The sequence below is a fragment of the Callospermophilus lateralis genome, chromosome 7, assembly GCF_048772815.1.
Source record: "Callospermophilus lateralis isolate mCalLat2 chromosome 7, mCalLat2.hap1, whole genome shotgun sequence".
Lineage (NCBI taxonomy): Eukaryota > Metazoa > Chordata > Mammalia > Rodentia > Sciuridae > Callospermophilus > Callospermophilus lateralis.
Window position 1 is genome coordinate 102580880 of NC_135311.1, and position 285613 is coordinate 102866492.

The 285613-nt window shown below is 50.1% G+C and overlaps 2 protein-coding genes and 1 pseudogene across 4 annotated transcripts; 2 read left to right on the forward strand and 1 right to left on the reverse strand.

Moving 5' to 3' along the window:
* Positions 1-9656: 9656 nt before the first annotated feature.
* Glis1 (GLIS family zinc finger 1) lies at positions 9657-200046 on the forward strand. Of its 3 annotated transcripts, XM_076862716.2 has the most exons (11): positions 9657-9900; positions 121921-122098; positions 124437-125319; positions 128355-128378; positions 180486-180647; positions 185172-185282; positions 188751-188883; positions 193743-193899; positions 196850-197028; positions 197540-197707; positions 199889-200046. In XM_076862716.2, exons 1-11 carry the CDS (start codon positions 9657-9659, stop codon positions 200044-200046), a joined length of 2397 nt encoding a protein of 798 aa, XP_076718831.1. The 3 variants fall into 3 exon arrangements, with proteins under 3 accessions (XP_076718831.1, XP_076718830.1, XP_076718833.1); XM_076862715.2 differs by lacking the exon at positions 128355-128378; XM_076862718.2 differs by lacking the exons at positions 128355-128378; positions 197540-197707.
* Positions 200047-234657: 34611 nt separating this feature from the next.
* On the reverse strand, positions 234658-242096 carry Dmrtb1 (DMRT like family B with proline rich C-terminal 1). The gene is made up of 4 exons (XM_076863734.1): positions 241562-242096; positions 239392-239597; positions 235943-236141; positions 234658-234722 (listed from the first exon to the last, which is right to left on the reverse strand). The coding sequence occupies exons 1-4, from the start codon at positions 242088-242090 to the stop codon at positions 234658-234660; spliced, it is 999 nt and encodes a 332-aa protein (XP_076719849.1). The 5' UTR covers positions 242091-242096.
* Positions 242097-256693: 14597 nt separating this feature from the next.
* LOC143404467 (solute carrier family 25 member 3 pseudogene) lies at positions 256694-257698 on the forward strand (annotated as a pseudogene).
* The last annotated feature ends 27915 nt before the right edge of the window (positions 257699-285613 follow it).

Here is a 285613-nt window from a genome sequence, read left to right on the forward strand (position 1 = left end):
CAATGGAAAGATGGTGGCATTTGGGGTCAGGTAGACCTAAGGCTGAACCCTGAATCTTCCACTTACCCACTTTGAGACCTCAGGCAAGTCAGTTAACATCCTGGGATCTCATTTCCCGCATCTATGGTAGGACAATGCTACCCTCTTCATAGGATTGCTGTCTGTTGAATGTGTATATGTAGTCACGTGTGCCAGAACACCTCCCAGGGCATGGTACTGAGTGCTTCCTCAGCAGGCCCCTTCTCCTATACGGATAACCCACATTGTCCCTCATAATTTTTTAAGCTGTCAAAATCTTATTGTCTTCATTAACAGCATTTGATGTGCATTTTCTATTAAGTCTGATTCTGTTTTCTCTATGAATACGGTGTTGAAAACCAATTAAAGGGCTGGGGATGTGGCTCAAGCGGTAGCGCGCTCGCCTGGCATGTGTGTGGCCCGGGTTCGATCCTCAGCACCACATACAAACAAAGATGTTGTGCCCGCCGAAAACTAAAAAATAAATATTAAAAAAAAAAAAATTCTCTCTCTCTGTCTCTCTCTCATTCTCTCTTAAAAAAAAAAAAACAATTAAAATTTGTATAGAAAAGCAATTGCATGTGATGAGCATGAGGAAGGGGTCTAACTTAGGAGTCTGGTAATTGTGACATCTTCTTTGCTTCTGGAAACCACTACTAAAGACAAAGAATGCCTTGGGCCACCCAGGGGAAATTCCAAACTCTAAAGCCACTGTTCTTCCAGACACCCAGCCTCTCATATCCCTTTATCCCCATCACCCAGGCGTGCCCAGTTTGTTTCCTAAGTAAAGCAGCCTTCCAGCCCCTTCTGCCCATCCCCACAGCTCTGACGCCAAGTCCAGACCCCTCAGCAGCTCTCTTTTGGACTTCTGCCTCTTCTTCCAGCATCTACTCTCGCCTCTTTCTCAGTTGGTTCTCCACGCTACACTTGACATACTGTTTTCAGAGCAGATCTGATCATGTCCCTCTCCCTGAAATCCTTCAGTGCTTTCAGGACCCAGCACGTTCCCTTCCCCAGTCTCCTTTGGTGCCCTCCTGTCCCTCACTCTGCAACTCCAGTCACACTGCCTGGAAGGGAACTCAGTTCCCGAGTTTCTGAGTTTTTCTGCGTATTGTTATCTGGTGGAAGCTTTTCCTCAGCTCAGCAACCAATAGCTTCTCATCCTCTTTGGTTCTTGTTTAGCCATCACCTCCACAGGAAAGCTTCCTTGGCCCTCCAAATCTCCCTTCCCACTTCACATCCTCTCAGCACGGAGTCTTTCTCCCTAATGGTCTGGGCCTTGTGTCATGCATCCATTTGTATAATTCCAGCAGTCAGAAGCTCTGTGAGTCTCAGGCAGCAATATCATTGGATGAGAATGGAGAGTGCTCTGGAAGGCCAAACTTGGTGCTTCCTTCTTACATTCTTAGCCATTGTCTTCTGACCACTCTAAGTGAGGTTTTGGAGGTCTACACATCTCCTTCAAGACTTCAAGAACTCCTTTGTGGGGCTGGGGATGTGGCTCAAGTGGTAGCGCGCTCGTCTGGCATGCGTGCGGCCCGGGTTCGATCCTCAGCACCACATACAAACAAAGATGTTGTTTCTGCCGATAACTAAAAAATAAATAAATAAATATTTTAAAAAAAGAAAAAAAAGAACTCCTTTGTGCTGGGTATGGTGATGGATGCCTGTGATCCCAGTGACTCCAGAGGCTGAGGCAGGAAGATCACAAGTTCAAGACAACTTAGTGAGACTCTGTTTCAAAATACAAAATAAAAGGGCTGGGGATGTAGCTCAGTAGTAGAGCACCTCTAAGTTCAATTCCCAGCATATATTGTGCATATGCCATATGCATGTGCGCGCGCGCGCGCGCGCGCGCACACGCACACACACACACACAGAATATCCTTCCACTGAATTGCCTTTGTAATGTTGACAAAAATCTTGTGGACAATATGTGGATCTATCTATGGACTCACTATTTCATTGGTTTATGTATATATCTTTTTGCCAACACCACACTGTCATGATGATATAGCTTTACAGTGGGTTTTAAAAGCAGGTTGGGAGTCCTCTAGCTTGTTGCTTTAAATGGCTATTCTAGTTCCTTTGCTTTTCCAAAAAGACATTTTAGAATTGGGTTATTATTTCTTTAAAAAAATCCTACTGGGATTTTGATTGAAGTTGTATTAAATCTACAGGCAAATTTAAGGTGAATTGACATCTTAAGAAATTATATTAATTATTATTAATTAAATGTTATAATAATAATAACATTTAGTCTTTCAAACTATGAACCTTGTATACCATTGCATTTATTTAGGCCTTTTTAGTTTTATTCATTAGTGTTTTGTAGTTCTCAGCATACAGGTTCTGTACATATTTTGTTAGATTTGCATCTAAGAATTTTTCAGTGCAATGGTAATAAATGCTATGGATTTTTAAATATTAAATTTGTGTCCTGAAACTTTGGTAAACTCATCTATTACTTCTAGGAGGTTTTTGTTTTGTTTTTGAGTATAGAGATTCTATGGAATTTTCTTTTTTTTTTAAACATTGTTTTAGTTATCAATGGACGTTTATTTTTTTAACTTATTTGTACATGGTGCTGAGGATCGAACCCAGACCCTCACACATGCAGGGCAAGCACTCTGCCTCTGATCCACAGCCCCTCCGTGGGATTTTCTATGTAGACAATCATGTCACCAGCCAATAGAGAGTTTTATTTCTTCCTTTTCGGCCTGTATACTTTTTATTCTTTTTCTTACCTTACTGAAATTGCTAGAACTTCCAGGATGCTATTGAATCAGAATATGAAACAGACATCCTTAACTTGTTTTTGATCCTGGGGAAAGCATTCAGAGGTCTTTACACTAAATGTAGAGGTGAATATGTGATGTTAGCTGTAGGTTTTGGTGTTTTTGTTGTTTGGTTGGTTTTGTACAAAAGGATATGCTTTATTTGGTTGAGAAAGTTTCCTTCTATTCCTCATTTAAATTGGTTCTTATTCTCATATAAATTTTTATTTAAAACATCCTTGGTGGTCCTTTGTGACCATTCCATATTGGAATTCTCTAGCGTTTTGTCTTTAAAAGTTATTGTTGTAAGATGAATACTAGAAATAGTGCAAGAAATAGGTTGGGTACTTCATTAATAATCAATCATCATCTTTGTTTTTCTGGTTGATTTATATTTTCTACCTTTTCACTGAGTCTCTCTGGAAGCCCTGATAGGTCAGATATCATCATCTTTATTTGACAGGTGTGGTATTCAGGATCCAGGGATGGTGACTTGTTCATGTCCCTCAGCCTGACAGCACCAGGGCCATAACCATGAAAAAAGCCATTCTATGGACTTTCCAAATGAATGTGTTACAGCACCCATCCAAGATTTTCTACATATTCTAGATACTAGACCCTTATCAGATGTGTGATTTGTAAATATTTTCTCTCATTTTGTGTGTGTGTGTGTGTGTGTGTGTGTGTGTGTGTATGTTTAAGGTGAGTCCTTGCTATGTTGCCCAGGCTGGTCTTGAATCCCTGGGCTTAAGCAATTCTTCTGCCTCAGCCTCCTGAGTAGCTGGGACTACAGGTGTGCACAACAACACCCAGCTAGGTTGTCTTTTCACTGCTTTGATAATGTCTTTGATGCAGAAAAGTTTTCGTATTTGTTGAAATCCAATTTATCTATTTTTTTCTTCTGTTGCTCATGTTTTTGGTGCCATCAAAGAATTCATTTCCAGATCTGAACTCAAGAAGATTTACCCCTAAGTTTTCTTCTAAGTGTTTTATTGTTTTTACTCTTATATTTAGATCATCAGTCCATTCTGAATTATTCTTTGTATATGGTATGAGATAGGGGAGTCTAACTTCATTGTGTTGCCTGTGGATATCTAGTTTTCCCACTGTCATTTGTTGAAAAGCCTGCTCTTTCCTCAGTGAGGGGTTTTGGCATTCTTTTTCTTTTTCTTTTTCTTTTTTTTTTTTTTTAAAGAGGGAGTGAGAAAGGGAGAGAGGGAGAGAGAATTTTAATATTTATTTTTTAGTTATCGGCGGACACAACATCTTTACATCTTTGTTTGTATGTGGTGCTGAGGCTCGAACCCGGGCCGCACGCATGCCAGGCAAGCGTGCTACCACTTGAGCCACATCCCCAGCCCCTGTTTTGGCATTCTTATTGAAAATCAGTTGGCCACAGATGTATGGGAGCCAGGCACTTTTAACTGTGAGAACTTTGGCAAATCACTTAATTTTGTACTTTTACTTTCTTAACTATAAAATTGGGACAGTCACCTCTTTATCTCAGTGGTCTTGTCTGGATTAAATGAGATCATATACAGGAGGATCATAGTATCTGGCACAATGAATGTAAAGTTGAGCCTTGCTACAAGAAAGAGTATCAGAGTAAACAGTATGACATCCATCGCCTCCATTCCTTTTTCTTTGTCTCCAGGGTGCAGGAGACCTGAGACAGAAATATCTATTTTTTACCTCAGCTATTTGCCCAATGTATACTTATATTGAACTGGAAGTCAATACTACCCCCCCCCCCCCCCCCGGCAGCTTTGGGCTAAGAAGGGAGTTATGGTATTGGTGGAGGTGATTGATCTAGATTACCAATGGGAGATTGGACTATTCTCCACAATGGAGGGAAGGAAGAGTAAGCCTAGACTGCAGGAGATCCCGTAGGCATCTCTTGGTATGACCATGTCCTGTTATTAAGGTTAGTTGGGAACTATAATAACCCAATCCAGGTAGGACCAAGGTGTAGGTTACCCTCCAGGTAAGTAACCAAGACCTGCTGAGGTGCTTACTGAAGGCAGGGTGTGTGTGTGTGTGTGTGTGTGTGTGTGTGTGTTTCTGGAGGAGATGGGCCAGTAGGGGCATGCCCTAGAAGGGTGCATCCGCCCCGCAGCCCCCTCTCTTTCTTTCTCTCTCCTCACCCCCCCCCCCCCGCCCCTTCTCTTTCCTTCCTTACTGCCATGAGGGGAGCTGCTTTCCTCTGCTGGGCCCTTCCCCCATGATGTGCTGCTGCACCTTGGGCCTAGAGCAACGGAGTTGGCTGTTTATGAACTGAGATCTCTGAAACAGTGAGCCAAAATAAACTTTTCCTCCTCTAAGTTGTTTTTGTTGAGTATTTTGGTTGCAAAAGCTGACTAAAACACCCCTGGACAAAGATGGCAAGAGGAAGCACTTACATAGAAATGCAGGCAAGCAAAGAAAGTAGTGATCACTCTTTGGTAACTGATCCAATAATTCAGCAAACATTTGCCTCATCCTGACTTTGTGCAAAAATATCTGCTAGGTTTTGGAGATACACATGCAAAAGGCCACTCCCTGCCTTCCCATAGCTCAGTCTAGAGGTAGATTGTTAAAAAGGCACTTAGAAAACAGTGTGATATGTTCGAGATAGACTCAAGCAAAGAGAATTCTGAGAGTGTGCGAGAAGATGATTTTAGCCAGAGGATTCAGAGAAGGCTTCCGGGGCGGGGGGAAAAGGGACACTTGATCTGGGTATTAAATGACTTATGGGCAGGAATATGCAAGGTGGATAAGAGGGGAAAGTGTTAGCACAGGAGGCCTCAGATACACAGTTTTGAAGACAAGAATATAAGTTCTGGGTTCTAGGAGATGAAAACTATTCCCAGGTGCTTGGAACGTAGATTGAGTTGAGGGTAGGGTTAGAAAATGTAGATGGCTATTGGAAGTACAGGGAAGTACTAAGGTGAGATATATGTTTTGGAGATCAATAAGAAGACCAGAGTGTAAAATGGATAATTAATAGTAGAAAGAGGTGGAGAGAGGCAGTGAGAAGAATCAGGATAAACGTGAGGATGGAGTGGAGGGGGAGTGTTAGGTGGATTATGACAAATCAGATTTGGGAGTGTGGGAGAGAAGGAGCCTAGGATATAACTTTCAGATTACTGACTTAAGGGACTTGGTCAGGAGGCCATTCACCCAGAAAGGAACACAGGTGTGAGGACAAAGTAAGAGAAGAAAAAATGGTATTTAATTTGGCAGGTGAATCCAGATGGCGTTATCCAACAGACAGACTGTCTTTGAAACTGGAATATAAAACAGTTTGAGCTGGAACATGAGTGAGTATGAAAAGCACACATTTTTGTCTAAAGTGAGAAGTGGGTTTCATTTTGCTTTGTTTTGTTCTTGACAATTAAAATGTTAATGAACTTAATTTTAATACTAAAAATACAAAGAAAAAATGTAGCCCATAATTCCACTGTTCAAACAACCCCTGCTGGAAGGGAAGGAGGATAGTATGTATTGTTAGAAAACACAAGCAATTTAGAAAAAGTTTAAAAAAGGAAAAGTTCAGGTCTTGCTCCATCCTTAATCATTGTAAACAATTTCCTGTGTTTAAGAAAACCAAATTTCTGCTCAATCCCATATATCCCCACAGGGACCCTGCCTTATACTGTATTTAAGAGGTTTATTCTATTGAACATATTAACCTTCTCATTGCTTTGCTGGGCTTCACATGCCATCTGTACTGGTAGGATGGACCTGTGAGTTTGCTTAGGGAAAGGCAGGTAGTGGGCTGGCCCAGGGTAGGTGTGCAGTACAGTATAACTGAATGAACTGTTGCTGCATTTGGAAATTTGGAGAGTCTCTTGCCTGCAAGTCCAGTTGGTTAAGTGACTCATTCAGTAAATGTTTCCAGAGTCCAGACTAAATGTTCAGTGGTGTGTGTGTGTGTGTGTGTGTGTGTGTGTGTGTGTTGGGGGTAGGAGGACAGAGGACTCAGCTCCTGGCCTCACTGAAGGGCAGAACTGAAAAGATCAAAGATCTTCCAACCTTCTTACTTTTTGAGGGGAAACTGAGAACTAGTATGAGGTTATGATTTGGCTAAAGCCACATGAACTGTTGGCAGTAGAGCCAGTACTGGTACCTCAGAAGAGAGAAAGAAAGAGCTAGAGAGTGCTACTGGTTAGTGGTTAGTGAGCTACTCTTGCTTCTTTCTACCTCTTTTCTCCTCCTGCCATAAAAAGTAGCAGCAATTCTCAGCTCCAAATCCTTAGACAGGCAAGATCCTGGAGATGCCTCGTGCAGCCCTTGTTCCTATAAGAGGCAGCATGAGTGGTATAGCCCTGGACTGGGAGTCAGGAAGCCCGGATTTTGATGCTCATTCTGCCATACCCTACCACGATGCTGCCAGCCAGGCACACATCATCCCTCCTTTAAATGTAGGGGTGAGTGTAACTAAAACTCCAAGGTTGTTCATACCATTATTCCTCTTTGTAGGCCACTACGTTTAATAAATTACAGGAAATTAAATCTTATGATTTTTGGTTCTAACATCCTGGTTTTCAAGATTCTGGGAATGCTGCTTGGTGTGTCTCATTCTATGCAGAAGCCTATGCTGTAAATCTCACTTTTGCAGTAGTAAGAAGCTTCATATCCATTTTCCAATTTGAGACCAAGGACAAAGAGACCAGACCCAAAAAGAGTGCCAAGTCAGACAGGTCTCCTCACCAGCAAAGTGGACAAAGCAGGAGGGTAGATGATATTAGAGACTATTTCAGGGGCCACACTGAATCCTTCAGTAGCTCTTGCAGATAGGCCAGGCCTGGTGAACAATCCCATTTTACACAGGAGAAAACTGAGGCTCAAGAAGGGGATCTGAGCCATTGCTTCCAGTCACGGTGAAGGGTTTTGTTTGTTTGTTCTTTTCTTTTGGTCTGGGGATGAAACCCAGGCCTCACGCATATAAGGCAAGTGCTTTACCTTCAGCTGGGACGTCTTATTCTTTGTCCAGTGCTCTTCCTGTACGTTGGGCAGGGCCCCCTGAGACACTGCTATATGTGCAGGAGCCCAGAAGGCAGGAGGAACTGGGTACAGGCCCCAGAGGCACTTTGAGACCCTCTTGCCTGAAGGGACTCTGACCAGTGGAAAACGCGTGCCACAAAAGCAAAACGTGATAAAGTGGGCTGTGAGGTCTGGGTTGGGTCCCAGCTTTGCTGGTGACTCGCTATAAATCTCCGAGAGCGGGTTGGATTCTGCAAGAAAACTGTCAAGCACTTTCATATCTGTTACCTCTGCGTTCGCATCTATGGCGTTCTCTTTAGACCCGGGAAAAACCCGACCTGCAGAGGTGATGGATCCTGTCCGAGGCCACTGGGAGAGGCGGGGAGGAAGCCGGGTCGATCCGGGCTCCGTGGACGCTCAGCTTGCTGGCTGTCGGTATAGTGCCCAGACTCTCCCTCCCGCTGCGCCACTCCTCAGTCCAACCGGGGTCTGTGGCCAGAGAGCCGCAGGCCGAGCAGGGCTCCAACCGGCCGCCGCCTGTCAAACCCTCCGCCCAGCCCCTCACCGGGCCCCGCCCAGGCCCCCAGGCGAGGAGTCCCGCCCGCGCACTGCGATTGGCTTCGGCTGGGAGGCTGCGGTGAGCCAGTGGCCCTAGCGACTGTCGGGAAGCTGTCGGCCCGGCCCGGCCCGCCTCCGGGGTGCTGCCCCGCCCCCGGGGTGCCGCCCCGCAGGACGCGGCGGCGGCGGCGGCGGCGGCGGCTGCGGGGGCTGCGGCGCCAGAGGAGGCGCGCCGAGTCGTGCGCCCCGCGAGCTGCAGCGGCCGCTGCGAGGTGAGAAGGGGCGCGGCCCGCGGCCTGCGGAAAGGGCGGGCGCCAGGGCCCGAGATCTGAGGCTGGGAGTACCAGCTTTGCCCCAAGTCCAGTAGCTTTAGGATGGCGCGAGGAGCGCCGAGGGGAAAGGAGAGTTTGGGGGTCCGGGCCCGTACTCCAGGACGGATCATGGGAGGACAGAAGCTCCGGCGAGGAGGGCTCCAGCGCGCGCGCGTGTCGAGAGCGTGAGACTGTGTGGCTGTTAGTGTTGCTGTATCTGAGCGTGTGAAAGAGTTTGTGTGGCACATCGCGTCCCCGAGTGCGCACTGACTGGGGTGTGCGGTGTGCGTGGGAGCGGCGTTCACCGGCATTACTGACTCCGTGAGGGTTTGCGCGCGCGACGGGCTTGTTTTCCTAATGCGCGCAGGAATGTGCGTGTCCCGGGGTGCGCGTGATAGGTTTGCGCAGCGCGGATGAGCTCCCATTTTCCGACTACCGTTTTCTGGATTTGGGGGAATCACCAGTGAGTCTCAGAGGATCAGCGCCCAGGATTCCCGAGTGCGCGGTCAGCCGCTTCTGCGCTGAATTCGGCGCCGCAGCGCCCTGGAGGTGCGCAGCCATTGACCCACCCGGAGCGATCTCCGCTGCTTCGCCGGATCCCTGCTCTGTGACTTCTGTCTCCGCTGGCTCCCTGTCCCGCTAGAGGACTATGGACAGGAGCCCTCCGCTTCAGGCCTCAGTTTCACCATTCGTTCTAAGAGGGCTGGTCGCGGTGGAGGCGGATTTGGGTGGGAGGGCCCAGGGGGCGTCACAGGAATGCGCGGGTGACTATGGTCGTCCCCAAGTTTGGGATCTTGAGAGCCATTGCTGCGCGGACTAAGAGGCTTGGCATCAGGTGAGTTAGGGTTGAGGTAGGTGTGGTGGCGCAGAGCTATTTGAGACCTGAGACCTAAACCGTGGGGGCAGTGAACTGCCAAACTTGGGCCCAGCAAGAAAAGAATCTGCTTCCCTCATTCTAATGCGCCTGTACCGTCTCCCCACTTCAGGAGCCTGGGTGACCCCCAGTCGTGCGCCTCGCCCAGGAGCCATGCATTGCGAGGTGGCCGAGGTACTTTCAGACAAGAGGCCCAAGGAGGCCCCCGGTGTCCCAGGCCCTGGTCTTGGAGCGCACATGGCCTTCAGGGTCATGGTGAGTGGCGGTGGCTGCGTTGATGGAGGCCCGCGGGACTTGCTACCTCGGCTACCTGTGCCACCCCAGCGCACCCACGACCTCCTCAGGCCCCGAAGTCCCCGAGACTACAGCTCGTCCAAGGCTGCCTTCGCTGGAAAGGGTAAGTCGGGATCTGCCAAAGTGGCCGCGAGTGTGAGAGATTCCTTTGTAGGGATACTCTGGAGAACTTGGTGAAACTTTCTCCGGAGTTCCTCAGTTTCTCTGTTGTTGTTTGGAACTAACTTGACAGTCTTGAAAGGATCCCTGCTTTAAGAAGCATCTAATTTAAACTCAATAAGCACATTTTGGGGAAATGTGCACAGAAAGTTCAGATTACATAATTTTGCTTCTGTATGTTTCTGATAAAGGTTGTGTGAAATGTCAAAATTTTATTATATGTTAGAGGGAGTAGGAACTCCTGTAACTGGTATTTGTTTTTGAGTGGCAGAAAGCATACTTTGAAGTGTTCCAATTGCCTTAAATAACAAAAACCAGAGGCCTTCAGCAGGACCCTCTCCCCTCTTGGGATCTCAGTTTCCCCATCTGTCAAGTGAGGAATTTGTTATGCCAGACGGTTTCTAGATTCTTGATGGAAAAGTTTCTGAATCTATAATCCAGCCTGGGTCAGGTCTTGACTTAAAAATATCTTTTCTGTACTTGGTGCTCTGGAAGGGTCCTCTTGGCCAGAAGTCATTTTTCAGTGTCCTCTGCAACCACTGAAGCTGGTGAATAGAAGGCAGGCCCAGTACAGGTCATGGCTCAACTCAGGGATGCCTTTGCTATTCTCACAAACATGCTCATCTCATCATAGTTAATTATTGAGCCATTATTTATAGGCTCCATGCTGACAGATAATTAACCAGAAATTGGAGAAATTGTTAAGGTCCTGTGCCCATTCCTCCCCCTTTTTTTTTCTCCTTTGGGAGATACTGAAACTTTGGGGCTTGATCATTTCAGCACTTGGGACTTCTTCAGTCTTTTTCCAGGTGATTTTTAAGGAAGATGATAATTGTGTGTTTTATGGCTGTGGACATCCCTTCCTCAGCATCAGCCCAGCTCCTTAAAAGAGGTAGACTGGCTGGCTTCCCAGTTTGGGGCCTGGTCAAATGAAATAAAAGTATAGTAGTTTTACTTTTTTAAAGAAAACACCTGACTTCATACACAAGAGCTATTTCTTCATATATATATATTTATACATATATACATATATATGTATATATGTATAAATATTTTTAGTTGTACATGGACATAATATTTTTATTTTTATTTATTTATTTTTATGTGGTGCTAAGGATCGAACTCGGTGCCTCACGCATGCGAGGCAAGCGCGCAACCACTGAGCTACAACCCCAGCCTCAAGAGCTATTTCTTGTCTTCTTGCCTTAAGCATCAGTCTCTTCTCCAAGAGATAAAGATCATAGTTTAGAATAGATATGGGAAAGAATACATACAGAGTATTACTGCTGGAATACACATACAAAGTCTCTTTTATCAGGGAGAGAGAAGTGCTGCATATCAAGACGAGTTATGTTTGCCGCCATGAGTCCCTGGCTTGCCCTGCTCCACACACGGTCCTCCCTTCCACACATACCCTCCTGTAACGACTTGTGTTTAAAAAAATCATGGCTGTCATCTGCAGATTCAGTTCTCCGAAGCCTTAGTGAATGCCTGTCCCAGACATAACCTTTATTCCACGCTGTGGTTAGAGACCTTTCATCTGATGCTTTGCCTACGATCTTTCTACTTGTAGTCCTCCAAACCCCAATTATTTTTGCTTATGTCTAAAATAAGGCACATTGCATTTGGAAAGGATAGAGGAGGATAAAGGGATAGGAGAAAGAGCCCCTTGCTTTGTACCTTAAATTGGACTCTGTGGTTACTTTTTCTCCGAAAGGATTTTAAACTGCTTTTCTTCACAGCCTCTTGGTGAGGCTGATGGGATGGGATTTAACACACCTTTGAAAGATGAGGAAACTGAGGTCTGCAGGTGGGGAAAGTGTCTGCTATGTAGAAGGCCATCCAGCAGGTCAGGGGCTCTGCCATCATCCCGCCTGGGGAGAAGGGAAATCTCAGGACAGGGACTAGGAGAGGTTTCCGACCTGGCCTCTGTGTTGCTATAGGCATATTCCTCTCAGTCAAGCCAAGTGGCCTGAAAGGAAACCAGCACCCCCCAGGGGATCTTCAGCAGCCCTCTTAGACATGCCATTAAGGAAGAGGCACCTTTTTGCAGTGCTCACCCCCACCAAAATAGTCAGCAGGCCATGTAACCCTTTGAAAGTGAGGTGCCTAGCTCCAAGCTCTCAGGCTTATTGGAAACAGACAGAAATACCAATTTAAACATATTTATTAGCTGTGCTGGAAATGATAAGACCCTGCCACCTATGCTCTGTGGGATGCTGGAGGATGTTATTTCACTCCTCTGAGCCTCAGGTGTCCTCATTTATGGTGAATTTTCCCCGAGACTTGAATGTGAAAGAACCATCTTTGATGCCTGGTTATTTTAAAAATTACTAGTGTAAGGAGTTTAATGTTCTCAACCTCTGGTTTCTCGTAATAATGCCTACCTCATGGAATAAATAAAGCCAGGGTTATAAGAATGCTTTCTATACTAAAACCGTAGGAGAGGTCACTTTTATTAATTTGTGCAGGGTACCATGCTAGAGACGGTTGATAGTTTAGGTAAAGGGGGTATAGCCAGGAGGGAGAAAGATTTTATTTTTAAAATGTTGAGTGTGAAAGGTGCCAACTCTGGTAGGTGCCAATTGTGGTATACGAGTCAGGGGAAGCTGAAAGGTGCCACGCTTCAGGTCTTCCGTGACCATTGCTGCCCAGTGACTGGAGAGAAGACCATACTGTGTGGTTGGGGGTCAGGTTTCAGATGATCTGTCTTCTGCTCCGGACGGACCCTAAGCAGAGGAAGGGAGTGAGTTCTGGAATTCAGCAGTATATCCATACTTGTTGGGTCCTATGTGTTTCCAGATCTGAACCGGGAGGCACTGGGCATGGCACGACGTCATGGACTAACATTGTCATCATTTACAATAAGAATCACGATCTGTTTATGGCAGAGTCCCGCTTATCCAGATTCCAAACAGCTGGGAAGGACAAATTACCAGATGCTGCGTTTTTCTTTCTTATTATTAAACACCAGACACTGCTTTTATAAGTTCTGACGAGGAAAGAAGGTAAACATCTGGGCTTTCCGCGGGTGGACAGCTTTGTGGCGATGGCCGATGATGCTTATTCTCTGTGCACAGCACTTTACAGTTGTCGGAGTGTTTCCACACCTTCCCTCATCAGTCTCTGCCTACCCTGAAGGCTCTTCCAAAGGAACAGATGTAGAAGTGCTTTGCATCTATAAAGTGCAGGGCAGGTACTGGCTCTTGTTGACACGACTCCCATTTTATAGATGAACATATGCAGGTTCAGGGATTTGATCATATCTATCTACAGACAGTTAAGTGGCAGTTTGGGAGGCTTCCAGCTCCAGATATTTGATTCTAGTTCCACAGCTTGTACCTTCTATACACGTGTGCTGGTGGCCCAGAGCTGATGTATGTAACCAAGGCCTCGTGAATATTTCCAGAGAATTTAAAACGTCTTGCTTTTAATATTTCTTCTGTCTTGAAGTTTTGGAAATTGGTAACCGCTCTCTATGCCATATCTAGAAAACTTTGTAGTTTACCAGATGATTCCATGTGTCCAAAACCCAGATAATGAGGTCACCATTTAATTCATAGCGTCTCCCTGGACCCTTTCCACCACATCCCGAGACTGCATACATCCTAGCAAAGAAGGAGATTGATGGTCACTATGAACATGAACTCTGTCTACCATTAGTAAAAATAGCTACCGGGACATAGCTGTAAATGTCAGGAAGTACTGAACCTTGGAGGAAATAAATAAATAAATAAGTCTCTGAAAAGAAAGAAAAAGAGGAGGAGGAAAGCAGTTGTAGGTTGTGGGTATGGACATCAGGGCTGGCGATGGTGGGACATCATGTTTTCGGTGTTATTACCTGGTTGAGTTTCTCCATCTGAGCAAGTAGCCAGTGAGATGTACTGGGGAGGTTTGGAGAGGCCAGCGCATCCGTAATAGAAAGGTATGAGTTATTTTTAAAGCATTTCCCCCCTCCGGCTCTGGTGGGCAATTTGCTTGCATTTCATCCATTTTAAAGTGCTGGTCCTGTGATCCGGAAATAATCAGATCCAAATTTTTTTCGGTGCTTGAGGTTTCAAATAAGGGGGAGAAAAAAACCTGCTGGCCAAATGTCAGGCTCAGTGAGACAAAAGAGAAACAAGTATGTGTGTGGGTATACAAATGAGATAGGAGCATGTTGCGTCTACAGTCATGAGAGTTATGTATCCGACAAATCTTTTATAGACATGTAGCGGAAATATAATTCCCTAAGATTCCCTAAGAATCTTGTGCGGCTAGAATTTCTCTTCCCTTCCTGCCTCCCCAGCTCTCTAGAAGCTGCTAAGACTTGGCGGGCAAAATGGAAAGGGAATCATCACACAAGATCGTGACTTAATTTAAGGCCCTGTTTCTCGGTCATTTACCTGTGGCGCTCAGCTGGTCGAGGTCCTGGGATCCTCCTGGGTATGGAAGCGGGGTTGCTGTGTTTGTGCAAATTTCTTTGTATGCTGTGGTTTTTTTTCACACTTCTTCTAGGGGGAAAAAAAAAGACAAAAATCCATCTCATCTCCAGTTATTCATCTCCTTGCGTTTCATTTGCGTGAGAAGCCAAGTTCGCCGGCACACTTATTTTTACAGTGCGTTAAAATCCCATTATAGGCATAAGTGCACAATGAATCATTTAAAAAATATACTCTTATGTTCTTTGTTCTGAATGTTGCATAATTATCATCATTTTCTTCGGTTTTATTTTGTGGAGTTTGGCCAGCATCCTAGAAGAGAAGAGAGACTAAAGTTTGGAAAAGTTTTTCAATCCTTTTTTGGGTAGGATTAGAAACAACAACAACAAACAAATAAACTTTTTTTTTTTTTTTTTTTGGAAGCTACCCAGTGGCTATCACTAACCGTGGCTTTTTCATCAAGAAGATAATTTCACTTCCTTTTCTCAGTTTTCTTGGGAAGGAATTCCCTGTTTGGAAACCAACATGGTGGGACTTCAGTAACTTCACCTTACATGTATGGCTACAGTCAAAGGGAAATTATCGTGTGTGGTTTCTATTTTTTCCCCCCTAGTACTGATTTTAGTTGCAGTTAGTTTGGACTTCAAGAGTTGGATTGTTTCTTTTGGTAGGGGGTCGTTTATTTTTGTGTTTAAAGGAACAGACAGTCCAAGGGGGAAGAAGAAATGAAACAAACTTCTCCGAGCTTTGAAAAATTCGACTGCATTATATAAAAAGCGAGCTGTAATAGTAGGCCAGGAGAAAAGATCAGACTCCTGAAATATTTCTGCTGTTCGCTTTCACAGCGCTAATGATTCTAGCAGTTTAAAAACGGACTTCTTGTTTATCAACAACGGCTGCCCAAATTAATAGTTTACAATTAAAAAAAAAAAAAATGCTTTCGGCATTGGAGGCAAAGTCCAGGGACTGACAGCTGAGTTACTGAGGACAGCAGAAAAGAAGAGGGAAGAGTTTTGTGGCTGTTTTGGTCTCCCAAAGCCTTATTTATAAGAAACTGAAAGAAAACAGGGGCTGGGCTGTGGTGGGGGTGGAGAGAATACAGCCTTAACCCAGTGGTCTTACAGTTGAAAGTCACTGAAAGCATCTGTTTTCTTCTTTCCCCGTCTTCCCCTTAAACTCCAAAGGGTTATTCCTTTAGAAGGGTTCCGGCGGATTGAGTGGATTGCGTTAGCATTACGAGCTGTGTTTTTAAAAGTCAGCGTTTGAGTCAGATGCACAAGAGGAGCCCTTTAGCCCGTTAACTGAATAATGCATTTCCTGTATGGCCTGAATTTATTTGGTGGTTATGGTTGGGCCAGCCTGGAGCACACACATGTGCCATTGTGTAGCTTCGATGCACGTGGGAATGGTCTTCCCTTTGAACCTCGGTTTCCCCATCTGTAAAATGGAGAGCATTTTTGATTGAATGATCCCTAGTCCCTTCCTGCTCTGATACCACAGGATTCCACACTAATTGAGCCGGGAGGTCTCAGGCCAGGTTCTAGACCTGTCCTGGGAAGTTTTGCCTGCTGAAGGTGAGCACAGAAAGAACAGAGGAGAGAGGGTGGCTAATCTTTATTGAGCCTACTATGTGCCAGGCCAGACACATTGTAACTGTGATCACATTTCATTATGTCCAGCAGCCCTAGCCGCATGGAGTCATTGCAGCTATTTAAAGGTCAGAAAAGTGAGGTGATTTATCCCAAGGTAGTTTAGGTATAAGTGGTGGAGCTGGGAGTTTTAAACCCAGGTCTGTCTGAAAGCAAGGACAGTACTTTCCCCTAAAGCACATTACTCTCTCTCTCTCTCTCTTTTTTAATATTTATTTTTTTAGTTGGACACTGTATCTTTATTTATTTATTTTTATGTGGTGCTGAGGATTGAACCCAGGGCCTCACATGTGCTAGGTGAGCGCTCTACCACTGAGCCACAACCCCAGTCGCACATTACTCTTAAAATCCCTGTTGCACGGCTGTAGCTGTGGCTGTGGCGTGTCGAGTGTGCCCCTAGCCTAGGGGAAGGGAACGGGAGGCCCCCTGGAGCACCCCTTTCTGAAACTTCACGAATGGGCAGAGGTGTGACTACAAGGGGAAGCTGTTCCATTAGGGCACTATCCCCAGTCTTGCTACAGCTGTGGGGGAGAACGGTTCCCGGTTATGATTCGGGTCCTCAGGAAGCTGGGGTATGGTGAGGGTTTTCAGGGGCTGTGGAGTCCACCTTTCAAAAGCAGCGGCACCCCCTGACCACTGGTGATTGTGGGTGACAGCCCCTGTCTGCACTGTCTTGCAGTGTGTGCCGAGGCCCCAGCTGTGGTCTCCCTTCTGCTGTTTCCCAGGACATCGTTGGGATGAGAATTCCTGCTCGTCCGCAGCATTCTTGGTTATGAAATACGTGCATCTCCGAGCACAGTGGCTCAGGGAGTGTTAAACAATTATATTCTTTTTAGTCATTTGGTGGCATGAAGAAGGGGCTCAGGAGGGAGAACAGGACAGGGATCCGGTTGAACTTGAGAGTTTGTGGGAAATGGGACTTTCATGTTAAATAGTGAATAGCCGAATGCCCTGTGAAAGGCAGAGGTCCAGGTTGCGTCTGTGGCCTTGCACGTGCGTTCCTGAGATGTGTGCGAGTGAGTTCTCTCACACTCATCCCGAAAACCACACTACCAGAGGCTTCTGGTCCAGGCTTTTCGGCCTCTTCATGGAGACGCTGGGTTTGAGAGGGGGCAGATGGAGAAGGATCAGAGATGGCCCTGGTTGCAATGGGATCCCGTCTTCCTGTTTGCGCCTTCAGCAGCCCGAGGACTCTTTTAGATGTTGTTGGTTTTGTTTTTAAATAACAGGTTTGCTGGAAAATAAGGCTTTCGCGAGAAGCCAAGGGAGGACCGTAAACCTGACTTGAAAAAGACAGATCCCATTTGCTGCTTTAAGCTCTCCGGAGGCCTGGAGATTAGGTTTATTTTGGAACGCTGCTGGACTATATGAATTACTTCTCTGAGCGCTGGGTATTTAATACCTAGTAGAAGTTTGTATAAGAGTTGATGATGTATTTTGCCGACTTTCCAACCCTGTAAATAAATTACACGTGCCGGCAGAGGCTGCCAGGATCCACTGTGTCAATTGAAGCTTAATTTTTATCCTAAACCACTTAATACTTTTGTCCCAGTGAGCAGAGAAAGTTACCAGGTTTCACCCAGCAGCGGGCCTATTGCAAGATAAAGGTGGCTTCCAGAGCCCGGCCCAGGCCTCTGTGGATTCACCGATTTTTGGTGGCTAGGTAGCTTCAGTGTTCTCAAGTCCAACCCTCAAGGCAGAGGATGATAATATAATTTTAAGTGTATCGTAAAAATGAAACTCAATCGCTTCCACTCCCCAGCCCTGTGTCTCACCCTCGTCTCTGGAGAAGACGGCTGTAATTGTGTGTTGTGTCCAAAGGCCGCCTGCGCATTTTATCTCATTTGAGTGCAAAGCCCAGGTAATAACGTTGGCATTTCCAGCACGAAACAAAATAGGGTTTCTAATTTGGAGACACTATTAAATATTTCATGCTTCAACCAAACTCAATTCTTTTTTTCCTATAATAAGTTTAAATATTAATTCTCTGGAATGTCAGATGCCTAAAGCTAGGCATTTAGTGATCTGCAGTTTCAAGTATCTCGAAGAAGGTTTATGAAACAGGATATTTCACTGGGAGGGATGAGTAGTGTGTTTCAGAGATATCTGAATTCAAGGCAGTGTCTTCTGATTTACTTTTTAAAGGGAAAAGGTCATAAAATAAGTTGCTTTATGTGCTGAAGGATTAAGTGGCTTAGACTGAAATAACATCAGGGACTTTACTGGTCCGCCCCCCCCCCCTTTATATTTTAACAATGCTATTTGGGGGAGGGGGGTGGGTCATTTTCCCGCCTGCTTGTCTCCTCCCCTCAACTCCCCCCCCCCAGCCAGATGGCTTTAATTCTAACCAAATCCCACGCTGAGGCCAAATGATTGATCAAACAGTCATTTGTACTTACGTAGTGCTCTTTGTGAGAATATCTCTGCACTGGAGCTTCTTGCTGGGCAGGCTTTCTTTGGGGCCTTTAAATGTTGATTTTCAGACACATCTCGGGGACTTGGAGAGGTGGGGGTCCAGGGGCAGATGGAGAGCCAAAATCCCAGACCTTGACTCCTCAGAATTTCTTGCTTAAAACCTTTCTGTTACTTTCCATCTCAGATAGCAGGGGTATCTGAGTTTTCTAAATACAAGGACAGTAATCTTCCCTCTGGCCTGATGACAGTCGTGATACTTTTAATGCCCATTGATGGAGAAGATAACCTGATGAGGTTTAGGTAGCTACTCACTTTAAGAGCTTTTTAAAACAGATTTGTATTTATTTAACTATAGTAGCACCTACACACATCTGCAGAGACATGGTTTTGTGCTACAGAAATATTTTTGGTACATGCTTTGAAGATCTTCCCCGAACTTACAGCTTGGTTTCTACCAGAGAGCCCTGGAGCCAGCCCACGCAGCTCTCGAACCCTGCCGTGGTGGATACTGCCCAGATCGCCACCTGAGATAGGATTAGATGGGTTTCCGGGGAGGATTGAATTGTTCTCCTTACTCCTTTCTGGGCACCATTGAGGGGTTTTAAATTGGAAAGATCTTCCAAATCATATGGTTATTCCAAGCGCCATAAGGTTTGGAGAGGCCATGTTACTTGTGCAAGGGTGGTCATGGGGCTTTTGGTGTCAGAACTGGGTTCAGATCCTAGACCTTGGACAAGTTCACTGAACTCTGAGCCTCAGTCTTCCTTGCCTGTGAAATGGAGATACTTCTTGTCTCAGATCATTGACATGGGGTTTGGGGATTGAGATAAAAAGTCTGCAGAGCATGTGGCTCGGGAGTTGGCGCAACAGGTAGATCACGGAAGGGAGTTGGTTGTTGCGCTCTCTAAGGATGGAGCAGGGACTAGGTCCCAGGTTGGCTCTACCTGCTGCTGTCTTTCCTCTACACCGTATCACCCTATCCCTTTACTATATTCTTTTTTCTTTTTTGGTATAATTGAAAGAATAAGAACTTGGAGTCAGACTGAGGTATGGAGGACATAGATATCATTGACTGCTGTCTTGACTTCACTCTGAACTAGGGGAAGGTCAACAGCTGTGGTCCTTTGTGGAGTGGGGAAGGGCTGCCTTAGCACAACTTGCTGACAGGTCCTGGCCCTGGGCCAGCCCAAGACGCTCAGGTAATTGGTGGTGACTCTGGTGTCGAGTAGGATGGGGATGGAACTATCTGTGAGGTGGGTCTAAAGGCACAGATTCCTTCCCTTGCCTGGGTTTGTTGGGTTGGAAGTTGCCATTGGACTTGACCATCCCTTTGAATTACCTCAAAGCTTCCTCCCAAATTTAAGGTGCTGTTGCCCTCTGCTCCCCACAACTCCATGTGTGCCTGTGTCTGCAGTACTGCTGTGACTTCTGTCTGTTGATCCCTCCTGGGTGTAGATATCCCATGAGGCCATCTAATTCTTGCCCCATTCACTTCTTGTGAGATGGGTATCATCATCTTCATTTTAGAGATGAGGAAAACTGAGACCCAGAGACGGTAAGTGACCTGCCCCACTCAGATCTGACAGGTGGTAGCTTCATGCCCACCTGGCCTTTCCCCACTCCTTGCCACCTCCCTGGGTTCTGCTGCCTTGGGTCTGATCTGGCCTATTCCTCACACTAGAGAAACTGCCTCCTCCAGCCAGAATCAACCTCATTCTCCTCTTTCTCACTGCCTGTGTCACTGTTCTCTCACTGAAGGTGACAGTCAGGTCTTATAGATGCCTGACTCATGTTCCTCCCCCTGGGGCGGCAGGCTCTGAGAGCCAGGGTCTGTGATGGGTGCCTCTCTGACTTGCTGTTGCAGTATGGTCCAGAATAGGCTGAGCGCTGGGCCCCAGTGGGGTTGATCTGTCCCTCTCCCGTGAAGGTGGAGCTTCCTGGAAAGTCCCCAAGCAGATTTTCAGTACAGCAGCCCAGAGGTTCTGGATTTCTAAGACTCGCTTCCCCATTTGTAAAGTGGGGAGAAGGGTCACCAGTTGGCCAGCTATCAGGGCATATGTGATGGAGTGTGTTAGGGTATCCTGGAAACTGGGAGTGATGTCCCTGTGTTTAGTGGGTGATTGGTTGGTTCATTGCTATTGAATGCCTGTTCAGGTTTGGGGTTCAGCCCAGGACACTGTGGTAGATTAACCAAGCCCTAGCCTTCCCAGAGCTGATAGCCTGGAACGCAGGTGGTCAGTGAGTGAGCATTCTTAGGGTCCCTCCCAGACTGACCTGGTCCCCAGCCCTCCTCTGTGCAGCATATCCATTGTTTCACGTGGTGTTCTGTCCTAGGCAGACTCCTGTCTTCCAGCCAGTCTCAGCCTGGTGACCTCAGACAATCTCACTGGGCCTTAGTTTTTGCCAAGTTATAAAATGGAAATTTTTGCCATCTCCCCTCTTGAGGTAGGAGAGAGCTAACTGCTGGGGTCTCTGGAGACAGGCAGCCCTCTGCAGGACGCTGGTGGTGGTGCTCAGGCAGGTTAGTCTGGCTAGGGATGGGGGCTGCCTTGACCAGCCCTTTTCTTGCACCCGTTGCCAATTCCTGCTGGTTCAGCTCCTCTCGGTGTTTCTGATTGCTATGCACTCAGAATACAGAAGAGCTGTTTGCTAGGGAGATGCAGATTGTTTGTATTGGCCACTCAAGTAGGGGACCCTGGAACCACTGGAGACCCTCAACCTCGTCCTTCTCTTCTCTATCATTTTCATTATACTGTATGTAGTCACTGTTTACTGAGCACTGCCAGACATTGGGCCAATCTTTTTTTTTTTTTTTCAATAAATCATATTGTTTAATTTCACAACCACCCTGTGTTGTGTAAGTGTTCTTCCACATGAACACTTACATGAAAATGAATGAAAACATTAAATGTTAAATGAAAAATTCATTCTTTTAGTTTTACTAACTGCATTTCCAGTACTCAGTAGACACATGTGGCTAGTGGCTACCATATTGTGCAAATGTAGAACATTCTCATCATCACAGGAAGTTCTGTTGGACAGTGCTACTCTGGAATATTATTCTTTAACCTGATCATTTGTTCATTACATGTTTCGTGACTCCCTGTCCTATGTTAGGCTCTGTGTCCTTGGCTTCTGCCTTGGAGATCCTTCAGGGGAAAGGGCAGGCGGGTGGGTGAAACAGATCTGAGTCCCAGGGTCTCAGGGTTCACAGGACAGTACTGACAAGAATCAGAACAGGTTTGCTTGATAGGTGGCTTTGAGTGGCCAGGTCCTGGTGGGCGGGCTTTGCTGGGCCCTAGAGAAGCAACCCAAGGCATCTGGCTAGTTCTTAGAAACTCTTCTCTGGAGCTGGAAACAGGCTGGCGGTGCCTCACGCAGCAGCTTAGACAGAAACCTAGGGATATTAGTTTATTCCTATAGTTCCTGACTTCCAACAAATTAGTCTTTCTCCTCATCCTTCTTTGGGAGGTGGCTGACTCTTTGAACGTACTTTCATTTATTAATCCTTATTTTTTTCTGCTTATGTAAATACTACATACTTATTGTAGGAAATCTGCAAACTATAGAAACACAGAAAGATGGAAATAATACTTTTCTTATAATCTCACTCCTGGCAACTATTATTTACAGTTTGGTACATTTCTTTTTAGTTTTTTTCCTATTGTTTAGCTGTATATTAATATATTTTTATATCATTGAGATCATTCTGAGTGTAGTCATGTATTTATTTTTATGTTTAACATTCTAATATAATGAAACTTTCCCATGTTATTAAAATTCTTCATAAACATCCAAAAATAGATGCGATTTTGTTGAATTTGTTAAATTATTTTGAGTTGGTGATACATTAAAACGGTTCCAAATTTGGAAGCTCCAAAAAGAGTACTTTGAGAACAACAACCTCTTCCCTTCCCACCCCCCAAACTAGTAATGCCTGAGGTTTCATCTGGCCTCTCAGAAATAGTTTATGTGCATACAAACAAGTATGTATATATATATTTTGAATATGTGAATTTTTGAATATATAAATTTTTCAGCCTTTCTAATGCTGCAGTGAATATCTTCCTACAGCAAGCTTCATTTGCATCTCTGATTATTTCCCAAGGTGAAAGTTCCCAGGCTAATGGGTAGGAACGCTTAACACGTCTCATCTGTAATCCTTTAGAAAGTTGTTCTCATTTGCCCAACTACACACAGGCAGAGTCTTCTCGGAGAATGTACTAATCTGTGTCTTCACCACTGTTTCAAAATTCCTGTCCTGATTTGAAGGTAGCAGTGACATCTGGTCATCATTTCATTTTGCATTCATAGGATTATTAGTGTGGTGGAACCTATATGGTGTGTTGATGGACAGTTCGTAGCTCTCTGTCTGCAAATTGGTGCTTATAATTGAGGTCTGACTATTTTACTGATAAGATTTAAAACCCGACATCCTTTGAAGTGTCCTCATTAAGAATGTTAATGCTTTGTTCGTCGTATTCGTTGCTAATATTTTTATGAGTCTGCTGCTTAAACAAGTTTTTATGATGATTTTGAAACAAAAACTTAAAATTTTTCATGTAGTCAGATTTGCCAAGATTTTCCTTTGTCATTTACTTCATTGCTTTTCTTTCTGCCTCTCACTAAGCCCCATTGTTTATTGTTATTACTATTTGCACTAACTTATTTTATTAAGGTTCTAAAAATAAATGTTTATTTTTGGCAAAATAATGCCAAACTTGGCTTTTTAAATAGCCTGATGCAGAAGGGCTTTCAAGAGGGCTCTGTGGCCCCCCCAGGGACCCCGCCCTCAGCACCTGCAGAGCTGCCCACCTCCAGGCGGCGCCCTGCTGTGCGCACTTCTGTAACATGGCAGCCTGTCTGGGGCTCGTGAAGTTGTTGTTTTGTAGCATTTTCTTCCACCCATCTAGGTTACAAAAATAAAACCAGTCATAGAGAACCCTCTCATGGTGCCTCTGCTGGCACAGTTGGCGCTCTCAGTGCACCACACACACAATCCCTTTTGTTCTCCCAGCAGCCCCGTGCAGGAGCCGCTGTTCTATTCTCTGATTTGTAGATGAAGAAACAGATCTGCCGGGCGCAGTGGCACACACCGGTAATCCCAATGACTCGGGAGGCTGAGGCAGGAGGATCACAAGTTCGAGACCAGTAGCAAGGCCTTAAGCAACTTAGTGTATCTCAAAATAAAATAAAATAAAATAAAAATTGCTGGGGATGTGGTTTAGTGGTTAAGCACCCCTGGATTCAATCCCAGTACCTAAATAAATAAATATAAATAAAAAACAAAAACAAAAAACCAGACCAGAGTGGGAATGTAGCTTGTCCAAGGCTGCACAGCTGGTGAGTAGGGAGATGCCTCTGTAAAGATCTCTGCCACTGTGTCAGGTGAATTATCCCTGTTGTCTGGTGACTTCCTATTGTGATAGGTGAGGATTTTGTTCTCTTCAGTGCCCCCTCCTGCCCAGTCTCCCACCTGTACACCCACCTTGGTGCATCACAGTTCTGAGGTCAAACCAGGGCCCAGCTGGGACCTGTGTGATGCGAGGGCAGCTGCGGTGGGACCCGTGCTTTCTGGGTTCTGGCTGAGCACTGATTTCTTTAGTGAATGTGACCAAGGTGTTGGCTGGTTCTGAGGCAGGACCTCAGGTGCCTAACCTAGACTCTGGTTTTGAGATCCTGCCCTGCATGCTTTGAGAGGATGATCGAGTGGGGGTGGAAGAGCCCAGAGAGAGGGTTTCTTTGGAGAGTTGTTGAGGCCCTGTGACATGTACGTCCCCGTACTAGATGGCGAGGAGGGCGCTGTTCTTCCTCACATAGCTCATGAGCCTGGGCTCAAAGGGACCACGCAGAGAGCAGTGCATGGGAGGTAATCAAGGCCTCGGGAGGCCCTGCCTAGTGTCACAGTGAACCGGCATGCACTGTCTCTACCCGCCACTCAGGGAGGTGTGTCAAGGACCTGCCTGGTGGTCATTCTCAGGCCAGCCCTGCCCAAGAGGGCCCCTTGCCAGGCAGAGGTGAGAGACTGCAGAGGTCCCATGGGACGCAGTGGGCGTGGGAGGGTTCTGCCTGTTGGCCTGCCCCAGAGTGTCCCACGGTGCCTGGCCTCGCCTCCACTCTACTGCCACCGCAGCCTAGCAGCCCCGGCCAGGCGAGGGGAAGAGGTCGCCAGTGAATGAAACTTGGAGTTGGGATGATTAATCAGGATGGGACATCCTAGTTACTAAATGGAGACTATTTGTCTTTGACTCAAAGTTCTTGGGACTAAAAGATGTTTTATGATCTAAGGGTGATCCAGAGAGTGAAGGGAACCTCCAGACTTCCAGTGACTCTACAGGGGTGGGGACAGGGAACAAGTATGTAGAAGGAGTTTTGAGAGGGACATGGCAGAGGGATTTTGGGTAATGACACATTGTTTCTCTAGCACCCTTTGGAGTCCACTTTCTCAATGTTGCGGGTACATTTGGGAGAGCATGTCTGCCAAATCATGCGCCTTGGGGACTTTTCCTTTCTGGCACAATCTTTTGTTTTCCTGAGGTTAAATTTGACCTCCTGTTGCGTTGCTGTATGCTTATGGGTCTAGTACCATGTTCCTCTAATTATTCCATCCATCCGTCAAGTACCTGTCAGTCATACTTTCCTAAATGTTCAGAGGCATCAGGGTTTCTTAGTTCCAGGTCCTAAACTGGTTTGGTCTGCATAGCCGACCTCCTGGGATGGTTCTTTGAGACTGTCCTGGGCAGGATCGTCTGATCTTGGTTCACCCTCCATGGTCACAAAGCCTGGCTGATGGAAGAAGAATAGAGATTGAGAGGCTGTTTGCAGTTCTCCGAATTTCCTGTTAATGCTGGAGTGCTGGGCTTGGAGACGACATGGACAAGAACCTTACCCCAAAGCCACTGCAGAGCCCTCCAATGGAGACTCCGCCAGCCCAGGGCACAGCATGCGCTGCTGGGACTGGGCTGCAGCTGAAGTCCCTGCCATGATCTGTGCCAGGACAGGTTTGAGCCCTTCCCTCTGGGGTCATGTTCTTCTTCTAATCAGTCCTCTATGGGCAAAGCCTGCATCATGTTCTCATGCTGTGGCTGCAAGGGAGCCTGGGAAAGCAGGGTTGGTTTTTTTTTTTTTTTTTTTTTTTAACTTGACAAATTTTCATTGAACACCTTGCTGTGAGCTAGGCACTTTTCTATATTTAGGGAGAACAAACAGACAAAAATGAAGTGAAGCCTACATTCTACGGAGGAAGACACAGTAACCAAATAAATAAGTTAAATATAAAGTTTTATACTGTGGGGTGAAGACAGGGAGGAGCTGGGGGCGTGATCAGGACAGGGTGATGCATGAGCCAAGTCAAAGAATCTGAGGGATGTGACCCTGTCAGCTTCTCTGTGTTTGGGGGGCGTGTGTGTGTGTATGTGTGTGTGTGTGTGTGTGTGTGTGTGTGTGTGTGCACGCACCCATGCTTCTTCTCAGTTGGGTGGGAGGAGTTTTACCTTTACGATGAGTCGATGAGTCGTTTTCCCAGTAGAAAAACAGTGTTCAGATGCTCAGCACCAAAGAATGTCTTTTGCGCGTTTTTCTTTTTCTTTGGTTTAGCCCCGTAACCTGCCAGGGCATATCTTCCAATGGTTTCCTACGAAAGGTCAACGGGGAGGTGTGTCTCAAAGGGTCTCCTCCTGATACTGTTTTTCCTCTCCTCTAATTTGAATCAGAGCTAAGCGCTAAACATTTGCTATTACAGTGCCAGGAACTGTTCTGACTGCTTTGCACGAAATAGTTCATCCTTACCGTAACCCTTGGAAGTGTATAGCAGACTGTGATTATGCCTATTTTACGGATGAGGAAACTGAGGTCTCTTGAGCTGAAGTAACTTGGTCACGGTCACACAGCTGGTTAAGTGGCAGGGCTGGGATTTGAACTCTGTCTAGCTTCAGAGCTGATCCTGTTGAGAATCAGCCAACTTCCTGCATTGCTGTGGGGAAGTCCAGAGCTGGGCTGACTCCTGATATTTTGATACTTTGTGCAGACGCTGCATGCCCCTCCCTCACCCCACCCTATCCCACCCCACCTGTTTTCTAGACGGGTTCAGGATGTCCTGCTCATCTCTGTTGCTCTGAAAATTTTCAGTTATGTGCCTTGATGTGGCTTTCCCCCATTAATCGGACTGATGCTTGGTGAGCTTGCTATTTCTGGAGGCTCCTAACCTTTACTTCTAGACATTTATTGCATTTGTTCTTTGAAATTCTTTCCTATACTGTTTCTCTGTTGTCTTTTTCTGCAAATCCCACTAGTTGCATGTCTGGCTTTCTGATTTAATCCTCTAATTTTCTTTTTTTTCCCCCCAATATCTCTCTCTTTAAAAAAAAAATCCCTTTTCTGAAAATTGCTTTGAACTTCTCTCTCATCTCATTTTCTACTTTAGTTACTGGGAGTTTGCAAAAGCCCTGTCTTGGTCTCTGACGGCTCCTTTTCATGTGTTCCTCTGCTTATGGAGGCAGTATCTCATCGTGCCTCTCGGAGGAGATTATTTCAGGACATTACACGGTGCTTTCCCTATTCTCTGTGTTCGTGTTTTCCATTTGTTAACAGGTTGTCTGGTCTCATTCTTCCAGGTTGAGGGCTTCCTTGCATGCTGATGCCAGCCTTTGGCCTTAGGAAGACAGTGGCTTTCCCAATTGCACACTGTCTACTGTCCATCGCCCTGGGGTCCTCACTTCCCTTGCTGCAGCCTGGAGCCGGTCATTGTGGCCCCTCTCCCTCTGACTCTCACAGTCAGGCCCCTTGCCCACCCTGGTTAAAACCAAATGGCTTGCGCCTACTCTGTAGTGCCAGGGAACCACGCAGCCCCTGGAGTGATACAGTCTAAATGTGGGAGCTCAGAGCTTGGGGGTGCTCCCAGGCCTGGTTCCTGACTCCTCTTTACTGGGTGTGCCTTCTTTTTTTAATATATTTATTTTTTAGTTGGACACAATGTATTTATTTATTTATTTTTATGTGGTGCTGAAGATCGAACCCAGGGCCTTGCATGTGCTAGGTGAGCACTCTACCACTGAGCCACAACCCTAGTCCTGCTGGGTGTGCCGTCTTCATCCAAGGTCGGACTGTCCGGATGTCTTTATGGCTGTCCCTGCTTTCCCTGAGACTTTGCTTCTGCAGTGATGGCAGCTGCGCCTGGCTGTGTCCTGGGCACGTGCACCAACTCCAGAAGCTGCCAGTGTAAGTGGCCACACCAGAGCCTCATCCCACGGCCCTTCTGTGCCCTCGCCTGTCCATAGACCATGCTTGTCAGGATTCCTGTGGCCCCCATGTGGCCAGACCTGGCCATTGTCCCCCTTCATTTCACTTGGCCTTGGGGCCACAGTGACCACTCCTGGGTTGCCCTGGCTGCTGACATGCACCAGCTGCACCCTCTCACTGACCTTTGCTGGCGACTTGACATCCTGGTGTCGAGCAGCCTCAGCTGGTGTTGAGCAGCCTCAGGGCCTAGTCTGGACCCTGGGCATGGTTAGGCCTCTCCACCACCACCTGGCCTGTGCCACTCCGGGCTCCTGTCTCTTGGTCATTGTGGACTCTCTTTGATGGTGTCCAAGCTGCCAACCTTGTCTGTGACCTCCTTTCTGTACCCAGCAGCCTGTGTAATTATGACTTGAAATGTGAATGCCATCATAGTACTGCTCTGATGCCCTCCACCCGTCTCTCTCTGCCCTGGCCGAGGGAGCAGATGTGACGTTCATCTTCGTGTTCTGCGTCACTCTCTGCCTCCCTTGCTGGCCTTTCTGTTCTGTGAGCCTGGCAAGCTTGTCCCTGAGGAGGGCCTCTGCAGGCCTGTCCCTCTGCAGGCCTGTCCCCCTGCCTGATGTGCTTTTCTAGTTCCCCTTCCCATGGTGCACTCAGGGCTCAAGTGTCACCTCTAGGGCCCTTCCTTTCCATCCAGTCCCTTTGTGTGATTACTTTGCTGGATTTTTACCTCATCACTTGTCCTTATGCAATAATTTGCTGTCCTGGGTCATCTTGCTCTCAACAGTGAGAGCTCCATGAGCCGCAGGTCCGGGGCGTCCAGGGCAGTGTTTGCAGAAGAGTTGACCTTAACCTGCAGGTGGGTGGCTCTTTCTTAGCACCCCAGGAGTGGTCACCTTGGGTGCCCATCTCCTAGGAGCAGTGCCACGCTTCACTCATCTCTGTACTCATCTGAGGTTCGGGCTTGGCACTGTGGGAAAAAATGCATTTCTTGTGAATCTTTTGAGAGCCCTTGGTTTTGGCACTGCATGCAGCTGGGATAGTAGAGAAGATGAGGGGCTGGCAGCAGGGCCATCGTGGACCTGTGCCGCAGTCCGGCTGCAGCAAAATAACCGGGGGATGACGAATAACTTGTGTACATTTATACAGCAGGAATGGAAGCCGTTTATTGTAGAATAAGAGCGGTATTTATACATTTTACACAGCTTATCTAATTAGCATTAAATAGATACAGCAGTCAACCAATAAGGAATCTCCACACTTAATGGCTCGCTTTTGTTACTTCACAAACCACTCCCTCTGGCATTTTGCCAGGCGCCATCCAGACTTGTTTACAGACTCTTAACATTTCTCTGGCAAAATAACAGGTGCCAATCTGACTTGTTTACAGACCGTAACAGACCTGGATTTATAGTCTTGAGGACCGGGGTGCTGTGTCAGAGCTCTCAGTCTTCTCTTCTGTAAAATGGAGATGATAATCCATGTCTGGGCTCCTGTGAAGCTCAGGTGGGACCCTGGGGAAGGGAAGGACTTAAAAAATATCCCTCATTTTTTTTAAAAAAGGTGTAACCCACCTGCACTTCAGGTGCAGTGGCCATTGTGCTGCGCCTGTGTGCTGTCCTCCGGGGTCACCCATCACCCATTCAGAGCTGGGTTAATCTCAGCATTTCCAGGTGCCTGACGAGGCTGGGGCTTGGAGAGGGTGAATGACTTGCTGGTAATTCCTGGAGCTTGTGCTGCCTGTTTTCTTAGGCCCAGCTGGGTCTCCTACAGGCCTTGGACCTTGTTTGTTTTTAGAACAACAATGACGAAAAACAAAATTGCCGTTTCTAGTTTATCTTCCTTTGCTGAGTCATTTCAGCAAGGAGGGGAGGTGGGGGAGGGTGGAAGGAAATGAGGAAAAGGCCTCAGGAATTCCCTGGCCAGCCACGTGCCCCAAGCCTGGGGTGCAGGTGGCAGGTGGCAGGCACCTCAGGAAGAGGCCGCAGGACCAGCGTGTCCTCTGGGTGAACTGACGACTTCAGGACCAGGTAGCTGTAGCTTTGGCCCTGCCCTGGCCGCTCTTTGAGAAGTCTTTTCTGTCTTTTTTCTTTCCTTCTCTCTTGGGTGCTGGGCTTTGTCACCTCTTCTTTCTGTTGCCTTGTTTCCCTCCTTTTTGGGTCTTCCTTTTTACTGTCTCTGTTCCTGACTCTTGTTTTTCCCTCCTGCATCTTTCCATCTTGGCTTCTCTTGGCCTCTTTTTTTTGGAGGGTGGGGTGGGATGTGAACCAGGTTGCTTAACTGCTGAGCCACATCCCCAGCCTTTTATTGTTGTTGTTATTATTATTATTTATTTTGAGACAGGGTCTCACTATGTTGCTTAGGGCCTCACTAAGTTGCTGGCCTCCTTAAGAGCCTGGCTTTGAACTTGTGATCCTCTTGCCCTAGCCTCCAGAGCTACTGGGATTGCAGGCATGCATCGTTGCACCTGGTTTCTGCTTCTGTTTTATAAATTTTTATTTAATTTTTAGTCTTTGCCTTCTCTCTGTTTCTGCCTTCCTGGATCCATATCCCCATTTGGGCTCCTGCCATCTGCCATTTCTGGCAAGTGCCACCTTTGTAACCTGGGGCCCCTGGTGGCTCTTCTCTATACCTGACCTGCCTGAATTAGAGTCCTGGCAGGCCTGGTCAGGGCCTCCCATGGTCCAGGGCTGGGCAGAGAGCAGGAGGGCAGGCTGTGCAGGCCTCTCTGGCTGCTAGGCCTTCTGAGCAGGTCTGGGATTGACCCCGCCACCCGTGACCTCACTCGGGTAGGGCACACTCACTGACCCTATCTGTGTGCTGAGTCCTGTGTTGGGCCCTCCCTGCCTTCCAGGGGATCTTGTTAGGGATGTGGACTTGGAAGCTGCTCATTGTGACCACAGTGTGGCAGGTGATCACCAGATATGCACTGCGGAGCTGCGGGGCCTTTTTGAAACCTGCTGTGGCTGTAGGACCCTCCCTGTAGGGTGGCTTGAGCCAGGCTTGGAAGGGCGAGGAGGCCTTGATTGGATGGTAAAGAGGGAAGAGGAAAGGCATCTAGGGCCCCAGGACCCAAAGTGCCGTTCGGAGCAGCGGCGTCAGCATTGTCTGGAGCTTGTTGGGAACGCATAGTCGCAGCTGCACCCAGACCCTGAGGATCTGCCTGTGAATAGGTCCCGGCTGACTGATGTGCCCAGCGGAGCCTGAGGACCCTGCTATAGGCAAAGCCTGTGCACAGGCCTGGTGGGGACTGTGAGCTGCTGTGCTGGTCAGTGGGGTGGGATTTGGTGTTGTCGGAGCAGAGATGGCCAGAAGGTGGCTGGAGTCAGGCTGCAAAGGAAGATTGGGCTCACACTGTGATGGGTCTTGAATGACCTTGAAAGACAGAGCTACTTCTGGACTTAGACCCTCATTGAAGGCTTCTAGTAATCATTAGGTCCTGCCTGTCCATTAGATGAACAGAAGCCCAGAGACCCCAGGTGATTTGCTTAGGGCCACACAGCAAATCAGAGAAGAAACTGGACTGAAAAAAAAACCGCCTGAGGGGTGGGATATAGCTCAGTGGTAGAGCAACTTACCTAGCATGTGCCAGGCCCTGGGTTCCATTGCAGCACCCCACAGCAGAAACAGCAGCAAACACCAAACCATACTGCAAAAACCAAACCAGACACCAAACCAAATGATCCCCCGGGACTAATGAAGTGGCTCATTCCCCACTGGTGACCTCCATGTAACAGGCAGAAAACTGAAGCCCCCAGAGGCAAAGGCACTCATCTAAGGACTTGGGAGAGCCAGAGCTGGCCTTGAACTTCGTCTTGCCCACTCCAGAGACTGACTTTCCTGCTGTGCTCTACCCACCTGGAGGAGAGGTGGCCTAGGGAGCTCTCACCTGGAGGCGGCAGACACCTCCAGAGGTTTGTAAGCAGGCAAGGACATGGCCAGGCCAGGCCTGGGAGGATCACACTGGGACAGGGACTGCTAAGCTCTCTGTGTGGACTTGGATGGCCGAGTTCTTTCCTGCTCCTGCCTCACCTGTTGGGTTTGCACAGCAGCTCAGCACAGGGTCCCCTCCAAGTCTGACTTGGTGTGTGTCATCTAGGGGGTGTCATCTCGGCCCTGGAACCACAAGGGTTTTCCTTTTGGCTTGTGTGGGTAGTTTGAGCCCTAGGGTGGGAGCAGGGGGTGGGTGTGCTCAGAGAATCTTAGCGTAAGGGATGCAGAGGGGTGGCAGTTGTGTTGGGGAGGGGACTGACCAGCCCCTCCAGCGTGGCCACCCTGGCAGGCTCCACCCCACATGTGATTCTGATTTGGAGGCCTGTGTAAAAGTTACCTAAACACCACTCTAATTACTCTGTTTAGGAACATTCGCATGCGTGGGAGGGTGCCTGGCACTGGCTCCCCACATGTGCCGGGGGTCTGTGGGAGGCACCATGTTTGCACGAGCATGACAGGCACTGTGTCGGAGCTCGGGGGAGCCTGCAGCATGGGTCAGGGAGCTCTGGGGGGCTCTGGAGCCCGGGCAGACATCGGGCAGGACGCACTGTTCCAGGCACTTGCTTATAGGGAAGAGCACTTTGGAACCTGTCATCGTTCCTGTGCATGGGTGCTCTTGTTCCCGCAGGGAGAGAGCCTTGAGGAATTTATGACACAGGGCATTATTTGCCTTCACTGTGTGCCTGTGGGCAAGTCCCTTCACTCCCATGAACCTGGTTCTTCTTGTGCCTAAGACCACCTGCCTTGCAGGCTGTGAAGGCAAAAGGAGATGAAGCACTTCAGGGGACGAGAGTCGTCTGCCCAGAGCTGTGGTGCTGCAGCCTCTCCTGAATATGAATAAAAGGCTGTGGGGCTACTTCCTTTATAGCCAGTGGGGAAGACCCCTCCCCACCTGGAGATAGAGGGGCTGGCTCAGAGGGGTCCCAGGGGACATAGGCCAGCACCCAGGACTCTTTGGAGGTTCAGGAAGAGGGAGCCCCTCGTTGGAGCTGAGTGGGGCATCCCAGCAGGGCTTGCAGTGTGTGGGTGGCAGGCCATCCCCCTGGGAGCCCTGCTGTAGGTCTCTTGTGTTCCTCCCCCCATTCTGCCCAGGGACAGGACATCTGTGGCTCCTCCCATATACCCCTGTGTCTGCCCAATTCACCAGCTCCCCCAGCAGTGAGGCTGCCACTCATCCAGCCGTCCATTGCCTTTCCACCCGTCGAGCCCTACTCCCATCTTAGCACCCATTTGTGGTGACACCCACCCGTATTTTCACCCACTCTCCCAGTCGCTCATCAGCACACATTTGTAAGTCCCGTTGAATATGTTGCTCTTGCTCTGCCCTAGGCCCAGGTTCCTCTTGGGGGTTTCATGGAGGTAGTGAGTTTTCTGTCTTGGAGGATTATCAGCACCTTGATCTGCCTTTCAGGATGAATCAGATCGTAGACTACATCTAAGAGCCTTCCCATCTATCCATGCATTTATTCATTTACCCATTCGCCTGTCCACTGAGGCGCCCAGTGTCCAACCCACCCTGCCGTCTGTGTCACCAGCCCTGATGCTATCTACCTGCCAGGAACCACCCACGTACCTGCTCCCCATCTAGCCACCAGCCACCCAGATCCCCACCAGCTGATTCACCTTTACCTTATGTTTGTGGCAAGGTATTGGGTTCTAGAATATTCACCTGTGGACCACCTGGGCCGGCTATTACTTGGACTTGATTTTAAAGTTCCTTCCCTCTCTGACATTCTGTAATACAGAGGCACAGGGTGGGACTCCCGCTCTCATTTACTCAGTGAATTCATCTACTCAGCAGTTACTAAGTGCTTACTATGTACCTGACACTTTTCAAGATGAGGGATATGATGGTGAGCAAGAGAGATAGCCCTCAGCCTCATGGAGTTGACCTTCTAGTGGGGAGACACGGTGCACAAGTGGACAGTGACGTGGGGAGTGTCTGTGCACTGGTGTGGGCCGGCCTCCCCCCAGGAAGCTTCCAGTCCACTTGGGGGAGAGTCAGGTATGTGCAGAGGCAACACTCCCATGCTCTGTGGGTATGCTGCATCCAAACTGGAGTGCACTTTAACAGCAGGGACTACAGGTGGTCAGAGGGACAGCCAAGAGGACTTCCCGGGGAAGGGCAGCCAGAGTTCACTTCGGAGGGATGGGCCAGGAAGAAAGTTGGACTATAGTATTGGGGGACCTGCTGAAACATGCAAAGTGCCTCTGTCCCTTAGCAGCATTCCATTACCTAGACATTGAGAGTTGGCCTTGCTGTCAACTTGCTGGGTGACCCCAGTTCCTTTCCTACTCAGAATCCCAGTCCCAGAACCACAAAACAAAGGAGCTGGATTAGAAGAGTTGTAAGATCTTCTGGACCAGGACTCTGAGGTCTATGAGTTTAATGAAAGGAGGAGACATATTTATATGCTATTTCATGGTGGCATTCTTGAATACACCATTTTAAGCAATAATCTTTGTAACACAATCCTGAAGGGTGAGGGGTGCTACCCACTTCTGACAGATGAGGAAACCTCGGTCAAGCCTCCTCGGTCAAGTTGCCTCTGGCCTTTGCTTTTCCTTCAAAGTTCTGGGCAGAGCTCCACTGGTGGACAGATTTGTGTGTCTAAAAGCACCAAACTGGAGTGGGGCACAGGCTAGAGTATGTGGTTCCAGTACCTAGATGAAGTACTTGGTCCAGTACCTACCTTTCATTTCTGTTTGGGGAGTAAATGGTCCCAGTGTCTTTAATAGCAAGAACATTGAAACAGGAAGTTGTTACTAATGGCTTCCTAGGAGACAAGGATCAGCCAGGACGCTCACACAGCTGCATGCCCCTAAGTGGCAGAGCTGGTACTCGAATCCCAGGCTCTGACTCCTCAGACCTCGTCCGCATCTGTATTTGATTCAGGACTCTCACAGCAGCCTGGGAGGGTGCCAGGGAGAAGGGAATTGGAAGGGAAGCAGGAAGGTCTTTATCATACCATTCTTTCCTTCACCCGCCCCCCCCCCATTTGAGAGAAGTGGGGGAAATGTCCCTTTTTCTGGGGCTTCTGGGGGCTCTCATCTTTCCACAGTGGCAATAGCCAGGTTGTGGTCCAGCCAGGAGCGCTTTGTGATTTAACAGGTGCTGCCGGGGGAGTCTTTGTGGCGGGGTTCTGTGTGCACTTGGACTAGGCAAACAGACGAGTCCCAGCCTCCCTATTAATTATGTACATTTAGAAATGTTCCCTGCTATACCCCGAGTTCCCTCTTGTGAAACTCCGCAGGTCAGAGGCCACACGTGTTTTGATTTTCTTGCTTGAGGTCTTATGTGTTCAAGGTAGATTTATGCTACAACCTTTGTTTATTGACTTGTACTTTTCCCTGTGAACCTGATGGAACATGACAGACGATATTTACAAGGCACGTGTTTCCGATTAAATCATGTGAGACATTAAAGCCCGATAAATGAAAGCCCCTTTGAAAGGCCAAGTTCAGAGAAGGAGGCAGCCCTTGGCGGGTCCTTGAAGATGCAGTCTCCTCTCAGCCGGCAGCAGAAAGTGCCGAAGGTGGCAGGAGGTCCCTTTGCCTGGATGTGACTGTTTGTCACTACCCAGCCAGGGACATGGGCTGCAGAGGGGTCTGTGAAAACGGACCTGAAGAGTCCCTCTTACTTTTACCATCTAGAGAAGAGGAGAGGAAAGGACGCTCTTTCTTGAACACCTACTATGTGCCCGGTTCTGGCACCAAACTGCTTTCCCACAGAGTCCAGCTGGATGGCCCAGCATCTCTGAGTCTGTTAGTAGCCTGGAGGGGAGTCGGAGTGGCAGGGGTTAAGAATGTGCCAGTAGTCACAGGCTGCTCTGCCTTACATTGTTTGTGACTCTGGACAAATTATTTTACCTTCAGAGCCTTGGTCTCTTCACCTATAAAATGGAGACAGTAATACCGTCTGTCTCTTAGGTGTGCTCCACCGTACATTAGCCAATGTGGCAATCACGGAGGCACTTTCCAAGGTCATTGCCAGGAGGCAGCTGAAGCCAAAATCCAGGTCCTCCAGTCCCAAGGCCTTTCCTGGTGCTGCCCAGGCTGCTCCAGTGGGGTGGTGCAGGGACAGCCTATGGCCGGGGAGGTGGCCTAGCTGGGCGCACCAGGACACGGGGCATTCCCTTGGCCTGCCTCGGACTCCCGAGAGCAGCGATGGGGAGCTCGGTAGGCAGGATTAGCCTAATCGGGAGTCTCTCCATGGAAGTCAATTAAAGGATTTGGGTAAATCTAAAAAGTGGAAACAGCTTGGGACGCAGGTCTCCTGCCCCACCCTCCCCCGAGCTGGTTGCTCCTGCCTTCCTACTTCTGCCTCCTGTTGCCTTGGGAGGAGTCCGGGGGTGCCGCCGACCCATGGGACTGGGCACAGCCTAGAGACTCACCTTGTTTTCCCTTCCTGGACCCCCGGCAGCAGGTGACCTGACAACCCATGAGAGCAGGATTAGATGTTTCTCATACTTCAGGTTTTTCTGTAGGAGTCGCCCTAGCCGATCAGCCGCTCTGTGGGACAGAGGCTGACCAGGAAGAGAGGCTGCGAGTTCTCCCCGCTCCCCTCCCAGTGGAAAAGTTTGCTTTTGGAAACACTGACACTTGGTGTAAGGGCCTTCTTCTCCGTCGTCACCTGCCGTTTCCCTGGAGATCACACATCTGATTTCTGTCGAGATGCAGGGCCAGGGAGGACGTGGTGGGGTGGTGGGCAGCTGGCTTTGGAGTCCGTCCGCTTGGGTTCACCTTCCAGCTTTGCCACGTGCCAACTGGGTACCTCAGGCAGGCAGCTCTCTCACCCTGGGCCTTTGTGTCCTCGTGTGATAAATCGCGGTCAGAGGCAGCCGTAGAAATGAAGGTTCTGGACTGGGCCCAACACTGAGTTAGAACCTGCTAGATGTCCCAGGAGGCAGCACGAGGCCTAGGAAGAGCCCTGTGAGGTCAAAGCTCCCTCGTGGGTCCTGTGCCTGGTTAGGAGCATGTCCTTCCCACTCCCCTGGCCTCCCCTGGCCTCTCTGTCTGCAAAATGGGAAGGAGAAGCCCTTTTCTGCCTCCCACGAGCCAGCGAGTGCCAAAGCACTTGGGAAGACAGACGTGGAAGTAGCAGTCAACCATGACTGTAATCTTGCTTCCCACAGAAGGTCCCGGAGCCTGCTGGCCTCCTCCACGGCAGGGCACTTCTCTATGGTGGATGTTTTTCTCAGAGCAGGGGTGACTTACTCAAGGTTCAGGGCTGCCAGGTCCCACAGAGCTGCCAGGTCCCAGAGCCAGTGCTAAGCTGAGGTCTCACCACTGCAGAGACCCCCGGCTCCTGCACATGGAATGGCTTAGAAAGCAGGAGCCTCCTCAGTCTCCCTCAGTCCTAAAAGGAGCTCCCCTCCCGCCTCTTCACCCAGCCCATTGCTACAGGGGTGTGGCTCTGTGGTGTGCCATGGCAAGTCCACTGAACCAGGAGCCCTGCCAGGACAGGGACTGGCTCATTTTGGAGTGAGGGAGTGAATGGTCTTGCTGCGAATAACTCTGTGTGTCCTTGGTCCAGTTATTTTCCCTGTCTGTTCCTTCCTTTCTCCATTTGTACGAGGGGATCCATAAAATCTGCTTTCTTCCCGCCACCAATTTGTTGTGAGGGGTTTAAAGTAGGGCTGACGGTGAGCAGGCAGGAACCAGTTAAAAGTGCTATTTGACAAGGTGCCGTTGTGAGCGCGGGGGTCCTGGGGGAGCACCGGGTTCTGCAGTGAGTCAACTGTTCTTCCACGGAGGGAGAGAAGAATTTTTAAAGGCCATGTACCGTGTTGAACGCACAAGTGGCGCGCTGAGGGAGCAGGGTTTGTTTCTTTAGTAGGTAATGCTGATTCTCAGAAAAAGCTAAACAAATCCCCCCTTATTGAAGAATGCTGCTCGGGGCGAGACTTGATTAAAATCGGAAAATCTAAGAGGCTTAACTGTGTGCGGTTTGGGTTGGGGAGGGATCAGGAGTGCTCCGTCCTGCCCTGCGTCTCACCGGCCCTGGTCACAGAGTCTTGAGGCCATGGAGGGACAGAGGCAGTGATGGGCCCACCCTGCTTTACCGTCAGGGGCCGGAAAGCTGTCCCAGACCGGGCAGGCAGAATGCTGAGCACCTTCCCCCGGGCTCTGGGAGGTTTGTGTCCAGGGCTGTGTGGAGACCAGTTTGCTTCTTGGACTCTTCGGAACAGAGCTGTCTGTTACTCCCAGGGTCTCAGCCTTGCCCCAGTCAACTCGAGAGGGAGGACTTGTGCTTTGCAGTAGCTGTCATGCCAGGGCTGTGCCAGGTGCTGGGCTCGGGTCCCCCTTTATACCTCTCAGCCTCTGCATCCATCTGTAAAATGGGCATATGAATAGCCCCTGCTTCAAAGGTGGAAGAGGAGATTGAGTGGCTAGGACATGGAGAGTGCTAGGACAGTGTGGACCACCGGTCACATGGGCAGTACATGGCAGCAGCCACGGGGACCCTGTAGGAAGGGATGTTAACTTTTTACATCGAACGTGGCAGAGGTTCAAAGAGGTAAAGTCACTGACCCATGTTGGAGAGGTCCTGAGTTGGAGTCTGGGTCTGGACAAATTTGAAACCAGAGAAAGTCTGTTGAACAGCAGGAGCACCCTCTGCCCCGTCTCTGCCCCGCCAAAGGGACAAGCTGCAGTGACCTCCGGTGCCACTTACTCTTATGGCATCTCAGGACGGGATCCCAAGGCCTGTGGGTGGGCATTAGCCGCCTGTGGAGGGCTGGCTCTCTGCTTGGACTTTTATGGTTACCCAGAGGATGTAGCTGGACTCTTCAGTGGCTGGGACCCCAAGGTGGATGGTCCTCGCCGGCACAGTTGTTCCTCATTAATTGGGCTGGTGACTCTCAGGGCACAGTGCCAAAGAGCAGCAGGCCTTGCTCTGGAGAGCAGGCCCCTCACCTCATGCCTTGCTCTGTGGGCTTCTCTACAGGGGTGTCCCGTACCTGGGCCAGGATGGGGTGAAGAAAGCTCTGGCTTATGGCCAGGTAGCTCAGGGGTAGCCCTTGGTCTCCCCATTCCTACCCCAGCCAGCAAGCTCTGCCGCAGCTTTTTGCCCCCTACCTTGTCCTTGACTTATGTAGAAGCATGTCGAAGTCACCCACTTGGGCAAATGCAGGAGGCAGGAACATGAGAAACCTGCATGTCTTCCTTTAGTACTTATTAAATGCCGACTGTGTGCCTGGCATCCAGGCTGGGGCTGGGCTGACTGTGGAGGAAGCTGGGCTCTCTAATGGCGGTGACAGTTAGTAGGAGCCATTCTGTGATTTTCAAACCCACAGTGTCTTCCTAGCCTTGTCTTTTTGGCTCAGGAAGCACAAGGTCCTGGCGTGAAGAGCCAGGGATCTGGAGCCAGACTCTAGCTTGAGGTTGAACCCTGATTCTGCTCCCACTGGTTTGAGCAGTCACTTCTTCCTTTGCCGTAATAGCTGCACCTGTAAAATGGAGACAATAACAGGGCAGATTCACAAGTGCTCTCCGTGGGCAAGACAGGAGAGGAGGGTGTCAGACAGGAGGGAGCCGAGGCACAACAGACTCTGGGAGTTTCTGAATCCCAGAGCTTCTCCTTGAGGGGAGGGATGGCTGTCTCAAATCCCACCAATCCTACGGGGGAAACCATTTCCCATCCAAGTGGTTATTCATAGCCAACAAGACAGTGACGAGCATGGGGGAGGGCACACACAAGCTGGACTCTTTGCTCACAGCTGGAGAGTGTAAAATAGTGCAGGTTCTCAAAAGGTGGAATGTTGGACCCAGCAGCTCTACTCCTAGGTCCCTCCCCAAGAGAATGGAATAGAACTGTTCACAGTGTCAGTAGCAGCATTGTTCACCACAGTCAGAAATGGAAACCATCCGAAATGTCTATCAACTGATGGGTGGATAAATAACGTCTGTGATGTCCACACCATGGAATATTATTCAGCCATGAGAAGAACCGATCCTGATACATACCATAAGATGAATGCACTTTGAAAACAGTGTGCTTGGTGAAACAAGCCAGGAGCCAACAGTCACCTAGCCTATGATTCCATTTGTAGGAAATGTCCTGGAGAGGCTAAAGTATAGACATGGGCAGTGGATAAGTGGTTGCCAGGGGTTGGGAGGAGGGGATATAGGTGTGGAGACTGCTTATGTTGTGGGGATCTTTTGCATGGTGAGAATGTTCTAGAATTACATGATGGTGATGGGTATACTACTCGGTGAATATATAAAACCATTAAATAGTATTCTTCAAATAGCTTGTGCTATGTGAATTTTATCTCAATTAAACAAACAAACAAACAAAAAAAAAAAACAAGAAAAGCAAGCTCCACTCCGGTCTGATCAGTTCCTCCTAGCCCTTTGGGACATGCTCTTCACTCTGCTCCAGGCAATACGAGGTGTGGGCCAAGCTCTTCTCTGCCGCTCTGCATCCTGCCCCTTCTTGACAGCCTGGGTGGGCCAAGAAGTGAGCACTTCACAGGTGCTATCTCAGGAGGAAGCATGCAGTTTTCCTTTCTGAAAATGGATGAACAACGGGGTAGACCCTGTGGCTGGGACCCCCATGAGGGGAGCCAGGCAGGCTGGGGAGAATCAGGACTTAGAACATCTGAGTGCTCTGTGGGGCAGGGGGCTCTCAGGCTGAGTGCCTTGTGCTCTGCAGTGTTCTGGAATGTTTGGGGGTACTGTGGGACAGTAGTGGGGCTGAGGTCTGGCTGAGCACGTCTCTGAGCTCTGCCCTTCCCTGATAGAGGCAGCCCAACTCAGAGTCCCAACTTTGTGTCCCAGAGGCCTGGATTTGAATTGCATTTTCTTCCTTCTGGCTGAGGGATCCTTTGCCAATCACTGAACTTCTCCGTGCGTCAATGTCTTCCTTTTAGTAAATGTGGCCTGACATAGGCAGGCTACAGACCGAATTGTGTCCCTCTCCCAGCTGAAGCTCTAACCCCCAATATGGTGGCATTTGGAGATGGGGCCTTCGGGAGGTATATAGGTGTAGATGAGGTCATGAGGGTTGGGCCCCCACAATGGCATTAGTGCCTTTGTAGGAAGAGGCACCAGAGAGCTTACCTTCCCTCTCCCCACCATGTGCGTTCACAGCAAGAAGGTGGCCTCCTACACGTCAGGAAAGGGCCGCCACCAGAAAACCACGTGCTGACATCTTAGAGTTCTCAGCTGCCAGAACCGTGAGAAAACAATGTCTGTGTTCAGGCCACCCCTCCCCGGTCTGTGGCCACAGCCTGGCCTACTCAGCCAGGAGTGGGCACACCTGTGATGAGCAGGTGGCTCCATCTGTGGTGTGGTGACCTGGCCTACTCATGGAGCTCAGGAGTGGGCACACCTGTGATGAGCAGGTGGCTCCATCTGTGGTGTGGTGACCGGCAGCAGGACCTTGGGTGAGTCATTCACTCTCTGAGCCCATTTCCTCCTCTGGAAAACGGAGTCGAGGTGCTGCCCACGCAGGGCCGTGGCCGGGGCCAGATGAGATAATCTAGGTCGAGGGGCTCGTAAACTGCGCAGTGGCGTGTCTGTGGAGGGGGCTGGGTTTTTACTGGATGGAAACTCTGGGAGGCTTGGCAGAAAGGGGTGTCGGGTGAGTGGCTAGCAGCTCCAGGGGGCAGCAGGTTGGAAGCCCCCTCCCCTGGAATGCCCTCCCCGTGGAAGAAGCAGAAGTGACTGTTTCAGCAGCATCTGTGTCTCCTTGCGCCGGGCAGCGTGGCTGGACAGAGGTCCTGGCCTGACCCCAAGGGCAGGGGCCCTGGGCTTACCCATGTTGTCTGTCTGAGCCGGGCAGTGGGCAGTGCCCAGGAGCGGTGCTTTGTGCTTGGGGGGAGTAGGGCACCGCCTGCCAGCCGCTCATTACCTGTGGCTGGGGGTGGCGGCCAGCCTCGCCCCAGAGAACCTAGGGTTATAGACAGACTTTACAGGCTGCAGCCCAAGCAGCCCTTTGGGGAGAGGGATAACCGGGCACAGAGCCCCAGTGGCTCCTGCTCCTGCCCCCTGACATTAGGGATCCGGAAGTTTTCCGGATGGAAAATCCCCGCCTGGAACTCCTGCTGCGTCATCCTCTGGAGTGCGTTCTGGGGATCCTTGCCCTATGTTTGCCTTCAAGCCTCGGGCTGAGGTCGTCCTCAGACATCCCGCAAGCAAGCCTCCAGCGATGGGAGGGCGTGTCCCGGGAGGGCTCACGGGGTTTTCTGGTTGGCTGTCTCCTGGTGTCCTGTTTGTTTGCTGTCTGGTCTGGGGTGAAGGGGTGGGTGTGGCAGGGAGTCCTCCGAATGCTGGCCTGGGCGGCACAGAAGGCTTCTCTGGGGCAGAGGAGGGCAGACGTTACAGAACGGATGTAGAAGGACCTAAGCAATTTGGCCTGCCCCTCCCCAGGGGTCCCTTGATTTTACCAAAGGGTGTTGTGAAGTCCTGAGCATCGTAGGCGATGTCCTCATTGTTAGGATGGAGTGAAGTGGTATATGCCACCGTGTCTAGAGCGGTGTCTGGCACAGAGTGAGTGGAAAATGCACCTCAGCCGGGCCGCCAAGAAGAGTGGAGGCGGCAGCTCCTGCCAGCAAAGCCGCTTCTCTTCTGCGCTGCTGTTTAGTGCAGCTCCATGGACACTTCCGGAGCCCTGAGTGGGGCCACGCCCTTGCTAGGGGTGGATCTGATCCAGACCCTTCCCAGGAATGCCCACAGCCTGGGCTGGAGGCTCGGGAATGGACAACAGCCCCTTAGAGGAGGGTGGGGTTAGGCGGTGAGGTTAAGGGGCCTCCGGCAGGTGGGGGGACACCTGTGTGTGCAAGGTCACTGGAGTGAGAGCTGAAACTGGGGAATGTGGGAGAGGCTTGTTTGTGAAGAGCCTCCACTGCCCAGCCAGGGACTCCAAGCTGTGCCCAGCAGACAGGGACGCCCCTGCGGGAGACTGGGCCGGGTGATCTACTCAGCCTGGCATCGCTGTCTTTCTTGTGCTTTGCTTAGAGAGCGCATCATTATGCCTTTGTTGGAGTTTATGCCATGTGCCTGTCCTCCCCACTACCTGGGTAATGTCCAAAGGTCCATGTCCTGCCTCTTCCCAGTCACCTTCCCTGGCTTGAGAGAGGCAGGACTCGGTGGTCACTGATTCACTTATTAACTCACCCAGGAGTACGGACACACCTCCTGTAGAACTCTGGACACTGTGCTAGGTGAGGGGAGGGGGTGTCCAGAGCAGAAATGGGGCTTGACCACCACGGCCAGGGTGCCCTGTTCCTGATCTTTTGTGGCTGCCTGGAGACTGACTCTCAAGGCCAAAGGGGGAAGTCTTTAAGAGACAAGTGCTGCAGAAAGTTCCAGTTCCCAAACAGGGACAAGGATTAATGGGGGTGGGTGGGGCTTGGTGTCAGTGGGAAGGGAAGCCAGGTGGTATGACCAGCATGGGTCAAGGCAGAGGTAGGAGGCTCACATGCATGCTAGGGACAGTGGAGTGCTGCCTGGTGGCCTGGGGGCACACGGAGGGGAGAGAGGGATAAGGCTGGAGACCCTGAGTGCCAGCCAGGTGGGGGTGGGGGGGCGGGGAAGTTTTACTCATTTCCCTGCAGACCTGGGGCCATGGAGAGTGACTGCTTTGGTAAGATCAGTATTCACACACCAGTTCTTTGGAGAAAGAGCGAGAAGTGAATTTATCAGTCTCGAAATGGGGGTGTGTAACAGGGCCTGTGTTTGCAGAAAGGTAACTTGTTACATGAAGCCATTGTAAAAATCCTCAGAGGCTTCTGCCGCAATGCAGGAGGCAATATTTCTCCCGTGGATTCTTTAAAACTTGGGTTTCAAGTGGGGAAGAGAGATGCATAATTTATTTCTCCTGGTGCTTGATCTGAGATCCCAAGGGAAAGAACAGGAAGGAATTAGTGAGCTCTATATTACAATTTAATTGCTTGAAGGAAAAATATTATTTTTGATTGTTAACCATTAGCTGCTTTTAGTTTTATTAAACTCCAGCCGGTGCTGAGCACAGCAATAGCCACTCGGAGCTTGCCAGCTCCTGAGGGCGGAAAGCCCTCAGAATTGTCCCACCTTGTAAACCAGGGCTTACTGCTGGGATCTGAGGCCCCAGGAATTCTTGCATTTCAGGCATCTGTGCTTGGTGTGCAGCCTCCTGATTGTGAGTCCTGCTCCCACTGGTCCCAGGAAAGGCCCCCGATTAGGCAGCCCCTATCCTGCCCTGAGTGAACTGGCCGCATTGCTAAATCTGCTTTATAGTGGGAGAGTATTCTTTTCTAGGAATAGTTGCTATGGCTATGACTGTGTGTAAGCTGAATACTCTGGTATTCAGTAGGTGCTCAATAAAAGCCACTTCTCTAGGCCTTTGTTTCTGTTCTAAGTTACAAGCTCATAACAGAACCCTGCTCCGAGGGCCAGCCCCATCATTGTGTCTCTGTGACAGGGACCCAGGCCTCACAGTGAGGGAAAAGGTACTGGCCAGTCAGATGGCCTTGCTGGACTGAGCCTTCGCTGCTGGATGCTTGCTCTGTCCCTTCCTTCCTCCAGAGTGACACTACATACACATGCCTCCAGGAAGCTCCCCACTGGACAGATGAAGGAAGGGCCAGTAAAGGCCACATTGTAGAGTGACCAGGGTGGTATCTCAACCTGCCCAGGGTGTTGGGCTAGGCATGCTTTGGGGGATGCCCAGGTGGCATTCTGAGTGGAGGAGGCATTGCTGGTCCACTGTTGTAGTCACTGGTTGGCCACCTGCGGTGGCTGTCCTTGACCTCCTTCTCTCTGGTGTCCTGCCCCTTCACTCTTTACTAATGGTTTGTTTTTTGCGTATCTGGTCCCTGGACTTCTCCACAGCCTGGGAGGCCTCTCATGCCCTTTTACAGATGAGAACCAGAAGCTCAGAGGTTATGCCCACCCTGAGGTCACATAGCCTGAGAGCAGGATGTCCCAGGGCTTTCTTGGCCCTGCCTAGTGGCTGGGTCCGTCACACAGAGAGGGCTTGTAGGCAGGTGCGGGCCTGCTGTGGGCTGTGGTCTACTCATGGACTCGCCTTCCCTCGCTTACTAGGAATCCTGGCCTCTTGGTGGGGGAGTGGCCTTCCTCCAGAGTGTCAGCCTTCTCCCACGCCCTGCCATGCCGGGGCCGCTCTTCTCCATCAGTACTAGTGACCCTGTGGCCTGGATTTTCAAGATAGCCTCAACTTACTGTGCTGGTGGGGATTTAGCTGTTGAAGGCTCTGTGGTGGGTACAGGACTCTGCAGGGCCCTGAGTGACCTTGTCTACAACAGTCCTGTGACTCTCAAGTCCAGGGCCAGAGCCTTTGGACGACTTGCTAAAGATCACACAGCCTGTAAGAGGCCGAGCCTGGGTCCCTGCAGCGTCTGCTTGACCTGGACTTTCTTCCTGGGTCCTGCTGTTGCCTTACCAGTGTCCCCTTAGTTTAGCTAAGGGGCTTGTCCCACCTGGTGCCCAGATGAATAGGCAAGTGGTGCCCCTGAGCTGACTGGCAGGAACAGGAGCATGGGGCCCCAGTGCACAGGGAAGAGAAGGCAAATGGGGTCCAGGCCAGGGTCAGCCATTTTGCTAAGAGGGAGCATGGAGTTCTACACTTGGAATGTCTCAGTGCTGAGCACCTACTGTGTACAGCGTGCCTTACTTTGGTCACCTCTCCCTGCCTGCCCAGCTCCTGAGCCACACTGACCACTCCTATCTCTGGTGTTTATCCACACCCTTCTCTGCCTCACTCGCTCCCTTTGGCTAGCTCTTACTGCTCATTTCAAGGCCACCAGAAGACCTGCCCTGACCCCCAGACAGGTCAGAGCCTGGAACGTCCCTGCACACAGCACTGACTACCTATGTGGTGATTGCCTATTTTTCTGTTTCCCCTCCTGGCAGTAGCTCGTGGGGGCCTGGGTCATGTTTATTCCCTTGTGAGATCCAGGTGCCCAGCACAGGCCTGACTGGGACAGGTGCTTAGGTAAAGCTGGCTCAGTTGCCTGGTAAGAGCCTCCTTGAGTTGGAATCAGATATTCTGTTTCCCAAAGCATCTTCACATCCACGTGGCTTTTTGTGCACAGCCGCCCAGAGAGTTGGGTAAAGCAGCAGACACAGGTATGTTTTCCAGGTGAGGAAACTGAGGTTCAGGAAGCTGCCCAGAGGGATGCACCCTTCTCCTCCGGCCTGCTTTATGGCACCCACTCTCTTGGCGACCCCGTGGCCAGGACTGCAGTAATCAGATGGCCTTCCTCCCCACTGAGCTCATGTTGCTGAGGGAATGGAAATTTAGATCTGTGGGTGGGGGTGAGAGGCTGGCTTGGAGGTGGCTCTGGCTGGGGTGCTGTGGGACCAGGGTGGGGTGGGGGTGGCTGGGGGAACACGCCAGACCAGACTTAGTTGTTCTGGCCTCTGGCTCCACCGGCGGCTGAAAACCATCCCAAGTGGCTAGCAGACACCAGCCCCAACGTCTGGGTGTCCACAGGCGCTGCGGGCTCGTCAGTGACAGAGAAGATGGGCTCGGCCTTTGGAGGCGCTGGCCATGCTGGAGGCCTCTGGAGACTGAGTGCCTTAGAGACTGGGCTCCAGTTCTGCCTGGTTCCACAAGGGGCTGTGGCAAGTCATTGTGCTTCTCCGCCTCAATGTCCTCTCCTGAGAAAGGGACAGTGGTAGTCTCAGAGGGCACCGTTGGGAGGATGAAGTCATTCAGCAGTGCCCGGGACACACTGGGCACCATAAAGAGAGCCACACTGGATTTCCTCTGCAAAGTGCAATTGTGCTCTACCCCATTTGTCTCCCTGGGTTGCTGGGAAGTCCAGATGGTGCACACTGTGAAGAGCTGTGCCCATAAGGGACGTGTCTTTTCTCAAAACGGGGGAGGTGGATGTTGAGGGACAGAGCCTGGCTGTACGCTGCTTCCTGAGGAAGGGGAGACCCTGGGAGTCACCCAGGGCCCTATTGACGTTCAGGCCATCCTAGCCATGAAGACTGCACATCTCCAGGCATGGCAGGTGAATAGTGAGCATGTTTCAGGAAGAGCTATGGAGTGTTCTGGGGGGGGTGTCCAGAGAACCAGTCCTGCAGGGGCCTTGGGCAAGTGCATGGTTCCCGCACATCTGGAAGACCCGGGCTGGGGTGTGCTGGATTCCCCCAACTTCCCTTCTTGGCTCTGCTCCTAAACACAACCCTGAATGCTCAATCAGAGATGGCAGCACCCACCTGGCAGGTTGCTGTGAGGGCTAATGTACCCAGTGAGGGTAACATGTTGATGCATGTGAATCACACAGTGAGTGATCAATAACTGCTGGGTATTTCATTGTTTTTGTTATATTCTTCATATTATTACTATGTTATTTCCACACACTTCCAGAGGATGTTGGATCCCACTTGCTATTTTTATGGCTGTGCTGATACTTTAATCCTTCAGGCAGTGTGGAGTCATGAAGGTTTTTGGGCAAGGGTATGACCCAGAGCTGGGCTCCAGGATGATTAATAATCCAACAGTGAGTGGGCTTACGTCTCATTATGTGATGTGGTCAGCTCAAAGAGGGATTTATTGTTTATGATATTTAAAAAACATCTTTCCAAATCATTTCATCTTTAATTAGGGGAAAGAGAGGTTGGAGAAGAAGGGAGAGAAAGATGATGTAAAGGAAAATAGCAGGCTGGGCGTGGTGGCACACACCTATGATCCCAGCAACTCTGGAGGCTGAGGCAGGAGGACCGAAAGTTCAAGGCCAGCCTCAGCAATTTAGTGAGGCCCTAAGCAATTTAGCAAGACCCTATTTCAAAATAAAAAATAAAAAGGGCTGGAGATGTGCCTCAGTAGTAAAGGGCCCCGGGTTCAATTCCCCAGTACCCTTCCCCCAAAAGAGCAAGCAGTGTTGGGGTGTCAGGTATTCTAACAGACCACCCTGTCCCAGGTTAAACTGTGGGTGTGGCATTCCCCTACCTGACCACCCCCATAGATTGGGCCTTGAGGGCTGCTGAGGTGGTGGGACTGGACTCATCCTAACAAGCCATCTCAGTGCCTTCAGAGATGCAGACTTGGTTCGGTGGGGCTGGTGGTGGGTGTGACTCTGGATTGAGGTTGCGGAGCGAAGGGAGGTTGGGAGTGACCAGGAAAGGGATAGAAAAGACCATTTAGAGAAATTGGAAGTTCGATAAGGTGGAGCTGTGCAGAAATAAAGGACCCTTTTTAGCAAATTCAGAGCTGAGCCAGTGTGTGATTTGATGCTGACTGAGTGAGTAGCTACAGGGAGTGGCCCATGGAAAAGGCCCGGAATTGGGGGGAGGGAGGGGGCAAAGGGGGAGGGGGGTGGGACGCTGGGGGGACTGAGGAAGTCCACGGAGACAGGAGAGTGGTGGGTGAGCAGGCTGCCCCGCTGTCCCGATGTGTGTGCATTTGGGATCCTGGGCCCAGGGGCTTCTCAGACTTTGTCCCCAGTGATTCTGACTCATAGAGTCCAGGGTGAACCTCAGATTCTGTAGCAGTGGGCAAAGGACCAGACTTGAGGAACTGATTTAGGTCCCGTATGGCTCTTGTGATGGTGATAGAGGAGATGAGACCAGCTGGGCCGGGTCAGAACAGTAGCCGTGGGTTGTAGGTAGTGAGGATGGGCTCTGGGCACCCCCTGTACGTGCGGCTGGTAGAAACACAGGGGGAGGGGCAGCCCTGGCCTGGGTAGAGGTGGGGGACTTTGGCTTGCGGGGGAGATTTTGGAGGACTTTGGTCAGAAGCAGGTTGTAAGTAGTGGTAAAATCGAGGGTGTGTGGGGGTCCACCCGCCGGGTGGAGACTACAGGTGGGAGTCCGGGTGGGCAGAAGCAGGGGTCCATGGTGTGAGAGACAAAGACAGGGCCAGCCAAGCCTGACGGTGGTGAGGACAGTGAGGACAGAGAACAGGGCGGGACTCTGAAAGGGGCCACGTCTGAGCAGGACCAGTGGCTGCCCGAGGATCTGATGCTGACCTTCCCAACAGCCTCACAGGTTTCCCTGCTGGGAACAGAGCCTGGCGTGGGCCGGCCTGTAGTGAGGGCTGCAGGCCAGGAGCTGGCATTCAGGTGGGGAGAGAGGCCCGAGAGCCCGCGCCCACGGTTTGCTCATCCCGTGTTCCTTAAGGGCCAGGCCTCACAGGCTCCCTTCCTTGCTCAGAGGTGGGTGACCTGGTGGTTGAAAAAAGGGGGCCCTGGAGCCCCGGATTGCCTCATCCTGTGCCTTCACCTGCCAGCTGGGCAGCCACAGGAAAGTGACTTAATCTTCATGTTTCAGTGGCCCCACTGTAAAAAGGGGAGGAATGGTGCCCACATCAAGGGGTTGTCATGAGGATTAAATGTCTAAATATACACAAAGCGGTTCACGTGGCACCTGGTTTTCATTATTCTGGCTCCAGCCCCGCCCTCAGACAGTCAGCAGCATCTGTTCTACCGATGCCCGTCCCTCGACCCAGATGCCCTCTGCACCCATCTCTGGGAAGGCAGCTTGAACGAGCCTTCGGATTCCCTTTTCCTTAACTATACAGAGGGATTAGTCCTCCCTGCCTCCCTGCCTCCCTGGATGACTAAGGAGAAGGAGCTGGCCGTGGCACCCTGAACAGCCCTGGACAATGGGAGCCGCATGGTCTCTTACTTGTTCTGTCATGTCCAGTTCAGGATGGAGAAAGTCCAGGCTGGGAGGTGCTTACTGTGAGAATGTGTCCTCTCTCCATCAGGGGGCTGGGTGGTCAGCTCAGGTAGAGGCCATCTGAGGATCTAGGAGGTGACCCTATTGTACCTTAGATAAGAAGGGCTTAAGCCCCAGAGGTGTCCTTCAGCACTGGTCCTCAGATAGGGATGGACTTTGGAGATCCCCTTTCCCCAACACGCTGCCAGCAGGAGATGAAGCGGAGTCATGAGCCTCCCTCTGTGTCCCCGAAGGTGCTCCCCCATGGTATGGGTGGACACTGGGGTGAGGCTCCCTGCCCCATGCCTTCTTTACAGCCTCTGGCTGCATCTTCGGTGTTTGAGTTCTGTTCTTCACCCTCTCTGGCAAGTGTTAGATGCTGGGGGCATAGGGGTAAATCAGTTCAGGACTGTCTCAAGGAGCAGAGCTCCCAGCTGAGGGTGAGGGTGCTGGTATCAGATCAGGACCACAGGGTGACTCAGGGTTGGGATCCCAGCGCAGGCTATGGGGAGTGGCATTCTGGGAGAGATGGGCCATTGTTGGCCCCGCAGGAAGGAGATAGATGTTAAATCCAGCATTTGCAGCCCCGGGGTGCAAAGCAGCCCTTCAGACGGGAGCTGCTGGGCAGGGCTGAAGGCATGTGTGTGGGGGTGACAGGCAGGCAAGCGAGGGCTAGTGAGGCGCAGTCCTGAATGCCAGGCTCAGCTCCTCGGACCTCGCTGGTGCTCCAGGACACCTCCCAGAGGGGCCTGGTGATAACATACTGTGGAGAACAGAGGCCTGACCCATGCCCTGCTGCAGGCCCAGAGAAGGACAGGAGTTTGCTGTTGTCACACAAGGCACTGGCACCACTGTGGCTGGATGCATTCATTAGTCTGTGTTTGGGCAAGATGCTGAGGCCAAAGGTCACAGGGTGGCTGAGTCACAGAGCAGACCTCGCAGGCCTCCTGTTTCTGTGATCACCATTTGGTGCCCTGGGGATTTTGGCTCAGGAGGGTTCAAGTTGGGGAGAGCTTTGGGCAGAGGGGCAAGGACAACCCAGAAGTGGCAGTGCTCCCAGCAGCGGCCCTCCCTCCCCAGGTGAATGGCGTTCCCCGTTTCTCTCCTAGTTCCAGCCCTACCCAGCAGCTCCCTTCTGAAGGGCTGCTTTGCACCCCTGGGCTGCAAGTGCTGGATTTAACATCTGTCTCCTTCCAGCTGAACGCCTTGCCGACCTGGTGAGGTCCCCTTGACTCCTCGTCCCTGTCTTCTCCTGGAATCCCTTCTTCACATTCCTCCATGTCCACACTCCCCCCCACTTCCCAGGTCCAGCTAAAGAGCACATCCTCCCAGAACCATCCGTGTCTGCCGCCTCCAAGCACAGTTCACGTGTGCCTCTCTGGAGTTACCCATCACTTACAGAAGTGTCTCTCTGCCTCTATCAGGATGAGGTCAGGGTCTCACAGGGACTGCCTGAGAACAGTCTTGGGTACCTATTTGGCAGTCCCCAAGACCTGATTGATCTTCAGAAATGAGCATTGCTTCAGGGAAGAGGCCCTTTTGGAAGGTGCTGGAGCCCGAGTTCCTTTGGTCTAGGGGCCCTGCCAGCCCATATCCTAAGGGCATGCCCCAGGGATTTTTCTTACTGGGGGGCAGGGAGGCAAAGGGCATGCTGTGAGTGTGGCAGCCCACCCTATGGCATCAATGACTAGGTGCCCTTCTAGGGGCTCTGGAAGTGGTAGGGAACCACGCCCTGTGCCATGGAATTGCCTTTCCTGGAGAAAGGAGCTGTCACCTGAAAGCATCTAACAGGATCCCCGGGCTGCTGTGTAAGCAGGCAGTAATCCTGAGAGGCGCCCCTGTTCCCTCTCCTCCCACCCCTAGAGACCCTTCTGCTCACTTCTCCACTCTTGGGGTTGCCTGCTCCCCTCCTGCCCCTGTCTGTGCTTCCTGGCCTTCCAGGGAGGGTTCTGTCTTCCTTGATGGCCCCTGCGTGCCCTCTGCCACCTCTGCCTTGCCACCTTGGCTGTGGCCACAAGCTCTTTGCTCTTATCACTATGTCTGCCTGTGCAGGGCCGAGGCCCCTTGCCTGCCTTTTGGTTTGTGCTGGAGCACTTCCTGCGAGCCTTTTAAAGTTCAGGTGTTACTTCTGCAGATATCCCCTGAGCATCTTTCCCTCCCTTGGGGTCCTCTGCTGCTGTCCCCCTCCTCTCCCTTCCTTGGCCTGTGCCTGGGCCCTCCCCTGTATCGCAGCACTCCCCCACTCAGGGCTCACTGCTGGCTCTGATGCCCTGGTTCTGCTGTCTGTGGAAGGACTGGGGAGCAGTCCCAGCTCATGGGGGTGGATCTAAGGAAACAGCCTGAGAGAAAGCGCTCAGTCACCCACGAAGTGCTCTTGAAACAAAGGTGGCACCTTTTCTAAAATCACCATCATGGTTTATGGGTCCATGGATACCTGGTGTGGAGTCTACCCAAGTCCCAGGTGTTGAGGATTCTATCAGCAGGTCCCCCTAGAGTCCTCAAGGTGCTCCATAAATGAATTCTCTTCCCTTGAGCAAGACTGAGCCCTCAGTTTAAATTAAAAAAAAAAAAAAACTGGAAACAGTCCTTCCTTACCTGGCAGATTTTCCTTGAGTCCCTGCTATGGTACAGGACACTTGCTGGCACCATGGGCCGACCCTCAGGAGCTTATGGTCCAATGGGAAAAACATGATGTGGTCACAAGCCTGTAAGTGTGAGACCCAGGAGGAGCAACATGCTGGGGAGGCACCAGGGATGACTTGAGGAGGGGGCACCCAACAGGGCATCAAGAACGGGAGGCTCAACTGAAAAAAAAAAAAAAAAGAATGGGGGGCTCAGCAGCTAGAGATGGCATGGGTGGGGGGCATGGGAAAGGTAGCGCAGAGGCACAAGGGTCCCTCCTGTGATTGGCCACTGCGATTATGGGAACCTACACAGTTGCCTGAGGAAGGAAGGAGAGCCCCCAACCCCCACCTTCTCCTGCCCCCCTTCTCCAGCCTTCCTTTGTCAAGTGCTCAGAGCATATTTTGTAGGGACTAGTTGAAGTCTAGACTCAGACGGATTGATCCCCTGAGCCCCTGTTGGCATTCCTGGGCACAGGAGGGAGCGGCGGCCTGCAGGGTGTTTGCAGAGAAAACAGAACCTAATGAGAATCTGATGAGGTGCTTGCCTGAATCTGGGATGGAGCCTGGGGGCTGCCACCCACAGGGCTGCAGCCGGCAGTCTTGCTGGGGTCTGGCCAGTCTGGCTTCCGGCTGGGCAGCCTCAGTGCCTCATCCTGACGGCTCAGTGGGGCTGGAGGCTGGGGCTGGAGACTTCCAACACTGGGATGGAGCTTGTGGTCATGGAGGCGTCCCTTGCCTCTGTGACTGTTGCCTCCACTCTGAAGTGGTGGGTCCCACTGACCCAGTGAGAGTGAGGCACAGGGAGGCCAGCCCCTGTCCGTGAAGCCCATACCTGGAGCCTCCACCAATGGCAGCAGTTCTCGCTGTCACCTAGAAACAGGGCTGAGCCTGACAGCCCCAGGTCCCTGGAGCTCCTTGGCCAGAGTCCCTGCCACGATCCTTCCCGGGGCAGCAAGGTCCTGGGCTGGGTGCAGGGGTGGGGTCCTCTGCCCTGCCCTTTGCCTCTTAGCAGGCGGCCCATTGTGTATTGGGCATGTCTGGGCTAGAGGAAGAGCACACAGACATTGGTCATCCAGGTGCCCTTTAGGGGTTCCTTGGCCTCTCATGGCCCAGGGATGCAGGGGTGTGGTAGCACTCCCTGGAGGAGCTGTGTGGATAGATTATACAAGGCCCGATGGGACGTTAGGGCTTCAGATTCTGGAGAGAGTGGAGTTGGATGGTTGGACAGCTGTTACCTCAGTCTCCCTAGAATGACTGGGAGTAAATAATAAGGTCCCCACCAGGAGACCTGGTTCAGTCCTCCTTCCTGCCGCTCCCCTCTATCCCCCCAGAGAGGGAGGGCCCTTGCAGGTATGAATGGCTCGGGGCTAGGAGCTTTTCCCCTCCTCTGCAGGAGAGGCCAGTGGCCCCTCTCCAAGTCTGGCGCTCCTGCCTGGCTCTGGTCCTGATGCTGGCTCCCACCTTACCTTTCTCTCATCTGCCTCCATTCTAGGAAAACCTTCCCTTAACTCCAGGAAATGCTGGGTTCCAGCCCAGCCTTAACCCATAAGGGCCATGTGACTTCAGCTGAGGCCCCTGGCCTCTCTGAACCTCAGTGTCCTCACTGGCATTGGAATAGCTCCTGAGAGCCTTTCACACACAGCTCTAGGATTCCTTGTGTGAGGAAAGGGTTCTAGACCATTAGGAAGTTCAGTTCAGTGAGAGGCTCAGTGGCCCCGCAGGACATGGTCCCACCTCCCTAGCATGGTGGACAAGGCCCTTCATGATCTGGCCAGAGTAAACTTTGGCCTCCCCCCTGCCTCCATGCAGGTCACCCTGAACTCTTTCCATTCTCTGAACATTTCACAAGTTCTCATACTCCCATGCCGTCGCACAGTCATAGTCTTCTCCGCTGGAGGGAGAGCTCCTGTTGATTGCTCAAAACCCAGCTCAGATGTTCCCACTTTGAATCTTTCTCTCTGAAGCAGTCAGTTACCTGACAAGCTCCAACATCATTCACGCCCCCCTGTTTTAGTTCATATGTTCCCCTCGTGGGCCCCCTGACAGGTGTGCCTCCCGCACCCAGCTCAGGGTCTGTCACAGACCAAGCAAGGACCCCTTTTCTGTGCTGAGGAGGAGCTTTGTTGTGTTTCCCACCTGTTCCTCTTGATAGTACTACAAATGAGGACAAAGCAGTGTCCCCATCAGAAGGGCACCGGAGATGATGGAAGGTGGCCAAGCTGGGGTGTGTGTCAGGGAGGGCATTGTGCTCTGTGGAACAAAGGATAAGAAGGGCCTCGATTTGACCTGGTAGCGCACTGCCTCCAGAACAGGTACAGGGGATCCTAACTCCCTCCCTCCCTCCCTCCCTCCCTCCCTCCTGGCTTCATGGCAAGCATTTCTTGTCCCTGGGGAAAGGATAGGAGCCCCCACCTAAAGAGGCCTGCGGATTGGTGGGAGAGGAAAGAAGCAGTGGCCAGGGCGGGCGTCTGCCATGATGGTGGAGATGGTGGTGTGAGCCAGCAGTGGGGGAAGGTGTGGCCCAGATGAGGAGTGCAGGGTGGGTGGAGGAGAAGGCGGTGTCCGACAGAACCTGTGCATGACAACGTTGCGGACAACGTCACAGGTCCGCAGGAGGATCACCAGGGAGTAGTTCCCCTGGCCAGATGGCTGGGACAGCAAGGTTCCCAGGAGATCTGGCAGCAATATGGAGGAGGGCTTCTAGGGCCAGGTGGGGGCCGGAGGTCTAGCCAAGGTCAAGGCCCCTGGGGACCGGGTCAGAAGCGGCTCCTGGAGACTTGGCTGAATATAGAGGATAAGGGTGAGGGAGGCCGTCACGGGCAAGGAGGGCAGTGACAGTTGTCTCAGGAAATAACTTGTTAGAAGAGGGGAAAACACACAAAGAGCTCAGCGGGGATCTCTGCAGCTCGGGGTAATTTTGGCTGCGGATAGGCAGCCTGCTAATCAGATTGTAAAAATCAGGTACCGGGGTTTTTGCAGAAAATGCAGCAGATCAAAGCCAGGGTCGATTAGGCTCTGATTAAACATTGCCGAGGAGGGTCAGACTCATTACCGAGGAATGTACACAGGCCGGCAGCGCTGACGGGGGATAATAACAGATCGCGCCCGGCACTGCAGACACCACGGCGCTCTGGGGACACAGTCCTCCGTGGCGGGGTGGCCACAAGGAATGGTATGTCCGCAGGCTATGATGGGAATGGGGGTGCAGGGGTGTGTGTGGCAGCATCAGGGTCAGCGGGCTCTATCTGGTCCCTCTCTGCTTGCCTCTTTGCAGCCTGTGGATAGAGACTGCCATGTGTTGTGCCCCTGGCAGGGCTGGGCAGGGCTGGGCCTCGCCCTTCTCCACCTTCACCCGCCTGCTTGCTGATGCTCTTTCTGCGGTGTGCTATGCCTTCCCCTGTCTTCTGTTTCCCTCCCAGAACTCTGTTCACACCTCTTCCAAGAGGCCTTCTCTGACCTCCAGCCCAGCTCAGGTGGGTCCCCACACTCCCATTCCTCTGGGTTGTCCCCTCTCCTGACTGTGAGTCCCTCAGTGGCAGCATGCCTCTGCATGTCCTCTGTGTCCAGCTCAGGTCAGGCACACAGCACAGGTCCAGCTGTGTTCATAGATCTGGGCAGAGCAGGTCCCTGAGCCACCGCACTGGGAGAAGCCCCAGGACTTGTGCTGAGAGGCTGTCCAGAGGAAGACAGGTAGGTATGGTAGCTGCATGAAGGAGATTCATGGAAAGGAAGAAGGGAGTGGATGCCAGGCCATAGAGCCTGGACTTGACCCTATGGGTACCAGGGAGCCACTGGAAGTTCTTGGGTTGGGGGCAGCCACAGAAACCAGGCTGAAGGGCACTGAAGGGCCCTTGATTTTCTCTTCTATGAGAGGAGGAATCCCTCTGAACAGCCAGCTGTCCTGGAGGATCTGACTTCTACAAACTGGCTCGCTTTGCAGGGTACAGAGGGCTTACCTGCAGTGGTCCCCATGTGGGTCCCAGGGGCCCCAGACTGGTTCTTTTTATGGAGAGGCTTCATTGGCCCAGGCGTCCAAGAGAACAGGGAGATCTTCAGAGGCCTCTGAACTTTTCTAGGGTTGGACTAGCCTGGAATCAGGCTGAGCTTTTGGTTTACACATTCACAAACAAAGATACCTTAGCGTGACAGCCTTGGGATGCTCTGAGGTTTGGACAGCCTGCTTCCTCTGGACAGGACAGTAAGAGCTGGACAGCAGGGGTTCAGCAGGAGGGCCACTGATCCCAGGAATGCTCTGTTGACAGGTGCTTGCCGCCTCCCCAGAGCTCTGGCTTCAGATGTACCAGTCCTCCCCTGGACCCACAGGTCTGGGCCCCTTGGTTGGTCCTTGACCCAGCACTCCTGCCCTGTGCATGGTTTTGTCCTCACAGAACACCATGGGTGATGAAGTTTCAAGAAGCTCGTGTCATTTGCAGACATCCCCTGCTTAGTGCTCACCAGGGGCCCGTGTGTGCAATAGTAAGAAAACCCAAGGGCGCTCGGAAAGGAGGTAACAGAGCGCTCCCAAGGTGGCTGAGGGAGGCGTGGACGCACCCTGCCTGGCTGGGACCGTTTGGAGTTCAGCAGGAAGGAACACAAAAGCCTTTAACCTCCCAGCTGGAATGTGGACAGTTCATCCACCCTGCTCTTCCGTCTCTCCTCGAGGCCCATAAATGTCCAATTTGGGAAAAGGATTCAGCTCTAAGCCCCAGCAGAATAAGGTTGATTAAGAAACTGAGCTTCATAAAATTGTCCATGCTCCAGCAGGCGGACGGGTCAGACCTGAATCTCAGGCTGGGGAGGGACCGTACAAAGCCCCTACCCTTCCAGTCCAGGGCCTCTCTGTGCCCAGATCCATTCTGCAACACCTCGGCAAGTGACCAGCCTGGCGTCCATCACAGGTGCTCACTGCCCCCAGGGCTCTCACTGTAGGACCATGCTGCTCCTTCCCGGGACCATGCTTGCTAGGCCCCTGGGTCCCTCCTTCATTCCACACTCCAGCCCTGTGCCAGGCCTTCTGCTGGGGCTAGAAATGCAGAGGAGGTAAGGCGGGCACTTGCTGCCATCTTTGGTGCTTACTGTGTGCCAGACACAGTGCTGACAGACTTAGGTGGATGATCTCATTTGACTTGCAGGACCCCTGTAGTAGGTGGCACCATGTTATCTCAGTTCCAAAATTAGGCCACGCAGAGGTAGGGTAACTTGCTCAGGGTCATGTAGGAAATCAGCAGCAGGGCTGAGGCTTGAACCCAAGTTCCTTTGTTGCCCATCTCTGTCCTTGAGTCACTGTGTGCAGTGATTAGCTGAGGAGTCTTTGGTGAGGAGCTTGGGCCCTGGGTCTGTACTCATGTCCACCTGGGGAGGGTGTTCCTGAAGGAGATAAGGATTGTGAGTGCTCCCATGAGTGCCTGGCCATGGGCAGATGCCCAGGAGGGTCAGTGGTATATATGACAATGCAGACAGGAATGAGGAGAGTGTCCCCCAACAGTGGGACCCTGAACTGCATATATCAGTACCAGCTTCCCATCTTCTCTTCTAAAGTACCATGTCTCCTTCTGCCTTGGTACCTTTGTGCTGGACCTGGAATGTTCTCCCCTACCCCTGAGGTCAGACTGCCCACAGCATAGACACTTTCTGCATGTCTCAGTTCACGCCACTTCTGCAGGGAAACCTCCCTGGTCACTCTCACAGCTCCCTGCACATAACCCTGAATGCACTGACCACTTATTTTTATTGGTGGGATCCTCTGTTACTCTCTGACCAGAGGATCCCACTGGGTGCTAAACTCAGGGTGGGGACATGTGTTAGACTCATCATCTTGTTAGGGCAGCCCTTTCTCTTTTCTGGGCTTCAGTCTTCTCCTCTGTAAAATGGAAGGATTATCCGAGGGATCCTTGTTTCCTCCTGTGTTAGTCGGCTTTTCGTTCCTGTGACTGAAATACCTGACAGGAACAACTTAGTAGAGGATGGTTCCCGAGCTGGCTCATTGTTCTGGACCCTAGGTGCGGCAGAACACCATGGCTGAAGGGTGCAGCGGAGGAAGGCTGTCAGCTCAGGACAGCTGCGAAGCTGGGGACAAGGAGAGCAGCAGGAAGATGAACCCTTCCAGGGCACCAGTGACTCACCTCCTCCAGCCACACCCCACCTGCCTGCAGTTGCCACCCTTCAGTCCTCTCCCAATCTGGTCATTCTACACCCTCACATTCCTGCATTAACACAGGAGCTGTTGGGAGACACTTTGTACAACCCTAGCATCTCCCTGCTCTGGTTTGACAAGCTCCTGGGCATTGTTTCTGGAACAGACAGGCCCTTCTAGGCCAACAGAAGGGGAAAAAAGCTCTCCCAGTCCTTTCCTTCCTTGCCTGTCCCCCTGTCTCTGCAGTTAGTGCTCAGGAAGAATCAATTCAGACAGGGTCATGAGGTATTCTGTAATTGATGTCAACCGCCCTGGGCGGGATCATCAGCCTGTAGCACTGGCACTTAGGATCACCTCTAGGGCTTTGGCCATCTCCTGTGCTTCCTTGTGGGATTCATGTGGCAAGGCATCCCCCAGAGAAAGGCCCTGATCTGGCAACAGTCATATTCAGGAGGAAGTGAGCAGCGGAGGGTCATTGCCCACCAGACTGTGAGCTCCTTGCAAGGGGCAGGGACGCCTCATTCACCTTCCCTCCTGTGCCTGGCCCAGGACCTGCTGCCAGGGACTTGCTCTGCGGGTGAGTGGTGAATGGCTGGAAGGGTGAATACATGGTTGCGGGATGGCCCCGGACTCGGGTGTTGAAGGGACTGAAGAGGGAGGGGGCTCCTCACCTTTACAGCAGGAAGCATCTGCGAGTACTGAACTGGGCCCCGCCACCCGTGCCAAGAACTTACTGTGTGCAGCACAGCGATTGCAGATTTCTTCTATTCTCCAAGAGCTGATGAATTAGTTGAAAGATTAAGAACACTTGCAAAGTAGCCTACAAAGTGGTTTAAATTAGTGAAGCATAAACTGAGCACACGAGTGTGGGGCTGGGAGGGGAAGTGGGCACAGAAAGCTCGGGAGTGAAGAAACGTGGCTAATGGGGGAGTATCAGGCTCTGTGGAGGAGCTGATGGGAGGTCAGAAAAGGGGGCTTGGGTCCCAGCTCCTCCACCTGCCCAGCACGTGACCTTGAGCACATCTTAGTCTCTGAGCCTGTTTGGGAGAGGATGAGGTGTAAGCACCTGGGGGACATGTCCTCTGTGTGCTCCGGGTATCTGGAGCAGCCGGTATTTGTGGAGTGTGCAACCCTGAGTGGGGGCTCAGCCCCTTTTTATCTGCCCCTCCATGGAACTCGAAAAGGAATTACCATCTTGGAGCCATGGAGGCTTCAGGAAGTCCATCCCCTGATCTTGTCAGTCCAGGGAACATGGATGTACTCTGCTGGCTGCCTGTGGCTGGGCACAACTTGCTGCTGGCAGCTCCTACTTTCTCTCCTTCTGCTTGTAGTTTTACATGAATACTCTCAAGTCTCTGTCATGGGCCCAGGCCCCTCTCCTGGCTCTGGCCAGTATATTCCATCCTCTGGGCATGGTCCCTGGAGCAGCAGGCTAGTGAGGGAGTGACAAGGCCGAGACTGCCTCGAGGAGCCAGCCCTGGTGGCCTGATCTTTGCCTGCTGCAGGCTGCGTTCCTGGTTCTGCTGAGCAGCTCTGGGGAAGGACATGCCACGTAACAGTAACCCACTCCAGCCATTTGCAGACGGGCCCACATCTTTATGCAGCCCTGCTCTCCTGGTGCAAGTGGAGGTGTCAGTGAAGTAGAAGGATGCCGTAGTAGTCGTCTTTGAATGGACCCAAGGTTGGGATGAGGGCCGGCACACCTCCCCTGATCCTGGCACTTACTGTCAGCATTTGGGCCCAAGGCCTGGAAAACAGTGTCGAATCTGCATCCAGAGTGGAGGTTACCTGGCCGGTGTCTGCTGCCCGGTGGATGTGTCGGAGGTGGTGGATTTTGTGCCACCTTTTGGAGAGGTTCACCTTGTGTGCTGTCCCGTCCGTAAAAAACTCTTGCCCAAGTCTTCAGACACGTCTCACCCTGCCCGCTTAGGCAGCAGTGGAATTGGATCTGATGCTTTATTCCTGCTGCTTAGTTATTAGGATTAGTCTTTAAAGGCCTGTAGATGGCCTGTATGGCTTTGGCTTTGGAGTGTCATTTGTTCATCTACTTGTTCATTCCACACGTATCAGGAGTATTACACACACACGTGCCTGTACCAACCCACCAAATAAGGACTTCTGACCAGGTGAATTCTAAAACCTTCTCTGGTGGGAACAGGATGATCATCCTACCGTTCCATGCTGTTTGCAGCTCACAGAACACTTACCTTTTCTGGTTATGTTTATTATCCTCAAGGTAAGGCGGTTTTATTATCTTTATTTTGCAAGAGCAGGAATAGGCTCAGAGAAGCTAAGTATCTTGACCAGGATGACAGAACTGTGAGTAACGGAGATCTGTGGCTGTCTCTGTTCCAGCATCCTAATCAGATACAGGTGCCAATAAGTGGCAGGCCCCATGCTTATGAAGTGGGTAGTGTCCACTTTCTGCTGAAGGGCATGGATTTGTGGACAGGGAACTACATTTTCTTAGTCTTTTGGGGCTTCTGTGTTATCTATGAAAACTGGTGTGATGGAAATCTCTCTCCTCACCTTTCCTTAGGAGGACGTGAAGGGCAGATGCTCTATTTTTATGGAAAGGTTTTGGGCAGATGTTCTATTTTTATGGAAAGTTTTTGACACTAGTGGTAGCTGAGACATGGTGGACAGCCTGCCTGGCCTTTCCTATGAGTGGGGAGAGTGGAGGTCTCCCTCCCTTCCTGCCTCCTCCCTCTGTTTGGTAAGCTGCCTCTCTCTCCAGCTGTGGCCTGGCATTGGGGACCTGAAGAAACCGACCTGGTGCCTGACCTTGAGCTCACAGACCTGACCTGGGCAGGTGTAGGTCAGTGAGGAAACAAGTAACTGCTATGATATGAAGCCACCCTGGGTGCAGTGAGAATGTGAGGGACCCTTCCCCAGGTGGGGCTCCCTCAGGCAGGGTGGGAGCAGGTGGTCAGCAATGCTGAGTGTCCTCTTCATAAGAAAAGATGGTGAACTGGAGAGGGAGGGCAAGAAGTAGGGCAGGCATTGCCCCCATGGAGCCCTTGGCCAGCACTGAACAGGGGCATTCTGGACCTCCTCCTCACACAGAGCAGAGGGCAGCATGACTGCTGTCCTGAGGCCACAGGGGCTGGTCCAGGATGCACATCTGGATTTGAACTCTCATCTCTGGCCCAGACTTCTTTCTGGAACTGCTCACCTCCCCCTGGGCTCTCTGTAGGTGGGGGAAGTGGCTTTGTGGGGCCCCAACAGGAGAGCTGTGGTTTGGGGCTGGGATCTGGGCCTCGGGGTCTTCCCTGCCCTGTTCTGGGCTCCCCCACCCGCAGCGTGCTGGGGTCCAACAGAGCAGCAGATGCTGCAGGTCAGATGTTCAGCCTCACATCTGGGTTCCCTCCTCCTTTCATCTGAAACCCAACACAGATAGTCTCAGTAAACAAACAGTAACTTCAACAATACAATCTTCTTGAAAAGCCTTGTAGTTATTTTAAGGCTGTTTGGGGGTTTATTTTAATTGCAGGCCCAGCTCTCACAGTGATCCAGCTGCTGGGGACACTTGTGGCTGCCGGCTCCCTCCCCCTTCTCCTGAACACCTTCCGCTTCCAACCTGAGGCCCCATCCAGGCCTGGAGCTAGCAAGGGAGATAAAGGCAGATAGATGTGAGGCCACTCCCCCAGTGCTCCCAAGAGCCTGGGGGCTGCAGCCACAGGAGGACCTGGCCTGGTGGGAAGGGAACGTGGAGTCGGGGTGACTTCCTAGGCTGTGAAGGGGTCGAATGGCTGGGGCTCTTTTAGATTTGCCCACTGGGAGCCAGGGCCATAGGCACATCCCACTTGACAGCAGACATAGGTCAGAAGGTTGGGTCTAAGGAAGCCAGGTTTTCTGGCTAGGGAGGGCCCCTGGGGACCAATTTGTCCATTGTTTTCCTTTTACAGTTAAGGAGACTAAGGTCCACTCTCCTTCCCAGGCTGGCCTTTCACTCTTGCTCTGCTCCCGGCTGACCCAGTTTGTCCTGAGTGACAGGACCAGGTGCAAGCCCCACCCCGACCCAGTGATGTTCCATTTAACTCAGTGGCCCTGAAATCAGAGCCTCCAAGTTCCAAGAGAACTAGGCCGTCCTGGGGTGGGCCCTTGGACAGGCTGTGAGCCCATGGTTCTGGGCAGCCTGTGCATCTCTACAGCCCTACCCATGGCAGGGACCACCAGTCCTTCCTCATTAGTGGGGATTAGAAAATACTGGGGCTAAGGGCTTGAAGAGCTGGCCTTCTGCCTGATGCCAGGCGAGTGAGCTGACCTTTCTGGGCCTTGGTTTCTTCATGGCGGGATGAACAGCTGTTGCCCATTTTGAGGATGCGCCTCACAGCGTCGTTAGAACTGAGTGCCTCACTCTTTATTTGAAGACGTGTTTCTCCAGCAGGGGTGGCAGGACCCCTCTAGGGATGGGCTGGGGGTGCTCCCTGCCTCAGGAGCCTGGGCAAGGCTGGCTCCCCAGCCCGTCTGCTCCAGCTTGTTTCCCAGGGAGCCCAGTGCCAGGGGACATGGGAGGAATCCCACATTTTTTGGCCTATTTTCCAAGCGTTAGGCACTGAAGCGGGAACTTCAGGTATTTCTGATCTCCATGGATGGGGCAGGAGGCCACCATTATTCCCATTTCACACACAAGGAGTTGGAGACCTGCGGAGGTAGGCACAGGCCAGAGATCCAACTTTTCCCCTGAAAGGGCCAGGCCTGGAGGACCCCCTACCCGCTGCCCGTGGGCTGTCCTTGAAGTGTCCACAGAGAAGCCAGAGAGGAGAGGAGGAGAGGCGGCGTGGAGCATGGCGTGAGAGCGAGACGTGAGGGTGCTGCTTGCGGGTGCCCGGGGCTGGATCCAATCGGAGTGGGGCCCAGGCCCTGGGAGACGTCTGGTCTGGGCCCCTCTATTTATTTGCACATCCCCAGATGTAAACTAATTTGTTTAGCAAGAAAAAACACATTTTTATTGCCTTCTAAACTGGGCTGTTTTTCCTCTGGCCATTCGTCGTACACTGATGGCCAGGCCAGGGAGCAGAACTTTTGGGAACAGGCTGAGGTGTGGGTGAGGCAAGGCTGTCATTTGTAGGGTGTTTCTCCACAGTGGGCCCAAGAGCCAGGGGGATGTGCATTCCAACCCCAGCGCTGTCACCGCTGCCCGTGAGACTCTGGTGGGCCACTGGCTCCTCTCAGCCTTCATTTTCTCTCCTCTAACACAGGGCTCACCTCTCAGCCTTCACAGAGGCCTGTCTAGTTCCCCCAGTGTTGCTTGTTGGCCGTGTCAGTCCTTATCTGTCCTGTTGTCACCTGGGCAAACCCACAATCTGGATGGGAACATCTCTGCAACTGCATGGAGCCTATCCACCCCTCATTGCCCTTGTTTTAGAGCCATACAAGACGGGAGACTGGGGGCAGTGGCACACGCCTGTAATCCCAGCAACTTGGGAGGGCTGAGACAGGAGGATCTTGAGTTCAAGGCCAGCCTTAGCAACTTAGTGAGACCCTGTCTCAAAATACAAAATAAAAAAGGCCTGGGGATGTGGCTCAGTGCTTAAGCGCCTCTGGGTTCAATCCCCAGTATAAAAGAAGGCTGTAGGTGCTCTTCTCAAAGGGAGACATCCCAGGAGTGGGGAGAAGGGGGACTTGGGTATTGTACCGCTTGCCCATTGCTTCAATAGGTGTTGTCTTTATGTTACATCATTTACTCCTTGAAGTCCTGCAAAATAGGTATTATTAACATTCCCATTTTGCAGATAAAGCTCAGAAAAGCCAGAGAGTGGAATTTGCAGGCACATTTGCCCAAACTCCATGTCCTTCTGGCACAAGGCACTGCGAGAGAGCAACTGTAATGATTTAAAAGGGTTTTTTAAAAGCTCCCAAATGAGGCAGGAGAGGGATACAGGCCTGGCTGGGCCCTAGAGGGTGCTAGAGGCCAGGAGGGATGGTGCTTTTGGCTTCAGGACAAACCTGGAAGATCAGCCCGTTGGCCTGAGAAGGGCTACACGCTTGGCTTGATTCAGCCTGATTTCCCTTAAAGAGCGTATCCATGTCAGCCCCGGGTGATTTCTAACTGAGTGTCTTTGGTGCCCAGGCCTGTGCTGGACACTAAGAACCTCCCTCAGGAGGCACCCAGTAAATGGATAACTGGAATGGAAGACCAGGGCTGATGGGGTTGTGGTTAGACCTCTTAGGTATGGAGGTTCCAAGTTGGGTTGCTGTGCCAGGGCGTGGGGGAGGGGCAGAGCCGCTGGTGGGGATGGCCCAGCACTCGCCCACCCGGAGGAAGGGAGCAGGAAACTGAGCTGGGGAAGGAAGGGTGCTTCTCTGTGAAGGCCTGGGCCCATTGTTCTCAGAGCCAGAAGGAGAACACGGACTTCTGCCTGGGCCTCCTTCACGGTCTGCCTCCTTACCCCTTGTCCCTCATATGGAGTCACTGGGGCTGACACCTCTGGGGCCTTGTGGAGTGGGGTGTCCCCAGTTTGTCGCTTCCCCTATATTTGACCAAAACCTCAAACCCCAAACCAGAGCAAATGGTGCTAATTTGCTGAATCCCAACCTGAACCCAAGGATTAATTTTTTTTTTTTGTTCCTGAACCAAGTCTGTGATTTCCTCCTCAAAATAAAAGGAAGTTCTGTTCAAGAAATTTTAAATCTGAACTGGGAATTTCCCCCTCCTTCTGCTTTTGCCTGGGAACTCTTGGATAAGGTCCTGGTGGCTGCTGGCTTAGGGCTCAACTCTCAGGGCCAGGTAGAGAGGGGAGGTGGGGCCGGGTGTGGTATGCTTATGGGGTGCTTGGGAGGGAGGTTTTGGTGAAAGAGGAGGCTGGACAGCACAGCCCTGATTGAAGCAGCCCAGCCCAGGAGCCATAAGCCCCAGGTTCAAGTCTAGACTTTGCTGCTCTGTGCTTCTTTAAATCCCTCTAAAATGAGGGAATCAGTCCCCTTGCCTGCAGACTGCAGACTTATTAGGAGAAAGTGTCTGTGCTTGAGGCCACTTGTCAGAGATGATCCAACAGTGACACCGCCTGTTCATTAGCTTCTTGTGTTCATCTGCCACTTAAATTTCCCCAGATAGATGATATGGTTCCCGTTGGCTTTGGGGAGTCTGGGTCTACTTCACTCACAGTAGGGCTATGGCTTGCCCAAACTTGGGCCCTTGGATATGAACCTGAGCTTCTGACTGGCGGGGAGCAGCAGGGCATGGACAGGGCAACAGGATTTCAGATCAGCACATCCTGCTTGGGGTCTGTGGCCACGACAGGTCACCAAACCTCTCTGAACCTCATCTCTAAGAGTGGAATAAAATCTCAAGGAACTGACTTCCTTGTTATTGTCCTTGAGTCAGGGTTAGTGAAGAAGGCTGCTTTGGGGAGTTCCAGGTTGTGCAGAATCCATGTTTAGTCCTAGGCTTACAAAGCTGGGGACCCCTGTTGCCAGGCGAGATGCTGTGCTCAGCCTGACCTTCCGCGGAGGTTAAGCTCCTACCCAGCAGTAGTAATAGCTCCATTGCGTGTGGGCACCCTGTCCCCATGGTCCCTGTGCCACAGCAAGGGGAAAGGGTCCTGTGGGACTCTTCTGCTCCAAATCTTCTTGAAGTCTCCCTAGAAGCCTGCGTCCCAGGCCTGGCTCACCCCTCATTGCCAGGATGACCTCAGGCTCATCCTTTCCTCTTCTGTAGAGGGAGCTCACAGACTCCCCAATGCACTGGGGCAGTGAGTCTCTTTCCTTCTGGGGTCAACGTGGCTCAACGTCTGTGTAGGTCTAGGGGTTTCTCTGACTCTGCCGTGAAGCTGGCCACACCTTCTTGCATAGCTCTCAGGGGTCCTGTGTCTTTGTTTTGGACCTGAGCTGTGTCTGCTGCTGCTGCGTTCCTCCCAGTGTGGGCCACCGGGCTCATGCCTCAGCATCCGGTGAATGGCAGCAAGGACTCGGGCACAGAGGACTGAAGTAGCTGAGAGCCACAGCGAAAATCAGTGCTCTCAAGATTCCTGTGCATAAAAAATGCCAAGATCCTTGACAAAATCCAGGTTCCTGGGCCCTGACCCCAGAGAGTCTCTCTGTAAGGTTGGAGCGAAGCCTGCACATCAGGTGAGTTCCCTGGGAAAGCCAATTCCACTGGGGCTGCAGACCCCACTTTGGGTGGCACTGATCCAAACCACCCTCCCACAGGTGTTGGCCGAGGTGGAGGAGCTGTCTCAGCTGAGCCTCCGCCACAGCCTCCGTTCATTCTTGCTGTCATTTAGACTTTGGCATTTCTGTACCAAGGCATTGAGCTTGGCTCTAGGGGCGTGTGTAGTAGAGTGGCTTAATTCCTGCTCTAGAGAAAAATAGGTTCACTTAGTTGGAACTTGGCCTTTTTAAAAAATCTGTCCATCCAACAAATGCTCCTTGGTGCCAGTCTATCCCAGGACCTGAGCTGGATGACTTAAGAACAAGTCCATCCCCCACTAGGAGGACACGTCAGTGTGGTAAGAAAGGCTTGGATAGCTCAAGGAGTAGTGGGTGCCCACAGATGGGGACTGTTGGGGTGGGCTCAAGGAAGGCTTCCTGGAAGAGGTGACTTGCCCAAGACCACATGATTGATGAGTCAGGCCTGAAGCCAGGTCTATCCTGCACCATGCCACCTCTTTATAGAGCCCTTTTTGGTGCACTTCAAATGTGATTTATTTTGTTTTTCCTCTGCTGGGGCAGTTTTCTCTGGGCAAGTGGCCCCAATGCTAATCCAGCCTTTTAGAGTCATCTCATCACAGAAACCACTCCAGTGTCCCACCGACAACAAAATGCTATGGATAGGAAGTTAAAGACATATAGCAGTAGAATCCCAAAGTGAGTGTGGCCCGGAAGATGGGAGGTTGGTAGGGACCCAGACTGGAATGAGGCTTCCGTGCACACTGGCGCCACCCTGGCCTTTATAGGCTGGAGATGGTGCAGAACACGGAGTGCCTGCCAGCTCAGGGAATAGTGCACGTGACACCAGTGTGGCCTGGCCAGCCTGGGCCTGGCGTCATCTGGTCAGGCTGGGCCAGAGAGAGAGCCCCCTGCATAGCCTGGGGGTGGGATAGGGAGTGGCCAGGAGCCCCATGGCCTGTACCAGCAGAGAGGAGGGTGGCGCTCTCTGCCTGGGGCAGCCAGATTTGGGCAGTCATGGTCCTCTTCTGTACCCAGCCCTGAGATGGGCACTCTGGGGGCACTTACAGAAAGGAGAGAAAAGATTGAGAAGTTTGTGTGGGGAGATGGAGGAGAGGAGCAGGTGGAAAACCCCTAAGGGCACATCAGACCCCATCAGAGGCTGCAGGCTAACGTCCCAGGGATCTTCCAGTGCAAGCCCTCTGGCTGGGCAGAGAGGCCTTGCTGTCAGTCCCGCTTACCAGCCTGCAGCTGGACACGCAAGGCATCTGCCCCAGGGCCCATAGTTAAACAAATAATCCATGGAAAGGAGATGCTCTGCAGAAGTCCAGAGTAACGACTCTGGCCTGGGGGGTTGAAGGTGATCAGGGAGGGTGTCACAGAGTAGGTGACTTCAGAGCTCATAGACAGGAAGGTGAAAGGGCGTTGGAGACAGAATCCATAAAGCTCTGAGTTGGGCCAGAAGGACGGAGTAGTTCCATTTTTGTATAAAGAGAGGCAGGTAGGGAGGTGGAGTGACCCACTTACAGCGATGGCGGCCATATCTCCTCTTGACTTCTTGTTTGCTCTTCTCTCCACCACCCTGTGCTGCTTCCTAAGTCTAGTCTCAGCCACAACAGGGGCCCTGCGCTTCTGTCCCATTTTAGCACCTGGTACAGAGGGAGTGACTGGCAGGGTGGGCTTGAGTTGCCTGGGGGCATGGCTTGACGTCACTGGTCCTGGTCCTCCTACACTGTGGAAAGCCACCAGCAGCTTGGCCAGGGCCCCAGGCCATAGCTCACAGATACAAAGTTGATAATTTCCTCATCCTACAGTCAGAGGAAGTCTGAATGAGATTGAAACTCTTCTTACTAATGGTTGAGAGATTGAAAAAGTTGGAAGTTGGGAATGAGGGGAAGGAGCTTTGGAGTTGAGCAGATCTGGGTTCAAGACTCTGCTTTGCCTCAGCTGGCTTGGCAGATATAGGCCAGCATTTCACCCTGAAGATTCAGGGACTGAGGTTGTGGCTCAGTGGTAACGCGCTTGCCTAGCATGCGTGAGGCGCTGGGTTCGATTCTCAGCACCACATACAAATAAATAAAGGTCCATCAACAATTAAAATATATTAAAAAAAAACTATGAAGATTCAATGAAGGCTGGGGATGTGGCTCAAGCGGTAGTGCGCTCGCCTGGTATGCGTGCGGCCCACATTCGATCCTCAGCACCACATACAAACAAAGATGTTGTGTCCGCTGAAAACTAAAAAATAAATATTAAAATTCTCTCTCTCTTTCCCTCTCTCATTCTCTCTTAAAAAAAAAAGATTCAATGAAATAGTGCATTCTAATTTATATAGTTACTTAATAAATATACTTTCATATATACAGCATATATATGAAATTCATCTGCCTTTTCCCCTAAAATATTCTCCATGGAAGGTCTCTGTCCTGTCCCCGAAATCTTCCAGTGATAGTAAACACACTGCTTTCAAAGATACTTCTTATCTTGAGTGAGATCTGTCCCCTTGAAGCTTCCTCCTTGGTCCTAGTTCCAGTCTGTGAAGCCTGAGGCACTGGAGCCAGTGAGCCTCTCCTGTCCAAGAGCATCAGCCAGGCCACCAGCCTTGGGCACCCTTGTTAGAACGTGGAGTACCCAGACTCAGTTTTGAGAATGTTCTACCAGGAGCCGAGCCTGGCTCAGCTGGCTTAGCAGGACCCTGTAGGAGAGTTCTTGCACCTGAACATTTTTTCTTCTAGTAAATGCAGTTTGACGTCTCGTCATCTTGTGGACGCCTAGTAGCCACTCCGTCTTTCAAAACCTTCTGTCCAAATGATATTGGCCAAGTTATGTCCCATCATTATGTACTATAATGCACCAGTAAAAATATGGAAAAAATTAAAAATTAAATAAAACCCCCAAATCCTTTGTTTTTTGAAAATATCTGCTACATGCACATGTACAAATATATCACACTGAATCCCATTGCTATGCATAATTATAATGCACAATAAAGATTGAAAAGAAATAGGACTGGGTATGTACTTAGTGATAGATCACCTGCGTGATATGTGTAAGGCCCTGGGTTTGAGTCCCCAGAACCACAAAAAAGTAAGTGAATAAATAAAAATATATGCTGTTCCACCTTCCTTCCTGAATTATTTTTAAGAACTTCTCCACTGACAGCATTATAGCAAAAACTAATTCAAAATGAGATGCAAATCCACCACTGCAAAAAAAATATAATTATCTTCTCTTGCTCATGGTTCCTTTCTGATCTTGGTCCACCTATATGATTTTTAAATATTTGAATTATTCATGGATGATATTTTTATAGTTTACTTAATAAAAGTTTTTCTTCATGAACTACATGAGCCTTCACAGTAATGGCCACTGTATTTTATTACATAGTTCCTCCCTGATACACATACTCCTTTCTCCACTGCTGGACATTCATGCACCTTTATGAATAAAAAACATGAATGTCTTCATTTAACAAAGAGCTAGACAGCGCCCCCTACAGGCCAGGTGAGGCACTGGTGCAGCAGAGTCAAGAACAAGGGCCCGTGTGTGGACAAATAACTAAGCTGAAACTGGTTAGTTCTCCCCTGGGAGTCTACATGGAGGCTGGAGCTCAGCTAGGGCGCTCAGAGACCAGCATGGAGCAGTTGGACCTTCACCATGGGACTTGGAACTTACCCCTTTGGGATTTCATCTGGCTGGTGTCTTAGGGTTGAATGGAAGATGTCTTTCTTTTAAAAAAACTGCTAAAAATGTGCAACCCATGCATTTTTATGAAGCATCTGCTGTGTACCTGGATCTGGAGCAGAAAGCAAAGAGTGAGGCCCACCCCTGGCTTTGAGTCAGAAATAGTCTTTTAAGACAGTGTGGCCATCCAAGATGATGTATGAAGAAGCTACAGGCTGGGCTGGGGTTGTAGCTCAGTGGTGGAGTGCTTGCCTACCATGAGTGAGGCACTGGGTTCAACACTCACATAATAAATATAATAACACATAATAAATAAAGATATTGTGTCCATCAAAAAAAGAAAAGAAAGAAAGAGCTACTGCTATAGGCTTAGAAAACGGAGGCATCAATCAGACTGGGGTTATGGGATGCGACTCATTTTGGAGGAGTTGATAGTCCAAAAGCTGTTGTCTCGTCTAAAAACCTCCTGCAGCCTGAGTCACTCTGTTTGGCCAGGTGCTGTGTGACGGGGGAAGCTATCTCCCCTTGCTGGGACAGCACTCAGGTTCCTGCCAGCTGAGCCATTCTTGGCCAGAGCTGGTTTAATATTGAATCCAGAGAGTGGTCCAGTTCAGAAAGAGGATTCCTGCCTGGACCGAGGCTGCTGAACTGTTTTTGTTTGGGTCATTTAGATAAAAGCAGATAAAAAGCCAGACCCATAATCTCCGTGTGTTGTCACAGTCTGCACAACTTCAAGTGTCTGACAAAACAAGACCGGCTGGCCTGGCTGGGCTGTGCACTGCTCTGGTCAGCAAAGCATCTCCGGAGCAAGCGGCCTCCTCCTCCAGTCCTCAAATGCATGGTTTGGTCCAGGCTTGTTTTGGGTTCTGGGTGAGGGGGACACATCCAGGAGCCAGATGAGACCCGGCCCTGCTTTCAGGTTGGTCTCAGTTTGTGACCATGGGAAGGGCTGGAACCCAACATCCTGCCAGCCTGTAAGGCCCACAGGGACTGGGATGTGTCCAACTTTCTCTCCACAGTCCCCCCAGCAGCTGGCACATTGCCTGGCACAGAGCAGATGCTCAGTGGCTATTTGTGAATGAATGACTAGGAAGTGCCTCCCCCTGCCCAGGTAAGTATGGGGGCAGGGACAGGTCATCACTCAGCCTGCCTCCCTCCCTCAGGCCCTCCCTCCCCTGCCCCTTGCTGTGGGTCCTCAGCACCCCGGGACACTAGAGTGCACATTTCTGCGTCCCTGCCTCTCACCTAGGAGCTCCTCTGGGACAGGGTCAGGCACAGAGGTCATGTTTAGCTAAGGACTATTGGTAAGCTCGTGAGGGGAGGCCCAGACAAGGGCTCCAGAAACACTGAGCAAGGAAGGGCTAGTTTTAGCTGAAGGCCATCTGGGAGAATGACCAAGTGAAGTGCTTCCCCTGACCAGGTACATGACCCTGGGCAGTTCATTTCCTCATCTGTGCCTTACTGTCCTCATCTCAAATTCAGGGCACCTCACAGTGTATTAGGAGTGCCAAGAAGATCATGGGTATGAAAGCACCTTGTGAAAGAAACTGCCTTTCAGAGAAGTGAGGGGTACAGGTGGAACCCACACCTCACCTTCTTTATCTGCGCTGCTGACCATCCTGAAGTGTACAGGACAAACGCAGCAGCAAGAAGCGGTCTAGCCCAGATATCAGTAGCTCTGGGTGAACCCGGGTGTAACTCAGGGGTTTAACTGGGGGAACGGATTCTGGGGAAAAGGCGAGGTGAGCCAGCGTTCTTGCCTAGGAAAGAGGTGGCAGCAGAACAGAGGAGGCCGTAGAGCTCAGGGGGTGCAGGTGAGAATTTGGAGTTTTACCCAAAGACAGCAGAAAAACACTGAAGGCACATGCACTGGTTGGAATACGTCCCCTCTGAAATCCAGGGACGCCGGTGTGATGGTGCTAAGAGTGGGTCCCCTGACCGGGAGGGAACCACAGCTCAGCCCTAGAACCTCCATGGAGCTTGGGCAGCAGTGCTTCCGGGGCTCCAGCTCTGTGCCAGGCAGGCCCACGATTCACTGGTGCCTCCCCCCGCCCCCCAGCACCTTGCTTGGAAAGATGGCTCCGCCCCACAGGACAGATGAGGAAACTGAGCTTAGAGCTGTGGAAGTGTCTCTCCTCTTTGCATCATGCTCCTGGCTCACCCCTGGGGTCTGGAGAAGAAAGCCCCAGCTGGTGGAGCCGAAGGAGCCTCCATCTCTCGAGAGGCACAGTTGCCCCTGAAGTTTGTGGATGAAATGGGAGAGTGCAGTGTGCAGGGAGAACGTGGGTCCTGCGCCTGGTACTGGAGCCCTCCATTTGCTGCCTGTGGACCTTCCTCCCCCAGCAGTGCCCCAGCCCCGCGAGGGGGTTGGGTTGGTTCAGTGTGGTCAGTGCTCACTGATACCTGCTGTCAGGATTTGGAAACCTCAGAAAGAACAAGCCAGGCCCAAGGCCCAAGAACAGGCCACAGGAACAAATGGGGTTGGTGGTCATGGACCAGGTGCTGTGGCCTGGGCTGGGCTGGTGACACTGGTGACGGAGTAGAGTGGAGAGAGGTGAGAAGCATTTGGGAGGTGGCAGAAGCCATCGGTCGGCTTTGGATGGCATGGCTCCAGCGTTTACCAGGTATGACAGGAGGCAGGTTCTTTAATCTTCCTGAGCCTCAGTTTCCTCATCTATAAAATGAGGCTGATACAGTGTTTTATAGGGCTAGGGGAGAGAGCCTCTGTAAAGAGCTGAGACTAGCCTTAGCCCATGCACTGTTAGGGTGATTGACCAGGTGGGGGAGTAGGCCGAGGGAGGTGTTCGTGACGTTGCTCTGAGTATTAGAAGCTGGGAAAGGGGGAAGATTTGGGGTTGGGGTGGGAGAATCAGCTCAGCCGGGCTGACTGGGGTACCTGTGGGGCATCTGATAGAGACACGGAGGGCTTCCTGGGGTTGGCCAGGCCTGTTAGAAACTGCTTCCCAGCCACCTCCAAGGAGGCGATGGCTGTCCACAGGACAGGTCTGCCCTCGGGATCCACCCATGATAATTTTGAGTGGCTTTGGGTCCCTGCAGCAGGAGACGGGAGAACAGCAGTGATCATCATCTTCGCCGTCATCATTGTGATAATGGCGATGATAACAACTGCCATTCGTGCTGCGTTTACCAAGTGTGTTCCCGTCCATGACCTCGTTGGGAACACATGGTTCCAATAGCAGGCGAAGGGTGCGTTTCTCTTGGGTCCTTGGGGGCCCACTCTTCTGAAAGTCTGTTTCAAATAACAATACTGCTGCGCATTTTTATAGTGCTTTGTACTCTGCAAAGTGCCCTCACGTCCTTGCTCTTATCTGGCCTGCACCGTGGCTCCTCACACGGCCCATCAACCAGGGAAGAAGATCCCGTCTGACAAATAAAATCGAGGCCCTGGGAATTCCGTGGCTCGCTTGAGGGCTCCCAGCTTGCGAGGCCGGGATGCGGCGTCCTCCTTGTTGGTGAAGCCCTCCTTACGGGGTGGCCTCACTTCCAAACCTCCAGGGACAAGAAGCTCTTTGCCTGTGAGGAGCAGAGGTCTGTCCCCACATCCATGGCCCCTGTTGCTCCCCACACTGGCCCTAGCACTTTGCCTGGAGACACTCAGGCCAGCTGAGATGTCAGATATGAAGCTGCCACTGGTGTGGATTCTGGCTGCCTGACCCCCTCACAGGGCTCTTAGGTGGCCCCGTGGTACCCAGCTGCCCAGGCCTGCCTTAGCTTGACCTTAGTGCCAAGTCTGGCTCCCTGCTCTTACTCCACATTAGAGCACACCCTGGGGCTGCCCTGGAGCGTGGGTGGCATGGTGACTGTGTGGAAGCCGTGGAGAGAGGGGCCCTGGGTGTGTCTGGAGCCTGGTTCTGCCTGACCCTAGCAGCCGCACCTTCCCCAGGCCTCCTTGAACCAGAGGGGCTTTCCGGGCCCTCAGGAACTCCTGTCCTTCCCAGAATGCCCCCGTGAAGGTCATCCCAGCCGTGTGTGTCTGTGTGCAGTGGTCTGGAAGCCCAGGAGACCAGGGACTTGGAGCATGTTCAGTGTTGGGATTTGTTGTTAATGAAAGCCAATAAAGACAATTAGTTTTTTCTGAGCATTTTGTACCCGATGAAGCCCAAACACAGAGCAGGGCAAACGAGCCATCCGTGAGGACCCCAGCCTGCCTCTGCCCCTCTGTCTGCGTGTGCTGCCTCCTCATCTCCCCACTCCAGCCTCCCCTCCAGCTCACATATCCCCTCCTCCAAGAAGCCGCCCAGGCTGCCCCAGGGTCAAGGGCTTTTTCTGGAGTCTTTGGTGTCTCTGTTGCCAGCCACTTGCTTACCTTTCTTCCCAGCAGACGGGGCTTCCCACCCACGTCCCTCATTCCTAAGAAGTGTTGGCATTTCTCACTTTGCCAGGTGCTGCTGAAATGTATACCTCTTGTCCAATCCTATGGCTCTGTTGGGGGACCCTGCCCCCCGGCCACTCAGTGAACTGGTGGTGAATGACGAAGCAGTTCTGCCCGCACGGGTCCCACCTGCATGGTGCATCTGCCGTAGCCAAGCCGCTGTGGCTCTGCCTATCCTGGCTAGCTGGCGGAGTGGGCTGGGGCTGGGGCTGGGGCGGTGGCCGGGGAGGGACTGTGCTTTGATTTTCAGTGATCCCCTGCTCACCTTGGAGTCTCTCCTTCCCACAGAGCCCTGGGGGCCATTAGTCCCATAAACCCGAGCACCATGGAGAGTCCCAGTTTCCCCTGTCCAGCCAGAGGACAGGATGAGAGGCAGGTGTTCTAGGCAGGACCCCAGCTCGGGAAGGGGGGGCTGAGTCTGTGTGCTGGTCCTGGGGCCGCCCTTCTACCTGTCCCACCTCAGGCCAGCGCCGTCTCCCCTTTTTGCCCCTTCCTTTGGGGTCAGGGCACTGTGATCCCAGTTCCTCATCTCAGGGTCTCTGAAGGCATTTGAGGGTGGAGTGTGGACTCCAGTCCATTGTCTGGCACATGTGTGACCAGGGGCGAGTCCACCACATCCCCTCTCTGAGCCGGCTTCTGTGTGTACATGGGGTAGGCTGTCCTCGTCTCGAGCAGCTGGGACAGAGGAGAGTGGGTATCTGAAGGGCTTGGTGCCCCGCCTGGTATGCAGTAGGTGCTAAATGAAAGAGTGTGCCTTACACTACTTAGGAGATCCAACCTCTTCCTGGCTGAGCAGGGGGTGGCTGGCTGGGAGAGTGTGGAGAGCGGGTGACGTGAGCCAGGAAGACCTTGCCAGGGCCTGGAGGATGGAAAAGAGGCAGTGGATCCCCGGCCTCCGCAAGGGAGGCCCTAATGCCTTTTGGATGTTCCCCCACTTGAGGGGTCTGGGAAAGGGGTGCGGCTCCTCATATGCTAACAAGATGGCTCCCCAGCTCTGAGAAGGTCTGGGAAAGCCTAATGAAGATGTGAAGAGCTTCCGAGCTTGCCAGGACTTTTGTGATCACTTGGCCAAAACACTCCTTGAGATGAGGCAAAAGGGCTCAGAGAGGGAAAGAGGCTTTCCCAAGGCCACGCAGCCAGAAGGGAGGAGAGCGGGGTCCTTTCTCTTCCAGTCACCTCAGACAGCTAAAAAAAAATCCCCAAAGTGTGCAGCTGACTTCTCTTGAGCCCTTATGACATAAAGGGCTGATTCTTAATGATTGTTATCTTCATCTCATTAATCCTCACGTAAGCCTTTTGGAGTGGGAGCTATTATTTCCATTTTGCAGATGAAGAAACTGAGACTTAAAAACAGCTGTCTGCTTTTGTCAGGGGGGCACAGTTGGCGAATCTGGGTCCTGGCTCTTAGGCCCTGTGCATGCTGCAGGGAACTGAGGCCTAGGTGCCAGTCGCAGGTGGAATGTGCCTGTAGCCCCTCATGAGTGCCCTTGGCTCTGCCCAGCCCAGGAGGGCTGTGTGGAGTGGGGTTCTGACCCCACTGTGGAGGAGAGACACTGGGTGGAAGTGCAGCTCTTGTCACCCGCTGTGTGACCTTGAGCAATTCCTTTGGCGTTTCTGGGCTCAATTCCCCTTGCTCATGGTGAAGAGATTGAAGGACCCTACAGCCTTGACATTCTCTCTTCTAAGAGGTTGCTGACCTCTTGTGATGGACAGTCACACCTCTGGCCAGTTCTTCCCAGTGCTGGCAGCTCTCTGCAAGCTGAGTGCTAAGAATTGATCTGTCCCTGTGTCCCCATACCCTGTTTACCCTCCCCCTGAGCTTCCTCCAGAGAGCCTGGGCTTGGGCTATGCTTTGGAAATGTTTTCTTGCCTTTTCTGAGCCTTCCCCTTCCCAAGGCCTTCTCCAGGGTTGTCCCCAGCATCCACAGACTAGTGTCACTGGGTATCGGTAAACACTACTCTCTGTCCATTACGAATCATGTTCGCCTGTCATGATCCCCATCCACAGGAGGGGAAGCTGTGGGGGTCCCGGGGCCATGGTGGAGGTACAGAGTCTGAGCCAGCCAATGCCCTGGATTTGAGCTGATCACTGAAGGATGAACAGGAGCAGGGCATTCACAGAGGGGACAGTGTGAATGACAGCCTGTGTGCTCCAGCACAGGGGTGGGCAGGGGAGTGGGAGGTGGTCAAGGTCACACAGGGTGTTGAGCACTGCTGGGGAGATCTGTCAGTGACCAGAGCCTCAGCTTAGCCAGGTCACTGGAGGCCAGGGAGAGTGGGCTATAGGGGACAAGTCAGCAAGCTGGGAGCCCAGGCCAGGGTGCTCCTCCAGGCTGGGGGCATGAGGCTGGAAAGGAGGGAAAAAGAAGAGGGGGCAGAGGCAAGGATGGATGAGCTGCATAACAGCCTACCCCCAAAAGGAGGGACTTAAATCACCCTAAATTTGGTCATGTCACCCACCTGTAGGTCAGGAATTTAGGGCCAGGCTCTTGCAGGCAATCCTTGTTCTCCACACAACATCACCTGGGGTCACTGCAGTGGTATTCAGCTGGCAGCTGGTCTGGTTGTGAGGTCCAACACAGGTTGATGGATCATAGGTTGGAACATGGGTGGGGATGGCTGGAAGGGTGCCCCAGGGGCCCTTCTCTCTCTCTGGGCCATCCCCATGGGGTGTCTCTATTTGGGTAGTCAGACTTTTGTGATGTTGGGGCTCCAGGGTACCAAAAGAGAGGCCACCAGTCCTCATCAGGTCAGGCCCATGATCAGGCACAGTGTCACCTCCACATCACATGCCATTTGCCAAAGCAGTCATAAGCCAGTCCAAACTTGAGGGAAGGGCTCACAGACTGAACCTAGGGATGCTCAACCACTGAGCTGTATCCCCAACCCTTTTTCTGATTTATTGTGAGTCAGGAACTTGCTAAGTTGCTAAGACTGGCCTTGAACTCCTGCTTCAGCCTCCCGAATTTCTGGGATTACTGGAATGTGCCATCACTACTACACAGACACACCTCTTTTAAAAAAAAAATTATTTATTTGTATGGTGTTGAGAATCGAAACCAGTGCCTCACACTTGCTAGGCAAGTGCTCTACCTCTGAGCCACAATCCAGCCCCTCCAGACCCACCTCTTAATGAGAGCAGTGTCAAATAGGTGGCTATCCTCGATGCTGCCCCCACACCCCACCTCAGTCTCCCTTGGTTAGGACTGAACCATTTAAGGACTGGGAGGTAGAACTGTACGGGGCCTGGTTGTCAGTCACGTGGTAAAGAAGATTGGTTCTGGGGTGCAGATTTTGAATCTCTGCCCTGGCAGCACACACCTCAGCTATGGACCTGTTACACACACGTGGGCTTCTGTCTTATTTGCATATGTCAAGGTCATTAAGAGTTTAAGCACCAGGCTGGGGCTGTAGCTCGGTGGCAGAGTGCTTGCCTAGTGTGTGTGAAGCCCTGGGTTCCATCCTCAGCACAGCAGGACAAAAAAAAAAAAAGTTGCAGCACACCTGTTGGGTACCTGAGTACCAGCTGGCATTGCAGCCCCTGGCACATACACCTCAGCCCAGGATGCACACCGGTTTGTGCATTAAACCCAGTTTGGGCCACTTGCTACAGAATTATCTTGAGGATTCTGAGCTTAGCAAGAGAGAGATGGTGTGATCTATTAGTGATGTCTGCTCTGTCAAAGGTGAGGGGAGTGGCTGCATTGCTGTCCATCAGCCCACTGATCCTATCATCCTCTCTCCCCTCAGGACCTCTCAGATCACTGCCATTATCAGGATCCATCAGCAACTCTGGTCTAATCACCTAGGCCCAGAGGACCAGTAGATTTGCATGTACTTGTATCTTGGAAAGCCTGTCTGTGTTCCCTCTCCCCTAACCTTGCTGCTAAGTCCAATGGCACTTGGTTGATACAGAAGTGGCACACCCAACCCCCTGCAGCCAGCCCATACCTGATGCAAGCACTAACACCCGTCCTTATCGGCCTCACACCACATGTCTTAGCTTCGCCATCTCCTGCGAGCCCCCTCCGACCCTGTTCTCCACCACGGAAGGTTTAATTGTTGCAAATGGAATCCGTGTTCTACAGAAGTCCAATAAATCTGCAGTCTGTCTTCCTGGTAATCCATCACAGATTGCAAATCGCACGAGGAGAAGTCTATAAGATATGTTCTTCATGTCTAGTATGTTGGGTTATTTTCATGTCTTGTGGTTTGAATTTGGCCACTGTCATTTTAGAGGAATTTCCTGCCATCTGCGTTCAATTGAATTTTCTCACAGATTTGTGCTTGCTTGTAAATACTAGAGGCTGGCAGAAAAGGGAGCTTTGTTCTTGGTGACATTTCAGAAACCCGTTCATACAGCATCACTAGCCGATCTGCAGCGTGGCTGGGAGGGAGGAGTGGGGTGAGGAGAAGGTGCTTTGGGCGCTTAAGATGCATGGCTCCCCTGCAGGGACAGGGCGAGGCTCCAGGGCCACATCTTTTCCCTAAGGTCCTCCCAGCCTGTCCAGGGCCTGTGGTGAGGGGCATATGCGTTTGCCCAGCTCTACCTCCCTTCCTCTTCTGCTGGGGGCGGGAGGACTATCAGGCTGAGTGGTCAGGTCTCAGCAATCTGTTCTGATGTGACTCCTTGGTGATAGGGAGAGGCTGCCAGCCCCAGGTAAGACATTGAGTGACCTGGGTCAGGGTCCCAGCCCTGCTCTACCTTGCTGTGTGACCTTAGGCAAATCGCTAACCTCAGAGTCTCCGTGTCTCCCATTGTAAAATGGATTATTTATCCCTGCCTTAGTTGTTAGGGTCGAAAGGTGCATGGCACATGGCTGGACCTTTTATCTGGTGGCAGGTCTTTATTCCTGCAGCACCTTATTGCTGACCTGCCCTGAGTCAGGCCCTCTGCTAGGCATGGGAAAGGAATGGGTGAATAAGAAAGATGTGGCCCTTGTCCTTGAGGGCCTCGCTGTGTGGACCAGCAGCGATTGCTAGGGTGGGATGTCCACCATCTCTTGGGTGGGAAGGACTGCGATTTATATTTATGAAGCATCTCATGGTTGGTATGGTAAGGACGATGATCCCATGTGTCGGGTGTAGTTCTGAGCGCTGCACATCTTTAACTTATTTGGTTTTCCCAGCAGCCTTGGAGACAGATGCTCTTCTTATTCCCATTTTATACTAGGAAACTGAGGCACAGAGAGTTTCCTTGGGCACGCCTGAGGCTGCAAGCCTTAGCACGCAGGAGTGCATTTGATAGTACAAATGAGAATAGTTAAATTCATAAATGCATACATTTTCTCCTGATAGGTATATGCAAAGGGAAACTTTGGGGATGGCTGTCTAGAGCAGTGACTGTCACACTTTAGGGCACACAAGGAACTACACAGGACCTGGTTAAACTTCAGACTCCGGCCCACCTGCTTGGGGCACACAGGGAGTTGAAGCAGGGTGACTGGTGAGGAAGGAAACTCCCGGGCACCTGATCTGGGCCTGCAGGTGAGCTGTCCCAGCCTCAGGTTTCTCATCTGAAAAACGCGGACAGATCCTCCTGCCCTCCATCCTGTGGGGCTGAGCATCTTGCTGGCTCAGTGCACTGGAACACCTCACCTGCTCAGAACAGGGCAGTTCCCTTCTGAGGAGCCATTTCTGTGCCCACGTAAGCAAGGCGTTACTTCTACAAAGTTAAAAACAGACCGTCAGAGACTGCCTCTGTCCTTTCCTTCCTTTTGGGCAGAACTCTTCAAAGAGTCGGCGGTCTTATTGTCACGATTCGCATCCCGCCCTCCTCTGAGCCCGGTCTCTGCTCCTGGGAGGGCCATCAGCGACTGCCGTGTGGCCGGGGACGAGATCATCTCTGCCTTTCTGACCCTCGGTGGCTTTGCCTCTGCTCCCTCCTGTCCTGGTGGACACAGCTCCACGGCTGTGCGCTTTGGTCACCTCTCTGCTCCTTCCCAGACCCCCTTCTTGGCTCCACCTCATCGCAGTGACCTTTATGGCACTCATGGTGGTCTCCTCTTGGCTGGAGCTTTGGGCGACACCCACTTGTTGATGGCCGCCAGGTCTGTGCCCGGCCCAACCTTGCCTGCAGCTCTGACTTGTCTGACTGCCTTCCCAGGGTCTGCAGGCAGATGTGCAGGTGGCAGCCTGGATTCAGTGAGTTCAGGATCAAGTCGGGGCGGCCTGGCCCAGACCTGCTCCCTCCTCCTTACTCTCCCCGGGGCTCTAACCACAGAGGTTGCTCCCTGCTTGCCTCCTCCCCATGGGCGGGGACTTGGCCCGCTTTGCTCATTGCTTTGTCCCCATTCCTAGAACTGCGCCTAGTGCAGAGGAGAGCTCAGTGAGTATCTGCTGAATGAGTAGACGGATGGGGGGGTGTGGAGACCTCGGAAGCTGTGTCCTGCCATGCTCACCTGTGCCCTGCTCTTGTGCCCAGCGGTCGTGGTGTCAGTCCCAAACCAGACAGAATTTGGTGCCCCCCGTGTCTGTCCCATGGCACTCTGTTCCTGAGGGCCTGGTCCAGGTGGACCTCCCCCTTGGGAACCCTCTTTCTACTTGCGGGCTGCTGGGGAGGGGTGAAATGTGCAGGGAGGGAGGAGCTCGGCAGAAAGCCAGTCTTCTCCCACCAGCGGGACCTGGGTCACAGCTGGCTTCAGGCCACGCCCCCTTTCATCAGGGATGTCTGTCTCACCCTGATCCTCTCACTGGGCACACGCGATGTCTCCCTGGATAAAACACCTGCAGGCACACCTGTGCCATCGGGAAGTGGGTGTTCACGTGGGAACTGGGAAGACAGGCAGTGGGGTGAGAGGAAGGAGAGAGGGAGAGGAAAGGAGAAGAGGTGGAGGCCAAGAGGAAGGATGGCGAAAGGTACCCACTTGTGGAGAAAAATGGAACCAGACAGAGGAGGTCAGAGTGTTGCAGGAAGACACCAAAAGTCCGAAGAGAGACATTCAAGGGGAAAGAAATGAGATGGTGTGGAGGATAGAGACCAGGGGAGGGGTCCCCAGGCCACAGTGCATGCTTCTTCACAGGCACTTCTGCTGGGGCTCACCAGGAAAGTCTGGGGACAGGACACTAGACACTGCCTCCCTCGGAGAGCAGGAGGAACGGGAACCCTGAAGTTAATCAGACTCTTCATTCATTCATTTGTCCCCATCCACACGTCGACCTGCCTGTCCCTCTTTCAGTCCAGCCTTTGCTAAGTTCCCATTTGTGCAGGTGCCGTGTCCCCAGCACCTTTCCTTGGTGACACTCAGTTCCCACGCTTACCTCCAGTCCGGCCCCGAGCCTGCATTCATCTCAGTGGGCCGCGGAGGCCTGCCCGCAGTTGGCACACCATGAATAGGTGCTGGAGGGAGAGACGTCGGAGAGAGAAGGGGTGGTTTTCTAACAGGAGCAGTGCCCGGCTCTCACCTGGCATCTCAGCTGGGAGCTGGCACAGAAGAGAAGGGCCCAGCGTTTGCCCACCTGCTGTGTGCCAAGCGTGTGCCAGGCTCATCATGTACAGGGACACGGGGGTCCACAGGAGAACTCTATTTCACAGATGAAGATGCCGAGACTTCCAGGGGAGGAAGTGGCTCAGCCGGGAAACCCAGCCTGCTGCCTCCAAGCCCGCAGTTCTTCCCCTCCACTGGCCGCCCTCCTGCTGATGACGTGTCTCTGGAGAGGCCTGGGGGACTTGCCACTTCTCATTCACCCCGAGTCCCTCCCACCCCTTATTCTGGGGGAGCTCAGGGCCTGCTGCTTCCTGCTTGTCACTGAGGTTGAGCAGAGGGGGGGGAAGAGTGCCCCATTCACCAGCCCCCAAGGGTCTGCCACCCCAGCCAGACCTACCTGAAGACAGTATCACAAGGACATGGGGCTCAAGTCTCCTTGGATCTGCTTGGTCCACCTGGCTGTGAGTTTCAGAACGACACTGGGAATGTTGCTGGGAATTATGCGGTTAATTTTGTGTTTTTGTTTAGGCAGGGCTGAGAGTGGGAGCCCTTATTAATATCAGTTTGGGGGGAAAAAATACCAAGGCCTTCACGGCCAACTGCTTCATAGTTTTCATTGAATTAATTTTAAAATGGGAACCTTGTTTCCCTTATTTAATAGTAAAAAACGACTTCCACATTCTGCCCAGTAACAACCTCAGTTATGGGCTCTCCACAAACACTCTGCACATTAAAGGCATCCCTCTGCCCAGATGTGGAATGAATAATTTTGTGCAAACTATTTATTATAAGCACACAATGCACTTAGATTTAAAAAAAAAAATTTTTTTTTTTTTTTTTTGTTTTTACTGTTGTGGTGACAGATCCTGCCCAGAACTGGACTATTAAGTGGCTCAGACTCTGCATCTTTCAAGCTATGAAAAGAAAAAAAAAATAGAGTAACATTTTAGAAACGCCATAGGGCTAGTAGGAAATTGTTAACTCAATTGGCCCAACATCCAGGGCTCCTGGGCCGGTGCTCAGTGCCTGGGCGAGGGTGGTGAGGGGGTTCAGCGGGAGCCGTGCTCATCAGGTCAGTGCCAGCCCAGAGTAAACGTGAGCCTAGGGGAGGATGTGGCGTATGGAGGGGTGGGACTCTAACACCAGGGACATGTCCTGCTTCATCTGTTCATCTCTTCATCCAGTTCTTATCTGTCAGAGATCCATTTTGTTCCAGATGCTGAAGGAAAATTAAAAAAAAAAAAAGGAAAGTAATATTTATTTTATTCTAGCTTTGACAGACACCATTTAGTCATCTGTGATCCTATCAGGTGTGGGGGGTGTTCTGAGTCTGTCGATCTCTTCCTGGAATGTGGTCCTTTTTAGGTATTTAGGTTTTTAATCTTAAATGCATAGAGTTGGATTGGACACATATATTGGTTCCTGTCACTTGCTTTTTTCACTGTCCTTGGCCCATTAATGTGCTTACCTGTCTCTGTCTCTGCCCCTTTCCTTCCACTGTCCCCACCCCCCCATCTCAGTGTAATGAACTACCCAAGCCATGGGTGAGGTAGTCTCGCCGCTATCTCGTCCTCCTGCCTCCAGTCTGGAGGGGGTAATGTTACTGAATTTTGTTCCTGCTGTTCTACTTTAATTACACTTCTAATTGAAGTAAATCACCAGGGATTGAACCCAGGGGCACTAAACCACTAAGCCACATCCCCAGCCCATTTTTGTATTTTATTTAGAGACAACACCTTGCTGTGCTGAGGCTGGCTTTGAACTTCAGATCCTCCTGCCTCAGCCTCCTGAGCCGATGGGATTATAGGCGTGTGCCACCAAGCCTGGCATGAAGTAGATCTTGTATTTATAAAAGCACACAAATCAGAGTATATGATTTGATGACTATCACAATGTGACTGTAGTTGTGAAACCAATACTTAGGTCAAGAACATCGCTGTCATCCAGCAAGCCCCACTCACACTGCCTCCCAATCTCTATTCCCGACCTCCTTCTCCAGACTAACCTCAGGCCTGGCTTCTAGCACCGTGGATTTGTTCTGCTTGTTTTTGAACTGTGTATAACTAGGATCCTACAGTACATGCTCTGTCTGGCTTCCCTCACTCAACACTGTATTTCTGAAATCTGCTCATGTTGCTGTGTACCTCTGGTTTATTCATTTTTATTGATATATAAGATTATGATTTATTTTTTCCACAGCTAATAAACATTTGGCTTGTTCCTTTGCTATGAATACAGCTGTATGTGTCTTATGATGTGCATATACTTTTTTTTTTTTTTTACTTCTCATTAAATTTGGCCCCTTAAGTGGATATAGATGCCCCCTCACTATGGTCTCGAGTTGCATTTCCCTGTGGCCCCAGCTTCCCAAAGGGACTCACGCAGAAGGCCTTGCATGGTCTGACTCCCGCTCCGGTTGGCCTCCTCCAGGGCTTTGCACCCGGTGTTCCTGTTGTCCCATGGCCTCATCCCCCAGGATTCTGCAGGACAGAGCACAGGGTCAGGCGTGCCGGGGCAGGTCAGTCAACCTTTGACCGAATAAGGACTGGAAGGACTCACATAGACTCAGGTTCGAATCCAGGTCAGCCGCCTCGCTGGGAAGGTTGCTCAGGTCTCCGGACCTGGAGTTTTCCTCCCGAGTACGATGAAGGTGACAGCAGTTACTTTGGGTGGTGGTTGTGAGTAACATGAAACTACCCAGCACAGATGGCGTGGTCCTCCTTCCCGCTCTGGCCTGTGCCTCCGGGACTGTCTGTCCCCTTGCTGTACCCCTGGCACCTTGCCTGCCATTCTGCTCACGGAGCTGGACAATGGACAAGCAGAAGTCACTCACCTGTTCAGCAAGTGTTTGCTGGGCTCCTGCTGTGTGTCACCAGCTGTCCCAGACACTGGGGATTTATTAGCAAGTAAAACAAATCTCTGTCTTCTAGGAGCCCATTTTCTAGTGGACAGAGACAGCAAGATAGGGAATATAGAGCATGTCCCTTGGTAACAAGCGCAGTACAGAAAAACGAGTGGGGACCAGGGAGGGGGCACTTGGCGTTTTATTTTTTTATGTTTTTTTAATATTTATTTTTTAGTTGTTGTTAGATACAATACCTTTATTTCAATTGTTTATTTTTATGTGGTGCTGAGGATCGAACCCAGGGTCTTGTATGTGCGAGGCGAGTGTGCTACCGCTGAGCCACAACCCCAACCCCTATTTTTTATTTTTATTTTTTTAATATTTATTTTTTTAGTTGTAGTTGGACACAGTATCTTTATTTTATGTTTATGTGGTGCTGAGGATGGAACCCAGGGCCTTGCATGTGCTGAGCCACAACAGCTGATCCACAACCCCAGCCCAGCACTTGGCATTTTAAATAGCATGTCAGAAAAGGCCTCAAGGGTCATGTGATGTTAAAGAGCTGAAGTATGGGAGGAACTCACGAAGATATGGGGCAGATGGGGAGAGCACTGCAGGCAGAGTGCACACAGTAAGTGCAAAGGCCCTGAGATCTTTGTGAGGGGCTGCCAAGAGACTGATGTGGCCTTGTTTGATTAGTCAATCATTTCATTGACGTTTTCTGAGTGTCTGTATGTGCCCAGCCCTGTTCTAGGCACTGGTGATGAACTCAGGGAGTTCCCTCCTGGATCTTACTTTTGTGGAAGTAACAAGCCATAAACCAACAAATAAGCAAGAAAGCCTGCTGTCACCACAGGGCTCCAAACGATTTTTTTATATTGTGAGTCAGATCTGTCACTCCCCTGTCACTCCACTGCTTTGTGACGGCACCCACTTTGCTCAGATGGGAAGACTGCTCCTCCCAGCAGCCTTGGGTGGGCTCTCTGGGCCCCCATGCTGCTGTTCCTTCCCCCTGCCTGGGGTTCCCTTCTGCAGGACATCTACAGCAGCCCCTCCCTCCCTGCTCTCAGGTGCCTGCAGTCAACACCTTATTTCAAAGTGCCACCCCTGCCCACCACAGCAACCCTGGTTCCCTGACCCTGCTTTGATTTTTCAAAGAACTTTTCACATTTTAATGAATTATATATTTTATTTATCGATCATGCTTATTATTTGTGATTTGTCTTCCTCCTGTGACGTACGTGCCAAGAGGGCAGGGATCTGTCTCTGTTTTGTCCAGTGTCGTCTCCAAACATCCACAACAGCTTCTGGTGCATAGTAGGTGCTCAGTAATTTTCTGAATGAGGAAATTCCATCAGTATTGTGCCTGGTTGTGTAAGTGGTGATGAAAAGCATAAAGCAGATGGGTCAGCTGGTGGTCAAGGGGCTCCCTGGGCCTGTGGCAACTGAGCAGGGGCCTGGGTGGCGCGAGGGAGCGTTGTCCAGGCAGTGTGGCCGCCGTGGGTGCTGGTGATGAGGTGGTGGTGGGACAGAGAGAGACGGGCCATGCAGATGAGCCGGGATGGCGCCTGGTGGAGCCAGCTGTCCTCCAGTCTGTGCGAGTCGGCCCTCAGATGGATCCTGGCCACCTCCCCGGCTTTGCCCCTTCTTTAAAACAAGTTGCCTAAGGGACATTTTCTGCCAGGCAAAGGACGCTCGGCTTGGCACTGGGTTCCTGGGTGGGCTCCTGGCTCGCTGGGCTGCAGGAATGGGAAGCCCCTCTCCAAGCCTCGTCTTCCTCATCTGTGATGTGGGGACGTCACACCTGCTGGCTTGTCTGAGGGAAGTGGGATGATGGGGCAGTGTGGAGGGGGCTTGCCATGCTGCCCCTTCTTTGCCAGTTCCCTGCAGGCTCCTAGTTGTCCTGGAGGTAGGTCATTTTACACCATGTCCTCAAGTTAGAAGTGTGGAGAGTGAGAGAGGGAGCGTCAGTAATGTACTAGTCATTAGGCCAGTGGGATTTGAACCCACAGCCACTGTGTTATGCTGTGTCCTTGAACCTTAGCTCTGGATCTCTCTCATCCCTCCTTCCCTGTGGTCATGGGAGATGGAGTCCCAGATGGGGAATGGCTCATCGAGGCCACACAGCCTGTGCATTGCAGAATCTGGGCCCTTCTTCCTCGGTCCCAGCCGGAGCCCTCTGCAGGCCCCCGTGACTCCAGGCCCAGCTCAGGTGACTCCACGCAGGGTTACCTGGAGGACAAGAGCAGCTGGTACCTCCTCCCCCCCAGTAATAATGGGCCATTTCCTGCTGCTCTGAAGGTCTGTTCCCAAGGCTTGCTGGGGCAAAGTTAAAACTTTACAGAGCTTCTGGAAAGAAGAAACCTGAGTGTAAATCTGGTTTATGGCCAGGATAATAAAGTGTCTGTTCTAACTGATACTTGATGCCTTGGCCTCTTGATTCCTTCCATATGAAGCCCTCTGCTCTTGGGTCACAATGGAGCCTGGTGGTTTTGAGCGTCAGGTACCAGGAGCCAGGAAGACAGGATACAGAGGACTCAGGCCAGTCTGTAGTGTCAAGTTGTCCTGGCCCGTTGGCTATTTGATAATGACGGGACACGTTGCTTCACACCTGGGAGCAGTTACTGGGTGCTGGGCACTGGGAACAGAGAGTTGCCAGGTTAGGATGGGTCACAGACATGTAAACCAATAGTGATGGTGCAGAGGGCAAGAGCAGGGACCAGGGTGCCGGGCAGCCTGTGGGCAATCAGGGAGGGCTTCCTAGGGGAGTGGGCATCGAATCTGAGACAAGGAAAGGTGAGTGGAGTCCCAGCTCTAGGGAGAAGGTGTTCCTGGCTGAGAGAATGGTGTGTACAGAGTCATGAGAGAGGACAGCCTTTAGTTTACATGCGTGAGGCTGGACAGACAAGCCCCAAAGAACAGACAAGGGAGTGCTTTGCCCAGAAGGCTTCCTGGAAGAGGTGGCACTTGGGTTGGGTGATGCAGGATGATCAGAGTTCATGAGCTCCTTTGCAGAGGCCGGACGTGTGGACTGGAGTGGGTGGATACTGATGAGCAGTGCCAGTGGGTGTGACAAGGTGAGGGCCAGGTGGGAGACCCATGTTCTGTGCTCCACCTGAACCTCCCCAACAGTGGTGCTGGTGAAGCTGGCCAGCAGTGCTCAACGCGGTCTCTCTGCCCCTGGCCTTCATCACAGCAAGGAGGCTCCTGGTCCTGGAGCGCCAAGCTGCTGCTGATTATGATGACAGCGTCTGGCTCATCACACTTCGTTACCCTGATTGATTGAGATGCACTGGTCCTTGTAATGGGAACCAGAAGCAAGGATGGCTTTGGGGTCCTCCCAGGGCACAGATCCAGTGCTGACCTGGGCCGGGCCCTCCTTGGGCACCAGTCTCTCCGTTGGGCAGTGGAAGTGATGCCCACTGCCCTCCTCAGGGCTGGGGGACTACATGAGATGCTGGCTGCAGGTCATTTACTCCCTTGCTTTTTCCAGCACAGGTGGACACCCTGACTGTCCCGGGGGAGCTCGAGGAGGGCAGGGCTGTGTTAGTGGTTCACCCTCACTCCACCCCAAGGTGGAATGGAGAAACTCCACCATTATCGCCGCCACCTACCCTTCCTCCTCCATAGGTCACAAAGTGCCCTCCAGCCTCAGTCTGTGGTGACAGATCTGAGTTTTTCATGTGTGTTTTCTCCAGTGAGGAGCCCAAGTCCAGAGAGTGGGACTGAGGCTTGAGGTCACACATTTGGCCCGTGGGGGAGTCAGAACTTGACCCAGAGCTTTTCCTGGAGGGCTCAGGTTCCTTGCCCCCTACCTCCCTGCTTCCTCTCCTGACAGAGCAGGCACTCGGATGTCACTGGGGGTGTGGGGAGCTGCGCCTTGGCTGGAGGAGCTTGCAGCCTGAGAGCCAGTGCCAGGTGGGGTGAGAGGCTGGCACAGGAGAAGAGAGAGGCCAGGAGGGTGGGGGCATGATCCTCCAAAGGGACGGTCTCCCCTGGCAGAGGGACCTGCGTGTGCCCAGTGGGAGCCGCCTGCTCTGGGGGACAGCAACACTTCTCATCTGTGGAAGGACGGTGACATTTCCCAGAGCGTGCTGGTTTGCTGCTTTGAGGGTCACAGCTCTGGGAGAGCAGATAATGGACCTTGTGCAGGTGGATGGGTGGGATCGGGGCAAGGGTGCAGGCTCACAGTCAGGTTCAGGTTAAGACCATTGGCTTCAAGATGCACCTTTGGGCGTGTCCCTTTGCCCTGTGGGGCTGTGTGTGAGAGTCCCGGGGAAGGGCCTCAGTGGAGGTGGGCTTACTGCAGGTGGCCTCATGGCTTTCTTCAGGGCTCAGTGGCTGGATTCATGGGTCTTCATGTTTAGGTTTGTCTGTGTACAAAGAAGGAACAGAGATCTTTGTTTCGGGGTCACCCCATAGAGAAGCTGTGGACAAGGTGCTCTGCAGCCACGCTGGCTAAGGAGTGACATGCTTCGCAGGGCCTGAGTGGGGAGGCAGGTCTGACTTGTTGGGAGGAGAGGAACAGGGCAGGCAGGCAGCTCCTGGCTGCACGGAGGGATCGAGCCCTGTAAAAATCTTTCACTCGCAGAGCTTCGGGCATGACGGACCAGGCAGCTTGCTTCTCCTCTCAGAAAACCTACTCCCAAGAGCTTGTACTTAGATCTGCTGTGGCTCCCTACTGCCTCACATAAACCACAGCGTCCGAGAGGCTGGCAGCCACGGGCAGGGTGCAGGCCCTGGGGTTGACAGAGTGGGTGTGACTTCTGATCCAGCCCTTTCCGTGGGAAGCCCTTGGCCCAGGATCTAGTTCCAACTGTGGCTTTTTGAGGATTCCCGTGTCCTGCCTGTGCATCCATCTGTCCAGAGGCCTGTCATCCAGAGCTCACCCAGCCAGGGCGACCCTCTGGAGCCAGCAGGCCTGGATGCTGCTGCCGTGGAGTCCCAGCTGGGCTGCTGATTGTTCAGAAGAGCTGGGGGCTCTTTCAAAGGAAACTGCAGTCAATTAGTGGAGAGTGGAATTTGAAAAGCCCAAATCCCTTTTTACCCCAAACTTCAAATCTGGTTTTCGTCAGTGGCTTTGAAAACAAATACCAAAAGAACCCTTTTTTAATTCTTTTTTTCCTTTTCCCTCCCCTCCCTCGCATGTTCTTGTTTCTTGGGCTTTTATCTCTTTGCAGAGTCAGCTTTGGCAGCCTGGCCTGGCCACACCATGGTGACTGAGCAGGTGGCCGTGTGGATGTCACAGGCCCTACCCCTTTATTGCATTCCTGAACCTTGTCTTTTCTTGTAGTGGTTGGTGAGGAACTCAAGGGGACACTTGCACCTGGGATTTATAGTGTGTCCCTTGGGTCATTTCCATCCCAACCCAGAAAAGGTACCCTGGAAAGAAGGGTAAAGGAGGTGGTGGCAAGATACTGTCATGGACCAGAGAGGGCTTTACTGTGCACAGCAGGGTCTTCAGGGAGGTGCCTGGTCACCCATACCTGCATCATCCAATGCTGAATTACTGACTCATTCACGCCACATACATCTGCTCTGGGCTAGACTCTATGCTGAGGGTCCCAAAGTGACCTGACCCAGCATCGGTCCTAGAGTAGCCGGGAGTCTAGCAGGGGAGTGTGGAACAGCTGTGTCAACCCTGGGTGAGCAGGGCTTGGGTGGAGAGGACCGGAGCAGGGAGAGCCTGGAGGAGCACCCGCCAGGTTTGTCTGTGCGCAAAGAGGGGACAGAGTGGTGGTCAGCACAGGCTTCCTGGAGGAGGGGCTGTTGGAGTGCATCTTGATGGATGAGTAGAGGTTTGCTAAGAACAGAGTGAAGAAGGGCATTCCAGGCAGAGGTGCAGAGAGCCGAAGGTGGGTGCTGCTGCACTGTGAGAGCAGGTTTGGAAGAGGTGGGCAGAGATGGGGCTGGGTCCTGTGCACCTTGTATCTCACCATGATTCTCACCCATTAGCCCCTAAGGGCAGGGTCATATGGACAACCCCATGAAGCAGGTGCTGTTACCCCATTTTACAGATGAGGAGTCAGGCTCAGAAGGATAAGGGACTTTACCGAGGTCCAGCTCAGATGCTTAATCATGAAGGAGCGCCCCGTGGGTGCGGAGCCTGGGCTGTGTACTCTGTCAGTCCCAAGAGGAGCTGCCATCTTGGATCCTGCCTGTGGGAGCTTAGGATATCTGGGGACCCTCTCCTAGGTTGGGGGGTCGTGTGGACCTTTTGCTGGTTTTGCCTGGCCAGGCTCCTCTGTGTTGAAACCCTGTTCTGCACCCTCTCACCTCTGATCTTCCTGTAGCGCTTCTCATGTCACAGTCTCGCCAACATCTCAGCCTCTGGAGCTGCCTCAGCTCAGGCACTAGTGTGTGGGGGGGGGAGGGGAGGAGGGGGGAGGGAGGGGGGAGGGGCAGCAGAGCGGCCTGGGTTTCTGTCACAGCTCTACTGCATTGATGGCTTTGGGCATGTTACTTCACTGTCCTCCATGTAGTGGCCAGTGACAGGGCTCCCTCTCAAGGGGCTGCACTGAAGAGAGACGTTCAAGTCAGTGCTCAGAATAGTGCCTACCTAGCAAGTACCAGGCATATGGCTGTATTGGGTTTTCCAAAGGCTCACGGGACAGGCCTGGTCAGATCCAGGCTCCATACCAGAGCAGAGTGCTGGGGACCTCAGAAATTCTGCCCTCCAAACCCCAGGTGTCCAGTGAAAAACAAACCTGGGGAGGGGCAGGGCAGGACCAAGCCAGCAGAGGTGTGGGGCTCTGGCCTGCTTTTAACCCCGCGGCTCTCCGTGGAAAGGGGCTGTGACGCTAAAACCTGTCCCGGCTGCTCGCACAGGCATTTTCCTTCTCGCTGAGTGATCTGCACGAAGGGGCCCTGTGGAGTCTTCCAAAGGCAAGTTTGTGTCTGTGCGCCTGAGGCCTGGTGTTGGCATGGGACTCCGCTCTGACGCAGCTGTCCCCTGTGTCCCATCTTTGAATACTCATACTAGTGACAACTTACTGAATAATTAAACTGTGCTAGGTCCTCTGCAGCCACCTCCTGTATATTATTTTTATTTAAATTCCACCACATTATTGTTTGTTATGTGTGTCACCCTGTTTTGCAGGAGTAGAGACGCTGTGGAGTCAGATTTGGGATTTGAACCCAGGCCCAAAGCCAGCAAAGCCACAGCTTTTGACCACATCCGCATTCTCCTGCTTTCTGGGTAGGGTTTGGGTGTGGACAGTGGGCCTGGGGAGAAGGTGTCTGTGCTTAGAGGTCCATGGTACCATCCCCGCCATCCCCCCGCCCTATAAATATTCACTGAGTAAATGTGAGTTCGCCTTCGGCCAGGAGAGAGGGCTGGGAAGAAATCCCCACCCTGTCTCCAAGGTAAGACAGGAAAGAAAATATTATCGTCACCCTCTGGTGGATCCAGCTCCAGGCCTCTGTCACATTGTGAGTCACCTGACCGTCTGGTCTCACTGCAGCCACAGGAAAGGGGCCCGGGTTCCAACGAAAACAGCTTGTGAGCACCTGCTTGGAATGTACTGATTGATTTATGGGGCTCCTGCTGCCAGTCTGAGGAGATGGACAGGCCTCAGAGCCTGCTGGGTCCAGCCTCCCAGGCAGCTGCTGCCACCCTGAGGGCCAGTGGGAGAGGGAGAGAGACCAGCCCTTGGGGACTGAGGAAAATGCTTTCCACGAGGGTAGCCCAGCTGCAGGCCCGAGAGACTTCCCGGGCAGCCTGGCATGGTGGTGTCAGACTCAGCATGGCCAGGAGGGGCATCTGCAGTCCTGCTGGGCCTGCTGTTCAGTGCCCCCTCTGGTCACACCTCCCCTGCCTTCCCAGGGCTCCCTGTGTGTAAACTGGAGAGAGCCACCAGAGTCTTCTGGCTGCTGTGTCCTCAGCTCTAGAATAACCCTTTGGGGGTTAGTGGGGTTACCACCATTTTACACATAAGGAAATCAAGGCTCAGAGTGACTAAGGACTTGCCCCAAGTCACAGTTACCAGTGGCAGGTCCTGGTTGCAACCCTCTAGTTTTGGTCTGTGCTCTTAATAAGTCTGCAAAGCTACAAGAACTTGGGGGCCCCCTGGCCCCCCTCGCCATCTCTGCTTCCACTCCATGCCCCGAAGTGTGCATGAGGCACTCAGCCCCAGAGAAGCCGCAGCCGGCCTGAGATCATCTGTGGAGTCAAGCTCTCCCCAGGGTCCTACTGCTTACCTTTCTGTTTTTGACCTCTTCCCGTGGCCTCCCTCAGGCTCCCTCTAGCTCTCCCCCAGCTTCAGGTCCACTGGTTGCTTCTGCATGTCCCTCCTTTGGCCTTTGAGACTACAGGATTTTAGGTTGGAAAGGAGCCTTTGGGCATTGAGGTGAGCTGGCCAGGACCCCACAGCGGTGTGTAGTCATGACATGCATGTGGGACTCCCTGCTCCCTGAGTCTCAGGGTCCTTGCCACTGCTCCATGGAGCCTTGGTGGCCCTGCTGAGGTCGGAAGGTGGCACAAGGAAGGAGGGAGGACATGCTGGGTTCAGGTCCAGTCAACCACTTCTAGACTCTGTGACTCTGCAGAGGCCCCTGGATCCACCCTGTGCAGGTCTCAGCCTCATCTGTCAGCTGAGGGCCTGGCCCATCTGGAGGAAGCCTGTCCCTTCGAGCTGATGCCATTTTTCTCAGCCTTCCCTTCTTGCAGCCAACACCCATTGTATAGACTAAGTATCCTTCATCTGAAATGCTTGGTGCCAGAAATGTTTAGATCCCAGGGTTTCTCAGATTTTGAAATATTTGCATAGACTTTACCACTTGCTCATCCTTAATTTTGAAATCCAAAATATTCTGAGATTCAGAACTTTTCAAGCATCATGTCAGTGCTCAAAAATTTTTGGATTTTAACTATGGAAATCAGTTCTTTTGATGTTCCTCCAAAGACTAAGCATGGAACCACCATATGACCCAGCTCTACCTCCTCAGTATTCATCCCAAAGACTAAAAGTCAGTGTACTACAGTGATACGTGCATATCCATGTTATAGCAAAACAATCCACAATGGCCAAACAATGGAGCCAGCCTATGTGTCTGACAGTGGATGAATGGATAAAGAAAATGTGGTATATATACACAATGGAATTTTATTCAGCCACAAAGAAGAATGAAATTATGTCGTTTGCAGGAAAATGGATGGAACTCAAGAACATTATGTTAAGTGAAATAAGCCAAACTCAAAAGGTCAAGGGTCTTATGTTTTATCTCATATATGGAAGCTGGAGAGAAGAAAGAAAGAATAGTAGTGGGGGGACTCATGAAAATAGAAGGGAGATCAATAGAGTAAAGGGACTGGGGAGAAGAAGGAGTGAAGGGCCAGGAGAGGTACTAGGAAATGAAATGGACCAAATTATATTGTGTGCATATATGAATATGTAAAAAAGAATTCTACTATTGTGGATAAATATAATGCACCAATAAAAAAAATCCAGTCAAGATGTTGCAAAATAATCAAACACAATTTATGAAGGGAAAATGTTTTGGATTTCAGAGAATCTCAGAGTTTAGATTTTGGGGTCACAGGTGCTCAACCTGCAGTGGTAGTGGAGCCAACAGGGACCCTTGCTCTCAGAGTTTTGATGTCCAGCACTGACCAGACAGGCTTGTAGTTATTACCTGTCAAAGTGAAAAGAGAAGGGAGCCCTGCCTTACTCCAGAGATGCCTTCTGTGCTTCCATTCCTAGATACGCTCCCTCCTAGGTCAGGAGCCCCTGTGCCCCAGCATCATGTGGCCAGGGACTCCTTCTGCACGGCAGTCACCACCACATGTGGATCCATCTTAAACTTGAGCAGAGTCATCTCTCTAAACCCAGCTTGGACTTGACTCTCTCCCTCCTCTTGTCATTTATTGTCCTGGCCTGGAGGCCGGCCCAAAAGGGCATTTCCATGCAGATCTGTCAGTCCCTGGCATTGGAACCTCCAGTTCTCCAAATTCTAGCTTCTCTGATGCCCCTGCCTCCGCACATAGATGTTCTGCTTCAGGAACATCCTTCTCTCCCAGCAGATTTGGCCCTTGTCTGTTCGTCACACAGGGAGCACTCAGCTCTTGGTAGCTGTGGGGAGCTCAAGAGGAGATAGTGATATTCTCCCCCATCAATGGGGTCACTGTGGGTCCTGTGTCTTGGGTCTCAGTGTCCACCAGCAATGGCCAGCAGAGAGAGGCAGCTTCTTGCCCAGCAGTGTAGAGAAGCCGGTACTTGGTGAGTGGGCAGACCTGCCTAGGACACGGCATCCCGATGCCTCACTCACGTTCCATCTGCCCATTCGTCATTCAGCAGGTGCTCTCTGGAGCTGAGGGGCAGGCACCAGAGGTGAATTAGACTTCCTACTGCCCACAGGACTTGAAGGAGCTGAGATGGGGACAGTGCAGCTCACAGCAATACAGCAGTGGGCAGTGTACCAGGAATGCAGCCTGTTAAAAGGAAGAGTCAAACTCACTCCAAGAGGAAAGTAGCAAGAGACAGAAAAATGCCAGGAGAGTGAGTGGGCTCACAGGAAGCCCAGCAGGCATTTGCCAAGTGGCTGAGTGGGGGAGCAGGTTGGAGGTTGAACACAGGTAAAATTCAGGCAAGAGATGGGAATGCTTGAGTGAGCTGGGATCAGAAACCTAGAAGTGGATATCTGTTTGTCTTGGTTTGTTTTCTGTTGCTATTACAGAACACCTGAGATGGGGTAATGTATGAAGGAAAAAAGTTTATTCTGGCTGAATAGTTCTGAAGGCTGGGAAGTCCAATATTGGTCACCCAAACCTGGTGAGGTTCTTGTGCTCTTCAACTTGTAACAGAAAGTGGAGGGGCGAGTGGGCGTGTGCAGAATAGAGAAAAGGGGACTGAGTCCCCACACAGCTAACCCATTCTCTCAAGAACCGCATTAATCCATCTGAGAGGACTCTGCTCCCAGGACCCAAGCACCTCCCCCTGAGCCACACCTCCCAACTCAGTCACGTTGAAGAATGAAGGTTTTAATGTGAACTTTGGGGACCGATATTCAAACTGTAGCACAATTCTACTCCTACGTTCTTGATCTTTTGATTATTGTTTTCCTTTCCACACAGGGTCATGTCCAATAGGAAAGTTTTCAATATTTACCACCAGCTGTGGTGCTTGTTGTTGACTTTGTGTAAATACTCTGTCCCACGAAGAACTTCCTTCATTTTCCAGGTTGGGCAACAGTTCTCTTTTAAAATCAGGAATGGATGTTGAATACAGAAATGCTTTTGCTGTAGTTGAGATGATTGTATTATTTTCTTTTAAAATTTACTAATGTGGGGAACAGCATGAATTGATTTTTCCAATGTTAAACCAGTGTTTTTTTTTGGGGGGGATATATCCAACCTGGTCGCAATATATTTTTCCCTGTAACACATTGCTGGATTCCATTTGTGAATGTTTCACAATGAAAATTTTTGCATTTGTGTTCATGAAATTAATTTGTCATCTTCCTTCCTTATGCTTTCTCTTTTGAGGTTTCATACCAAGGTTTTCCTAGCCTTATGCAATAAATGGTGGGGAGTATTCCCTCTTTTTCTCATCTCTGGAATGCAATGTAAGAAAGTTATTTCTTCCTTCAGTATTGGGTGAAAAATCGCTGGTAAAGCCATTTACACCTGGAGTTTTCTCTGTGGGAACATTTAAATCCATTAATATGTCAGTGCTTATAGGATTATTCAGGTTTTCTATTTCTTCTTTAATCAGTTCTAACAAGTTATATTTTCCTAGGAATTTGTCTATTCTGACAGCAGTTCACAATAATTGACATGAAGAAAACCATAATATTCTCTAAATATCTTTTTATTGTTTGTAGCTTCAAGTGGTGTCTCATTTTTCATTTTGGACAGTAATTGTACCTCCTCCTCCTTTATTGTGACCTCCCTTGTTAGCTCTTTGTCAATTTTATTAGTCTTTTCAAAGAACCAGCTCTAGATTAATTTACTGATCCTCTTTTGTATGTGTGTGTGTGCATTTATTTTTATATTACTTATTTCTTCTTGTATTTTTATAATTTCTATTTCATTTTAATCTTTTTTTAACATCTTGGAGTAGATATTTAACGCATTAAGTTTCAATACTTCTTTTCTGACAAACACATTAAAGGCATTAACAAGTATAACTCTTCTCTAGTACTGCTTTAGCAGCATCCCACAGGTCTTGATAAGTAGAATTTTCATTATCAGTCAATTCAAAACATTTTCTAATCTCCATTTTAATTTTGACCCATTATTTTCAGAGTTTGTTTCTTATTTTTTAGATATATAAGATATTCAATTAGCTTGGTCAGAGAACAAGTTCAATTCATCTCCATTGAAATTAGTTGAGGCTTGCTCCATGGCCCAGTCCTGGGTCAGTTTTGTAAAGATGATTGAGGACCCATCTGTCACTTGCTTCAGGTACCAGTGTTTCAACGGTTCTCCCCTCTATTGCATCAATTTTTGCCTCTGTAGCGATCGTTCCTATCAGTATACAAATCTGCTGTTATTTCTAACATCTTTTTACAAAGCCAAGACCAAAGATAACCTCTCTGGACTCTCCCTGCACCTCCAGCTCCCTCCGGAGTCTTTCCCTCCCATTTCTCTAGCCAGACTTTCCACAGAGCAGAGGCTTTCTTGCTCTGGGTTAGGTGTTTCCTTGGAAAGTGGTCCCAGGGAGCAGAGAGGTGAGCAGCAGGAAGAGCCAGGGCTGCTCCTTCCCAGGGGCCCTTGTGGTGCATCTGGAGTCTTGTCAAGCATTTACCCATGGGCTCCCATGCCTGCTACTGGTCAATCAGTCCATCAATCAATCAGCCAGTCAATCATGGCTCCAGAAGCACGAACCTCCAGCCCCTTTGGGCTGGGACTGTGCATGTGCCTTGCAGAGGCTGCTTGTAAGTGGCCTTGTTTAGCTGTCTCAGCCTGAAGCTGGAGTCCTCGGAAGCTGCCTGCAACTGGCTGCTGCAGCCGAGGCTGGAACGAAAGATGGAATCAGAGGACGCCATGGGGCACAAGAGGAGCCAGGAGTCCATTATTGCCATACAAAAGGAGTAGTGCACATTCCGCGTCCCACGCTCTAGTGTCACCCTCCATCATGAATGAACTCCCGTCAGCCCTCCTGCCGCCCTTCCAGGGGACGGCCCTGGGTCCTCTGTCCTGTCAGCAGCCATGGATACAGTCCCTCCTTTTCCAGTCCTGGAGATGCTTCCTTTCACAGCCTAGGGTGCCTCTCCTGCCTGACCTGCCTTCCCTTCTGTCCCTTCCTCCCCTGCCTCAGCTCACACACCTCTGGTGAGCTGGTGATGCCCAGGACTACAGCCTGCTACCACTCTTCTGTTGTGCTCTCTCCCTGGCGATCTCACCCTGTGTCAGGGCACTTCAAACACCGACTATTTGCTGTGGATCCAAAGTTCTCTTCAGCCCTGATCTGGCCTCTGAACCCCTATAAGCCCAGATTCTATTCGGCATCTCCATTTGCAAATCTAAGAGTCTTAAACTTGCACGGGAGCCTGCTCCTTCTCCTGTCTCCCCCACTCAGTTAACAGCAGTGAGCTTTGGGATAAGAATTCTCTCTCTTCAACTCCTTCTGACTGATTTATTAGCAAATCCTGAGGTCACCACACTCACAGCCGCTTCTCATCCTGGCTGCTGAAGCTGCCACCATCACGGGTCCCTGGTGGATTCTAGTGCTTTTTTTTTTTTTTTTTTTTTTTGAGATGGGGTTTTGCTGTGTTGCTCTGAACCCCCAGGCTCTTGTGATCCTCCTGCCTCAGACTGCTGAGTTCTGGGGCTACAGACATGTGCCACTGAGCCCGGCCCTCTTGGCTGGCCTCTCTGCCCTTGCCCCCTGTTGGCACAGCAGCCGGAGTGATGCTGGGAAGGCAGAGGTTCCCACTGGGTGCAGTTTGGCCTCCAGGAGACATTTGTCAACGTCTGGAGGTGTTTTTGATGGTCATGCTGGGGAGGGCGCATGTGCACTATTGGAGAAGCTGCTTACTATCTGGAGATGCACAAGGCAGCCCCTCAGAACAATGAGCTGCCAGCCCCAAATGCCAGGAGTGCCGAGTTTGACAAGTTCTGTGTTGAAACCCAAGAAACACTACTCTTCTGCTTCAGCTCACCCCAGCTCCTCATTTTATCCAGATGTGGTGGTAAAACAAAATCTGTACAAAGGCCTGTGATATGCCCCCAAACCCACACACACACACACACACACACACACACACACACACACACCTCTTGCTCTTTTGGTTTCATCTCCTCCTTTGTGCCCTCTGGCTTACCCCAATCCAGCCACACTAGCTTCTAGCTCATTCTAGAATATTAGTTAGGTCCACTGCTGCCTCAGGGCCTTAGCACTGGCTGTGGCTTCTGCCTGGAATGTCCTCCCCCCCACACCCTGATAGCCACAGGACAATTCTCAGTGAAGCCTTTTCTGGATGCTCTATGTAAAAATGCATCCTTCCTTCAAATATTTCCTATTCTCCTTCCTGTTTTATTTTTCTCTTTCTCACTCACATTTTGCATAATTTACTCATTTTATTTTATGCTTCCCTTTAGAACCCCATGAGAGCAGAGATTATTATCTATTTTATTCACTGCTGGTACCTAGCAGGTGCTCAGCAAAGATGTGGTGAATGAATGATGAATGAACAATGCTTCATGAGGTATGACGTTGAAGTTCACACGTGGACACTTATGATGACTGCTGCTCCGTGGTGCTGCTCGGGGAGGTGGTAGGAACCCTGCCCTAAGGATCTTGAGAAATATAACACAGGTGGGGACGATTGGTTAACTATTTGAAAGGGGGGGGAATCAGCTAAATCCTCACCTACATTATCTTACAAAATATATTCCAGATGGATTAAGGAGTTAAGTGTGAAAAATGAAGACACAAATTGAGAAGGTATTATAGGGAAATATTTCTCCGATGTCTAGCTGGAAAAGGACAAGGTTTACAGAGAGGCCACTGGAGTGACTGAACCCAAACACTATTGGCATACTTGAAATTTTAAACCATTTTTATATGTAAAAATTGATCCACAACAAGAGGTGGTTTAAAAATGGAAAGTACATTTGCTACAAAGAGAAAGCTGATATCCTTAAAATACAACAATCCACAAAAATGATAAGAGAAATGTACACAGGCAGATGGCAGAAGAAGAAATACAGACAGCTAGACATTATTTTCAAATATTTGCCCTCACTTGCAATAAATTCCAAATAAAAATGAAGTATCATTTCAGTCTCACAATTTAGCACAGATAAAGGAAGTCCTGAAACTCATGGCTGTTCTGCGCAGGACAACGAGCCCTCTCACGATCTCTGGCGGAGAGGAGATGGGGACACTCTTTCCGGAGGGCAACTTGACAGAGTGTTCTGTGAGCCTGGAAAATATGCAGCCTTTTTGCCCCGTAATTCCTTTTCTTGGAAGTTATCCTGAGGAAGCCTTTGGAGCTTCAGGCAGTGATTTATGGGCCAGGGTGCTCCTCTCAGTGTTATTTATAAGAACAAAAAATTGGAAACAACCTCGTGCCTAACAATAGGGAATAGCTAAATAAATGATGGTACACTCCCATGACGGAGTGCTGTTATAGATGTTCAGAAGGGCTTTGAAGAATCTTTAGTGACAAAATGCTCATGATTGGGTATTTTGTTTTAATAACAAATACTAAACCAATGTCAATCTGTAGTAAGATGCTACTTATTTGTGTGTGTGTGTGTGCACGCACAAATACACAGATACAACCAAACACATAATTACAGTTGAAAAATATATCAAAATCTAAATATATCAAAAATATATCAAAATCTGGGAGTTGGGATTATGAAATTATTTTCATTTTTTGAATGTTTCTCCCCAAAGTTCACCACAAATGAAATGTACAGCCAGCCACAGGTGTCTCTCAGAAAGGAAAACCCAAAGTGCACATATTGAGTTGTCATGGTGGCTTTCTCAAAGCTCACTTGTGTGCAGGAATGATCCAGAAGGCTCTCCAGGCTTTGCACAATAGACTGACTTAGCAAATATGGAGTCTAGAGAGGGACCACGCCCTCATGGAGCTTGTGTTCAAGGGGCAGAGAGACAAGGAGCAAATGTAAACCATGGAAGTCGTTATGTGCTAAGAAGAAAACCCGAGTACACAGGACCCCTGCAGAAAGTGTGATCCCAAGAAGCCACCCCTGAACCGGCCCGCATGGGGTCAGCGGGAACAGCTGGTGAAAGGCCAGCGGCAGGTGCAGGCTTGCTGGGTTTTCCAGGTGGGAAGAGGCTGGTGGGGAATGGAGAAGGGCCAGCGTGCTCCTTCCCCGTCCCATCCTTGGGCCACTCCTCTGAAAGCTGCTTCTTTGCCTCCATCATTCCTCAGGCGCCAATCTGAGCTGGCACTAGCTAAGTCAGGCAATGAGGCTGGGGGTGACCAGAGAGAGGCTGACAGTCCAGGGGTGGGTCAGCTGGGACCACCACCGACAGCTAACTCCACACTGCTGCAGTGGGGTGACTGTTCCTGGGGGTCTTTTCCTGGGGTTGCAAGGTGGAGATGGAGGGTGGGCTGCAGGGAGGAAGCATTCGGGCTGGGCTTTGAAGGGTAAGTGGGAGTTCATCAGTTGAAGTGAGCAGGGGGCAGTGCAAGGAGGGGGTGTTCTGGGGGTGGGGGGTGGGGCTGCACATTTAAGGCATATTAGAGAAATGGCACATAGCTTTCGGGCCCAGACTGTATGACCGAATGGCGTGTTCACTGTGTGTACATGATGGTTTAGAGTCAAGTTGTGCAGGACCTTGAATGAAGGTGACCTTATTTGGGAGTGTGGTGGTGGCCAGTCCTAGGTAGTGCTGGCAGAGCCTGGCTGCAGTGGGGTCCTCTGGAGCATCCACAGAAGCACTGTCACCCGGCCCCTATTCCTCCAGCTTCTGGTGTGATGTCCGTGGCAGGGACCAGCTATAATTTCAAAAGTTCCCCAGGTGATTCTGATGTGCTGGAGAGTTTGGGACTCACTCCTGTCCCTGGAAGCTGCTGAGAAGTGAAAACAGACAGGATCCTGGCCTCTGTGTGGGAGTCTCCCCGATGGCTGCCCCTTCTGACCTCTCAGGGTATTGCTTTCTGTCCCAATATTAGAGCCTTGGTCATGGTCCGCCCTGTCTCCACCTTGTGTTTTGTACCTGGTCTTAGATCTGACGCTCAGCACGTGAGACTAGGCTAACACCTGCTGGGTGAGGAGTAGGGGTCCTGTGGTAGCAGAGGGCAGGCCAGGTGCACAGCCCACTTGGTCCTGGCCAAGTTACTTCACCTTCTGAGCCCCAGATTTCTTGTCTGTCAGGTGGAGGTGACCATCCCCCTGACCCTGTCCAAGGGCTCATAGCACACAGGTGCCTGGCACTCAGGTGTGGGTGCCGAGGCTGCCCCACGATTCTGTCCATGGTGCTGGTGCAGAGTGGGAGCTCAAAAATGTAAGTGGAATGAATCATGGGGTGCTCGGTAAACACCCACTCTCTCCCCTGGCACCCACCTGCCCTTGGTAGATGTGATGCTGGTGTTCAGGCCACCAGGGCGCTGGGGAATTCCATTAAATCACAGCACTGGGCACCTCCTGTGTGGCCATGGGAGAATACAGGGATGGAGGAAGTCACACTTACTTCAGGCAGGCTGTCTGGGGATCATTACAACAAGCACGGCCATGCTGTCCTTGAGGGCATGCTCTTGATAGTGGAGACCCAGGCCAGGTGCTGGCAGGAGCATACCTTAAGAAATGATCACGGAAGGGGGTCCAGCCTAGCTAAAGGCCTGGAGGTGGACAGTGTATAGGTCACTTTCCCAGATCTTCTGTGTCCTCGGTGGTCCCTCTTTTCTTGTACCCTGTTGGGTGGGAAAAGCAAGGGCTTTGGAGTCAGGAGATGGGGTTCCGGCCAGGAATGAATCATCTTGGAGCATCTTGGAGTCAAATGGGCACAAAGTTGTCTTCACACATCTGGCATTGTGGCTTACACAAAGCAAGCCGTGCCCAGCTCATAGCCGGTACGTGGTTAACGCTCTTTCCTGTGTTCTTCCTCCTCTCTCCCTGCTCTACCTCTTCTCTGGTGGACACTCAGCTTCAGGAAGTCCCCAGTGGATTTACCACAGCCAGGCGTATTGGCCCTGTATTCTGCTATCTCTTCGAGATAATAAATACGAACAAACCCCAAATCCATTATTAGCTTCTTCTAGACTGTCTGCATGATTTATGGCTTCAAAGTGTCTCTAGTTAATCTGTCGAAAGGGATTTTAAATTTCATCTGTCTTCCCTGCTGGCAGCCCCCTCTACCTTGAATTCAGCTGTTTGACATGTCTAGTACTGGGGTCCCATTTTAAAAACATTTACAGTGGGCCGGTGGGGGGAAAAAAACTGGAGATGGAGCAGCAAGCGGGAGGCTCAATTTGGCACATCTGCTTTGAATTCTACGCATCTCCTCAAGTGCAAATAACTTGAAAGTTCGCCCAGGGAAGAGGTCTGCTGTGCCCACGAGGGCTGCCTTAGGTGACTTTAAAGGAGAGAGGGATAATTACTGAAAATGAATTGTCACTGAAATGGAAACCTCCCCATCGGCCGGGCTGGCCATCTGCTGCTCACATGTGCGGGCGGCCCACTCCTCCCTCCCCCTCCCAGGACTGTGGAGGGCTCCACTCTTTGGTTTTTTTAACCTCAGCCTCCAGGCCACTCAGGTAATGAGTTGTTCTAGGGGGCTGCACAGTCCCAGTGTGCATCTCTGGCTGTGGGACCCAGGATTAGGGCAGCAGGCCCCCAAAATGCATGTGTGTGTGTGCACAGCACTCTACAGTTCACAAAGCCCTTACACAGCGCGGGCGGGGAGCTGAACTGCATCCACAGACTATTTAGTGAAGATGTATTAATTCTCAGGCTGGCTGGTCGTGATCAGGTGAGGATGCAGGGTGTAGCAGCCGCGGTCCTGCCACTGGGCTCAAGGGAGAGAGATGACGAGGGATCGTGCCTCTGAGGGGTGAGCAAATATGTTCAGGGAGGATACACAGTCGGCATCACTTACGATGGGCCTCCCAGAAGTTGTGCATGTGACAGGTACTTGTTGAATCGCTGTGATGAGTTCTTGGAACTGGGTAGTGATCAAAATTGACCCAGTCCCTGTTCTCAGAGAGCAGAAAACAAAAATGTCACCAAAGAAACGAGATGCTTTTAAATAACGATGAGTGCTATTGGATGGTAGGACCGGAAGGTGTGGTTGTGAGATTCCCCGGGGTGATCAGGGAAGGCCTCCCCAGCCAGCTCAGAGGTCTCTGGACAGAGGCTGGGGTGCATCCGCCCTGGGGCACGAGGGCCACAGGAGGGGCTTTGCAGCAGAGCCAGGTCAAGGGGCCAGTGTGCAGAGCCAAGGATGTGGCTGTTGAGGACAGACTTGGCAGGAGCTCCGGGGCAGGGCAGGGGAGGCAGCCCCTGGGGAAGTGATGGTTGTCTGCTGTTTGTTTATTTGACTTGCCTCTAACTGGATCAATGGCCCCACTAGCTCGCAGTAATGGGAACTTCAGTATTTGGCCAGGGTCTGGTCATGCCAAAGAGGTGTAGGCTTGGAGCAAAGGAGGCAGGAATCTTGGTGCCCAGCCCTGCCCTCTCCATTGCCATTCCCAGAGCAGCCCCCACTCTGTGCCCCGTGGTTCTGCCAGGAGGCAAAGGGATAGTGCAGCCATTGTAGAGAGCTGCTGGAGAAGCCGGTCAGTGAGACCGAGTTGCTGCTCCTCCGAGGTCACTGGACTGGACCTCTGTTGGGGAAAGCAGTTCTGCCTCTCATGGGAGAAGCCGTCCCTGGCAGGCTGATGTGAACTTCTCTGTGGCCCTGTAGCCACCGTGTGCCCTCAGCCTGCACGCCGCCCTGTTTCAGCACAGATGGATGGATCCAACTGAACAGGAGTTTGGGAATCTGACAGGCCTGGATTTGACTCTCGTTCTTCCCTGAGCCTCTCATTTCCTCATCTGCAAAATGGAGAAACATTAAAAAAAATTTATCTTGTTTTAGCATCACACCTAGTTCCTGGCACATGACAGGACTGGGAACAGGAGATTCCATCTAGGATGGGGAGACAAGAATGTCAACAGCAGAGAACAGTCTGTGTTGAATGAATACTTGGATAAATGAAGAATGAATGGATGGTATTGTTTGCTTATTGGGATTTGGTCCAGTCCAGGCCAGATGATAGAATCTGACTCCATCATGATAGAGGCTGAAGTCCAAGGTTACTGATGTGGCCCCCAGACCCCACCCACTCAGCCCTGCTCCTCTCACTTCATGAACTTCCCCTTCCCCATCCCAGGGCTGAAGTTCCCAGAGCCCTCAGTACATTCCACGATTGCATATCTGGAGTCTGGCCTTGCACTTTTGCTGCTCTTTCTGATGTGTCTTCTGGCAAATCATCTTTCAGGAGTTAGCTCAAGAGTCTTCTCCTTGAGGAGTTATTTTCTGACTCCCTCCTGCTCAGAGCACTAAGAAAAAGCAGTGGTCAATGAAGCCAAGGTTTGCCAACCAGGCCTGGAGCTGCCAACAGCTAGACTTGTGGTTTGTTTTCTCTTTGGAACTGACCATTAAGAATAAAGCCCTTCATGACAGAGTAGGCATCAGCCCTTCAGTGGGCATCCCATGATGAACAGCCAAGTAGACTGGCATTGCCATCGCCCTGGATTTTATTCTAATTTCCCTGATGACTAAAGAGGCAAAGCATCTGAGCACCTTTCATGTGCATATTGGCATGTGTACAGTGTCTTCTTTTGAGAAGTGTCTCTTCAAGTCTTTGTCCATGTTTTGATTGGGTTATCTTTTTTCCCCACCTTGGTACTGGGGATTGAACCCAGGGATGCTCTACCACTGAGCTATGTCTCTATCCCTTTTTATTTTTTATTTTTAAATATTGAGATAGCGTCTCACTAATTTGCCTAGGGCCTTGCCAAGTTGCCCAGACTAGCCTTGAGCTTGCAATTTTCCTGCCTCAGCCTCCCAAGTAGCTGAGTTTACAGATGTCTATCACCAAACCTAACGGATGTTTATCTTTTAATTATTCAATTGTAACAGTTCTTTATATATTCTAGTTACAAGTATAACTAGCTAGCTAGCTAGCTAGCTAGATAGATAGATAGATAGATAGATAGATAGATAGACAGAAAGAATATTTCTTCCATTCTCTGTCATGGCTTTCCATTTTCTAAATGGTGGTTTTCAGAGAACAAAGCCTTTTAATTTTGATCCAGGTTTAATCAATTCAATTTTGATCCAACTTTTTAAATGCTTCCTGTTTTGTTTTGTTTTGTTTTTTTGAGTTCTAAGAAAACTTTGCCTGTCCCAGGGTGTGCATTTTCAAGTTTTATGGGTTTAGCTTATAAGATGAGTGGTGCATTGTGAATTAGGTTTGTGCATGGTGTGAGGTAGGGGTTGAGTTCATTTTTCACATACAGTTATCTAGTTTTTCTAGCATTGTGTGTTGAAAAAGACTTCTTTTCTTCATTGGTTCACCTTGATACTTTATGAAAAGTCATATGTAAGTGTGGATTTTACTTGTAGATATTTTAGACTTTTCATTTTTTCCATTCATTTGTATGTGGATTCTTATGCCAACACTACACTGTCCTGATGACTGTAGCTTTATACATAGTGCGAATCCTCAAACTTTGTTCTTAATCTTCAGTATTATTCTGGCTATTTTAGGTCATATACATATGAGGAGATCATCCTGGATTATTGTGTTGGACCCTAAATTCAATAAGCAATATAGATGTATAGCTCAACCTTTCAGGTTTTACCAAAAATTTCCCAGGATTTTGATTGAGATGGCATTAAATTTGTAGGCCAATTTGAATATTTGACATTTTAACAATTCTAAATCTTATCTCTCCCCATGTATTTAGGTCTTAGGTCTTTACTGTCTCTCAGCAGCCATTAATATTTTTTATGTGTAAATATCTTATACAATGTTTGTTAATTTTATGTTTTTTTGGTGCTGTTGTATGTGGTATTGCTTTTAAATTTGATTTTACCATTATTTCCTATAGCATATAGAATTACAATTAATTTTTGCAAGTTGACCTTGTATTACTAAGCTCATTTATTCTTTTTATTTATTTTTGTTTGTTGTGGGAGGTTCATTAGGGCTTTTTCATGTCATCCAAGGTTCAGGCATTATGCTTCCTCTTTCCCACTGTTTTAATCAGCTTTTTGCCACTGTGACCAAAAAGGCCTGACAAGAGTAAGGAGGAAAGTTTATTTGGGGGCTCACAATTTTAGAGGTCTCAATCCATAGACAACTGGTTCCATTCCTTAGGAGTGGAGGTGAGGCAGATCATCATGGCAGGATTGCGTGGTGGAGGAAAGCAGCTGGGAACTTGGCACCTGGAAGGGGGGGGGGGAGAGAGAGAGAGAGACAGACTCTGAGATTCTTCTTACCACAATCAAAATATAAACCCCAAAGGCATGCCCCCTAATGACCCACTTCCTCCAGCCACACCTACCTGCCTGCAGTTATCACCCAGTAATCCCTATCAGCAGATTCATGCACTGATTAGGTGAGGACTCTCATAATCCAGTCATTTCTCCTCTAAACTTTCTTGCATTGTCTTTTACAGGAGCTTTTGGAGGATAGCTCACATCTAAACCATAACACCCACCTTTGTGTCTTTCTCTTTCCTTCCCCTCTTCACTAGCCAGGATCTCAGTGTTGAATAGGAGAGGAGAGTGTGGAATTCTTGCTTCTTCCCAACATTCGGGAAAAGCATTTAGTCTTTCACTGTTGAGCATGATGTTCACTATAGTCATTGGTATACTTCATTGAGGAAATCCTTTTCTATTTCTAGTCTGCCGAGATTTTCATCATGAATGGCTGTGTTTTCATTGCTTCTGCTTAGCCAATTGTATGGTGTTCTTCTGTATTCTTCAGATTCAGCGAATTGTGTGTATTGATATAGAACCTCTTACACTCTGAACTAACCACACTAGTGTATTAGTATGGTGTATTATCATTTTTATACATTGCTCAATTTGATTTGTTTGTATTTTTAAAGAGCAGATATAAGATGGATGCTCATTAGCCGTTAATATGAAATTTTAAAGAAAGAATCTTAAAAGTTAGTTGTAAGTCATAAAAAGTCCTTTAAAAGCTGGATTAAAGTAATGAGCTAAGAAGCAGCATGCATATCCATATCACAGTTGCATGTTAATTGGTAAACAAGCCAAAGTTAATAAGTTTTGTTTTTTTTTTTTTTTTTTTTTAGTAATTAGTAAAAGCATCCTTTTAAAGGGGATAAGAATTGGCAAGACAGAAAATGGTTTAAAATAATGATTTTTAAAAGAAATGTGTATTAGTTTCCTGAGGCTGCTATAACAAATTACCACAAACCTGGTCATTTAAAATGATGGGAAAATATTAAACAACAGGTATTTATTCTCTCACAGTTTAGAGGTCAGGAATTGAAACCAAGGTTATCAGCAGGACCCTACTGCCTCTTGGTCACTTTTCTGCCTGTGTGTCTCTTCTCAGGATGCTTCTCATTGGATTTAGGGCCCAACAGGACAGTCCAGGATGATCTTGTCTTAAAATCCTTAACCTTATTATATCTTCAAAGATAATTTTTCCCAAGAAGGTCACATTCACATGTTCCAGAGACTTGACTTGGGCATATCTTTTTTAGGGGCCACCATTCAACCTAGTGCATGGTGAACCTTTGAGCTTTCCTATGTGAAACATCGATATTTGGTTACTGAATCTAGTGAAATAAACTGAGAGTAAATACTAAATAAGAAGACCAAACCAATCCATGATCCTAGATTTTTGACCAATTTAATATTTTTTAACATGCTCTGAACCCCAAATGAAAACTTATTAACTAAAACTCAAAGCATCTCCTCTAACATAAATTATTGTCATCTTTATAAATGGTTAAAATAAACAAGTTTGGGGTAACTGTTTATTTGGAAATTTTGGGAATGTGGCCATTTGGCAAAGTAATTTGTGGCTAATTGGCTTTTGATGAATTGGTCATTTGACACATTGGTTCTTGGCCAACTGGCTCTTGGAGAATCAGTGTTCATCAAGTTGAACTGCCTCCCGCACGGGCCTGGGGCTTGATGTCTGGGACCCAGCTGAGAGGCCCACAGGGGCGCCAGGCAGGCTGAGTGCTTGGACAGGGATCCAAAGATGGTCTTAGACCAGGAGGGAGATCCCAGAAGACCTGGCCAACCCCCAGCCTTGGCCAACCTGCGTCCTCCTGAGAGCCTGCTCCCATTTGGCTAGATGAGCCTCTGAGGACCCAAATAGCGACATCCCTCTGTTGCTTACATGCCAGGCCCCAAATTAAGTGCCTTTTGGCAGCATTGTCTCATTCGATCCTCTCAGTAAATCCTGAGAGGACTAAGATCCTCTCAGTAAGCAACAAGTATGCTCTGCATTTTACAGGTGGCGGCTCAGAGAAGTTAGCTTACCTGGCCATGACTACACAGCAGGTGAATGGCAGTGTTCAGATTCCAGATCAGGTTGTCTGTCTCTAAAGCCCCTGTGCTTCACCACGGGGCCAAAATGGATCAGATCTAGTCCTTGTCCTCCAACAGCTGCTGGTCCCGTGTTAACTCATTCGTACATAATTTATTTGGGCCTCACTGCAGCCCAGCATGGAACTCATTCCTGTTTCTCCAGAGGAGGAAACGAGGCCTGGATGAGATGTGAGACTCAGCTGTCGGCTCAGCATCCAGGGCTGGAACAGAACCAGGCTGGACCCTGCTCAGTCTCTGGTGGCTGCCTCCGTCTCCAGGCTGGCTCCCGGATTTCTGCTCCAGTTGTGTTCTTGTCTCTGAAAGTGGCACGGGGCCGTGTGCCCTGCCTTCCATTCCCCAGCCCTCCTTGTTTATGTCCATGTTAATGGGCCTTTGCAGGCTGGCCCAGCTGCCAGCGAGAGCCAGTGAGCCACCTGGAGCTGCGTCGGCTGCAGAATGTTTACGGTGCATGGAACTGAATCGAAACAACATCCATCTTGTTGACTGGTCCCAAACACTGTGCTCATTCACAGCCGGGCAGCCGATGGGGTCCCCACGCTTGGCAGCCAACTGCCACAGCTCGGCCGGCATGCTCGGCAGCAAGAGGGTGAGGAGAAATCAGGCCAGCCTCAGGGGAATGGCACCCTGAGCCTGGGTGGCCCTCTTTCTATTTTCTGTTTACTCTCTTCTCTGACCAGATGCATGGTGAAGGTGGAGCACCCTGTGACATCAGGGTCATCTGAAGAAGAAATGCTGGGTCTCTGAGCTGGCCCCAGCCACCGGCCTCAGCAAAGGCTGATGAGGTCATTGGTATGAGTGTGAGGGGCTCCGTTCTGGAGGACAGTGACCCGGCAGCTCAGCAGAGCTTTGTCCCAGACAGACCTGGCTCATCACCTCTCAGACTCAGTTTCCTCATCTCTTCAGTGAGGTTGATGTGGCCTCTGTCTGCAGAGCTGATGCAAGAATCTTGAGACATCACAAAGCCATTTGTCCCTCTAGAGACCCCAGCTCTTCCTGAGGGGTGCCCGAGTGTCATGTTTTGTTTTCCAAGCTGGCATTTGATGCACTTCTACGAGAGCCACTGCTACACAGTGCAGGCAGAGCACAGAGAGGGAGTGCACACTGGGTGTGGGGACCACTGAGGGCAAGCTGGGAGAAAGAACAGGGCAGGTCTGGGCAGTGTGCGCAGTCGGGCATGGGGGATGCCTGGGCAGTGTGCCGGAGTCAACAGGATGGAGCAGTGGGAGCCACCGGAAGGCCAGGATCTTCTTTGTCACCAGGTTGTCTCGAGGGCAGTGGGAGCCACAGAGGGTTAGGAGCAGGGGGAACCACGGTCAGATTTTTGCCGGATAACCCTGGCTGTGGTGAGGGAGGGGACAAGCTTGGCCAGGTGGAGGATGGTGGGGTTTTTTTTTTTTTTTAATTTTTTTAGTTGTAGTTGGACACAATACCTTTGTTCCATTCATTTATTTTTATGTGGTGCTGAGGATTGAACCCAGGGCCCCACCCATGCTAGGCGAGTGCTCTACCGCTGAGCCACACCCCCAGCCCGAGGATGGTGGTTTGAAGTGAGAGGGTTGGTGAGGTTGGGAGGAGGGGTGGGGATGGGGGCTGAGAAGGGGAGGTCTGCTAGGGGGCAGGGGGCAGACATGAACTTGGTCTCATCAGTGTCCAGAGACCGTACCTGCCAAACCACCTGCTGAGACCCCCTCCTCTGTGTTCCTAGAGTCAACCTGATACCCTCCCACCCCCACCTCATGCCAAGTCACCCTGCTGGGCAGCCTGCATGGGGACTATGTGCCTACCTTCCTGTGGGTCCCTCTGACTTCAAGACCCTGTCACTGAACTTAGAAACAGACCCTGAGATTCTAAGAAATCCTGCCCTTGGAGAGGCCTGTGAGGTGGAGGTGCACACACCCGGGCCAACCCCAACCCTGGCGCACTTGCTCAGTACCGTAGGGGAGGCCTGGCTTTCCTCCTCTGGAGAACGAGGAGCTGACCGGGGCCAGGGGTCCTCTGCAGCACGTCCTTTATCTAACAGGGCCCTCTTTGTTCTGCTTCCTTTACACTCCTGACGTGAAATCCATCCGTAATGTAGTCTCCTCTGCACCGTCACTCAGGAAAATTCCACATAATGTTTTAATTGTAATATAAAAGGAGAAATGAAGCTCACTCCTGAGTCATGTGTGATTCCACGTGTCCGTGCTCAGCATGAATGTGCCAGAAGGTGAGGTGAAGTCATCAGGTATTCGCACCTGTGCAGGCATCCCCCAGCCTGAGGGGTGCCCGAGTGTCACGGGCAGAGAGGCCCCGGGTGACGTGGTACTCTGAAATGGTGAACAACCCTTGGTCAACGTCCAAACAAAACACAGTACAGTCTTTCCCTAATTTACATGGTAGTTCTTCCATGCCTGGAAAATTTTGTGTATGTCAAGAGCATGAAAAAAGTACTTTGTGTTTATGTGTAAAATGGACCTATGTTCTAGGCCTAGATGACCAGGATGCTTGTTTACAGATATTTTGAATATCTGGCAAGATATTAAAAAGTTAGTGTTGGATTGACTCACCCTTGGCAGCAGTGAGTTTTGGCCCCTCCCCACTAAATGTCAGTGGTTCCCAGTTATGTGACCACCAGAATCTCAGTGATATCCAGTGTGCCCCTGGGGGGCACCTTGCTGCAGTGGAGTCTGAGGGTGCCAACAGGAGCCCTGGGGAGGGAAGCGGAGGAGGGCTGGTCAGGGACAGCTTCCCAGAGGAGGGGCCCCGGGAGTCAGATCTGGGGTGGGAATTTTCATAAGCCAAGGCTGTGGCGTCGCCAGCCTTTCCGGCCTCTCTGTGGAACAAATCACCTTTTCCATGGGGTGTAGAAATTCTGCATCTCTGCAGCACAGGGAACCCTTCCCACTGCCTGTTCTGCATGGTGCCCTTTCCTACAGGTGCAGAGACTTCCTGCAGGCCCGGGGCGCCTGCAGTGCTCCACCTTTCATCCATAGGGTCATGGGGATAAAGCCCTCCAAAAGTTGAGAATATCTTCAGTGGAAAATGATTGGTCCCTAGTAAATGCGGGGCTTAGGAGCACTGTGCCCACGGAGCCTTGATCGTCTCCTCTGCTGATGGAGGGCGCTGGGACCTACCACTGCCCCTCAGCAGGACTGTCTTAGGGCACACTACTGGCCAGGAAAAAGATCAGAATTCAGAATGCAAGCCTGGTTTATACAGAATGCATATTGCTCTCCTGCCTGGTAAAGTCGAAAACTCCTGCCAGGGACTAGAACTCTCAGATCCCTCCCACAGAGACGGAGGGAGGGGGTTTAGATGCCGCCTGGTGAGGCCCCCACCCCAGGCGGTCTGGACTGGGCAGTCCCCCTCCACCATCCTATTGCTGGATACTTGCCTTTTGGGCTTCAAGTTTTTCCACTGGTTTGAAGGAACATTTCATCATTTGGGGGAAAAGCCAACATGGGCATAGAAGTTAACTTATTAGCTTGATTTAAGGAGAGAGGATAAAAAAAAAAAAAAAAAAAGGCCAGACGTGAAATCATAAATCTATATCTGACATTAACATTTATGGTCCTGTTCTTGCTGAAAAAAACGCAGGTAGAATATGTTTGTTTTCAAGAAATTTTTATAGATTTCAACAGCCATTTCCTCTAGATTTCTTGTCATCCCAATACTTTCTTGAACTTGGATAAAAATAAACAGTTTTGTTGAACATCCTTGTTCTCCTGGTGACTGGGGCCAGGCAGGGGCTGATGATGGGGACTCCAGGGCCGACTAGAAATGGCAGCCGTTAGATCTGAGTCGCATGGAATTTTACAACCTCAGGATCAGAGAACGTCCTCATGCCTGATCCATGCTGTCACTGAATCTTAGAGCAATAGAAATTGAAATGCTTAGCTTCATAAAATGGCATCATCTAAGAGGGAGAAAGAGTTTTAGAATCCCAGATGCACAGAAATGCCAACCCTTGAATTTTGGAATTGGGAACCCTTGGTATGATAAGACACAGTATCTGAGGACTTTAAGGGACATCAGGCTTATTGGCTAGAACACCCCTTCCCCATCCCAGAGACATACTGAAATATGCTAAATACATGCAATATTTTCTTCTGCCAGGAGAAATTTTTCTTTCCTTAGGCCCTTACTTTGCCCCCTCCCAACTTGGAGTCTCTGTTGCCCTTGGAGAGACACTGCCCATCTCCTCCATTGGCATAGGTGCAGCCTCTCTTAGGGAAGGAGCTGGAGGCTGTGGTGTGCAGAGGAGGGAGGGGACACTGGCTCCTGCAGCCCTGAGTCTTGGGAGGCCCTGGACAGTGCATCTCTCTGCCAGCTGAATGCTCCGGTCTCCTCTAAGGCTGTTCCCCTTGATCAGCCCTCAAGGGGAAGAGGACAGGGGGCCCTTGGCATGGCATCTGGGAATGCCCCACTCTGTCCCTGCCCTGGAATTGCTTGTGATGGGCTGGGAGGAATGGGCACCTGCACCCAGACCAGACGCCTGGAGGGTGCTCGCTGCCAGGCTAGTTGGGGCCCGTGTCTAGCGTCACTCTACCTTTGATTTAGTCTCAAGAATTATTTGTTCATTTTTAAAAAAGAAAGAACTATTTTGATATATGTAAATAGAGAGTTTTAAAATTTTATTTTAAAATATATGTGCCACAAAACTCACTTGTGTGTTTGACAACAGTTCTAAGACTGACAGTGCCTTGGGTCTTGCTGCCACCACTGCCATCGGGAGATAGGATGGGTCCCTCAGTCCAAAAGAGCCCTGGAGAGAGTTGAAGAAACACTCCTCTCTGAAAGCCACCAGCCTCTTTGCAGCCGCTCTTCCTTCCAAAGCACTTTTTCAACCCAGAACTCAGACAGGATTCCAGGGCTGCCTGCTCTCCCCGTGCGGCTTCCTGCTACAGCAGAACGGATCCCCGCATCCTCCCTCTGCCTCCCCAAGGTCCCGCAGATCCAGCTCAGCTTCCTTGCAGCCTTATTGCCTTCCTCTCGCCCTTGTTCAATCTCTTTCTTCAACATCATTCCTACAAATATTTTCTCTTATAATGAAGATCTTTAGTAAATCCAATAAAATTCATGATGAGATCCCTTGTAACGAGACCAGTTCCCGTGGACTGTCCCGTGGACAGTTGCTCCCGCCCTCCGTCTAACTCCTTTCTGGAGGTTGGGCCTGGGGAATGGATGGGTTTCAGAAGTGCCTGCCTCCTGACCCCTGGAGACCTTCTCAGTTCCCGGGTGGAGTGGATGTGGTGACAGAGGGCTGTTTTAATAAATAAAAATGCTTCCCCACACATGAACTGGAAAACCCCAGAAAAAATACCATTTTTAATTCACTGCATAAGAACACATCTCTGTATTTTTAAGTGAGTCAAGTTTAGGGACCATACTTAGAGCATGATGGGGTTTTACTGCCTCATGTTTAATTAATGTCTGTACAGTTTGTTACTTAGCTATAGCTTACTTAATTGTTGTATTATTGGATACATGGGCCATCTCCTATTTTCTATTATAAAATTCTTTTCTAATTATAACAGCAGCCGGGCTGGTGCACACCTGTAATCCCAGAGACTCCAGACGCTAAGGCAAGTTCAAGGCCAGCATGGGCAACTTAGTGAGACCCTGTCTCAAAATTAAAAATAAAAAGGGCTGGGGAAGTAACTCAGTGGTAAAATGCCCCTGGATTCAATCCAGAGAGAGGGGCGGGGATATACAGAATATACAGAATAAGGTGACACTGTCCTTTCCGATGTGCATGCAGTTTGAATGGTAGGTAGGAAATTTTTAAAAATTTTGCATATCCCTTGGCAGCAGTCCTGTGTCTAGGTGATTATCTTAAGGCTATCAGTATGAATGAACAGTAAGACAGGTCCATGAACACATTCATTTATGTGAGTGTTTTCTAGTTTTTCCCTTTTCTAGACAATCTTAATCCAATGTTGAAGGATAAATAAAATATGTACAACAACCATAAAATAGAAGACTAAATATAGTCATTAAAATTATTTGTTAGAAAGGGCTTTGTGCATCTGACTGTAGCAAATCAGCTCATATCAGACTAAGCTGTCTTGCTCTGTTTTGTGCTGATATAGAATACCTGAGATTGAGTAATTTATAATGAGCAGAATTTATTGGCTTACTATTCTGGATGCTAGGAAGTGTGATATTAAGACGTCTGGCTATATTTGGAGTAAGGAAGTATTAAGGTTAAACGTGGTCATAAGGGTGGGGCCCTGATCAATAGGATTAGTATCCTCAAAACTAGAGACACCAGAATGCTCCCTCCCTCTGGCTCTCAGTGCTCATGCCCCAAGGAAAGGCCATGTGAGAACACAATGAAGAAGTGGCCCTCTGCAAGCCAAGAAGAGAACCCTCACCAGAAACCGATTGGCTGATACTTTGATCTTGTATCTCTAGCTTCCAGAAATGTGAGGAAAATAAAATTCAGTTGGTTAACCACCCGGCCTATGGTATTTTGTTATAGCAGCTGGAACAGACTAGTATACTGGGAAAGCATTCACATATATTTACCCCAAGTTCCTTAGTGATGGGGAACAATGTCAAGGTCAGCATGCCTTCCAAGGATGACAGAGCTGGCCTTGCATCCTAACTCTACCATTTACCAGCTGCACGATTTTGGCCATGCCCCTTCTTCTTCCCCTTTCTCTTCCTCTGGGAAAAGGGTTAGCAATACTGTATCTGGCACATAACAGATACTCCATCAACTTTGATATTCATCCTATAGCATTAAGTGAAAAGCGCAGAGGACATGAAAATATGTATATTATCCTATTACCCTTGCTTTTTAAAAATAAAAAAATGTCTATAGATGCAAGGGAAAGCACAGCATCTGCTGTGGCTCTCTAACTGGTAACTTTATGGAAGATACTTTCTAATTTCTGCCTAGGTTCATTCTCTCTCCCCTTCTGTCCATTCCTCCCTCCCTCCCTCCCTTCCTTCCTTATTCCTTCCACAAATATGTGCTAATTTGGTAACAGTTTGAGGGGAGAGTTGACCCTTCTGCATATTTGTCTACCTATGTCTGCACCAACACGTGTGACCAGCCTTGGCCTCTGCACTTCCTGGCCCTGGGTTGGGAGGGAACTGGTGACTCGCTCGGTTTCTTCTTAGGACTGTCCTGAGGTGAGTCTGCTCAGGTTTTATTGGCCCAAGTCCCTGTAAATCTAGCTTAGCTTTAAAGGGGAATTTATGGGATTCTTGTGGTCTGGGATAAGAGATGGTGGGCGGCCGTAAGCCCGGCGTGAGGCCTCGACCATCAGGAGCTGCGGCTCTGGAGGCCCTGACCAGGTTACAGGCCCCCTGATGGCTGTGAACACTCCAAAGTGGCTCCGGCAAGTAAGTGGGCCTTGGCTGCCCTGTCCTGCTGGGCTGAGGTGGCTGGAAGAAAAGCCTGACCGTTCCCTTTCCTGGTTCTCCTGAATGGGGAAAAGGGTACCGCAAAGCATCTGTTGGGCACACAGGACCTGGGGAGCTAAATGCAGCTTGACTCTGCCTTTGTGGGTTGTCCTTAGGTGAACCACTGGACCCCCCTGGGCCTGGGAGGTGGGCAGCACCCGGCGTCCCATGCTCTGTCATCTCTGTGTCCCACTTGTCAGAGCCTGACATGCGGGAAGACCAGTCCCAGCACTTGCACTGCTCAGAGGGAAACTGAGGCTCAGCGGGGACTGCAGCCCTGCTGTGTGCTGCCTGGAGAGTCCATGCTCAGACTCCTGGGGAAGGGCTGCTGGTGAGACCTGGTTGGCCTGGAGCTGCCCTTTCATGGCTGCTGGTGCACACAGCCCAAGAAAGCAGGCTCACCCCTGGGAGGCTGTGACCTTGTTTCCCTTCCTGTAAAGACACCCTTTTCGAGGTATCAAATGCAACAGGCACCATTCCAGGGAGTCCACATGTATTATCTCATTTAATCCTATTAGCTTAGCTCACCTCTGCAGCTACGACTCTTATCTCCATTTTACAAATGAAACAGAGGTGCAGAAAGGTGAGGTGACTCATTCCAGAGTCAAACACCGAAAGTGAATGGCAGACTGGGGCTTTAACCTAGGGTGTGTGTGTGTGTGTGTGTGTGTGTGTGTGTGACCAGAGGTTGACCAGTTCCCCTGATCACAGCATCTGGCATGGAGTAGGCATGAAGATGAACGTGGGACAGCCCACCCAGCCAGCCACCCTCCCTATATCTACACCCTCTATTGTGGGGCTCACTGTGTGGGGCCCCAGGCTTAGTGACCCTGATGCTCTGTAAGAGTCGGATGCGCCCCTGTTTTCTCTTCCATGTGTGAAATAAGTTGTGCAAAGCCACATTTCAGGATATACTGATGTTCAGCAGCCCTGGGGCCTCAAGGTCCTTGTCCTGAAGGCTGTCACAGATTTGCAGGGAGGAGAGGCTTTAGCTGCACTGAAAAGCACCAGGATGGCAGTACTGAGTGTCCCAATCCAACTCTGGAGTGACAGAATACATGTGAGTTGCCAGGCCTGTGCAGGTGCACAGGTGCACCCTGAGTGGCACCCCCACAAGGGATTCTGGGAGCTGTGCTGTGCAGTCAGGGAAGTGAGAGCCCAGGGAATGTGCCAGGAGGAGAAGCTGGGCTCTGAGTGCCCACAGTGTGAGAGGGTCAGGCCCCTGAACAGATGGCAGGGGCCTGACAGGAGCTGCAAAGCATCATGGGAGTGTAAGGAGACAACAGGTGAAGGGACCCCAGGTTACGGGGCACCCGGGGCCAGGCTGAAGGTACTTGAATTTATTAAATACCCTGCAGAGCTGGCCCTGTGTGCAGTATTAATTATCATGTCATTGGCTCCACCTTGTAAAATTCTCCCCATTTTATAGACTCAGGAAAGTATGACCATCTCCAATTCTGAATCCCTCTCTAACTGCTGCATAAGTTCAAGGATTGGCAGATTAATAGCTCAAGAGCCAGAGATCTATTTTTCTAAATAAAGTTTTATTGGAACACAGCCCCACTCACTCCTTCACATACTTCTCATGACTGCTTTTTATGGTACAACAGCAGAATGGAGTTGTGGTGGTAGGGGCTGAATGGCCCCCAGAGCCTCAATTGTTTCTTGTCTTGCCTGGTAAAGTTCGCTGACTTGCTCTGTGGGCTTGGGCAAGCCACTTTCCCCCTCTGAGCCTGCCTAGCCAACTTCTGAGTGTTGTAATGAAGCTCCGGGGTGATGGCTGGGAACCTTTACTGTAAACTGTAAAGGGCAGTGCCTTTTTCCAGCCTGCTACTGGGTAGGCACTAGAAGTCCACTAGTGAAGGAGAAGGCAGCACCACGTAGGCCTTCCCCCACCCGACTGCGGGTGCTGCTGAGGCTGCAGGGTGGCGCGTCTGGGCCTGAGTTGCTGAACGTGTCCATGTCCACTCACGCAGACTTGGCAGGTTTCAGCATAAATTAAAATTCTTGTGGGGAGTCACCTTATATGTGGTGCCACTTAACAGCCAACTCATTATGATAATTTGCAAAGCTCTCTGGTGTGTAACTGGAGCCATTTGCTTCAGATTTGCTGGCTGTGACCTCATCCAGACTGCCCAGCCCTGTATTTGGTGAAACCTCAAGTTTTGGAGGCTGGTCCTCCTGAGTCTATCCTCAGGGTCATCCGAGTCTGACCTTTCTGGAGATAGACTGCTTCTCAAATAAGGCCCTGCCTCCCTTCCCCAAGCTGGAGGAGAAATAGAAGAAATAAGTGCCCTCATCATTCCTTTCCGGGTGTTTCCTGTAAGCTAGGCCAAGGGCATTGTATTTATAATCTCGCCTGTTCCCATAACCTTGTAAGGTAGGTTTCAGCACCATTTGACAGATAAGAAGACTGAGGCTTGATGAGGAAAGTAGACCTGATTCTTACCTAACTTCAGAAGTGCCAGTCCAGGTTCCACTGTGGATTTGCTGTGTGACCAGAGAAGCTTCTTTGCCCCCTTGGAGCCTCAGTTTATTTATTAATGAAATAGATATTCACTCAGTTCCAGCTCTTGATGTTCTAAGATTTCTTACCAACTTGTAAAAATGAACACAGGACCCATCAGTCTGCAGTGAAGAGGAGCTTCATTTGCATAGGGAACGCCACCTCCAAAGTGCACTCTTGGCCCCCTGCGGCACAGAGGGAGATGAGGCTGCTGGGTGCCAGCCCTTTCCCAGGGCACTCCCATTTCCTCCTCAGGGCAGCAGGGCAGTCCGTGTGGCTCTCTCACTTCCTGGAGACAGTGTGGGCAGGAAGGGGTCTCCCCATCTGGGCCTTGCTACGCCCTCGGAGCAGAGAGGCCAGACTCCAGCAGTGGGAGATGGCGCCCATGTTTTTCCTGACAGACACCCTGTGCTAGGTAGCACTCATATCTTTGTGGTGGTGACGGCATCACTGGGACACATGTCAGCCTCCTGGTTTAACCTTCCAGCCTTCAATCAAGCAGGAAGCCTGGGGCAGAGTCTGGTATGGGCTTTGGGAGACCTTTCTGTGGGCCCTGTGATTTTTAGTGGCTGTATGACCTTGGTGGCCACTTGCCAGCTCTGGTGTTCAGTGTCCCTCTGCAAGGTTGGAATGTCAAAGCTTCCCTCCAGGGCTCTGTGGCAGTACAAGAGAAAAGGGCTGGAATGGACTTGGAGCACCAACCAGTGCCAAATTGTGACCGGAGAGGCTCTCTCCCTAATCCAGCCTGTTTATCTATTGTAGAAAAAACCTCTGTCTCCAGGCAGGAAACAGCTGATAATGACCGTTTCTTCCCACAGAGTTGATGGGTTTGACCTCAACTCAGCCTGTAACTCCCTGTGTGTACTTAGCAAACCGCTTAACCTCTCTGATCTTCCTTGGGGTCCCAGTTGGAGATGCTTGTTTGGGGGTCTATAGTTACTCATCAGTTGATTGAGAGACAACAGGACAGAGCTGGACCTTGAAATCTAAGATGTCTGGATTTGGGTTGTGGCTCTGCCTCTTACAGACCTCTGAGCCTGCACCGAGGCAGCTAATCTGTCCAAACCTTGGCTTTTCCTCATCTGGAGAATGGCTGTACTGGCTCTACCCTGGGATGGACACTGGCCGAGTCAGGGCTTCAAAAACTCAAGGCTCCCACAGCTCATCCCGGGGCCCAAAGTCTTCCTTTCCTGCACGCAGCTCCTACGTGTCCTCAAGGAAGGCTCAGAACTGCATCCGCGCCCCCAGGACTCTGGAGGAAGACCCTGGCGGAGCAGCCCCGAGTGATGATTAAGCGCGCTCTGCTCCAAATGCTATTAATGGTCATAAAATTATCCACAGTTTTCTGAGGCCCCGTCCCAAGGCTTGCCTCAATGGGACAATAAAATCACATGCAGAAACCATTTGGAAAAGGCGAGGACGGCCAAGCAGAGACGGAGTGAAACGAGCTGCAGCCTGCTCTCATTAACTCCAGCCATTCACATTTGTTACCAGGGATTTCTTTTTAATTAAAAAACAACCAAGTTATTAAAAAATAAGCCTGTGAGGGGCTGGCTGAGCAGCCGCCGAGGCCAGCGGAGCAAGCGTTCCCCACAGCAGGACGGGAAGGTGGCGTGGAGCAGACGCTCATCTGAGCCCCCCAACAGGCTGCCCGAGCCCCTTGACCGCCCAGGACCTCGAGAGCAGTGCAGTCTCCTCTGCATACTAATGCTTGGGTGAGAGTGTCCCTTCCCTGAGCTTGTTTTCTCCTCTGTCAAATGGGGACACTGGCATGCATACCTCCTTCAGAGGGCAGTGGGACCCTGGGTATTGATCTAGGTGCCAGAGCTCTCCTTGTCCTCAGCTTAAGCGGTTGGCTATGTTCTGGTCTTCACTTTTTTTTCTCACCTTGATGCTTTATCTCGCTCAGCGATGACAGTGCCTGGACAACCCTTGGACCCCCTGATAAAATTTCATTGCATCTGTAGGGCACCTTATAGTTTTCGAAGTGCAGTTTAACCTCAAGGATGCTTTCCATTCCACACGCACCTGTAGGTGCCAGCACTGTGCCAGGGCCTGTGCGCTTCTGCTTTCCAAACCTCACGGCGTCCCTGGAGAATTGGTGTGACTGTCCCTTGTTGCCAGGGGAGCAGAGGGTCAGCCACATGCAGGGATTTGCCCAGTGGCATCATGGGCTTCTGGCAGAAGTGGGGGTCACACTGTGGTCCAAAGGTCACCAAGTCCATGTCCTTACCTCCTCTGCATCACCCCCAGAGGTGACAGAGTAGAAAGCCTAAGATGTTCCAGGTTAATCGTCCTCATTTATAGGGGAGAAAGAGGCCCAGAGAGGGGAAGGATCTCAGAGCAACTGTGCCTGACTTTTGTATTACTTTACGTAGTTTAGTCTCTTGCCTCAGTTAGGCTTCCTAGAGACCTGTAGTCAGGCAAGGCTGGGCATTCAACAGGCTGCCAGGGAATGGGGGTGGAGAATGATCACACACCACCTCTTTGCTGTGCAATGTGATTTGGGAAGCAGCACAGGTAGGGCTTTGGTACCAGGGACAGTGGTGCTGTTGGACCACATCTCCTCCTTGGCACACATCTCCTCCTTGGCACACATGTGCTAGTACCCCCAGGGCCTCGGGGCCCACCATGCTGGCACAAGTGCAGCAGCCATGCAAGGATTGAGGTGCAAGCATCAAGAACGACAGGCTGTGAACTCCAAGACACCAAGGGTTTGTTCTGCTCACCAGTTTCCTGCTGTTAGAATAGTGTCTGATACACATTAAGTGCCCAGTGTTTACATAATGGTCCTCCCAGCAGTGAAGCCTTGGCATCTGTGTTGGAGATCTGGGGATTTTATTACTGGTCTTGCTGGTTGGGATTTTGGTGAGGAAGCACGGTCCCTTGGGTGGCTCCAGTGCTCCTTCCCAGCCGTAACTGATGCCTGCCCTCTCCCCGTGCCCTCCTGCAGGCTGTCCCCACTCACTGTCTCCTCTCTCCCTGTGGTTTCTGCCTAGTGAATGGGAGCTATGGTCACTGCACCCCTGGCTCGGAGAAGGGTCTGCTGGATCTGGATCTTGCTGAGGGCCCCAGCCCCACCTGCCACCAGGGACTGTTTCTCCCTGCAGGAAGTCCGCCACCCCGGGGCCACCCCCCAGCCTGCGAGAGGCTGCTGCATTTCCCCCACCCTAACAGGTATGTGCCCATCCCCACCTGTCCACCATTTCCTGTGGACAGTCCCTGAGGTCCAAGGATCAAGGGCCTCAGGATCTCACCTAGACTGCCTAACATGTGGGACGTACAGGGAAACTGAGGCTCAGGAGGGCCAGGGACTGGTCAGAGATGCCTGATCCCCAAATCAAGGTACAGCAGGTTTGATTACTCCTGAGACCTACTCCTTGCATCGGAGATGGCTGCTTTCTCAATGTCTCTTACAAGGTCATCCCTTGATCTGTGTCCTAATCTCCTCTTCTTTTTGCAGGTGGTACCAGGGATTGTACTCAGGGGGACTCGACCACTGAGCCACATCCCCAGCCTTTTTTTTTTTTTTCATTCCAATAGCTCAGTCCCAGAATGCTCAAGCTGCTCCTCTTTACTGCTATTAATGATTAGCCTGATAACTGTTTCCAAAAGGATGCTCCAAATAGAGGCTTTCCTGCTCCCTTTCTCTGCCCAGCCCACCTGTACCAGGCCCAGGATTGCAACCCCCTATGCAGCATCCGTGCTTTTATATTTTTAAACTCCACAAGGTCCTCACCGTTAGGTCTTCAATACATGGAGCTTTCTGCTAGCACTGGGAGGGGGTGTGCATTTGCTGTCTGCCTCAGAATCAAAGCTCCTGGTTCTCCTGGGCACAGACTGGGCAGCAGAATCCTTGGGTAGGAAGAGAGTTTGCTGGTGAGGGAGGTGGAGGGTTACTCATTATAGCTGAGAAACCAACAGAAAGCCCTTCTGCCACACCTATGTTCAAGGAGAGTGTCAGGTCAGTTGTACACAGGACAAGAGAGCAGGGCTCCTGGTCCAGGTGTGGCATGGGTTTGCCACTGTGCGATGGTGGGTAAGCCTTGGGCCCTCTTGACTCCTCCATCTCTGCAGTGATGGAGCTGGAACCCATGCCCAGGGTCCCTAGCTCTGGATCCTCTTCTACCCAGCACTTGGGGCTGGAACTGAGGGTGCTGCAGTTACAGGGAGCCAGAAGGGAGGGCCTGGGGCTGCAAGACCATCTTGGAAAGAGAGGGACCACAGCAGTGCTGTAGCACAGTGATAATAGCATCATGCACCATGCCACCCACTTCCCAGAGGGCTGCCACTTGCTCCTGGCAACTGTCCTCTGAGTGCTACATAGAGGCTTAGTCCTTGTTTCATGGGTGAGGAAACCGAGACTCAGATGCGGGGGGCAGGGTGGGGAGATCTTATGAGGTGTCCTAGTCAGACTTTAGGCACAAAACTGGGCCTTTTGTTCTGCTGGCCAGCTAGAGGGGCTTTACCTTCCTGGCCTTCTCCTTTTTGGAGTCCTCTGGTGACAGGCAGGCCCTGGTGTCTCTACCTATATCTTACCTGGTCCCCAGCCTAGGATGGTAGGCCCTACGGTGCGAGAATCCTTTTGTCTTCCTGAATTGGGCCTCCTGTGAAGTGGGCAGAGGGGATGCCTGCGCTTGCGAGAGGCCTTCTCTAGGAGACTGTGTGCCATGTTGAAGACACCACCATGGTAAACCCCAGTCCTGGCATCTGCACCACCCTCACTGTCATGGGGAGGATCACCTCGATGTCAATCAGGACTTGCCTGAGCTGGCACAGCTGGGACAGGGCTGAGTCTGGCCTTAGGCCCAGGCCTCCTGCCTCTGTGTGCTGCCCTGCCCGGCCTGCCCCTGGCTTCTCCCCAGAATGGCCATTTCATGCAGTCCTGGAGTCTGGGCCTGAAGTCCTGGGCCAATCCCCTGGGGGTCTTCTCCTCAGTTAGTGTTAAGGTGCCCCTGTACCGTGGTTGTGCTTCAGAGGCCCATTCACTGACGCCAATATAGCGGGGAAGACAGGCTGCTTGGGGCAGAACTTCAGAGGACGTTTTTAGAAGATTTTTCACTTCCAAAAATCTTACAGAGATTAACAAAGATTTCAGGGACATGTAAGTGGAATTTAAAACCCACTGGACCTCGCTATTCCTCAAAATGCCAGGCTTAGCCTTCTTCCCACAGAACCCACAGGGGTCAGAGCTTCCTCTGACCCCAGTGCAGGGAAGACCCCAGGGCAGCCTGGGAGGAGGGCCCCAGGGCTGGAGTGGGGGCTGGTCTTGGTAAAAGGATGAGTGGGCCTTCCGGCATCTCCTCTTCACCTGTTCCCTCCTCCTGCCTCTTGACTGACCCCCAGCCCTCTCCTTCTCTCCTCTTCCCTCCACACTCTTCTCTGCTCTCAGACCACCCATCTCTGGTCTTCCTCTTCCTTTGCTTTTAGCCCTAGGCTTCTCTGGCAGCCCCGACGAGGCCTCCCCCTGTGCAGTGCCCACCTCCTCATGACCTCCCTGACCACTCTCTTCCAGGTCTCCCAGGCCCCAGGCCACGTATGTGAATGGCGGCCTCCCAACCACACCACACATCAAGCAGGAATCCCTGCCCGATTACCAGGCCATGGCCGAAGCCCGCACACCCCTGTTGACTCACTGCCGGGCCCCACCAGCCACTGGCCTGCACACAGATCTGGACCTCCCCAGCAGAGGCCTCGCCAACCCTGCACCTTCCTGCTACCTTCTGGGCAGTGAGCCCAGCTCTGGCCTGGGCCCACAGCCTGAGGCCCACCCTCCTGAGGGCAGCTTGAAGCGCTGCTGCCTCTTGGGCCTGCCCCCGACTTCCTCGGCCTCCTCCTCGCCCTGCACCTCCTCTGATGTCACCCCCATCATCCGCTCCTCCCAGACAGCTCTAGTCACCTGTGTAAATGGACTCCGGAGCCCCCCTCTGTCAGGAGACCTGGGGGGTCCTGCCAAGCGGGCCCGGCCCGGCCCTGTGTCCACTGAGAGCCACGAGGGCAGCTTGCAACTTGAAGCCTGCCGGAAGACGGGCTTTCTGAAGCAGGAGCCTGCGGACGAGTTCTCAGAGCTCTTCGGGCCTCACCAGCAGGGCCTGCCGCCTCCCTACCCTTTGCCTCAGTTGCCAGCTGGCCCGGGCCTTACAGGCCTGGGGCTGGGCCTGGCCAGCAGGATGGTGGCAGGGCGGCAGGCGTGCCGCTGGGTGGACTGCTGTGCAGCCTACGAGCAGCAGGAGGAGCTGGTGCGGCACATCGAGAAGAGCCACATCGACCAGCGCAAGGGTGAGGACTTCACCTGCTTCTGGGCTGGCTGCGTGCGCCGCTACAAGCCCTTCAACGCCCGCTACAAGCTGCTCATCCATATGAGGGTGCACTCGGGCGAGAAGCCCAACAAGTGCATGGTGAGTCCCCGCAGGCTGCCCGGCCTCGCCCCAGCCCTGCAGAGCAGCGCCCATCTCACTCCCCTGGAAGGGCACCCTGGGAGCTAGGTACAGTGCTGTGGGTGTGGGCCCTGGTCAAGATGGTCAGTGCTGCCTGGTGCCGTGGCACCAGGGGCTCAGGAGGCTGAGGCAGGTAGACTGTGAGTCCAAAGCCAGCTTCAGCAACTTAGCAAGGCCCGAGCAAGTCACGGAGACACTGCCTCTAAATTAAAAAATACAAAGAAAAGGACTGGGGATGTGGCTCAGAGGTTAAGCACCCCTGGGTTCAATCTCTGGGACCTCCAAAAAAAGGTGGTCAGTGCCACTGTCACAGCGAAACTTGGCAGTGCCACACTGTCCTCACCAGGTGCCCTGCCCCCCACCCTGAGGATCAGACATGCATCAGGTGTGTTTTAGCATGCTGCATGGCCTCCGAGGTCAAGCGGGCTTGGCCAGCCTCTCTCACGTGCACATGCTCCATGCTCCACTTGGCAGAGGCCTTGACAGGCAGACAGTGACACTCCTTCAGCACTGGACCTTCACCTAGTGTCCTTCCCAAAAAGGCTCTTGGGCCTCCTCCCAGAGCTGCCTACAGCTTGGCTGTCCTCAAGGAGCACTGGGTCCTCACAGGCACCAGGCCTGAGCCCTCTGGGCCCCCGAGAGGCTTTGGGCTAAGGTCAGGGGTCATCAGATAAGGCCCTGCAGAGCACCAGTTCTGGGAGGAGGTCCAGAGCTGGTGCTCTGCAGCTAAGGTTTCTGTGGAGAGAAAGCAAGACACACGTGTTTGAATGCACACACATTCATGCACACACACACACACACACACACACACACACACACACTGACTCCTGGCAGCCTGGCCTCTGGCCCTTCTGACTGGTCATTTCTGTATTGTGCTCTTGCTGTGGTGGATATCTGTCATCAGAGGCCGGGAGCATAATATTAGTCTCTGATGCCCTCTGCCTGCCCCCCAAGGCCCAGCCCGCCCTCCAGGAGAAGCTCCTGCCTGGGAGTGGAAGGCTGGGCCTAGGGTGTGCTCCACAGAACAAGGAGCCTGGGCCACCCAGGCCACCGCTCAGTCTGGGCAGCAGCAGGGCTGGTCTGCACGGGTCAGTGTTGTAGCCACAGTCGATTTCTTCCAGGTCTGTGCACTGTCACTGTCTCTGGCCCCACCTCGTGGAGCCTTAGGTCTGGGAAGGAGCAGTGTCCCTCCCCCAGGGAGGCCAGGCAGGAGGCAGGAAGCTCTGGCAGGGCCAGCGCTCACCTCGCCTCAGGCCTGTCACCTGTGGGGCCGTGAGCCAGGCATACACGGGGTCAGCTCTCCGGGCCTTGAGATGAGAAGGAGTTGATTTCACAGACAGATGAGCGGCAGTGAGCCATCCGTGCCAAGGACAAGACGATGAGGGAGCCTGGTGTGTGGAGCGGAGGTGGGGAGGATGGGCTGAGCAGGCCATGGATTTGATTTGTCACCTGCCTTTGGGCTGAGAGTGTGCTGGCGGGGGGCTGGTGACTGGCCAGGCTGGGGATGCCCCGGCTCATTTGGGGTTTTGGAACATGTGGCTTGCCAGAACATGAGCCCCTGCTTGGGAGGCCAGGACCAAAAGATAGTCCTCGGGCCAGGGCTGCTGGGAGGTGGTCTGGCCTTTCTCTCCCTGAGACCCTGGAGGGACAGCTGTAGTTCTCGGTCATGTGGGTGAGCCCACTGGTGTCTGCGAGGGCCTCAGTGGAGGCTACCTTGTCCCCTGAACCCCAATATGATGTAGTCAGTGACCTTCTTGCAGTGGGGCCTCCTGTGTGGGGTCACAACATCCAGAAGTATCCGTGTTGGACATTGGGGGCCTCAAGAGGATCTAGTCCCCACCCATTTTCCAGCTTGAGAAGTGGAGGCCCAGGGAGGCAGGCCAGGCGGGTCAGTGCACTCTCAGGATCTCTCTCCAAGGCCTGTGGGATCTCACCTGATTCCAGACTCCACAGGACCCTGACTCATGCCTGGCCCCGGGGACCCAGACCCGGACTGTTACATTTCTTGCCCTGGGGGACCTCACACTCAGGGATGGGTCCCTGAGCCATGAGAACCAGTGGCAGGTCCTGGGATGGAGTTTGCCTAGGTCCAGGGAGGGGAGGCCCCGGCAGGCTTCCTGGAGGCGGTAGTGTCCAGGCTCCCTGGTAACTGTGTTTAGTCTTTACAAGTGTGCTGCAGAACCCAGGTGTTTTTACAGGTGAAGAAACAAAGTCCAGCCAGTCTCCCTCTTGCTCCTAGGTGAGCATTTGGTCTTGCCCTTTGGGATCAGGAGCACAGTGATGGTTACACTTGCAGGCAGTTGCTGAGTGCTGAGCATGTGCAGGTGCTATTCTAAGTGGTAGAACCACAGCCCTGCAGGATGTTATCGTTAACCCCCATCTGCAGATGAGGAAACTGAGGATCAGGGAGATTGCTCAACGGGCCCTAGGTCACACAGCTAAAGACAATAATATTAGCAACAGCAATTAAAAAAGGATCATCGTGGTAGTAGTGACAATAAAAATAAAGCCTGAAGCTACACAGCTAGTAACCATTGGAGTGGGATTTGAACCCACGTCTTTCAAAACTGCCATGCTCTTGCCCATAAATTTTCTGTTAATGATTCTCTGGAGCCTTAGGGCCGGCCCTGCTGGGTGCCACCATCTGCAGCCAGCAGCAACAATCTCCTCCCACAGCTTCCTAGGCCTCTCAGAGCCTCCAGGAGCCCCTCCTGCCTGCCATGGGGTGGGAGTGCTCCCCCCTCCCCTGCCACGATGCTGGCATAGCAGGTGACCCAGGAATGGGGCGGGTCCCAGCCGGCACTCAGATAAGTACACTCTCCCTTCCCTGTGAAATTATTAATTTCTCACGACAGGCGTCTGCTACCATGCGCTGTAATAGACAAAGGAATTTTGGACCTGGAGCCTCTGGAGAACAGGAAATAGATGAGACATTTTGATTGAAGAGTAAATGGCCACTAAAATAGCAGTTAATCCTTTTATTATCTCTCCAGCAGCCGCTTCCACTGTTCTTTCATGAGGTAAACACCCCAGCCTTGCAGCTGCTTTGAATTTAGGCTGCGGAGTCTCTGCTCAGTACCAGGCAGGCCTCAGGGTGCTGGCAGCAGCCAAGCGCTCTGCCTGGGCACCTTAGTCCTTCAGCCAGGCCTGGACTGGGGACTCGGTGGCCCCAGGGGAAATGGTGCCGTCTGCCCCCCTCCCTGCCCTCTGTGCAGTCCACAGGAAGCTCCCTGATCTCTTTGCAATATCCTGTTACGTTTCTTATGTTGCTTGAGATGTCTCAGCCTTATGAAATCCGGGGCTTCTTGTGCATCGCGATAACAAGGTTACATCCAACCCAAACACTGACGCGACGCCTCCAAGACGTCAGCTCTGAAGATGAGTCTCGTGCTTTCTTAGGTTGGTTCTCCCAAAGGGCCGAAATTCTGATTGTGTGAGGCTGCAGAAAGGACCAGCCTGTGGAGGCTGCTCCTCTGCACACCAGGAGGCAGAGGCAGAGGGAGAAAGGACAGCTGCTCAGAACCGTCCTTTTCCTATCCTGGGTTTTATAAATAACAAGAAGCAGGATCACCTTACTTTGGTACAGAATTTATCCAGAGCTGTGACCCTGCCCGGGGAAGGTGTGGGCAGAGGTGCAAAGCCCTGGTCGGCATCCTACACACCTGGGTCCCGGCCTGGCTCTGCAGATTACCAGCTGGGTGACCTCAGGCAGGGAACCTACCCTCTCTGAACTAGAGGATACTCGACTGTAAAATGGAGCAACAAGAGTATAGCCTTTTAGTGCCGTTGTTATGAGGGTTAAAAGAGATGATGCAGGGAAAGGGCTTGGGTAATTCTCTTCTCCCCCATCACACTCTTTCCTATTGGTCATCTAAGAAGAGTAGTACAGTAGCCCTAGGAATGAGAACAGGGTTGTTTATAGAGATTTTTTTCCTGATAAAGAAACTGAGGCTCAAACCAGCCATCGGTGGCAGAGCCTGGACTCGAGGTTGGTGAGTCCAGCAGCTTCTGCAGTGCTGGGGCGGGCACGGCCATCCGTGGGTACTCCTGCAAGGGCAGCTCACCAGCCGTGCTGCCCACGTCTCCTAGGCAGTCCTGATCCTTTGTGTCTTGTCCATTCAGCCATTTACAGGTGACTACTCTGCGCCTGACAGAGTCTGAACAGGGTGCCCGGTACTGGCATGGGGGCAGCAGTCAGTGGCACTGGGAGGGGGCTCTAGGGTGTGTGTCCTTCTGTCTGGATGAGCAGCTGCAGCCTCAAGGCTGAACTCCATCCTGCCAAGCCTCCTCTATCCCTGAAGCTGCCTGGGCCTCTGGTCTCCACCTCTTAAGTCCCTCTCTCCATTTGCCGGTCTGTCTCAGATGTCTTTGAACTTGGAGCCAAGAAATACTCCTGGTCAAAAGGTGAACGTTACTGATTAGTTAAATTGTAAGTAAACAAAACTGAGAACAGAAGTTGCCTGGCTGGACCTCTTGTGGGGGGCCTTGCGCATCATCTGGCTTGCTCTACACTAACTCCCACCCCCATAGACCCAGGGCTTTAGACTCCCCTTTTCACCTTGCTCGAGCCCCCTTATCCCACCCCAATTTCCCCCTTGAGTGCTGGGGGTGAGGGAGGTAGAGGGAATTGTTACTGAGAGTCAAAGATGGTTTTATCCAGGCTCGGTGCTAGTCGTTCTCCATTCCACCTCCAGAATAAAACTGCTCAAGTTGGGCGTGGTGGTGCACACCTGTAATCCCAGCAGCTCAGGAGGCTAAGGCAGGAGGATTGCAAGTTCAAGACCAGCCTCAGCAATTTAGTGAGGCCTTAAGGAACTTAGCGAGACCCTGTCTCAAAATAAAAATAAAAAGGGCTGTGAATGTGTCTCAGTGGTTAAATACCCCTAAGTTCAATCCCCAGTACCAAAACCAAAACAACAAACAGACAAACCTCCAAGGCCCGGAGAGGCTAAATCCCAAGATCATAGTCTGCTCCAGGGAGGGAATTGATACCAACCAGATCTGCTGACCTGCCTGGTAGAGCTGTGAGCTGAGAGTCTGAAGAGTCCAGGATCTGTATTGCCTGGGGTGTTCAGAGGAGAAGAGGATTAATGCATTCTGGGTCACAGTATGTCCAGCTGTGAATCTGCAAGTTCATTTTACACAAGAAACTGTTTCTGATGTTCACGACCAAGTAGCCTGCTCTGCTTATCCAGCTCGGCCGCCTGCACCATTCCATGGGCCACACTGCTATTTGCCACCCATCACCTTTGCTCAGCCCTTTCCTTCAGCTCTGTGTTTTTCAAATCCCAGTGGGTGGAGCCCTTGGGCATCCGCTCCTGCTCCCAGCCCCATGGGATGAGCACGTTTCAAGGCCAACACCCCAACTCATCTCAACATCTGTGCCTCATGCCAAGGCTTCCCTGGGAGGCTGCAGAGTCTGAGAAGACAGGTGGACCAGTCCAACCCCATCATGTCCAGACAGGATACAGAAGACAGGGTGGTTGGGAGCCCAGGATTGCACAGCAAATGAGCATCAGTGGGAAAACGGATAACCACAAGTTGGGGAAGGTTTAGACTGTGGGAAAGTGGCCCGTGGACAAGGGAAGACGATGGGACTCGAGGCTTCTGACATCATGGGAAGAGGCTGCCCTTGAGTCCTGTGATATTTTTGATGGATGGTGGAGTGAAGTAGGGGAGCCAGGAGCTGTGGATTGGAGGTCTGGCTGTGCGACCCTGTCCAAGTCGGTCAAGGGGGACGGGAACGTTATTAAAACACTTGGGTGCTTTTCAGTTTGTGGGGGTCTCCAGGACACAGCCAGCCCTTAGAACATTCCAGGAGCCTAGGATTCCTATCCCCATTTTACAGACGGAAATGGGAAGTCTAATTCAGGCCGAAGTTCAGATCCCAAGTGCACTTTGGGGTCACATTTGAACCCAGACTCGAGATGGTGTCCCAACTTAGCTCCATGCCATCTTCTAGGCAGAGAATCATGGTTCTGTTTACAAGTATTGGCGGAAAACCCAGACCTGAATTCATTCAGCAAGCTGTCACTGGGTACCTCTTTGTGCGTCTGGGTGGGCCCCTGGATCAAACCTGGCCTGTCCTCCAGGCCTTGGTCAGTGGGGACACTGAGGGGCATTTGCATGGAACCATTTTGCCCAAAAAGTCAGTGTCCCATCATCTTGGACCTGTTCACCATGGCTTGATGGGATTTTTGCTGTCTTGGAGGGAAAGACACCTTGTGGGTTGAAGAGTGAGACACTTCACCTATTCCAAAATCAGTCACCTGAAATAGGCTCACTTGCTGGAGGCTAGAATTTGTGGTCAAATTAAAAAGCTGCAAAATGGAACATGTTTTAAAGCCACTGCCCTGGAGAATCCTGCTGTAAATGAGTCTGGAGAGTCCAGGATCGTCCAGCCAACTCAGGTCGCCAAGTCCACCCTCTTTGGAAATGGGCCTGAACTTCACCTCATCCGGGGTGGAGGAGGAACTGGGTAGGGAAACGGCTTTGGGCAAAGGCAGCCTGCAAGTTGGCATCCAGAAGCACCCACATGAACGGTCCCTCCTGGCATCCTGTCAGTTCTCATGAGTAGATGGGGAAACTAAGGCCCAGAGATCACCAGTGAGTTGGCAGCAGGCCTGGGATACCTGCTCGATTTCTCCCCCCCAAGGCTTCTTCTCTTAGACAGTTTGCACTCCCAAGGTTCAGTAAGTCCTTTGGGTTTTGGCTCATTCCGATTCCTCTCTCTGGAATGGCTCTCCCAGCTCGGCACCTCCTACCATCCTTCACGATCTAGTGCAGAGCGCCCCCCCCCCGGCCCCCATCTCTGAGCCTCCTGCTCTCCCAGCACGTGTTGCCCCTTGTTCAATAGCTTCCTGGTGTGGCCAAGTGTCTTGGAGATCACAGGCCCCTCAGCCCTCGCCTGGATGGTAGAGAGCTGAGCCTACTCCCCAGGACCAGGGGCTCTCGCCCATGGCCATCCAGCCTCTCTGCTCCAAGGTGGTGAGCTATTGCCTGGACGCTCTCCTCCAGAGCCTTGTCCTGTGAAGTCATGACACCCGTGGGATCTTGAAGATTGTCAGGTTCATCGGGGGCTTGAAGCCTTTCTGCAAGAAGGCCTGAATTTGAAAGATGGCTGTGCTCTCAGCTTGTGTGACCTGACTTCACGGTCCTGTTCTCTCACCTGGGAAGCGGAGGGTACAGTTCCATTGTAAGGCTCCAGCAAGGGACTCGATGGCGTACCACAAATGTCTCTCCCTGTGCTGGACACGGCACATGAGCAAGAGAGGAAAAGATTCGAAAATGGGCAGTGTGCTCAGTCTCCAACTTCCCCAGAGGAGCTGAAAAGGTTGTTGTAGGTCTCAGCCCTTCCTGGACTGGCTGGGTGAGCGTGGATGGGTCACTGTCTCTTCTGGCCTCAGTTTCCCTAGCTCTGAAACGGAGTCATGTCTAACACTCAGGCTATTCCAGAGGGGCTCGTGACACTGTGCCCTTTCCCCTCAAACCCGAGTGCCAGTGCCACTGACCCAGGCAACCGGGGTGCTTCCCTCCTCCTCTAGTTTTCAAAAGTAAAGCTCAGGGGGCTGATATGGAGCAGCCTCCTAGAAGCCAGCGTTCTTCCTGTTCTCTGTTCTTGTGGTCAGGTGAGAGCCTCTCCAGCCCCCGTGCAGAGGGGAGGCCGAGGCTCCAGGGAGAAAGAACTTGCTGGTGAAGGAGAGGAGCTGGAGGAGATGGAGGGGGAGACCCACCCTGCTTGGCTGCTCACCCGCTGTGCAGCCTGGGACAAGGCCCTCCACTCCCAACTCCCTGTTTGTGTCTAAAAAATGGGAGTTGTGATGCTTACCCCAGGAAACATTGGGGGGCTATGCTTCCCAAACTGCCAACTTCCCAGTCGGCAACGCAGGGTTTAGGCTGAGCTGCAGACTCCCACTTATGTGCTCCTCTTGTAGCTAGAGTACAGAGGGGTCATCTGTGCAGGTGTCCCTCCACCTGGGTGCTCCAGCAAGAGTGGACCCTGCCTTTTGGGCCTCCGCCTGCAGCTCTCCTGCACCTCCTCCTCCTTCTGTTCACCCCTCCCCCTGCTGCTGTGGTTGCATGCCTATCCCCCTGCCTGTCATGAAATTCTGAGCCAGGAGTCAGTGAGCCAGGCTAGGCAGTGGCTGGGCACCCAGGACAACCACTGGGCTCTGATCTCCACCCTGCTCCTTAACCAGCTATGAGACTGTGCAGTATTGAGTCACGTGGCCTCTCTGAGCCTCAGTTTCCTGCCCAGGGAAAGGGGACTATGTGGTGCGAATTGAGATCAAGTGCATGGAGCTCTGACCCCGTGCCTGGAACATACAGGGTACTTAAAGACAAGAGCCCTGGTGCATTTTTTTTTTTTTTAAATAAGTCATCAAACCCAGCTTCTCACAGAGAGAATTCCTGGGAGCACTGAACTTGAGGGAACAGGAATACTAGCCAAGTTCTGTGAGCTCAATGCTGCTTGATGGAATATGAAAAAAATTAAGGATGAAAAAAACACAACCCTCTGAATTGAATTTAGAATAATATAAGAAAAACAGCTTTTGAATTTAATGTAAATGGAATTGAAACGATTCTCTCATTGGAATGAGAAAGTCAGATAAAATCAACAGTGACTCCGAGAAAGTGTCCAGACCGTGTTTTCGGAGGGGGGCATCCTGGAAACGGCGGACTTCGCAATGGAGCACTAATAGGCTGTGTCTCACAGGCTGGCAGAGGGGTGATCCAGAGCCAGGGCTGTGTGCCTCTCTGAGAGGCTGCAGCGACAGACCTCGGCATCCATCCACATCTGTTAACGGGTGATGGGCCAGATGCTCTCTACACCAAGCCCCAGGATTCTCAGGAGACAAGGAGTGAGTCTGTTGAGTCCCCCCTGTGGAGAGAGCCCTGGGCTCCTCTCTGGTCCCGCTCCCCTCTGCCAGCCTTTCAGCATGGCTTTATCCATGCCTGCGCTGTGCCAGGTTTGGTGCTGGTAGCGAGGGACGCAGTGTGGAAAGCAGAATGATCTGGCAGCAAGGGAATTCGGTGCCTTAGAGATGGAGAGGCAGGAAAAGGCTCCTTTCAGGATGTCCTCAGAGCTGGGCTTTGATGCGTGGGTTGGAACTTTCCAGGTGCAGACTGTGAGGAAACTCAGTCCAAGGAAAAGGAATGGCAGGTGAGAAAGCTTTGAGATGTGACACTCTTGGTGGGCATGGGTGTCTTCTTGGGCCTGGAGTGATACACGCAAGGGGGCTGGAGACTGGAAGGTGATTAGAATTAAGCCTCAAAGGGTCTCAAAGTTGAGCATGGGGACCTTGCACTTTATTCTGCAGGCAATAGAGAGAATTCCAGAAGGGTGCTTAGCAGGAGAGTGGCAAAGTCACAATTAGATTTAGAGTTTTGATGTGGCAGATACAAGGGAAGGTGACAAGGTGCAGGTGAGGACACCAAGGCCCCAGGGCTGCAGGAGGGCATCAATCCAAGTCTGGAACCTTCTCCCCAGCTCCACCAGAGCAGCCAGGGTCAGGCCGTGCCCCTGGACAGAGGGCATGGCTGTCAGGCAGCACCGGCATCCTCTGGCCAGGCCAGGCCCAGGGTCTGCACACGAGTGGCTCGAGTGGCTCGTGAAGCTGAGTCCCCCTTGGGAGACAACTTCTAGCACATTTACCAGAGGGAAGTGGGAGGGCATTTCCCATAACGCAGCTCCGTAAAGTTTGCACAACTGTTCTTTGTTTTCCATTCGTCCCCACAATAAATCTTCCTCCTCTGCCGGGACGGGGCCTCTGCGGTCTGTAAGTGATTAGGGCATAGACTCGCACAGCTCGGCCTCCTCACCCTGCATTCTGCTGACGTGGGTAATGATAAAACAAGGCTGTCACTAAGATTGTGGTCTTTTGAGTGGCTGGGAAGTCAGCCTGCCCTCGCCCCTTCTGAGTAACCACCCCATGCCTCCCTGGGTGGACTTGCTGTAGTGGGACATCAGCCTGCGGGAGCAGGGGACACTGTAGAGCTGGGCCATGTGTTTCTTGGGATGGGACAGTGGGACCGCAGGTCTCTACAGGGCTGGTATTTTGGGGGTGAGACCAAGAGGTCTCTGCTGGGCCTGGAGCAAGGCTGGCCTAGTGAGTGGCTATAGCAGATCCCAACAGCACAGGGCTTTCAAGCAGAGGGTCACATTTGCACCTCCCCTGGGCAGGGCTCCCCAGATGCATCATTTTTGGTTTTGGGGGATTTTTTTTTTTTTTTTTTTGGTTGACAATGGACCTTTTTTCTTCTTTTTTTGCAATTTTATTTATTTATTTGTGATACTGAGAATCAAACCCGGGGCCTCACACATGCTGAGAATCAAACCCAGGTAGAAAGCGTTCTACCCTTGAACCACACCTCCAGCCTGGCATGCAGTTTTTTGATGGATAGTTCCTGTGCTTTGGGAATGTTCAGGGCAGTAACAGGATCCCAGTGATAGGATCCCAGTTTCACAGTGGGGTCACTGAGATCCACAGAGTGGAAGCTCCCTGGTTAGGTGTCACATCTAGGACTCCACCTCTTGCCCCATGATCCTCCCACTGCTTACAGTACCCTTCAGACCCCGATTTATCCATAAATCTTTGCCTCCTGGTCTGCCGAACCCCAAAGTTTTGGGATTTGCTTATGGGGTTATTTCTGGTCAGACTTCACTGCCAGTGAACACAGCAGTAATCAGAACTCAGGGTTGGCTCCAAGCAGGAAAAGGAGTCTTCTGTGCTCCCTGATACTTCCTTAAGACCCCTGCTCCCCTTTCTATTCCCATTGCTCCTCCCCATAAGCCCTGGACAAGGGAAGGTGGCTCACCCAGGCCACCAGTCAGGCTGCCCGGGATTGCAGTTTTGTTCCTTGCAGTTGTGGAAACTGAGACCCATAGAAAGGATCTGGTTCATGAAATTTCTCAGAGCCAAAGAATCATAGCTCACCATCCTCCCTCCAGCTGGTGTCTTGTTCCATAGGCAGGTTTCCTAGGTCCAAAATGGTGAGAGCTTACCTTGTCTCACCTCCCAACTCTAAAGAACACTGGCTTGTGTTGCATGCACAGGGAAAAAAAATAACTTCTAGGCTTCTGCATCTCGTGTGATGCTCCTCCCAATCCCTGCTGCACCTTTTGACTGATAGGCCCTGAGGCCCAGAGCAAGAGGTGACCTGCTTGAGGTTACAGCAGGAGAGAGCTGATGGTGTGTTCAGGGCACGTGTCAGAATCACCTTCCCTCCTGGCAGAGTCTGGTTGGGGAAGCTCTGCCTTGCAGGCTCCTGGGAGACTAACCAGCCGTGGGTTTCAAACCTCACACCTCCTGAGGTGCTAGAGTAGCGTGAATAGCAGTGATTGATGGCTGTGCCTGTCAGGCCCAGGGGAAGCCTGGCTTGTACAGAGAGCCACACCACCACACAGAAACCAGCTTCTTGCTTTTCCTCAGGCTCCCACTCCTTCTTTTCTTCATTAACACAGAGCCTCAGGGCCTGTGGGTCTGTGCGTGACAAGGGCTTTGATGAGATGAAGTTCTCAGCCCTCCTGGTCTCAGGATCCTGACTCAGTCCAGTGGGAGACAGCAGGGCAGGGGGCCAGAGCCCAGCTTCTTCCCTGCATCTGCACAGAAATGGCCTGTGGCTCCATGCAAACGCCCTACCCCCCTGGGTCACTCTTCTCATCTAGCAAATGGAAGGCTTGGCCTCCAGCATCCCCGCGATCCTTTGAACTCAGACATTCAGACATCCGCAGTTCGATTTCCACCTTCTTGACATGGGCCCAGGGGAGGAGGAGGAGTGGGAGATAAGGAGGTAGCAGGTGGGTCCTCCTGAGCCCTCTGACCCAGTTCCTTCCACACTCCTCCCCCATGCTCTCCTGTGGCCATGGTGGCCTCCTGGCCATCCCTCAACTATACTAAGTCTGTTCCCACCTTGGGTTCCATGCACAGCTGCTCCCTTTGCCCAAATGCTGACCCTCAGAGACCTCTGCCCCAATGTCACCTCCTGCAGAACCTCCCTGACCGCCTTTAGAAAGTAGCACCTCTGGCCACTCTCTGTCCCTTATTCTGCCTGATGTCATGCTATGTGTTGTCTCTGTTCACCCCACTCAGCCATAAGTGCCCCAAAGTCTGGATCATTTTGGGTCTTATTGTGACCTGTGTCTGGTGTTGTGACACACGCCGTTTGTCATCCACAGACCTTTGCTGAGTGTCACTGAATGTAAAAGGAAGAGTGGCTCAGGGGCAGAAGGGATGGAGGGTGTGGAGAGTTGGGGGCTGGTCCTGTAAAATTAGGTGTTGGCAACATGGGGTCATCTGGGGGACTGTGCGGTGGTGCCCAAGAGGCATTTCTGATTAGGCTGGCTGGGGCCTGCTTCTCAGGAAGCTCCACATCTGGTATACAGCAGGTGCCTAGCACTTCCCACCCATCCCTGGCCCCTGTTTTCTTCTTTTCTTCATCTGTAATATACGGTGCTCTGCCCTGGTCCCCAAGTTCATGGAATGTCAGACCTGGACAGGAGCGTAGAAATCTTCACACACTTGGAAAGTGAGACTGGGAGAGGATCTCATCAAGCTTCCCACGCTGTACCCACAAGTTGAGAGGAAATTTACCATCAGGTCCGCCAGGTCCTCCGTGCTCATTCGTTAGTTCCTGCTGTGGCTGCTGTTTATCGTTAATTCGTCTCCACAGATCCTGTTTTGTGACCACAGGCACAGAGATGGGGCAGGAGTCAATTTTACGTTAATTGGCAACAAAAGGGCTGATACTGGCAAGAATGCAGTGTGGGAAACAATGTCGCTATCCAAAAGCAGCTACTTTAAAGTGTAGGGAAGGTGGGCAGGAGGCCCTTGTTAGCAGTGTGCTCTTTTGCAGATACCAGATTAAGCCTTGGTGCTTTCTCTGTTAACCTTTTGATGTTGGCATTACTGTCCCATTTTATGGATGAGGAAACCAAAGCTCGCAAGGACCCGGAGCTGGGAGTGCACCCCTGGCCTCCCATGGCTCCTGGGTTCTCTCCATGGTGATTTTTGGTAATCGAGCATGAACTGATTGCCCACTCCCCTTTTCAGTGAGCTCACTCCTGAGGACCCTGAGAGGCATCTTAATTTGTTCCTATAATTCCTCAAAAGCAATCACATCTGATTTGGGCTTTTCATGGATCTAGAGTTGAGCCCTCCTTTTAACCTGTTCCAGGGAGGTTTCCCTGAATCAAGAATCAGCACCACGAGCCCCAGGTGTTCTCAGACCTCATTCCCCATCTCCTAGCCACCCACGTGCATGCGCGGGAGGACAGGATGGAAAGGGTGGGGACTCAGGAGAGGGCTGCTCACTGGGGCAGAAGACAGTGCGGGGAGGCCTGTGGCTGGTGAGAGCTGGAGGAGACTGGAATCCAGGTAAGCCAGCAGCCCTAGCTCCCCAGGAAGACCTGGGCCCTGCCCTCCAGGCTCCTGGAATCCAGGCTCTGCACCTAGCCTGGCCTGATCCCCTGGGCATCATGACCTTGGCTGGGCAACTATCGCCTTGTTCTGGGCTCAGTTTACCTGTCTGTTCAGTGGAAATGATAACCCTGCCCCACCTCCCGGGGGTCGTTCACCTGCCCTTCACCCCATATTGGGAACCACCACTTATCTCCCTGATGGATGAGGACGCCAGGGCTGGAGAGGCCAGTTGCAGGTGGGGTCACACAGCAGGACAGTGGTGAACCCCAGGCAGGTGTTCCCTGCCCTCCCCAGCCTCCCTGAGTTCTGTGGCTGCTTAGTTTGGTGTGGCAGAATTTGTGGGGCCAGCGGTTCTCACTGCTGTCCCCCCACCGGCCCCTGTAGGCCCGGCCCCAGTGCTGGGGGAAGACAAGGTGTGGTCCTGCAGGGGAGGGCCGATCCTGGCTCCAGGCCTTAGGAGCAGAGTATCTGCCGCCTGCAGTCAACACCTCTGCAGGGAAGCTGGCAGCTCCTGCCTGGAAAGCGCCAATCCTCTAATTGTCTCCACATTGTAAACCCAGAAAGGTTTGTCCTGACAACTGGTTGGTGAAATCAGCCAGGGGATCCCCCTACCCCCAGCCACAGCCTTTCAAGAGCTGTCTGGAGTGGTTACTCAGGGTCTGAATTAGATTCATCTGGCAGGGTTCCACTCCCCCTGGCATGTTCATGGTCCTGTTAAGGAAAAGTGGGAGTAAGCCTGGGGCCCAGGTGGCCGGGCAGGTGGGACCAGGCTCTTATCAGGGAGATGGGTAGAGTGAGCAGGGCCTTATGATGACATTGTTGGGCACAATTGCCTTCAAGCCTCTTCCTCCATGAAAAATTTAAAAAGTATGTTTTATGACAGTATTGGTATACAGACAAACATTAGCAGCAAATAGTACATCAATTTCTTTGATCTAAGAATTCTCTTCAAGCTGGGTGTGGTGGTGCTCGAATGAAATCCCAGCAACACAGGAGGCTGAGGCAGGAGGATTGCAAGTTCAAGGCCAGCCTCAGCAACTTAGCAAGGCCCTGAGTAACTTAGTGAGACCCTGTCTCAAAATAAAAATTTTAAAAGGGGGAGGGATGAGAGTGTGGCTAAGTGGTAAAGCACCTGGTACCCTCCCCCCAATTTCTTTCTTTCTTATTTTATTTGTTTATTTATTTATTTATTTATTTTTGCTTTATTCTTGCAATTTTAAATCAAATTTAAAGCCCAGCATTTTCATGAGTTCTCAAAAGCATTGTGGACTCTGGGTCCTGTGCTCATGAATGTCCCCCTGACAGCAAGGCCTGCAGAGGCAGAAGCAGCACAAGCCATGCCTTGCTTTGTCCCTTCCCTTCTCTGGGTTTCAGTTTCATCCTCTGTGAAAAGAGGTAGGCAGAGGCAATGCCAGAAAACCCTGCTGCGATGTTCTCATCTGTTCCCCTCTTTCTAGATGATTTTGTTCCTTGTGAATGAGTTCTTGTCTTCCATTAAGAATTCATGGGTAGTTTTACAATAAAAGGTCTGTGTGCAGTTAACTTGACATAAATTGGAGAAAAGGGTGTAAATTATGTGGAAGCCCTAAACTCATTTAGTTATTATGAGTGAACCCCATATTTTCTTGGAGCTTCCTGGTAACCAAGGCAAAGAGGGCAACTTGGGGAATTACAGAATTTTTTGTGTTTGGAGAAGGAAGCAGACCATCCAGCTTATGTGTTGGGACTGGTTTTGCCTGGGTACCAGGGCTTCTGAGACCTTGATGAGAGTTACATATGCTGATGGCTGGAGGAAAGTTGTACAAAGGAGAGAATTTATAATTAACATGATGATATTCTCACCAAACAAACAGGCCCTGTTTTTACAAATAACTTTGGTAACATTTTTTTTGAGAAAAGCTGAGAATGAATAAATTGCAGCAGTTAAAATCCTTGGGTCAGAGTCTTTGTTGGATTCTCAGCCCTTTACCGTGAGAAAACTTAGGTTCAGAGGAGGTAACTTGACCCCAGCCAGCCAGTGGGGTCTGGCTTCAGGCCTCTGGACAGGCAGCCTCTCTCTGCAGACCTCCAGGCTTAACCTTAGTGGGGCCAGTGGCCTCCCTTGCTAACAGAGCACGTAGCAGAGCATCCTTTGAGTTTTAAAGAAGAGGGCGACACTGTGAAACCCAGGACCTGGAGAAGACCTGTCCACCTGGGCCCAGGGATTGGAGGAGCGCCATGAAGGAGGTGGAAGAGGGCATCCCAGGAGGAGCGTGGCGTTGGCCGGGTGGAGGTGGATGCTGACGCCTGGCCCACGTGGTGGCAGAGTGGGAGAGACTCTGCTGCCTGCCAGGTTTCCTAGTTACAGGGAAAGAGAGCTCTGCGGTGTTGAGTGCTGCATCCCACTCGGGAATTTATGGGCAGCCCCTGGGGACCATAGACGGTGTCTATGGAGAGAGAACCAAACTGGGACGGGCGGGGTGCGGGACCCAGCACCCCAGAGGCCACAAGCAGGGAGCCTGCACCTGCCGCTCCAGGATCAGCAGCCACCCAGACCCAAGGGAGGGGTCCTCACTTCCTCAAACCCCCACCCCACCCCACGGCCTCACTCCAGGGCCCTCACAGCTGATGCAGGTGTCCCACAGACCAGGCTTGTCTGGCTTCGCAGGCTGCTGGGGGTTGGCCCCTCGTCGTGGGAGGCACGGGAAGCTCCCCGACCATGCATACTCCCCAGCTGAAGGATCAGGATTGAGTCTTGACTGTGGGGACAGCCAATCCAACTGGCACATTTGTCAGCTACGGAAATGTTTGGGTTTGAGAGGGACATCAGGAGGGACAGTGGAAGAAGGTGGGCAGCCTGTGGCATGCAGGGGCCAAGGAGGGGCCCAGGCCAGTGCTCGGCCTCTGGCCTGGATAATTGAGTGACTGGATGCTGGTGTCAGCCTGGCAGCTAGGGAAGGAAGAGGCGACTTGTTTGTGATGGCTGAGCAGGGAGTTGTCAGTCAGCGGTCCCAGGAGAGGGAAGGGCATAGGAGAAGGCCAGGGGGTGAGGACCACTGGCCCAGAACACCGTGTTGCTGGAGGGATATGCGGGGGCCCTGTGGGTCAGACGGGGGCGCTCAGGCTTGGGCTGAGCAGTAGGACAGTGACATGCATGTGATCGTGGAGGTGCGTGTGCCTCCTGGACCTCGGGAGGGGCAGCACACTCCACTCACGCCAGGGCGTTCCCTGAAGTCCGAGCCCAGCTCTTGTTAACTAACAGGTACTAACTTCATTCTGGAAGCTTTTCCAAGAACACAGTTAGTGTCTTTGGTTGCCTTTTCCCAGGGTCTAGTAAGTAACCCCTCTTCTCCAGATCCATAGAGGCTGTCGGACAGCCTGGTACTTGTGAGCAGTTTGCAAGCTGGCCACAGAATCCTGTGAGTGAGGCCAGGGTGTCCAGTGAGACCCCGCCGAGACGTGAGGCCCAGATGGCTGCCACCTCTGCCTGAACGATTGTGCGCATTGTCCAGAGGGTTCTTGTGATGGAGCCCCAGCTTTGGGCAGAGGAGCTACCCTCCCTTGGGTAGGCTTGCCGCCAGGCCCTTGCCCAGCTTGACCCTCCTCCCCAGGTGTTCCCCATATTTATGTCCAGACTGTGTGGCTAGGCCTGGCTCCCAGTGCCCCCTGTCAATGGCACAGCTAGAACTTCACATATGGCTTGGAAAGAGGACCAAATGGGGCTGCCTCCTGTGTCCATTTTGGGGACCAGCACACGTGGAGGACCTTACCTGCTACCCCCGTTAGGTGGAATAGACTGTGCTGTGTGACTCTGGGCAAGTTACTCTGCCTTTCTGAAGCTTTTGTTTCCTCATCTGTAGAATCATGTTCAAATGGGTGTCCCCAAAGCGGGCCCTACCTCAGGGGAGGCTATGAGGGACAGTCTGCTACAAGTAGCAGAAATAATGCCTGTCTTCCAGGGTGGGGAGGTGTTCCTTCATCCAACAGTCATGGAGTACAGGGAATAAGCCAGGTGATGTGTGAAGGGCTGGGGACAGAGAGCAGAGAGGATCTGAGGGGAAGGCAGGCCTGGTGGGCAGTTGCAGGGGAAGCTGACCCAAAGCCAGGTGACACCAGGGGAATCTGAGGCTTGGCTTGACCAAGGAGGGCCTCTCAGAGTGACCTGCAAGGCACTGGGTACCGGTGTAGCAGCAGTGGAGGTCAGAAGCCCAGGGAGTTGGGGTGGGTGACACCCGCCCCGCATCCAAGCGCTGCTGTCTGGAAGCCTGGGGCAGGCAGTATGGGAGCAGAGGTCACTGGATACACAGGCCCAGTCGGCCCGGGTCATTGCCTTGCAATTTGAGCGGCAGTTTGTAAGGCCCAGACTGCAGCAGAAAGTAAGCCCCTCCAGTGCCATGCTTGCCGAGTGACCTGGGGAACCTGTGGTCGCCCCCATTAGCCGGAGCTCTCCCAGAGGACGTGGTCAGGGTAAACCAAGTCAGTTTCTAGGAAAGCACAGAGCCCCTCCCCTGAGGGGCTCCGAGCCCGGCGCCCTGGCTTCTCAGAGCATCTGAGGGCTGTGTTTGCGTGTGTGTGTTTTTATCTGTGCACTCATCATTGTGTGTGTGCACCAGTGCATGGGCTCAGGCGGCGGGTCTCCATAGACCAAGATGGCGGGCGTCCTCCTGTGAGTGCGTTGGTGTGTGACTGTGCCTGTGCACAGACAGGTAAGTGTGTCTACAGCATTTGTCTGGGTGTGGGCTCTGCAGCCTGAAGAGGGCTCTGCTCCTCCAGGGCAAGGTGGCGGGAGAAGCACCACTGGAAAGGGCGGCTGGTCTAGGGTGCCGAGAGCGGATGCTAATGGAGGGCTGGAGGGGTGCTGCTCTCTGTCCTCCCACTCCCAAAGCCCAGCGGGAGGAAGCTGTTGAGGCAGGTTTCAGCTTTGTACTAGGAAGAACTTTCTAACAGGCAGGACCTTCCCCAGGGGAAGGGAGGGGCGAGAGTCCCATCCCCCAAGTGTGGCGCAGAGGCTGGCTTGCCCCTTGGCAACTGAGTTCAGCCAGCTTCCCTGAAGTCCTTTACTGCAACCAGTCCTTGGATGGGACTCGGCCATTTCAGGTTGAATTCCAACCTTCAGGGATCCTGAACGATGATGATGACCCTTGAGACTGATTTCCCCAAAGGGATACTAAGAGCTGGAGTGACGGAGCCCTTTGTGCCAGGCACGGTGGTCAGTGCACTACCACAGCTGAGCCAGGTGCTGTCTCACAAATGAGAGGCCGGGTGGAGAAGTGACTGGCCCGGGTCCCCACACACTGTGGGATTGGAGCCCGCAGCCCTGGCCAGGGGAACATGACTGCTGGTCCTCCTCCTTGCCCATCTCCATGCAGGAGGGCTAACCTGGGCCTGGAAGAGGCCTGTTTCTGTCCCCAGAGCTTATGTGTCCAGGAGGTGCCTGTGCCACCCTGCCTGCTCCCTGGCACCATCTCCTGAGAGCGCTCAGCACCAGGCCGGGCTGTTCATCACGGAGCCCGCAGCAGCTGTAGAGCCTGCTGAGGGTTTTAATCCATCAGGCATGTAAAGGTTCCTGACCGCGAGGGGGCTCCTGGCCATGGTGCCTTCTGGTGCAGCTGCTTCTCTGACAAGGCCAGAAAGAGTCACCCTTCTGCAGTTCACAGTGGCCACAGGTGGGAAAGGCAACTGGTGTCATAGAGGGAGCACTGGGGCAAATGGAAGGGGTGGCCTGGTTCCCTGCCCTGCCACGGACTGTGCCAGTCATTATTAACATAGCTTTAAAAACAGCAGTTAGTGCTTAATACGTGCCGGATAGCACACTAAGTTAGAGTTAGGCTCCAACAGCCCGGAGGGAGGCACCACTGTCCCCTTTACAGATGAAGAAATGAAAGCTTAGAGGAGGAAAGAGACTTGCCAAGGTCGCACACGAGGGTGGGGAGACTCCAGGATGTGAAGTAGCACAGTTGGGCCTCGGAGCCCTGACTCGTGTTAAGTTTTTTTTTTTTTATTATTATTATATCATATTTGATAGATTCAGAAGAATGCATGCAAATATGTGTAAGTAACAAAGCGTGACAAAACGAACATCCGTGGATTCCTGGAATCTCTCTCCATTTTCTGTTTAGCATTCTCTGCTTTTCTTAACATGGTTTCCTCGCACATACATATCCTTAAACAATGTATTGTTTAGTTTTGCTTCATTTAAAGTTTTATAAAAATAGTATACTGTATGTGGTCCCTGCAGGTTTTTCTTCAATTTATGTTTTAAAGATTTTGTCTATATTGTGTATAGCTATAATTTTATTTTCACTACTGTGTAATATTATATTGTGTGGATAATTCAAATTTTAATCACTCTCTTGTTGATGGACATTTGGGGAGTCTCAGTTTTCTGCCAGTACAGACTATGCTGCTGTGAACATTGCTGTTCATGTCTCTTTGTGAATCTGTGGACCAGCTTCACTAGAATGTGTGCCTAGAAATGAAATCACTTGGTTAAAGAGTGTAACAGTGCCAAGCTGTTTGCACTCCCACCTATGGTACGTAGAAGTTCTTTGTTCCACATTCTCAAAAACATTGTGTGTGTGAAATGGCATCTTGTGGTCCTGATTTTCATTTAGGTGATTACTAATAAGGTTGAATGGCTTTTCCTAGTTTGTAGGCCATTCAGGTTTTCTCTTCTATGAAAGGACCGTTACATCCTTTGCCCAATTTAAAAAAAATCTATTGTGATCTTCATTTTAATAAGTTGGATTTATCAGTCTTTTAATTGTTCGTATTTTTGTGTCTTTAACACGAAATCTCTCTGCACCTTGATGCCATAAATAAATCCTCTTGTGTCATAATGGGAGGATTTCTTTGGACATTTTACTCTCACATTTGAGTTTTGATCCATTGGAATGTGAGTGTGTGGTGTGAGGCAGGGATCAATTTAATTTTTTTTTTTTTGGTTGTAGATGGACACAATATCTTTATTTTTATGTGGTGCTGAGGATTGAACCCAGTGCCTCATATGTGCTAGGCAAGAGCTCTACCCCTGAGCCACAACTCCAGCCCCTGGGATCTTTATACAGATGTCTTTTGCAAATATTTTCAGTCTGAGACTTGTTTTCTCATTCTCTCAACAGTGGCTTTTGCAGAAAAGTTTTACATTTCCCAGCTTATGAAATATTTCTTCCATGGATCATGCCTTTTGATGTATCTAAAAAGTAGTCACCAAGGTTTTTTCAAATGTTATCTTCTAGGAGTTTTTACAGTTTTGTGTTTTACATTTGGCTTTATGATCCATTTTGAGTTAACTTACATGGCAGATGTGAAGTCTGTGTCTACTTTCTTTTGGGGGGGGTGGTGTATGTGAATATTCCATTGTTTCAGCACCATTTGTTGAAAAGATTTATCTTTTTTTGCCAGTGTATTGCCTTTGCTCCTTTATCAAGATCAGTAGATAATATTTGGGTGGATCTATTTCTGGGCTCGGTTCTGTTCCACTGATTATGGTAGATCTATAGTAAGTCTTCAAGTCTGGTAGTGCCAGTTCTCTGAGTTTGTTGTCCTCCTTCAATATTATGCTGGATCTTCTGGGGTATTTTTTGTTGTTGTTGTTGTTTTTGTTTAGAAAAAAATCTACAGACTAACTTGCTGGGATCTTGATTAGTATTGCATTGACTATTGATCTAGTTGGGAAGAACTGACATCTTGACAATAGAGTCTTTCTATCCATGAACATGGAATATCTCTTTACTTATTTTGTTCATTGATTTCTTTCATCAGAGTTTTATAGTTTTCGTTACATAATTCTTCTACATACAGATGCTCCTCAATTTATGATGGGGTTATGTTCTGATAATCCCATGGTAAAGTTGAGAAATCACAAGTTGAGCCATCTTAAGTCAGGGACTGTCTGTATTTTGCTAGACTTAGTATTTCATTTTTAGGGAGCACTTATGTAAATGATATTGTGTTTTTAATTTCAAATTCTTTTTGTTTGTTGCTAGCATATAGGAGAGTGATTGACTTCTATGTGTTAACGTTGTATCCTGCAACGTTACTTATAATTGCTCCTTTGTTCCAGTAGTTTGTTGATCCTTTCAGATTTTCTATGTATATCTTCCTGTCATCTGTGAATAGTTTTATTTCCTCCTTTCCAATCTGTATTTTCTTTTTTTTTATTGTATTAGTTAGGATTTCCAGTACAATGTTAAAAGGTAGTGGTGGAGGAGACATCCTTGTCTTCATCCTTATTCCTAATATGCTAAGAATTTTAGATTTTATATGAGCCAGGCAAGTGAGCTACAACCCCAGCTCCCTTTTCTAATTTTTTAAATGGGTCTCCTAGCACATTAATTTTCAGCCTTTTCTTTTTTCTCTGGTATAATCACTTACAGAATGAATTTTCCTTTTAGTGCTCCTTTTACCACATCTCAGAACTGTTGATACATAGTGTTGGCATTATTATTCAGTTTTTGACCATATTTATTGAGGCTGTCATATGTATATGATATATTGATATATATACATATATATGATAAATATATGCATTTTAACTAATATATATAGAGAGAGGGAGAGAGAGTTTACTTCAATTTGAAATGTGGTGGGCAAAATTTTGGGACTTCTTTCATGTTAAATATTAAATTATTCTTGGGATTCACACAACTTGTTTATGTGTTATCTTTCTATACATCACTCAATCCTAAGATTTTCACATCTTCTTTCATGAGTGATATTTGCTTATAGTTCTCATTTCTCATACTTTCCTCATTTGATTTTGATTATCAGGGTTTTATTGGTCTTATAGAATAAATCAAAGAGCGTTCTTTTTTCTATTTCTTGAAGAATTTGTGTGTGATTGAAATGATATGTTCTTTGAACATTTGGTAAAATTTGCCTATAAAACTGTCTGATGTTATCCTTATGGGAAGATTTTAAACTACTGTTCTAATTACTTTAATTGGCATGAAGCTATTAAAGCTTTCTGTTTCTTCTAAACTTAGCCCCTACCCCCCAGGAATTTGTCCATTTCCTATACATTTTCAAATTTATTACCATAAATTAATTGTAGTGTTCTTTTATTATTTTAAAAATCTCTTCTGGGTCTGTAACTGTTTCCCTTTTTATTCCTAATATTACTCTTTTGTGTGTGTGTGCCTTATGTCTTTTTTTCTCATTCATTTTGCTAGAAGTTTGTCTCCTGTAGTCTTTTCAAGAACAGATTCCTGACTTTGTTGGTTCTCTCTGTTGTACCACATGAATTTCTGATTTTATCTTTGTTATCTCCTTCCTTCTACATTATTAGTTTATTTTGTTGTCCCTTTTCTAATTTTTTAAAATATTTTTAGTTGAGGTGGACACAATACCTTTATTTTATTTGTTTATTTTTACGTGGTGCAGATGATGGAACCCAGGGCCTCACATGTGCCAGGCAAGCGAGCTACAACCCCAGCTCCTTTTTCTAATTTTTTAATTGGGTCTCCTAGCCCATTAATTTTCAGCCTTTCTTTTTTCTCCGGTATAATGACTTGCAGAATGAATTTTATTTAGTGCTCTTTTTACCACATCTCAGAACTGTTGATACATAGTGTTGGCATTATTATTCAGTTTTTGACCAGTATTATAAGCATCCTTTATGATGCTCTGATGAATGAAGTGCATCTGTAATTTTCTAAATATTGAGTCATTTCCCCACTTTTCCTTGTCTGATTTAATTTTGCTGTAGTTGGAGAAAATTATATGATATGAGCCTGTAGATTTAGCATATGGCATTTTTTTGGGTAAATATTCCATATGTGCTTGAGAAGAATGTTCATACTCCATTTTTTAAAAAAAAAATGTTTTTAGTTGTAGATGGACACAATGCCTTTATTTTTATTTATAATTGAGAGTAAAATATTCAAGTCTCCCACCAAAGTAGTAGGCTTTGAATTTCTATCCACATCATTAGGTTTCATTGCAACACCATTAGGTTTCTAGAAATGTAAAAGTTTTACTGTTAGATAATAAGAAGCCTATCTCTTGTCATTTTTAGCTTCAATTCTACTCAATCTAATATGAATATGGCCATACCAGCTTTGTTTTGAGTAGTATTTGCATGTTATCTCTTTTCCTATTATTTAACTCTCGACTTTTGCATGGTCTTTTGTTTTGGCTGTGTTTATTGTAATTAGCAAATGGGGGTTTGATTTGCTCTGTTTTGTTTCTTTAGTTCACTCTGACATCTCTCAATTAGAGTTCAGTCTATTTTTGGTTACTGTGGTTACTCATGTATTTGGACATGCTTCTGGGTTCTTACATTTTGCTTTCTATTTTTGTTTTTCTTCCTTTTCTTGTGTTTATTGCTGTCTGGGTTGTTTTATTTTTGCTTTTTGGATTGATTAAGAAATAGTGGTGATGGTGATGGTTTTTCACTTACTGCCCCCTACCCCAAGTGGTTTGGAAAGTTATGCCTTCTAATTTTTTTCCCTTGGTGATCACCTTTGAATTTTGATCAGACAGTCTTGACCTGAGAGTGGAAGGTGAATGTTTTAATCCTCTCTTCAGCAACACAAGAGTCCTAATTTCAGTCAAAAATTCAGAAAAAATTTTAAATAAAAAAAATCATTTTAGCTATCTGTAATCACTTCAACCAAGCTTACCTAGTATGGCTGTATGATATTCCAATTCTGGCTTCTTTCACTTTTTCAGTCCCACATATTAAAGACCATTATCATTTTATAAAACAACATATATTGAGCTCTACCTACAAATTTGCAAACATGTCTGTGTGTCATTGGTTCTTATGCATTTTGTACCTTTTCTGGGAGAATTTTCCTACTTTCTGGAGCTCATCCTTTGGGAATTCCTTGAGTCTTTAAATCTTCCACCTGGAAAGATAGTTTTCAGGAAACTCACTTCTGGGTTACATTTATTTTATCTCAGCACTTTGAAAATATTTGTCCAGCATAGTGCAGTGGAGTACACCTGTAAATCCCCGCCTGTAATCAGGAGGCTAAGGCAGGAGTGTCGCAAGCTTGAGGCTAGCCTCAGCAACTTAGCAAGACCCAGTCTCAAAATAAAAAGGACTGGGGATGTAGTTCAGTGGAAGAGCACTCCTGGGTTCAATTCCCAGTTTCACCCAAGAAAAAGAAACAAAAAATTATTCCATTGCATCTGGCAAAAAAATTATTCCATTGCATCTCTTTGGTTGTAAAAAGTCTAATTGTCATTTTCTTATGGGTCCTCTTTGTTTTCTTTGTATTGACTTTAAGAGCTGCCACTTTGGTCCTCTGAGCTTCCACCACTGTGCGTGGGAGTGGATTTTGATCATCATTGTCAGCTCTGGAGCTTCTCAGCCAGCGTCTCCTTGGCTCTTACTCTCCAACCCCACCAGGTGCTATTCTTCCTGTTAGAGGCTTTGAGTGAGGTCCTGAGCCTCCTTATTCTGGCTTCCAGGTCTCTTATTTTCTAGCTGCTTGTCCCTCTGATCTGGACACTAAAATTTCTTCAGTTCTTCCTTCCAGTTCAGCTGTGTCTAATCTGCTCTTTGATGAATTTCAGTCAAAAATTCAGAAAAAAATATTAAAAATTACATTAGCTTTTCCATTTTCAATTTTTAGAAATTCTATTTGGTCCTTTTCAGATCTGGCTGATGGTTTTCTGTACTCTCTTGTTAACTTGCTCATTTCTTGCAATTGTCTTTTCCTTCTTTAAACACTTCACCCATCTTCATGCACATGCAGTCTCCTAGTTGTAGCATTTGAAATCTTTGGAGGCAGCTAACTTTGTGCCTGTTTCTCTCAGTCTTTCTCATGTGCTTACCCTCTCTGGTGCTTAGTGATCTTCCAGGGTGAGATCTTTGTCTCTGGACATACTGGAGACCTGGGCTGAGCATGCTGTCCCCTAAGGGATTGCATTTGTCTCTCTATATCCTTGGGGGAGCAGTTTAAAGACCCCCCAAGGTATTGAAATCTGTGGATGCTCAAGTTCCTTATATAAAATGATGCATATTTGTATATAACCTACACACAAAAAGTCAGATGCATTTTTTTCCTCAGTTGAATCTATAGAAGCAGAACTCATGAATATGGAGGGTCAACTATAGTAGCACTTGCTTCTGCCGGAAGTCAGGGAGAACTCAGCACCAATTTTTCCCCAGAGCCTGCAGGTACCCAGGCTCAGTGTGAAGGTCCAGCCCTCCCACTCGTCTGCAGTCCTGATGCCCACGTCTGCCCTCAGGGGAGCCCGCCCCTCACAGCCTAGTTTGAGCTCATGAGCTTTTGGTTTCATTTCACCCCAACCTAAGATTTTCCTTACCTACTGTCACCCAAACAACACAACAGTGTTGCATGCAAATTCTGGTCATGTTGCAGCAGAATGGCCCAGAAACAAAACATCAGACTCCCTCGTCTACAAAATGGGCACCAATAACATACCCTGGAAATCGTTGTAAGAATCATAGAAAATAGTAGATGGCAAAGCACTGTGGGAGTGTTATTTTAAGAATAACTATCATGTGTCAATCTTTGATGGTGTCGAGTGCTTTCCATGCGTTATTGCATTTAATTCTCCAACAGATCTGGGTCTGTCACCACTTCTACTTTATAGTGGGGACACAGAGGTTTCCAGTGGTTACGGTTCATCTTCATCACCAGTGTTATTAGAGGAGGAAGAAGTGAGGAGGAGGAGGAAGTGAGTCTCTCTGGCTCCTAGGATCTCCATGGGTGCCTGCTTGTTGTCGGTGGGGCAGTGTGGTGCAGTGCCAGCTGAGATTCGAGGGGAGGCGGGGGTGGTGGCCCTCACAGGTTCATGCTGGGGGATCTTGAGCCAGCTCAGCTTGGGTCTGGGGTGCTGGCTGCAAGCATCCCAGTCTGCTGGTCTCGTAAGAATGGATGAGTGACCTGGGGGTGCCGAAGTGTGTTTCTGTACATCTCGAGTCCCCATGAGGTGTGGCCCCTGCTGTCTCACTGAAGACTTGAAGACTTGCTCTCCTCTGATGCCCCCAGGTTCCCACTGGTTTCCCATTTGCCTCTGAGCTCCATAAAGGCAGGCACTGACTCTGACCTTTCTCCTTGGCCCTTTGTCACCTGGCAAGGGTCTGCTTACTACTGGTGTTCAGCAGGTGATGATTAAAGGAGTAAGTGACAGACTCCCCTGTGTGGCTCAGGAAGACTCCCCGTGTGTAGCACCTTCATCAGATGGGGCTGCCCGGCCTCTATTCGTCTCCAGCAAGTCCCGTCTTCCCCGCATCACACTCTGGCATCTCTGCCAATTCAGATGCACCACCATGTTGCCCTCTGAACCACACTGGGCCCGCCCTTCCTGGTGGACAGATTTCTGGTTGGGCTAAGATGGTCTTGGTAACCCCACCTGCCCCCAGGTCCTGTCTTTATGTGTGACATAGCAAAAGACTTTGAAATGAGACAGCCCTGGGTTCAAACTGGCTTCACCACTTTCTGGCTGTGTGGATAAATGGAATAACCTCTGTAAGCCTCAGTTTTCCTACCTTGGCAATGGGGGTGGTGAGTCCCTCCTCCCCAGGTGTGGAGAGGCGCAGTAGTACCTGGTGAGGGGGAGTTCTGGTTTCTCACCCCTTTTCTGGACGTGTCCTGTTTGCTAGCGTGTTCCTTCCAATCAGAGCACCCACAGGCCTGGCTCCCTTGGCCTTACACCTTAGGACGTCACTCTTTAGGGGACTGCTGGGCCCACGGACACCTTTGGCCTCTGCCAAACCCAGCGTGTCCTGAGCCTCCCAAGTGCACCACCTGCCCAGGCTCATTGCTCTCGAGTCTGCCTGGCCAGGAGGCAGCTGCCAGCGAACTGTTTACCTTGGGAGCATGGCCTCCTCTCCGGCAGTGTTTCCAGTCATGGAGCGAGGGCAGATTTATAGACTGGGTTACACAGAAATTATTTAAGGCCCTGGTCGGCCAACAATAATGTAAAGACATACAGCGCCTGTTTGGAAAAAGCTTGCAGCGAGGTGCCCACACTTCTGTCTGATTTATAGTGTAGGCTGAGGATCCAATTAGCAATCACAGTGGTCTTTTAGCTGCAACCCAGCACCTTCCAGGATTATGCAGACTTTCCAGGTCTGGGGCTATGATGAAATTATAGCTGGAGGCTTGTAAAGTCATGCACCACTTATAAATGCAAGTATAGTCTTAACTGCCCTATGCTCAGTTTACCTGCAAGGCCCAAGGCCCCCTTGGCCTGGCTGCTTATTAAAGCATCCCTAAGAGATTACTACAAAGAGGGATCTAGTTTCCATTCTGGTTCCCCCCACTTACTGTGTGATCTTGTGCAACTCATCTAGCCTCTCTGAGCCTACTTTCCTCATCTGGGACTTGGAACAGAGTGGGATTTGGGAAGAGTAGTAATTACTGTGCTTGTGGGGACCAAATAAACCAGGTGGTGGCAGTAAAGAACCTATCACAGTATGTGGTGTACAATAGGTGCTTGGGAATGGAGTGGATGGTAGAGATCCTGAAAGACCATTCCATAGACTCATTACCACCACCATAGAATGCTTCTGAGGAGTCCACTGAGCAGGTCGTTGTCTGGGCCTTCTTAAAGCACCTACTATGTGCACTGCCACCCTGTGCCTAGAACTGTGCTAGACACAGCCCTCAGTAAATATCTGTGGAAGACTGGTGGGGCCAGTTATGCTGACGTGCCCTTAGGCCAACCGAACAAGCTCAGATCCTGCCTTAAGACCAACCTGTGCCCAACCTAAACGCCCCACTGCAGCTTCTGCTCACCCTGGAAGGCAGAAAAGTCCAACATAGGTGTTAGAGGGAGACAGGTGTACACTCAGTGTGCAGACCCAGTTTCCCTCATCAGAACTGGTGAGCAGGGGTGAGCTCAGCCCTGAGGCTGTGTGCACGGTTGGGTGCTGAGAAGGCTCCCGTCACCTGGCAGGTGCACACTTGGCAACTCTGACTCCTTCTCAGTGCCAGGACACAGCGAGGCGGACATGGCTCTAGGACTGGGCAGAGCGGACTGTCCTTCATCTGGCTTTGCTGGTGAGCTATGAGCTTCCCTGGGTTCTAGTTGGATTCTCTTCTAGTATCTATGACAAGGAGGTGGGCTCTGTCTGTAGCCAATTCCCACCTGGAAATTCTTGATGTTGCTGTTCACATGGTTTGTTGCCGGGACTTAGGCTATGGGAATCTAGAGGGGCCTCTAGTCCTGTCTGGGAGGCCGGGGGGGCTTCACAGAGGAGGAAGCACCTAGGTTGGACCCTGAAAGATGAAGAGGTATTAGCCAAAGTAGGAGCAAGGCCCTTCCAGAGGAGGGACCTTTGTGGGCAAAGGTAGGTAAGCGAGTGTACATATGTATTTAAGTATGTGGATCTGTGTCCGAGTGTGTGAGAGCATGGACATAGGTGAAAGGTGTGTGTGTGAGCTTGTGAATATGAGTGTAAGAGCCCACAGATGAGCACGTGTGTGACAGAGCAGTGCTCTGATGTGCATGGCAGGGTGGCCAGCTGCAGGAGCTGGGACAAGTTGGTCTGGGCTTGTAGTGGGAAGATGCACAAAAGGAGGGTTTCTCAGGACTCGGGACAAGGCTCTTACTCACATTAAAGGGGTCAGGCTGGACCTTGAGATCAAGGGGGCCATGCTCATGGTGGCAGAATGGACAGGAAGTCCAGGCCAGCAGCTGGACCCTAAGGAGCCCACTGAGCATCATCCCAGGCTGAAGAGGCGTGGCAGGATCAGGGCAGGGGAGGGATTTGCAGGACAGTCGCCAGGACTGAATGGTCAAGAGGGAGGAGAGAGGTGACTGTGAGACCTAGAGCTCTTCTAACTCAGAGGCCAAAATTTCAGGATTAAACAAATGGCAAGGGGGGTTGTGGCCTGTGTGCCCTGGGCCTGAGGTTCTCTCTTTGGCCCACCTCACAGCAGCAGGCCTCAGTGCCTGTCCACTGTGATCCAGGCTGGGCTCTAAGGAGACTGGGCACCATTGAGAAAGTATAGTCCCCGAAGTCCAAACGGGTTTACTGTGAGGTACTCTTTCTAAGAAGCCCAGGTTCTACAAAATGTTCTAGGCCCTTCTAGCTCTGGTTCGGTTCTTACCTCTGCTATTGCAAACTCATCAGTTTGTGTCCCTCCTGGTTTCGGTTTCCAAGGCAACACAGACAAGTCCAGGACTGCTGCCGCCTTCCAGTTGTCTTAGCCTTTGGGCTGTGGGGTGCTGTGGCCAGGGCTGGAACTTGGGTGGTAGCATGATAAGTACTGTCCATGTCTGGCAGGTTCTGTATAGCCCAGGCCAGCTCTAAGCAGCATAGACCAAGGGTGTCCCACATATGCACACCCATGGCCCTGCATCTAGCGGGGCACTGGGTTCAGCCTGAGGGAAGGTGGGTACTTACTCGCTCACTCATTCTCCTTTGGGCACCACAACTGAAGCAGGATGCCCTCCTTGACCTTGCTCGAGATCATTTGGCTTGCCAGGCAGCCAGATGCCAGAGGAGGGCAGTGTGGTTGACACATGTGGGTCAACCCTCAGGGAGCCAGGGGACGTTTGTCAAGAGGAGACATGGGAACAGCTTGAGCTGAGGGTCAGGATCAGGAATGCTCACCAGTCCACCTGGGTGGAGGTTAGGTCAGGGAGATCAGAGAGGTCATCCAGGGCTGGGCCGGTGAGTTTGAATGCACACAGAGGAACAGGGACACTGTCTTGGAGATCTATGAAGGGGCACAAATGGAAGCTTCCTAGGTCAAGAACACTTTGATAGTAAATGGCAAAGATGGGGATTGAACCCCAGGGCTTGATGGTTGGCATGGCCATGGATCGGCCTAGCTGGAGGGGTCATGAAGTCTCTCTCCCTGCATTGGATCTTTGAGGGTATCCCTCAGTGGTGTCCCTCTGCCTCACCCACCCCATCTCTGTGCTCTTACATCTCCTGTGACTCTTGGTCCCATTGCTTGCACATGGTGTGCGTTTGACCATGCGCCCTTCTAGCCTGCCTGCTGCAGGCCTGGACGGGCTCCATCCCTCATCATCCAGAGCCTGGTCCCCGATCTCATCAGAGGCTCCATCCCGCTTTGATTTGGGGCTCTCCTAATGATGTTTGATTGACAGTAACTGGAGCCAGTCGTAAGCTCGTGCAGAAGGGAAGATTATTTATGTGTTTTCTGCTGTTCTGTTAACTATGACTTCAGAGGGGCATATGGAACAGATAAGGGATTATTTAGAAATCAGAACTTTTCAAGAGACTGGAAACAACTTGATAAAAACCATTTAGGGACGATAACATGCTTCATTAAAAAAAAAAGATATATATTTACCTAGCCGGTCTGATTTTACAGGAAGTGAGTTAGGAGAGGTATTCAGAAATGTAATTGGAGTGACAAGATATTTCATGGGAGCTGCTCAGCAGTACCATGTGGCCATGTGGTCTGCCCTGCTTCAAGGCTCACTATGGGACCAGAAAGCTGGGTTCTACCCCAGCCGGCCTCGGCCTTTGCACCATTCCCCCAGAGCTCCCAGGGACCCAGCCTGCTGCTGCCTGTCACTGCAGAGTATGGCATGAGAGTCCAGTCCCAGTCACTCTGATCCGAGTGGACATGAGCTCGTTTCGCCACGCTCCGTGCCTCGTCTCTCTCTTTATAAAATGGGGATCATGATAAGAACACGTCCCCCTGGAGCTGTCCCAGGGGCTTGATGATCTGAGGTACCAGGTGCCCCGAATGTTCACCAGGAAGGCACCAGTGTGGCCAGTGGACAGCCTGGTTCACAGTCCAGGCCTGGCCTGTGAGATGGCCCCAGGGATTATGGAGGTGAGGGCTCTGTGGGTGACAGCCCGATGCAGCTCATCTGCCCGCACACGTCACTAGTGCCAGCCTGCTGTTGTGGGAGCAGGGAACACTGCCTGTCAGTGGAGGATGAGCAAGGACTGGGCTCGGCACTCTCCCGACCCCCGAGGAGATTCTCGCATCTTGACTGAGTGTAGTTTCCTGATATGCTGGTTTCTGGACTGGGGGCCAGCCGTCCATCCAACAGAGACATCTTTGTTCCCAGGACTTTCTGGAAGCCCAGAAACGTGATCTCAGCCCGTGGGGGGCGATTGGGGCTGTGCCACTGGCTCACATTTGTGCATTGCTCCCACACGCCCACGTGGCCACGCATACCCGCAGGGCCTCTCTGCTTTGTACCGCGGCCAGCGGCCTTTACAGAGCACCACCTGATACCGCTGTGTCTCCTTCAACAAGCTCTGGAGCAGGATCAGGGTCTCACTCAGAGGATTTGCCGGGTAAGAGTAGCCTAAGGCCCACACCTTGCCCCACAGGGAGGGGAGGGACCTAGCTACCTGAGTGGGGATGGGAGGTGACCAGTCTTCAGAGTTGAGTGTCCATGTAGATCTTTCTGGAACATGCCAGCCCCATGGGTCTATGAGCCTAGAACAGCTAGATGACATGGATGACACCCAGGAACAGCTAGACCCTCCCCCATATTCACTCCCTCCCGAGCCCCACAGAGGCAGTGCCCCTCAGGGAGATGTCCCTGGTTTCTTAGACCTGGCAGATAGGGCCTCATCCCAGGCACACTCCAGGTCAGGGTGGTGGGTCAGTGCTGCTTCCCTGGGTCCCTAACATGACTCCAGTCCCATCCCCACATTAACTCTTGGTGTCCCTGTTACCCACAGGCTCAAACCTGATGAGCTGCTTTGTTAGTTCTGTGGTATCAGGCTTGTGTCTGATCCTGGCTCCTCCTCAGATTTGCTGTGTGACTTTAAGCCGGTGACTTTTGCTCTCTGAGCTTTCATCTCTAATTTTTTTTTGTTGTTGTTGTCTTTCTGCAGTTGGTTTATTTCACTTAACATAATGTTCAGCTCCAAGTTTGTAAGCTAACATGTATAAATAGCCAGTCACTGCCTGACCCCGACTGTCTACCACTGTCTGTTATCCAAACATCACCTGCAGGGGGGTGGGAGGTGACAGAATCTTCTAGACAACCTGAAGGAAGCATTTGGGTTCAAGCTCACCCCCTCGTAACCCACTCATGGCGTGACCTAAGATGATGGCTCTGCCTCTCTTTTCCTTGGTATCCTCATCAGTCAAGAGGAGGTGGTTGGGCTGCCCTCCCCTCCTTGTTTCAGGGACACTCAGCTGGGATGACCCATAGGAAAGTGCCACCAGGGCTTGGTGACAGAAGGGGATGCTGTCAGAAGAATGTGGAGGTCACAGCCCTGTGGCTGCAGGTTGGCCTTCTCTGCACCAGGAAGGGGCCCTGGAAGGGGCCCTGGAACCAGGCTTTGGGAGGCTTAGGGTTCTCTTTTCTGCTTAGAGACATTCAGGAGAGTATCGAGGTTGATGTTGCTGTCTCCTTCCCCATGGCCAGCAAGGCCCGCTCCGTGGACACCGGGACTCACCTGCCTGCCCTCACCCGCTCTGCTGCAGCCACGCAGGCCCCCTGGCTCCGTCTCGTTTTATGCCTCAGAGTGTTTGCAAGGGCTGCTCCTTTTATCTAGAACTCTCATTCCCTGGAGCTTGGCACGGGTCACTCCTTTGTACCCACGAAATCTCAGATCAAATGCCACCTCTGCACGAGGCCTTGCTCGACCGAGTCAAAAGGCCCTCCTGCCCCACCACCATGCTCCTGTCACACCACGCAGCGAGTCACATGGCCTGATCATCTTATGTACTTGCTTGCTTAGTGATTGTCACCCCACTAGCAGGTGAGCTGCTATGGGCAGAGGCCATTGGTGTGGTTTCTCTGTAGTCTCTCTGGTAAGTAGAACAGTGCCCAGCATCTCGTGGGCACGTCACAAAAATAGTTGATGGGTGCTTGAGTGGACAGACGGATGAACAGATAGGAAAGGCTGCTTTAGATGGGGACAACATTTGAGCAGCTGTGTGGGTGGCAGGGCTACAGAGTGGAGTCCCATCCTGAGGAAGGATGGGTGAGGTCACCCCATAAGCGCCCCCAGCCCAGAGTATGTGCTGTGGGCTGCATCCCCATTCTGAAGCACATCTGCGTGGGCCAAGGCTTGCAGGGGTGGGTGGGCCTACACCTTCCTCAGGAGCCATTCTGGGCCACTGGATGGGGTGGGTGGGTTTGAAGCGAGGCTGAGAAGGTTGGTGGCCCCACAGCCTGGGCAGGTGAGCCCAGGACTACCTCTCAGCTCATCCCTTCCTGTTAAAATGGAGTGGCACTTGTACCTTCCTCACAGGTCACTCAGTGTTTAAAAGGGCCCACGTTATGGGAGTCTCTTTTCTGTCACTGAGGTAGGTGGTCAACCTGCCCAGTTCCCTTTTCCAGGGTTGATGACAAAACAAAACCCCACAGTGGTCCTCTCTGGTGTGGCTGCAGCGGTGCCTCCAGGCAGGACAGAGGGTGGAAGGGAGCGTTTCTGTGAGTCCCGGGAATGTTTGCTTTTCTCCTCCAGGAACTGGCTGTGGTCATGTAAATCACCCCAGAGGAAATCCAGAGGGTCCCCAAATGCATCTGTTGGTTTTTACAAAAAAAAAGAATGACAGACAAAGACAACAATCTTTGTGGTCAGCTTAAAAGTATTTTAATCATCACTGAACAAGGGACGAATAAACCCCCGGAGCAGGCAGGAATGTGGGCAGGGGACCTAGGGGGAAGGTTGGTGGGGGCTGCCCAGCCCCCTGCCACCCAGGCCTTGCTATGCGGAGCAGAGCAGTGGGGGTCGGAGCTTGCATGAGGGCCCACGGGAACCTGCCTGGTGCCACCCATGGGGACACACTTCTACCCATTGAAAGCTGAGCCCGGGGATTGTGGTGAGGCTTGGGGAACCTGCAAGGGTGTGGGTGACTCCAGGGAGCTGTGACTCTGGGAGGCGGTATGAACTCTGGGTGAGTAGGAGGGGCGGGGTGTGTGTTCAGTGATTGGGTCTGAGTGGGGGGCGTTTGCGCTTGTATGTGGTTGCAGAGTGTATGTTTGGGGTTGTGGTCGGGGTATATGGTTGGGGAATTTTCTAGAATGTGGGTGAGTAAGTGTGGGTTTGGTGTGGGGCGGGGCCATATGTGCAGTTAGGGACCCGTATATGGGCATGGTTGAGGGAGTGTGTGGGGAAGACTGGCGTGGCATGGTGACACATGCCCCCACGTGTCAACACCTTTAGCAACACCCATACCCAGCTGTCACACCCTGACACACCAGAACGTGTGGTTGGCTTGGAGCATGTGTGTGCATGTGTGGGAATGTGTGTTTCCGTGTGAGTTTGGGGGATGTGTGTGGTCATGGCACAGGCTGGTGTTTGTGGTTGGATGACTGGGTGTGCGCTCTGTGTGCAGCGTGCGACTGTTAGGTGTGTGTGCATGGCCGTGCCTTCTCATCTGGCAGTGTTTTGTGGAGGTGCAAGTGTGCGGGAGTGTGCATGGAGCAGTGTGCCCGTGTGTGGTGGGGTGATTGGGTGTGCCTGGGGGTGTTGCTTTTGGTGTCAGGCTCACACCCCAGCAGGGAGAGCCAAGTGAGCCCTCTGGCTGGCCCCGCCTGTGGTTGTCCCTTGTAGTCCCCACTCTTTTCTCCTCCGTCTGAGGACCACATGTGGTGTTGGGGTGCGTGCTTCTCAGAGGAATGCCATGGAGCAATGCCATGGAGCAGGGCCTGGAGGGGTGCTGCAGGCCATTCTGAGGCCGGGAGGCAGAGGATTTGTAGGCATGTCCAGGAAGGCGGAGGGACTGGAAATCGGAGGAAGGTGGGCCAGGGCTCTGAGATGCCTACGGTAGAGCCGCTGATGTGGTTGCAGCAGCTCAGATCCTCACCCATGAGGGCACAGGCAGGAGGGAGAGAGCATCCTGAGACCCCTGGTTCCATGAGGCTAGAGGACCCTCCTCCACCTGGGTTTCTCCCACCTCTGTGAGAGGCCTCTGTCCTGAGCCTGGGGTGCTGGGTAAGATGGGCCACCACAGTTCCTGAAGCGCTGGCTTAAAGCTTCCCCAAGTTCCGCAACAACCCTGGGAGGTTGGCGTTTTAAATTTCTTTATATAAATGTGACATAATCATATGTTAGAAATTTTACAAACCAGGAAGAGAACAAATGACTCCAAGCTACTGGATAGCTAGATGGGTAGGTAGATAGATGGTGGATAGATACTTTCCTTTGGGACCATTTCTGCCCTTACAGGAGATAGCACTGGTCTGTAGAGTAAGTTCTCAATGAGGAGTGACTTTATAAGGTGATTGCCCAGGTTTTAGAATGAGAAGGGTTTGAATGCTAGGCTCCCTCCCTGCCATCTTGGATGAAGTGCTATACCTCCCTCTGACTCAAGTTTCCAGTGGAGCTGTTGAGAGAATAAGAATAATCAACATTGTTAAATGCAGTGTTAGGGCAACAGAATTCCCGTGATTGCATGGCACACCGTAGTTGTCATTTTTCACAGCAGTATTGTAGTCCATCATATGGATTGTGGAACAATTTACTCGGTTTTCCCACTGTTGGACTGGCCTTCTGCTATTTGTATTTCACAACCAGAATATTCCATGAGCTATCTTCTTGCATAAAACTTGTTCGATCTCCAGCCTGAGCCTTGGGTAGGTGCCCAGAACTGAGAAGTCAGAGGGCAGTTTGAACCTGGCTCTGTGAGACCACGTTCCTCCAGGCATAGTCACATCTAACCCCGAGTCCCAAGGCAGGACTCCCCTGGGCCTCTGTGGCGCCCGCTTCCAGCCTGGGGCCTGCTGCCGAGGCCAGGGATGCTCACTTGCTAATGTGTTAATGGCTGAGCTCCTGTGGTGCTGACTTCATCATCCCGAAACGTCTTCGTCCATGATTTGCAGTGGGTGGTTCCTGGGCCAGAATGTGGAATCCCCTGTGGGAGAATATTCCTTTTCCACCCAACTGGAGCAGGCATGCCTGTAAGGAAATGGACTCCTTCCTGAATAAAATCGAATCCAGATCCCTCAAGGTTGGCAAAGAAAAGAGGAAACCTCATCATGTGGTCTCAACCTGGCGGCCCTGAAGCCTGTCATGGCCCCTGTAAGGGGTCTCTAGCTGCTGTGCTCCATGCTGACCCCAGGTGGCGCTGTTCCCCAATTGGCACCTTGGCTCCTAATGTCCCAAGTTGCTACTTCCTGGGTGGGCGACCTGAGCAGGGTACTGCTCTGTGACCCTGCTCATCTTAATGTGGGAATGATGATAATAACAACAATGCCTATCTTGTGGAGTTGTTGCAGGGGATCAAAGTACTTAATACACATAAAGACTTGAAAAAATGTGGCCCTGCATGGGCTAAATACTCCATAAATGTTAGGAATTGCTTAAACTCAAAAATAACTTGACTTTTGCAATCATCTGATGAGAGATTTGTACCCAAACTGTGTTTAAAAACTCTTAGAACTCAATAATAAATAAGCAGGCTAATTTAAAAATGGGCAAAGGACTCCAATAGACATTTCTCCAAGATCTGCAGATGGCCAGAAGCATAGGAAAAGATGATCAGCATTGTTAGCTATCAGAAAAATGCAAATCAGAACTGAAGTGAGATACCGCTTTGCACCACTGGGACCAGTGTCATCCAAAGGGTGGTCGATGACACGTGTCGGAGAGAATGTAACAATTGGAAGTCCCATATACTGATAGAGGGATTGTAATACAGGGCAATAGCTTTGGGAAATGTCTGGTATTCCGCAATTAAACAGACTTAGCATCCATATGGATCTGTGAGTTCCCCACTCCTAGGTGTATGCCTAGGAGAATAAATGTCCACCCCAAAACTTGTAGGTGCCTGTCAATGACTGTTTGTAGCAGCATTACTCATAATAACCACAAAGGAAAAACCATCTAAAGGTCCTTGGATGGAGAGGTGGAATGTGCTGCCTCATCCAGTGAAATTTTGGGGGGTAGAGGTACCAGGGATTGAACTCATGGGCACTCAACAAGCACTCCCCAGCCCTATTTTGTATTTTATTTAGAGATAGGGTCTTACTGAGTTGCTTAGAGCCTCACTGTTGCTGAGGCTGGCTTTGGACTTGCTATCTTCCTGCCTCAGCCTCCGGAGCCACTGGGATTATAGGCATGCACCACAGTGCCCAGCCCAATGAAATATTATTTAGCCATAAAAAGGACGGTATATGCTACCATAGATGGGCCTTGAAATGGGATGCTAAGTTAGAGAAGCCAAAAGACCACATATTGTATAGTTGAACTTTCGTGAAGTGTCAAGAATAGGCAAATCAATAGGAATAGAAAGGATATTAGTGGTTTCCAGAAATTAGAGGGAGGGAGGAATAGAAAGTGACCGACTGTTAATGGGCATGGAGTTTCTTTTGGATGAAAATGACCTATAATTCATTGTGGTAATGGTTACACAAGGCTGTGAACAAACTCAAAACCACTGAATTGTAGTTTAAATGGGTGGATTTTATGTGTGAATTACATCTCCACAGAGCTGTTCAAAACAAAACAAAATAGTTCTTGCTAAAGGCTCACAGACAGCCACAGGAAGACAGATGCACAGCATAACAATCAGCCAGAGAATCAGATCCCAACCTTGACCTTCCTCCTGGTCACCTTCCCAGGGCAGGGGCTGTCTTAACTCTTACTTTGCCATAGGACCACAGTCACTTCTGAGCTCCTGTACGTCCTGTCCCCAGGGCTGGGCCCAGAGTTCTGGTCATAGCCAAAGGCAGGTTTGCACCCAGGCTCACTGGGATAACATGGCCTGAGCTGAGGCCATGCGGGTAAGCATTCAGCCGCAGCAGGTGTGCCTCTTGTCCCCTCCTGAGAACCCCCAAGATGGACATCAGGGTGCCAGTGGAGACCCGCTGAAGGCCCAGCAGATGACCCTGGCTGAGTCCTGCACGCAGACTCCAGCTGTCCCCCTGAGATGTGCACAGTCTGAGTCTTGTGTGTGAAAGGTCAGAGTCCTATGTTGGTGTGTGAGACCCTCTGAACAACCCCCACCCACCTTCAGGTGTCTTGAGCACACGTGGGTATGGCACCCCAGAGCCAGAAGGGACCTGTGAGATTACCTTTGGCCCCTTCCCCTTTATTGTACTGACAAGAAGACAGAGGGCATGGAACAGGAGGTGGGGGAAGGCACTGGAGCCAAACCCTCTTGACTTCAGGTCCCAGTCTGCAGGGACTCCTGGGGAGGCCTTGAGCCAGGGTCGTTTGACTGTGGAGTTGTTGAGATGGCAGAGTGGGAGCAGATCCAGATTATGGTCCGCAGGTGTCACCTCTGTGCCCGGGAAGCACCAAGGGAGGCAGCCGAGAGATGCAAGAGGTGGCAGTGTTGTGATTTTGAAAAATCAATATCTGTAGAAGTCTTGGGTGCTGTTGCAGCAGGCCAGGCAAGGCAGCAAGGTACAGGCAAGAAAGCTGATGTCCTCCCTGCGGCCCACTCACAGGGAGGCCTCTTGAACTCGTGGCTGCTCCTGGCGCTCGGTTATGGTAGAAATGGACTTTATGAACCAGATTTGTAATGAGAAATGACTGCCACTCTGATGTGGCGGTTCCTGATAGCCAGGATTGGCTCAGCACAAAGGGAGAGGCAGAGAGAGAGAATTTGCCAGACCCAGACCGAGCCCATTTTACCAAGTCTGTTTTCTAGAATGTAGTTATTCCAAAGATGATGAAAACCCACAGTGTCGCCATTTACAAATGTGTTTGAAAACAGGGGGGTCATGGTTCCAGGTCTACCCAGGCCAGTGGGGCCCTCGAGAGAGCTTTGGCTATTGGTAGAAGTTCTGGGGTCCCTGGTTGTGTTGAGGGGAGTTTTGCCTTGATCAGGGCCTGAGAACCGGGACCCCACAGAGTTGAGTAACCTGTCCCAAATGCCCAAGGCAGGAGCCTGTGGTGGAGGTGGAGTAGAGCCCTGGACCAGGGGTGGGGCTAGTTTTGTGCGGATGGGGAGGGGATGGAGGATGGAGGGTCTCCCCTTAGGATCCACTGCTGCTTCTCCTATGGCCACGTTGAGGCAGGCGCTGTTGGCCACTGCCCTCTCTGTGGGTGTGAGGAGAATGACTCTGGGGCCAAAGGTCAGAGATCACAGGGCCGGGGGTCTGGAGACCTGGCCCTCCTTCTCAGGTCACCTCCAACTTGCCAGGCAACCTCGAGTCAGTGTCTTCTTCCCCAGCCCCATTCTTCCATCTGCAAAATGGGCAGACTCCAAGCTTCCCCTTGGACTCGAGGCTCGCTCTCTACCCAGGGGTGACATGAGGCAAGGACAGGTGGCCTTGACGGAGCAGGTAGTTGTGCTCCGCAGACCTGCCCTGAGCACCTGCTGTGTGTCCAGTCCATTAAACGAGGGGCCAGTTGGGACCAGGACAGTGCTGTGACTGACTCCCCTGCCTCCCAGCTGTGTGAGACAGGCACAGAGCCTGATGGTCACCGTGCTGGGTCCAAAGGCTGAGATAGAGGAAAGAGCCCATCAGGGGACCTCATGGGACTCCAAGGAGGCTCCCTGAAAGAGGTGGTCTATAGAGCTGAAGGATGAGCAGGACTTTGCCTGTGGAGGGACAGGAGAGGAGCGTCTGGGTCAGGGATGTTAAGCAGAGGCACAATGGTCCAGGTTGCAAGGATGTGCTGCCTCTCCTAGGTGTGTTGATGTTGCTGGTGGGACCCGGTCCTGTGCTCAGAGGTGGCAGGCTCCTCTCACTGGGTCCTTAAATAAAGCTGCCCAAGATGGCCCCAGGACCAGAAAGGGACAAGTAATGTGCCCAAGGATGAAAAGACTTGAATCCAATTTTCCTGACCCAAAACTCCCACCCCAACCAGGAGGCTTCATGGCTCATGGCTGCTGGGGAGTGAAATGTAGCCCTTGCCCTCCCCCGCTGTCACCACAATTTAATTAAACCTGCCTCTCCATCTCCCTGAGCTGCCTCAGTCATCACTGATTACCACGTGTGAAGCAGCCTGGTGACATCACCCCTGTAAGAAGGCATCCGTGACCTGCACCTCTAGTGGGTGGACCTCGATCGAGTTCCCTGGTGCAGCCACAGAGCTGTCACCATCATGGGCTTTGATCCCCTCTGGAATTCATGGTGTCGTCTCTCTCTCTCTCTCTCTCTCTCTCTCTCTCTCTCTCTCTCTCTCCATCTCTCCATCTCTCCATCTCTCCATCTCTCCATCTCTCCATATATATATACAGAAAGCATGTTCAGAAGGAGACCCTTTGTCCACATCACATAGGACAGGGTGTGTTCAGGGTCCTGTTGCCCCCGGCAGCTCACCCAAGGTCACATGCAGAACTAAGAAAGAAGTTTAGAATCACAGTCTGTACCCACCCATTGAAGTATGACACTGTCCGTTGTTTTAAAACTTCAACAAAACAGCACAATAGAGAATATAAAGCAGTAGGTGTCAGAGAGGAGAAGGAAGAGAGTGAAGTGAGAGAAAACAGAAAAGGTAATAATCCCTCACTACCCCGCTCAAAAGTAACCACTTTGGGTATTTTTTCCAGGCAATGAAAACTACATTCTTTACTAAAAAGGAACTATACTCTGATTACTGTTTGGTAACTTTCTTTTGCACTAGCGATGTAGTCTGGATGTCTAGCTGTGTACAGTGAGTAAGGAAATGAATGGCTAGCGGATGGTTAATTGTAATCTTCTCTGGCCACTGGACAAGCAGGCTTTAAGTCAAGACTGCCTTTCCTGAGAGCCAGGAGCCTGCGTCCCTGTCTTCTCAGACTCCCTGTCCCCAGTACCCTTGGACCTTGGTGTCTCCATCTGCGCAGGGGGTGACATATTGGTGGTGGACCTTGCTGCAGCAATGTCCTTGCGGTCTCTGTACAGCAGGGGGCGCCAAACTGCACCATCCTTACCACCTTCAGGATACCACAATCACCTGGAGCCCAGGGTAATCAGGATCTGAGTCCAGGCCCATGTGACTTAAGGGTACCCTGTCCCCCAGAAGGAGCATGTGGAAGCAGGAAGAGTCTGCCCTGAGGACTGTAGAGGTTACACTCTGCCAAAGCTGGGGGACCCATAAGCCTTGCCTGCTCGGAGCTCTCCCCACATGTAACACAAGAGCTGTGGAGGTCCAGCCAGTCCTAGCATTGGATGAGTCTTGGGAACCCCTGGACCCAGGGAGGAGTTCATTTCAGGACCCAGAAGACTGGAATCTCTGCAGAGAAGTCCCTGTTGGAGCTGAGCCCAAACCCTTGAGGGAATTCCAGGCTGAGGAAATTGCATATGCAAAAGCAGAGACAGGAAGCTCCAGTTAGCCCAAGTAGTCAGCCTAACTGGAGCCTGAGGAGGGACTGGGGGGCTCGGGGAGCCAACCATGGCTGGAAGCCCCACAGAGGCCAGGTGGTGAGAAGCAGAAATGCCAGCCTGAGGGGCTGTATCCTGAAGGCAGTAGGGAGCTATGGATAGGTTTTGAACAATGACAAGGGCAGACTTGCGATTCTGGAGTCTCTAGCTGTAGGGTAGATATTAGATTTTAGGGGCAGTGGCCAAAACGGAGAAGAATGGCAGGAGAGGCCTATGCCTGGCACTGCCCTGGCAAGTGAGCAGCTGCAAGGCCCCACCTGGGCCCTGGGTCCTAGGTGACACCCAGGCTCCCAACTTGCTTCCCCCTAGATGGAGCTACAGATCCCCTCTCGGTCTGCACCCCTGCTGGCAGCCCCTGGCCCTGCCTGGGCCCAAGGGCAAAGCAGCAATTTATTTTCTGTAAATTATTTGTGCCCAAGTCATAGCTGAGCGGCTCAGCACAATGGCATCCTTCTTTTTTGTCCGGCTTAATTTTCCAAGCCAAAGCTAAATGTTTTAATTTTACATTATTCTTGACATAATGCTAATGGGTTCCAGGCATCTTTCTGAGCCGGGTAGCACGGTCTGCTGAGCCAGGCATCTGGGCCGGGCCCGGCTCCCGGGAAAGCAGCTCCTGCCACCCCTAGGGTCTCAGCAGAGAGAGCTCCCGTGAGAGTCAGGCAGCCCGCCTGGCCAGCAGAGTGCCATCTCGCCTGCTGGACCTTGGGATGTCCCAGTGCAGGTGAGAGGTGAACACCTCCCCTGGACCCTTCCAGAGCTCTCCAACCTGTGTTGCTGAACAGCTACATTTAAACAGGGTTTCAGAGAAACCAATGCTCCCACTGAGGTGGTTACTACAAAATGGAGTCAGGGAGGCCGGTGGGCAGAATGGCAGGAGATTTCCTGGTGATGGGAAAATAGCTCCTCCTTTTTCGTCTCTTTCTTGTGGCCAACGTTTTTCTAAATCCATGGACCCCTCTACTGTGACTTCAGCACTGTGAGGCAGGGTCCTTCCTGGTGCCAGTTTCCTCCTGGGTGCCCTGAACCTGTTCTCTCTATAAACCTGTTTCCTCATCTAGGAAAGGGGGTTCCTCTGGAGTCCTCCATCCTAAGACCCTGAAGAGCAAATGAGGCAGCGGGCAGAGAGGCTGCGTGGCCTGCTGTGCCTACGGATGCCCGCTCACCTCTTGGACTGTGTCCCTTGAGGGGGACCATCAGTGGCATCTATTTTACTTCAATAGAACTGAACCTTAAGCCCATAAACTGGAGTATGAAAGAAAAAAATCACTTTAAATGTGTCGCAGATTCCCTTTGGTGAGCCCCCTGTGCCAGTAGTACTTCTCAGGCCGCCGCAGAGCATGTCCATCTTCTCCTAGTTGTATCTAAGTTCTGGGATATGGGGGGCTTACACAGACCCCAGAGGTCCTGAGTCACTTCTCTCACTGACACCTGCTGACCCATCCTGCTTCATCTCTGCCCAGAGGCCATCTGTCTCCTGTCCACCTAATAGGCTGCCTTGGGGCCTGCTCACACTCACTGTCTCCTTCATGGATCTGGGGTGGGACTTTGGTGAGAAATCCAGAGCCTGCCTGCAGGGGAGCCCAGGTGGCCTGGGCCCTGGATGGGAAAAGCCCTGCTGCAAGTCCCACAAAGAGGGGTAGGGAAGCTAACAGCTACCCTTGGCCTGGGCCCAGAACCTCCCCACTTTCAGGGACCCCTGCCATTCCCACGTCTGACTTCCTGTTCAGCATCCATGATCTCATCATTTTGGGACCAAGAGCACAGGGAGCTTTGCTCTTTCTCACCATGATGTCTCTCTGGGGGCTACCACTAATTTGGGGGCCCACTGCTAAATAGCCTGCTACCTTCCACCCTGTCCTACACTCCCTCAAAGCTTAGTTCTGTGCTGCCTGACTCTTTCATTCATTAACAGATATTCACAAAGACCCACTCTATGCCAGGCCCTGTGCTGGGTGCACTCAGGTTTATGGCAGGAACATCGTTTGAAATACTAACTTGACGTGACTCATCTGTCTCCAGAGTTCTTTCCATTTGGCCCCAAGGCCTGGGATTTTGAAACCCAACAGCCAAGAACTCACTCTTGTCTCTCTGCTTTCTGCTCAGCCATCTCCTCCTCCAGACACTTACGTAGAGGCATCAAGCTATTCCACACAAACTTATTTGACAGATGAAAACTGGGGCCCAGCAGGGAAGGGGACTTTCCCAGGGTGTGTGGCCCAGCCCCTCGTCTTCCCATCTTAACAGCAGAGGCCCAGTCCTGCCCAGTCATAGGTTGCTGTGATGCTGATGAGACCAGGGAAGAGAGGTGCTCCGCAGACGGGACACTGGGCCACCAGGAGCATTCTCTGTCCCCGGCCGCTCATTCCGTCCAGGGCTGGTTTGTGCATATAACTTGTCCCAGGTTGTGACTCCCCTTCTTTGCCAGCTGGAATGTGCATTCAGGGCGGATTCCTGTTTCTTCATCCACATTCACTGAGCACCCTCCATGAGTTCCGGTACTGGGCTCAGTGGGGTGGTACAAGGGTATGGTGTGGGGCCACATGCAGGGTGTGGCCCTAAGTCACTGGCACAGGACTAGCCCTTCTTGGGGGCAGTTGACCTATGGTAGATGGCTGTGTGTGGTGAGTGGGGGGGACAATGCTAAGGCAGGTCACCTGGCCTGTTTATACCAGTGAGCTCCCGGTGGCAGATCTGAGCCCATTCAGAACTGTTGGCTGTCCCTGAAAGGAAGGAGTGATGTCACAGTCTCCAGACAGCCCTGATGAACACAGACACCTGGCTCTCATCCTGGGAAGACAGGTGGCTCACCTCCTCTTCTGACAGTGTGTCACAGTCATCTCTGTGACTCCCTTACCCATGACCTTCTGAGAAGGTCCCTGTGGCTTCTCAGAAGCTACACACTCCAACTCTGGCCTCTGCCCCCACAGGCCTGGATCTGAATGCTGACCCTGCTGTCCTCCCCTGGCCCTAGCTCCTCCCCAACAAGGTGGGGTCCAGAGCCTCTTGGGACATGTCTGGTGAGATCTGAGCCTCAGGTGTACCCTGGGCAGGTTGCTGCCTGCACCCAAAATCTCAGACAAGAAACTGAATTTTGTACCTCTGATTCCTGGTGGCTTTCAAGCAATGGGTGGACTCTGTGGTCTCTTCCCTCCCCATCGTGCAGGGCTGGCGATGAGTGCAGCCACCACCTGGGCCTTGCCTCCACTCTGCTCCTGGCCAGGCAGGTCCCAGTGGGCAGGCAACTCGGGTAAACCCAGCCAAGGTCACAGGACTGCGTTCAGGTCTTCAGCCCCAGTGGTCTAACCACTCTTCCCTGCTGTCTCTTCTTGAGACTTGGGAGAGGAGCCCAAAAGGGGAGCGACCTTTCCTGAACACCTGTCCTGTGCCCAGGACCCAGGCCACACCCTGACGTCCACAATGTGCCTGAGACTGGGAGTATCACCCCACATCGCAGTGAAAACACTGAGGTTCGTGGGGTGGAAGCAGGAGAAGGGGGCCTGAGCCTGACTTCTGCCCTGCCGTGGGGGTACGTCTATTGTGGGAGTCCCCCTTCTGCCTCCTGCCACAGCACTCCTCAGCCTCACCCTCAGGTGATGTCATACATTGTCATGGTACTGCCTAAAATGCTGGCACCCCAGCAGATGGGAACACAGGCCCCTGCTCTGTGGTTCACCAGGACAGTGCCATGCAGGTTTGGGCAACTGTGGTGCGGCTGTTCTGCCTGTGCCTGCCCCTCATGGACCAGCCCCAGGAGCCACAGGGCACAAAGTGAACGTGGGCAGCACTTGCAGGGTGGACAGGGAAAGACGGGCAGTGCTGGCCACAGCACCAACATGAGGTGAGGCAGGACAGGCCTAGGTGTGAGTGTGTGAGATCCACTCTGTGTCATCTGCTCTCTGATGGGAAGGAGGCTCAGGGAAGGCCTCAGCAGGGGCCAGAGTGTGAGTCAAGCCTGGAAGGAACAGGAGGCCTGGACAGCAAGTCAAGGGGGATTGTGGGTAGGGGACACTGTGGGCAGAGTCCTTGGGGGAGGAAATTATGGAGAGGCCAGCGGGTCACAGGGTGGCTGAGGCCTTCTTGTCTTGGGTTCTCTCATGCCATGTGTGCTGTCCCTGAAGCCAGTCCCTTCTAGCCACCATGGGGAGGTCAGGACGCTCTGTTCACTTGGCCCCTGCAGCCTTGGCGCCACCTCGTGATTGGGGGCTGTTTGCAGTCTCAGAGAGGCATGTGGGAATGTGACCATCCAGGGGTCTGCTGTGTGGGGGGTGTCAGGTTGCTGGTGTGAGGACATATCTTCATCCATTAACCTCTTGGAAGTCGTTTCCGCAGGTTGTCTTTGGGTACCAGGTCATTTCTCCCTGGGCGCACACACAACACCCCGAGGCCATTATATTCAAGGCATGGGTCAGTTTGTACATGTGCTGTGCTGCGTACGGAGCTGTGTCAGGGGCCTGGGGAGTTAGTGGGCTTGTGCCTGTGGTGGAGTCTGGAGCTTGGGTGTCTTTGGGTGTTTTTGCAAGCATGTGTGTGTGTGCTGGCCAATCTGTCTGTGGGACATGAGTTGTGGGGTGGTGTGGAGGGTGTTGGTGTAGAGGGTGTGTTGGTGCAGGGCGTGTGGTGTGTATATGGGGTGAGCCAGTGGGCCTTGGCATGTGTGTGTGTGTGTGTGTGAGAGAGAGAGAGAGAGAAAGAGAGAATCTGTGTGCGTGTGTTGGTGTCTGAGGCTCTGTGTCTTTGTCGTGTGGCTCGGTTGAGAGGAGAGGTGCATCTGTGGCTGGTGGCTTAGGATGTGTGCATGTGTGCGCCCACCATTCTGTGTCATCAGCTCTCTGCCGGGCCCTGGGCCGTAGCCAGGCCAATTTCACATCCCCAGTGATATTTAGCCACTGCTCAGCACCAGGAGTGCCAGGATCCCACATGTGCTCTCAGGCGCCAGTGGAAGCAGACTCTGCCCCCTGCACCTCCTACTTTGGGGGACTCCATGTGTCAATGAAGAAGGGTTGGAGAACTACTCCCCTGTTCCGTTTTCCCTGGTCTTGCTGTCGCCCCACCCCTCCCTTGGCCTGCCAACCTTTCTAGATAGTTACCGAGGCCCAGGGAGCTGAATAGGCAGAAGTTTCCACATTGACCTTGCATGACAGCTGTCTGGGACATACATGTGCCCGAGGGTACAGGGTTCATCCAGCCTTTGGGTGAGCACAGGCTTTATCCTTGGTGAGCCCTGGTCCTCAGTTCCCACCTCTGATAACAGGAGTCACTGTCTCCACCTAATGAGACTAAGGAGATGGTGTTTACGGAAAGCCCAGCCTAGTCCCAGGTACGTAGCAAATGCGATAGCTACTGCTGGGGACATAATCTCCCTCTTGCACATGCTCATTAATTTGTGCAGATGGCACTTGTTAGACCAGAGCCTCAGGACCTCACTCTCCAGGGCACAGAGCCTGGGCCAGTACCCTGCAGCCCCACCTTCCAGCTCTTCCATGTTTGTCCCTTCCCTTCCTGCCCTGGCCTCCCTCCTGAATGGCTCTGAGGAGACCCCACAGAAGCCCCAAACAGGATCATAGGACAGTAACCTCAGGGCCAGCCAGAGTCCCCTTCCCATGGTGCAGGACTGAGGAGTGGACCTCAGTTGCTGGCTGCCTGGCCTTTAAAACTAGCCAAACACAGGATTCTTTGAGATCTTGGAGAAGGATCTGGCACCGCACATTTCTCCCATCTAAATCATTGTTGTAAAGTAACTTAAAAGTTTGTACAAAAATAAGAAGTTGATCCCTGAATGGCCTGCCAGAGTGTGGTAACCCAATATATTTTACCCTTAAACCAGAACTGTGTTTGTTTAGAAGCAAGTCACTGGCAAATGCCAAAACTGGAGGCATTTCCTCCCTTGCCCCACCTCGTGCCCTGTTCCCCGAAACCTCCTCTTTCGTCTCTGGGTCCAGATTCCTTGTTAGAGCATGAGAAAGTGGCCTTCTCTTCTCTTGGGGCCACGGCAGCCGTAGGGAGGAAACTTGACATTCATCAGGGCACCAGCTATGTGCCAGTTCCTATTCTGGGCATATCCTTTTGTTGACTTTTAACAGCTGTTTGTGGTGGCCTCATTTTAGGGAGGAGAGAAATGAGGACAGAGATGGGGTGACTTGCCCAGGTTCATGGCCTGGTTGGTGGAGCTGCAGCACAAACCTCTGCCTGTGTGACCTCTTGCCCATCATCCTTCTCCAGGGGGCAGAGGGAGAGTGCCAGCTATGTGCCAGGCACCAGGCAGGCCTTCCCAGCATGGCCTGTGTCCTGTCACACGGGAGCTCAAGCCTCAAAGACTTGCTGAGCGGGTGAGCTGACCCGTGGATTCTAACACCTGACGCAGTGCCCAGCAGGTCCTGGGCTTCAGCCCTCCCCCTTCCCCAGCCAGAACTTGAAGGGTCCCTGGGCTTGGCCTGGAGGGGAAGATGCCACTCCCTCCCTGGCTCCCACGATGGCTCCCCTGTCTTTCATCTTGTGCCTTCCGCTCTGTGAGCTGCACGCAGTGGTAATGGATCACAGTGGACTTTTTTCAATTAGGTTCTGATTTTCCCTGCCTGTTACTATAAAACTCCAGATGGTCTGGGCCTTCACGGTTCCCGGGGTATTTTCCCCCATTATTTTAATCTTCTTTCCTAACACGCCCCACATGTGGGAACAGGGCTTTCCAGGCTCTGCTCTGTGGATCCTGGTGCTCTCTCCACTCTGCCGCCAGGGCCTTCCTTTCTGGGTGGTGGCATCATGGGTGTTTCCCAGCGCCAGCTTCGTGGCCGGACTGCGCCTGGCCTTGCCTGGCATCAGAACCTATGAGGGCCCCAGTTTAAAACCCCAGAGAGACGTCCTGAGTGATCACCTGGCTTGGGTGCTGTATGTAAGGGACCCACCCGGAGCAGTGGCCAGAGCAGTTAGGGACACATAGAGTCATCAGCCAGACCTGAGGCCAGAGCCCAGCTCTGTCACTGGCTGTGTGACCTGAGGCCAGCGGCGTCACCTTTCTGAGCTGCAGTTTCTTCACCTGCAGAATGGGGATGGGATGTCACTTCAGCGTCAGGGCGTGCTGTCTTGAATCATGAAATGTTTGTGCATTTCAAGGTGGAGAAGCAAAGCCTAACCCATCCTGCCATGTTTCAGGGCTGTTAGGCACCCCTTCCCCCTCCACCCTGTCCCCACTCTGGGTATCTCTCACATAGCCGTCCCCTCTGTCCTAGGTAAACCTGGGTGTGTTCAGTTAGCTGAGCCAGTGCATTCAAATTCACCCTGACTAAAAGTTGCCCATGTGCCTCTGTGTATGTTGATGGCATTAGGGCTTTTGGTCACATGCACACTGGCTCACGGCACCCCCATGTGCCCAGCTGTGCCCTTCCTAAACAGGAGACATCCAGGCTCTGATGACTGAAATGAGCTTCCCAAGGACAGACTGGCACCACGCAGCTCTGATAGGGAAACAGTGGTGTGGGCATGGGAGTTGGAGGGTCCGTCCAGCTACCACTAAGTGTCACCAGGGGCCAGATCACGCTGTTGAGAATACCAGGGGTAGGGCTTGTATATGCCAAGGCCTGGGGGGGCCAGGCAAGGTTGGAGCAGGGAGGGACAGGGACAGCCCTCTGGGCCATGTCTTCACTCTAGACATCAAGTGGGAGTAAGTAGGGGAGGGGGACCAGGAAGCTCGGTGGCAGCTGTGCAGGCCCCCACAGTGTGTGGCACTGGGGTATGGATCCAGGCCGTGGGTGGACAAGAGGAGAAGGGGGCCAGTCTGGCTGGTGGCAGGGCAGATGGGGAGAAGGGACAGGTTCCTGGCTCAGGCATCCAGGTGAAAAGTGAGAGGTCAGGGAGGGGTAGTCCAGCCAGCAGAAGTGGCTCTCGAGCGCCGGGGTGAGGCACCTCGTGTCCTGCCATTTGCTGAGCTGCATCAAGTATTGCACAGGGGGGTTCTGTGAAGTCTTTTGGGATCAAAAATCCCAGAACTTGCCTGCTCCAGAATGAATCTCCACTCATGCATGTGAAGTCAGGGAGCCCCCAAATCCCATTTCCATTCCCTTTTCCTTCCCTGCTCCCCTCATTCTGGCTCAACAGATCATTAACTGTTTCCAGAACACACACCACCCCAGCCAGTCTCCCTGCCTGTGCTCAACCATTCTTTGCCCTGTGCCTGAAAATGCTTTTCCTGGCTCCCTGCTGCTCCAAATCCTGCCCAGCCCCCTCCCACACTCCAGATCAGCCTCTTCCTAGAGCTCCGAGCACTTTCTGCTGTGTGAAGTCATGGGGCTTTGGTGGGTTTGGTTGCCCCAGAGTCCCAGCTCCAGCACCACATGGGCAGTGCGGGAGGCAAGAGGGCGTCACTCATGGGCCAAGAGCTGAGGGATCAAAGAGGCAGTGAGTGGGCAGAAGGATGAATGGAGTCACGATGGCTGCAATGGAGACATGAGTGAAGCTTCAGAGCAGGGGCTTGTCCCACCGAGGGCTAGAGATCCGCGGTTCATTCCTTCAGGAGAGACAGCAGCTCTAACAGTGGCTTGGCCCAGGCTCAGAGCCCCAGCACATGGGGAGCAAGCCCTCTCCCACCCCACCACAGGGGCCCAGGTCCACTCTGCCAGGCTGGTCATCTGGACATTGGCAGAGAAGACGGTTTTCAGTCTTGGGCTCTACGGCAGTTTTCTCCCTAAAGGACTGGGGAAGGAGGGGGATGTCAAGAGGGCTACATCCCTTTAGGCACCCCCTAGAATACAGAGCCCATGAAATCATCATGATACCCAGGGGTCGGGTGGCATTTGCCTTAGGGACCCTCTTTCATACCCTTGGGGGAAATCAAGGCCAAATCCAAGGATGTGCCTGCTGGCTCCATTCCTGCTCCAAGACCTATATTCTGGAAGCATCTATATCCCACAACACATCAGCGGGGGCTGCTCTCCCAGCCCTACACAGTGGGGAGGACCCCTTCAAGACATTCTGACCCCTGAAGAAGTGGACACTCTCCTTGGCACCCACAGGGCTTCCCATGGCTGGGCCAGACCAAGTAGCAAATGCACTGACCAGGGCTCTCTGTTCTTTACTTCTGGGGTCAGAGCTGACCAGGGCCAAAGTCCTCTCTGAGGGCATGGCAGGAACAGCTACTGCCACGGTAATTGTGATGACACAGGCCTGTCTTGAGAGCCAGGGGGGTGTGCACATGGCCTCCCCCTCAGATCAGCTCTGTGAGATGGCTGCTCTTATCTTCTTTTATAGAGAAAGAAACTAAGGCCCGGAGAGGGGCACGGACTTGCCAAGGTCTCGGGGCTGTCTGCTTTTCAAGTCTGGACACTTTAGTTCCAGGATGGGGGCGCTGACTGGGTATCAGGCATAAGGATCCCTGGGAGGGTCTTGGTGGGAGGGGACTGGTTAGCGTCACAGTTTAGAAATAGACTTGTAAAGCCCTGTCAGGGCTCCCACGATGGTAAAAGGGCCTCGTCTGGAATCCTTAAGCCAGGGCTCCTGTGTCTGTGTTTCCTGTGGTCCCTCCTGAGGAACTTACAGCTGTCAGCCTCACCGGGCAGCCCAGTCCTGAGCCTGCTCCTGCCTCAGCCCAGGCCAGAGCCTCATGCTCCCAGTGATCCTGAGGCAGGGTGTGGAAGCCCAGATAGCAGGAAGGGGAGTGAGTGGCAGAAACAGGATGTCAGGGAAGCAGGAGGACTCGCACACATGCACAACTCTGCAGAAGACCAGCAGCCCAAGGAGTTGCCGTGCCAGGCAGACCACCATCTGCCTGGTCTGTGACCTTAAGTGATATAAGACGGGATCTTGGTGCCAAGGTCAGCGCTTGCTGGGCATTATTTCATTTAATCCCCACAACCACCCTCCACAGTTGGTAGATCTCACCCAATTGTACGGATGAGGAAACTGAGGCCCACAGTATTGAAGTGACTTGCCTGAGTTCAGTCAGTAAGTGGATCAGCAAAGACAGCAACATGGCCAGTCTGCAGCCAAGTCCATACCTGTGACCACTGTGCCACTGCCCCTGAGACCAGCTCCCATCTGACAGTGAGCACAGTCTTACTTGCCCAGAGGGCTGTGGAGAGAAGACATCACGTCCGTGACTGCACCAGGCCCAGCAGAGCTGGACACACAGCAGGTGTTGACCCAGTGGTCACTCCCTTCCTCCTCTTCATGCCTCTGTCCCCATCTGTGCAATTGTTGAATAGGGTGAACTACAGGGACCTTGGCAGGCAGCCAAACATGCCCTCAGGCCCAGGCAGGTCTGGACGCTTTCCTGATGGGCTTTCCTGGGGTCCCTGTAGCAGCCTCCTCCCAGACCTGTCCTGATCAAGCAGCTCTCCCGGTCCACCTGGAGGGATGGGCCATTCCCATCAGGACATCCTGGACAGTTGCTTGTTCTGTCGGGGCCACAGCTCAGCTCTGTGACTTTCAGGGTGCATCTGGGGCATCAGCATGTATGCACGTGTATTGGGACACCTTGCCAAATACTGGGTGAGGAGTGTCCTCATGAGCATGGACCCCTGTGCTGGCAGCCCCTGCCCTCATCCCCGGGAATCACATTGCTAACTTCCCCTTTGCCCCATGACGGAATCCAGCCCTACCCTCAGGGCGCTCAGCCTGGAGGTGCAACGGGAGGAAGTGGGGCGAGCGAATCCTTCTATCCACCAGCTCAGGGGTGTTGTGGGGACAGTGTGGGGGGCAGGTAGGAGGCTTCTCCTTGGAAGTGACACTTAAGCACCAGGCACATGCTTGCTCAGTAAGTGAAGGAAGGAAAGGCCTCCAGGCCTGGGGAGCTGCTGGAGCACAGGCCTGCAGAATGGGGATCCCTGACAGGTTCAGAGCAGTCACGACCCTGTGGCCGGCACGGAGTAGGGGAGTGTGTGTAGATGGGAGAGGCAGCTGGGCCATGTTGGAGGATGTGAACACCAAGCTGAGGATCCTGTATTTTTTGAAAAATGTATGAATTCATTTGTCAGGGAGTTGGAAGGGAAGGCATCCCAGGAGGGGCCCAGTCTGAATAAAGGCAGGGGGTGGAAGTGAGTGTGTGGAGATGGAGAGTTGGCCCAGACAGGGGTGTGCAGACCCCTCTGGGAAGATGATATACTGATCTCCAGAGTCTGGTGGACTCTCCTGAAGTCAAGAAAAATCACGCAGCTCAGAGGAGTTATTGCCTTCTGCTGTCCAGGTCCCTCCCGCACAGGCCAGGGAGGAACAAAGGGATGAGCCGGCTGCCAGGAGGAAGCCCGCTCTCCAGCCCAGCCTCTTCCTCCTCATTTGATGAACTTGGCAGAAGGCCAGAGCAGGGGGCCACTGGTGGCCCATCCTGCCCACTCAGGATTTACTTCAGGTTTCAGTGCACGGGGCAGGCATAACACCTGGAAGCAGGTAGGGAAGCCCCTTCTAAGCCCAGCTGTGAGTGGCTTGCCCTGGGCTAACCCCAACAGAGTGAGGCCTACACTTGTGCCCGGGCCTTCAAGGCCTCATTGTCTCTGGTCATTTGTTCTTGTGTCTGTCCAGGGGGTTCTGTCCTAGCCTATGCTCTATCCGCGGCCTCTCCCCCGCATTGAGCCTTGGTGGCTTTCATCTATAATTGCTGTCAGCTCTCTGTCTCTTCTTCCATCCACACCTGTCACCAGCAGCCAAGGGGGCTTCCTAGAACATACACCTGAACCTGTCCACAGTGTGTTTCCTGTGTGGGTGCCCTCCTCCTCAGCATCTTGGTTCCCCAGCGCAGGCTAGGGCCAATTTACCTAAATGAACAGCCTCATCCCCCAAATGACTGGGTATTCAGAACTGCTTGGGGTTGGGGGTGCTCACCCCCCAGGGCCAAGGAGATAAACCAGATAGCCACAGGTTCTGACTTGTGCCTCAGTCCTTTCCTGGCACCACCTCCTAATTTGCTAACATAAGATACCTTAAAAGTTGGTGAGAGAGAGAAAAAAAAATGGGTGCCCAGTGCAGAGAAGAGGGGGGTCAGGGTTCCAAATGTGGATGCACACTCTGGACACTGTCATCCTCCTCTTCTCCCTGCAGACAAGCCCCAGAAAGAGGGAGTGGAAGAGCAGGCCTGCAGGAACTCTAGCCCTCCCAGGACAGCTCCCCACTTCACCCCAGGCCCCTGGTGCAGAGGGCAGGAGTCACATATGTCCTTATCTGGATCAGGTCCTCACAGTTGAAGGTCAACCCTGGACCTGAAGCCTGAAGCCAGTGGCTTAGCAGAGGGATCCTGCCTGTGGCCCCTTCCTCCTCTAGGGTCACCTCCCTACCTGCCCCTGGGAAGACACCAGGAATTACAGAGCCACCTAGACTTTGGCATCAGACTTGGCCTGTGTCCTGTCTTTGCCCTGTCACAGCCCTGTGACTTGGGCAGGTCCCTTTACTAAGGTCTCTGAAATGGGGACATTGGTGCCACATATTGCACGTACCACACCTGGATGCAAGAGGTGCCAGCCACTGCTGACTCCCACCCCATCCACCTTCATGGCCAGAGCATCAGCCCAGCTGGAACAGGCCCAGGCAGCAGAGAGAAGCAGGGGAGGGGGCAGCCAGTCACACCAAAGGGTTGGGGTCTTCTGCCTGCACTGGCCTGCACTCGAGCTCGACTTTGAAGGTAGAATGGGTGTTTACGGGATGGCCAGGAGAGAGGACATACCTTGCAGAGTGACTTGCATGAACAGACTGGAATTTCCTGGCCTGTGCCTGGCTCCTGACATCCTAAAATGTCGGGTGGATACCAAGAGAGGCAGGAGGGTGGGCAGCTGTGTGGAGAGTGGGGTGGAAGAGGCAGGGGAAGTTAGATGTTAGGGGACCCTGACAAGAGAAGGCAGTGGGCAGGGGATGCAGGGACAGGCGCCAGGGCTGCAAGGGGGGTGGGGGCTGGCAGAAGCCCCAAGCTGCTTTCCTCAGCCTCCACCATATGGCCCCTCTGCACACTGTATATGTGCCCCATCCGGGAATGTGACACAACTGTGCTGTGCCCACTAATGCCCATTGCCAAGCACAGGGCCTGGTATGTGGTGGGCACAGGACAGCTAAACAGCCAGATGATAAATCAAAGCCACTTCAGTGTACAAATGTGCTTATTAGTCGTACATCAGTTGGCATCAGGGCTGCGCTCCAGATGGACAGGCTGCTCGACACTCAGTGGCCTAGCCCTGGGGGCTCCTGTCATCCCTGATGGTGGCCACATGGCCTCAAGTTTGGAGACAGGGAAATGCAGCACAGAGGGGTCCAGGCCACTGCCCAAGCCTCCCCGGCACGGTGCCCTCAAGTTGAGACCTGGGCCTCCATATTCTGTGCGAAGATGTGCGCCCACCCTAGTCCTCACAGAGTTCCTGTTAAGGGCTGTGGCACAGTCAATGCCCATGGCATTGGGAAGGGTCTTCCCAGTCCAGAGCAGAAAGCACTTCCTTCCTGAGCCCCATTGGTATATTTCTAAGCCAGGATGCCTTCCTCTGGGGCCCTAAGCACCTCTGTAGAGCAGAACCAGAGCTCCTGGAGGCTTGGGCAGGGCAGACAGACTTGAACGGGTGCTGCTGATGGGCAGGGTGGGGCCCCCCTAGGGCTAAGAGCACGCCTTTCCTGCAGTTTGAAGGCTGCAGCAAAGCCTTCTCACGCCTGGAGAACCTCAAGATCCACCTGAGGAGCCACACGGGTGAGAAGCCGTACCTGTGCCAGCACCCCGGCTGTCAGAAGGCGTTCAGCAACTCCAGCGACCGCGCCAAGCACCAGCGCACCCACCTTGACACGGTAGGCCTGAGGGGGAAGGCCGCGGGTAGGGGGCTGCACACAGGCCACCCCCACAACTTGTCTAGTGCAGAACCCCCGCTCTTGTCCTTTGGCCCTGTTGACAGGTAGAGCAGGGTAATTCTCTGGCAGGGGTCTGGGGTGTCCTGTGCATTATGGGATGTTTAGCATTAGCCCTGTCTTCCATCTAGAGATTTTCTATCTCCCAATTGTGATAAAAATATCTGTGGACATTGCTAATTGTCCCTCCGGGGGTAGTGTAAACTGGCAAACTCAATAGGGTCCCCCAGTTGAGATGCCCTGATTTGGCCTATGGGTACCAGCCCAGGCCCCAGCATCCTTGCGTATCTGGGACCCCTTCCTCCCATCCTCTCCTGGGGGCCCATCTGCCACACCTGAAGCAAGCCACTTTCTGCTCTTCCCACCCCATCCTGGGGATGAGCAGAGGTGCTCCAGGGCCACCTTTTGAGCCTTGAGGACTGTAGGTGGAGTGGAGGGGGCAGCGTGAGAGTCTAGGCTTCAGCCATAGTGACCTGGCCTCCAGAGGCCCGGGTCTTTCCACCTGCCTTGATTGTGCCAGACAGGGGGTAACCTGCAGCTGTATCCCAAGGTTGGTCCAAGTCCTCCCCAGAGACCTCAGCCCTTAACAGACATGGGTTCTGAAACAGTCCCCATGCTGCTTGCTGTCAGGGGTCCTTAGCCCATTTGTCAAAGGAAGGAAGCAAGCTCAGGGTCAGTCCTCTGCATGGTCATCACACAGCTGGACAGTGGCAGAGCTGACTCAGATCCAGACCTTGTGACAGCCTTATTGGCCGTGGGTGAGGAGGCACATGCTCTGGGAGGACCCCAGCCGCCACGCACCTCAGGAAACTGGGTTATTCGGCCAAACTCCACAGCTGGGCCTGCTCCTCCTGCAGATTTTGGGGAGCTCTGTGGTGGGGACTGGGAGGTCTGAGTGGCGGGCCAGCCCAGCCTGTTCCATACACAGTTAAGGAAACAGGCTCACGAGGGTGACTAAGCCACCAGGCTAAGTTGGTGGCCATGAAACAGCAGAGACCGAAGTGGAAGGGATACCAACTTTTTATTTTATAGCTGGGAAAATGGACCCAGAAAGGGAAGAAGGGACAGGAACTCATTGGGCCAGGCCACACCCTCCACAGTGTGTGTCTTTCTCTCTCACTCACACACAGAGTTCAATCCTTGTGACAACTGAAGGTGTAGGGCCATTATCCCCATTTGGTAAACCCAGAAACAGAGACTGGAAGAGATCGAGTCACTTCTCTGCCACAGCAGGCCAGGGGCAGAGCTGGGTTACACCCAGGAAAGTCCAGTGCTTTTTGCTGGAAAAAGCTGACATAGCAGCATCCTGGAGGGGTAGAGCTAAGCATAGGGGACAGAGCAGCAATGAGCAACCCCATCCCCAACCGAAAGCTGACCCCTACCACCTTCCAGTCTTCACTATCAAAGGCTACGCTGGGACCTGAAGTGAGAAATGATTCTAACAAATCCCCTGCCCCTTGGTTACTTCTCATCCATGGGACCCTGGCACCCTTGCCTAGGCCCTGAAAGATACAGTTGGTGCCTCAGGATCCCTGGTTATGTCCCCCAGAAGTCTCAAGGCAGTACCAAACCTCGGACCCCTCCCTACCTCCCAGTAACTTACCTACCCTGATTTAGCTCCTTCCTCCTTCCTTAAATTTCTTGGATCTAGCCCCAAAGCAACAGGCTTCTGTCCCCACTTGGTATGTGAGCAGAGCTCCAAGAGCTAGGTCATGTCAGGGCAGAATGAGCCACTGGCTTGTCTCAGGCCTTCATCTCCCCAAGAGGTCCCCAGAAGGATGGGAGGTGCAGCCACCAAGCCCAGCACTCCACTTGCATTCAGCTCCCTGCATAGAGACCCATGCATCTCCCCAGGTGCTGTTATCTCAGCACCCACCCTCAGCATCTCAGTGGGGCAGGGCCTTGCTTTTCAGAAGGGACCCAGCCAGTCCCTAGCTCCCCTTAGCATTGGAGAATATGAGTGTCCTCCATAGGCAAGAAAGTTTCTCCAGATTGGATAGAACCAGACCTGGGTTCTGGTCCCAGAGGTCTAAGGAAAGCTACCTTACCTCTGGGCTTATTTCCTCAAAGGTAAAATACCTGCCTCTTGAGAAGAGGTAGAGAGGTAGTCTGTCCAGCCCTTCCTTTCCTGCTGTGTTACTAACCCACTAAATGTGGGCCACATTCTGCCATGCCCCAGGCATCCAGCGTGGGTTTGAGTTTTGGTCACCATAGGTCCCTGTGTGGATGTGAATAAGCTGCTGTCCTGCTCTAGACTTCAGTTTTCCCATTAGCAAAACGGGTGGGATGGTAATCTCTCCTTTGCCCGCTTCACTGGGACCACTCATGCCTGCAGACCGAAGGTGTCCTGGTTACATGTACTCTGGCTGTGAGGTCTGGTATATTTCGTGGGCCTCCATTTCTTCCTCCACAAAATGGGACTCAGAGGAGACCATGGATGGCCAGTGCATAGCAAAGTGCCTGCACCCAGAGAGCAGACCATAGGGCTTGGTGAGCTACCGTGGTCCATTGCAAACATGCTGAGAGGCAGCCTTGCTAGTAACAGGAATACAGCGGCCCTGGCTTTGGAGCCTGTGTGGGGACTCCAGGCCTGGGTTTGGCTGCTGGCTTGGGATAGTCATAGGGTTTCCTGAGAGCTCACAGGGGAGCTGAGCCTCAGGAATGTTCTAGACACGTCAAGCCCTGGAAAAATTAACAATGAGATGGGCCCTGCTGCCCTGTTTCCAGGAGAGTGTGCCTTTTACGTCGCGCTCTGTTTGACGAAGTGTGTGGATTTGTATCAGTATCCTCAAGGGACAGGGGCTGGCTCAGGGGCAGTGCCCATGGGGACAAGGGGAAGAGAGAGAAAGGGAATGTGTGCGTTGGGATGGGGTCAGGGCCTGTGAGAGAGACCAGAGGTGTTGGGGTCGAGGTCAGGGCTAGGAAGTGAGGGTTGAGGGGGGCCATGCGTGACCTACGGTGGGTGGTCCGAGCAGGGCTCCCCCTCCTGCCTTCCTGTTGGCCTCGGCAAGCTTCTCACTGCTGTCTCTCTCTTTTTGCTCTCCTCCATTCATTAACCTGGCGACCTCTGCGGCAGCTCCAAGGTATGGTCGTCTCTTTCTGCTTCCCCTCCCTGTGAGGTCCCTGGGCCGTGGCACCTCTCCCACCGCCCCTCACTCTGGCAGGGGCAGAGTTGCCTTGAGGTTTGGGGACATGTGGTATGTCTGACAGGGCAGAGGTCCCCGGGACTTGAGCTGAGAGGTAGAACGCTCTCACTCTTCTGTCCCTGCAGGCCCAGGTCAGGGGGTTCCCGGGGATCAGAACCACTCAACATGTTCAAGACTGGAAGCCTCTCGAACTTCAAGCCCCAATAGCAGCCAGAATCCCCAAGCAGGGTCTTATGGAAGCCCCTGGGGAGATGTCAGCTAGAGCCCTGAGTCCCACCTTCTACTGGGATTTGGGATCCAGTGTCCCTCTTCTGCACCAGAAGAGGGATCCATCTTCTTCAGTGTCCCTCTGAACAGACCCAGCATCCCAGGGTGGACAGCACTGCTGCCCAAAGCTTGGGCCAGTGGAGGGAGCAGGGTTCAAGGACAGATTAGAGAGAGGGGAAAGGTGGGGGGGGGGCACGGGATAGGGTGGGGACAGGAGAAGGGGTGAAGACAGGAGAAGGACCCTGGTCTCAAAAGGGCATACTTGCCAGGTGAGGGTCTGTGTTCTAAGCACCATGGAGCCACTGCGGGGTTTACAGCAGGCACGGCTGGCTATGTAAGGAAGGAGAATGGGAAGTCTGGGGATGTGACAGAGCCGGGGGCAGGAGTCCTCTCTTGTCTTCCAGGTGAGCAGTGGGGGAAGGACCAGCCCACTCCCCACACACGGGGAACGGCCCCAGCTCTCGTGTGCTCTTGGAGGCCAGCACCCTGGGGCCGCCTGCAGCTGTGTGGGGAGGACCTGGGTAGCCTGGTCTGTTGGAACTCACCTGCATGCTCCCCACTGCTAGCTGGGTGACCCTGGGAAGATCCTTTGGCCTTTATGCTCCCTCTTCAACTGTCGAGAGGGGCAGGATAGTGAAGGGCTTGCTTGAAAGGGCAAGGCTGGCCAGGCTGGCCCTGTGCTGCACCTCTCCTCTGTGGGCAGCATCTCGCAGGGCTCCTGTCAGCTCACTGCTTTGTTGCAGCTGCGTGATTCAAAGGGTGCACCTTTGTCAGAGCAGTGCCCCCCGCCCCCAGGAACCCATAGAATTCATTTGTCCCTATTTTGCAGAGGAGAAAAGTGAGGCCCCACAAGAGAAGTCCCAGCATGGTGGGAGAAGGAGACAGAGTCCTTCCTTCACTCTTGGGCCAGGCACCTTTGCACACCTGAGGCCCATAACCTGCCCTGCACCCCGTCCTCCTCCCACAGTAGGTCACCCAGAAGGACCTTGGCCCTCAGAGTCATTCACTGACCTCTGAGGTCACTCACTGACTCTGTGTCCCTCTAATGTTACAGAAGCCATATGCCTGTCAGATCCCCGGCTGCTCCAAGCGCTACACGGACCCCAGCTCCCTCCGCAAGCATGTGAAAGCCCACTCAGCCAAAGAGCAGCAGGTGCGGAAGAAGGTAAGGTGGCCTCTGAGCCAGCCCCACTCAGCAGACGCACTGCGTCTTACCGCCAGGCCAGCACCAGGCCAGGCACCCACACTGCCTGTGTGTGCTCACCATTGAGTGCCACTGCCCATCTGTCTGTCCATCTGCCTCCCACCCTGTCCTCATCCGAGCCAATAGGACTTCACCTGCCCAGGCTGCCCCCAACCCTCGCCCTGTTACCTTCTCCCTATGGCTCCTCAGTGAGCATCTGACATCTGTCCTTGTGCTGGACACTGAGGATGCAAAACAAAAGGCACAGTCCCCAGGATGACTCAGTGCAGCATGATACAGATGACAGCAGGGTGTGAGAGTGGTCAGGGGCCTGGACAAGGGGGCCTCTGCCTGTCTGCCTGGGAGCAGGAGGCCACAGGAAGCAGTGGTCAGGGGTGGACTCTGAAGCCACCTGCATGTTCTCCGCTGCTAGCTGGGTGACTCTGAGAAGGTCCTTCGGCCTTGGTGCTCCCTGTTCTTCAACTGTGGAGAGGGGTAGGACAGTGAAGGGCTTGCTTTAAAGGTCACCAGTGGGGACTGAAGAGGGGGCACAGAAGCTTGGAAAGAAAGCTGGTGTGTGTGTCCTTCTTTCCAAGGCAAGCGTGAGCATGGGGATGGGAAGAAAAGTGCTCCCCGGAGTGACCAGTGTTGAGCAAGGACCAGAGCCTGCTGGTTGTGGCATGTGTGGGGCCCATGGGCACTTGTCTGGCCCGGGCTGGGCAGCATGGTAAGGAGGAGAGGAAGTGACCCAGGGTACCCACTGTAGGATCAAGGCTGTGCCCAGGAGATTGGGCTCTGTCCAGAGCACAGTTGAAGCAAGAGGCTCTTGAGAAGGGACATATCACCTGAGAGACGCCTCTGGGCTGTGTATAAAATGAGCTGGGGGTAGAGGGAGGGAATTCCAAGGCCAGGAAGCCACTGCTGGGAGCAAGAGAAATGGTGGAAGTCGGTCTGGGGAGAGTGAGGAGGGGCTAGGCTGGGCAGTGGAGCAGTAGGTACCCAGGACAAGACTTGGGCAATGGCATGGGTGGAGATGCCCCTTCATCAAGAAAGAGAACCTAGGGGCCAGGTTTGCAGGAAGAAGTGAGCAGTGGGTTCTGTGTTGGACCAGGGAGGGGTGTGAGCTGCTGAGGAAGCCAGGCCAGGGCGGGAAAGCCGGGGTGGGATGTGGCAGAGCCTCCTGGGCTGCCATAGTTAGTCTTGGTGAAGAGGATTGCAGAGGCCACCAGTATGACAGGAGGGTGAGGGGAAAGAGCTTATTAACATGTTCAACTCAATATAGGGAACCTGCATCAGGCTCCAAACACTGTCCCAGGAACCACAGATATAGCTGCCACTGAAACTGCCAAGGCCTTCTGGATGCAGAGATGGCGCAGACAGGGTTGGGATGCTGGGAATGAGGGGCTTCATGATGGGCAGGGACAGCCAGGCTCAGGATCTGGGGCTCTACCCTGTAGGCAATGGGGAGCCATTGGAAGTGGTAGAATGGGAAGGAATAGACGTGGTCAGAGAAGGGGCTGAACTTCAGGGCAGTTGCCTCCATGGCTCAGGCACTGTACCTACTGTCTCATATACTGCATCTCTTTTAGACCTCCTGTGACCCTAGAAGTGGACACTATTCCCATTTTAGAGATGGAGACTGAGGCTGAGAGGGAGTTAACAAACCAGCCCAGAATCACACAGGCCAGAAGTAACAGGGCCAGGGTTCTATCCCAGACCTGTCTGTCTGCAGAACCTGAGTGCTCAGCACTACTTTCAAGTGGAAGTCTCTGAGTAGGAACAAGAAATGGCCCAGGTTTCAGCAGGCTGGGGCTCCCGGTCAGGAAGGCTCCTGTCCCAAGTGGACCAGTGCCCAAGGACAGGAATCCTGCCCTGGTTTTCCCAGGCTCCATGCTTGGCTCCCCCTGAGCCCTTAGGGACTTAGGGCCGCAGATCTGCAAACTTCCCAACAATAAGCCTCCATTAGGAGCCACGGGATGATGAATCTTTCTGGGTAAAGCGACCCTTGTATTATGACAACTCCTTGGCAGCCCTGCTGCATTTCAGAGAGAATTAGAAATGCTTTTCTTCCTTAATTCTCCTCTCCCGCTGTTCCTAATCCCATCGACATTGCGGTCTGCAGGAACATGCCTTGGCCTCTTTTGCCAGAAACTTCATTTACATGGAAAACAGCTGCTGGGTCAGGGAGCTGGGAGCCCGCATGCGTTGGGCCTGGCGTGCCTCCCTCAGGCTGGTGTCGACCTTCAGCCTGGGAGGGTGGACACATCCTTGGAGACTCGCTCTCAGCCCCTGCCCGGGACATGGGTCAAGGCTCTCCCCTGCTCTGGGACTGTTTTGTCCTGGGTCAAGGGAGTGTTCCGATAAATCAGTCCACAGGCCTCGGGCTCTACAGCCCAGCTCAGGGTTCCATCCCATGCACATGCTGCCACTCAGCATCCAGGGTCCCCAGGGTGCCCCCGCAATCCCCACTCTGGCTCCTCTGGAGAGGTGGAGATGTTCCGAAATGACTGTCCTTGGGAACAGCCAAAGGCTGTTGGGCAAGCTTGGCTTGGATTACCGTGTGCAGCCCAGTCCAGGCTTGCTTTTAGCCAGGTCCCTTCATCCATATACCAATCCCTTGTGCCTGCTGTCATGTGACCACATGAGGCCCAAGTAGCTGGAACCGAGCCAGCCCTGCACACCTGCTTCACAAAGCCTCCTTCACCGTACCCATTACCTCTGCTCCTGTGGCAGGCGGGGTGGAGCATAGTCATTGCTGCAAATCACAAGCAGGGTAGGCGAGACCTGGAGAGTCTAAGGTACTTATCCAGTGTACGCAAGAAGTAAGAGGTGCAGCTGGATCTGTGCCCAGCTCTTCTGTGCCTAGCACTTCTCTATACAGAGAAGAGGCATGGTGGGGCAGATGCTGCATGCCTGCTGTGCTTCATCCCACTGCCTCAGGGCACACACCGTGTGTGCTGCTCGCCTCCAACTGACCTCAGAAGGCGGATGGCTGCTCCTGGCTGTCCATCTAGCTTTGTGCTGAGGCCATACCACATGGCTGCTCCCAGCCAGAGACTGCGTGCAGCCCTCAGGGATCAAAGGTCACAAGCAGCCCCCTCCCAAGAGATACAGGACCCCTAACTCCTAGTCAAGAAGACTTCCCCCTCCTGCCCTGGATCAGTGGGTCAGGGGGCATTCCCAGCCCCCCTGACCATGTCCCCTTTCTGTCACACGTGCACTTGCCCTCAAAATCCTGGTGTATCGAATCCCATCTTGGCGTCTGCTGCTTAAGGACTCAGGAATAACACAGTCCTCAGGTTTTACACCATCACCTCGCGTCACAGATGAGGAAACTGAGGTTCAGGGAGGAGAAGGGGCTTACCCTGGGCTGCCGACCTGCTTCTAAAACAAGGGGACCTGGTGGACAGGCGATCTGCCTCTAACGCCCCCTCTCTGCTTGCTCCCAAGCTGAACGCAGGCCCTGATGCCGAGGCCGATGTCCTGAGCGAGTGTCTGGCCCTGCACCAGCTTCACGCGTCCACACAGCTGGCTGCCAGTGACGGGAAGGGCAGTCGAGCCCTGGGCCAGGAGCTGCTCCCGGGTAAGTGTGCAGGGAGGTGGGGCCGGGGGCTGAGCATTCCACAGAGCAGTGATGCTCTCTGGGTCCTAGGCCTGAACCTGTCACAGGACGCCCACTCCTCTGGACTTGCCTGCCTACCCACCCTCTGGCTCCCGACCTTCAACCCATCTTCTCCTCTAGCTCATTTCACTAGGCAGATGCCCTTCCATACCCTTCCATGGCTCCCACTGCCCATAGGGAAATCCTGTGCATCTCAGCCTGGACTCACCAGGCCTGGGAGCTCTTGGAGTCCTCTTGTCTCAACCTTGGCACTTTGGATCCAATTCCCTGAATATTTTGCTCCTTTTAACTCCGAAGCACCCCACCTTTGCTAGCCTCCCCTCCCCTTTCTTTACTAAGGGGGCTCCTGCTCTACCCATAGGACCCACCTCCTGCCCACTCCTCCAGGAAGCCTTCCTCTGGGTTGCCTGCTGCTCCAGTGCTGAGCACTCTGGGATGTCACTGTTTCCCATCCGTCGACCTATCAGGCTGACTGTGAGCTCCTCTGGGGCAGACTAGGGTCCTCCTCACCACAGAGTCACCGGCACCCCAGGCTGGGGATATATGCAGCACTGCCCCAAACATTGTGAAGAGAGGTTGTGGCCCTAGGTCTAAGATCCAGAGGAACCACCGATTTAGCCAGGCATGGAGGTGCACACTTGTATTCCCAGCAGTGATCAAGGTTTCAAAGCCAGCCTCAGCAACATCGTGAGGCCCTAAGCAACTTGGCAAGACCCTGTCTCTAAATAAAATATAAAAAGGGCTGGGGATGTGGGTCAGAGGTTAAGTATTCCTGGGTTCAATCCCCAGTACTAAAAAAAAAAAAAACCATTTTGCACTGGCCGTAGCCTGAAGGCCTGTTTCATTCCCAGCACAGCTCCTGCTTCAGAAGAGAAATCCAGGGCTGGGGTCGCGGCTCAGTGGTGGAGCTCACCTAGCATGTGTGAGGCACTGGGGCCGACTAGGGTCCTCAGCACCACATGAAAAAAAAAATATATACAAGTATTGTATTCATCTACAATTAAAAATATTTTAAAAACAAAGAAGAAGAAAAGAAATCCAAGGCTCCCAGAGGGTGGGCAAAACCTACTAGGCCAAAACCTACTACCAGCTCATCATTAAACTCTGGCCCAGAAATGGGGCTTCCTGAGCCCTGGACCCGACACCCAAAGCCTCTGGTTTGGCCAAGGCAGCCTGGCTATCCTTCCAGCAGCTGCCGGCTATGGGGCAGGTTGCAGGCCACGGCAGGAATTCCTGGCCCTGTGGCTTGGGAATCCAGCCCAGATGAGGCAGCATGGCCTTTGGATTCCAGCTGATAGTTCCCGCACTCTGCCCCTGAGTCTCCAAAGAAACCTCGGCATTAGAGAGAAAGCTGTGTCCACCCTCTGGGATTTCTTGAATTACTCTAAATCATTTGAAACATTTTTTTAAATTTTCTCATTATTTTTCCTCTCAATGTTGAAGTAGCAACAGATTTTAAGATACGTCAAAACCTTCCCCAAAATCCTTGGGGAAGCAGGTTTTCACCCTTTCTTCAGGTGGACACTCAGAGGAGAGCCCACTCCCTCCCCTCCAGCTAGGGCCCCTCTACCATGGCTGCCACTCACAGGGTCTGAATTCCCAAATGGCAGGGCTGAAAGGACCACAAGCAGGACCAGCCCAGGGATGAGGACACAAGGGCCAGCACCCAACAGCCGGTTGGGACTGCTTGGAGCCCAATTTGGGGATTCCTGGGCTATCCCAGACTCCACAGGAAAGGGCACTAATACCACCAACGGCTGACCCAGGGTGAAGGTCCTGCAGCTCCAGCATTCCTACCTTGGGAGGATCTGGACTGGGCAGAAGGACTAACCAGGGCCATCCAGAAGAGAGTGGCGGGTCCAGATCCAAGGGCTGTTTGTTTTCCCAGATGAGCGCAGGGCTCGGGGCAGCAGTCATCATCTCTGGGGCACCTGCTTGGGTTGGTCCCTTTACAACACCATCTCACTTGATCCCCAGCTGTCACCCATGCCACAGATGAGCAACAAAGTCCACCAAAGGCAGTGTCACAGGGAGAAGGACCTTAGGCTAATGCCAGCCTGCTGGGACCTGCTGCTCTGGCCTGAGACAGCGAGGAAGTGATACTTTCCTCCCTGCTTTGTGCCTCAGTTTCCTTCCCAAACCTGCTGAGAACATGCACCAGGAGCAGCAGAGGGCCTGGGCCTGTGCATGTCAACTGCAACCCTTGCCACTTGGAAGGCCCCATCCTGCCTGCTGGGAAGTGACAGAGGCAGGGCTGAGCCAGGCCCTGCACCTGAGGCTGTGCTCTTACCTGAAAGTCTAGTGCCCTGCTGCCAACATTACCTCGATGCCATACTGAGCACCTACTGTACACTGCCCCTGTGCTGGTCCCTGACCTTCAGCTGTTTCCATCACAGTGAGGACGGGGAAGGAACAGTCAGGCAAACCCAGGGGCCCTAGATTCCCAGATTCATCCTACAGGTTCTTCTGCAGGCCACATAGTAGATGGCTGAGGCACAGCTGGGAGCAGATGTTAGGGCCAGCAGTTAGGCGTACCTGCCTGATGAGGAGTGTTTGCAGGGAGGCTCCTGCAAGTAGAAGACCCTCAGGAGCTTACCTGGCAGGTCTGTCTTCAGACTCACAGTGCCATGATAGGCAGGGAGGATGTGGGTGAGAAGCATGAGGTCACATGGCTGGGGAGAGGGAGCAGGACTATCGGGACTCCAGGCCTTCCCAGCTGACAGGCCCCAAATTGGTTCAAGATGGTAGGCAAGGAGGGGCTGGGGGAGTGGCGAGGGAGAGCCCTGTGCCAGGCTCCCTCTAGAGATCCCCTCAGTGCCTTCCTGGGTGAGCTGGCAGTGATGTGGCCATAGCAGGGAGGGCACCTGATAGATGGAGAGACAGGCAGTGCTGCCCATGAGATCAGAGATCCCCACGGTGGAGAGGCCTGTGGCTGAGAGCTGGAGGGTGCTCAGGACCCACCCCGACCCCAGAGTCTCACAGCTAGCTGGAAGCCTGAGCCAGAGCTGTGGCCCCTAGCTGGACATCTAGCCTGAGACAAAGCCACTGCTATTTCCTGGGCCAGCCTCAGTTGGACTTTCTTTCCATATGGCCTAGGAGGCAGGCCTGAGTAACTGCCCACCGTGTGGCTTTGGGCCAGTCATGCATCTTGTTAAGATTACTTTCTTCATCTCAAAGTGGATCATATTATCTCCCCTGTCGACAGTTTGGAGATGATTAGGCCACATACGTGGAGAGTGAACTTGGCACACATACGTTCATGAGCAGGGCGTGACTCTTGTCTCAGAGGAGACTTTCGCCCAGCTCAGCCCAGCCACAGGTGCCTGCCAGAGACAGACTGAGGTCTCCAGGCCAGCGCTGCGTTGTCCAGCAGTTCCAACACCGACCTTAAGGGGGCGCATTCTCTCCGCTGGCTACAGTCTATTTCTTGCCCCCTGCAGTCCCTGCCAAGCCCAGTTCCCTGCAGCAGCCTCTGGAGTTGCAGGCCCAGGTCAGGAGATCTGGCCTGGGATGTGCTAGCCTTGGAACCTCAAATAACTGACAAGTAAACTGTACCCCATCCTTGAAGGAACCTGCCTTCTCAGATTGGTCTTTATCGGGCAATAAGAAACAATGAGTCTAGATACACAATGACCAGAGTGACATTCTAGAGGTCACACCTGGCCATGAGAGGGGGCACTGACCAGGTGGGGTAGATGCTGCACCAGTGTAGCCCAGACCACAGCCGCTGGGGCCACCAAGTCCTCCCAGGGTATCACCTTGATGCATTGATTTCAGGGAAGATGCCACTTTCTGTTCAAATAAACCTGGCTAGATTGACGAGAGAAGGCAAAATTGGCCTCATTTTTTTTCCAGATAAAATAGGGAGCATGAAAAACTTGGCAGTCCTTGCTGTGTGCCCCCTCGGGCTTCTATCTCAGAGGAAGGGTTCCTCAGTGAAGGCAGTTAGAGAATGCTGGCCTCAATAGTTCTAAAACTCTCAACTGGGCCTCTGGACCAATACCTGACTGATCTAATGTCCCCCATTGGTTTATTAGCCCACCTGTCTTAACAAGGGGGAGAGATGGTAAAAGGTGGGATCGCCCTGTAAGTGTCTTCTATAGGGGCAGAATCTGAGACTAGAACACAGCTGACTTCTCAGTTGGGACCCTTAGGCAGTGTACAGTCTGAACAACCATCCATGGCAGCTCCTCTCACAGGTCTCCCAGGCCAGCTGGGGTGATCATCCTTTCTTCAGAACCTTTCACAGTGGATGCCCAAGCTCTGCTGGCACACCTCTGAGGATGGATAGCTCACTCTATCCAAAGGCACTCCATTACCCTGCAGCAGCCTTGTCTATCAGAAGGGACCACCAAGCCCTGAGAGCTGGTTCCTGCTTCTCTCAAAGTTCTTTTTGTCCTCCGTCCCCATCAGGGGAAATTCAGAGCAATCCCTGCGTCTCCAGATGGCCCCATAGAGGTCTGCAGTGGCCTGCTCCATACAAGCCCCTACCCCAACACACACGCACGCGTGCGCGCGCGCACACACACACACACACACACACACACGGTCTGAACACCCTGTGCTTCTCACAATCCCTTGCCAGCCCTCTTCTGCCATCAGAGTTGGCCCCAGCCCTGGACACAGCCTTTTGGCCAGGGCCTAAATCAAACAGAATGGGGTCATCACCTCCCTTGTCTACCACCTATACTTCCTCTAATACAACCTTACTCATTTCCCTTCTTGTCGTCTTCTCTATAAGTAGGCACGCGGTGCCTGGGCCATCAACAGTCATCTCTAGGGGTGGCCAAAGCCCAGTGATATTTGCTTGGTTCCTGCAGGTGTGTATCCTGGCTCCGTTGCCCCTCATAATGGGCTTGTTCCAGGCATCCTGCCCCCCACGCATGATGTCCCTTCCAGGCACCACCCATTGGACGTCACTACCAGTTCACACCATCATCTGTCCCCTCTACCCACAGCTGACAGTACCAGGGATGGGTATGTACACCATACCAGTTCTCCTTAGGGGATATGAGTGGGCACATCCGTGGGCGCCTGGCATCCCACGCTGCCTGGGCGTTCTGCGTGATGGGGTAGCCTGCATCTATGAAGCACTTGCTGCATACTATGCTCATCCCACGCTCTCTGGGCACCTTCTTCCATGCCTCCCAGTGACCCTGTGAGGCAGATGGTGTTGGCCCCTGGCTTCTGGGGGCCCCAGGAAGATCCTGTGCCCCCACTTGTCTTCTGCCACACCCCGGCTTCTCTGTGCTCCTCGTATTGGATGAGTGGACTGGACTTCCTTGGCCCCTGAAGACATGCTGGCCTGGGCATCTCTGACCACTGCAGCTGTGACCACAGCCCAGCCTGGAGGTCACTGCAGAGGAGGCCGCTGTCCCTGCGTTCAATGTGGTTTTCGTAGCGGCCACCGATTACCTGGCAGTGTGCTCCTTGCCGACCCCGACACTGCTGAAGTCTGTTGGGCTCGTGCGGAGTACAGAGAGGCCGAGGCCCTGCCATCGTTGTTTGCCACAGCAGTGACTTGATCCGATTTGTCACCCAAGGCCTGGCCCCAGCAGCACCTTCCTCCCCACAGCTGTAGCCTTCGCCTTGGCCAGCACGTGCCTGGGACCAGCCTGGCTTCAACACCCTCTGAACTGGGCTCCTCCTCCCATTCGTCATCCATTCCTCTGTGTTCAGCTGTTGAGTGCCACTGGATGGGCCCTGGGCCCAGTCTGGGACCACCAATCACGACGAGTGGGAGGAGGAGCAGGAGGAGGACAGGCCTGCAGAGACTGGCCATACAGCGCAGGTGTACCAAGGGGGGAAACCCAGTGGGCTGGGGTTGGGGGAGAGCATCAGGGAAGGCTGCCTGGAGGAGGCAGTGCTAAACCAGGCTTCCACGGGGAAGGCAGAGTCGTGCGGTGGACAGGTGGCAGAGGAGGGAGAGCGTGGCATGCTACCATGGTGTGGGGTGCCAAGTGTGGAGGAGAGGTCACCAGGGCCAGGCCACGAGGCCCGTAATGGGGCTGTGTCCTGAAAGGTGGTGAGCAATGATGTGGTCGGGTTTGGGAGGGAACGTGCCTTGCCCACAACAGGGGGCTGGACCGTGGTGGAGCAGCCTGGACGATGGGATGCAGCATGGCAGCCTGAGCCAGGCTGATCTGGACAGGGGAAGGGACACCAGAAGGCAACAATGCACAGTTCAGCGGAAGTCAGGAAACCTGGCTGGGCAGAGAGGGGGGCGCATTGGAGAGGAGTCCAGAGTGGGCAGAGCAGACTGCAGAGCATCAGGAGCTGCAGGAGATTGTGGTGGAGCGCGAGCAAACAGCCACGACGAGGCATCCTGTCGGGGTACAAAGGGGGACCCAGAAAACGGAGCCCTCCCTGAGCCTCAGTGTCTTCCTCTAGGAACACGGTGACGGTCAGCTGCACATGCCTGACGTTTTACGTGTCACCTGGTATAGGTGCCTTTGACAGGAACCCCCTGCCAGCTCAGGCCACCTGCTCACCCTCCAGCCACCCCAAACATCTCCAGCCCCGCGGCTCAGGCCAGCGCCCTCTGCTCTGCCTCATTCTCACCTGCCTGCCACCGCGTGGGTGCCATCAAGAATCTCTGCAGCCAGAGGCAGGGTGGTGACGAGACCAGATTCTATCTGCCTGCAGAACGGCCAGGAGTCACCCCCCAGCCAGGTGCCCTGGCGCTCAGTTTAACATGGAAGGAGGGCCCTGTGCCCCTTGCCAGCCCCAGGCTCGGCCTGAATGGGTTCCTTTTTCATCCCCTGAGAAGAGAGTGGGGGAAGGGACTCGGCCTCCCTTTCCTGCCAAAGTCAACAGGGAACGGCCACTCCAGGCTCCCCAGTGGTTTGCTGGGACGTTTAAATAGCTTGACAGAATTATCTGATTCACTCAAAAATATGCTAAGAGGGCCTGGCTTATGACCAAATGTATTTACCCTGGCTCAGAGAAGACGCCAAATAGGGTGGGTTTTTCTCCTGGTCCTGGGCGAGGTATGAGCCCTTGCCTCTGCCAGGCCAGCCAGAGTTCATGTTCAGGTCCCTAGGTTCCAACCGAAGCCAAAGCATTTGATGGTGGATGCATTGGCATGACTCAGAAGGGGGCTCCAGGCGACCTCTTCTCCTTCGGGAGTTCAGGTGGAGCAGCTTAGCCTCTGCCCACATGTCTGCTGCGGGTGGAGTGGGGTTTTGTCTGACTTCACTGACTGTGAAGGTGGCAAATGTGCGCTTGGCAGGGTCACACAGGAAAACAAACCTGGAGAAGGCCGGAGCTTGCCCGCTGGAGCTGGCCGCTCTTGGGCAGTGCTGTTCACCGCGATCTAGAAACCTGTTTGCCAGAGTTATCAGTTGTTTGCCATGTGAGGCCCTGTTCTGGACAGCAAGGACCCAGAGGGCAGAGAGCTGGGCCTCTCCACAGGCACTGCCAGGGCAGAGCTGGGCCACAAGTGCCCGGATGGGATGGAGACCACACAACAACCACGGGGTAGCTGGAGGATGCTCTCGGGCTGTCCTGCCTCTGCCTGCCCCTGCCCTGCCTTCAGTGATGGACCCCAGCTGCATGATGGCAGCACAGTGGAGGGGCAGGGACAGTAGGATGCCCAGTTGGAGGGAGCAGAAGGTGACCAAGCACAGCTCCAGACAAGGAGCTCCATCCCCAGCCTCTCTCCATATCATAGTCCTACTTTCCTTGGAGGGCAGATCTGTTCCAATAACACCTCATATCTCAGAGAATGCGTGAGGGTAACAAGGTCACCTGGAGCCGTGACACCGAGTTTGCAGTCTACCTTAATGCAGGTCCATGAACCCAAACAAGAAAATGGGGACCGAGCTTACCCTTTTTCCCCGTGCATGGCTGTGAGCCAGGGGCGCCCGTGGCCGTGCCTCTGCCCCCAAGCCTGCCTGCTGACGTCCCTCCTCTCTGTGCTCTACAGGTTGGGGCCCAGCCTCCTCTCACCCATGGTCAGCCCTGTAAAGGGGCTTGGCCCACCACCGCTGCCACCATCCTCCCAGAGCCAGTCTCCGGGTGGCCAGCCCTTCTCCACGCTCCCCAGCAAGCCGTCCTACCCACCCTTCCAGAGCCCTCCACCCCCGCCCCTGCCCAGCCCACAAGGTAAGCCCTGGCCCGGCCCTCCGCACCCACATCAATTCCTGGGGGACCCAAGAGCAGTGACACCCTGTCCCAGGGAAGCCGATGGGCACTTCAGGAACGACAGGCCAGCCACTGAGGTCTATGCTGGGCAGAGCTGAAAGACGGGTGACCTAGAGTGCCCAGTCAGGGTACTTCCTGGAGGAAACTGGTTCTGAAAGTGAGGAGTGGGCTTCCAGCAAGGAAGGGCTTTTCCAGAAAGAGAACAGCATGGACAGTGCTAGGGATGGGCACCCCTGGCTCACATGCACTTTGGTGCCATTTGGGGACAAATGATTCCAGCACAGATACCCCACCTCCCTACCCCTCAGGGCAGAGCTGGGAACAGCCCAGGGCTCCCAGCACCTTCCCTGCCCCACATCCCCTTCTCTCCCTTACACCACGATGCTCAGAGAGGACAGCATGGCCGAGTGACGGGCCCTCCCGGCCTGGCCTTGTCCCTTTGTTAATGCAGCCCTGCCACATCCCTCCACAGGCTACCAGGGCAGTTTCCACTCCATCCAAAATTGCTTCCCCTATGGCGACTGCTACCGGACCACAGAGCCTGCAGCCAGTGGGGACGGACTGGCCGGGGAGGCCCACGGTTTTAACCCCCTGCGGCCCAATGGCTACCCCAGCCTCAGTGCGCCTTTACCTGCCTCAGGTGAGCCCTGCTTGTGAGCCTTCCTCCCCTGAGCACCCACCAAGGCTCAGCTTTAGGCACATTGTCCTGGGACAATCCTGTGCACAAGGTCATCCCCACTTATGACTCAGAGCCTCCCCACAGGGAGGTAGTCAGACCCGGGCCCTGCAGAACTGGGCTTTGCACTGCATGACTGGAGAGGTCAGTGTTCCTTCCAGAAACTCCCAGCTTACGTGTGTCTAGACTCAGGGGTTTCTGAAGACACAGAGAAGAATTAGACTCTTGGCCTAACCAATGCTTTATATTGATTGAGTACCTACTGTGTGCCTGGTACAGCTGTGGACCCTGCAAGTAGAGCCTGGAATGAGACGAACACTGATTCCCATTTAGCAGGCACAGAAACCTGGGCTTGTGCTTGTCCTCAGGCTGCTTCTGACTCTCCTGCAGGGCCCTGGGATCCAGGAGTAGGAGGGCCCACCTCTCCATCCCTGGCTTGTGTGGAGAAGCCAGTGAGAGGGGAGAGCTCCAGATGGACCACTGTGGACTCAGGCCCAGAGCAGCAAGACGGGCCTGGTCAGGGTGGGAGCTTCAGCTGGAGAGGAACCTCCCTGAAAGCCCTAGGTGCAGATCTAGCTGGAGGCTCCGACACAGGGGAAGCTGAGAGCCTGCCTCAGAGGGCTCTTGGGCAGTCCCGAGTGCCTGCAGCCAGGAGTAGAGGGACAAGAACAGAAAAAAGCACCACGGCCACATCTGTGCATGGGTCCACCTGTGCGTGCTGACACAGCTGCTCCTGCTGTAGTCTTCCCATGTTGTGGGGCTTGCGTGGGCATGTGTGGTGTGCTTGTGTGAGTTGGGCTTTCAAGGGAGGTTCTTGGCATAAGGAGCTCCCAGGACATGCGCCTTCCTGTCATGTGTCCTCAGGTTGTGCTGTGCCCATGGTCATGCACCAGTCAGCATGTTACCCACCCCATGACTCGCTTGGGTGTACATGTGTGTACATCAGCATGTTTGTGGTGGTTTGGATGCGTGTGCCTGTGAGTCTGAGTACAGCGTAGGTAGACCTGCAGGTGGATGCCCGCCTTGTACAGACCTGTGTGGCATGTGGTTTGCAGGGGGCTGCGTGTTCTGTGTTTGTGTGCATGTGGATTGGTGTGTGATCAAGCACCAGCACTGTGCCCAGCATTGCTGGCCCTCACCATCCTGACCTCCTTGCCCTGTCCAGCTGGACCAGAATCCCAGGCCTGAAGTCAGCAGCTCTGAGGGGAACAGCTCCTGTTCCAGGTGGGGGGGTCTTTGGACCTCCCCTCCTCCCAGCACCCATCCCAGGCCCTGCTCAGTGCCTTAACTGCCAGCTGCCTGACCACTCTGTCCGGACAAAAATGGATTCAGTCTGAACAAGCTGGAGGGACCTTATGGCCTCCGAATAGTTCAGCCTGAGCCCATTTAGAGATGGGAAGACTGAGGTTCACTTGTAGGCCACACAAATTTGTGACAGCAGCTCTGAGACAGGGTCCTTAGGGAGGAACTGCATAAGATGATCCTTCCAAGTCCAGGGCTTCTGAGCACTGAACACCCCACCCGCAAAGACAACATGACCAGTGGAAGGGCCAGGTATCTCTGGAGCCAGATGGACCTGGATTCGAGTCCCGTTCCCTCACTTACTAGCAGGTGACTTTAGACAAATGTCTTACCTGCTCTGAGCCCATCTCCTCAGCTACAAAGTGGAACAGCAAATCCCCTCTCGTGGGGTTGCTGTGAAGTTTAAGTGAGATGATGTTTAATCAGCACTTAGAGCCCAATAAATGTGGTTCCATTTTGGGGGCTTCTTCAGTCCCGTAGGGAGAAACTTAAAGGGAAGAGGTGAGCCAAGCCCTGCCAGGAGGGAACCACCCTGGGGTTAGACCATTGGTCCTCACACCACCAACTGTCCTCCCGCCCGACTTGTGCTCCATGGCACAGCACTGGGGGATGGGCCACCGCAAGCCAGCCGGGCTTGTCTCCCCAGCTGCCTGGGCTCCCTGGGAATGCGAGGCTAGGACGCCCCCCAGCCCCTCCCCAGGTGCCCGCTGCCCCACCTGGCCGCGCTCCATGGGGAGACCTACAAGGAGGGCTGCTGAGCAGGCTGGTGGGCTGGAGCTGGACACACGACAGGGCACAGCTTCTGCCAGCCTCCAGCTCTGACCCTCTGCTGCCCGCCCTCAGGCTATGAGGCCCTGGCCGAGGCCCCGTGCCCCACAGTGCTGCCACTGCAGCCATCTGAAGACGTGGTGCCCAGCGGCCCTGAGGACTGTGGCTTCTTCCCCAATGGGGCCTTCGACCACTGCCTGAGTCACATCCCTTCCATCTACACGGACACCTGAGGAAGGCCCTGCCGCCATTCTGCAGATGCTGCTGCTTCCGCCTGCCGTGGTCTGCCACGCTCCCTGCTCCAGGACAGAGCAGCCAGGTGCCCACACAGGTGCTGGGTGCTGCGGCGGCCACCCAGCACCCCCCATGGGGGTGCTGTCTGGGCTCAGAGGTGCCCACCAGGGATCATGGCCCTGTGACAGTCCCTTGATTGTGTCTTCCTGTTTCTCCTACAGTTTTGAAATCACAGACCTCGTGTATATAAAGTGTACAGAACTTATTTCCCATTCCCATGCCAGTTTTATATTTTTGGTTTTACAAGAAAAACATTAAAAACTGGAAACAAGACTTGGGGCCTGATTCTGTGCTGTGATTCAGCTTAGAAGTCCTGACCAGGAGAACCTGAAGGGAGTAGAACAGAGAGCTGGGTGAAAACCACCTCGGGCCTGGGCAGCTGTGGAGCTGGGAGCCAGTGTCAGCTGTCCCCTGTCACATCATCCCAGGACAACACTGCCAGGCAGGGTTATTTCCAGAAACAGGTGAGCGAACAGACCAGGAGGGGTTCAGTGACCAGCCCGGCCCCACAGGAAGATAGACGGAGACCCCAGCTCTGTCCTACCCAGCCCCCTGCTGGCAGTGCCACTCAGCTGGTGGGACAGCAGGCTGTTTTGCTGCCTGCCTCTGTGAATGGAGGGCAGGAAGAGTCCCCCAGGAGAGAGCCCAGCAGCTTCAGAAGGTGAGGGACAAGGGTAGGTCCCTGTAGACCGGCAAGGTACAGAAAGCATCCTTTGCCCAGCGAGCCTGCGCCTAGCCTCGGTGGCTAAGGTCAGAGAGGAGACCAGTCCTCAGGCTGCAAGGCTAGCCTGGCTCTGCCTCCTGGCCCTGCCAGGCTCTCTCCAGCACCTAGCAGAGAGCAAACCCACTGTCCATGCCTGTGCAGGTGACCTGAACAGTGACACACATTTCACCGTGTCATCCTGAAGATCACCTGGCTAAAAAATAGGAAAATTCTTGCCTCACCTCCATTGAAGAAACAAAGCAAGGGAGGTCACATAGCCTGTGTGCCAAGCTCTCTCCCTGCCCCTGGAAACAGCCTGGGGAGGGTCTTCTTGCCCCTCTAGCTGAGAAGCAGCAGGCAGGACTAAACCCAGGCCAGGGGACCCTGCTTTATGTACTGCACAGCTGGCTTACGTAGGCAAAGGGCAGTGGGAAGATCTCATCAGCCCCCTGTTCATAGGGGGAGCCGAGGCTCACAGAGGACACCCAGTGAAGCAGTGACTGACTGGGCTGTCTGCCTGGCCCCTGCATCATCCGGGGACACCTCAGTCACACCAACTCTGGGCATCCTCCCAGGAGGACTGAGCAGACCTCTGTGCTGGGTGCCCAGTCCCTCTGGCAGCTGCACTCGAGCTGCTTCCCCAGGACCAACCTGGAGCCCTGGGTGGGAGACAGGGATGCCTGGAAGCTGTGTCCCACTGAAGGTCTTGGCTGCAGTGAAATAGCCTCTCCCCTGCCCCCTCTCCAGGCTGGGTGGTGCTCCCTGACCCTCTAGTATGGGCTTGCTCCCACTGTGAGGAAGCCAAGTGCTGTGGTCTCTCTTGCCACCCTGCCACTCACCCCTGGGTGGCAGCCCCTTCCTCCAGCTCTCCTCACGACCCAGTCTGAGCACCAGCTGTTACTTGCCAGTCCATGACTGATACTTGCCCCCATTTTACAGATACAAGAACTGAGGGATGGTGAAGTTGAGTCACCCACATAGCCAGCCAGGAGTAGAGCTGAGACTCAGAGTTAGGCCTTGGGCTCCTGCCCTGGCTCCCACCTCCCCTCTCAGCCATGGCTTCCCTGCCTGGGCCCAGTCCAAGCCCCCAGCAGGGCGGGGGGCTGACCCAACTTCACACAGCATATCGGGCTCCCAACTCCCACCCAGGATCCCTCACCCCCTCGTCCCATCCCCCACAGATTTTATGGAACTAATTAGGCCGCGGCAAAATTTCCTTCACAGGGATGCTCAGGAATCAATGCTGCATGTCATTGTCAGTACTTAATCCACTCCAGATAAGCAGAATTAAGCTGTACAATGAGGACATATTTCTATTAATAATGGAAAGGGCTGAGCCCCAAGCGGAACACACAGGGAGCTGGCCGTTGGATCCCATTTAATTTCAGAGGGGAGAGAGGGAGGAAAGGAGACAAAGGCAGAGAAACAAAGAGGAGGCGGACGAGCCGGCCGGAGCCCTGCACACAGTAGGACTCGTGGGGTCGCAGCCAGCCTGGTGGCTGAGTGTCAGAGTGATTCCCTCCTGGGGACTGTCCCCATGCCTGTTGGCACACTCACGCTGACACAGTAGTGCATCCTCTGCATTGAGGTGACGCCAGGGTAGGGCCCTGGAACCTGTGCTTCCTTCACCACTCGATTACCACGAGCCAGGGCCGCAGCCCCTAGCTTCAGGCCATGGGAGCCTTGCCCACCACCAGGGGCATGGCAGTCACTCACCTAATTGGCAGGGGGTGTAACTGTCACTGTTACACGGGGCCGGGGAAGGCTTACATGGAGGGAGTTGGTGTTTCTCACTGTGCCTGAAGAGCCCCTGGGACATGGATGACAGGCGTGGCCTGGTGGGCTCTCCAGTGCAGTGATTCTGCTCAGAGGACCCAGAGTCCAGGGCGCAGGGACAGTGCCCAGGCCTGCCAGCTGACCATGCTGCTCTTCCAGCCTGGCCACTCCACACCTGCAGACCCAGCCCCTACCCAGTCCAGACCGAGATTGCCCCCCACAGCCTCCCTGTCGTCCTTCAGGGGTCCCCGTCTCTTCCTGCTCTTGTTCCCTTCATCCCCCAGTTCCCCTGTGCCACCCTTGTTCTGCCTCAGCCCTGTGTCCCCTCCTGTTTCTCTCCTCTCCTCCATGGTCTTTCTCCAGCCGCAACTGAGCATGTGAAAATCCTCTTCGCCCTGCCAGGTGCCTCAAGGTCAGGACAGCTTTCTTCTCTCCTCAGTCCCTCTGATCTGTGGCCCAGAGAAGCACAGTGGCCTGCCCGAGGGACTCGGAGCCCTAGTGGCTGGGGAGGAGGGGCTCATAAGAAGAATCCCAGGAAGAAAGGCCTTTGTGACGGGCCCTTCATTCAACCTAGACTCCACCTGCCAGGGGTCTCGGGTTAGTGCTGGGCATGAGGACCTTCTCTCTGACCCTGTGGCCAGGCCCAGGATGCCCTCTGTGCTGTGCACAAGGATGCCCCACACCAGGACCTCACCAGGCTCCTTCCATGTTCTCAGAGCATCAGGCTGAGAAGGCCACTAAGGCCCACAGTGCCCTTCCCTGTGTCACACACGGGAAGACAGAATCCTCTGAGAAACCGCCCAGGCCCTCCCCATGCCCGCAGCTCTAGCTCCAGCTGGGTGTGAGGAAATCAAGCAGGATTCGTCAGGGGGACAGGCAGGCTTGTACCTTGGACGCCTGCTCCACTGGACAGGGACTGAGCTGGTGAAGCAGCCACTAGAACACAAGCCCTGGAGGGCAGCCCCTGGTCACAGCAGCTGCTGGGTAGCTGCTTGTCAAATCTATCCACGAGCAAGAGAAAGAAGCAGGGCAACAGACCTGCCTCCACAGAGCCTCACGCCCAGTAGGGCCACAACAAATATCTGTGAGCTCGGTTTCCCCCTCTAAGTGAGGACACAGGCACAGATTGGCTTGGTCAAAGTTATAGAGCAGGTGGGACCTGCAGTGAAGAGCCCAGGCACCTGGGCCCCACCCACACTCTAACCACCTATCCTTTTAGCGCACCCCAAACACTAATGCAGCCAGCACAAGCCCATCATGAGAGCCTCTGGGGTTCTTCTGGTGGCAGCCAGCACTTTCTGGCTCCTAAAGAATGTGGAGTCACCCATTTGGCAAGGTGTGTATTGTGACCCATTTGGCAGAGAAAAGAACTGAGGCTCAGAGAGGTAACTTATCCGGACAGAGCTGGAATTCTGTGACATCTCCACCCAGCCCACCCTGCCCTGCTGGTCTCCATGACAGACCAGGACTTGGGGCCCCCGGGAGCCGCCTGAGGATTTCTGGCAATGCACCCCTCTCGCCCATCCAGAGGGGCCCATTATGCTTTTACAAGTCCTGATTTATATACTTGCCTGGGCCACCAGCCCTGCCAGGGATTTATAGGTTTCTAAGTGGTCAGGTCTCCGGGGAAAATACAAATAGAAGTGAATTGGGAAAGACTTGCCATCCCCGCGGCTGAAGAACTGAAGCCTCGACTTACTCCCAGGGGCCCTGGGCTTGCAGGACAGCTGTTATGTGATGGACTTGGATGGAGGGGGCTATTTTTAGGGCAGTCGAGGTTCAACATGATTTGGAGGGTTGAGGGCATGGGGGGATGAAAGTGAGCTTCATTGGAGTCAAAAATACAGACACTGGAGGATGATCCCATCGTGAGAGCTCTGGGGCTCCTCTGGTGGCATTCTTTACTCTGGTGTGTGCGTGAAATTTTCCAGAAAAGGATTTAAGCAGTCTGGCGTGACCAGGCTAGGATTTTCCTGCGTAGCTGGCAGCTTGGTCAAGTAAGCCCAGTGTGGCTCATCCAGGCTGAGGCTTTATTAGGGGAGAGTCTGGAACCCAGGTTCATCTTTCCTATGTGACTCTCTTGTCATAGCAGAGACCATGTTGGTGGCCCTGCCTCCCAGGTGTCCAACATAAGGCCTGACACACAGTTGAGGTCTATTAAGTGCTTTCTGAAGTTAATTTGTCAGTGATAAATAAGAATACAGCAGAACAAGAGCCAGGGCAAGGAGAGGTCTCTTCCTGAGGGTGCTGGCTATGCCAGCCTGGGAGTACAGGAGACCGGATCTTTGATCCCAACCACAAGGTTCTGCAGGGTCCCCTGGAGAAAGGGAGAGACTATGCTATGAGACTCCTGAGTGGGTTAGGGCAGGGGGTGGACAATTCCTAGATTTATGAAAGCGGAGCCTCTAACATAAAATGAACTGTTATGGGATGAGAGCAAGCTCTCTGTCCCTGGGGGTGTGCAAGCAGAGTGGGCAGAAAACTGCAAAGCAGTCCCGTCACTCAGTCAAGGGCTCAATGGCCCAACGGGGACTCTGTGACAACAGCTCTCTCACATCGTCTCAGGCCGCAGTGGATGTCCACCCAAAGCACTGTTCCCAAGGCTGGACATAGGACAGGGATGTCTAGTGATTAACTGTGTGACTGCAGGGAAAGCAGGAGGCCAAGGCTGGGGTTACTACCTCCATGTTTTCTCGGCAGTTTGGGGCTGACAGACCTCCGCAACCCAGGACAGAAGGAAGAGGTGGCCCTGCTAGAACCCTGCTCTCTGCTTCCTCGCGTTTCCCAGCAAGGAGCCTGCCGTCAGCAAAGCAAGCCTGGTCAGACTGCAGGGAAAAAGCAGTACTGACCCAGGGCTGCGGGCTGGAACACGCTGGCTTCAGGCACCCGGTCATAGCAGGGCCCACGTCTCTCTACACCCCTGCTTCACAGATGGGGAAACTGAGGCTCCAAGAGTCAGGCTGGCGGAAGGTGGGTGGTCATTATGTACAGGAAGGGAAATCAAGAGCTGAAGGAGGAGACAGTGAGGCTGAGCACCCTTCTCGCCTGCTGGCCTGGCCACGCCCTCAGGAGCTTCACAGGAGGAAAGGCCTCCTCAACCTGCCTTCACCTCACATTCCGGCCTCATCTGTAGGTGGGAACCACACTCCCAGATGTCCTGGCTCCTGGGAATAAAGAGCCCTGTGTGAAGTGCTGTGCCCAGGATGCCTGGGATTTCCACTGGAGTCTTCCCCTTTCCCAAGGCCAGAAGTGTCCCTGGTCAGCCACACCTCCTCCACCAGACTGTGGGCAGCCTGGGGCAGGGCTGAACTGAGCCCCAGAGAGAAGGGTGGGGTCTCCTGCTACGAAGCAAAGGGTGCCAGGCGGGGGCGGCCCCAGGGTGAGGTCACTGAGTCCCAGGTAGGGCAAACTGCCAGGAACACAGTCTCCACAGGGCCTGGACACTGTCCCTCAGCAAGCAAGACACGGCTCGTTGTGGAGCCAACCCCCTGGAGCCTGGTTTACAAGGTGGTTCTTTGCCCCCGAGAGGCCCAGGATGTAGCAGGCACACACGGCTCTGTTTTTACTGGTGGAGAAACTGAGGCTCAGGAAGCTTGTGGTTCTCAAATGACAGTGAGGCCCTGGGTGTTGACAGCAAGATTCCAGAGTCCCCAGCATGTTCAGGCATGTGTGGACTGGGGCCTTGGGCAGTTCCCGAGTCTGGTGTTCTGCTCTTTAAGATGGAACAATGGCTCCTCCCTTGGTGGGTGGAGTCAATGTGGCCATAGAGTGAAGGCCTCCTACGTGGGGGGTGTTCAAGAAATGCAACTATTAGTATTTCCACATAAACACCCCGAACTCTCCCCACAACTCTAACCACACTCCATGTTACAGGCCAAGGAGGTGGTCTGATTGCCTGGGGAAACCTGGCAATTCAATGGTGGATCTACTCTCAGGACTCCCAGAAGAATACTCACATCACCCCATGCTGTCTTGGGCAGAGGCCTCACTGGTCAACATGCCCCAGTCTGTCTACCCAAGGCCTGGGACTTTGATTCAAATTCTGGCTGTGCAAACTTAGACAAGTTGCATGCTCTCTCTGGGCTTCAGTGTCTTCAAATGAAAAATGGAAAATCATGATCAGATTGTACTGGAGGGACATGAGAAATTAGGTTTGCTGGCCCTTGGTGATCAAGTGCCCAGGATGGAGTCGAGAGGGGAGGCAGCCTCCTTCTGTTGATTTGCAGGTGATCAATTCATCATAGCCTACTTTTTTCTAGAGTTTGAGGCTCCTCAGAGGATTATCCTCACACTTATCTGGTAAGGTGGGCTTCTGGAAACCTCTCAGCACTTAGCGCCACAAGTGCCCCCAACGTGACCACCCTTCCCATAGCGTACAAATCTCTGTTTTCCCTCCCTGTACTTTATTTGCTCTTGGAATAGAGTTTCCTCCATGGCGCCCTCTTGATGACTGTTGGACACCTGCCCAGGCACAGGGCATTACTTTCAGCATCTCTCTAAGTAGGATAAATCAGGAGGCAAGCTCTGCTCTTGCCAGACACAGACAGAACAGGAACGGGCCAGTTGACAGGCCTGGACTGCTGGAAGGCAAAGCCCTCTCTCCAAGTCAAGACATCCTCTGCAATCCTGCTCCCTGCTCCCTGCATCAGCCAAGAGCCTGTCTTGGTCTCCCCAACTTTCAGGACTTGGTCATCACAGCAAGAAGTTTTTGGGTCCCTCTGCATGCTAACCACTTGACACAGGTTAACCAATTCACTCTTCAAACAACCTAGAGAGATTGGAAATCTAGGCTCAGAAGGCCAGACCTGGTCTTCAGGAATCGCTCTTCTTCCTCCTAGAACACTCCTCTCTGAATCCTGCCTCCTCTAGGCTGGCCTTCCCTGGCACCAGAGCACAGTGACTGCCTGACACTTCTCCTCGACAACAAGTGAAGCCTCCGGATCAGCTCACAGGGCCACAGTCTCAGAGCAAGGAGAGACAGAGGAGTTACAGGCTTCCCGGGTCACTCAGCAAGTGGACGGTAGCAGAGGCTGGGTGCACAGGTTTCCAGACTCCCAGCCAGAGCTCTGGGACTCCTCCAGCCCCTCCAAGCTGATCAGTCTTTCCATGGCCTTCTCCTTGGGCCATCTCATCTTCTAATGATCAGAAGTTCCCTGAGGACCAGACAACCAAGTCTTCCGTGCAGCTGAGCACTCAGGATGCCACCAGGCATGGGTGCTGACAGGTTGGCTGGTGACCCACGCAGCTGTGAGGCCCCATCCTGGGAGACAATCTCAACTCCCAAGTCCCCACCCACGGTCTTTCAGTCATCAAGGCCTGGAGTCTGGCTCAGGTCACCTGGGAGGGGAAATGGGCTCAACCCCCATTTTACAGATAAGGAGGGAGAAGCCTGGCGGGAGGGGGGATTTTCTCCCTAAGCACAGATCCAGAGCCAGGGCACCTCTGTCAAAATCCCTTTTCCAAAAAGACCCAGCCCAAAGACACTTTAGATCCAGCTGCTTCTCATTTTCTGGGGCTCAGCTATGCTGATCAATTCATCAAACTGTCTCCAACTCTTCTCTGAGCTGGGCATAGGAGAACAAGATGATTCAGCATGGTTCCAGCCCTGGACAGACCAGGGAGGAGACTGGCACATAACCCTCCCCCCCTTAGAGCTTTTGTCACCTTGTGCGGGCAAAGTACTGTGCTCTCACACTCCCATGCATGAAGCTCCCACTTCTACCAAGGCAGCCTCCTTCATCTTGGTGTAGCTCTGGCCAAGAGAGAACCTTCCCTCAGTGTTCTGGATGCATCATGCAGTGAAATGCAGCCATAAACATGGTGTGGAAACAATATTCTAAAAAATGAAGTTGTGTCTCAAAGAAAATCCAGAAGGATGTCCTGACAAAGGTGAAAAGTGGTTTATTCTATTTTCAAATTTGCTCTAGACATTTTAATAAATGACACTATTCATACTAGTTATAGAATGTTAGAACTAAGGTTTTCTTTAAGGGCTAAAGACAATGATAACAACTATAAATCCAAACCTCTCATTTTATGGGGAAACTGAGGTTTGGGACCATTGCTTGGAGGAGGGGGAAGATGGGAAAATGACCGTGAGACACGGCTCCTATTATCCTTCCCTGGAACTCAGGAGGAACCTATGGGAAGAGTTGCTATTCTAACAAAGATGTTTTAAAAGCCCATTCCCAATAGACTTTAAATATGTTTTGCTTTGTTTAGAGATGAGGGACATTTTAGAACGATAAGAGGGTTGATTCATCAATAATACATAACAAATGTAAACATACATGCCTCTAACAGCATAGCCCCAAAATATATGAAGCAAAAGCTGGTGAAATTAAAGGGAGAAATAGACACTTTGACAATAATAGAGGGTTTGTTAGCTCTTCATTGATGTGACAAAATACCTAAGAAAAACAATTTCAAAGAAGAAAGATTTATTTTGGCTCAGAGTTTCAGTTTTCAGTCCAAGGTCAGCTGGCTCCATTTCTTTGGGCCTGAGGTGAATTAGAACATCATGGCAGAAGGGCCATGTGAGGAGGAGAAGAGGGGAGAGAATCAGGGGGATCGGTAACAAGAAATACCCTTCCAGGGCACATCCTCAGTGGTCTCCCTTCAACTAGGCACCACCTTCTAAAGTTTCCACCACATCCCAATAATGTCATCAACTATGAGCTTGTCAATAGAATAATCCACCCATGTGGTAAGAGCCCCCCAAACCCAATTGCTTTACAAGAGTCCCACCTCTAAACACTGCTGCACTGGGGACCAAGCATTCCACTCATAGGCCTTTGGGGAATGTTGCAGACCCAAACCACAACAGTTGAATTCTTCAATAACGTACTTTAACAATGGATAGAACAACTAGGCAGATATCAGCAAGGAAATAGAGGACTTGAATAACATTATAAACCATTAGAACTAACAACATCTATAAAATACTACACTCAACAACAGAAGAACACACATTATTCTGAAATGTACATAGAACATTCTTTAGCATAGACTATAAACCAAACCACAATACATTTAAAAGAATTAAATTATACAAAGTATGTCCTCTGACTACAATGAGTGAAATTAGAAATCAATTGGCCCAGAAATTTGAGGCCAGTCGGTTAAGAAATGTGAGAAAATATTTTAAGATGAATAAAACTTAAATAAATAGGGGTATGTACCAAGACTGTGGGATGCTGCCTAAAAATAGTGCTTAGAGGAAAATGTGTAGCTGTAAATGCCTCTATTAAAAAAGAAGGAAAATCTCAAATTAATAACCTCACTTTCCACATTAAGACATGGGAACAAGAAGACAAACTAAATCCAAAGCAAACAGAAGAAAATAAATAAGAATTGAGTGGAATGTGTATGTATGAACATGCCATAATTAAACCCACTATTCCATATAATTATTATGCACCAACTATAAATGCATACATATATACATAAATAAAATGATCAAAGGGGAAGTTGGGAAGTTAAGGAAATACAGTGTAGAAAAACAATAGAGAAAGACAACAAAACCAAAAGTTAGTCTCTTAAAAATATCAGCAAAATTGACAAACTTTATCATGATGGCCCAAACATAAAAAGAAGACTCAAAATTACTAAAATTAGGAGAAGAAGATAATTATTGAACTTATAAAAATAAAAAGGACTGTAAAGAAATACTATGAACAATTGCATGCTAATAAGTTATTTTACAAAAGATAAAATAGGCAAGTTTCTAGAAAGAAACAGACTATTGAAAGTAACTCCAAAAGAAACAGAAAATCTGAATAGACCTGTAACAAGTAAAAATATTGAGTTGATAATTAAAAAAAAACCTTCCCACAAAGAAAAGTCAGGTGCAGATAGTTCTAGTGGTAAATTTTATCAATGCTCAGAAGATTTACACACACACACAAACAACTCTTAAAAAAACTAAACTCTCCCAAAACTACAAGAAATGGAACATTTTCCAGCTAATTCTATAAGACTGTTGTTAACCTGGCACCCAAACCAGACAAAGATATTACCAAAACACTATAGACCAATAACCCTCATGAATATAAACTTTAAAAAAAATCAAGAAAATACTAGTGAACTGAATCAAGTAACACATAAAAAGGGTTATATGCTATAACCAAATAGTATTTATCCCAGGAATGCAGAGTTGGTTTTCTTTTGTTTTAATTTTTTGGAACAGTATCTTGCTACATTGCCCAGGCTGGCCTCAAATTCCGGGGTCAAGCAATCTTCCTGTCTCAGCCTCCTGTGTAGCTGGGTCTATAGGATTGTGCCATCTTGCCCCGCCAGAGTTGGTTTAACATCCCAAAATCAATTAATATACTATGTCAATACAATAAAGAAAAAACACACAAATCATCTCCATAGATAACAGAAAAATAAATTGGCAAAATCTAAATACTCTTTCATGATTAAAAAGAACACTAAAAAAACCCCTAAAAATAAAAGAATATCCTTAATCTGATAAAGACTACCTATAAAGACCTGCAGCTAACATCATACCTCATAGTGAAAGACTGGATACTCCCACCTAACATCAGGGACAAAAAAAGAATCTTTACTCTTGACATTTTTATGCAACATTGTACTGAAGATACTAGCCAGAATGATTAAGCAAGATAATTCAATAAAGGCATCCAGATTGGAAAAGAAGATTATATTTGCAGAAAACATGTTTTATTAAACACACACAAACCTATTAAAACTAAAGAAGTAAATAAGTTCAGCAAAGTTGCAGGATACAACATCAATGCACAAAAATTAATTGTATTACTACACACTTGCAATGAATAATTCAAAAATAAAATTTTAAAACTTAATTTACAATGGAATTAAATAAATAGTAACAGATTTAACAAAAGTATAATAAGTACAAAAGTAATTTGTACTCTGAAAGCCTTAAAGTATTGCTGTAAGAAATAAAAAAAGACATAAGTATTGGAAAGATATCCCCTGCTTATTGTTCAAAGACTTATTAAGACAGAAATATTCCCCAAATTCATCTACAGATTCAACATAATCCCTCAAAACCCCAGCTACAGTCTTTCCAGAAATTTCCAATCTGCTCATAAAATTCAGATAAAAATTTGAGAGACTGAGCATAATCCAATCTTGAAAAAGAAAAAAAACAAAGTTGGAGGATTGACAGTTCATGATTTCAAAATTTAGTATAAAGTTATAGTAACAGACATTGTGTGGTGCTGGCATTAAGAATAGACATATCAATAGAATTAAATTGAAATTTCAAAAGTAAACCTTCACATTTATGGTAATTGATTTTTGACAAGGGTGCCAAGACATTTAAACAGGAAAAGAATATTCTTTTCTACATCTAGTACTGGGACAAGTGGATATCCACATGCAAAAGAATGAAGTTGGCCCCAACCTGATGCTATATACAAAACTTAGTTCAAACTAGACCAAAGACCTAAATTAAAGAGTTCAAATTATAAAACTCATTATAGAACTCTCAGAAAAAAATATGAGTAAATATAACCTTGGATTAGGTAATGGTTTCTTAAATATATCACCAAGAGCACCACCAACAACACTAAAGATAAACTGAACATCACTAAAATTAAAAGTTTTTGTGCTTCAAAGAATACCATCAAGAAAGTGGCAATCCAAGAATGGGATAAAACATTTGCAAATTATATATCTGATAAGGGAATTTAACTTATAATATTACTTAGACTATATTAAGAACTCTAACAAGTCAATAATAAAAGATATTGCAACTTAAACATGGGCAAATTATCTGAATTGATACTACCCCATAGAAGATTTTCAAATGGCTGTTCAACACATAAAAAATCACTTAACATCATTTCCCATCAGGGAAATGCACATCAAAATTCCAATGGAGGAAAACAGATAACCCAATCAATAAATGCGTCAAGGACCTGAACAGACATTTCTTAGAAGATGATACACAATCAATCAACAAATATATGAAAAAATATTCATCATCACTAGCAATTACAGAAATGCAAATCAAAACCACTCTAAGATTTCATGTCACTCCATTCAGAATGGCAGCTATTATGAATACAAACAACAATAAGTGTTGGCGAGGATGTGGGGAAAAAGGTAGACTCACACATTGCTGCATTCATGGAACTGCAAATTGGTGCAGCCAATATGGAAAGCAGTAGGAAATTTCTTGGAAAATTTGGAATGGAACCAGCTATCCCTCTCCTTGGTCTATACCCAAAGGACTTAAAAACAGCATAATACAGGACACAGCCATATCAATGTTTATAGCAGCACAATTCACAATAGCTAAACTGGGGAAACCAACCTAGATGCCCTTCAATAGACGAATAGATTAAAAAATGTGGCATATGTACACAATAGAATATTACTCAGCAACAAAAGAGAAAAAAATCATGGCATTTGCAGATAAATGGATAGAGAGTTAGAGAAGATAATGCTAAATGAAGTTAGCCAATCCCAAAAAACCAAATACCGAATGTTTTTTTATGATACAAGGAGGCTGATTCACAGTGGGATAGGGATAGGGAACATGGGAGGAATAGACGAACTCTAGATAGGGAAAAGAGGTGGGAGGGAAAGGGAGGGGACATAGGGTTATTAATGATGGTGGAATGTGATGATCAATATTATCCAAAGTACATGCATGAAGACACGAATTGGTGTGTATATACTTTTTATACAACCAGAGATGTGAAAAATTGTGCTCTATATGTGTAATAAGAATTGTAATACATTCTGCTGGCATATATAAATAAATAAAAATCCACTGGAGGGCTGGGGATGCAGCTCAGTGGTAGAGAGCTTAGCTAAGATGCTCAAGGTCCTGAGTCCAAACCCCAGTAGTAAAAAAGAAAAAAATCCTATTGGGATACCAGTAGAAAGCCACCCATTAGGATGGTTATCAACAAAAGTCAGGTAATTAGAAGTTGAGGATGTGGAGAAATCAGAACTCTCATGCAGTGCTGTGAAAAACAGCTAAAGGATTCTTAAAAAGTTAATTAAAGAGCTACCATATGATCTGGCCATTTACTCTTTAAGTGGGATAAAAATCCCAGAGAAATTAAAATGCATGTTCACACAAACTCTTATACACAAATGTTCATAGCAGCATTATTTGTAATAGCCCCAAGGTGGAAATAACCCAAATGTTCACCAGCTGATCAACAGATTTTAAAATGTGGTACATCCGCACATTGGAATACTAGTCAGCAATAAAAATAAATGAAGTACTAACACAAGCCACCACATGGGTCAATCTTGAAAACATCATGCTAAGTGAAAAAAGCCAGGCCCAAAAGACCACACACTCTATGATTCCAAAGTTTACATGAAACGTCAGAGCAGACAAATCAGCAGAGACAGGAAGTAGCTTGGTGGTGCCCAGGAATGGGAGCTTGAGGGGACATAGGAGGAACTGCTAATGGGTGTGGAGTTCCTTTTGGGGGTGATGACAATGTTCTAAAATTGACTGAGGAGGCTGCACAGCTCTGAACACTGAAACAATTGAATGGTACACTTGACATGGGTGACTTGTATGGTATGTAAATGATATCTTGATAAAGCCATTATTGTTTTTTTAAATTTGAATTTGTTGTGTGTGAACTCTTAGTGTTGACAGAGTCCATGAAGTCTAAGCAAATGGCGGCCTTGGCAGTAGCACCAAGTGACTATGACTTTTCCCACTGGCACTGCTTTTCTCTGTCGCCTGCTTAGTCACCCCAGAGACAGAAACTGAAAAGGTTAGACAGTAATTAGGGGAAATGAGTGTTTTCACAATGGCCAGGAAGGGAGCGCAGCCCAGCACAGGTGAAAGCCAACTCTTCTGCACACCCGTCATTAAAGGAAAGGGTCTCAGCTGTAGAGAGGCCCCAACGAAACCCCATGGAGACACTTTTAGAGATGCAGGGACGTAGTGGGTGAGCGGAGCGCTCTCACCACTGCCCTGGAAGCACCTAATTTTTACAGAAAAGCTCCCCCCCACACACGCACACCTCTTTCATTTCTTCTCCAGGGCAGCAGCCTGTGCCTCGGTGTGCAAGGGAAGCGGCAAGCAGGACACAGAGGGTCATCCAGTCCAGGGAGAGGGAGCTGGGACATGAGGGGCTGGAGGGGTCAGCGGGCAGGTGCTGCCCCGGTGGAGTGTGGATGGTCTCACTGGGTGCCCTGCAAGCTGCCCACATCTCCGCGTCCGTTCCACACCTGTAACTTCCCTCCTAGGGCGGTGGTGGAATCCATGAGACAACACGTTGCCATATGCTTCATGGGGCTCTGGGTACTGAGCAAGAGCTGGGGCAGTATGAGCTCTTCTATGGATGCAGAGGTTTCTTTGGCTTCCCAGATTGCCTGCCACTGGTAAAGCGTCACTGACACAGCAGAGAAGGACTGGACAGGCAATGGTCTCAAGAACTGTGAGGACAGCAGAGGAGCCATGGAAGATGGAAGCCAGGGAAGAGGGGCTGGAGCAGCTCAGCTGTGCTAAGGGGTCCTTGCAGGGGAGAGTAGGGTCTCCACAGAGCCCCAGAAGTGCATGGGACTCATGTATTGGGTATTGAGGAAGATGGGGTGAGGGGTAGAAGAAAAAGAGGGGTGTTGGGGAAAAGGCATCAGTGCAGCTGGCAGGCCCCCCAGAACCCCCCCATCCCCATGGACAGCTCTTCCCCTGTCACTCACCTTCCACTCCCAGAAGACCAGCAACTGGGGGCTTGAGCTCTGCAGGAGCAGGTCCAGGAGGATCCCCATCCAGGAACACCAAGGGTTGTGACCCCCATAGGACAGAAGGCTGGAGATTCCTTGGGAAGCTGACCTCTGGAAATGGGCGTTTTAAGTCTGCCAAAGAGAGCTGGCTTGCCAGCCGGCCACCCTGGCAAAGCCCACGGTCCACAAGCACTACCACCCCACAAGCCGGAAGAGCTTCCCAGGGCTTTTGAGCACCTCACACCTGATCCAGGTCACCTGTTGAGGAGCTCAGGAACCAACAGGGAAAATCCGGAGGAAACAGAGCCCACACAGGCAGCGGGGCAAAATGGAAATGGAAACTGAAAGAAAGCTAGAAGGGGACAGCAAGGACTTCACTCAGAGTAGGCAAAGAGACCTAGAAACAGAAAATGGAAGAAACTAAACGAGAAGGTTTGAATATCAATCAAGGAAGTTCCAGAAACTACGAAGACTAATACATGTTCCAGAAAGAGAGAAAAGAAAAAATGAAGGAAGGGAAGTTATTAAAGAAGCAATATAAGATTTCCCAAACTGAAAGGACTCCAGCCTGCACAGACTCAATGTGGGCCTAGTATAATGGACCCCCAAATTGGCACCAAGCTGGTCATTTAAAAAGTCCTGAAGACCAGCCATAAAGGGGGATCCTTAAAAAAGGAGGAGGGAGGGCAAAGAGGATGGGGAAGAGGAGGGGAAAAGAAAACCCCAGGCAGAGACGTGGAATAAGAACAGCATCTCATTTTTCAGAGCAATGCTCAGAACTATAGAGCAAAAGCCTTCATGATTCTGACAGAAACCAATTTTGATCTAGAATTCTATGGCCTGCTGAACTATTACTCAAGGCTAAGTATAGAATAGAGATATTTTCAGGCATGCAAGAACTAGCAAAAGAAAAAAAAATACTCTTCTGCACACCAGTCATTAAAGGAAAGGGTCTCAGCTGTAGAGAAGCCCCAACGAAACCCCATGGAGACACTTTTAGAGATGCAGGGACGTAGCAGGTGAGCTGGGAGCTCTCACCACTGCCCTGGATGCACCATTCTTCAAAAAAGTTACCTGAGGCCAAGCTCCAGCAAATTGAGGGCACAAACCCAGAATTCTGGCAAATGAGGGCTCCCCACAGGAGAGGGGCAAGAAGGAGCAGGGGGCCAGAGCCGTGCTGCAGGACCTGAGGATCAGGAGGCTGGGCAGGGGGCTGGGCAGGGGCAGATGGAGCCAAGGCCTAGGATGCACTGGACAGAGAGGACGGTGACAGTGGGCAGTGTCCATTAGATGGGATTGGGAAGAAATAACACTAGGAACATAGATAACCAGACATAAGAAATCAAGGCCATTATTAATCCAGAAAATGGAAAAGGAAACTAATCATGTTACTTGGTATTATAAATAGTTATAGTCCTGATAACATAGAATACCAATTCAATGAACATTTCTGAGCTACAGCTCCTGGGAGCTGGGGAGAAAGGTCCGGATTCACTGCAGGGGAGGTTCCAGGTGAGGAGCCAGGAGTGGCTGGTTAACATGCTGCTCCAGAGCAAGCGAGTCCAGAAGAGGTGGCTCTAGAGAGAATGCAGCTGCCTGGAAAGTGACACTGGGTTTGGGCTGGGTGAGATAACTTGGGGATTTTTGTTTTTATAGTACTCGATGATTTTTGAAACACTATTACTTTGAGAAAAATGAAAATTAATGTCCCATAGGTACAATTACCCCTTCTGGAAATGAGGACACTGAGGCTCAGCAAATCTAAGGGACCTGCCACAGACCCTAGCAAAGCCAAGACAGGACAGGAGCTGGGTCCTGAGCCCTCCTGGACCAGCCCTCTGCTGCCTTGTCTAGTGACTACAGTGATGACCCCAGCAAAGGTGAAAACTGGAATGTCACCTCCAGAGGTGAGCCTGCTCCAGATTTGGACACGAAAAGGACAGTTTCAAAAGTTGAACCCTTTAGCCTCATGGCTGATGAAGCCAGAGGAGTTCAGAAGAAACACATGACTCTGGTTTGTACTTTTTTTAAACTTCATGGTTTGTATTTATTTGATCCAAAATCTTTCAAACAGGAGGAGAAATATGGTAACAGAGGAATCTCTCCTCATTGACCGTGAATTCCCAGGCCAGAAAGCAATGGAGACAATTTCCACCTTATTCTGCCCAGGTTTCCAAGCAGCCTTTGATGCTGCAGTGGAGAAAGCAGGCCAGCAGCTCCGCTGCCCTGCACCAGCCCTCTGGGCCATCCCCCTGCCCACCTGCTTTTGCAGCCTCCGTCCCTGACCCCATCCATTATTCCCTCACAACCTGCAATTCAGGGGGGAAATGTGTTTGGATATGGTATTTTGGGGGTGCCAGAGCACCTGTTGGGATGGGCTCAAGGACATCATCAGCCATGAGAGTCCCCAGGCCAGTGGGAGGGCAATCATGAAGCAGTGTGAGAGCCACACAGTTTGAAGTACAAAGGCCTTAGTGAGGCTTCCATATGAGAGCCCTGGCCCAAGTCCCATTGCACCACCTCCTCCCGGGCCCTGCACTTTTCAGTCCTGCCTCTTGTCTTGTGCCTTCATCTACACTGTTCCCTCTGCCTGGAACACTGTTCCTTAGAGCCTCCCAGGTCACTGCCCTCATCATATCGCACACCTGCTATAGGTGAGCATCTCCCCGTAGTCAAGGCCTCGCAAAGGCTGGACCAGCTGTGAACACTTTTGAACTGCCCCAGCACAGTGAGGCCCCACACAGGCAGCGGCTGGTTGGCACTTCTTGAATAGAAGAGGGAAGAACGTGTGACTTCGGATCCTGGAGGCAGAACCAGCTTTGAGCGCTGATGAACTGCCTTTACCAACCCAGTGGCTCTTGGGGGCTTGTCTACCCCACCCCAGTTCAGAGCCACCTGGGGCACTGATTTCTGGTTCCCTCTATGGTCTCCTGCTCAGGCTGCGTTCTCGTGGGCCCATTCTCTGGGGTGGCTCAGATATTTGCAGCCCCTAACCCTAGTCCCCAGGGGATTCTGCCTGGGTGCTCACGGTGAGTAGGGAAGAAACAGAGCCTACCCTGGCCTGGAAGCCACAAGGCAGCTCTTCTTGCTGTGAGGATTTTCAGGAAGATGAGCGTGGAAGCAGTTTCCTTGCCAGCCTAGTCAGGGCTCCTCTCCTGACCACCAAGGGACTGTGAAGGTTTTGCTCATGGAGAAATATTCTCAGCCAACTCCAGAGCCCCACTGCAGGGGCTGGCAATCAAGAGTAGGAGAGAGGCCTCAAGCAGGCAGTGGGAGGGTGGGGCCAGCCCGACACCCTGCCCCGTGGGGGTGGGGAGGCACAGGCAGTGGTGGGCCCTCTCCCAGCCGGCCCACCTCCCACTTCCAATACCTACCCAAGGAAGAAAGGCACCACCATTGACCAATGGGGAAAAGGCCCAGGGATCACCGGCTGGACTTGCCTAGTCTTTGGCAAAGCTGGGGCTTGAGTGAGGCCTCCTCTCTCCTCTTAGGGCAAGATAGGTCCTACTCCATGACAACTTTCAGATTTTCAGTGCCGCTAATACCCGCTTTCAAGAACAGTGAGACCGCTGAGCGGAGGGATGCTCCATGAGCCGGTTAGAGTTGGGTCCTGGCGCCCTCTCGTGGCCGTTCCTTTGGTTTCGCCTCAGATCTGGCCGGGTGTGGTGTTGCAAGTGCCCACAGGAGACCTAGGAACTGACAGGCTGCAGGGGACTGTCCTGGGTGGCAGACGGGGTCAAGATGACCCCCCGTCCTTGGATTCAGCGAGCAACCTGGGATAAGCGTCTGACCACTACTAAACCAAATCCCCAGGGAAGACTAGGGCAGAAGGAACCTCAGCGCAGGCGGATGCCCTCTCCACATACTACACCGGGGAGGAAAGGGAGGCCTAGAGACCCAGGCAGGTGTGGACAGAGAGGTGCTGGGAGGATGCATCAGCATTCGCTGTCGGGTTCATGAGGGGGGCTTCCAGAGCTGGGGAACTGCTCTCCCACACTCTCATCCCCACCTGACATCTGCCCCCAGCCCAGGCCCCAGGGCCTGGAGTCAGCAGTCCCCTCTGCCCTTGCTGTCTCCACTGTCCTCCCTCCCACACCCCCACCTGGACAGCAAGGAGGTCACCCAGCAGACTGAGGGCGAACTAGAGTTCATGCCTAGTCTCAGTGTGGCTTCAAACCGGGTCACCTGGAGTCCCTCTCCCTGGGCTCCACACTCTGCACCCATTCTACACCAAGGACCCCACTGGCCAGGCCCCACCCAGGTGCTGGTGACCGAGCTCACCTGACTGGAGCTGCCAACAGCTCAGAACCTTTTCCTCTGGCTTCCTGCCCCTCAGCTGCTGGCCTCACCTCCTACTCCCTAAGAGCCACCATCTGTTGCCCATGGGACCTCCTCCCCCAACTCCCTCTCCTCAGCCTCTTTCTTCTCATCAGGGCTTGAAGTTCTCAGGTCATCTTAACACAGACCCCCTCCTCACCATCTACTCCGGATTTCTGCCCCCTCTACCCCACCCCTCCAATTCAGAGCTCAGTTTTCAAAAGCTTGGTTTACACTGGCTCACTGCTCCTTCCCTCCTCAGCCACGCCCACCCTCCTGTCCTCTGGCCCCTACTCCCCTGGAACCACTCCCCTCCCCCCTCCTATCTTGGCTGCCCCATCCCCAGGTTTCTTTCCCTGCCCCAGTCAGTTCCTGTCACTCAGGACACGCCCCCTGCAGCCTGGGCGGGCAGCACCTCTCTCCCAGTGCAGAATGCCTTCCCAGCTCAGCCCCAGGAATCGACCCCCCTGCCCCACAGCTTCTCAGAGATGCTTCTCACTCCTCACCCACAGCCTTTCTCCCCTGTCCTAGGCTCAGCACAACATCCACTCAGGCCAGAGACAGGGTGGTAGTAGCTGAAGGAACCTGGGCATGCCCTGCATGGCACCTGAGTCACCAGAACCCACACAGATGGCAGACTCATCCCCTTCCTGGCTGCCCCCGATGCTGGAGTTTGTGGAGTCTCCTGGGCCTGTGGGACAAGGTGGAGCTCTTGCCCTCCTGGCTGGATGGGGAGGTAAGCCTGTCCAGCCCAGGCCCAAGAAGACCTCTCCACACACAAGCCTGCACTCTCCACCCCAGGCCTTTGCATATGCTGTTCCTCTGCCTGGGATACCCTTCCACACAGTGCTGGAGCCTCCTGGGTCTTTGGTGCCATGTCTAGAGTCATTTCCTTTGTGAAGACTTCCTGGGTGTCCAGGCTGGTTTGGGTCATCATCTAGGGACAACCCATGATCCTGTGTCACCTGGCCCCTGCCCTCTCAGCACTTCCCACCTATCCATCCTGCGTTGCAGACGACCATCTGATCATCATCCCTGTTTTACAGATGGAAAGCGAGGTCCTGTACCCTTCCATCCCAGGCCAGAGTTGAGCACCCAGTCTGCTGGGAAGGCTTTCCCGGCCCAGTGCTCCATGAAAACAGACGCTCCCCATCTGGCTTAAATGGAAGCAGCCTGGAAGCCGTGCCCCACACCCCTGCCAGCCCAGGATGGAGGCTGTGCGTCCCCTTTCATGCTGTTTATTCTTTTGAACAAATTGTGAGTTTTACAAGACATTCAAGGCTTGTGGTGGCAAACACATGTTCCTGTGGCGAGAGTCACTGGGCCTGCTGGGGTGAGCGCCGGGAGTGCATCCGGAGGCCACCCAGCCCCTCCATGCGCTGCTCTTCCATGTGTGGCAGGCACCCTCAAGCAGGCTCACTTCTCACTGCCCTGAGGGCCACCACAGGGAGAGGCTGACCCCATTCCTGGGTTCTCTTCACTTTCCTGGCCCCGGCCCTCACAGGAATGTCACCTCCCCGATTCTGCAGAAGCTAGAGCTTGGCAGCATCTGAGGAAAGGCACTGCTAGTCAATCCACCCAGCAGAAAAGGGGCTTGGAGAGGGCAGGGAGTGGACAAGGTCACACGGCTGGCAGATGGAGAAGCTAGAACAGGAACTCAGGTCCCCTGGCTGCAAAGTCGATTCTCTCCACAAACATCGTTGGAGGCTTTGGGGCCGAAGAGCAGACAGGTTGTGGGTCCCCCCACTGTCGCCCCTGCCTGGCACATTTTCCTGAAGGATCCAGGGTACAGCCTTCCAGGCCAACTCTGCACCTTCGAAGCCACTCACCTCCCTGTAGTTCCCTACTCCCTGCCAAAACTTTCTATCAGTTTCTTCATTAAGCTCCCTCCACCTATCCTAATTTGACTACACCATCTGTTTCCTGCCAGGACCCTGAATGAGGCCAGAACTGCACATTTTAACCAGGTATGTGGCAGAATTCTAAAATGGTCCTGAGTCTGGCCCCCAGCATACATGGTCTGTATGATCCTCTCTCCTTGAGTCAAAATATAATGGACCAGTCACTCCAGCGGTTAGTTATAAATGAGTCTGTCACAGCAGAAGAGATAGTCCTGCTGGCTCTGAAGTAGCAGCTGCTGTTTTGAGAAGGGCACATGGCCAGGACCCCAGGGCAGCTTCTAGGAGCTGAATGACTCCCACTGGCAGCCGGCAAGGGTATGGGCACTTCAATCTAGAGCTGCAAGGAACTGCATTCTGCCACCCATCGAGTGGGCTGGGAAGAGGACGGGAGCTTCAGCTAAGATGGTGCCTCCCGTGGCACGTTGGTTTCAACCTGGTGAGACCCCAGCAGAGGACCCAGTCAGGCCATCACCCAATTCCCGGCTGCCAGAAACGGTGAGATAAGAAACAGGTGTTGTCATAAGCCCCATGCTGGTGGTAATTCATTATGCAGCAAATGAGTGAATGTTCTGGGTTTTATCTGCTTCTCCAAACCCTAAAGCTGGCAGGATGACGCGCTCCACACTGCACACGGCCGACTGCTGAATGCCACACTTCAGCATTCGACAGAAAGGTGTGCACAGAACTAGGCTGGAGCAGGCCCAGAAGGCACAGGTCAGCTTTATGGCATCTGTCATCTCTTTTGGGGAATTCCTTTTGATCAGTTCACAGAAACCACTAGAAGTCTGGTTTACAAATGGGTGTGCCTAATGCACCAGCACTGGCCAAAAAGTGGCTCAGTTCCCTCAGGGGCTGCTCTGAAAGAGGGGTGAGAGGAGACCCTCCGCTGGGCAGGACCGCCTGACACCTCCCCAGTCGGCCCTCACAGGAGAGAGAGCCTGAGGTGTGGATTGACATTGATTCATATGCAGGGAGTTATGGGTGCTCGGGACTAGGAAAGAACATGATTGGAACACTGGTGACAAGGTAGTAGGTATATGGCTAGACCTGTTAAAATAGGAACAGTGTGGGAAGGTCCTCATGTCCCATGTCCCACTGCAGAGGAGGCTCTTGATAAGGAGGTGAACCATATGACTCATTTTTGTGGATGTCAATTAATTGCTTTCCACAGCTAGTCCTGTCCATGTCCAGTGGGCTCATGAACTCAGTGACCATGAGAGCTGATGTCTTACTCTGCTTAGGTGGCCATAGTAAAATACCACAGAAAATTGTTACTCATAATTCTGGAGGCTGGGAAACCTGAGATCAATGTGCCAATCAAGGTAGGTTTCATTTTGAGGCCTCTTCTCTTGGCTTCTAGGTGGCCAATATCCCACTGGGTGCTCACGGGACTTCTTTATACACAAGGGGAAAGGGAGGGAGGGAGGATAGGAAGAATACAGAGAGACTGGAGGCAGGGACAGAACAAGCTCTAGGGTCTTTTCTTATAAGGACACTAATCCTATTGGACCAGAGGCCTTATGACCTCATTTACCCTTAATTACTTCCTTAAGTACTCTTGGCCCCATCCAAGTACATCTACTAGAGGTTAGGGGCTCAGCAACATGAATTCTGGGGGACAGCATTCAGTCTGAAACTGCAGAAATAGTCCCCTCTCATAGGCTGACTGAACAGCGTGGACTTCCGCTTTCCACAGCTGATTTGACTGTGCTGCTGAGGCCCAGTGTGCCAATAACCCAGCCAAAGCTGCCAGTGGCACTCAGATGACACCATCCTTCAGGAAACCACAATGATGGTCAATTGATTACATTGGATTCTTTCCATCACGAGGGGGCAGCAATTAGTCTTGTGGAATCTGGTCCAGATTCATCTTCCCTTCTGGAGATTTCTGCTGGTACTGCCATCTGTGGCATTCAGAGTGTCATGTCCATTGCACGCCACATCAACCAGCAATTCAACTAATAGAGAAATATGACAGTGGGCTGCATCTGGCAGCTGGCTGGTGGGGATGTTGGAACAACCTACTGAGGTTCCATTATACCACCAGCTAGAAGACAGCACCCTGTGAGTTGGGGACCTGTCCTATAGGATAGGGTCCATGCCTTAACCAGTCAGTGATAGGTATTTTATGGTGCTGTCTCCAACCAGGAATGCCCTCCCTGCTCTTTTGTTTAAAAATAACACCGTCTTTAACACGTAACTTGCATGCCATAGAATATACCTATTTAAAGTGTACAATTCCGTGGTCTTTAGTATATTCACATGGTTGTGTAGCCAACACCACAGCCCACTCATTCTTGCGCCTTAATAACATACTTATGGAATTTGTTTCCTATCTCTGTAAAGTAGCAGATAATGTTGGAGTTCTACCCAGACACTCTATTTTCATCTCTGGGCCTCTCCTGGTTTGGGTGTTTTTGCTTCCAACAGCCACATGAGGTTCTTTTTAAAGAATGTCCCTTAGATTCCCAAAGCCTGCATGGCCCACAGGCTCAAGTAGCTACAGGAGCCTGGGAATTTACTTCTTCCTATGGTAGCCCTTAGCCAATGACTGAGGGGTAATGGAGGCTGAAAGCCAGCTTTTCAGCCTTGTGTGCAAGTAATCCCAAGAATGACTTACACTCTAGACCTTTCCTGTGGGCTTAGGCTGAAGCCAAGACCTGCTTCAACTTGCATCCATTTGTCACTTCTTCCCCTCCCCTGTCCTGCTTTTCCCTCTCCTTTACTAGTCTTCCCTGGTAGCATTTCCCCCAATAAATTGCCTGTACACACAAAAAAAACTCATCTTGAGGTGTGCTTTTGAGGAATTCAAACTCAGGCAGTAACCTCAGGCTCAGCAGGTTTGGAGGTCCTATTTTTCCAAGGCCACCACCAGGAAGCACAGCCATGGTTCCATTAAGCTGTGAGTGGTAGAGTGGCTATCTGCTGGTCACTCTAAGCTCCTTGGACAACTGAACCAATAGGCAAGGAGTTGTCATAGCATCCTGGGTGAGTGTGATCTTGATCACCAAGGGCAACTGGGCTCCACTGCCATTTGGAAAGGAGAAGTTTGTTGAAAAGTTGGCCATCCATGAAGTCAGGGAGAGGTGCTCTCAAATTCTCTAACAACAGTCACTGGATACCGTAGTAAGCAGCAAAGAGAGGGCGACCATAGGCTCAGGCCTGGCAGGGATGAAGGCCTGGGTCAGCTGCCAGGTACAGAATTGCCCCGGCCAAGGTAGTTAGGGAGTGCGAGAGGAACTAAGAGGTGCTAACAAAAAGCCAGGATGATTATTGGCTCACCATCAGTCACAGACATGGTGACTACAGTCATTATCTGCACACTGAGTGGATTGGTTGGTTTCTTCTCTCATTCCCTGCCATCTAGCTAGTATTCTAGTCTGGACTCTGGGTGGGAATGTGACTGAGTGACAGGATTCCATGATGAAACTATGGCTGGTGGGCTTTGAGCCTTGCTCCCTGCTGTTTTGGAGATGAAGGTTTTTCTTGCTTCCAGAGAAGAACTAGAACAGAAGTTGAGGGGCAAAGGGTGGACTGTGACACTTACTGCCTGTTTGTCCCTCCCTACCCTATTCTTTGCCTTTCTCCCCACTACTCTTGATCCTAAGAGGCTGAGCCAGGGCGCTGTGAACTACATCACCCAGGCTCCTTTGCCTTTGGTTTCCAGCTGGATTTGGCCAATTGAAGGCACTAACAGGAGGAAAGCAAAGCAGATTCCTTGGTGTTCTGGACTATGGCAATTGTTTTTTGTTTTTGTTTTTTGTTGTTGTTAATTTTTTTTTTGGGGGGGGGGATGTTGCAGTCGAGCATTCCTAATCTGAAACACAAACTGTAAAAAACTCTGAAACTTTTTAAGTGCTGACATGATAAACATAAGTGGAAAATTTCACACCTGACTTCATTTGATGGGTCACAGTCAAAACACTGGCATACTGCTGGGCATGGTCGCAAATGCCTGTAATCCCAGTGGCTTGGGTGGCTGAAGCAAGAGGGTCACATGTTCAAAGCCAGCTTCAGCCTCTTAGAAAGGCCTTAAGCAACTCAAAATAAAATATAAAAATGGGTTTGGAATGTGGCTCAGTGGTTAAGCATCTCTGGGTTCAACCCCCAGTGCAAAAAAAAAAAAAAACCAGCAACAAAACACAGAGGCGTGGTGACACACACACATAGTCCCAATGGCTTGGGAGGCTGAGCCAGAAAGATCACAAGTTTGAAGCTAGCCTCAGCAATTTAGTGAGGCCCCAAGCAACTTAGAGAGATCCTATCTTAAAACTTGGGACTGTAGCTCAGTGGTAAAACCTCTGGGTTCAATCCCAGTACCAAGAAGGAACAAAAAAACATAGGTATACAAAACATATTGTATAAATTACCTTCAGGCTCTGTGTGTAAACTGTGTATGAATGAATTCTGTGTTTAGATTGAGTTCCAGCTCCAAGATATGTCTGTGTCTGTGTGTGTGTGTGTGTGTGTGTGTGTGTGTGTGTGTGTGTGATGCTACATGCGACAGGCCTGGGGAAATGCTAGGGCAATAGGGACAAAGTAGCATAGAAGACTCTGGAATGGTTGTCTGGACTGGAGTTGTGAAGGCCAGCCTGAGAGCTGTGGGGAGCTAGGGGAGGGTTCTATTTGGGATAGCAGTGGGGAGCCAGGGAAGTATATTAGGATGCTCATGCCAGGATGTGTGAGAGAAATATTCATCTTATCCACAGAGCCTAGCACAAGGCCTGACACATTGTAGGGGCCCAATAAATGCTATTGACTTTATGGATGGAACAGAGGCTGTGTCTGATGTTGCAGATGATGGCTGACATCACTCCATGACTGATGTGAATATGCCATGGTAGTAAAAAATTCACTCCAAATTGGGGGGGGGGCGGTTAGCAAGCCAGATGTAGAAAAACACTGACTCAATTAAAGACCAACAACCAAAATGGTCAGGGCTTCCAAGCTAGGTATGTTTCACCCATCTGAATGAGGTGTTATGATCTCGTCTTCCTTGGGGAGATTATTCCAGCAAGTGATAGACAACATTGGGAGGCAACTCCGTGTTCACTGGGTGACTGGACCGTAGCTGAAATTAATGGCCTATGAATGTGGACAAATAGCCAAGTCCATAACAGGGTGTCCCATGGACTGTCTACCACCAAGAAGGCAGAAGAAAACAGAAAGAAGAGGAAAGGAAGGAAGGAGGGGGGGGAGGGAGGGAGGGAGGGAGGGAGGGAGAAAAAGAGAGAGAGAGAATGAAAAGAAAAGAAAGAAACACAGGGAAATAAAACAGATTTTCTGATTCCAATTTTAAAAAGAAAAAGATGAAGAAAGACACCACCCGGCAGCTAATTACTCACAGGCCAGTGCCTGCACTTGCTCAAATGCAAGAGCTGACATGATAAAATGTTAGCATCTTGCAATCTGCTGTTAATAAAATGTAGCACAAAGGCACAGAGGGGTTTTACATCTGCTCACAGGATGCCGCACAGCTTGGGGAACCCTCTGCAGCCTGCCTACCCCATTGCTGGCTCACCAGAGCTGGCATGGAATCTCCAGTTCTGGTTTAGGGAAGAGAGGTGAAGAATGTCCAGAGGGTGAACAGCTCCAGCAGGAGGGGGAGGTGGGACTGAAGTCTGCTTGCCAAGACACTGTATGTAGATCAGCTGGCTACGGATCACCAGCCAAGGGTCACTGTATGCAGAGAGGTCAGTGTGGTGGCCCTACTGGAGAGGGAAACCTCAGCAAGAAGAGACCTCTAAGAAATCCAGTTAGCAGTAATAGCAAAAGATTAGAACCCCCCTGTCTCTTAGTAGGGTACGGTCAGTTATATTAAGTTGCATGGTATCAATTATACACTACACTGGTGATAATGAGAATAAAGAAGACATAGAGATCCAAGCTCTAATACAGAAATGGAGAAAAAAGACACATCTTGATTTCCACTAACCTATAATTCAATGTTTCCTTCAATTATGAAGGTAGGCCAGAAGCCCCAGAAGAATGAGCTGTGACCTGGTCATTGATAGAAATCACAGATATTCTCATCTCAATTTATGCTTGTTGCATGTATCTCAAAAGATCAATTACAGTCCTACTGTGAAACTATTAATAGTGACTAGATTTACTACTAGATTTTGTTATTTAATGTGTTAGTCAAGATGTACATGTATTACTAAATCACAAATGTATTTCTGTTTTGACAAGTGTATTAAACGTAATTGATTTCCTCTGTAACCTTATGGTTGTATTTTTTTCCACTAAAAGTATTACTCTAGAAGGGGTGATAGGCTTCACCACACTAACAAAGGGGTCCATGACACACAAGCTGAGAAACCCTGGACAGAGTAAAGTGCAGAACACTATAAATATAAACTTCTCTTTGTGTGTGCATATGCATATGCATGTGTGTGTGTGTGTGTGTGTGTGTGTGTGTGTGTGTTAAAAAAAGATCCATTAAACAAAATAGAGAAAGAACCCAGAAACAGACCCACAGCAATATGCTCAACTAATTTTTTTTTTTTTTTTTTAATGTACCAGGGATTTACCCCAGGGGCTGCTTAATCACTAAGCCACATTTTTAAATTTTGAGACAGGATCTTGCTAAGCTGCTTAGGGCCTTACTAGATGCTGAGTCTGGCTTGTGATCCTCCTGCCTTAGCCTCCTCAGCCACTGGGATTATAGGTGTGTGCCAATGTGCCTGGCTCAACTGATTTTTGACAAAGGTACCCAAGCCATTTGGTGAGACCAGAGTGTGGTAATGTACACCTATAATCCTAGCTACCCAGGAGAATGGCAAATTTGAGGCAGCCTCAGCAACTTTGTGAGACCCTGCCTCAAAATAAAAATTAAAATTAAAAAAGGGCTGGGGATGTAATGTAGTTCAGTGGTAGAGCACTTGCCTAGCATGTAGGAAGCCCTGGGTTCAATCCCCAGTATGGGGGTTGGTGGGGAGGTAGGGAATCAATGGAAGAATGTATGATGCTAGAGCAATTGGACATTTGTTAGTCAGAAACTGAACCTCAACCTACAATTAAATTAATGCAAAATGTAAAATGAACCTGAATAAATTGGGTGGATTGTGTTAACATGATATTGTACTATAGTTCTGAACAATGTTACCATTGGTGGCAACAGGGTGAACAGTAGATAAGATTCTCTGCATTATTTCTCACAACTGAATGTGAATCTATAATTATCTCCACATTAAAATTTAATGAAAAGAGAAAACTTATATATGTACAAATCATCCTAAGAAGATGACACAGAAAAGGAGGGAGGTCTCTGAGGGACAGGAATAATGGTGGGGAAAGAGCCTTTTCAGGCTTACTCTTTTGAATTACTATTTTATGCATTATTTATAATTAATCAAATGTAAACCCCAAAAAAATAAATGGCCTGGAGAAAGACAAAGAAATGACAATGAAAATAAATAATCCTAGTAATAATCAAAAGTGTTTTCTAGATTACATTTGAATTTAAAGCATCAATATTGATAAATTTCCCACTGACCATGTGAAAGTGTCTAGACTTAAAATTTATCTATTAATACTTATTAAGAACTCAAGTTTGGGGGCTGGGGTTGTGATTCAGCAGTAAAGCGCTTGCCTAGCATGTGCAAGGCCCTGGGTTCGATCCTCAGCACCACATACAAATAAATAAAATAAAGGTTTTATGTCCAACTACAACTAAAAGATAAATTTTAAAAATGCTTAAAAAAAAAGTACTCAAGTTTGGGCTGGGCTTGTAGCTTAGTGGTAGGGGCTTGCCTGGCATGTGTGAGACCCCGGGTTCAATCCTCAGCACCACATAAAAATAAACAAATAAAATAAAGGCATTCTGTCCATCTACAACTACAAAAGAAAAAAGAAAAAAAAAAAGAACTCCAGTCCATGCTTCTTGGTTCATCATTTTCAAAATAATACTAAAGAGTGCAGAAACTTTTTTAAAATGATTTCATTCCTTGTCTAAGACTTGAGCTAATTATTCTTTGCATTCTGCTTGTCTACACCCACTGAAACCCAGCTAAGCTGAGTGGACTACAGCTGAGCACCAAGTTCCAGTGGGGGTGGGAGACTCAAGACTCACCATCCCCCCTCTCTGAGATCAAGAGAGCACAGTGTGGTTAGGAACATGGCTCTGGGCTCAAGTGGAACTAGAATTTAATACAACTCTGCCACTTATAGACACAATGAGTGCAATAATTCACCTCTGTAGCCCTGTTTTGCCATCTGTACAATGAGGTATTAGGGTACCTGCCTTGAAGGTGCACTGAAAAGTTTTAGGATTTGTGAAAAGAGCTCAACATAGTACTTGGCATATAGGGAGTGCTGGGAAGTAACAAGCCACAGCGGGGGAGAGGGAGTTTCTGCAATTCTTAGCCTCTTTAAAAAAAAAAAAAAAAAGTTTGTATTAGTTATAGATGGGCACAATGCCTTTATTTTATTTGTTTATTTTTTATGTGGTTCTGAGAATCAAACCCAGTGCCTCACACATGCTAGGCAAATGCTCTACCATCTACCACTGAGCCACAACCCCAGCCCAATTCTTAGCCTCTCTACATGGTCTCAAAGAAGAAGGTGTCTTCACCCATCCAATGGCATAGGTGCCCTCTGCTAGGGACCAAGACGCATAGGAGGAAGTATTTGATGTGAGTTTCTACATCCTCAGCATACACCTAGGCCAATATTACCAGGAAGAGGGATTATATCATGTGCCCAAGAATAACACACAACTAGAAAGAGGCCGGAGGAGCAGCAGGGTCTCCGAAAACCCTTGGCCTTAGCCAAGGAAAAGAGGCCATGGGGCACTCAGAAGCTGCCTGAAAGATGGGCCTAGGCCCAGGCTCACCAAGACCATAGTAGAAGGTGGGAGAGCCCCCAGGGCTTCAGAGAAAGTATCGAATCCCCTCACCCCAAGCCCAGAGGGGCACATTTTGTAATCTCCAGGAAAACTGAGAGCATCAGGTGAAAGGACTTCTCTTCAGTGGAGTTTAGGGAACCACAACCAAGAGTTACTGCCTTGGACTACTCCCTTCCCCTTGCTCTGCCCTGACCACAAGAACAAGTGCTCTGCCAATCTTAGCACATGCAGTGCGGCTCATGGTGAATCCCAGGTCACAGTAGGAGGACAGGCAACAGGAGATATAGATGCCTGACCCAGTGAGAGGTTATACCTGGGACCCAAGGGCTCTTTCCACACTGACGCTCCATGATGCCAACTTTAGGATTCTCTCAGGAGGTCCTATGTGCTACAGTCAGTGGAATGGGCATGTACACGGAGGCAAATGTCTTCACATTGCTCTCCCTATGCTAGAATGCACCCAGATACTAGAGGGCATCCATTCATATATTCTGTGCTCAAAAAATCTCAGGATGGAAACTCAGAACAAAATGGCTGCTAATAACACTATTACTGGGCTGGGATTGTGGCTCAGTGGCAGAGCGTTTGCCTCACACGTATGAGACCCTGGGTTTGATCCTCGCACCACATAAAAATAAATAAAATAAAGGTATTGTGTCCATCTACAACAACAACAAACTTTAACAAACAAAAAAAGCACTATTACTGCACCCAAGGATGAACGTTGCCTTCTACCCAACCTCAGCCATACTCCTGCCCAGAGCTGACACAAATCATCCTTCCTCTTTCACTTGATCTTAGCCAAGAGGCCAAGAAGTGATTCATCCTCCCTCTCCATGCTTCACTTTCCTTAAAACTAGGGATGATAACTGTTGTGATTGGAGTTAAGTAAAGGGAGTACACTGCTTGACATATCAATGAGGGCCTATTGTTCCTCTGATCCCTGTATAAGCTCCTGGTTTACAGAACAAAAAAATGTAAAGAAAAGGATGCAGCAGTGGATGGCCAAAGCTTTGCCTAATGACTCAACCCGGCATCCCAGAGTCCACAGATGCCCTGAAATTCACCCATTCATTCTTAACAGGCCTCTAATAACTACTGGCCTAACCAAGGTCAAGCCCTACACGGGGAACCAGAAATGCCAGGACAAATGAGACCTTGCCACTGCTTCCAGGAAGAGACACCTACTTAGTCATAGAGGGCTGGGCAGGCCCTCTTAATCCAGCCTGAGGGGTTTAGGGCAGGATTCCCAGAGAAGGGGACGGATAGGTCTGCGAGGATAACAGATGACCAGGGGAAGCTGGAAACAGTCTAGGCAGAGGACTCTCTTGCGCAAAACACAGAAAGGAAAGAAAGCAGAGACCATGTCCTGGGTGGCGTCAGAAGACAAAGGAGGGCATCAATTTCACAGCAAGGGCCGCGCAGAACAATTTGCTGAGAAGTTGATGATTACATAGCACAGCCAAGGGGCTCCTGATCTTTATTTCCCAGAGAATCTCCAATTCTCCTTGGAACGCTTCAAGAACCTCGCTTTCCTACAAGTGCCCTGGGCTAGACAGAGATCAGCCACAGCAAATCTATAGGGGTCGGTCGCTAGGCAACAGGCCACATCACCAGCCGACGCTGCGCCCTCTCCTGGCAGCACCCTGCTAGTGTATCTGGCGTAGGAGAATGAGACTGGGCTGCTTTCCAAAATATTCTTCTGGCTTAGAGGTAAAGCTGTTTGGAAAGAGCAATATGCCACTGGACACTGGTCTCTCTACTCTTCACACTTTTATGCCTGAACCTGGCTGACTACTCTCCAGGATCTAGGCTGGGCCAGCCACTGAGGGAGAGCCTGGGAAAGTAGGCAGCTAGGATGTTTGGTCCTTACTCTAAGATCAGCAGGGAGCCACGCAAGGCTTGTGAGTAGGGCAGCAACCTGAACACATCTGATCTTCCAGTGCTTGTGCTGTTGCTGCCAGAGGAGCAGGACATTCTAGGAGCATGGGGTAGTGACTAGTAGGCCAGGGCCAGCACTAGGGCAGGCTGCTACACCAGTCTTTTCACCCCAGAATCCAGGAAAATTGCTGAGCCATGTCTGAAGGTTCCTCAGATCATTTACCTAGAGAACTGAGAAGCCCTCTCCTTCCTAGAGCCCTTGGTAGGGACCCCTACTACAGATGCATCTTCAGAAGGCCAAAGCCTCCCCTTTCCAAACCCCTCCTAAACACCTATTTCCTTACACTGGTCTGGAATGGTGTAGTCCATGTAGTTAATAATTGTCTCATAATTCTGTGTGTGTGTTGATCGTAAGTGGGAAAACAACTTTATTGATGAATGCAGCCTGGATGAAAAATGTAGAGCCTAAGAAAACTTAAAAAGTAGGGTCACTGACACAGTCCCTTGCTATCATATAGATATAGTATAGCCACCTTGCTATACTGACAGGTGTGGGACTCAGTTAGTAGAGGGAGGCCATACAGAATCAAAAGGCAGGTGTTTTCCCACTCTCCAAGGGTCCAGTAATACAGGACCAGCACTGGGCAAGAGCCTCAGCCCCCAAGTCAGGCTGTCCAGGATCATCAGGCCAGGCTGAAGCCTGTGCCCATCTAAGGGCTCCACAGGCCCACCTTCACCCAGCTGAAAGCACTTTGTAAAGCATTGTCTGAAGAATTCCCATGATGGTACCTACCCAGTGTCTTCCAACAAAATGGACCCCAGCCCTGCACCCCACCATCACAGTGGTATTGACAGAAGTTAAGAGTACTGCTTCTCAGAATCCTCTTTAGGACCTGGGATGATGCTTGGATGGCCCTACCCACAAATGACATCAAGGTCACCAGCCTGCTCTCCTGCATGCCAGCCCTTCCCTGCCCCTCACCATGGAATGCCTGGCTCCTGCTCCCTCCTGCACCCCACTGCAAGTACCCATCTCTTCCCTCTTTGCCTCATTCTTGCTCTTTAAGATGTGATTAAGACCTCAACTCCACCAGAAGGCTTTCTCTGACCATGCCCATGGCCCCTCCACCTTGCAGTTTTGTATGGCTGCCCCCAGAATGTCTGTCTTTCCCACTAGATGCCATGTTTCTCATGGGTAGAGCTGGAGACTGCCAGGTCCTGAATCCAGTTGAGCACAGGATGTTTTCTAAATAAAGGAAAAATGAAACTGAGGGAAGAGGTTTAGGACAACATAACAGAATGGGATTAAGTTCTATTTTTTAAGACCATGTCCCTTTGTAGAAACCATGAAAAACACTGAATAAGAGAAACTAAAAGAAATCTTTACTTTTGGTGTGTTTTTATACCAGATTTCCTTAAAAGGTCTTCACTGCTTAAAATCATAGTAGTAATAATAAAGTTGAGAAATCTACCAGCCTGCCCCTCTCCCCGCTGGTAACTATGATCAAGAAAGACGGAGGCAGACTAGAGAGGCATTTGCCTAAGCCAGTGACAGGCCACGAACAGGACATGCATCTCCTGATCAGGCTTCTGCCTAACACAGCCTCCCTCCATGAGAGTAAAGAGAGAATAAAACCTTCCACAGGGATTTCCACTGCTTATTTTATTTCAAACAGCCAACTGTCCCCAGAGAAGAAACTGCTGATGACCTAGACGATTTGGTTGCAGCACTCTCCTGAGAACTGCACAAGTGCTATGAGCTGCCTACTATAAAAGCATTCAGTAGTAAAACTTTAACAGATTTTTTTAAACCAAAAATGAGGCCTACAAAGGCTTAAACTCTATGGAGGGGAAGTGAAGCTACCCAGTGGTCTGGGTGCTTACAAGCAATAAACCCCTGGAGAAGGCGCCATGGGCAACAGCCAGGCAAAGGTGGGACGCTGCAGAACCTGCTGTCAACGCCCCGGCCCTGGCTGCTCGCATCAGCCACCTGGATGGGCTGGATGCCTGATGTCTGCAGTGCCCAGTCCTGGGGACCAGGCAAAGGTGACAAAAGACTGAAATAGATGGTACCTTCTGTCCTGAGTAGGGCCTGAGGAAATCAAAGGCCGCACCTGGGGATGACACGATAAACAACACAACCCAGGACGGTTAAATTCATTCCTAAACATGAGCTTCCCTGCCCCTACTCCTCAGAGCCCCAGCCTCCCGTCAATAACCTCCTCCATAACCCTAGTCAACCCCACAGCTCAGGATCAAGAGAACATTAGAAATCATTCTCCTTCCTCCTGTCTTCAAATGCAAATTAGCTGCCACCTTACAGTGGTCGAGACCCTTCCTCCCTAAACGACACTGAAAACAGACAAGAAAATCATTGCTGGCACACCCCTGACACCCCCTGCTGGTTTGGAGAGTGGCCTGCAGCTTAGTCAGACTGCTCCTGAGACGAGGGCTGACTGGGCTCACAAGGTACCTCTGCATCCTGGTCATCTGTAAAGGACAAAAAAGGAAACCAGATTTAGAAAGGAGGGAAGAATTACCTGTTCTCAGAAGCAGGTTTTCTCATTGTTCTCATCCCTATGGAGAGAGAGTCTGCCCTTCATTTGCTAGGCGGGGAGAATGGCACATTAACCTGGCCATGGTATAGTCCAGTTCCTACTTCAGCTCTGCCCCTCACAAGCTGGGTGGTTAAGCAAGGTTCTTCCACAGGTCCTAAGCTCAGCCAGCTCTTCCATAAAATACCTTGCAATAGCAGCATGGAGACTAGATGAGACAATAAGCTCACTGTCACTAATGCTTCAGGTTCAGCTCCAACCTCAGAATAGCCTTATGAAGAAGGAACCATTAGCAGTCCCTCTTGCAATTGTAGAAAATGAGGCGCCAAGGAACAAACACATTGACCCAAGGTCAGACAGCTGATAAGTGCTAAAGCCAGGACTCAGGCCCAGGCCACCTACACTGGCCAGCAAGCTTCAGGCCACTCTATATCAGCTCGTGTATCTAGGCATCGCACATACAGAGGAGGCCTGTTTCCTCTTCAGTGACATTGAGAGAATAGCACCAGACTCACCCAGCTCACAAGATGGTTCTGAGAGTCATTTTAAGACTTCCTTGAATCTACCAGTCTTTTCAAACTACAGGAGGCTCAGGGAAGATTGAAAGGAAGAAAGACCTAGAACCATTAAAGGGTCAAGGGCTCTCAAAAGAAATCTCAAAGTATTTTGAATCCAAATGATCAGTGGATCCTCCTAGGGACCATGTTATGTGAGAAGAGGGGCCAAGCACCCAAGTTTCCCTCATAGTGGCTACTGCTGCACTCCAGGTTCAGTCTCTGCTGTCCCTGCACAGGTCCTACTCCAACCAAGAGGCCCAACCCCTCTGGCTTGCTGAGCACATCATGGGCATGCATCCTCTGCACCCTGCCTACGGTGCTGATAAGGTAAGGAATTAGCACTGGACTCGGAGCCAGGAAAAGCCCTGTTCTGATCCCACTCTGCCCCAAGAACCTCAATGTCTTCACCTGGGGAATCCTGTTCCCATCTCCCTTAGATGCATGCTGTGGAGACTGGGGGAAGAGCTTATCTCAGGGCCCAGCCAAGTTCAAATCCTGTATCCCATGTCACCTCTCCCTACACCCTCTTCACATGGTTTCCTCCTCTTCCTCTAGTTTCCTGGCTCTCCTAGAAGCAGGAAGACTAGTGCTCACTTACCAGTGCTCTCCTTGTCGGTATCAGAAAGGAGGGTGAGTGAGAAGGTTGGTGGTGGCGGTGGTGGTGGTGGAGGTGGGAGGAAGTGCAGCGCAGAGAGGAAGCCTGGTGGGAGGAACTGCAGCTGAGGCGGAGGTGGGGGTGGTGGGGGTGGAGGGGGCAGGTAGTAGCTTGGCTGGAAGTCTCCCATTGGTTCCGACACCTGCATGGTACACACAGCAGAGGCAGACAGGGAGCTGGTTAGCCAGGAGGGGTTCCCATGGGCAGACACACCTCTGTGATCCAAGACACTCAATGAAGGACCTTTGGAACAGGGTGTTCAGCAAACACCTCCCTCGTAAGTGAAGGCAAGAAGGAATGCAGACACCTCTCACATAAGCCTGGGGACCTGCTGAGCACAGCACGGACTGAGCCCTTCTGTATGTGCCCGGGGTACCACACTTAGATCCCTACACACCCCTAGGAGGTTCTGTTACCATTCTGGTCATACCAGTGAAAAACAGGTTCAGTGAGAGGATGCCACAGGGCCAGGGCCACAGAGCAGGTCAGTGGCAAAGGCAGAACTGGATCCCAAGTCTGTGACTGCACAGCCTACTCAGCTGACCACGGTGCTGTAGAAAGGTCTGAAGGCCCCCTTGCCTGACAGGTAATGGCTGCTGCCTAAGTGTGTGTATTTGTGTGTGGGGGGGAGCAGGTTGAGGGAAGGTTTTCAGCAACCTGGGTGTAGCCAGGTGTTTCTGAGGCAAGGGAAGCTGGGGGACCTCAGACAAGGAGCTGCACTGAACAACTCTGCTGTACTCCTGCTCCTTTTTCAGTAGGGGGGAGCTGAGCCCACCCTACAGCACTCAGACTCAATGAGAGGAATCCTACAAGATACTGTTCTTAGTCAAGTTTGAGAAACCCCACCAATACGGCTCTTCACATGGGAGGGCCATATGTGAGTGTATTTATAACTCTGGGTAGTTGTAAGAGTCTCCTTAAGATTGGTGGACACGGTGGCGCATGCCTGTAATCCCAGTGACTTGGGAGGCTGAGGCTCTCAGCAACTCAGCGAGACTCCTATCTCTAAAAAAAAAAAAAAAAAATTGCTGGGGATATGAGTCAGCGGTTAAGTGCCCCTGGGTTCAATCCCTGGTGCCAAGAAAAAAGAAAGAATCTCCTTAAATTAAGCCACAACTTCCTAACTTCATTTGGCCACAAGGAAAAAGAAAAATCCCTGCTGCAAGGCACCTACTACGTGCCAAACTCTGTGTAAAGACCCTAGGCATACCTTATTAAACCCATTTATGGGACAAGTACTCCCACCACCCTTTGACAGCCAAAGAACTTAAGTGAGGTGCTTAGAGGTCAGGAAACCTCCCCAGGGAAGACAGCTGGAAAAGGGTCAAGGCAGGATGGTGTCCAACTCAGATCCTATGCTCTCTAGGAGTCTCTAGGAAACAGCAGGTGGGTGGGGACAGGGAGAACAATGTCCCTTGGGGACTGTCTCAATCGGGTGCAGAGGGCAATAAGTAAAAGTAATCCACAGACTTTTGAGTTTGAAACAGCCTCCCAAATAAATGCTTGATCCTTCTCCAGATATGAAGGGTGGGAGGGGGATTATTAGTACTTTAATTCCAAGCTGCTCAGCCAAGTCTCCCCCTGGATCACAGCTCCTGCCTGAGGCCTGTGGTGGCAGCTCAAACCAGATAAACTGACTGAGATCACACTCTTATCAAAAGCTGTCTGGCAGAGCTGTCAATCAGAGTCCTGTCCTGGACGCCAGGCTCCAGGCTTCTGTGTGAACAGATGGCGAAGCGCTGCTTGGCCACAGCCCCTCTTTGTGTGAAGGCTGGGGACACCCTGCTCTCTTTGGGCTGTGATGGGGTAGCCAGAGGCAGCACCCACATCTCTCAGGTTGGACAGCCAACAGTGGTATGAGAGTCAAGATCGAGGCCTTCTCCCACCTCTGTAGGAAACACATAGGCAGCAGAAAGCACCTGGGCTCCAGAGTCAGGGCAACTGTGGCAAGTGTCCTGGGTGAATCACCAACCAGTTGCATCACCTGAGTCACAGTACCTCATTCATCAGTCCTGTGGGCAAAATCTTAACTTTTCTGAACCCTTTTTCTGACTCTACAAAGTGGTTAAAAACATCAGCCTTGAAGGTTCACACAGGGTCAGTAGGCACCCTGGAAATTATCAAGACCAGTGGTTTTCAAACATTTTCCCCTTGAATCAATGGAAAATGACTTATAAGTAAAAATTTACAGTATCTAAAACAGACAGAAGAGATGCTGATGAACTGAAGCAGGAATGAGGACCAGCAGGCTATGTGCCTGACCTGGCTGCACACAGCTGGATCCTAGGCACCATGTCCCACACTCTGGCTAATGACTTCCACTACATAAATACCAAGTTTTGTCTTCCTTCTTCATTCCTTTCCATAGTAAACAAAGAAATCCTCACTCATTTCCACCCTCCACTTTAAAATACATCTTCACAGATATCTATGGTCCATGGTTATTAGGCTTTAAGCTCTGAGCTGGGAGGCAAAGGCAATGGTGTTCCCTATTTCCATGAAGTTGCTTTGTGTTTGTGCCAAATTGGTCCACAGGTCCAGCCTTATGGGACCAAAGTCAGGGGCTCGTCACCCAGCCTACCCTGTTCTGCAGTCCTAATGACCCTCAGAAGCTGACATAATGAAAAGGTTTTTTTTTTTTTTTTTTTTTTTTTAGTTGTAGATGGACACAATATCTTTATTTTGTTTATTATTTTTTATGTGATGCTGAGGATGGAACCCAGAGCCCCACATATACTAGGCAAGCACTATATCGCTGAGCCACAACCCCAGCCCCTGGAGAGGGTTTTTAACTATTCTGGTCTGCAGAGAGTTGGTATGCAAGGCCACAAACTTGGTTGTTCCTTCCTCTCATCCCATATAACAGGGTGACCTGACATCCTATATTCAAAATGTCAAGCTTAAGGAAGATACCAGTTAGTAACTAACCATTCATCTTAGAAAAGGACTGAATTTCATTCTTTCTTTCTACAAGTGTTTGCTAAGGCAACAGGTGCTTGGGGGAAGGTTTCTGTATTTTTCATGACTCAGTTGTCACCTCTTCCTAAAAGCCCTCTGCAGTTTCAAATGTGCTATACCTGTGGGCAGGGGACCTACATCTGCTACTAGCTTTGCCATTAGCTTTGTAGGTTTAGGGAACTGGCATTTCTTTTCTGTTGTTCAGCAGGATGAAGGCCCTTCTAGCATCTGCATGCCATGAGTCAAGGCAAGTGGTCACCCTGGTCTCCCTTACTCTGAAAAGTACCTGCCACTGCCCCAGGTCCAGTGATGCAGACCTCCCAAGGGAGGCACATCATTTATGACAACCAGCTTCCTGGAACTGAGGACCCACAAAGGCAGTAAGAGCAGCTGGAGTAAGGAGGACTCTGGAATGGATCAGGGCTGGGACTCACCAAGCCGCCTCCATGGTAATGGCTGCAGGAGACATGCCGGAAGCCCCGTTGTGGGGGGATCCCTGGGGCCGGGGATGCATCCTGGTAGCCCAATGGGAATGGGCGATAGGAGTGCATGGTGGAGCATCCAGGGTACAGCTTGGAAGGCTCTCGCTCCAGGTACTCAGCCCCTACCACACAATCCGAGTTGATGCTCAAAGGGTGCCCTAAAGAAGGCAATGGACAAGGGAAGTTTAGAAACACAGCCGGGAAAAGGAGCACCACATTACTGTCCAAGGATAACAATGTAATAAACACATCTCTACAAAGAAGGCTCACATTCTTTATGCTTTAATCTCACTGCTCTTTAGTCCTCCAACCACTGCTCCTCCAACCATCTCAAGTTTTTTGCAGATACTCTTCCCTTGACTTTTCCTCCTAACTTCTCTTTGCATCCTTAAGTCCACAGTACAGACAGTCCCTGATTTACCATTTTTCATTTTACAATGGTGCAAATGTGATATGCATTGAGTAGAAACCATACATCCAATTTTGATTTTTTCCTGAGCCAGTGATATGCAGTAAGATACTCTTTTGAGATGGGCAGCAGCAGTGAGTCACAGCTTCCAGATATCTAAGGGATCACCAGGGGAAACACTCTACAGTGGTCTGCCTTGCTAAGCTAGGTTATGCACAGTAAATACATTGTAATGTAGGATATTTTCAATTTACCATGGGGTTATCAGGACATGACCCCATCAAAAGTTGAGGAGCATGAGTATTCAGCTCTTCCTTCAGGCCACAGCTAAATCACCAATTATCAGAGCTCTATACACTGATATGTGTGAGTGTATTGTCTATCAATATTGTCCCTCCCACAAAGACAGAATCCCTAAAGAGAAGGAAATGTGACTCCCTTCTCCCCACCTTTCCATGACACTAGTGTTGGGGGAATACATTGTAAGTACTCAATTCTTGTTTATTGAGAGATGGTCAAAAAAAGGCATCCTATGTCCTTGAAAAGGTCACCTTCCCTAGGATTGTTGTTTCAAGTCTATCTTCTCCATTAGATAGCTAGGTCCTTGGAGACCTATGTTTTCTTAGAAATTGGCTCAGGAGGCTAAGACAGGAAAATCATGAATTTAAGGACAATCTCATCAATTTAGCCAGACCCTGTCTCAAAAAAAGTCAAAAGGACTGGGGATGTAGCTCAGTGGTACAGCAACCCTGGTTATTATCCCCAGTACTGAAAAATAGAGTAAAGGGAAAAAGTGCCAGAAGGCAGAAATGATCTCCATGGAGCACCCAGACCAATTCTTTAGCACACAGAGGGAAGAAACTGTCACAAGAATGGAACTTGTCCAAGGTTACCGGCTTCCCACCCTCTTGATTCATACCCGTGCCCTTTCTACACTGGCATAGGCAAAGTACCAAGAAAGTCTATGTCTATATCCAAAAAAAAGCCGTTTTCTAAAAGCCTCAAAATTTGGCTTGAAATTATACTTTAATACTGACAGTAGCACAAGGAAAAATATAAATTATGCACAAGGTGAGGGTAGAAAAAAGAAGCAATATCTCAGTATATCAAATGTTCTCTTGTGCAGAGTACTGTGGTCTTAGGGCCACAGTCGACACCCAGGGAATTGCGGGAACAGATGCACAGAACCCTGCAAAGAGCCCCTCGACTGTGGAGAGGAGGAAGGTGCGCAAGCACAAGCCTAGTCGTGCCAATCCACCCACGGGTTTTAAATCCTGGAGGAGCCTCGGCGGAGAAAAATGGCGGGAAGAGCCACCAGGCGAGCTGCGCTGGTACAAGTCTTCTAGACTGGAGAGAAGAGGCGCGCAAGCGCAGTAGGACAGGTCTCCTACCGAGTGGGGACAGAGACGCCACGGCTGAGTCGGCCAGGCGCCATTTTCCCCTTGCAAAGTGAAAAGGCAAAAAAACTGCGGCTACATGTTAAAAGTCCCCAGGATCACCCACTTCTTGCCGTCTCTTTTATCCTTTTAATACAAAGGTATCCCGCCTGAATCCCTGTTCAGAGAAAGGTTTCTCAAAGCAGGGTTACCCCTGGAAAGCATTTTCCCCTCCTGAACCCCTACTCGGCCTAGGCAGCCAGCTCAGGAGCGGGAAGACCACAGTCCCGAGAGAAACCACCGCGGGGCAAGGCCGCGCGGGGCCTGGGAATCTTACCGAAGTCGGCGAACGGCGGGCTGGGCTCAGGCCTCAGCGGCCGACGCAGCTCCGGGCGGCCCGGGCACGCCCTGCCTGCGGCCTCGGCCCCGAGCTGGGGCGGTGCACAGCTGGGCAGCCCCACGTGGCCGTGGCCGCGGCCACCCAGCACCGGCTGGAAGGCGCTCGGGCCGGGGCTCGGGCCTTGCGGAGGCCTCTCTGGGAAGCAGGCGGCCGCGCGGCCTTCGGGGCCGGGCCCCCCGCCTCCTGAAACAGCTAGTGGAGGCAGCGGGCGGAGGCCAGAGCCCACGGCTGCGGCTGCAGCCCCAGAGGCCAACTGAGGACCCTTCGGGCTCAGGGCCGTCTCCTGCTCCTCCTCAGCGGCCTGCTTCTTGAGCACCTTCTGAGCAGCCATGATCTTCTGGCGCTCGGTGATCAGGTAGCACTTCTCGCAGGTGCACTGCTTCCAACGGCACTTGCCCGCATGGCCTTTGACCGGCACCAGGAAACCATGGTTCCGGCACCTCGAGCATTTCGGGGTGCGCAGCATCTTGTCCGCCAGCTTGGCAAGGTCTGCCTTCATAACACAACCGCTACCTCTGGGAGCTGCAGAGCGAGTGGAGCAGGGATAAGCGGCGCCCCACAAGTCTCTGGTGCTGGGGACATTGGATACACTTGTAACAAAACGGCTCTCAGTAAATCCCGGGAACTGCAGCAAGACTCTTGCATTTTCCCTCCCTTTTTTGGGTGCAAAATTTGGAGAATTTCTGTGTCTTGGATAATTAGGTGCAAGAGATTGGGCTGAATAAATTCGAAATGGAATGCTATTGCATGTATGTCATCTGAGTTATCTGAAGTCTTAGGCACTTAATTTTTCAAACTTTCTATTCCCGCCATCCGGAAGATGGAAGTTATTCTGGGAAAAAAAAAAAAAAAAGAGGCGGAGCAATATTCAACGATCCACAGATTTAAAATTCCTGAAGAATTTAAAAATTCAAACCATTTACATTTAACTCTCAGTAAACCCATTAAAGTAGAAAAGCACTGGAAGAGGTAAACGGTTTTTCTGTTCCCCAAAGTAGCTGCTTCTGTTTTATTTCATTTATTTCCCTTGTAGAGAAGCCAGTCAATAGTGAGGTTTCCAGAATGTTCTCAGGCATTCAGTATTGTGATGATTGCTCAAGGGTGTGCTCTTACAGAAATTCTGATTTCTTAAGTTGTAGGCATAGGAATGCATTTCTGAAAGGTGGTGTATTGCTGTTATTGAAGCCTTCCAAAGTAAAGCATACTTAGAATGTTTTGAAATACCCGGTGGAATCCCAGTAGCTCAGGAGGCTGAGGCAGGAGGATTGCGGATTCAAAGCCACTCTCAGCAGTTTAGTCACACTGTCAGCAACCTACTGAGATCACATTTCAAAATTTTTAAAAAAAGGCCAGGGCTGGAGATGTGGCTTAAGGCCCCTTGGGTTAAGCACCCCTGGGTTCAATCCCAGTATCCGCCCCCCCCCCCAAAAAAAGAATGTTTTGAAATAAAATAAGATATTCGGACAGTAGCTTCCCTCATGAATTTAGTTATCCTACAAAGCAACACACATCTTGGGGAGAAAACTGGCACAAACATTGTTTACCCAGGGATACTAAATTATTCAAATTCTTTTTGATGGAAATTTGTGGCATCCTGAGGCATTTTCTTCTGGCCCAAAGTGGAGGTGGTAAAATACCTAAACTGAAAGCTTATTATTATTGTAGGCTCAGTCGTTATTCAAGAAGGTAATTATGGTTCATGCCTAGCTAAAACATGTGCATTTTTCATTGCCCTTTCTTTGAAATTTCTTTCTGGTGATAAAAGGTAGGTACCCCATCCTGGGGTTCACCTTGATTTTCCTGTGTCTCTGATTGCAGCTCTACTTTGCATTTCTCTCCAGCTGCCTGAGAATAGGAAAGAGTTACCATTCTGAAGCTCATTATACACCAGAAAGGTGAAAAGAGGTTCTTTTTCTCTTTTTCTCTTTAAAGATATTTATATTCCTCATCTTAATAAGAGGGCAAAAGTATGTTTCCTGGATTATTTGGTCCATTAGGAATTTTACTGGTAGCTTTGCATCTATTTAAAGAAATCTAGCACTTTCTTTGCTAATTTTATATTTTAAATATGGCCCGTCACATAGGGACAGGCAAGCTCTTAGAATTTCTGACTCCAACCAATTCAAAATGTCTAGTTTTTTCACTTACCTTGTCATATGAAAATGGTACTTAGAAGCTGGGTGCTGTGTATTCCTCCTATAGTCCCAGGAGGCTGAGGCTAGAGGTTTCTTAAGCCCAGAAGTTGCCAACCTGGGTAACATAGCAAGGCCCCATCTCAGGGGGGAAAAATAGTTGAAAGTCAGTTTCAGTAGTGTTGTCTAAAAATCTCAGGCATAAGCTACATTGTTTCATAATACTGCAGATCATAGGGTCATTTTCTACATTATCAAATTTAAATTTGAAATCAGGTGACATCAGACAACAAGGCCTAAAAAAGAAAACTACTCATTTGCATTTCATGCTTGACCACCCAAGCTCTTCATTTTTTTATTAATGATTTAAAGGAAAATCTTATTCAAAGCAAGCTATTGGCATTAACATTTTTTAGCCTTGTTATATACAAACTGCTTCTATATTCACTTATTAGCTTTAGGAGTAAAATATACCACCCAAGGTGATATGAATTTTCATAGTGCTTTGAGAACACTAATAAACAAGCATATATATTTTCAATCAGTAGTCACATTAAAAGATGCAGAAACCCCAGGGCTTATAAATAAACAAACCTAAGAAGAAGAAAATGACTGGTTTCTCTCTTCCCCCTTAAAGTCCCAATTTGTGTAGGTAAATTTCAACAGAGCATTATTTATTTCACTCTTAGAAATTCAGGAAATTGATAGTTTTGTTTTTTTTAGGTTGATGGCTGATTACTTTTTAAAATAAATATATTTGCTGTACCTTTCTTTAAATTGTTATTTTTAAAAATGGTGACATAAGTGGGAAAATAGAAGTCAAAAAAGGATGGGAGCCTGGCACAGCTGCGCACACCTGTAATCCCAGCAGCTTGGAGACTGAGGCAGGAGGATCATGAGTTCAAAGGCAGCCTCAGCAAACGTGAGTTGCTAAGCAACTCAGTGTAGACCCTGTCTCTAAATACAAAAAGATTGGGCTGAGGATGTGACTCAATGGTTGAGTGCCCCAAGTTCAATCCCTGGGACCCCCCTGACCCAAAGAAAAGGATGGGAGCAGTAAGTGCAGAGTGTACCTCTTCCCTCCCTACACCTAAACCTTAGGACACTTGTGTTTAAGAAAGTCTGCCTCATTAAAGGCAGTAGTTACAAAGTAGCATGTTGCCATTGCTGAGGAATCAGTTTGACTAATTAATCACAAAGGGGCTGCTTGGCCGGGTCATAACTGAGTCTGGACTGCAGGTATGGCCCCTTTTCCTCTCAGGATTCCAAATTTCCTGATGTGTGTCTTTTCTTCAGTTAATAAAACTGCTGTTGGTACTGTTTAATTCATATTCATTTTAAAGAGCCTTGCATTATGCAGTACATGGGGGATATCATTTATAACCATTAAATACTGCATGCACTAGAATGTTTCCTTACTGTAGCACACAAGAATGAGGAAAGGCTTTTTTTTTTTTTTTTTTTGCCTGTAGCATTTTTTCCCCCAGTAGCTATAACCAAAATAGCTGCTCTTTTTCTCTTCTCCAGGCTCTCTAGTGAGCAATGGAAACTTTATTGAAGATTTCTTGGAGAAGGTGGAGGGGAGGATTTACACATCCTTTAGCTGATGCTTTAAAATCCTACCATAACATCTCTGTATGTCCAGTTTCTTTCGGCTAAGCCTTATCAACTGGAAATAAAGTGGTTTGTCCACTCTACCCCAGGATCCAGCCTCTCTGGTCCCTCTCTCCTATTTTATTTTTATTTTTGTCAGCCTCTTTAGTAAGAGATATGGCTGTCTTATTTTCCTTTATGTCTTGCACAAAATAGACACTCAGTAAATACCTATGGAATGTATAAATGAATTCTGCCTCCATTATCAAAGTTTCTTCCTCTCTGATTATCATAGGAAATCAGCTTGGCTTCAGCAATTTTCCCCAAACACATGCAAGCGCTCAGCAAAGCAGAAAGCCCATAATGATTGGCACTACTCTTACAACATGGAGAATTGGGGGATCAACTTTGGCTCTTTGAGCTCATCTCTCAACCCTAATGGTTTAATAATTACAATAATAATAACTAGCACTGATTATGTGTTTATATGTGCCAAGAATTTATAAGTCTTTCACATACATTAATTCATGTAATACTAACAACTATCTAAGGTATGTACTGTCATTATCACCCCCATTTTACTCATGAATAACATAACACCCAGAAAATTAAGAACTTTCCAAAATTTCAGAGCCATTAAATGGCAGCACCATGATTCAAAAACTAGGAAATCTGTCATCAAAGTTTAATAATCTTAACTATATATTTTCAAACCCAAACATTTCTTCTTAACAAAGGAGTGCTCTCCCAAGAAGGCTTTAGTGATGAATAGACATGCTTTTCTTATTATATACTTCATTACAGTTGGGGGTATAGGGGGCAAAAGTGGTAGTAACCTGAGGAAACTTCTGAGGATGTCCTGCTTAACTGCATTCCTCTACCTACAGCTGATATTTATTGGGTGTAAACTATGTATGAAACAGGAGGCACACAAAAGTATATAAAAAGACAGGGTCCAGACAAGGAAGTAATTCTAGTGGGATGAAAATTGGAGAGATATTATTGGACCCAGGTCTGGGCTACTCACTACTCAAAAGCCAATACTTGGAAAATAAGAGTTGTTGTTGGTGGTGGGGATCAGTTTTATTCAAGGGCTAGCCCTGAGAAGAGAGAGGGCCTATCATTCTGAAAACACCATCTGGGAACTAAGGTATATGAAAGGGCTTTGTAGGGAGGGAACAGAAGCTTAGTGAGACATTGGGCAGGAAGGCTAGTGCTGACAGGGTCTTAGTCATTCAGGCATGTCTCCTTGTTTTCTTTGAATGGTACATTGCCACTGACTTCAGCCTCCTGGGCTAGTTCCTACAGTTGTGGGGGACGGTGGGGTGGGTGGGGGAAGGCTGAAGATTTAACCTAGGGGCGCTCTACCACTGAGCCATACCTCCAGCCCCCTTTTTTTTTTGTTTTTGGGACAGGGCCTAGTTAAGATGCCACAGCTGGCTTTGAATTATAATCCTCCTGCCTCACCCTCCTGAGTTGCTGGGATTATAGGCGTGTGCCACCACACCTGCCTAGATTTTATAGGTATTTAGACAGACACTGATTGCATGCATTTTAATAGTCTATCAAGAATTTCTATAAATTTCAAGAACTTTTTTCCTGAAAAGATGAGAGGCACATGTCCTTGTAAATACATTGCTAATAGACAATAATATAACCGTTGCTATTTCTGTCCTTTGCTAAGATACTAATATGGCTTAACTCAACAGGCATGCATTGTTCTCAAGTAAAACCAGAATCAAAAAGAGCAAAGGAGCAAAAACAATTCGATCTTCCGTTTTTTGTGTGTGTTCCTTGTCTCATTTCTTAAGATAGTAATTTCCCACTTATAAATACATAAATAACACAGAATTGGGTATCTGGTGCTAGGGATTGAACCCAAGGCTTCACGAAGCTAAGGAGATAGACGCTCTACTACTAAGCTAGTCCCCAGCCCAGAATATTTTTTTTTTTTTTCCTGAATTCTACTTCAATGAGAATGACAAGCAGATATCAGGAATTTCTATCTCAGGAGTCCTTTTCGTTTTATGTCAGAATCAGGGCAAATTCAGTCTATGTTGTAATGGAAAGCAGATGTCAAGAAATACTAAAGATAGGCAAACAAGGCAAGATTCTGATCACTAGTCATTAGCTATGTTAACTTGGAAAAGCCACTTCTTTGAACTTTGGTTGTAGTAACATTCATATACTGTGTTGCAAATCCCAAAGTGTTCCACATTTATCTCACTTGGTGATATTAATATTTAATTAATGTTTACAGCTTTTCAGTCATGGTCTCATTTAAACCACACGACATCTATAAACAAATACTTCTGTTGTGTTTATCTGACAAATAATGTTGAAGCCTAGAGCAAAGAAATGTCCTAACCAAGGTACACAGGAAGTGACATGAGTGTCAGAAGCACATAAGAATAACCTCTAAGTTTGTACTCTTAACCATTATACTATATTGCCACCAGTTATTTCATTTACTTTAAAAAATGAAATCTCAGATTCTTGCAGGATTGAGATAATGCATTTGTAATGCCCAGCACAGTATCTGGCATCTGACACGTTAATTAGTATGCATTACATGATCTCAGGGAGGGAGGAGGGGACAGGGAAAGCGGGAGGGGGAGGAAGAATAGTTTCTCTCACCTAAGGCCACTGCCAGTCACTAGATTGGATTCAGATGCACAGTCTTCCCAGGTGGTGTCAGGCTTTCCAAGCACAGATCAAACTCAAGCTGTTGAGTACTGTAGCTTTTACCCTTTGTGAGCACTGAAGTGTGGCCAGCCCAAATTAAGATGTGTTGAAAATATAAAATACATACCAGATTTCAAAGACATGGTATGAAAAAAGAATGCAAAATATCTTAAAAATTTTATTTGACTCACATACTGAAATAATATTTTGGATATATTAAGTATTACTTTTTTCATGTGGCTTTTGCTGTTTTAGTGGCTACCAGAAAATTTGAAATTACATATATGTTTTGCAATTTTATTTCCATTGGGCAGTACTGAACAAGATGTGTCTGCTCAGTTCTCCTTCCACCTCCAACACTGGGTTTTCAAGTTCCAGTTGCTCCACGATCTTCCTGGGGAGCACATCACTTCCATTCATCCTTCTTCAGGTCAGCCAAGCCCCTTCCCTAACGTGAATCTCTGTTCTCTTTCACTTAGGGCCTTTCTAATGAAATCAAAACACTGTCTTGTGATTTAGTACTAGAAATATTTACCTATTAGAATATGTTAACTAGAAGAGACTAATAAAACTAGCTTGCATTTCTAAACCTCAAATATATTGATGTTATTTTTATAGGAATATTTTCATATTTATCTTGTTTAATATAAATTACCAGTAAAATACTATGTAAACTCAAAAAGGAAGAAGGGCATCATTATACACTAAGGTTACGGCATGTCTGTGATACATAATCCATCAGACTGCCTAAGAGCCCAACCAGAGGACACAGGTTGATTCTGTTTATGGTGCTTGATAAATGGAGTCTCTGGAACATTTAATATAGTTAAGAACTCTGAAAACTTAATATTAAAAATACTTGATCAATGCCCTCTTTCTCCCCCAGAACCCGCTGAAGGTAAATAATTCCTATCACTAGGGGCACTAATGTTGCTTTACACAAACAATTCCTTAAGTCAAAGAAAGGCGTGAAGATATGTTCTGAGCAGTTTTCTTCCGAGCATATAGAGATTATTACCTCCCACAACACTTTCTTTAAACATGGCTTAACTTAATTTAATGAGTTTGGAGATTGTTGTTTTTTCCTCTTTAACTTGCCAAATAAGTCAGAAATATTTATTTTAAGAGACAGTTTAAGGATAATGGTAATTCCCAATCTGTCAGAGTTTTACAAATAAATCTCAGTTGAATGTCTATCATTGTTTCCAATCTGGTCAGGAAAAAAGGGAAAGAAGTATACAATTCATCAGAATAATTAGTTGATTGGAGTTGAATAATTCTAAGAATAAACACTTGACCCCCTGGCACCTCATAAACCCCCTGGAGTGAGAGGGATTATAAATTAAGTATACAAGACATAAAATGGTCCAGATACACACTTAACATTATTGCAAGCATGTGGGACACATTTAGATAAGTTAAAACCAAGTGTGGGCTTAGAGTTTGGCTATTTTTTTTTTTTTTTTATCAGAGGCTTACTGAAGCTTAATTACTTTGGTGTGAAAATAGCAGGGTGCAGAGAAGTGGGTAGAAAGAACAGAATAGTGGCAACAGTGCCCCCTGCTGCCTGACAGACACTTCCCTTGTTTCAGGGATTTTTTAGAGACATGGTACCCCAAGGAATAATGACACAGGAGAAATCAGGAAGGAAAGAACTGACATTTATGGAGGGCTCACAACATTACAAGCATTATGCTGTCATTTAAATTTATTTTTTATTTATTTTTTAGTTTTAGGTGGACACAATCTTTATTTTTTATTTTTATGTGGTGCTGAGGATCAAACCTAGTGCCTCATGCATGCCAGATACAGTGCGCTACCACTTGAGCCATATCCCCAGCCCGATTATGCTGTCATTTAATGATATGAAGTTCCATACGAATTCAGAGGGGAAAATGATGTATTTTGTAGATGAAGAAACTGAGGTTTAAGAACATTAGAAAATGTTTACAAATTACACAGCCAGAAGTAAAAAAAAATATCCAGGATTTAGACTAGAAAAACCTGGCTCCAAAGCTTGTACATTTTTTTTTTTTTAATACTAAGGAGGGTTGAACCCAGGGGCACTTTACCACTCTGTTATATCCCCAGCCCTTTTTATTTTGAGACATCATCTCAACTTGCTAAGTTGCTTAGGTCCTTGCTAAGTTGCTGAGGCTGACCTCAAACTTGCAATCTTCCTGACTTAGCCTTCTGAGTCTCTGGGATTACAGGTGCATATCACTGTGCCCTGCAAAGCCTGTATTTCTTATACTGCAGCACACTGCCAGTAGCTGTGGACCACAGGCATAGCTCAGACTGCTGAGTGCAAGGCCCAACTGTCCTGATTTGCCTGGGAGTGAGAAGATTCACTGGACTTTCAGTGCTAAAACTGGAAAAGTCCCCGTCTGTAAAAGTTTTACAAAAAAAGACAAGTTGATTACTGTAGCTCAAATTCAACTGAATAAAAAAACACCAGGCTAAAAGAGTTCACTTGGAAAGGGAGGAACGTGCCCTGTTGTCTGTCCTATCTCTCTTTGCCCAGGGTATCGAGCCAGAGGTGAGCAATCTCTGTCTTACTTATTTTATGCCTTGACACATCCTGAGGCACTGTCAAAGAAGTTCACATCTCTGCCAGATATGATTTCTTCAATTCCTGTCCCAAATCATCATTCAGTAGGAATTTAGTTAATCGAATCATCCACTCTAGTGAAAAGAAAAGAGCGGGGACTGTGGCCTCAAAGGAACCAGTTCTGTGAGGGAAGGAGGGCCAGAAAAGGCCCTGATATGCATGGTGTGGGCGAGGTACTGGGCGAGGTACTGAAGTGGCACCCCCTTTCTCCACAGAAAAGTCTTAACTGGGCTTCTCTAGAAATCTTCAACATGGCTGATTTTAGGACTGTCAGCAAGAGTCTGTCTGCAAAAGAGTCCAATGTAGATAAACTTCCTATTTTCGTGTCACCCTGTTTTACTTGGCCTCTGGCCGAGAAGATACCAGCACTCCAGGTGCTGGACACCCCCTTACTAGTTTTTCACAATAGTATCCAGTATAGTAGTTTGTAGAAATGTGCAAACAAGGCCTCCGGCCTTGAGCCGGGCTTCACAGAGATGTCTACATTTTTTTATTTTTTATTTTTTTTTAATATTTATTTTTTAGTTCTCGGTGGACACAACATCTTTGTTTGTATGTGGTGCTGAGGATCGAACCCGGGCCGCACGCACGCCAGGCGAGCACGCTACCGCTTGAGCCACATCCCCAGCCTGAGATGTCTACATTTTTAAGATGAGTTATCAACTGGGCTCCAGGTAACAGCTGGCAGGGGAAGGAAAGAAAGAGGAGAAAAACTCCCCCCTTCTCAAGGTGCTGTCCTTGAGAGGTTAACTTGCCCAAAACAGTGAAAGAAAAAGCTGCTTTCATGTGAACTTCTGCAGACTCTGAACTTCTGAGCCCCTCCCCTTACATGCTGAGTATAAAACTCTGAAACTACCTGAATTTGGGGTTCAGGGGATTAATTGATTACAGCAAAATCTGTGCCCTCTGAACCTGGCTGCAGCCAAATATAACTGCTTCCTGCTGTCTTCAGTGCCTTGCCTCATTTGTCCCTACAACAAACAGTACCTGATGCACACTCTCTTACCCATCCTCTCTCCTTAACTCTCAAAGGTAGTTATCATTAACCTAAATAATAGGTTTATAGAAAAAAAATCAGTAAGTTAAGAAAGAGGTAAATAACTTGTCTAAGGCCGCACACCTAGAAAAGAAGGTAGAACTCAATTTATTTCTGCCCAAAGCTGTGTGACTTTTTTCAGTATATATTACTTCTTGGCTGTGATATTGTGATAGAATAAGAAATATATACCTGGCCTCTGTCCTGGTGCTGACACAGAATCCCTAAAACCCTTATAACTTTTTGAGTGATTGGAATGATATGAGCATTGTTTATTATAATATTTTATCTTGGTCCCCAGTTTCAGAGAGGAACATCTAAGATCCTTGATATCTCTGGAGTGATGATAATATCTTTTTGTATGTTAGCAAAAAATAATGAGAATTGACTTTTGGGTAGCCAACAAAGTGTCTGCTATTCCATATCTAAAATTGGAAGAATATCAATCTTGAACAGTTGTGGTAGGTAGATGTCTAAATCAACTGGCATAGAGTAGGTACTCAATATATATTTGTTCTCATTTCATCTGAGCACTCTATGATTATGTTTTAGAATTTATGGAAAATTCTGTTTGGGGACAATATGGGATGTCAGCTCTGCTTTGGTATATTAATTCAAAATGTGCCTAGCATATAATAGGCACTTAAGAAAAATTTGTTGAATGAATGAATAAAGGACTACATTTTCACTCTCTTTGTGCAAAAGTCTACTTTTGGCTTCATGAAAGGTCTATTTAATTTTTCAACTCAGACTAGCAGGAAGAACACAAAAAGAGTATAATAATAATTTCAAGACAGAAATGTTACCTAATATTTTAACTACCAAGTAGATAAATTTAGTGGGTTTGTGTGCTCTGTAATGGTAAAATATTTTTACAAGGCTAATTTCAGTTGTTTACTGACTTTCTAGCTGTTTCAGTAAAGTTATCAAACTAAGAATTGTCCAAGAAAATTTTGGTTCTGAAGAGTTCTTGATCTTTTTCTTCAATTGTACAAACACATGTTCTTTAACAATATGTTCTGGTTTGTATGTGCTGGGAACCCAAACCTCAATATAACAGTGTTGAGAGGAAGGTCTAATAAGAAATGATTAGATTGTGAGGGCAGAGCCCTCATGAACAGATTGATGTTATCACTCAAGGGAGTGGATCAGTAATCTCCAGAGTGAGTTGTTACACATGGGAGTTGGGCATCCTCTTACTGTCTTGCTCTTCCCCTCCTTTGCCCTTCTGCCTTCTACCATGGGATGACTCAGCAAGAAAGCCCTTGTCAGATGCTAGTCCATGTTAGCTTCCAGAACCATAAGCCAATACTTCTCTGTTCATTATAAATTACCCAGTCTCCAGGATTCTTTTATAGTAGCAGACAACAGAGTAAGACACAATATTTTAATGGTATAGAAAAGTGTCTCATATGAACTAGATCACAGGCCACCCCAGGACACTCCAAATTTATAGTGGTTTGGCTTACCATTTGTCAACTTTAGGATGATATGAAAGCACACCCACACAACCATTTTGTTTTTTGCTGGGAGCCATCAGCCAAGTAGGTATGACAAATTCCTTGCCAGCTTACTCCCATGCTGTCTAGTGGAAGGACTTCTGAAAGGTGACCTTGCTCAAGGACCAGGGCAGGATCCGTGTTTAGGGTGTTCCCCCTTTAGAATAGGGCAGTTTAGCATAATAGGAGATTAGGGTGTTCCCCCTTTAGAATAGGGCGTATCCTGCTGCTGAGTTCCTCTTGAGTGCTGAGGGTCAGACAGTATATTTGGGAGACAGAAGCCCAGGAGTAGTGGATTTGGGCAGAGTAGTGGATTTGGGAGAAGTGGATTTGGGCAGAGAACGTGGATTCCTCCAGAACGTGTTTGTAGATGGCCGGTGTGAGTTCGGGAATAAAGAATTGCTGTTTGAATCTACAAGCTGTGTGGAGACTCGTGATTTGTGCCCAGCCAGAGACTGCGGCAGTTTTTCATCTTTAGTACAGTATTCAATAAATTACAATAAATGGTCAACACTTTATTATTAAATAGGCCTTGTGTTAGAGTATTCTGCCCATCTGTAGACTTAAGTAAGTGTTCTGAGTATATTAAGGTAAGCTAGGCTAAGGTATGATGTCTGGTACATTATGTGTGTTAAATGTATTTTCAACTCACCCTATTTTCAACTTCTGATATTTTCAATTTACAGTAGGTTTATCAGGACATAAAGCCATCATAAATTGAGGAGTATCTATAATTGATTTAACTTTTGGTTTCATAAAGCAGATGGGTAACAAACACCACATGTTAACAAAACATCCAAGCTGTACCTTTAAGATGTAGAAGCCTAAGGGCGCACTATGGTAATTCTGTTATTACTGTAGCCCTCTTTATTCCTTATTTTCTCTAAACTCCATTTCTCAAAATATGCTCTCTAGAAGAGTATATTTATAAAATTTAAATAGTTATCAACCAAACACAATGGCACATGTCTGTAACCCCAGCTACTCTAGAGGCCTAGGCAGGAGGATCACAAGTTTGAGGCCAGCCTGGGCAACTTAACAAGACCCTGAAAATAAAATTTTAAAAGGGCTGAGGATGTGGCTGATTGGTAGAGCATTTGCCTAGCATGTGGGAGGCCCTGGGTTTAATCCTCAGCACTGAAAAAAAAAAATTAGGTATGAAATAAAAATAAAAAAGGGATTCTGAGATCCAGTAAAGTTTAGGATGTTTTAAATTAACAAAGTTCTTCACTACAGAATTTCTCACTCCTTAGTATGGATCTCCAAAAGTAAGTGCCAATGCAGTGTTTCTCAACTGTCCTTTCATCATGGGCCCTCCCTTCCTCCCTCAGGAGCCTGGATGAGGCTTTTTCCCCTTCCCCCACTCCAAACCAGGAAAGTACCAAGGACTAAGATTTTGTTGGAGGGTCACAAGCCATTATACCAATATTTTTTCCCCCTTAAGAACCATTTCACCTTTTGGGGAGAATCTGACCTCAGCTGAGAATGCACACTTTAATGTGAATTGCTTCTCAAACTCCTTCACCACAGAACTTTTTCAAGTTCACCAGTATTTCCAGAAACATCTTTGTGAAACCCTAATTTAGTCATCAAGGAATATTTTAACACTTCATCATTCTCTTAAATCTCAAGGATAGAGTTTCCTCCTTAACATTGAAATTTCCCTAGTAGAAAACTACAATAAAGCCAGGCATTCCAAGAAATAAAAAAGACTTGGTTGAGAAGCCCTGTCTGCCTCCATGCGGCCTCTGGCCAGCATCCTTAGTTTGTGGGTTTTATATCAGTCAACATTTTTCATAATTGTGGTATAACATACATAAAGCCTATAATGTTATCTAATCTTAAGCGTACAGCTTGATAAATCTTCACAATTGTATACACACCCAGATCAGGATACAGGCATTGAACTCTTGATCAGAGACCTTTTTTAAAAGTCTTGACCTCCCATCAGATACATTCGGCAGTTTTCAAACTTTGATGATATTTAGTGAAGATTCTACCTAGGGGGGTTATTAAAATCACAGATTCCTGCCCTCAGGGATTCTGACTCACGGCTGGTGTGGGAACTGGGGTTTCTAATAAAAACTCCAGGTGACTCTGATGCAAGTGATCTGTGGATCACACTTCAGAGAAACATCAGCCTGCCCTATAGGATAAAAGTCAAAGTCCTTAACAAGGCATTAAGGCCTTCCCTAATTTGACCCGGTCTCATTTTCCCAGACTCACTGGCCGGTTTTCACCATACAGAATTACTTATCTCTCCTCAACAGGTCATGCATGTATGTTTTCCTTAACCTGGAATATCTTTCCAGTCTTCTTTACAGGAAGACTCCTTCTTATCCTTCAAGACCCAGCTATACTGTAACTTCTTCTGAAGGTAAGTCTTCTGAACCTCATCAGGCAGAAATAGTTGCCTCCTCATTGTTGATCCAGAACTTTATTAAAATTGTTGTAGTTGTTATCACAATATTGATTTAAAAATCTCCTTGTTTAGAAATAAGGAGTATATTGGTTCTCTGCTAGACATGTAACACAGGGGGGCAGCACACTGTGGTGAATGAATGAATGGTGGATGTTATTGATTCCCACCTGAAGTCACTTAGTTCTCATTTCCTGTCCCACAAGGCTGCAAGCTCCCTAACAGAAGAGATTTCTTATTCACTTTTTTGTTTTCCAGTCTCATCCCAGGGATTCAGCTGCCAGTGAAAAAATACCTAAAGGTGACCATAACACTTTCACTTGCCCCAATTTAGTGAGTACCTCAGTGCCTCCTAGGCTCTCCCCACACTGGTGGAAGGAGGCAGGAGCTAAGTGTTAAGTGTTGGGGGAAGAAGTCATCCCCATCTGCCAGATAAGAATGCTATGTAAGACTGAAAGTGCAGAACTGGGCCTCCAACACCAGGTTCCTGGCTTTCGCTGACCTTTCCCTCCATAGAACACTGTTGCCATGGAGATGACCATTCCCTAAGGGGCACAGTTGGGTGAGGCCTCTAGAAAGGTCTCTCAGGAAAGCAACAGTGCATGGAGACCCTTGGCCCCCTTGCCAACTTCCTTGTCTATTTATTTGCCTATTTCTTGGTCTACACATGTTTGTATTTGTTGGTTTATTTTTTAGCATTTTTATAGACGACTAGGCATCTAGACAAAAGCCACTGAGTATGGGAAGCCCTACCCACAGCCCAAGGTGAGCTCTGAGACCACTGATCATTGACTCACAGTTTCAAGAAGGTACCAAGGGTATTTTTGGTACCAGGTCTTGGAGGGAAGGGGGCGGTCCTGGTTAGAAGGGGCGGGGCGATGTTGCCGCCTTCAACTCTGGCCCTGCGTGGTGCCCCCGCACGTCCCACCTGGCCTGGACTGCGCAGGCGCTGGGGTTGCCCTCGCGTGGACCGTTGAGCTGGCCGGCTTGCGCGGAAGTTGTTGACGCCTCGCGTTTGCGGGTGGCCTAGGAGGGAGTGCGTCTGGACGTGAGGGGGTCTGACTGAGGACATTGTGTGCCTGGACAGCGAGGCCATGTGTGGCACCCGCGGTTCCCGAGCCCCGCAGGCGAGTAGTGCGGGCCAGGGTTGGGGTAGGCCTTGGGCGGCGGCGTCGCCCAAGGAGTACAGCTTCGAATACGGCTCCCCGCGGTACCTGCTGCTGTGCGGTCTGGGCGGGATGCTGAGCTGCGGGCTGACGCACATGGCCATCGTGCCCCTGGACCTGGTCAAGTGCCGCATGCAGGTGGACCCCGACAAGTACAAGGGCATCTTCAGCGGCTTCGGCGTGACAGTGCAAGAGGAGGGGCTGCGCGGCCTGGCCCGTGGCTGGGCCCCGACCTTGATAGGCTACTCCCTGCAGGGCTTCTTCAAGTTCGGCCTCTACGAGGTCTTCAAGATTCACTACAAGAAGCTCCTGGGCGAGGAGAAGGCCTATACGTGGAGGACCACCTTGTATCTGGCCGCCTCGGCCAGCGCCGAGTTCTTCGCCGACCTGGCCCTGGCGCCCATGGAGGCAGTCAAGGTCCGCGTGCAGACACAGCCAGACTACGCCCGCACCCTGCGTGAAGCCGTCCCCAAGATGTATGCCGAGGAGGGCCTGTGGGCCTTCTACAAGGGCGTGGCGCCGCTGTGGATGCGGCAGATCCCCTACACCATGATGAAGTTCGCCTGCTTCGAGCGCACGGTGGAGGCGCTCTACAAGTACGTGGTGCCCAAGCCGCAGTGCGAGTGCACCAAGGCCGAGCAGCTCGGCGTCACCTTCGTGGCGGGCTACATCGCCGGTGTCTTTTGCGCGATCGTGTCCCACCCCGCGGATTCCGTGGTGTCCGTGCTAAACAAGGAGAAGGGCAGCACCGCCCTGGAGGTGCTCCGCAGACTGGGGCCCCTGGGCGTCTGGAAGGGCCTGTTCGCTCGCATCATCATGATAGGCACCCTGACGGCCCTGCAGTGGTTCATCTACGACTCGGTCAAAGTGTATCTCAATCTGCCGCGCCCTCCCATTGCCGAAGAGCCTGCATCCCTGAAGAAGCACAAATAGGCATTGATTTGTGAACTACTGTAGCTGCCCAGGGTCCAGGTTCCCACCAAGTCGGGGATCGCCTGTTCGGGTGTTAAAGGTTAACGTGTTCAGGAGAGGTGACCGAAGACCCAGTCTGAATTCTCTTCAAAGGACTTGTTTCTTCTTTTTGGCAGTCCCAGAGGATTGCAAACGTTTCATTTGAGGGTTTGAATCGTTATCTTTGGGTAGTTGGCATGGTTAATTTTATTTGATAGCTTTACAATAAATAAAAGGAAAAAATTCCTACCAGGAAGTAATGTTAGGTCATTTAATATTTCTAGGTCCTATCTCCTTTGATTCACATTTCTGTGGAGATTATCCAAGCATATCGGTTGCATAGGCTGCAAATGAGGTTTCGAGGTCAGCACAACCATATGAGATGGGAACAAAGGGAAGTTCTGGTACATGATATTTAGCTCAGTAGAAGTCGTGCACCTATTGAATAGATGAAGGACTCATTGAATATTTCTTGTTCATTCCCATACAGGTAAAAATTATTAAAAGTTAAATGGTGCCTTATATTGTTTGATAGCTTAGAATGTATTCACTGTTTTCAGAGACATAAGAAGGTCTGCATTTTCTCATTTTGCTTTGTCCCTTCTCTTCATGATGTTGCTGATTAGAACCTAGCTCTCTCCAGGAAGCGCTAAAATTGGATCAATGTGGAAAGCCAAAATGAGATGAAGGGCAGGCTCTGGGAATAAATATGTAAAGAAAAGCCTCTGTTCCCCAAAGATTTCTTTTGTATAACTCAGCTTTCAACAGCCATGCATCCAAAGAAGACCATACCACCCTGGCATTAAAACAAAACCAAAGCCAAAACAAAACCCTTGCAAATTCCGACGACTTTTTGTTGAATATTAAAGAATGGTTTTGATGGCTTTGGAAGGAAAATCTCACTTTAAATGTTATAAGTACTGTTCATTTAATTTGGTAGATATTTCTGTGATCTTTACAATGGTTGAGGTTCATAAAATATTGAAGTTATAAAACACATTTTCAGTTCCCTATAGCCTTCATATCTCTGAAACGGGAAATTATCAAATCAGTGAAAGTCATGAATTAGAGATGTTTATAAAATGTGAATAAGAAATAAACTTCAACATGATATTTTAGATAACTTACCAAAGTATTGCATGATTGCCTTACCAACTTGTATTAAATTAGATTTCAAATTTAGAATATGTTAATGTTTTAACTTTGTAAAACTGTTCTGTGGTTAAAAGTAAGTTTGAAAGTGTCTAGAACTAAATATGTATGAACTGTTCTGATTGGATAATAAAGAAGTTGGAAGAAAATTCCAGAGCTCGTGAATGAGATGGAATTAGGTGTATTTGTATTCAATGCTTCTATTTTGCTTTTTATTGACAAGAATCATTATCTATCTTTAACACACTTCAGCTTGCCTTAGGAGGTTAGTGTCCAAGTTTGTTGAAAAGAAAAGTTCTCAGCAAAGGAGAATGATAAATTTAGTGGAACTGAGTTTACTTGTAGATTCATTTTTACAAAAATTAAAAACATACATTTCTGTCTAGTGTTTTATAAAATATTTGTCAGAAGTTTCTATGGCCAACAATTTATTACTTTTTATCAGTAATATAATTTAGGAAATACTGGCAAAGCTGTGAATTTTAGGGTAATGAGAGGCCACTTGTCTGGTCTTTGATATTTCATGATTGTTCATAAGATAATTTTGATAGTATACATAGTATATTGTTTTTGTCAACTTTTGTGTTGCTGTGACCAAACAGCCTGACAAGAGCAACCTAGAGGAAGAAAAGTTATTTTGGCTCATGGTTTCAGTTTTAGATTCAGCCCATGATAAGCTGACTCCATAGTTCTGGGCCTGAAGTGAAGCAGAACATCATGGTGTAAGGTTCTAGTGGAGGGAAGTAACTCAGGACATGGCAACCAGGAAACAGAGAGAGATCTCTACTCACCATGGAATAAATATAAACCCCAAGGCACACCCCCAATGACCTATTTCTACCCACACCCTACTGGCCTACAGTTACCACCCAGTTAGTCCACATCATTGGATAAATCCACTGCTTAGGTTAATGCTCTGAACATTTTTTTGAACATTTTTGTATATTCTTGTACATGAGCTTTTGGGGGATACCTCATGTCCAAATCATATTGTGTATGTTTAGAGAAGTGCACGCTAAGGGGACCATGTGGCATGATTCTGGCTGTCATGAATATGGTCAAGAAGATGGTTTACTTAATTTGATCAGCAATTTTATTTACTTATTTATTTATTAAATGGTACTCAGGATTAAATCCAAGAACTTAAGCAAGATCTTACGTATGCTAGACAGTGCTCTACCACTGAGCTACAACCACAGCTCAGCAATTTTTATATTTATCCATATATTTCTATTCACATTTCTTTAAATTGGTGGAGTATAGATATCTTATTTAAACAAGTTCCTGAATAGCTGACAAAGAATAAAGTCAATTTAAGTTAGATAATATGAATTCAGAATTAATAAGGATTTTTTTTCTTAGTTATTATTTCTTTGAGACAATTTAAATTACAAATGTTTTACATTTGTATATGGGAGACCAGAACATGCTGAAGACAATTAAGGAGCAGCAGATGCAAAAAGCTCTTTGCCTTTCCTGAATTTACTGAAAAGCGAAACAGATTTATAAAAACACAGGTATCCTGCCCCACCTTCCACCAGAGAGAAGATTAGATTTCAAATTTAGAATATGGATAATAAAGTTAACCAGCAAAGGCAACTTGAGATCCGTATTGGCCTGGAGATGGTACCATAGCTTCTATATTAGCAAGTTTTATGAAAGAGCCTTTATATGCTATTTATTTGCCTTCTCCCACAGTGCCTCACCAAAAGATACCCAAAGTCCTTTTCCTAACTTTTCTCTAAAAATTTACCATTCTTTTAAAAGATGATATACAAGCTGGAATTCAGTGTTGCCTTTTTGAGAACTAGTCATTCTCTGTGTGATTCCCAGGGGGTATATATGAAATATATAGGTTGACAAACTTCTGTTTTTTTCTTGTGTTAATCTGTCTTTTGTAACCAGTTTCTTCCAATTAAGAGCCTATGGGGGTCATTCTTCTGCTACCCCTGTAATCTATGAAATCACGCATATCTGTTAGAATTATAAAAGTCATAATATACCTCTGGTATTATTAGGCATTTTATATTCATTTTCTCAAATAATCTCAATTCTTGAAGTCATTCATTTTATATATGAAAGAGACTCAGAAGCTAGGTAACTTGCTTATCAGAGTCATGGCTAATAAGTGATAGAATCTAGATCAAAGCCCACATTTTCTTTATTACTCCAGTCTAACACCCTGTTATGACCAATGTCTATCCTTTTGATAGTTTTTCTCTCATTTCCTCCTCCTTTCCTTCTTTTCCTCCTCCTCCTTCTTCTTTCTCTCTCTTTCTTTCACTCTTTTTTTGGTGGTTGTACTAGGAATTGAACCCAGGGGTACTTTTCCACAAAGCCAAATCCCAGCCCTCTCACTAAAAAATTTGCCTGGCTAGCCTCAAACTTGTGATTCTTCTACCTCATCCTCCTGAGTAGTTGGGATTAAAGGCATGGTATAAGTTGTGTTTTTTTTTTTTATAGTACTTCAAAATTATTTCTAAGGGCTGGATGTGTAGCTCTGTGGTAGAGACCTTGTGTATTATGTACAAGGCCCTATATTTGATGCCCAGCAAAACACACACACACACACACACACACACACACACACACACATACACACACACAGATTTAATATTTGTATATACTATGAAATGTCCTAAATATTGTACCAATGCAAAGTTTTTAATGTGACTCAATTATGGAAAACCTATGACAAAATTGCTTAAAAGTAATCAAACTGCAAAATATTTAGTAATGTAATATTTAAGTCATTTTTCACTCCAGGTTAGTGGCTCAATCCTAACTTGGAGGAACTGATGATAACCAGTGTGTTTGATTTGTATGTGTGTGGTGTGTGGTATTGCAGTTTCAACAAGAGGCTTTATTCTATCCCATTTTCTATTTCTTCCCTCTAATCTTTAGTTCCTACAGCCAAGGAAGCTGGCTTAGGCCTATTTATCTTTCCCCCCAGGTGGTGATTAAAGTTGCTGTCTCAAGTATATGAAATTAATTTCATGATAGAGAGCTGTAATCTCATCCACTGATCTCTCCTTTGAGAAGTGAATAAAGGGAGTAGGCAAAATCTTGAAAAACAAAGGCCATATTTACATGTTAATACCACATGATAAAGATCAGAAAGAATCAAGGTATTAATGTTATGAGTAATTTTTCCTTGCCACACAAGTGTGTCTTTAGAAAATAAGTCTTTTGAACTTTTCAAAGGCAAGAATAATCACTGAAGTCAGAAGATTACATTTTGACAGGCAGCCATTCAAGTATAGTATGCTTGTTTTTCAAGGCCTTGAAGATCATTTATTTTAAAAATTATGAGCAAAGAACTGTTTGCAAGGAAATTTAAATTTTAATTTCACTTGGAAGACTGTCTCATTTTCCTGAGACTCTATCTCATTTTCCTACTATTTGGGTCTGTGGGTGAATAGGGAGGTATTAATGTAACTGTGACTACATTTGTATGTAGGCATGTAATTGTTTTGGTTAGCATATTTTGAGGATTTCCGAGGTTTTGAATTTTGGGTGGCATGTTGGTTAATTCTGTCCATGTCCCTAGCCTATAATTTTACTGATCAACATCCACCACGTGCCAAGCATTGTGCTAGGCAGAAGGGATTCTGTGATGAACATATTACATGGACTTTACCTTTGTAGAGCTTACAGTCTAGTAGGAAAAATAAATCAAAATTGTGCAAAGTTCTGCAAAGAAGCATAAGGTGGTGTAAGACTGTAGATCTACATAATGTTTAAGATGAGACCTAGAGGATAAGGAGGATTTAGACTGGCAAAGAGAAAGCACAGGTCAGGGGCACACTTGCCCTGAGGAAAGACAAAGCCTGGTGTGTTTTTGTTTTTGGCACTAAAGATTGAATCCAGGGGCATTAACCACGGAGCCACATCCCAGCCTTTTTTATATTTTATTTAAAGATGGGGTCTTGCTGAGTTGCTTAGGGCCTCACTAAGTTGCTGAGGCTGGCTTTGAATTTGTGATTCTCCTGCCTCAGCCTCCCAAGCCATTGGGATTACAGGTGTGTGCCACTGCACTTGACCAAGCCTGATGATTTTGAGAAACTGAGAAGTATGTTTTGGCTGGAGCCATTCAGTTGCTGAGAGGGCTATGTGAAATGTAAACAGGAGGAGTCACACCAGGCTTTATAGTAGTTTATATTAATAATTCAGTTTTCTTAGAGCTATCAGCAAATCTCTGAAAGGCTTTAAACATGGATCTTCAAGTTGTTGAGAGGAGAAAAATGAGTCTGAAACATCTATCCGTCAAAATGTTGTTGCTCTAATCTGGATGAAAGAATGATACAGGATGAGGATGGTGACAATGAGAGTCAAAAACAAGGAGAAGTCAGAAAGCAGAATCAACCCATCTGTCCATCATCTGGATAAGGAAATTGTGGCATATGCACACAGCAGAATATTATTCAATTATAAAGAGGAATAAAGGACTGATACATGCCGTGACTTGCATGGACCTCAAAAACATCATGCTAAATTAAAGAAGCCAAACACAAAAGGCCACACCTTCTATGTTCTTTTTATATTTTATGTCCCAAGCCAGTAAATCCAGAAACAGAAAATAGATCAATGATTATCGGAGGTAGGGAAAATGGGAAGCAATTATTTAATGAATATGTGGTATTATTCCAGAGTGCTTCCTTAAAAGAACAACATTGTAAATGTATTTACAATGATTAGTTGTGTGATACATGAATTTCATCTCGATTTTAAAAAATCATGAAACCCAAAATCCATCAACTAATAAATGGGGGAAAATGCTGTATATCTACATGGTAGAATATTTACCATGGAAATGAATAAAGTATTTTTTTTCATAAAAAGAAATATAACACATATTATAACATGGATGAAACTTGAAGTCATTAAACTAAGTAAAATAAGCCCGACTTAAAAAAAAAGCCATATATTGCATAATTCCATTTATATGAAATATCCTGATTAGGCAAACCCATAGAGACAGAAAGTACATTGGTACAAGGGGCTGGAGGGTGGGGAAAAGTAGGGGAGAGGGATGAAAGTATTCTGGAATTAATGGTGCAAAATGTTGTGAATATACTAAAAACCACTGAATTATACAGTTTAAAAGAGTGAATTTCATGGTATGTGATTTAAATCTCAAGAAAGCTGTTATAAAATATCACAAGACTGTAAAACACACTTCAAATATCTATTTCTTTCTTAAAGTACAGCCCTTACTTCTATCTTCCTCCATCAAGTTAAGACCACAGTGCAAAAGTATGGCTACCAAGACATTAAATTCCATATAAATGAATTTTTAAAAAATCTGTCCTATTGTAAAGGGTGCAATTGCCTCTAATGAGTTCATGATGTCTTGTTCTAGTGACGCAGAGATTGTTAATTCAGGAGAATCACTTCAGTGTGACAAGTTGAGCTGCCAACAATTTTGCCCTTTATTGTAAAAGAGGAAAGAGGAGCAGATGGATTTGGAGAAAAGCAGGTGTGTGTACAACACACCAGAAAATCTCAGTTAACCAAAAGATTAAAGAATTGGCAATTTTCTTTTAACTGCAAGGCAACCAGAAGTATCTTCTCCTTTTTTTGCAATTCTTGATGAATTTTATCTATATGTCTAATGACCTTTTTAATAATAAATATGCTGAATATGATTAGTAACTCAGAGAATTGTAAAGCCTCCTGGCTACAAGATATGAAAATCAATGCTGATTGTGTAGCACCATAGCCATAGAAGATGAAGGACTTTCACGTGGCTGTACTGACCCCAGACATACGTGGATATGGATGTTGAGTAAGCGCCTGTGTTCAGTCTCCACTGTTAGTTTGTAATCTTGTGATTTGCCTCTTAGTTAAAACATACTTACAGTAAAGAAAAATATCTGATTTACTTTAATATTATTTATTGAGTATTATGTGGCATTGTTTATATTCTGTATATATTATTTTTATTGTGCATGTATCAGGTAATATGTATACATAATATATGTTATCTGTATTATGCAGTATGCACATTAGCTTACTGTGCTCTTTGTGTTCTAGTAGGTTGTATATTTAAAAATCAATAATTTCATGTGTAAACTATAGGTAATCCTATGAGTTATCACAGTGATCCAAAATGGTATGCTATCTCTAAGGAAATTATATTCTTTTTTTTTCTTTATTTATTTTTCTTTGTTGTTTGTTTGGACTGAACCCAGGACTTCATGCTTGCTAGGTATGCACTCTACACTCTATGAGCTATGTCCCGAGCCCTATATTTTTACATTATATTCTTATATATCAGTGTATATATCTTTCCTACCATGAAAAAAAAAGCATGCTTTTAGAAAATACTAGTAAAATTTGGTATTCTGGAAAGAGATTCTGAGGGTTGAAAGAACTCTGCCCCTTTGTAAAGCGGGTAATTCACATACACGTAATTGTTAGGCTCCAGACATGAATTGGAGCTGCTGACAGGGTGATTGTCTGATTGCGACAGGCGGATGGAAGCCTGGCAAAGACCCACAGTGCTTCATCCCCAGCAGTGCTTGCACTCCGGCTGTGTTTTCGTCTTACTACCAGAGATGAGGATTTGTTGCTGTAATTATTGTCTTTACCTTAATATCTCCCTTCCCTCACCAAGACAACAAAAGGGTTTTTTTTTTTTTGTAATGCTAAAAATTAGTACCATACATCTTGTTTATCTGTGTTGTGTTTTGAAATTTCCTTTTAAATCATTACCTATGTCTGATGAGTGTTTTAATTGCAGCTATTTACCATGCCATGTATTGTGCTAGGTACTTTATCACTTATTACAACCACCAGGTGATGGTGACATTTGTCCAAGTTAGGATGATTGTGTTGATGATTATCATTATGAAGATGATGATGATGATGATTTTGACTGCAAGCAACAAAAAACCCAATACAAAATGGATTAAACCATAAAAATATTTATTGTTAAGAAATCTGGAGATAGGCCTGGGGCAGTGTAATCCCAGCGGCTTGGGAGGCTGAAGTGGGAGGATTGCAATTTAAAGACAACCTCAGCAACTTAGCAAGGCCCCAAGGAACTTAGTGAGACTCTGCCTCTAAATAAAATACAAAAGGGCTGGGGCTGGGGCTCAGTTGTTAAGTGCCTCTGAGTTCAATACTCAGTACCAAAAATAAATAAGTACAGTAAGAAATCTGGAGCTAAGTGGACCAGTTTTGATTCAACAGAGCATTGTCCCCAAGGACGCAAGCTCTTCCATTCTTTCTGCTCTGCAGTCTAGTGTGTCAGTGATGTCTCCCCTCATTTTCATAAGATGGCTGCCACAGCACCATCATCTGAACAACAGCAACCATAGCAGGGAGCCGGGGGCAAAGGCCAGTGGGCTCTCACTTCATGTATGTGTCTTATAGCAAAGGAGAATCTTTCTGAGAAACTTTGGGCAGATTTCCCCTTGATTCTCATTGGCAGAATTTGGTCACATACCTACCTGGAGGCCAGTCATTGACATGTAGAAATAGTTCTTATGTCAATGCAGCTCATCTGTGGGGATTAGGGACATTGTGGCCTCAACAAAACTGGAGTTCTTTTTGATGTTCATAAGTAAGAGAGAGATGACTGTTAGTCAGGAAACCTAGTATTAATCACCCTAGTTTACAGATGAGGAAACTGAGGCTCAGAGAGTGAAGTAAGGTCAAACTGCAGTGACAAAGCCCACTTCAGAGCAGATGTCTGCCTCCCCAGCAGTTTGCTGTCACAGTCCTTGCTTAGGCTGAGACTTGCTGAAAGGCAGAGCAGCCATAGATCATGTCAAAAGGAATTTATTATTTAAAGTGTCAAAAAAACTGTTCTCTACCAGTGACTAATACATGGTGAGGTCTCAAAGCCAGCCGTCTTTGAACAGTGGTGACCCATGGATAACAAGACATGATTAAATGTAAGTTTTGCTATCATGTCCTGCAAAAGGGAAAACTAGGTGAGAAAAAACACAAAGACAAACATTTTTAAAGAAAGCAAATGTTTATAATCCTGTTTTTGCAGGCATCTGCAGTCTTTTAATTCTGTACTTTTGTGTTTTTTTTTTACTGTTTCCAGAAATGGTCAATTTCTTTCAAATGCTGTATACTTGAAAAATCCAAAGGATTCATCAGATGAACTAATTTCAAAGAGCCATTGCCAATTTTCTTTTTCCTTAAGAAAACCATCGAGAATTTGATTTGCTGCTGATAAAGTCTCTGTAAGTAGCATTATAATTAAGCACATACAAACCATTCTGTGTTTCCAAGAATACAGCTGGGTTGGCACTGAGCTGGCGATAGCGCACGGGTACCAAGCGGGAGTGTCCCGTTGCATCTCAACTACCATGTGCAGCCTTTGTACAAGCGACCAGGACATCTCTTTCCCTGACACCCTCAGCATCACAGGCCATGGCCCATTCATCCTCTCTATCACTGAGCTGGCTTATGGGGCACCTTGGCTGAGCCTTGGGGCTGTAGCTGTCCTGCTTACAGGATCAGGCCAGAAAAAAAAAATTGCCAGAAATGAAAATGATACACCTCTCCCAGCATGACTCCCCGCCACCCCAAACTGGTAATCAGTGGGGGTAGTGGTGGGCGGGCAAAACTGAGGAAAGGGAGATGCAGTGAGGACGGGGTGGAGCAGTCAGACCAGGTTTCCTAGTGTGGCTTTACCAACCGGGCTTGCAGGACTTTGGCAAGTTCATTACCTGATCTTGCCATATCTCAGTTTGCCCCTCTGTAACCACAGCATCTGCCCTGAAGACAGATGGTGAGAACATGCAATGGTTTGTGCAAAACACATGGAATATAATAAAAGCTCAATCCATTATAGTGCTTACAATTATCATTACCAGCCTCTTAACAACAACAACAAAAAAATGGACAGACTCTTAGCAGGAGAGATTTAGCCTGAGTTGTTATTGTTATTGTCATGGTTGCTCTTGGATATATACAGAATACAGTTGCTTTAATTTTTAATGCATCATAAAGTACAAAACCCTTTGTGGGGAATTCAGCATGGAAGAAAATGAAAAGCAAGTAGCCTGGGGGTGTTGTGTGTACAGAAGCCAACAGCGGCAACCCTGTCTCCCCCTGGCTTCTATGCAAACAGTTTCTTTTACAAATGTGTTTTTGGTATGCAAATCACTCTATGCAGATTTCTGTGTGCAAAATACAGCATAGAAAAATGGCCTCCTTGCCAAGGAAGATAGGAGATGTTGGCTACCATCAAATGAAATAGCAGCAAATTTCAGACTTCTTTTCCTACTGCTCTTTCTAACAATGTATGGGGTGAGCAGATTTTTGGCACATTAAGCCAAACTATTTTGGCTTTAGATTGTGTGTTCTTGTGATAAACGTGTGCTTATTGAAGCCTGTAAATGCTTTTTGAAGCCATAATAATGTGTAGTGGTATTTCATTCACCATTGCACAACAACATGCCACCTCAGCTAGCAAAATATTTTTGTTCTGAAATCACAGACGGTTTCACATCTAAGGTTAGGCTGTTCATCTCCACGTCCTTGCTTCATGTCTATAAAGACGTGTGCTTATTCAGAGGTTTAATTTCATAAAACAGTTTTTCCCTAATTAATGTAGGTCTTAGTGACAGGAATACACTTCACATTAAAATGATTCTTTCTTTTGATGAGCATGTGATAGCCCAGAGTTCTCAAGGCAATATTTCATCATCCAGGCAGAATAATAATACAGCCCTTGCATGATGCTCCCTGACATTTTTTTACCAATTCACCACAGCCAGAGTCTTTTCCCGTTGGTTCCTCTCGTGAGCTAATGGAGTGAAGTCTATCAGTTGACATTTGTAACAGGGGCCTCGACTCCCAGGCACAGGATTTTTGTTTTCCTCAGTCAGGCTAAGAAAACAGCCACTGTAGGCCTACAGGTGGCCCTGGACTGTGCTTCCTGTCGTCTTTCCTCTCCTTTCCTTTTTACCCAAGGTTTGTTTGTTTGTTTGTTTTCCCCTCATTTGGGGTATTTCGAACTTGCCAACTTGTCAAATGAAACACTCATTAATTTTATAAAATCAAAGTTTAATTTGAAAGCATTTTCCAAGACAATGTACATAGTTGAGAGAGAAAGAGTGTCAAGTGTAGCTTCCTTCCCAGGACATCCCTAACTGGAGGAGAGGGGGAGGATGATGTGTTGACTCCCTCGTGCATTCTCCCACCGGTGGGTTCCCTCACTCCACTTCCTGCTTGCTACCAGTTGGGTCGGGCATTGTCCTGAGCACTGGAGCACAAAGATGAAAACAGTCCCAACCACGAGGAGTTCAGTGTCATCCAGAAGAGACAGATGTGCAAACAAACTCCACTGGCCCTGATACCTCCACAGACGCAGCAGCACCAGGTGCACAGGTGTGCACAGGTGGGGCCACTAACTCCATCACACTTTTTCGTCAGGAAAGACCCATTGGAGGAGTCCCACCCGGGATGAAAACTGGTTTCTCCAGATGGGTCTGGAGTGTGGGGGAAAGAGTGTTGGAGGAAGAGGAAGCACAAGGGTACAAAGCCCGAATCAGCCTAGGATGGGGAAAGTTTTCAGTGGAGAAATGTCTTGAGCCTAAAAACAGAGCAGGGAGGGAGCATGGGAACAATTCCTGACGTTTCACATTTCTGCTTTCCCTTTTTTATTTCTACTATCCATGTTAGGTCACTTTATGGCTTGTCCAGATTATTGCTGCAGCCTGTAACTGGTTCTCTTGCTTCCAGCTTCCTCCTCCACTGACATAGAAGCCCACCTCCAAGGCCACTGCGGGATTCATCTGGATCCACATTGGATCCACTGTGGATGAAATAAAGTGCTTTATGCCAGAGCTCAGGAGTCCTGTCGTGATGTGGTCACTTCCTGCTCATTGCCCACATCTCACAATGTCTGCCCCTCAAGTCCCAGGCCCAAGCCCAGCCTGCCTACTGCTACACCCTCCCTGTCATCCATGTCAACCCACTGACCAGGCTGCCCATTTCCCACCTGATCTTCTGTCCTTCAATATTTAGCATGGATCCCTTTGTCTGACCATAGTTGAATCGTTCTCTGTCTGCCAGCATTGTGTCAGGGACTAAATAAAGGCTTTGGAGTCCCAAGATGTGGGTTCCAATCCTGGTTCAGGTTTTAGACAGCTTTCCACAACTCAGTTTCCCCAACTATGAAAGATGTCGGCCTACCTTATTCTAGGACTTCAGAGCATGCTTGTTAAGTACCTGATACCCTGTCCTCAGATATTAGAGCTCCGCATGTTGTTATACTCAACCTCTTTGTGAAATTCAGGCAATGGTAACTACCTTTCTAATTTGGCACGAGGATCATGGCAACTGATGGATATGAAACTCTCATTTGCTGAAAAATACTTTGGATGAATGCTAATTGTCATTTCTCTCTGTTAATATATTCATTCATTTTTTTTTTTTTTTGTGCATTCATCCATTCACTCACTTACCATACTAAATTCCCAGTGTTTGGAACATCCTAAGCTTAGCCAAGAGGATATAAAGGTGATCCTGAAAGTCCTGCAAAGAGCTCATAGCCTCACAGGGAAACAGACAGGGTGACAGTCAAGTCTGAAGCCAGTCCTGGAACCCCACCATCAAGTGGGGTGCTTTAGAATAGGGGAGGGTTGAGGACATAGGGATGAGTTCCAGAAAAGCTGCCCTGTCATGGAGTTTGGAAGGGTGATGAGGTGGGGAAGGGCATGACTGGTCGAGGGAATGAGAGGAATCGATAAGGGCCAGTAGCACAGGGCTGCTAAGGGTATGGGGAGCAGAGCATCGGGGCTGTGGGCTGGAGGCAAGGAGAGTGGGCCTGGGCAGGGGAAAAGGTAGGCTGTGGGCTTGGCAGATGGCACAGGGGACCAGGACCCCAGCTAGCCTGCAGCGCTTTGAAGCAGGGTGTGCCAAGTAATCTTTTTATTCTCCTACAACCCCCAGGGTTTTCACACCACAGAGCACCCCATGGAATCTGGAGGGAGAGGCTCTGTAGGACCTTCTAAAGATTAGCAAGCAAAGCCACCCTAGCGACACCCTGGGCTATGACTCATGTCTCCCAGACCCTCTCCCTTCCACCACCAAGGGTGGAGGTGGCCTGTTTTTGCCAGGGAGCTGGGTCCATCCATAATGTAATAGCACAAGTCAATAGGAAAATAGGATCTCAGTTACAGGGTTTCATTCTCAGCAAACTTTCCTGAAATGTTACAAAGCAAAGTATAGTCGGCCAGCCCAAATGCTTTTGGAGGGTGCGGGAAATGATTCACTGTCTTTAAAGTCTTTGGGACAAAGCTGACGCCATGTAGGTGTTAAAATAAACATTAACTTGTTGATTTGAAAACTCTAGTATTTAGGAGGCAGAGGCAGAAGGATCACAAGTTCAAGGCCAGCCTGGGTCACTTAGCCTGAACCACTTATCGAGAAAGACTCTGTCACAAAATAGAAAATAAAGAGGGCTGGAGATTAGCTCAGTGTTAGAGCACTGGGTTCAATCTCAGTACTACCAAAACACACACATGCACACACACAAAAAAGAAAAAAGAGAAAAGAAAAAGAAAAAAGAAATGGGCTCTAGGTGCAGGACTAGAAATTGTCAGCGGTTGAGGATGAATGACCTTTTTCTCGTATGTGGAGACATGTGTGTTTGAAAGAGAAGCAAAAGCTCTCCAAACGCCCGGAATCCCATCAGGCCTGATACTGTTACTACCACCCTCTGAAGCAAGGTTTTGAAAATAAACACTTGAAAGTGTGCCCAAATTGTTGTAATCTTATTAATCTAACAAAGAGTCTCAGTGACTGCCTCAGCCAGGGGGAATCAGTGTTTGCCATGTAATTTGCAGCAAGCTGATAAACACACCCTCACCCCACTGGAAGAGAACTCCCATGCTCCCTGCGAGAAAGCAGTTGGCAGAAAGCAGAGATAGAGGATTAAGACCAAAAAGACGCTGTATATTTGGGTAAATATTTCCTCTTCTCTCCTACTCCCTGGTCCTTGCCATCTTCAAGTTCAGAGGTGTGTGTGTGGTCTCTCCCCTCTTGCTCTCCTGAGGCATCTGTTCCATGCCTCTGGCCACCCTGGGCTGTCCTGGGAGATCTCCTGAGGACTTTCTGCCTTGGCATCTTGTTGGGTGGCTCTGAAGTCATTCTGGATACTGTGGTGGATTTTGGGCCTGTCTTCTTAGCTGAGACCCTCTCACCAGTCTGGGGGATTCCAGAGGGATGAGCCCTCTCCTCCCTGGTCTCTATGGGGGCAAGGCATTTGACAAGCTCACTGAGAGTGGCTCTGTGTGGAGCTCTTCAATACACACACGGGCAGCTTCTGGATCATACAGACAGCAGCTGGTAGGAGCCAGGAAGGTCAGGCATCCCAGGTTATGTCAAATGGCCACAGGACAGACCGGCCGCCCACCACCCTGTCCCACCACCCTTCCCCACAAAGCCTGCGGCTCTGCAAATCATCTCCAAAAGTGAATCTGGCTCTTGTGTCTCTCTCCCCCAGGATTTAAATCCTAGGCTGCCTTCAGGCCCACTTACTATCTCCTTTGGGCTGGGTAAGCTCTGCTTTCCACCAGGATCAGCTCAAGCAGAAGGGATTCAGATGCTGTGTAGGTAGAAGATGAAAAATACCCTCTAGACTTGTGATAACAATAGCTGGCACTGAGAGCTGTGCCAAGTGCTTCAATGGATTGATTTCCTTGCATTATTTTTTGTTTGTTTATTTTGTTTTGGTACCAAGGCTCAAACCTTGAGATGTTTTACCACTGAGCCACATCTCCAGCCCTTTTTATTTTTTATTTTGAGACAGGGCCTCACTAAGTTGCTTAGGGCCTCACTACATTGCTAAGGCTCGCCTCAAACTTGTGATCTTCCTGCCTCAACCTTTTGAGTCAATGGGATGATAAGTGTGTGCCACCACAACCAGCCCTTGAATTCTTATGACAAACTTGAGGCACACATAAACCAAGTGACATGCACAGGGTCACACAGCTATGAGTAAGTTAAGCTTCCCGTAGGGATTTGAACAGAGGCCAGTCTGCTGCCTATGGGAGCTCTGGATGCTACATGGAAACCTGGCCTGGGTGGAGCCTCTCATTTCCAGCTTGCTCTGCCATGTTCCCACCTCTAACCTCTGACTTCCTTGCATGCCTATTTGGGTTTGATTTCCCAGACCACTGAGGCCCTCGCCCACCTCACCCATCCCAGCTTTTTACTGCTCCTACCCCTACTCAGCCTTCTCACCTGCCCAGTCGATGCAGGCCTCCTCCCTCATTTAACCCTGGTTCTCAAGATCATCCAACACATGGTGGAAATGCACAGAATACCAAATGCTATGACTAATTTACACAATAATTCCCCCACCATAGGTTAAAACTGTCCTTGTCAGGGTCCATTCCAGGGTTTGAATCACTAAGTAAAAAAAAAAAAAAAAAAAAGTATTCTTATTTTTTTTTTAAGAGAGAGAGAGAGAGAGAGAGAGAGAGAGAGAGAGAGAATTTTAATATATATATATATATATATATATTTTTTTTTTTTTAGTTTTCGGCGAACACAACATCTTTGTTTGTATGTGGTGCTGAGGATTAAACCCGGGCAACACGCATGCCAGGCGAGCGCGCTACCACTTGAGCCACATCCCCAGCCCTCATGCTTATTTTTTTTTACAAATCTGAAGTTTCTAATATTGAAAAATGGTCTTATCAGTGACTATAGCATGCACTGCAATAGAATTTGGTTTTAAATAATTTTTTATTGTTATTTAGAAAGATAGGTGTGCTTGGGCACTGACACATGGTTGGCACTTGATCAGTATTTGCTGCGTCAAGGAATGAAAATCACAGGCCTGTCCCTCTGTCTGGTGCCGCATTTATTCAAAGATTCACGTTCTTTCTGTGAGCATGTTTTAAACAAAGCCTCAGTTTCGGGTTCTTTTTTAGGTCCTTGCATTATTTATTTCCTCCTTTTACCTCCTTTTAGATTAATGACTGTCTCCATTTGCACTTTTGGGTACAGAATTAGTTTTTGTGACAACCCCCGCCAACACACACAGCATAAGAGAATTCTCCATGTTCCATCCCACAATGGAAATCTGAGATTCTGACTCTACCGAGTGGGAGCTGCATATCAGTTTGTCTTCCTTCTCTGCATAGCCCATAACTCCACAGAGATTTCTCTGCAAGACATAATAATTACCCATAATTGCAGTGGGCACAGTAGTGAGAGAAAGTCTGAACATTAAATCTAGACTTTAAAAAACAAAACAAAACAAAAACAATAGAATGCCATGCACCAGGTCCTCTGTGGTCTGTAGCTATGGCGGAAGTTACCTGGAAAATGCCTTAAAACCAACTCTGAGTAAGTTTTACAATGGCAATGGGCCAATAGTTTGAAAATAAATCTGTTTTGAACAAAATTCAATATAAGATTTAAGGCTCCAGGAGGAGCTGGGTGTAATGGTGCATGCCTGTAATCCGAGCTACTCCAGAGGCTGACACAGGAGGATCGTAAGTTCAAGGCCAGCCTGGGCAACTTAGGGAGACTCTATCTCAAAATTAAAATAGAATAAAATAAAATAAAAAGGGTTGGAGGTGTAGCTCAGTGGTAGAGCACAGTTGGCTGCAGAGCCCCTGGGTTCATCAAAACAAAACAAAACACTTCTAAGAGCAATGCAAAAAGGAAGGGAAAGTCTCAAGGCACCTTTTCCTAAATCAGAATGACTGCATCGGTCCCCACCAGCTTGGTCCTTTCCTGAAGGCGTCCAGCCAGAGTGCGTCCAGCCACCCGCAAACATCTCATCAGTCTCCTGCCACAAAAATGAATGGGTATTTCGTCCAGACCCTAGTCCTCCTGCCCCCCAGCAAAAGCACCTGCCAGGCTGCATTAGAGAGGAGTGACGCCAACACAGATGGCAGCACACAAGCCCCAGTGCCGGGGTGGTGGGAAGAGAGGAGGCAGCCCCTGCGGCCGGCACCCGCCACCTCTCCTCCCAGACATGGGTGCTCCCTCCAGCCAATCTGTTCATCCACTGTCAGTAGCAGAGGTGACATGTGTGTGCGGTCAGGCAGCAGAGACGCTGCCAGAACACGGGCACCTGTCCTGTCCAGGCGTGTTTCTGTGTGATGACGGGGGGGCAGTGTTCTATCAGCATCAGGAAGACTGGCTCTGTGCTGCTTGTTTGGGGGACTCACTTCTTCCAAGGTCTACACCCCACTAAAGTAGTTTTCTGAAGCCATCTCTGCCATCTCTAGGGACTTACAACATGAGAAGCATGTTGAGGGTAGCTAGGTGACCTGACCCTGAGACCACCTAGCACCTGGTACGGCAGAGCTGAATTACACATCGGTGCATCCATTGAAATCCTTGCTGGCCTAGTATCAGGGGTGAGTCAATGCCTCCTTGGACCTTCTGAGAGTCTGCTGAGGTCCCTGGGTTCCCCGGGTCAGCACCAGAGATCCAGGGACTAACAGTCGTAGGTTCCTATTCCAGCCCAGGCACTGGGGCAAGTTCCCTAATCCCTCCTAGCCTCCATCTACCCCAATTGAGGTGGGCAACAGCACTCACCTGTAAAGGAAGGTGTGTCGTGCAGAGTGGAACCTGTGTAGCACCCGGAATGGCACCTGGCACACTCCGGGTGTTCTGTTTATTAGACTCTGTTCATTGCCAAGGTCTTTTAAAAGTCCACCCATGTGGTATTGAAAAGACTGCTGAAAGAACCTGAAGGGACTGTAGCAATCATCTGGCTAGACCCAGAGAAATTGAGGGCCACGCAGAGCCATGAACTCCTGGCCCAGTACTCTTTCTACTGCCCTGGGGCCTGAGTGGCTGCGAGTGTGGCTGCCTCCAGGAAGAACTGTGTTCAGAGGCTCTTGCTCAGGAAGGGAGATGGACAGCCTCAGGTTGGGACACTCTCACCAGCCCACAGATTCACAGCCTAAGACTCTAGAAAAGCTGCCCAATGCCTACCCAGCTGGTGAGCACAGCTGGGTCCTCAGCACTACTGAGCTACTCAGAATGATCATCTCTCTATTTCCCCCAACCTCTAGTCAACCCCCACTGCTCTCCCAAAGCCTCTGCCCACTCCCCTCAGTTCCCAAGACTACAGAGGACACATGCCCTCCTGCATGCCTCTCCCAGCCTGCTGCACTGGCACCATCTTTATCCTTTTCACCCAGGCACACTGGGAGGGCCCTGGGGGATCCAGCCCCAGGAGCTTCTGCCCCTGTTTGGGTCCTCTCTCTCCCCCTGGCTCCCGCTCTCCCTAAGAAATCTCAGCCTCTGCTCGGCCCACCTCTGTATTCCTAGGCTAAGCTGCTGGCCCAGCAGCCACCGTCCTGTACCAGCATGAAAACAAGGTCGTCCTTCATTCTTCTTCTCCCCCACACCTCCCTCCCACCTCCCTCCCTACAGGCTGCCCGCTCTCTCTGAATAGGCTGCCCTTTCTCTTCCCACCATCACATCACTCTGGTCTAGGCCACTGTCACCTTCAGTGTGGGTTCATACGTCAACCTTCAAGGGCATCCTGCCCCCTGTCACTTCCTGTCTAAGTCCTTCCTCCATTCTGAATTGGTTACCTCACCCACCTATGACCCTCAGGACTCCCCTCGCCACCACAGTGGATTTTACCCCTGAATTTAGCAATACACCCAGAGCTCCCCTTGCTTTCCTGGGCCTTCTCCTGCTTCCCTGTCCCAAAACACTCAGGTCCCCCTGCCTGGAAGCCCTGTCTCCCCTTACTGTCCCCCTCTTCAGCTGGAAGTCTTCTCTATCCCTTCTGATTAGTTTTTGTACCTCCACTCCCCAGAGAGACTACCTCCAACTTCTAGGGTTAAGGTTATAGCCCCCCCCATGGTCCCCCGTCAAGCCTAGACCCTAAGGTGCTATTGTCTGTTGACACATCTGTCTCTTAGTTAGCTAGAGTGCTCCTCTAAGGCAGGGGCCCCCGTGCATGATGGAGGGAACACAGCTGGAATGGGTGTACCCACTGTCCACACCTCTGGCCTGACCTGTAGAACTTTTCCTGCTCTTGTGGAAGGATTATCTCTCCAACTCCATCTTCTACTCTTCTCCAATTCGGAGGGCAAGAGCCTGGGTTGCAGGGTCAGACAGTTCCAGGTTCACATCCTAACTTGACCACTTACTGGCCATGGGCCTTTGGGGAAGGCACTTAACCTCTCTGAGTCATGGGTACAAGGGGGACAATCATGCCTACCTCATACAAGGCTCTGGTAGAAATGAAATGAGGTGACACGGGTGGACCTGGTAGACGACCTGTACAGAGTGGACACTTGTGTGAGAGCTGTTATCTCAGGGGGCTTCTTAGTAACATGTATAGATAGGACTGAGTCCAATAAGAATCAGGATTACATTAGCTACAAACCAGGGATCGTGGACTGAGCACTGGGGGAAACCAGAAAGATCCAAGTTCAACCTCTGCTCTCATTAGCCTAAAAAAAAGACAAGGGTTTGGTTAAAATGGTAGCTAAGTTCACTCCCAGTTCACTGATCCTCAGATTCTAAGATTCTTTGACTTTACAATTGCATGAATTATCATATGTAGCCTGGGGCTCTCCCAAGATTAATAAGAAATGCATCAAAAACCTAATTCTATCGAAGGGCAAGAGACCTGTGTTAGAAGGCACAAGTCTCTACCTGAAAAGATTTCCATCACACGACAAGGTGACCTTCCTTCTGAAGGGTTGAGGCAATAATGCTTACCACAGCTATTTCCTGAACCCCAACAATGCTTGGCATTCCAGTAGGCATGGCTGTCTGACAAGAGCTTATGTCTGCAAAATGTAGCCTTCTAGATGAAATTTGCAGGAAAATGGAGGCTTTAGACATTACAGAGTTTTCAAATATTATTACTGCTCTATAAATATCCCACGCCCACAGTGTATCAGGTGCCACATGGGAAATATTGGATTCGGCTGGAGATTTTCTGAAAAGACACTTAACAGTACCATATGCCAGTCATCTTGGATAATATTTATATACATACTGCAGAAACAAAGATTAACTGTGTCAATATGTATAGAAAAATCCCATAAAAGAGAGTCTGTGGGATGCATATTATCTACACTTACGATCAAGAGCATTTGCCTAATTTCTTCACTGAAGATCTCTTTCACCCATGAGCTACAGAAAGGTTAGAAGAGTGAGGAATTAATTCAGCAATAATCAGGGGAAAATTATCAGAGATCCCAGGAGTCTCCTGCTGGGGAAGTTCAGATCCTCTGTGCTGAACAGAGCAGTGAAAGCAACAAACCCTTCTATTTATTTTAAACTAATGGGATTTAAACATAGCTCATTCGTTTTTGGTCATCCTTATGAGCAAAACAAAGGGGTCGTTACTTGGAGGGGAAAAAATAAAGTTTCATGGCAGACATGCAAGAAGAATAGCGATTGCACGAACATGATCTCAAGTGCGAGTTTACACACAAGTACTGCGCAAATAACACCAGAGGGCTTAGGCAAATGGATGCTGTGAATTGAACTGGGGCCCGGTTCTTATGTTAAATCCCTAACTCCCAACCAGAGGGTATTTGGAGAGGGGATTTTGGGGAAGGGACTGGGGTCAAAAGAGATCATGAGAGTGTGGACCTCCTGGTGGGATTAGTGCCCTTGTAAGAGGTGATACCAGAGAGCTTGCTCTTTCTGCCAGTGAGAACCCAGCAACCTGGAGGAGGACCCTCACCAGAACCCCATCATGCAGGCACCCTGATCTGGAACTTCCAGCCTTCTGAATAATGTCCACTGTGTAAGCCACCCAGTCTGCAGTGTTTTGTACTAACAGCCTGACCTGACGAATATAATGGAGCTCCTACACTGAGCTTTCATCTTAGTGACAAGATCAGAATTGGGGAGTACATTAAGCAGAGACACATTCAAGTGGCTGATTCTTGGTAGAGTTGATCATTAAGGATGGAAAGGACATGTGAATCTCCGTCAGGGATCCTGCACTAAAAAGATGAAATTGTCCAATTATCTGGAGAACAGAATAGTACTAACCAGACTACTGCCAGCAAAACTGAAATTCAGTAGCACTATAGCAAAGTCCAGGTGGGTGGCAGGTGGAGAGAGAACAACTTAGTTTATTGTGAACTGCATTTCTCTTTACGGAGCAGTTTTATTTCTAATTGCTAAGTGTCTAGTTGAACAGTTATTACTGAAATTTATTTTTGTAATAAAAGCTCTTTGTTAAATCACAGTTTTATTAACAGGGATGTGAACTCGATTTTTGCTATAATAAATAAGGTACTGAAGCACTTTTTAAATTTGAAGGGGGGGGGGAAAATCTCCCACTCACTCCTCCAAACATTAATATGACTATTAGGCAAAAAAAGAAAGTGACCTTAATTGGCTTGTACATGAACTCATGAGCTAATTAAAATGCACAATAAGTTAAAAAAAAAAAAAAAGAACTCCTGAGGTCCTTGTGTTGAACATGCCGAAGGTTTGCATAGCTTCAGGAGCCTGCTGCTCTGAATTTAGTTTGATCTCCAAAGAGCCATGTGACTGGGGCAGATATCTTGCTCTCTCTGGCCTTTAATTTTCCCATCTTTTAAAAACAAAACAAGCCAGGCCTGGTGGTGCAAGCCTGTAATCCCAGTGGCTGAGGCAGGAGGATTATGAGTTCAAAGCCAGCTTCAGCGAAAGCAAGGTGCTAAGTAACTCAGTGAGCCCTGTCTCTAAATAAAATACAAAATAGGGCTGGGGATGTGGATCAGTGATTGAGTGTCTCCCAAATTCAATCCCCAGTACCCAAAAAACAAAACAAAACAAAAAACACCAAAACAACAACAAAACACACACAAGAAAGCTGAATTTCTCAGCTCTGACAGGAATTTAGCTCCACTCAATAACAGGTAGCTCTGAGAGATGAACGCCCGGACCTGGCAGACAATGAGGCCTTCGGGACAGAGCCACTGTGCGCAACTCGGCAGGTGGACCCCAATCATTCTGCATGAAAGAAGCCGGACTAGACAGGAGAACATGGACAACTTCACCAAGTGCACACTAATCTGTGGTGACAGAAAGCTGTGGTTGCCTGGAGGAGAGGGGGCCAGAGGGGGCCACAAGGAAGCCATCACAGAGGGGCACAAGGAAGCTTTGGGGGATGACAGACAGGTTCACTCTCGATGGTGATAATGGATTCTCACGTGTCAAAACACCAAATTAGATGCAAAAAAAAAAAAAAAAAAAGACCAAAAAGTTTCCACAGTAAGAAATCTGTTAACGCAGTCAAGTGAATTAAGATTTGGTAGAAGGGGTCAGGGTAAACAGCAGGACACCACGTGGCTGATGGTGAGACACAGTGACGACGCCTGCCATTTCATTCCCACTCAGATTCACTTAGTGGCCAACGATTATGAAGTTCAGAGTTCTTCCAAGTCCTGGCCTGCTTCCATCCGCCCTTCCCAGTGGTGGAACTGGGCAGCCTGTGTTCCAGTTTTGGGCCCATCTTATGGAAGATGAGGAGAGTGACCCAGATGCAGGGCTGTTGTAGGGTGAGAGGACACATCCATGAGGTGCTCATGAGAGCAGAGCCTCCATAGATGGTGACATGGAGGAAAGAATTATCCCCTGCACCTGCTAGACCTTGTGTGTGCTGCCTTCCCAGCAGCTGGGGGTTCTGAGAAGAAAAACAAAGATCCTGCAGGTGGGTCATTCTTAAGTCTTGCACGCAGGAAAAAATGAGGCATCCACCAGGCCCAGGCATGGCCCCATCTCAGCCCCCAACACATCCATTTAAGGAGGTCTCTTCCTCAGGAGTCCAGCTAAGACCATCCTCACCAGCTTTCCAGAAATTGTTTCAGGATCCCCAGGAGAGACAGGCCTTACTCAAAAACAAGTTTTAACCATCTGAAAAGTTCATTGAATCTATATTTTGAAAGCCAGGGAGTAACAATAAACACAGCATAATATAAATGCATTTGAAAGGAAACTCAGATATACATTTAAAAAGAAAGGAAGTCACAGTGCAGACCCAGGACAAAGGGGAGCTTGCCTTCCAGGGAGCAAAACATTCACGAGGTTTTGTTAGCGGAGTTTTTAACGGAGAGTACAAAGTTCCTTTGATCTTGGAGGGGCTGCTTCCATCCTCCATGAGGCCTACCATTCCAGGGAGGCACAGACACAGGGAGGCCAGCTTGGGTGGGGAGGTGCCCTTGCAGCTACAGCTGCAAGGTGGACGGTGGATGGTGGACGGTGGATGGTGGATGGTGGATGGTGGATGGTGGATGGTGGATGGTGGACGGTGGATAGTGGATGGTGGACGGTGGGTGGTGGATGGTGGGTGGCCTGCAGCTCACATGGTAGCCCAGGTGGAAGGAGCTGCATGAGGAGGCCCTATCTCATTCCAGCAAGTGTCACATGGGTGCCTACCCTGTGTCAGGCACTGCTTGAAACCCTTTCCACCATTCTTCTGTATCTTGAATAATCCTGATAACCCTGCGAGGGCAGGTGCTATTATTCTCTCTCTTTTACAGAAGAGAAAACTGAGTCTTGGTCAAGGTCACACATGCAGCGTTGGGAGGAGGGCAGGGAGCTGAGACGCAGACTAGAAAAATCATTACAAGGAACTTTTTTGTTAATAAAGCACTAATTTAAAGATGTGCCTTCAAGTGCATTGGTTCTCTAATCCCTAGAAAGATACAGGCATAAGGACACTTGATCAGTGTATGACAAATGATGATGACAAATGAGGAGACAGTGCCATGACCCCTGACATCTGGGCAACCCCACATTTTACAGATGAGAAAACTGAGTCTGAAGGCTCAACAACTGAACAACCTGGCCGGGGCCCCTCTGTTAGTCCAGAGCTGGGATTTGAACTCAGGTTTCCAGGATGTAGCTTTGCCCATAACACTTTTTTTGGGGGGGATTGAACCCAGGGAGTGCTAAGCCACATCCCCAGCATTTTATTATGTTTTATTTTGAGAAAGGTTCTCACTAAGTTGCTTAGGGCCTTGATAAATTGCTGAGGCTGGCCCCAAAATTGCAGTCCTCCTACCTCAGCCTCCTAAGTTGCTGGGATTCTAGGTGTGCATCACCACACCCGACTTGCCCTCAATTCCTCAAGAACTATTAAGAGTACCTTTCACTCAGGCCTGGGAACCAAAGCCAGTGATATGGTTTGGATATGGGTTTTAATGTTCCAAGGTGAAATGATTGGCATTCTCATAGCTATAAATAATCCTTTTGATGGATTAATAATTTGAAAGGACTACTGGGCATGCCCTTGGGGATTCTATCTGGCTCTGAGCACTTGTTCTCCCTCTCTCTCTCTCTCTCTCTCTCTCTCCCATGAGCTGTCATGAGCTGATAGCTTTCTTCCACCAAGTCCTTCTGCCCTGATATTCCACCTCATCTCTAGCCCAGAGCAATGGATTTGAACTGAACTTCTGAAATCATGAGACCAAAATAAACTTTTCCTCCTTTAAGTTGTTTTTGTCAGGTATTTTGGTCACCGTCACACAAAACTGACAAACACCACCCGAGAGGCAGAGGCTCTTGTTGAGGGCGCAGCCCTAGGTGTCAGGCTCAGCAGACACCCCACTTTCTCAGCTCTGCTCAGCAGGGGAGACATGACTCAGGAGAGTGAAGGGGGCATTTTCAAAACCTTTGACACCTGCCCATTGAGAAAAAAGCATCCCGGAGGGGAGGAGGGGACCGTTAAAGGAATGTGCTATTCAAAAGATTTTGGGTGGGGAAGGCTCCTGATCAGATCTGGAATTGCAGCTGGGTGATGGGGGTGGGGGTAAGGGGGGGGCAATCATCTACACAGTCCTGCCAGGAAACAGAATTAAGGACCCAGTCAGAGAAGCCCTCAGGAGAGGACTGGCCCAAGTGTCCCCCTGGGAAGGGCTCCTGCTACCCTTCTCTCTCAGAACCACATTATGCACCAGTTCTTTAGGACCTTTGTTCTCACAAAGGAAGGACTGGCATCTTTACTGGGGCAGGGATAAACTGGCATGTCCTTACCGTGAGCACTGCTCAGCAATAAAAAGAAGGGACCAGCCACACATGCAGCACCCCATATCTCAAATCATTCACTATAGGGAGGAAGGTAGATGGTATGATTCCATTTCTATGATATTCAAAAAATTCAAAACTATAGCAGTAGAGAGACCGGTGGCCAGGGCCAGGGAAAGGGGACGAGACCGACTGCACAGGATTCTGGTGGAACGTTGACACTTTGTCAAGACTTCTCAAACTGTGTTAAATTGACAAGTTTTATTGTCTGTGGATTTTATCTCAATACAGTTGACTGAAAATCACTGGGGAACAAAGAAGGGTGACTTTGTTATGGTTAGATCCCAGTCCCTGCCTTGATGGTCACATGGGAAGGGTCCCTTTAAGGTCTTCTGGGGAGGCCCAATGCCCACTGGTGCTCACACTTCTGTGTGAATGAATAAATCCAGAGACAGCTCTACTAGGTCACAGCTCCTGCAGATGACATGATGGCAGGCTGGGCAGCAGACACTCTTCTGGCTGAGTGCCCGAGGACTGCCTGCCTCCTGTACCCCAGCCCCACTGAGCCATCCTGAGTGCCAAGCCCTGGCCAGGTGCTGGGCACAGGTTCCTTCCCTGGGGGGCTCACATGGGGGTGGGGGTGGCAGAGCCAGCTGCAGACAGTCCTGAGGCAGGAGGCAAAGGGTATCCCGGACTGCAGACTTCCTGTGAGAGGTGACATTCTGGCTACCCTGGGACAGGGCTAAGGAGAAGTAGACCAGTGTGGAGTCAGGGTGATACCACAGACCAGGGCAGACACAAAGCAGCCTGGCATTGGGGCAGGGACCCAAGCAATTCACTCTTCCTGGAGAATAATGAAGGTTAGCACCCTCTTGGATCTTGAAAGCTAATGAATCTCTTAGACTTTGGGCTTTCCTGAGGCAATGGAGGGGCGGGAGGGGGGGGGGAAATCCCTGGGGAGCAATGTCATTTGTGTACACGCAGGAGCGTGCATACACACACATACACATACCTCTTCCTGCCGTTGCCAAGCTGAGCAAGGAGAAGAGCTTGCTACAACACCTGTCCCCTTCCCAGCTAGTGCCACAGTGCACCTTCTCTGTGTGCCACAGGACAGAGAGCCCACAGGAATCCAAGGCTTTGCACATGCTAAGCACATGAGCAACCATTGGGCTACACCCTAGCCCCTCATGAGGTGGATGCCTACTACAGGGCACTGACCTTGTAAAAGGATGTACAGCCATGAAAATCCACTCAGAAATTCTGTGAAGTTGGAAAATGGCTCAATCCCATGTCACAGGACAGCAGTGTCTTGAAAGTGTGAAGAGATGTGTCTAGAGAGCCATTTTGTAGTGAGCCAAGGTAGTGGGCCAAGGCTGGAGCTGGCACATTCTCTCCATGCTGCAGAAGAGAGGGAAGAGAAGTCATCATTTACACGTTTCTGTGGACAGAGGCCTAACCTCTCCCCTGGGCTGCCACCTGCCCATATCCAGGAGTACTGCCTGGTGGGTCTGGAAGTCCCAAGGTCTGAAGAGTAGAAAAGCCTGTAGCCTTCTGAGTCTCCACCCACAGCTCAGACTTGAACTCTGGGGACGCCATTTGTGGCTATGGCCAGCAGGGGGTGCTCCAGGACAGATGACTTCTTTGGACTCTTGTCACTGTCATCCCCCCAAAACTGTGTCCTTCATACATTCAAAGGAATGTCCCTGCTTTTCTTCCCAAAGCCCAGCCAGTAAAATGTCTTCCATGATGGTGTTCAGAGGAGCCCTTCTGTGCCTGGCACCTGTGACCAGGCCTGGTGCTTTGGAAAGTTCCTTGAAAAGCCCCCGCAGAAGAAACTTTTCCCCAGAGAATTGGCCAGTCCATTTTTCAGGAAATGAGACAGACAATCTTGGGTGGGGACTGGGGAGATGCTGATTTGAAGGTGTTCCTAGAGAGCCCCAGTGAGCATTCACCAGGGTGGTGCCCGTTCAACGAACCCCGCCCACCCCCCCAGCCCCTCATTCTCAGGGGATTTCATGGCAGAAGAGGTATGAGAACCTTGGGAAGCTTCCCCCATGATACCCACACTGAGGCCTTGGCCTCCCTAGAGCTAAGGTAGGGCTGGCTCTGATCCAAGGCCAAGAGCATGTGTCAGGTCCATCCTGAAATGAGTTCAAGGTTAGCTCAGAACTGCCCTGGGTGGGCAGAGGGCACAAGGGACCTGGAGGGAGTCTTTTAGGGTCTCTGTAAGCAGTCCGCTTTGCTCAGGAGGGCTCACTACAGATACCTGTCGCAGAAGCAGAGTTCAGGGCTGAAATTAGGTACTTCACACCACAAAGTTAATCCCACACCTACTTAAAGACGCATGTGATGGCGATTCTGTGGCTTGATAACTGGGCAGAAATCGAAAGCGTGGTGTAAATGATGTCAATGCTGCTTTGGCTCAGCAGGTCTCCTTCTCTACTAGTCCAGTGCTTCCGGGTCTCAGGCAGGCTGGGCTGTTTCTCCTGACACCAGTTTTGTGGTCATCCTGCCCACCCTGACAAAGGCATGGATTTCTTGGGGAACCATCTTTCCCTGGATCGCAGTACCCATGGTTTAGGTGGTACCCAGCCTTGGAGCTGAGCACATGACACAAACGTGCCCGCTGGCATACTGCACACACCTGTGCCCTAGTGGTGACTGAGGAATGGGCATGCAAACCAGTCCCAGTCAATGGAACTCAACTCCTGGATTCTGATTAGATCTGACCGATGTGGGAAAACTGAACCAACATGTAGAGATAGTGTGCCTAAGAGTTATGAAGACAGG

Excerpts from the sequence above, each read along its gene's own strand:
- Glis1 (XM_076862716.2), top strand. The coding sequence starts at position 9,657 with ATGCATTGCGAGGTGGCCGAGGTACTTTCAGACAAGAGGCCCAAGGAG. Across the intron at positions 180,648-185,171 it reads AGCGCACCCACCTTGACACG|AAGCCATATGCCTGTCAGAT; the intron begins GTAGGCCTGAGG and ends CTAATGTTACAG. Across the intron at positions 188,884-193,742 it reads GGGCCAGGAGCTGCTCCCGG|GTGTGTATCCTGGCTCCGTT; the intron begins GTAAGTGTGCAG and ends TGGTTCCTGCAG.
- Dmrtb1 (XM_076863734.1), bottom strand. The coding sequence starts at position 242,090 with ATGCTGCGCACCCCGAAATGCTCGAGGTGCCGGAACCATGGTTTCCTG. Across the intron at positions 239,598-241,561 it reads CCCGCCGTTCGCCGACTTCG|GGCACCCTTTGAGCATCAAC; the intron begins GTAAGATTCCCA and ends TGCCTTCTTTAG. Across the intron at positions 234,723-235,942 it reads TACCGACAAGGAGAGCACTG|ATGACCAGGATGCAGAGGTA; the intron begins GTAAGTGAGCAC and ends TGTCCTTTACAG.